Below are 245970 nucleotides of genomic sequence, written 5' to 3'. Positions count from 1 at the left end.
TTGTGAACTTTCACGTTTTTAATATTTAAAAAGCAGTGTTTTTTCATTTCACGAAAAACAGCGAATATGGACATACAGGGTTTTGAAAGGACAACGACGATATGTAAATTAAAGCTTATTGTCCAGATGGCCAAAGTACCACAGAAAAAAAGTATAATAAGTTTCATTATCTGTCCTGTTCAATCCATCAACTGTTGTATCAGCCATATCCTGAATCACCTGAGACATTTTTAAAAAGGAGTGCAGACATTGTTGAGGTGAGAAATTCACAGAGCTCAGGACACGTCTCAAGATGACTGTGCATTTTACTTGAAGTAGCCTGTAGATAAACACATCTGACAAATAGAGAAAACTCCTTTGCATACTCTCGCCGTGAATGGCAGTTTTAAAATAAAACTATTTCATGGTGCAAACACAAAAATCCAAAACACAATGTAAGGACTTGAAAGTGTTGAGATTGCTTTTTCTAACAAGTCAGCAGCTTGTGAATTGAAACCCAGTCTTGTCTAGCAAGTCCCAAACAGCTAAATGAGAACCGGCCAACACGCTGCTCACAGGTGAAGAGACCAGAAAATTGGCTCACCCGGTTGTATCGTCCACAGTCGGATCTTATAAACCGAGTTAAAAAGTCATGTGTTTGTCTTCGAGTGGGTATAGAGGACCTTTGATTATGGTCATGGTAAAGCAACCTCTTACTGAGATTTTCATCTTGTGATGCTAAGAATTGCTTCTGGCCACGATGGTGTATCATTGTAGTGCTCAGCTGGGTGGCCTGGAGGGAGAGATCTGATAAATATGTTACAGGATGAGTTCTGTTGGTTGATCTGTCGTCAACGTGCCACCATGCTGAGGTAATGGACCAAGGAAGAGATTCATGCTGTGAGAGCAGAAAGCATTTTGGCCGATGTTCTGGGGATGAGGCAATGGGCAGAATTGTTGGTTTGCATTGGTGGTTGATTATATTGTTTTAGATTCAAGGTGGGGTGGAATGAAGGCAATGCCTGTGCTATACCCTATGTTAGCATGCATCATTTAGGAATGGATATCAATCATTTGAGAACTACTACAAACGTTAAGAAAAGAAAGGAGGGGGTCCAAATGGTCAGCAAATTTGACAAATAAACCATTAATGGGTTGTGGGACAGCAAACATTTGAAAAGACAAATCTGAGCTCAGTTTGACCTTAAAGGAACAGTTCACCCAAAAAGAAAATGTTGTCTTCATTTACTCCACCACCATTGACTACCATAGGAAAAACTGCTTCTTAAAGCACTTTGAATTACCATTGTGTATGAAATATGCTATATAAATAAACTTGCCCTGCCTTGCCTTCTGTTGAACAGTTCTTGGGCACTTTTGACTACCATTGTAATTTTCCAACTGGTGGTAAATGGTGGTCAAGAATTGTTTGGTTACAAGCATTCTACCAAATATCTTTCTCTGTGTTCATCAGAAAAAAGACATTCATACAAATTTGAAACAACTTGAGGGTGAGTAAGTGATGACAGAATTTGTATATTTGGGTGAACTGCCCCTTGAAGATCTAAGGTCTCTTCCTATACTCTTACGGATTCTTGGTCTGTTTCTTAAAATATCTAAGATGCAAGAGTTTGCATCTCCATGGTATCTAGGATAAACATTTGAGATATTAAAGAGAAATCATGTATGATTTCTCATTTCCTACATTATAATGCTTTTAAAATATATTTCAAATAGATGGTTGCAATATAGCTTTACAGTTTTTTTAATATTTAATTGACACAAGTCAGTTATTAAATTATATAATCTGTGAGTATTAGTCGTACTGCAAAATATAGCGATGTGCTTATGTCTGTGATTGATAATTGATAACAAAACGTCACAACACGTCACAACACAACACAACACGACAGTACATTGTTGATGAATGATGTGCATTGGTGGAATTGTCGTTTATATAATGATGTTACAGATTTCTGTCCAAGGACTCAATCAACCTCTCTGTTTACTGACAAATACACATCAAAAGTACAATTTTGGAATTCCTTCAAGGAGTCGTTGTCTTCAGCTGGCATCCTCCGACTGATTATGAAGAAAACAATCGTAAACTGAGTCAACTGAGATCAGTGTCATAAATAAAAATGCATCACAGCAATGAATGCAATCAATCCAGAAATCCCAGATTCAGATAGAGATGTGAGGCAGAGTAAGTTATATTCACACAATGATAAATTACTTGTGCTCAGAAGCTTTTTGAAATATTTGACACACGATTTCTGCGAATGAGGTTTGTTTTTCTGAACTGTGATATGAATTGCAAATTTCTCAAGGATACACTTAAGCATAAATGTTTTTCACTTTTATACGCATTTGCATTAATTTATTCTTTTGTTGAGTCGTCTTTTCATTCATGCACTTATTCACAGCTATTGATGCAAATATATTTAGAGTTCAGTTTCTTCGATATGTTATATTATATCATATTTCATCCCTTAATATTAACTCTGAATGTGACTGTATCATTTTTAGATGATTTTATTTCTGGAATCCATTTCACTTGATGGTTGTCTAGACCATCTATTTTTAGGATGCGAAAATGTGAAAGTTAGAAAGTCCTTGTCACTTAGCATAGCTGAAGTACAACAACGTCATATCAATTTCTATCGCCAAGGGCGAACTGAAAAAGAGTAAAATGGTTTTGGAGCGGTTGTCAGTCAAAGAGTACAAGGGTACAAGCTCCATGTTAAAATTTAATTGAAAACTTCATCTCTTGATGTTTATGTAGTGAGTCATCGCCAAAGGGCGTTTACAACATCTTTATGAAGCCAACATATTAAAAATATTGTTTAGGCAGATCTCGCCCCCCCATTAACTTCCATAGTATTTATTGTCCCTACTATGGCAGTACATGGGGGGCAAGATCGGCACGGTTACTGACATTCTTCCAAAAATCTTCCTTTGTGTTTAGCAGAACAATGCAATGTATACAGGTTTGGAACAATCTGAGGGTGAGTAAACGATGACCGAATTTTCATTTTTTGGGGTGAACAATCACTTATATAGACTAAAATAGATAAACACACGATGATGCATATCCTCAACAACATTTGAGAAATGGGAGTAAATAACTGTTTGCACCTTGAATGATCTGATTAAATCTAACATTATACACTGATGCAGAGTTAACAGAGAGAGAGAGAGAGAGAGAGAGATATCAGGGCAGCAGAATGTGCACTAAGTCAGACGCCAGACGGAAAGCTAACATTGGTCGACTTGTGATCTGCGGTAAACAGGCTGCTACCAGCAGGCATTATGATTCATTACAGTAAATCTCCACGTGAATATATACTGAGTATTTATTCACTGTTCAAGCAACAGATGGATTTACAGCTTATTTGGATACTACTGTACATGGCCTATAATTTATAAGATGGCCAAAAAGTTATATTTGTGCAATAAATACCTAAAGGTGTGATCAAGAGATAAAAAGTCTGCGTGCAATTATTAAAACTGTATTTGATATTTTGTGAAGGAAATGTAAGGTGTGTTTCTCATTCGCAATTCTCCTTGCAACTGTCATGATAGGATGCTTTGAGTTGGTCCCTAAAGTGCTCTGAATAGTTGTTAGCTTGTTGATATGAGGTTGCAAACAGTTCAGTAAGTACGTAAGGTTAATTCTTTTAGTTCATTTTTGGAAAAATAACATAAGTTATAGGAATGAAAGGACACAAAAATACTCTGTAAATGCAGTTGTATCTGTTTCACACAATGAACAATGAGTGTACAAATGTAACATTTGCTAAATTACCAGCGCATTTTATTCATCATATGACATCACAAAAAAGCCCTTGTGAACAAACGACGGATTCTCAAAGAAAATCATACTCGCCGCCGAACAAAGTCTTCTTGAAAATGAATCGCACACATTTTTCTGCCAAATGTCTGTGACTCTCCCTGAATGAGATTCAACGTTCTGCTTGTGCAAGAGCCAAAACAGATGCAGTCAGACATGTGAAGAGAACTTGATGTTTGGTTAGACCGTGTTTCCATCTGTAGATCAGTGGACCAGTCGTTTTTCCATTTTGACGGTCAAGAAAAATCATTTCATTATTTCAGTCATTTTAGCCGCTAATTATATTGTCATTAGTACTCGCAGCTCATTTGAGATTACCCTGAGGAGAAATTGTCGAGACACGCTCAGAAGGGGCTCACTTTGTTGGAAACATTAAATCAATTTGAAAAGAATCACAAACCGTTTCCTTTTTCTGGTTCCCGAATAAAATTATTGTTTGTTTGAATATGAATTTATGATTGCATTCATCTGATTTAGATTTGCATTTAATAACGTGAGAACACTTTCACAAGCTTTGAAAGTGATGATGTTATTAAGACAGCAATTATACTTTTTCATGCCGGTTTTCCTGTAATCCGATTTGAATAGAGAAGGAAACAGTGGGTTTGGAGCGTTCTGAAGATAAGTAGCTTATCTGTATTTCTGCAGGTGTTCGCCACTGCGATCCAATCAGGGAATTCGAGAAGGAATTCATTGACTCTTGAACTCTTGTGGATCCAATGTTTTAGGAGAAAACAAGAAGCATTTTATCTTTTTTTTGACTCGCTAATCAACCAAAACATCGGCAGCTGTTATTTATCATTATTTTAAAGACGGTGACTCGGTCTGATTTACATTCATACTGAAAGAATGTACCTCAGCCGTGGAAAAAAACTGAAGGGACCATTTCAAAATTATTTTTCTGAATTTATTATAATATGCAATTCTAATCATTAAATGAACTACTAAACACATTTCTCCTAAATTTCAAGGAAAAATATTGTTTCTGTTTGCATTTATTTGTAGAAAATGAAACCTGGACAAACAGGTCAAAATAACAGAAAAGATGCTCTGTGTTTTTTCAGACCTCAAATACGGCAAAGAAAACAAGTTCACGTTCACTTTTAACAGTCATATTTGTACAGGTTAGGAAAAGTTCAAAAGGAATCTTTTTGCGATAATCTAAATATTTCGTTTTCATGTGTCTTGGCATGCTGCCGGTCTTTCACATTGCTGTTGGATGACATTGTCCCTTGCGAGCCTCGATTTTGTTGGAGTTCAACAGACACTTCACCGGAATGACCACAATATATCTAGAAATGCTGATTAAATGAAAATTTGGAATAGTGTCTTATTTTATTCTGTGGCTGTATATACAGTATAAGGTATATAAGTCATTTGACTGAGCATCTCGTACTTGTAAACTATGCATGTTGATGCCCCGTAAGGCAAAATGCTGAATGCTCCTTCACTGAATGCTTAAATCACTTTGTATCTGCTAAATGAATAAATATGCAAATCTGCTTACTCAAAACTGCACAGGTATTTCCTCCCTACTGTTTATACACATGTATATAGAAAGTTATGACAATATTGAAACGTATGTATTCTACATTTTGTCATGTGGCCTTATCACATTGTATGTTTGCATTGCGTTAAAATCCAAAAGTAATAACTGTAACACTAACAAAGTTTTTTGATACATGACATAAAACAACTGTGACATTGACATTTGCAACACTCAGTGATTGAATTGGTTTCAGTCAGTTTTGCTGCTTTTAAGTTTGCCTGTATTATTTATATTAGAATAAACGAATCGGTTATAATTAGAAACAGGGTGACAACAGGGATTCCAATTCAGCCACGGAAATTTAACAAGAAATTCATAATCCTTTAAGAGTTTTTTTTTGCCACGAAGGACCAAAAGCTGTTTTTAATGTTGGTTGGTCATCTGTGAAATTTTCTCTGTACGCTCTCGATAAGTCAACGTTACAACCCGTCTTGCTTTTTTAGGGCGATGCAAGAAATCCTCCACGTTGGATAGGAGCTTGTTGAGTGTTATCTGGCCGGAAAGCGGAGAGCAATTTAGGTCTAATTTCTGAAAAAGCAATCGCTGTGAGAGCAACGGAGCGAGGAATTGTGGGACTGCGACTCGTGCATAAGAGGAGCGCATGGACGTTGAAGATGATGAAATAATTAACTGCTGAGAAACTCTTCTTCTTAAAGAGCCAATAAACATTAGAATCCTCAAATGTGACAATAACAATGATAAGACGGTTGTTAATTGCGTTCGGGGGACTTTCTTTTGGAGACGTGGCTGGTCGTAATGAAACGCATCATACAAGCGTCACTTTTCAATACTTAAATAGGCAAGAAATGAATTTCTTTTTTTCTGTGAAATGGAAGCTAAGCTTAGGAATACGTTTTTTGAGGAAATCACAACCGTTCGACTTCAGTTCAACCTGACGTCAGAGTTCGATGAGGAAACTTAAATTGTGAAGTGATGCTGCGACCGAGCATCGGGAGCTTGAGAGGTTGACTGCGTGTTCAGAACGAAGAGGCAGCGTTTCATTTTCAGCTGTACTGAGGAGCGGACGAAAAGGGCAACACTCTCAAGAAAACAGCACTAGAGATGCTATTCATTTAAGAGCTGCCCGAGTGTGTCATCTCATTCCAATAAAAAGGTTACTGTCCCAGCCCCCTCGTTTCCCTCTAACACATTCACCGTCTATTTTTTGTCATTCTTTTGTACGCAACGTCTCTGTCCATTAAGTTAATGGACCCATTCTGATGTGGCACACATTTCCGGGTTGTAACTCTTGAGGTGAGACGTTGTGAAGACAAGTGTAGAGTTCAATACTTTCACACATAATAGTCACTTGTTTAAAGGGAAAGTTCACCCAAAAATAAAAATTCTTTCATGAATTACCCACTCTCTAGTTGTTCCAAACCTGTATACATTTATTTGTTTGGTTGAACACAGAGAAAGAAATTTGGACGAATGCTTGTGACCAAACAGCTCTTGGACCACATTGTCTACCATAGTAGAAAAATTACATTGGTAGTCAAAAGTGCCCCAGAACTGTTGCTGTCCTACATTCTTCAATGTAGTTTTCAACAGGTCAAAAAATTTATAAAATAATTGTTCCTACTATGTTAGTCAATGGGGTCCAAGAATAGTTGCAAGCATTCTCCCAAATATATCTGTAACAAGGATCGGTAAAAGGAAAGAAGGAGGAGGGAACCGGCGAACGTAACACAACATTTAATTAAATAAACAAACAATAAAACGCAAGTAAACTGCCGGCCACACAAACATAATTAAACAAAACATTGAATCCGGGCCTGGTTCTCTCTCGCACTTCCCTGTTGTTGCTCCTCTCTTATGCTTCTGGAGCTCCTCCGTGAGAGATGCGAGACCGGTGCACGGGCAGCGGATGCTCGTTGACTGCTCAGCACAATATGTGTTCATCAGTACAAAGAAATTCATACAGATTCGGAACAACTCGAAGGTGAGTAAATGATGACAGATTTTTTTGGGGGGTGAACTATCCCTTTTAGACGGTTCAGAATTATGCATCACAGCAGGCCTTAGATTGGAATTCCCTTATTAACAACAACCAACGCCTTCATGAAAAGGATCTCCTAATCAGTTTGCTGTGCCACGACAGACTCTTAAAATGAAAAAGGCTTTCAAGCTTATCTCCAAAAAGTTTCTTAATTACTTTTTCCTCGCGTAAAATGCAGATGTTCTCTGCTAACAGCGCTGCTGCGTCAGGCGGAAAGGAGGTACAAATCAGCGTTTCATCTGGGAATGAATTCAAATGAGAGGAAAGCTCCATTAGTCTTGGGCATAATTGATAATTAGCCTGTGTGTGCGTCAATAAATCTTGTGGGCCAACGTGGCTGTAATTTATTCTCCTTCTGATAATGCCTCCCTGAAGGACTTTTTTGAGGGAAGTTAGGAAAAAGACAGGAAAGCTCTTTCTGGGGTTCATTCTCTAGAAAGGGATTTCAAAAAGACGTTTTTAAAGTCAAGTCAAGTTTATTTATGTAGCGCTTTTTACAATTTTCAGTGTCACAAAGCAGCTGTACATGAAACATATTGACTATAAGCAAAACATATAAAGTTACTTTATAAAGTTATATAAAGTAAAAACTAAAAATGGTGAAAACACAGAAGACAGACACACGCCGATTCAAACACACCCACATACAAAACACTCCACACAACATGCGCACGTACTAACACACAGACATACACACAAATGCGCACATACACAGTCACGCACAGGGGTTATCACTGAGAAGCACACATTTAAGATAAAGAAGAGAGAAACACAGGTCAAATTTTAAACAGACTATAACTTCCTATATGCAATATTAATTAAAACTTTTCAATTCTAAAGCAGCCCCCCCCGGCCAGGCAAACAGTGCAAAACCGTATGCAAACGGTGGCGAGGAACCCAAAACTCCAATGAAGAAAACCTCAGGAGAACCCAGGCCTATCCAGGGGATTCCAGTTCCCCTGTACAAGAGCTAGACAGTGCTTTTATTGCTAAATAAAAATAAATAAATCTTTCTCTCAACAGGTAGTGGTCTAGCTTTTGTTGAAACTAGTAACTTTGTTGACGTTCTTTTATGACGTATCGCGTATTGCTCCCCAAACTCTTTGTTAGTCGCTTTGGATAAAAGCGTCTGCTAAATCACTAAATGATAATGTAAATAAAGTTAAAAATAACGTAAATTATAGATTCAAGATTATCATTAATAATCCAATAGCAGTTGAAATTTTGTAGTGAAGACGTGTCAAGTCGCCGCGTCCTTCTTCATCCAGCTCTATCATCTCAGCTCTACGTCGCCGTTGAACCTCGTCCTGCCCGCTGCGGTAACCTTGGAACAATGAGACAAGACTGGCTGAGAGTAGAGTACTGTTTTGCACTCTTTGATGCAACAAGTACATCAGTTTGTATTGGAAGTGTTCCTGGTTCCAGTTGATCTATTCTAACTAATGCAGCCTAAACCTTCAGAGGATTTATATTATGGAAGTGTAGTGTAGGCAAGATTAAAAAAATGCGTCTTTAGTCTAGATTTAAAATGACAGAGTGTGTCTGCCTCCTGGACAGTGCAGGGAAGACTGTACCAAAGTTTAGGCGCTAGGTAGGAAAAGGATCTACCACCTGCACTTTATTTTGAAATTCTAGGCATTACAAACTGAACGGACGGTCCAGTGTGCTATTTTGAAAAAGGATCTTTTGAAATGCAATATAATATACATAACTATGTTTTCAGAGGTGTAAAAGACCTTACATAATGAAGCGTTGTATTTTTATTAAATTAGTTATTTCTATCTATATACAGCATGGGTCCCTTTGATTAATTTATTTATTTGACATAAAAATCTATAGCCCAAAAGATCAATTCGTACACATTTTAAAAACTGTCCAGGATAGCATACACAAAAAAGACAGAGGCTTTTTTCCATTCTGGTCCTCGGTATTCAAAATGGACAAACAATTCATAATGGGAGTGAAGTCACACATCCGCATCTCACATAATAACTTAAAAATGAAGAATTTTCTGTATTATTTTATACACCATCATCAACTTAAGAAACAATACCCTTTTATCCGCCGCCTTGGTGCTTCGAAAGGGAGGGGAGGATGAGCGTTTGGTTGCAATTCACAACCTCATCGCTAGTTGCCGATAAATTTCAGACACTGAACCTTTAAGTTTAAAGAAATTACACATTCGTTGCATGAAAGATATTCAACACCATCACCTTTTTTTAACCCGACCTCTCCAAACTCAAATTGCTTTTGACAATCTAATCAATTACTATACAATCAATTTTTCATACTGAAATACATCACATTACGTTAGTAATTTTCTTTTACTAACTCGGATGCCATTGCATGTTTCCATATTAGAATGGAAATGAATGGCTTAGCGAATCCTCCCGTACTATAAATCCTCTCTGTGAACCCTTTAGAAGAACAAGGACCCATTGATTCTTCATCACCATTATTCCCTCAATGAACGCTGTAGACATTTTCCAATGATATTGAAGATTATCTTGGTTTTATTGCAAGCCATATTTCAGGTGGCTAATCATTCACAGCTTTTATCTTTAGGAGCAGTATGTCATACTGTTTGCGACATCTAATGTCACAGAGACGGTAATAGAAGCGTAATTGGTTATTGTGATGCCTAAAGGTAAAGAATGATGAGATGAGCAACAACAATGGAAATCACTGCAATGGCCGGTCAAAATACCTCCTTAAATAAAAATAAAAAATCTGAAATGAGACCTCTGTAATATCTCATTTGTTTCTCATAAATTCATTGCTAAGTAATCCTAGTGTATGTCAACAACATTTGTATTATTCAAATGAGTTTTAGGTGAAGTTTTAGGCAAGTAATTGATCATTAAGTTACATATACAGTATCTCAGTTGTAACTGTGTCTATGATGCAAACAGACCTAACTTCACTCTTGCTTAAGTGTATCTGCATCAAAAAAGCTTGTAATATATTCGGGGTTGCACAAGTGGACAAAAAGCTTTCTTTTAACTTGTTCCTCTTGAGTAAATTTGCCATTTTAGATGCTCTCGCTGAGGCAGTCATCAGCTCAGTGAGCTGGATGTATGGACCGGTTCTCTTTCCATCCTGGCCGGGAGACAGGGACATCTTCTGATGACAGGGCTCCGTGTGTGCTTGTCCTCAACATTTTGATGTGTTGATAGGCTTTCTAAAGATAGAAAGCAGCTCTGTGATAAATATTCCCAATCGACTGAACTCAGCAGCTGATGGACCCTGAAAGCATTTTTATGCATTTAACGGTTGTGCTGCTGGCTGCACTGCAGAGGCTGCGAGACGTGGGCTATGAGGTGAATACGCCCGAACAGAAAATAAGCGCACTGTGAGAAAATAAGCGCTCTGTGAGGCGAGAGGAAGCAAATGGGTTTAAGAAAATCAACTAAAGCTGAAAATCAGTTCTTTACGAAACCAGTAGCTTGTAACGTACATAGGCTAAAAATGATTGTGCATTGAATGCGGTTTCACACATTAAGTGCTACACATTTAAGGAAATGTTTAAGAAACAGATTGCCCAGACAAGAAAAGAATATGCTTTCTTATGTTTTGTAACCAAAGCGTAACAACTTAAAGTTAAGTCAGAAAATTGAATAACAATATAAAGTAGAATAATTAATACAATACGATGGTATACAAAGTTATATGGACTTACAAGAGTTATTTTGTGGTAGTCTATTATTTTTTGAAGGTTTAAGTCGCTATAAATTCTCCACGTTGTGCTCCGTAGAAAACAATGTTCATGAATTTGTAAATAATTTTTTAAAAAGTGCATTATTGGATAACTTCTTCTAAGTGGAAAAAAATGTCAAAAGCTATATTTACCAGAGAGATTAATTTATAAAAAAAGGGAAAAAGCCAGCATATGCATACAAAAATACAAGAGTGAATAAATATCAAAAAATTTAATTTACTCACCCCCTTGACTTTCCAAACATGTATTACTTTCTTTTTTCTGCAAAACACCAAAGAAGATATTTTGAATAATGTTGGTAACCAAAAGCCGTCGTTCCCCGTTGACTTCTATTGTATTGACACAAAACCATTGCAAGTCAATGGGGACCAGTGGTTTTCGTTTACCGACGTTCTTCAAAATATCTTCTTTTGTGTTTGAAATGGCAAAAGGGTAATGAGAGTAAATGATAACAGAATTTTCATTTTGGGGTGAACTATCGCTTTAAGAACGGCTATCAAAACGGAATACCCTTCAAAATCAGCATTTACCAGACGCAGATGCAGTAGAACATATTGCATGTCAGCCATTTATTTTTATTTCTTTTCAGGGAAAACGACTTGGAACTTGGAAAAAGATGCAATGAGACTATTAAGATAATACTCACGTAAGCTGTTGACCTCTGATCCAAGAGCCAGTCTATTAACTGCCTTGGTAAACACCGTAATGATGGACAGCTGGTGAGGGTCAAGGTGTTGCCATCAAACTCAAGAGGAAAAGATAGAAAGCAATATAAACTAACTATGCTTATCAAATGAAAAAAGTATAGAGTTGCTGCAATTTAACTTCCAATTCACAGATGCCACTCTGAATGTGAGCAAGATTTTTTTAAAACCAGTAAGTTGGAGCGCCATGCGAGACAGGTGATATCTCAAAATATAGCTTTAGGAAGTGCACATGGTTTCACACTGATTTTATGAGTCTCGCATATCAGATACTTGTTATCCAATGATGATGCTTGATTTTGTAGAAGAGTAATATGCCTGTTTGCTAACTAGCGTTGATTCACAGACGCTGTTGTTAAAGCAAGGACCTGTCTGTGTGAGGTTGAGTAGACTGTCATTGAGGTGCTGGAGAGAGACAGGACGGCTAATTGGGGTCAAAAACATTTCTGCTGGCTCTACAGATGGCAGCAGTCTGGGGACTCGGAGACTGAAACGTCATAACCATTGTGTGAGAAATGGCCTTGAATTATATTTCTCGAAAATAATTGTGCCTCAAGGACTAGACTTTTAGCAAGCGTCCTTATTTAAAACTTGAAAACACATCCAATTTCAGAGACAACTGGTGATATCCCTTAAAAATGACACGTTTTACTTTTATGCCCACAACACTTATGTTTTGAGTTGTTCGGCCTGACATAACCAAATCTTTCCATCAAAGAAAAGGGAATGTATCCGGATGCATTATTGTTTTTTTTTGTACTATGATACGACTTAAGTTTGAATTGAATTTTGGTTTTACACTGGGTTAACTATTAGTTTATCTCTACAGTCTTAAAATAAACACAGTGCTGCAAATAGCTCTTTATGGATAAATCGTCAGAGTTGCTTTTGCATACACTCTAAACCCAAAATAAAATTGTGAGTCCTCTCTATGTGATGGCAAAAGGCTGTCGTGTGCTTACAGACGTCACTATAGATCACAGCGTTTTCTCCCCTGCTGTGCCATTCTGACTGGGCATTAAAGACCGGCGCCGTACAAGCTTAACTCATATCTGCCACTCTGAGTTTCTTTGACTCTGTTCGTGTTTGTCATCAGTTCTGTTTTAGACACTAATTTTAGGAAAATATAATTGTATTTTCTAAGCGAGATTTATCTTCACCGATATCTTGAAAATTCATCCGTACACATTTTTAGATTTTAGAATTCGTAGGTCAAGTTTTGATTGAAAGGTCCAGTGTATGAAATTGAACTGCATCTAGTGGTGAGGTTACGAATTGCAATCGACGGCTTACTCAACCGCTCCCCCCTCCCTTGCGAAGCACTACGGCCCCTAACAGGACAGTGATGTCGTCATGTCGATAGTGTATGTATGAGAAACGCTCTGAAGTGCAATTTGTCCAATGAGGGCCACTGTAGAAACAACATGGAGAATTCCACGTAAGGGGACATGCGGTGTGTAGATAAAAATAGCTCATGCTAAGGTTACAACGCTTTATTTTGTAATGTCTTTATTCACCTCTGAAGTCATAGTTATATATATCATATTGTATTTCTGCCCATTGATCTTCCGAAATATTACACATTGCGCCTTTAAAAATAATTCACACACTGTTTTATAAAACAGGTCCCGGTAGGAGCTGAAAGACACAGATAGATCCAAGGTTTCCTCTCTCTCCTCTGACGCACGTGTTGGGAGACAAATCAATGGCTGAATCAATGAAATGTCAATGGCGTCTTATCGTTGCTTGTTGCAGCTTGACGCTGGTCTCATAGCCGTTGGCAGAGGACATTCTATGTGTTTGGTCATGTTCTATCACTCATTCCCCTTCATGATTACTTACTGAATCTGAACAAAAAAACCTAAAGACATTAAGATTCTCTGTGTTGTACATTATCCGTGTTCCTGTATGCATTTTTAGAATAAATTGAACAGGCTTCAAACAATTCCCCTTGTCCAACTATCTTTCACTTCCCTCTCACACATTTTGGCTTGCCGGGCGCTACAAGTGAGATTGATGGTGTGTGCAAACTGGCAAACCCTTAATGGGATTTCTTTATCACTGCAGTGATTCACAAGAAAGGCTGTTTAAAGCCTGAACTCCACTGATGGAGAGAGCTGCCCTATTGCTCCGTGCACCTGCTCAAGAGAAGATATTTCAGATAAACTGCAGAAGGGCTGAAGTTGGAAAGGTGGTGCTGGTGTTTTTCCAGATCCAAGAGAACTGTCAACACACATGAAGATTATTACGGTGCTTTATGTTGTTTTTGTGTTTAGGTTATACTGTACGCTGCATGTTTGTCTTCTGAGGCCTGTTTGTGTATTAACCTTCAACCCTGTAACGTTCAACCCCATCAATTATTTTATTTATTTACTTGATTTGACAAAAGCACAAGAATCCCAAATTTGAAACCATAAAATAGCCCCCCGCCATCTCAATCAATATCAGCAGAATATGAAGGGAGGGGACCGAGGCTTGCGTCATCACCCATGACATTCATTTTGCGTATGGTAAAGGCCCAGATGAGGTTCTTCTTCATAGGCTATAATCCCTCCCCATAAACACGCTCAATTCATTTGAGTCCTGCATAACGCGAAACAATATTCTGCCACAGGACTCATTAGAAAGGCCATTAAAAACACAGCAATACACCTGAACCACTTATATAAATAGAGATTCAATAATGCTGCAAGCATTTTCTGTTTATACTTAACTCTATGCGTGAAAAAGCGGATTAAAGTATGTTTTTATTCAATAATAGAATAAAGATAATGATTCACAATATAATCTATTTTAAAGCAACGGCTTGGAAAATGTCAGTTGTGAAATTTTTAAATCATGGTTTGGTTTGCTTTTTACTTTTGTATTTTATAGTAAAACATTACCCTACACATTTTTACCCTACACTCTTTAACATTGATTTCCATTGATGTTTAAAGACATAAAATGAAAAGGAAAGCAACTTTATCTTAAGACAAACCTACGAAAGAAAAATAACTTTGTGCCGGATAAGAGAAGATGATTGCTCACTTTTGATTTTCCAGAAACCCATTTCAAATCTGCTAATCCTTCTCTGCACAGCATGAGTCATCCAACGCCGCGGACCAGCGTAGCTCTCTCTGCATTTCCTCTGGTGCGAGAAGGGCAGGACACCACATTTCATTTTGTCTTTCTTGAAAAACTGCAGATGTGCATTTCCACCTCTTTCCTCTGATTTAACCTCAACGAGTTTAAAGTATGAATCGTACTTACTCAAAGTTTTTTCATACAAAAGCATGACGTGCAAATTTTTTATCCAGGTTGCCAAACTTGCCAGGTTTTACACATTATACATTCGTAGATTTTTAAAAATACCATGAGAGGTGCAATAAAATCGGTGCACGCGCTAATGCTTGAAAAATCATCCTCAATATGCTACAGCATAGTAAGTGCATCAGCAAGTCTTGCACATTCACATTTCTCAAAGAGAATAAATTTTAATAGAAATGATCATTCATGTGCGTTGCACAATGTGTTACAATCACAAGCAACATCAAAATTGTGCTCTAATTCTAAACTATTTACAGCCAGTGCTCTCACTGTCACATTTCCTGCTTTTGATCTTCTCTCCATGTTGTGAACAGGACCACTCAAAAGACAGCACTTAGCTGAGCCTAGGGAACAGTAAATTGATTCCCCATGCCACCTACCCCCTCTGAACCCTCACTGTAAAGATAAGTGTCGTCTCTGAAATCGAACCCTGTGCCTGCCACGCTTCCATTTGATTAGCTGCCGGAACAATTATCCTAATCGTGTCATCTTAATGAAGAGCCACGATAACTCGCCTTCGGTCCAGTAATCCAGAAGACCACCGCCTACACGGAATACCGTCTCTTATCGCCCTCTTTAATAAAGACGGATTACCTCAAAGGATAGAAGAAACATGAAGTTCTGATTGTGGATGTTCGCAAATGTTTGTTGTTGACAGTTCATTGTAATCTAGATCATAAGAACTCACTTCATCAGGGTGACCTGATGATCAGCATATGCATAGTGTGCAGTGTTCAAAAAATATGTTTTGATGTGGAGTGAACGTCTTGGTGACTGGTAGGGAAAAAGCTACAGACAACCATTTTGGTTTCAGGGGGAAGATTATTATATTAAATACCCTTTCCAACCACCCACCGGTTGTCTTGCCAATACGTCAATCAAAGGTAAGAGCTTATTAATAACGCTCTCAAGTGGAAGTGGTTTGCTGAATCTAACAGTATCTTCAGGTCTGAGGTATGAGGCGAAAGCGTAACAGTAGGGTGGAGGCTGCCCGCGTGGTTAGATTCAAAGCAAATGCCCTTTCCCCTGGAAGGCCCCTCCTCTATAGCCACACAGATCACAGGAGTTTCCTCTCAGACCCCGTCAGACCCCTCACGCTCTAACATTTACACTAAATTACCAAGCTTCAAAGTGCTCGGTATGCACCCAGAAATGATTATCCTAAACAACGATGTTGAATTTTGTTTGCGTTGTGACAAATCGATGTGATTTCTTCAGTAAGCGACTCTCATTTAATTTCAACTTTAATAGGCTCTTTGCCCATTATTACGCAATTGCTGCAACTTAAAATAAATGATACAATTCAAGAAACTTTAATTGTATTTACGCCTCTTCCCTTATTACCATAGACCGCAGCATTCATTTTGCATTAGACGGTCTTTGTTCACGTATTTGGAATATGTTTATTCTTTATCGGACACACTGATATATTTGTTCCATTTTTTTTGTATTAGACTCAAAGGACATTCACTTTAAAAACTCTCGCAAAAGTATGACTAAGTACAGTCACTTGTTATTTTTCTTCCTTTAGTAACCTGCTATAGGGTGGACCACGACATTTCAGTTATGGACAACTTACTCATGTAAGTGCAGGGAGCGTGAATGAAGAGGAATTCTGAGTCAGCTTAAGATAGTTTAATGACACTGCTTGAGTTTTTACTTTCTCAATCTATATAATAATGCGATAATTCCGTCTGGTCTGCCATCCACGGACGAATATCATATGTTTTAAAATAACTCGTTTTATTTAATAATTTGTGATGGTATGCTTTGTAGTTTGTGAAATTGTTTGATAATGTAGTGCCCTCTAGCGGTACATGATAGCTAACGCAGGGCTTGAGTCCAGGATACTTGGAAAATAATAAGCCTAGGTAAATATGAAAAAAATATTAAGACCAAGCAAGAAGCCCAGGTCATATGAAATATCGATCTACATATGTTTTTTTTATTACTATTGCAAGTCTTGTTATTTGGCATATGATATTTGTGTAAAATATTGCTCTCCTCAACAGGAAGAGCACGCAAAAAGCTAAATCTAAGGCTATTTGCGCTTATTGTAGACATCTGATAATGTGCAAAAAAAACAGTACAGTTATTAGCATGATGATATACATCATTTTAAAATATCCGCATGACCAGCTCTGTGAAAAGTAACACATATCACGTGACAGCGCTCTGTGGTCTGCGACTTGAAGTTTTCCTTTATTTTGCGGCAACAGTGTTAAACTTCTAAAGCTAATGAATTTAAAAATACCGAAATTTCTATTAAAACTGATTTACAATTACTAGACTCGATACGAATTAAAATGAAACACTTGTTTCGCGTTTATTACATTTATTCAACGTACCTGTACGTAATAAGTGCAACCAGCAGGTCTCGTCACAACACGAGAAATAAACCTCAGACCTGTCGTTACAATTTGAACTGGTTGGTGGCGCTAGTCGCTTCCACATGTTGTTGTTGTTATTATCTTATTTTCTGAAAAGTATCACAAGTAATGGCTTCTACCCTTTTCAAAGCAATGTTTTTTTAAGTTTGCTCAAAAGATTACATACGAGCACGATATTAAAAACGCAAAGAAATTGGAGGAAACAGAAATGGGAACATTTTACGCAAATACATCCGATCTCACCACAATGGTGTGAACTTTTATTATATAAACAGCTTATCCTCAGTGGAAGAAGGAACAGAGATATAATTAGATGCCACGGTGACTGACCACATTGTTGCCACACAACAATAATAAGAAAGAAATGCAACAGCAAATTGATAATAATAACGATGACGTTATTAATAATATAACATATATCAATATAATACAATGACGTGAATCTGATACATATTTATTTATATCAAACAATATCTCAATTCTTAACCTTATAATTATTGGCTGTGTGCTTTTATTGAACGCCATTGTGTTTGTTTGGGGCTTTTACTTTGAAAACCAAACTTCCGCTGGGCGTATGAACGTTCTGTTAACATCGCTGGCTTCCTAAGCGGTCAGTCATGAAATAAAGCGGCTGGTTATTGCGACCGTAACATCCACACTGGAGTCCTCAAATCGGTTTATTCTTGTGTTTTGCAACCCCGTTGACGCCGTAAAGGACGTATTTTTGATCTGCGTGACATTGGATAGTAGACCTGAAGATTTGCCAAACTGGATGGGAGTGTAGAGCAGCACTATTGTTTTAATCAGCCCGTGAAGTTGGACCCAGCCTGAAAAGAAACCAAATTTGAACACTCATCAGATTTTGTGGGATCTATTACAATACTATCAACGACTGGTGATCTGATTTCGCAAATCAACAGTCATATTAGTCTTTTTTGCATTTTAAATATCTTTAAGGTCGTTCACATGTACATATGTGCTGTTCTTGACCTGGTTTGTTTGCCATTTTGTGCATGTAAAAGTGCTGCATTGACAGATTCGCATTTAAGAGCAGTTCAATGTTAGGCTAACAATCCTGTGCAATGCAAATAACGTCTTGTTATAAATAAGAATCGTTTCATATATTAGATAAACACCAGATAACAGGCTATCTATTTCTCCAGTGATGGTTTTTAACCAGCCGTCAGATCTTTAGTGTAAAACTATTTTTCTAAAATGCAACCCAAGTAAAATGTGGTAGTAAGACTGTCACAGCTCGGCATGAATTATTTAAACCCTGCTAACTAGTTATTCGGTTTCCTGCTGGACAGAAGTCTTGACATTTGCAGTTTGACCCAGTGCGAATGTGACCAGAATCCAGAGGGGCTTGAGCTCTGCTCTAGACTCGTGTTTTTCCCCAATCCAAAGCTTCAGCTGTCAAGACTTTATTCCGAGTTTTGCACGCGAAAATGTCTCATCTTTGCCGTTCAAAACGCAGAAAAACAGCATAATCGGGAGAATGATGCTGGCCATTTTTGGACACGACACGCTTCAGATATCACAAGTTATATGTGAAAGTCATATCTAGATTCATTTTAGTTGATTGACTTCAAGGTGCCAGCCGCTTTATAACAACTCTGTTCGTGGTTATATCGACGCACATCATGGGTGACACTAATTTGAACGACTCTAACGTGAAGGTGGTTGTTCGGGTCCGACCTATGAACCGAAGAGGTGAGTTGAATTTCAGATCTGACAGTGCACAAACCTCAATACCAAGGGAGCTGTCTACTTGTAGTCTAGGTAGTCGGCTCAATAAATGTAGAGGGCCACACTCTGTCTGTCTACTTGATATAAGTATTTATATGGACTGTAAAATGTCCACCATTGTTTAATATTTGATACATTCTATTGCTTTCGAATCCCTAATATTTTTTATCATATAAGATGCATTTCTCTCTCTTCATCGATTTATCTGAACGAGGGACCTATAGTGCTAAACGTACTGTTTAATTCGTATGATTAAACATGATCGATTATTTGCATGATCCCTCACGTGAATGCATGACATTGAAGCAGATCTTGCTGTGGGAGAACATGTGTCTTGGTAAAGCCACTGACGCGTGAAATATTTGCTACATTGTTGCCAAGCGGTCACGTGCCCGACTGGAGAGAGTAACAGATTCAGTCACAAGACTCGAGGTCGAGCGCTGTAAGAGCTCTTAAGTGTTAACACAATACTGTAAATAAATATCATTTTAAACACTTATTTGGTCATATTACGTATTTAAAATATAGCTTACATTCTAGTATTTACTTAATTTTTGTAATGTTGAAAATTATCCTCCATAATGTAATAACCCAAAAGATGTTTTATGTGGGAAAAATTCATTGTTACTAAGAACTTTCTTTTGTGTTTATTGCAATATTCTAAATGTCACTTAGCTTTTCTCTCTCTCTCTCTCTCTCTCTCTCTCTCTGTCTCTCTCTCTGTCTCTCTCTCTCTGTGTCTCTCTCTCTGTGTCTCTCTCTCTCTCTGTGTCTCTCTCTCTCTCTCTGTGTCTCTCTCTTCTCACTATTTTGGACAAAGGCAGGAAGGGAGTCTGAATGAACTATTTGCCAGAGTTGCACAACGTAGCATATTCCCATGGCCAAATGAATGTGAATTCTTTCAAGAAAACGTTTACACAATTATTCCTAAAACTATGTTATATAAATAAGGATTAACTAGGATAAATTACCTGGTTAATTATTTACAGGTGCCCAACATAAGTGCACCTATTGCATCATTTCCTTCGTTCATGCCATAAAGAATGTAAATACGGTTTCTTGTAACTACTCGAACCATACAATGGCGATAATCCATTTATTGCCATTGATCTCTTTATTGTCTCTATTATTTATTATTGTGCACGTGGATTCTCTCAGTGTTTCCAGCATGTCACTGTGTACATGTGCTTATTTCTATTCCCATAGTGACATAATGTAGGAACTTTTGATTTTTTGACACCTGGATGTGGTAACTACACTTACAGGGCTTCCTTATGATCTACCAGTGGGTACCAGTGGTGAGAGGAAACCAGTTGTTTCCTACCCGTACAGGAAGAAGTTACAGCTAGTATGAATGGTGCATCCTTTCCAAGGATTTCTGAGTCAGCTGGTGTCTGCTTTCCTTTTTTCCAGCGTGACTGTGTTGGTGGTTACTGACATGCTTCGGCCTGCCGTCGTCTTTGGGAGTGTTTAAGGCGTGTCTTGAGTTTGTCTTCATGAGCCTTCGGCTTATAGAACCACATTCATCATAAGTGAAATTGTTTTATATCTATGTTTGGTTAACTGGTGTCCTGCTGCTATCAGGGTGACAGCTCTCCCCGTTCCAAAACTGTTCCATCTGTTGTGGATAGACTGGTGATGGATACATCAATAATGTAAAAAATAAACCCATACAAGGTGTTCTGTGCAAATTATCAACTACATTAATATGCAACTTTGAAATTTTGATCGCAGCATTGCTACGTAAATTCGTTATTTACTTTATTTATAATTAACTTCTTAATTATTGAATTTTTGATTATTTTAAAGGGATTCTTCACCCAAAAATGAAAATTCTGTAATAATTTACCTTCGAGATGTTCCAAATCTGTATAAATGTTTTGTTCTGATGAAAACAGAGAACTGATGAAAACAGAGAATGTTTTTTGGAAGAATGCTTATAACCAGGCAGATTTTGCCCCCCATTCAAGTACTCGCCGATACCAGAATTGTGTGGTATCGGTGGCATTTGTGTATGTTACTAAGATTAACGGACCAGGGCATGACATGCACTTTAGCTACATTATATCTTTTTTTTATCATGATCTGATTATTCCGAATAAATCCACATTCGGATCTTGTTGGTCAGCTAGCAGTCGCTTTGATTAATAGTGCTATTAATAAGACTCCCATATGGCATCTAGTGCGTGTAGACCAAGCTTGAATCCTTGCTTTGGTTGAACAGATTTTTGCTAATGTAGTTAGCACACTGTCAAGAGGGATTATAATTCGATTACGGATTGATTGTCCTCAAACGCCTTTTAATATCCCATCTGAGTCCATGGGTCTTTAACACCAGTTTGGGTTGATATCTGCAGGTGTCGTGATGGATGGTGAAATGTGTCTATGTCAGAATGTTGGATTGCAGTTCTCCAGCATCTTCTGCTGTGAAATAACCCCCCTAAAAGATGGGGCTGTTAAAATAAATCTGCATAGAGTGCAGTTTAAGGGATAGATATGAAAAATTTTAGTGACAAAACACACGATGTGTGCTCAAACCCCCCCCCCCCCAAAATATTTGCATATATTTGGTTTCCAATTTGTTCCAATCTATTTTTACCCAACAGAAAAGGATCTGAACACTAAATGCGTTGTGGAAATGGAGGGCAATCAAACTTTTCTGTACCCGGCAAACCTGGGAAAAGATTCCAGGTAAGTTGAATTTCAGATGTGAACTTGAAGCTTTTGTTGTACCCTTTTAGCTGGGCCCCAAGAATGTAAACTTGTATCCCACCGGCACCGAAACATTTTACTGACTCAAGTGTTTCAATTTCATGACTAGTTGTTTCTTTTCCTGTTTTAATCAGAAGAAAAAAGATTTGTAAATAAATGTTTGTTAGGCTGACAATACATATACATTTTAGACATATTTTGGATTCTTTACAAGTCAGCTGAGAGGTGGGCTTTTCTGTCGAGGGGAACGGACGATGGGGGCTGAGGGACAACAGGAATGTAGACGTGCGGTTCCCTTTACCGCGGCCTGCTGTTCGCTCCATCCTGCCGTGTGTCGGGGCATAACTCTTTTCTGTCTGACTTCCCCTCTTTTTTCGTCCCTCTGTTGTCATGGAAACGCCGAAGGAGGGTTAACCCTAGGTCATCCATAGCTAAGAAACACTTGTGTCCTGAGAAAGGGAAAAATACAAGCGAGCTTAAGCATCTGTCGGCCATAAACATTTCCTTTGACTTTTATGGCGGGTAAACAAGAGGGAACGATTATTTTTTTGCGCTCCTATTCTCTTGCTGTGAAGTGCGCAGAAAGACAGAGGTTGAACAGGTTTTAAACTTGGAAGTGAATGCTCCAGCGGCCTGCTGCCTTCTCACAACAGACAGTTTAATTGTGGAGCTGAGTTCACGCGGCATGCTGCGCTGAATCGCCGGCCCTGTTAATGGCCCCTGCCACACAGATGCCTTAAATGGCAAGATTCACATGATAGAAAATAGACTTTTTCAGATTCTTGGCGGTGTGGTGTATTAATTATGATCTGTCAGAGACAATGAACATTCCCGGCCACACCGGATTCATCTCCTTGCTGTATTTATTTGCCTTTGTATGCATCTCTTTTAGTCTTTTGTGTGGCGAGACCGCTCGCAGCATGTCTGATGGCATCACATACTCTGCATGAATGAATTTTAGTGCCCATTTACTTTGATGAAACAAAGTGACATTTATGTTAGCAAGCTCCAATGGTGCTAGAAGATCACAGTGTTTAGCAGCTGAATTAGTAAGCCTGTCACTTTAAGGTATTTTCGACTATATTTCGTGAGATTTGTTTGATTTTGTAGGGGAAACTTTCTTGTTCCAAACATTGTATAATGTGGAAAAGAACACAAACATTTCTTTGAGTTTATGAATATACCCTGTTACGCAAGTCTTACATCAAATTTGTAATCTAAACAGTGCTTACTGAACATTGACAGTCATTGATTGCACATTTGACTGAGCCAGGCTGCATATTTTCCCCTTACTTGACAGATCGTTATTCTTTTTAGCGTCCATCATAGTAGCCTTTTAAAATTGATCTCGGATGCGTTTCTCCAAACACAGAAGAGACGACTAAATCTTTCTATTCTGACTTTCTGTTTTTAAATGAAATCATTAGAAACGCATTAATAGCATTAAAGATTGAAGTTTATGATTTATCAAGGACTGTCTGAGGTTTTGCATTTCGAGCTGAGGTGATGCATGCACCTTGCATTTAGATGACACTGAATGAGGTCAGATGTGATGTTTCCACTCCCTTCTTATAGTGGCATTGCCTGTATTACACATACGATGCTCACATGGCAAATCTTAAGCTCAATTATCACATATTATTTTCCCCTGTTAATAAATAAATGCGTTGACAGCATATCATGACTTTGATTGTCCCACCTGTAAAAAACAACCAATGTAGACAGGTTGTGTTTTGACTTGCAGGAAGTCGTGAGACATACACTAGACAAAACTAGTTTAGATGTGTTTAAGGGATACTTCACCCAAAAATTCTGTCATCATTTACTCGCCTTGTGTACACATTTTTCATTTTTTGTTCTGATGAAACAGAGAAAGATATTTAGAAGAATGTAGGACAGCAAACGGTTCTGGGGCACTTTTGACTTCCATTGTATTTTGTCCTACTATGGTATCAAGATCTGTTTGGTTACAAGCATTCTTCCTAATATCTTGTGTTCCTCAGAATTTATACAGATTTGGAATAATTCTAAGGTGAGTAAATGATGACAGAATTACAAATTTTGGGTTAAGTATCCCTTTAAGGTTATTGTATTGTTTTTAAAATAACCCATCCTTAATAATATTCATCTCCATTAAAGATTTTCTTAATTTGGCAAGGACATTACCAAGACATCTGACAGGAATATGGAATGCATCATAATATACTTTAAATTCCACACCTGTGTACAGAAAATTTCATAAACGTCTTATAAATCTGATCTGCTTTTGTTACAAATCAGATAAATGATATCTGATAATTTTTCACGGGTATTTTATTTGCCCATGTTACTATGTTTGTACATGCCCTTTTGTTTTAATTACCAGGGTTATGGGACTTGGGTGGATTCATCTGAGAAGAGTCAGCTCTGCGTCATGTGCAGCGTTTTCCCCCCGGCCTGCTCAAGAGCTTTACGTTCAAACATGAAGCCATGTCTGTCCATGCGTATAAATTCATTAAGACCTATCTGGTGGATAACAATTTAGGTCACGAGTACAGAATGTCAGTTTTCCCATTCACAGACTCACATTTTTAAACAACGCCAACCCTCCGACCGGAGAGCAACAAGGTACTTTGGTACGCGTCCGTGTGCAGGGTCAGGTTGTCTTTTTGATGTGACCATGAGGTGTTAGACAACATTTGGCACAACCCTCGGTCGCCGACGTACCCGCGTTGACCGCTGTCACTGTAGCGAACGTCACTAACCCCGTGAGAAAGCCGCAGCGGACTATGATCAAGGTTCATTCCTTCCCATCCCCTAGACTTGAGTCACTCAAATAATGCAGGCAAAGGATTTACAGTCCTGGCCTTGACTTTGCCCGAAAGTGGTCAATACATTCTCTAGAAGAAGAGATTGAAACGATTTTCTGTAGGAAATGCATTCGCATCCACGTCTGATTAAGAATATTAGGGTAGATGGTGCTGATGAAGCAGCCAGTGAATCCATTAGCTAACGCGAAATTGCAAGCATCCCACCTGATGCCTCTGCTCCCTGAGTTTGCCTGAAAGCTCGATTGAATTAAATGTGTATTTGATGTCAGGCAAAGACAGATTGAGGACGGTGGCTTGTTTTGCCAGACTGTGATGTGCCAGCTCAAAGCTAGTTTCATACAGACCCTTACTTCTTAGTTTTAGTGAGGGGGTTACCCCTCAGTGGTGTCACTGTGGTTTTTGTATTTTCCGCCTGTGGCGCTTTGGTCTCGGTTTCATTTGTATACTATTATAACACCAAACTAGAGGGTTGATGTACTCATTGTCTACGGCGCCAATTGAGACAGTGGGGGAAGGGACATTCCCCGTTATTTCGAATAACTGAAGGACTTTCCCCATAATGTGTATTATTTTGAAACTTGCAGTTATTATGAGATACGTTTTGTGGCTAGTAAAAGTTTGCCACAAGGTAACAGCAAGCTCATGTTGTCAAATATAAGATCTACGGCAATGTAATCGTTTATTCTATGATATTTATTGTATGAATCTTTCTGTTGTGGAACACAAAAGATCATATTTTGAGAAATGTCTCAGTGGTTTTTTGTCCATTCAATGGAAGTAAATGTTGGCCAATATTGTTTGGTTACATTCTTTAAAATATCTTATCCTGCAGACGTGAAGTGTATATAAATGAGTCGATTTTGAGGTTTGCTGCAACATCCAGCCCTGACTGCGGGACATATCTGCGTTGGGGGAAGGGACGGATGCGAGTCTGCTGCGCGGCCAAACTGTCACTCTCTTAATGAATGTGTTTGTGTGTTCGCGAGCATTGAAGACTTTGCGTTTTCTCCAGCAGCTGAGGACTATACACTGTCAGTGCCTAATATCAGGAAGCCCTCTGACTCACTCCAACAAAAACAATGTCATAAAGCAACATACAGGATAACTCGCGAGGCAACCCGATGACATCATGAGAGAACTCGAGTGATTTACGGACTGCTGAGCGTCCTGCTGCCGATGTCCGAATGACTGAGCTGATCCCAGATAGTGCTCGAAATCTCTTAGGGATCGATTAGTCTCACCTGTCACCGAGGCATTTTTGGGTAATAACAACCACATGCGTCCGTCTCAGGATTAGCATGTTTTACGAGGAGATCCTATAGAATAAACAGAAACAGGCGGCGGAGAGACACAGTGAAGGTCGGTGTCTGTGCAGATGTACGAGACAGCCGCGTTAGAACAACATGAAGTGATGCATTGTGGGTTTAGTAGAGTAATGTTTGGAAGTCAGATTGGGAACTGGGAGCAGCTGCCAGGTTTCCTGAGGTTGTCATGGCCACTGGTGTTGGACGGTTAAAACATGAATTCTCTCCTTTTACTTTCTCCAGCCTCAAATGTTAGGTTAAACCTAAGCCTGGCAGTTGTTAAAAGAAAATGCAGTATTGCATTTACCATTTGTGGAAAAAGCAATCCCATAATGCATTGCAACAAGTTTAGGAAAAATGTCATGTGATGACGAGATGATGCATGAACAAAAACTTATTCAATTGCAAAAAATATAAAACAAATTTCAATCGACATCAAAGCTCCCTATATATAGGATCTCTCAAATCATCTTAAGAGGTTTGTGTTTAGTTTGGATGCTGCCTTCGGATGCAACTCATTAGGTTTTAGAGCGCATCCCATGTTTTCCGCATATTTTGATTCACGTAGGTACTTTGTTCGTCTCGTCAGAACCTTAGAGCGTGTGTGTGAAGATGTCCCACCCATATCAGCGAGCTTCCGCTTCTTATGCTGTTGTGATTGGACCGGTCCCCCTCTCAGTGCAGGTGTATTAATAATCTTTGGCTTTTAGCAATAAACAATAACAATGGCGTCAACTTCACTTCATCAGTTAAAAACATGCACATCGATCGAATTGTAACCGAGGTCTGCTAGTGCCTTTGCAAACCTCAATCTCTGTTAGAGATGGAAACAAATTTCTTACTATGGCGAGGGAAATTTACACTAATAACAAAAGCGGTAGTTTTGCATTTTTATATTGGACCAAAGTTGGATAATAAAACATGCAGATTGGCCAGTAGACATTTGTAAGCAGGACTTCAAAGGACGTTTCATAGGAGTGTTTTAGAGGTATGCGATTCCAGCCGTTGTCTGTAGTCCTTGAAAAGCAATTCTGTTTAATGCAATATCTCGCTTGGCATTGAACTTTGAGTTTTATCATTTTGCTGATATTATTTATGCTCTAACAGCAACATTTCACACTAACTTGAGTTTGAAAAGTGACTTCACGGGAATGGCACCTTTTAAAGGTCAAAGTCGCTAGGGCTTGGGAAAGGAGGTGGCCTCAGTAAGAGATGAAACCATAGGCCAAAGTCTGGATGTAGTACCTATAAATATGGGGACTGTTAAAAGATATATCTACTGTACTGTGCACTAATATATTAGAAAAATATAAAAAGGAATAAGTGTTTATATTCAATTGTATTCATATTTATACATTACTAAATATGAATATTTCCTAAGAATGTGTTCGTGTTTATAAATACAAAATAAATATGCACACTGCACAGACATATATTATGTAAACAAACTTTTATTCTGTATGCCATTAATTGTGATCAATTGTTTAACAGCCCTAATGGGCAGCATACACACTGTCAAAACCCTGGCTGTAAATGAAACCGAGTTGATGGAGTCCAAGAATCCCAAATCTGCCCTGTAGATCTCTTGTGTTATGTTTATGCAGTGCTTGAAATTTCTTATGCTCTAAAACTTTAGGAGGCGTACACTCTCTGCAGTGATGGATGAACAGGATATGGAAGCAAATTTAAGAAGCTGTTGTAAATACGGATATCACAGAGATAAGATCACGTTCTTGGACTGTCAGTCAAAAGTACTTTATTTGTCTAGCTGCCTCAAAATTTTGAATATCAACTCTGTGTGTGTGTTCGTGTGTCAGACCTCCTCCAGGAACCCAAGCTAAAGCTCAGCCTGACACGTCCTTCGGGGTGAAGCGTCTCCCTCTGATCTCAGTGTGGTGTGATGGGTAACGTCATCGCACAGCTTATTATACCACAAGTGTGGCATGGCCTGATTTTAGATGACATGCTGAGCCCGGGGTCACTGGAATTGAATCTGGGCATATTTTGTCCCAGCTTTTCTTAGCGCGCTTGTTCGTTTGCCCACGGTGCACGGCTGTATACGCTCCAGTGGTTTCTGTAAGCTCTCACGGATGTAGATTTTCAGGATTGAATGCGTAGAAATCCTCACAAACGCTGAAGTGGTTGTGAATGTTGGTGTATGTTTAATATGTGCAGAGGGCAAGAATAAATTGGCAATTTTACTTCTTTAAAAGGTTAGTTCACCAAAACATCATCATTTCTTCATTATATACTTCGCCTCAGACCTATATAACTTTCGTTCTTATACAGAACACAAAAGAGGATATTGTGAAGAACGTTGGTAACCAAACAACGTGGACCATATTGACTTTCATTTTATGGACATTTTTCAAAATATTTCCATTGTGTTCCACAGAAAAATTGTTATTGACAGGTTTTGAACACCATGAGGGTGAATAAATGAATACAAATGTTATGTTTGACTAAATTATGTATATACACATTCCTTGTTTTATTGTGGATGATGTGTGTTTCATGACATTTTTATGTCTTTGTTATGAAAGTAAAACAGGTTGGGAAGGCTGTTCATTGTTTACTTGGAGAAAATAGCAAACATTGAATGGATTTCCTGGGTATCGAACCCATGACCTTGTTGTGTCTTGCACCAATTGAACTAAAGGAAACCCCAGTACTATTATCAAGCATATGGATTTGTATTTAAAGTAAACATTTTGACCGCCTTCAAGGGTTATTATTCCAATAATTACAAACAGTGCTCCATAATTATTTGCCGTGCTTCTTCATGACCCAGAGAAAACCATAATAATGAAATGAATTGGGCCTGGTAAGGCGCAGCCCTCAGAGACCGATTAGGATCCTGCAATACGCTCCCACAGTCTGTCAATATTGCTTTTATAGGTCATTGTGTTCACAAAGGGCCGCGAAAAGCCGTAAAAGTGCCCTTAGCAGATAACATGACTTTGAGTCACGGCTCTCAATGCATATTTACCCTGTAAACGGCAGCGCTTTCTCAGTCAGAAGGTCTGTTTGTGTTTAGGTCCACTGAGCAAAGTCCAGCCTATGACATGGACTTGCTCAGGATATGTGATTGTGTGCAGAGCTCACAGTTCCTGCTTCCCGTTTGACTGAGTTCATGATGATGAGGGTATTTTGGGTGGCTGTGAGTCAGTTGGTCCACTGAATTTGTTAGAAAGAATTTGTCATGTTTTTTCCAGGTGGTAGATCGTCATACTACAATAGATCAGATTTGCACTAAACTATTATCGGGGCCAGAAGAATTCACGATAACTATATATTTTAATATCTATTGAATTGAAATAAAAAACAACCATGTGGTTCTTAAAGGAACAGTTCACCCAAAAGGGAAAATTCTGTCTTCATTTACTTCAATTTATCTTTCTCTGTGTTCATCAGTACAAAGACACTAAATGATGACAGAATTTACATTTTTGGGTGAACGGTCCTTTTAAGGTGAAAATGCTAAATGTTTAAAAAGATTCATATAACACCACCTACTATTATGTACTGTTATTTATGGTATTATAATTTGTGTGGTATTCGCTTTATCAATACTCGCAGAATTTACAATCGTATTTTTCAAGGAAATAATTTTTCTGGTTCTATGATCTCAAGTTCACCATATCTGGTCTTTACATGGTACTTGAAGATTCCTTAAAAAAAACTGCCATTACTATGTATGTACATATCCTGAAACATGTTAAAATGTTATTTTTGTGGTAAACTTAACCAAAGAAACATTTTAAAACTGTTATCGGTTTGGATCTTGTACCGTAACACAGTAGAAGTGTAAATGTTTTGTACTCTGTTGCAAAATTATGATTTGTTGTTTAAATAAGCATTTTGTTCCTCTCTTTTCTCCGTATGCACCCTCTCCTTGGTTCATCTTGCAGCAGGGGTCAGCCAAAGGTACAACACTTTTTGTTTTTTAAGAATCAGACATGTCCGTCATCATGAAAGTGTATTAGTGAAACGGAATGATGATGATGATACATAAACATGCTTGCTTTCTGTTTTGTCAAGGTCTTCGCCTATGACTACTGTTTTTGGTCAATGGATGAATCACAAACAGAGAAGTTTGCTGGTCAGTTCCTGGAAGCTCTTTATTTATTTATTGGTTCTCTACCAAGTATCCACCTGTATGGTCTTGTTATGGTGGCGGTGGAGGTATTACTAAAGATAAGGTTCTGTTTACACATCAAGACCTTCTGTAGTAAGTCTTTTGTAAGACGAGAGCCGCACCTTAAGCTCTCTTAAAGGTTATTATATGAAAACTAGTTGCATGAAATCAGTGATCGATTACAAGACTTCTGTATCATAATGTCATAAACTATTTTCTTTTAATGCAATGTCAAAAAGTAAACAAAAGCCTTTTTTTACTGTCTTGTCCTTCAATCGTGTTTTTATAGGTCAAGATGTGGTATTTCAGTGCCTTGGGGAAAGTCTTTTGCACAATGCCTTTCAGGGTTACAACGCTTGTATTTTTGCATATGGACAAACTGGTGAGGATTTGATAATTTTATGTACGGTGTGTGTATAAAATGTTACGCCATTGTTTATTTGAGAGCAACTTGTCTGCCATTCTTGTGTGATAAGTAAAATGAGGTCACCTTCTTTCTATTGTGATGTCATTTCTCAGGCTCGGGAAAGTCTTACACCATGATGGGTTCGGTGGACCAGCCCGGTTTGATCCCACGACTCTGCAGTTCCCTGTTCGATCGGACGTGTCTCCACCAGCGAGAGGGGGAGAGCTTTACTATCGAAGTCTCTTACATGGAAATCTACAATGAGAAAGTTCGAGACCTGTTGGACCCCAAAGGGTTAAGCCTATTATGTATTGTGTTCAAACTTAGCCATGTACTTTGCTGTAGGTGTGTCGATCTTACAGACCTATTTGCCTTGTTCTTGCAGGAGCCGACAGGCCTTACGGGTGCGGGAACATAAGGTTTTAGGGCCTTATGTAGATGGACTATCCAGACTTGCAGTAGAAAGTTACAAGGTAACAAAACAGGAGAGATACCCTTTAAGATTGTTAACTATTATGATCCTTAATAGTCGAATGAACCTTGTCCAATCATTGACCTTTCACCTGTTGTGTTATGTATTCTATAGTTCATCTGGTCATGTGCCTTTTTATCCTTTTCTCTCTGATCTTGATCAAATCCAGCATTAGGAATGTTTGAAGTCAGCTGAAAGGAATTGCAAAATTCCACATATACTGTACAGCCCTAGAGAGACCATTCCAAATATTAATTTAATCAGAAATCTAGATGTATTGTGTCCAGTACAGTACAGTGTCGGTTGAATTTCAACAAAATTAAACCTCAGGAGTGACAAAGTCATCCAACAGCAATGTGAAAGACTGACAGCATGACAAGACACATGAAAACTGTGAGAAAAATCAAGGTTATCACATACAAAATAATTTTTAACTTTTCCTTAATATATGTATAAATATTACTGTTGTATTGCCTAAAAGTGAATATGAACTTGTTTTCTTTGCAGTATTTTAGATCTGAAAAATACAGAGCTTCTTTCTGTTACTTTGACCTGTTTCTCCAGTTTTCAACTTCTTAATTAATGCATTAATGCAAATAGAAACAATATATGAAGAGTTTGGATCTTAGAAATGTTCTAATGAAAAAAATCGTCTTTTTTATTATGTTATCATGTTTCTATTGTGTTAGTTTTATGGTTTATGGTTTTATTATGGTAAAATGTTTTACAACGGATTTATCTTATTTTGGAACCGAACTCTTCATTATATATATTTTTGGGGACAAATATTGTTAACAATATTTAACAGTATATTCAGAAAAGCTTAAAATAATTTTGAAATTATCCTTGAAAGCTGCCAATAGAATATGCTGTTAGATTTTATATCGCTATATTTAAAACTGTGTGATGTTTGTGTCGCAAAACACAAATCTTTCTGGAACTTAAATGTGCAAAATGTGTAAGAACAACTTGAACAAAATCAGTATACACTATAATAAAAAACATGGAAGAAAGAACCACATATACACACACACACACAAATAAAATACACATTTATTGTAAGTATAGTGAATGAGACCCATTGTTTTCAAACAGGTTTCTGACAAGTACATGTATAGAACATAGCCACACCCCCCAAACGTGTGCTATTTGTTGAGCTGCTGTTGCTGTGTCCAGTTAATAAAAAATTTGAAAATGACCATTTTTGTGTATTTCGCTCTTACCAACACAGATATGTGACGTATTGGCGATTGGTTAAAGAATTATAGATAACATTTTGAAAAGTGTGTCGCATTCTTATGCTCATGAAATTAAAAATGTTGATGTCCTTAATGTAAATTAAGGAGATTCTAATTATGTTCTTTCTCTGACCTTTCTTTTCAAGGACATCGAGTCATTGATGTCTGAGGGGAATAAATCCCGCACTGTGGCCGCCACCAATATGAATGAGGAGAGCAGTCGCTCCCATGCAGTTTTCAATATCATCCTTACACACACACTAAAGGATCTTCAGTCTGGGGTAAGAACACACACACACACACTCTTCTGATGCTCACCATTGATTTGCATAGAAAAAGATTTTGTGGAAATTCCTGTGATGGCGATTCTACACGTTTATAGCATCCCCCCTGAAAACTTTTAGTAAGCTGTTTACGGGCTGCTGCTTGAAGACTGGCACATGTAAATGAAGAAGTCAGTTTTGCTTAGTTTGCATAAATTGTCTGGGACAAATCCTTACTAATGTTACAGTATGTCAGCATAGTACACTTGACTCTCCTCCTTCAAAAGACCAAAGAGATTCTTTCCTGCAGTATGTCCCGTTTAATGTTGAAATAGCGCTACCTCTTCAAGAACTTTTACATGATACACTGTACGTTTTATTAGGAAACGGCAGTCCTCTTGATCTAACACTGAGATGACTCATCGTGTCCTGCCCTGATGATCTCATGGATAGACTGCTGTATTCGAATTCCTTTATCAGCTGCTGTGAACCTGTTTTGGGGATCTGCCCTGTTCTGGCACACTCAAGTATTTAGTCTCGAGTGTTTAGTGTGACCCACCCATCCTTTTATTTCATCTACTTTTGGATCCTCACAAATTGCTTCACATTTCAAATATTGCACAAGTCGTTGCTTTTGACTTATTCATTCATGTTGCATCTTATTGGCACATGTAACAACCATTGCCATTTAGTGATTAACTATGAATTTAAGAAATAACAGCCTGAAGATATACAAATATAAGACCATGCAGGTGAATGTTCATCAAATAAGGTCATTTCTGTATTTCTGGGTCAACCATTCCCTTAAAAAGTTATCTACACTTACTCATAAGTAGACTACAGGGACCTTCTGTTATCAGCTTTATGATGAGCGCAGGAGAGCGCACATGCAAATGGCAGGAAAATTCATGAATAAATTATAGCCCGTCCGAGGACCGGCGTCAGCTGATCTTCTCCAGCTCTGTCCTGGTGTCACTGTGTATTTATTTTGTGCCCTGTGTCACCTGACTCAGCTGTGGTTTAGCCCTCGATCTATAATTCAGAAGGACCGGGACTTAACAGAACCGTCATGCAAGACTACATTAGAGATGTTGACTTTGCACTACGTCAACGAGTTAATAAACTCTACGTCACATTAAGCATTATGCAATAAAAGTAAATATTTTTGTACAACGTTCATTTATAGTCCTATAAGAATAACATTTTCAGATTGTAGTTTATGGATTTAGAAAGAAAGACTCGATTATGTCTTTTGCAATGCTTAATTCAGTCTTTAAATGTTGTTATGACCTCAGCCCTTGATAAGTAATGATGTGTGTTTTTCCAGTGCAGTCATCAGTTTGTCTTTTGCATGCCATGGTTTCATATGCAAACAGATATGTGGACATATACGTCTGTAGAAGAGGCAGGAATGATGGTGGATTACCTCAATCATTTTGACAGCCCTGAATTGCAAAGTTATTCTAAAAAAGCTCTTTAAAATGCATCATTTCAACCCTTGTTTTTGATTGGACGATTGGCATTCAAAGCAGTTGATTTATATGTACACCTAGCATAACATTCCCAGCGTCCAAAATCACATACTTTCATTCTATACAGTATTCAAAAATCAGTATACAAAATTGGTATTTCTGAAACCTCAGTATGCAAAAACAGGTCTACTGCTACCACTGAGATGCATTGGTTGGACACTTCCTATTCCATCCCGAGGCTAAGGAGCCACCAAATTTAAAGAGAACCGTAAAACCTTTGGTCAGCTTTTTGAAAGTGTAAGCGATGTAGGTACTAGCAGATGTATTATGTTCATGGTTAGTATGTTATAGGTCAGTGATTCTCAACAGGGGGGTTCCAGCTGATTTTCAAGGGGGCCTCAGAATGACTTATAATAAAAAAACAAGATATATATTATATTAAATAAACACTTTCCTAGTTAATATGAAGCTCTGAAATGTTTTATTGGGTAAACATTTTGAGTTTTTGTGAGGAGGGGGCCTTTAAACATTATTGAATACAGTCGGGGCCTTGGAGTCAAAAAGGTTGAGAACCCTTGTTATACAGTAGGTGAATGAACATTCATAACAATAAAAACATTGTAAATATAGTATGTCCAGAATGTATGCATACTGTATCAAACTTATTGATTTAATGGCCCCAACTTTAGATTCAATGTGTTATCAAATGTTTGCCCACATTTTTAAGGGACGATTACACCACAATGTTTTCAACTGTTCGCTTACACGACAAAAGCATTTTGGGGGACTGAAAATGTTAAGAATTTGTATTTGCACAATGATGCGAGGTTGCGAATTGCAACCAACCGCTCATTGCCCCCTGCCCCTCCCTTTCACAGCACTTCGGTGGCTGAAACAGGACTAAGATGTCATCTTTTCACTTCTTTGCCGAATTAATTTACAAAATGCGTTCTGTAGAGCAGATTGTCTGTTTAGGGCTACTGTAGAAACATCAAAGCGAATTCCATGTACGGGGAACTCTTTATTAAGATCTTTATACACTTCTGAAGACATAGTTATGTATTCTGTATTGGATTTCTGTCAATAGATAGTCCTTAATCTTCCACAATGCACCTTTAACAATTGATATCGCCACCTACTGGCCTGGCATGCATACTAAAGTCTTATAGTCAATTTTGCTATTTGTGAACGATACATCAAAGTTTTAGTTTTTTACCACACTCTTAGGTGATTAGAGAATGAGCTCTATTTGATTTTATATTCTCACCCAACATGCGCGTGGAGCCTCAGGCTTTCAGCACAAGGACTCTCTTTGTTGTTCTAATGCACTGTAATCTCCGTCCAGCCCCCCTCACAACATCCCACATCCTCGCATCTCCCCCGCTCGCATCGCACTGCCTTTCCACTCAATTAAGCTTCTTTTCTGATGCTCAGACGGGGATTGTGTACAGTAAGGACCAATGATGGGCTATATAAAGGAACCCCACCCCACATACTGTTCCAGAGCTGTGCAATGTAGAGTTGAACAAAAGATGCTTGTCTACAGCTTTCCATAGCCTCTTCCCATTGTGTCGTCTTATTATAGAATGGCTCACCAGAGATATGTCCTGCATAGTCATTCATATACAAATGTAAGATTTTATACAGTCTCCTCTGGTGTTTTTGGGAGGATAAGCGCAGACTGGCTTGAGAGCCATGGAAATGTTCATGAGCAAGTTTTTTCCTTTGAATATTTCTTCGTCTCGTTGGCTTATGGAGCTGGTTTGTGTAGTTCGATGAAAGAAACTTTCCTGTCTGTCTCACTGGTTGTGCTCAGAATAGCTTGCTGCCATACTATTATGTATGAAACCTAGCATACTGTACAACATTTGCCTAACGCACATTGTACTAAACACAATATCCTAGAAAGTGTGTACAGTGAACTAAACGCTATATTAACTGCAGTGTTTTATATTTCTTCTTGACGTTTTTGCATTAGCATCATCTTGTGCCATTCTTACCTAGTGTATCACATGTAGATTGCAGTAGGCAGTTTACTTTCTCACAGTTTTTTCCGTCAAGCTTCTCTTTAATTCTCTTTCTTTGTTATTTCTCTCTCTGCAGACGAGTGGAGAGAAGGTGAGCAAGTTGAGTTTGGTGGACCTGGCAGGAAGTGAGAGAGCTGCAAAGACGGGTGCTGCAGGCGAGCGGCTCAAGGAAGGCAGCAACATCAACAAGTGTGTACACCCGTTGTTTTGATGAGCAGATCATACTTAAAGGAACAGTTCACCCAAAATTTTTATTTTATCTTTATTAATTCACCTTCGATTTGTTCCAAATCTGGATACATTTATTTCACAGAATAAAAAACCTTAAAATAACTTTTTATTAGGAATTTTATAAAAAGTTTTGAAACACCACCTTTACGCACACACCCTTCTTTTTTTGTCTTGGTGGTGTCTTTGCCTGTCTGAATCACCTAAGAATGTATTTTGGTAACGGTGATGTTTTTTTTTTGCCTGAGAGAAGAATTTCAAGCTGTGGAAAATCAGACTTGTAAAATAGCTTCATGTAGGAGCACAGTTTGTTCTGAGGAAAGTTTATAAATCTGCCAAAGGTTTTGGTTAAACCTACAGGTTTATCTCTTCGACGAATCTTCGTGTGAATGTGTCTGTGCATTTAAATAAAGTAATTTAACTGCTTAAACCAAGGCAACATCCAAATGTGAATCTGTGTGCCAAGAGTTAGTCAGAATAGTTAAGATGCTAAAGTAAAAACAATGCTTGAGGTAAATGGAAATGTAAGGATGTGCTTTATGGTTCTTAAGACGTTTTTAAATGCGACGGTTGCTGCTGATGAGGTAGAAAGCCTTTTCCACCACAAAGTAACTGAGCAGCTTTTGTTTTTTGCTCTTTCAATTTTTCCGTCTTGCTCTTTCTACAGGTCTTTGACCACTCTGGGATTGGTGATCTCAGCCTTGGCAGACCAGGGCGCCGGGAAGAACAAGAACAAGTTTGTGCCCTACAGAGATTCGGTCCTCACGTGGCTCCTCAAGGTACAAACACTCATTCTGTCCGGTAAACTTTGGGAAAGCGAATTTCCACAGTTTATCCAATGCACACGCACACCCTTCAATATACAATCCCTTGAAAATATCCGTACTTATGCGCACCCTGTCGGTGTGACTTCAGGACAGCCTCGGTGGAAACAGCCGGACCGCTATGGTTGCCACCGTGAGCCCGGCGGCGGATAACTACGAGGAGACCCTGTCCACGTTACGATACGCTGACAGGGCAAAGAGCATCGTCAACCACGCTGTCGTGAATGAAGACCCCAATGCGAGAATTATCCGAGAACTCAGAGAGGAGGTGGAGAAACTGCGAGATCAGCTGACGCAGGCTGAGGTGGATGCTACGGTTTTGATGGCTTGTTTTTGCAGATGTTCAAAAGCACTGTATTTGAAGGCATGTTGGGTTTGGTTTTAGTCTATGAAGGCGCCGGAGCTGAAGGAGAGGTTGGAGGAATCAGAAAAATTGATCCAGGAGATGACGGTCACCTGGGAAGAGAAACTAAGAAAGACAGAAGAAATTGCTCAAGTAATTTTTTTAGAACTTAACGTTGTTGATAGTTTTTTGTCCAAGCACTCTGCAGGTCATTTGTGGCTTTAGTTGTCAACACAATTGAAAATAAACAAACATGAACGTCTTGGTTTGTTTTATGTCGTAGGAGAGGCAAAAACAGCTGGAAAGTCTTGGCATCTCTCTTCAGTCATCTGGCATCAGGGTTGGTGAAGACAAATGCTTCCTGGTCAACCTCAATGCCGACCCCGCCCTCAATGAGCTATTGGTCTATTACCTCAAGGTAACACAACCAGGAATATTAAGGTTTTCTTAAGAGATGTTAGGATGCTTTTATTATTTTATATTTTATTTGTCTGAGAGAACCCAAGCAGGAATATCAGGGGTTTCTGAAGAGATGTTAAAATGCTTTCATTATTTTATTTTATATTATATTTTATTTACTTTTTTAAATGCTTTTAGTTTCGTGTATAGCAGACTTTGTTGCTATAAACGAACATTTTTAGAAAAATCTGCTTTCAGATTTAAGCCTTAAGCGTTTAAGCCTTATTGTTTGTTGGTGTAGTGCTTTGTAATCTTATACCTCTTTTTGTACATGCAACCTGTAATAATAGATGTCATGTATGCGTGATAAGTGCTTGTAATGATGTTACTCTTGGATGGATGTGGCTCGTGTGGTATTAACAGCTCGGATGTTTTGCAGGAACACACCAAGGTCGGATCAGCAGACTCCCAGGACATCCAGCTGTGTGGGATGGGCATCCAAGCCGAGCATTGTGTCATTAATATCACACCCGAGGGAGCTGTATTTCTCAACCCGTACAGAAACTCAAGGTAATGCAGTGGTGGCAGTCACCCTAAAGGTCATAGATTCAAAGCTAAAGGTCATAACATCAAAGCTCAGAGGAGCAATTTCTGAATTTAAAATCACTTAACACATACTTAAAGGATACAAATGTTCTTGATGATAAGGACTAAATCTTTATTGGCAAATGTTCTAGCAGTTTTGTAATGTTATGTTGCTGCTTTCGATGCAGAACATGTGTGAACGGATCTCCAGTCACAAGCCGGCAACAGCTTCACCATGGCGATCGTATTTTTTGGGGGAACAACCACTTTTTCAGGTCAGTTTAATACAGATCACAGAACATGGGATAGATAAATACCTCCACTCATTGTTTTTGTTATCTTGCATAAAGAGGCCTTGTTGATAACCGCTTTCATGAACAATCTTGTTTTGTGTCAAATTCAGGATAAACTTACCGAAGCGACGCTCACGGGGAGATGAGGAGGAGGTTGAGGGAAACATGAAGAACGGTAACAGTAGTGAACAGCTGGATGCTGAGGGAGACACGGCCAGCGAGGTGTCGAGCGAGGTCAGCTTCAGCTATGAGTTTGCACAGACCGAGGTCATGATGAAGGCTCTGGGCAGCAACGGTGAGGACACACAGAAATATATTTATTAAATATAAGGGGAAGATTTCATTTTGGGAAAATTTGTGGTTAAAATTAAGAGAATTTTTTTTACCAGAAGATATAACGTGTCTGTTTTTCCATCTTTCAGACCCCATGCAGGCTGTTTTGCAGTCTCTTGAGCGACAGCACGAAGAGGAGAAGAAAACCGCTCTGGAGCGTCAGAGGCTCATGTACGAGCAGGAGCTGCAGCAGCTGCGCAGACAGCTGACCCCGGACAGACAGAGCATGCAGATACCGCAGTCGCAGCCTTTGCAGCCACAGTACCGAAGTTTGGAAAGACTGAGCCAGGGAGGAATGTCATCATCTGCCAGCACCCAGCATCGCCTGCGTCAGTGGAGCGAGGAGAGGTGAGGAATTTATAAACATTGATGAGGTGGTGTTACACACCGTAGTTCAATGGAAATGGATTTCAAAATGTCATTGTATTATTGAAGAAGGTATGGATAAAATAATAAACAGAGATGTGTGGATGGACAAATAAAAATGGATGGATGGGTAGAAGAGGTTTTTTTTTATCACCAAGGCAAAATATACAGTAGTTCTCAATTTGCATCCAACCAAAATTTTTAGTGAAATCTGTTTATGAACATTTCCACAAATTATGCTTTCCTTAATTTCGAGAGATGGATAAATATGTGAATAATGTATGTTGATAATGTGTGATCTCTGTCATTTTCCTCCAGGGAGGCGGTGCTGACCCGAAGTTTGAGGAAACTGAGGGAGCAAATCGTCCGAGCTAATCTGTTAGTGCAGGAGGCAAGTTTCATCTCTGAAGAACTAGACAAAAAAACTGAGTACAGAGTCACACTACAGATACCTGCCGCAAATCTCAATGCCAACAGGAAGGTCAGTCGCTTTTTATGCCTATGCACCAGACATTTCAAGAAGGCCGTTTCTATCAGCTGAACGTGTTGTGTTCTTGTGTATGTTATGTAGAGAGATGCTGTACTGAGTGAACCTGCTATTCAAGTGAGGAGGAAAAGCAAGGGGAAGCAGATCTGGGCCCTTGAGAAGATGGAAAACCGGCTGGTGGACATGCGAGACCTTTACCAGGAGTGGAAGGACTTTGATGAGGATAATTCTGTAAGATCATCTTTATGAATATGAAATCAACTTTGTGTGATTTTATTTATTCCCCCACATGACGTTAAACATGTTTAGAGAACTTCCGGCGTATTCAGAGCACAAATGAAGATATTTAGGTGACATCCGAGAGATTTCCAGGCCTCCACAGACATCATGGTGGAGTACTAAAGACATTGTTAAATTGGTCCATCCGCACATAGTGCCTCCATTGAATTATTCTTCTTCTTCATCTTCTTGGACGAGAGCACTTTTCAGCGTTGTGAAAAGTCCTGTTTCAGCCACCATAGTGCTTGGAAAGGGAGCAGGTGGAGTGAGCCGTTGGCTCACCTCACCTCTAGATGCCGCTAAATTTCATGCACTGGACCTTTAAAGTTAGTTTCTTAACTTATTCTGATTCACAACAGTAAGCTTACAATAATTGTTTGTTATTTGAGCTGTTGCGTACTATCAACCGGATGTCATCTTATAAAGATTAGTATGAGACGTAACCTGCAATATTATGTTTGAAACAGAGGTGGCGATAGAGAGGCAAATGTTATGGATTGCAGCTTTAAACAATACATCAGAAGTGTCTGATTTAGATGTATCTTATTTACATCTGGGGTTCTCTCTACGACTCACAGGTGATGAGGTCGTACTTCAAAAGGGCTGACCCTTTCTTCGACGAGCAGGTGAACCACAGTTTGATCGGTGTGGCCAACGTCTTCCTCTCCTGCCTCTTCTACGATGTCAAGCTACAATACGCCGTTCCCATCATTAATCAGAAAGGAGAGGTGAGCCGTGTGTCAAACTCGATCAACGCTTGGATACGGCATGAATATTTCATGACAAGCGAATCGTTTCATTTCTGAAGGAAATCCTGCTCGTTCAGAAGAGCGTAAATGAAATCAAGGGCAATTTCATCTGTGAAATTGGATCTAATAGAGTCATGATGTGAAGCGTGAGATGCTCAGTTGATTTTTGGCGGTCCAGTGAAGTGCTGTTCACTTGTTGCCGTGTCAGGTTGCCGGGCGACTGCACGTGGAGGTGATGAGAGTGGGCGGGGGCTTTGATGACAGCGTAGCTGGAGGAGATGAAAGTGACGGAAGCCCGGATGGTGAAGTGGAGGAACGCAAGCTGGTCTGTATGGTGAGTACTGTATTACGTTTAATGGCCCACTCTTTAGTGGTCAACATCGCTTCAGTTACTTTTAAATGATGGTATATTTTGTAATAGTCTGTGTCATATTCAGATATGTACAGCAAACGCTTTTATCCAAAGCAATTTTACAAGCGAGGGAGAATTTAACGTTCACATTAATGTCCGTTTACATAAAAATGTTCTTAAGAGATTCCATTTTTAATAAAATTTTGCTGTTCTTTACCCAGTTCTATTATGCTACATTTGTCATATGTCGTCATTGAATTGTTATGTTTCTCAAACAGATAAAGATCCTGCAGGCTACAGGTCTCCCACAGTACCTGTCGAATTTTGTCTTCTGTCAGTATTCATTCTGGGACCAGGCAGAGCCCATCATTGTTGCTCCAGAAGTAGATCCGTCTGCCTCTTTCTCCAGCAGTAAAGACCCTCACTGTATGGTGGTGTTTGACAGCTGTAAGGTACGAGTCAAGCCATGTGCTTTTTAGAAACCATTTGAATATGAGTTTTAATGAGGTCACGTTTTGCTGCATTGTAGCTTAGCAGTTCTTTGGTACTCTTGTGGGAGACCAGTGTGAGTCTTCCCAGTGGAGCACATTAAATTCAACATAATGGATTTGCATTCTTTGAATGGGGAATGGAGTTATGGGGGGGGTTTGTGATTTGTGAATTTGCATTTCACATGTGATTGAATGTAGTTTGAGAATTGTTTTGGAACAATGCAATATACATCTTAATAGATTTACCTGACAAATTGGAAGCATTGGTGAAAGTATACATCGTCACGTATGGTGAAATGTGTATGTATATAAAAGCATAGTTTATCCAAATTCTCTCAAAACTAAATTATTCACAAAATCTGTTCATTTTTGTCTGTGGAACACAGGAGAAGATATTTTAAGATATTGCTTAGTAGTTTTTGGTCCATACAATGGAAGTCAATGGGAACCAATGATGTTTGGTTACCAACATTCTTCAAAAGTTCCTTTTTTTCCACAGCGAAGGAGGACATACAAGTTTAGAATGACATGACGGAGAAAATGAACTGAACTGTCCCATAACTATTATAGTGAATTGAAAATTAGAAAACGTATAACGGAAAGCTGTTGAACATTGGACATGACGTTTGACTAAAATGTGGAAATATTTTAAATTCTTTGTGTCATAGGAGCACGCTGTAACCGTGACAGAAGATTTTATTGAGTATCTGACAGAGGGTGCCGTTGGCATTGAAGTGTTTGGACACAGACAGGCCGATCCGGGCAGGAACCCAGCGCTGTGGGACCTCAGCATCATCCAGGCCAAGACGCGCACGTTACGAGATAGGTAAGCACAAAATCAAACTCCACTTCGGATTATCCCGACACTTCTGAATGCATTTAGTCAGAAACCATGTAGCAAAACCCATCCTTAGATATCACCTTGCTTGTTTTGCTGCACATGTGGTTGTTATGGTGACCTAAATTGCACTGGTTACCTTTATGCTACCTCCAGGTGGAGCGAAGTCACGCGCAAGTTGGAGATGTGGGTGCAAATACTGGAGCTGAATGAGAACGGAGAGTACATGCCTGTGGAGGTGGTGCCAGCACGAGATGTTTGGACAGGTGGCATCTTCCAGCTCAAGCAGGTCAGCGCTCCTTCCAACTCAAGGACTCCTTACTGTTATATATTAGACCGTGGCAAACCTTTTCTGTGTTTTCACACTATATATTTGTGACTCGATCAGGGCCAGTCTCGGCGGATACAGGTGGAGGTACGATCCGTGCAGGACTCCGGCACCATGCCTTTAATAGCAGAGATCATTCTGGGGGTATCCATCGGATGTGTGGAGATCAGGCAGGGGGTGATGACCAAAGCCAATGAGACGCAAGAGGTAGAACTTTTAAAAGATTTAGATGACGTCACTATCGATTGAGAGTCAGATGGGTAATTCTTTCCTTGTTTGTCTTTTTTAGCCCGAGGGTGATGAAATGGACAGTTATCAGGTATGTGATACAACATTACATCATGATGTTTACTCTCAATGCTAATACATTTAGAATTATTCTACGTTTTTACTATATATTTATGCATTGTTTATAGGAGCGAGATTTGGAGCGTCTGAGGCGTCAGTGGCTCACCGCTCTCACGAAGAGGCAAGAATATCTGGACCAACATCTACAGACGCTGGTCAGCAAAACAGGTAAACACCAGGCGAGCCATTTCTTGCTCTTTAGACTCACCCCAGGAAATGGAGGTTGTGATGTATAAAAGCGTTTTTCTCTTTTTAGTCTGATACTTATTGACTTTGTTGTGTCCTTTATGGGGGGGGTCATGTAATTACCCATCAGTCTTTGAGAAAGACAGCAGATTGTTTTGATTCAAAGCAGACTGATCTTTCTGTGCTGTTTGTTTTGGTTCTCAACTTTGTACCAAGCAGGTTCAACACCATAAAACATTTAGTCCTGACTGAGCCTCCAAATGTAGCTTTATGCACATCTTTTTTTTAAACGTGATTTTTCTCACTTTATGCAATTTTATTTTATTATGGTGAGAAAAATGTAAATGATGCACACAATTGTATGATCATTTTAATGCAATTTTTTTATACTTGAAGCAATAGTTCACCTGCAAAATGCAAATTCTGTCATCATTTAGTCACACTGTTTTTCGTTTTAAACCTGTGCGATTTTCTTTCTTGTGCAAAACGCAAAAGAAGAAATTTAGAAAAATGTTGGTAACCAAAAACCGTTGGTCCCCATTTACTTCTATTGGACACAAAGCAAGTCAATGGGGACCGATGGTATATCAACATTTTATCTAAATATCTTCTTTTGAGTTCTGCAGAAAACAGAAAGCCATACAGGTTTGAAATGACAAGAGGACGCGCATGTAAATAATGACAGAAAATTCATTTTGAAGGTGGACTATTCCTTTAAAACTTTTTATATATCGACCTTGTGTCTCCATTTTTTTTCACAAATCATCACTAATGGTCACTCTTTATGTTTGTCTGTGCATTTTGCAGATATTGTCAACTTTAAACATAGTATTTAGTTATAGAAAACCTTTATTTTAAAGGTCAACAGTCACCCCATGATCGACCATCAGGATTTACTTCAAAATCTACAATAAAAAAGAAAAATAGACAGCGATGTCATCACCGCTTAAAGTATAGATGTTAAGGTTTTTAATACAATACTCTTGTTGCTTATGTACACACATTAACTCGTCTTTGTAAAAATAGAATGTCACAGTTTCTGGTCACTGCAATGTCTGCAAAACCATAACTAGATTGACCTTGATATAATATATCATATAGTATTTTACAAAAAAAAGGTGAAATATTCCTTGTGGTCGCTCTCGGTGGCATCTATGTGCACTGGTTCATTTCCGATCAGATTTGTTTTTTGTGACACTATGAGTCTGCTCTCTGTGTCCAGATAAATCAGAGGATGAGGTGGAGAGAGAAGCCCAGCTGCTGGAATGGCGTCTGACACTTACAGAGGAGAGAAATGCGGTGATGGTGCCCTCTGCTGGTAGTGGAATACCGGGAGCTCCCGCTGAGTGGTACGACTTTCCTTGCAGACCAGCAAACATACTTACAACTCTTGTCATTGAGTCTATATGTCTCCGAATCTGGACGCTATCTTCTTGTTTTGACATCCAAACACAAAATGCATGGAAAGAAACTGGATAAAATTTACAGGGAGTAGGTTGTGTTTGTATATTGTACAGTGAGTTTCGATTGATGGATATTTGGATTAAAGGCATAGTTTCATTAAATCAAAGTCCGTATCAGTTAAACACTTTTACAAATGTTTAGATGTAGTATTTGGGTCATGGGTTGATTTTTATGTCTCTCTTGGCAGGGTACCAGTACCTGGGATGGAAACACACATTCCAGTGCTGTTCCTCGATCTGAGCGGTATGTTTTCCCGTCTTCTGAAGAGCAGCGATGTAATATCACCTCGCACATTATCCTTTCAGTCACCTTTTGTTTATCTTCTCAACGCTAAGGTCAACTAGTTTAATTTGTTCAGACACATTGGTTTCACACCCAGACTATCTCTTTTCAGCCGATGACTTCAGCTCTCAAGAAAACCTGGATGTTCCCGAGGCAGGCGGCTGGGATGCTACTCTTAGCACAGAGGATGATGATGAAGTTTTTGACCTTCAGATTGTCAAACACTATGATGGAGAGGTGGGAATGCGTCTCGAGCACCAGCAGCATACCTCGGCGCCCCTTGTTAAAGCAACGGAGTGTCTTTTTTTCAGGTGAAAGCAGAGGCGTCCTGGGACTCCACGGTTCACGAGTGCCCGCAGCTGAGCCGAGGGGCCTCTCCGGATCAGAGGGTTTACCTGATCGTTCGCGCTGTAGTGCAGCTCAGCCACCCTGCAGAGATGCAGTTAGTCCTGCGCAAACGCATCTGCGTTAACCTTTCTGGACGACAGGTGTGAGAGAGTACATGATTTTTTCATGATGTAGTAGTTCTCTCAGGAAAACGCTAATTCGTTTAATTGTATTACTTATTGTCAACATAGGGTTTTGCTCAAAATCTTCTGAGAAGAATGTCCACCAGGAGCACCATTCCTGGCTGTGGGGTGACTTTCGAGGTCGTCTCCAACATTCCAGGGGTAAGCTCGTGAAATTTGCCATTAAACATACAATATTTAAGTTTTGCTCTTTTGATGTAGTACACATGTTCTCGTGGCTCTTGGCTTGCTTGTTGACTGTCATCTGTCTGTTTTGGCCGTGTATGTAAGCAGGACAGTCAGTGCTCAGAAGATCGGGAGATGTTAGCCCGTGTGGCCGCTAGCGCAGAGAACCCCAAATCATCTGACAATGAAGCCGCCATAGAGAAGTATTTGCGGAGCGTCTTGGCTGTGGAGAACATTCTCACACTGGATCGCTTGAGACAGGTTAGATGTATGATTCATGATCAAATCAAGTCTCTTTTAATGATTTGGCTAAACTGATTCATTGCTTCGATGAATCTCTTGTGTAGCAAAGCTTTAAAACCAACACCATCTTATATAACAATTAATCCTTTTGATAAACAGCGTTTAAACGTACGTATTCATAAATGTTTTGAAGTATTAAAAATGAAATCTGGGAGCTTGTGTGAACATTGATTGAAATGAATCAGTTCTTTTAATGATTCTGTTCAACTGATTCACAGCTTGAATGAATCGCTCGACTCAGCTTCAAAATAAAAAACCTCTATATAACAATGAATCATAAAAGTATTCAAAAATAAATCTTGGGAGTTTGTTTAAACTGTGATTCAAATGAGTCATGAAATGAATTGTTTCCTTACAATTTATCTGACTCCCCAATGCTTTTGAACCAGCTTTCTCACCTCAGTTTTGTTTTTTATATACAGCTTGTATTGTTTTCCTTGTCTTAGTCTTAATATATATGATGTCATGTGCTACAGGAAGTGGCTGTAAAGGAGCATTTGGCAGGTAAAGGTAAAGGCAGCAGACGCAGTCTCAGCTCTCCCAGCGTGCACCGGGTAAGACCACCTGCAGGCTTACAAATTCATCATAACACACTTTATTAACCGCTCTAAACTTAACGTTTCCTCCTCCAGTTATCTGGAAGCAGACAGGATCTGTCGCTCAACTCTGTACTGGATGACAACAAGGTAAGAGTTCGGTGTGAAAATAAGACATATGGTCCACCGCAGGAAACGGGTCACTTCATATAACCTCTGCCGTCTCATTTGCTTATGTAAGAATCGATGGGAGAGCCAACAAGACATCTTCGTGACTTCACCACAATACAGTAAAACGCTGCCACGGCAATCTAGACCCTCTACACCACCCATGCCTAGTCAAGAATCTGAGCAAGGTATGAAATAACAGCTGTCTGATTTATCCGCAGTAAAATAAATTTTGCTTTTCTATTTCCAACATGATTCATTCTTTGGCTGTCCTTGTAACTTACTGTCCTCTGCTGGATAGTGAGGCATAATATATGTGGCATAATAAATACAAATCCTGAATGTTTTCATAAGACTAATGGTGAAAAAATCATTCTAATAACGGAGTTATTTAAACATTATTAAAAATGTTCAATAACATTTGATATTTTGTTAAGATGCGGGGTTTAATTGGACCGTCTGTATGTAATAGAAACAATGCAATGTATAGAAATGAAATTGATCTTTGATCAGTTAAGAAAGATAAACCCTAAGAAACCTTTTTAAGGCAGTAAAAGTACAAAATAAAATCATTTAAACATATTGACGCATATAGCTTTGTCACAAACGTTCACGAAAAGTTTCGCGAACAATACGCATGGCTGGTCATGGAAAACATATTGACCAGCCATGCGTATTGTTCGAGAAACTTTTCGTGAAAGTTTGTGACAAAGCTATATGCGTCAATATGTCAAACCGATTTTGCCGTTCATTGCTTATGCCAGATCATTTAAAATGAATAACGCTGGTACCGCAGTAACCAAACTCAGTTCAACGTTCCTTCTACGTTTCATTGTAATCTCTCAAAAATGTCACCCTGACATTATCTTCTAACTTCACACACTCTTCCTTTTACATCTCTTTCAAATCTGTTCCTGCCGTCTCTCTCTGCCTTGTTTGTTACCCACCCGAACCACTTGCAGGGTTTTCAGGACTTGCTGCTTCTTATATCTCCCCAGTCAAAGCTCTGGTCCCTCAGATGCCCAAACTCCTCAAATCTCTATTTCCAGCACGAGATGACAAGAAAGATCTGAGACCCTCTCCTCACTCCCAACAGGTGCGGTCATGTTTCATCTGTTACCAATCGCTTTTTATGAGCAAACCAAATGTTAATTGTATTTGTGTATTTACCATTTTTTAAGGGATACTCCACCCCAAAATGAAAATGATGTCATGAATAACTATGTGTTAGGTCGTTCTAAATCTGTATCATGTTTTTGTTTTGATGAACACTGAGTAAGCAACTGACAGTTCTGGGGCACCATTGACTACTATTGTAGTTTTTCCTTCAATGGTGGTGGCCAAGAACTGTGTGGTTATAAGCATTCTTCCAAATATCTGTCTCCACTTCATGACTCTTAACACTTAATTCATGTCAGAATTTTCATTTTTGGGTGAACTGTCCCTTTAATGTATGATCCTAGTTGTAAATATGACAAACTGAAAGAGAAGCAACCTACGCTTGAAAATCCTCTGCTGATTTCCGCAAAATGTGGCAACGTTGCCAGATTGAGATGATTCATGTATTCATTAGTGCTGTCAACGTTAACGTGTTAATGCATGCGATACATTTTTCTTTCTTTAATTAACGTGTTAAAAATATTTAACGGCATTAGTGAAACATTAGTTTTTTTCTGTGAAACCCGGCGCAACGCGACAGTTGTCCCATCTGGTATACACATGGGCTAAAGGCTGCGTCAGAATCTGTCAGACAGCGCACCAGTATTAACTTCTCTTTCGTGCATGAATGAACAAATACACACAAGATAACACCAGAAAGTACATTTTGTCTAGTATTTTCGCAAGCAGTCTTAAAGAGTTCAATAAAGTCTTAAATGAATGCAATGAGTAGTGTAAATAGAAAGCGCATTAGACCTGCTTAGAGCGGCAGCTCTTAAAGGGGCCACGTGATGCTGTGACTCCTGTTACTAATGTTAATCAAAGAACACAAGAAAAGAAGAAATCTATGTGATTTTGTAGCTTTAATGTGGATCGTTCTGTAAATCGTGTATTTGGCAGTAAAGACTAAAGCGTTTGAGAACTTTATTTATATTCTTTATATGTACTTCCTGTTAGAGAGGTAGGAAGGGCACATTTATTATAATGGGTTCGATAAGAAAAAAACATATTTAATGAAGACATCAGTTGCAAATCCAACAATATTAGAATGTTGGCTTTCAGTCATACAATTTGTTGTCAGACAAATATACAGCGTTCGGATGCCAGTAAATCATACGTGGTAATCCAAAAAGATGCAAATGCACTTGACTAATTTAGTTTCATCCTCATTTACATTTAGACAGAAATTCTATACGCTACTTTATTGCTTGTATATATCCGTGATAGTCTCCTTGTCGTACGAGATGGATTAAGTCTTAAATATAAACCTTATTGGTTGGTGGGGGATTTTTACATGAAAAACTGCCTTTTTCAGTATTTTCATTAAAACAGTGTCCTTATTTTGTCAAAGTCAATAGTGTTATGATAACCTGATTATACGTTAGGATGGAGCCCATAGATAGACTCTTAATTTCCTCAAGATTAATTGCCAAGCCATACCTTTTCATCACATCTCCCGGCATGCTTTAAACAGAGGCGCACAGAGAAGACAATCCCGACAGTGACATTTTATTAAGTACATCACTCTGCATGCGGACTCTTGATCTGTCTGTACTTTAGATCAAACCAGATCCAAATGCTCCCGACGTTAATGCGATGCTTAAATCAACCCCTGTGCTCCATTACCGAAAAGTCAAAAACGATTTTAATATGTTCCATTCATCTCTCCAGCATATGCCTCGGATAATTATGCAAACAGCCAACAGTCCCGATGAAGGAAGAGTTCGAATAGAGCCGGTAAGCACATCGGAATCCGTCTATAGCACGAACTATGAATAATGAATTGGGTTGCCAACTTATTTGTTTCCTTCAACTGTCCATCTATCCTGCATGTGATGTAAATTGCATGCTTTCAAGTCTTCAAATGGTAGTCTGAGACGTAGCTCAACATTCCTTGTGGTTTTGGACGTGCCTCCCTTTAGGTCACAGTGATAGGGAAGAGTACTCCTTCAGACAGACACCCAGACGGGCCAGACGCTCCTTCCTCCTCCTCGCATGATCTGCATGACCTGCCCCTGAGTCCCATCAGCGAGGCCTCCAGTGGCTATTTCTCAACTAGCATCTCCACCGCCACCCTTTCGGACGTCTCCGTAGCTTGCGGGGACCTCATCCCTACTCCCAATACCCACATCAGTCCTGTAGCGTCCAGACACGGAAGGGAAAACAGCGATGACTGTCTAGTCAACACTGTTAATGCCTATGTTGCTCCTGTAGAAGCTGGGATAAAATCAGAACCTGTGAACCTTCAAGACACGCAGGGAGCTCGCAGAAACGGCGTCACCACCTCTCAGCACGAAGATCATGTTGGCGTCAACATGGACAGTCCTTTTTCCCTCCAGAAGGTCAAAGCCAACGAACTCAGGTCGTTTAGTAACATCATTGGACAGGAGAAAGGAGACGGCGATAGAAGAGCAACCACAACACGGCAAAGAAACACCGCGGAGAAGCTAGAAATAACATTCGATGATGTGGATAAGGCCGCAGAACCCAAGGAACTCACTTGGCTCAAGGTGGGAGAGAGAGTAACTGTTGGAAGCAGCAAGTCTGGAACTGTCCGTTACGTCGGCCCGACACACTTTTCTGAAGGCGTCTGGGTCGGGGTGGAACTAGATACTTCCTCAGGTTGGTGTTTTCTGAGATTTTGAGTTGGTTGCTTGATGAGCAAACTAAGAAACTCGTTCACCTTGTATCTTCTCATCCACCAGGTAAAAATGACGGTTCCGTTGAGGGTCACCAATACTTCCGCTGCAACCCTGGTTACGGAGTGCTAGTGCGTCCAGATCGATTGAGTCAACAGGAACCGACTAAAAGGCAGGTGGAAAATCGGCGAAGTGGGGACTTTACTCAACCACTTAGGGGTGGAGCCAGCAGCGCCATTCAGAAAGGGGATCATCGCAAATCCTGGGCCAGCTAACTCGCCACCAGGAGTTCTTACATTGAGCTCCCCCTCCCAAATCTGAATCTCTGCTTGGGCAGATCCCGTTTCAAATGCCAACTATTGCACTGAGGTCGTACCACAATCTTTCACATCCTGGATGGCTTTACATCAGGTGCAACGCTAACGTGTAGCATGTGGGCGTCGTCCGACGTCCATGTTGGTATTTTGAATTGGCTATAAATGAGTTAATGTAGCTTCTTGTTCTCTGGGGTCAACACATCTAATGGCCTGGTCCTGGTTCTGAACTGATACTTCCCTGCTAGAAATGGGTCCTGAACGTGCCTTTTTAAGTCATTTTTTGTCATCCCCCTCCCCATTGCTCCTTTGTAATACTAGTTGGGACCTGAAACGGTAAGAGATTATCTCAGGGATTGGACGGTTATTGGATATACCTGTATACGTGTTGGATTACTAGGATGTTTTCTTGGCTCAAAGCCACTATTAAGAGGTTAGGAGCATGCATTAAACGACGGGCGTCACCTGCAGGTTAATGCAGGTAGATGATGTTTGTGTTGATGATGTTAAGTGCTACTGTTACAGTGATCCGAGGACAAAAGATTGAATATTTTATTTGTCTATCAGTATTGTAGGGGGGGGAATGCCCACTAGATCCTTTATTGTAAGAGAGGAATGATTAGGTTTGACTAAATTGGCACATTTAGGTCTGATCGGTTTTTAGATGGCCTGAAATGCATGTATTTCAGAAGGGCTCACATAAAACACTGAAATACAATCCGGTAAATTGGTCAACAGTTCAGTCAGCATTTTAGCTGGAATTGAGGTATTGAAACTACTTTGAGGCAAAGTGATTTTTGTGGTGTGATTTCGCTCCGTTTGTTTGGCTTTTTAAGGTCCGTCTTTCAAAAAGAACAATGTTGTAAAAGCACATTCCAGTTTTGAATTGAGCTTGGTGTACGTATTGGACCAACGACTGGCAATACCTGCATTTTATTTATTAAAAAGATCCGTTTTTTTTCTTTTTTAGCTTATTAAAAAAGTGTTTTAAAATAGGCACATTTATATGGGTTTTAATACGGAGTGCTGTTGCATATCGTGCTCTGAAGTTCACATTACTATGGCGAGAAAAGACGTGTTGTTCCATGCCTTTTATATTCTCTATTTCCGTGGAAGTCATCTTGTGATTTCTGAAATCTAATGCGATATCAAATTATTCAAATATATTTTAATGGTTGTAGGTATGTATATTGATTTTATAAAGTGTAAAAAAGTCCCATGAATGGAAAATTAATTTGCACATTTGATTTATAGTAGATTATTATTGTGCCCAAAGGGTGCTTTTAGGTTTATTGTAAATTAACTTAAACTAACCAATGATCCACTGTACATCTGCATTTCACTGGATTTGGTGCTCAAGTCAAAGGCATTTCTAAAGTTGCTCGTTTCATTTCTCCACAATCGAGTTGCCTTTCATTCGTGTTTGCCTGTAGTGTGACGTCTTGATTCTTATGTTTGGTTGTAAAAAACGGTTGAGGTCGTCTTGTGTTTTTCTTTCAAGTAGACGAGAAACGCACATGCAGATAGAACGACTTGACCATTGCTGCTGTGCTTAGAGACCCCAGTTGCTTTAGGCAGATGTTTTGACCTTTCCTCTTTTTAGTCTTCGCTCCTTGATGGCATCAATGTTGAGTCTTCGTCTCTTTTGGAAATCTGAGCTAGAATTGTTTTCTTACATTTCTATAGTCGCAATAACGCTTGCACAACATAATTGTTTTTTGTGTCACCGGAAAGAGGGAATGATCTCACTTGAGACAATGAGCTGATCCTCTTTCACGGCCCTACATTTCAATCATAGATACTGTACTATACTACTTTTATTTTGTAATCAAGTGCAATTTATTATTTTTCGTTACTAATACGTTTATTGATGAAATGATTAAATATATCCCACATTCAGTCTGGTGAAGGTCACTTTCAGCTTTCTTTGGCGACAGATCCAGAGCCATATCCGAGCAACCACACAGTGGCCTTTTGAAGTACGTTGAATCCATGACTCGCTGATCTGATACAGGTGCGCAACATAGTGCTCTCCTCGTGTTTGAAATCCTTTCTATCGAGGGCAGCAGAGGAAAGAGGCTTTGAACGAAGCGAAGAGCCCCGCTGTTGCTGTTTACACAGATGTTAGATGAAGCTCTTGGCAGGAAGTTGCTGCTCTACTTTTCGGTTTCCTTTATATTCTCTCTGAGCAGTGGGTCTCCATCTTTGTTTAGATACTGCGTTGAGTAGGAATGGTCTGTGCCTCATCCCGTGGTTTTCTTCATGAACGATGTTCACGTGTTGGTATGGAGAGTTTGAACTCCCAAGTATATGTGTGTTTTGTATATAGTCTCATCTTGGGAGTTCAATCTGAGCACAAGGTCGGGTTCGATTAATTTAATTATCTGCAATTTTATGCTGATATCCAAAGAATAATCATGTATAATTCATTTATAATTTCTTTTATATTGACTGTACAATAATCTGGCTGTAAAGAAAAAATAAAAGGTGAACTGATTTACATGTCTAAATGTGTTTTATGTTTATATTTAGATTAAAAAATTTTTATTGACATATTTATATTAAACTGGCTATAAAGAATTCAGTAAAAACAGTAATTACAGCAGTTGAAGAACGTAAAGTAAAATTTTTGGTGAAGTAAAATGATATGTTCTCACGTTATTTTACACCCAACTTGTAAATTTGCAGTTTAGTTTTATAAGTGTAACATTTCCATAGTGAAAATTTCAGTGTATAATTGTATAATATATTACTGTACTGTTTTTAATACAGATTGAAAATTTACAAAATTGTTCTGGATTAATCGCAAAACAGTAAGCGGTGGTTTTTGCTCATTAAGTGTTTATTCTCTAGAATAAAATTAAAACAACGTAAAAACAAACGTTGGAAAACAAACAAAAGTGTCCAAAAAAACTTAAAAAAGTAACAAAGCATATGCATTTTATACTACATATTAATTACAGAACAGTCTACTGTCCAAAAAAGGCACTAAATTCAGTAATAAGAGATACATGATTAGACTATTTCAAGTTAATACAACAGTGATATAGTTTCATTTTATACTCATAGAATATATTTATATATATATTTCATATATTCACATATTGAACATGGACAGAATAAAAACACAGTCAAACTGTTCCCTCCTTTTAAAGACAAACTTCTGTTCCAATATTCATTTCTATGAACCACCTCCAAGAACAATTCTGGGTAACTGGCTGGACACTTTTTTTATATTGTGCCTCGAAACTGTTTCTAAAAGAGTTCTCAACGAGGGACTGCTGAAGGTTGGACTGTCTGTATCCTATAATAAAATATACAAGACCACATGATTGCAGTGCAAGAACATACATCATATACGGAACAAAACTTGCATTTTGTTTGGCAAAGCCAGCTGAGGAACACATGTGTTTTAGGCAAAATTGACAAATTGTCTGCTAAATCTATTATTGGCAGTTTGCAATACTGGGTACTGTCTACCTGTAATAGCTTTGACTCTTGAGTTTTTCAAGTTGGTGAATTGAGAAACTTTCATTTGGAAGAAATTGCACGGGAACCAGGATCAATCATTTCCAATATAGTTTTCTTTCAGTCATGGTCAAGTGAATTGGGGAAGACTGGGGTTAGTTGTCACACAAGATGTGTCAGTAACTGTAAGATGTTTCTGAGACCATAATAGCTTACGTTGGTGTCAAACACCCACTTAAAAAAAAAATAAAGACAAAATTATATAGCTGACAAGGCAGGGCTATATAATAAAGGTAACTCCAATTTTTATGTGATGTAATTTTAAACGTTTTTTCATGTTTATTTCATACAAGTAACAAATGACATTTTCTGTTAGACAAAACAATCATTTAATCATTTTGTTTACAAACAACCCCATCTTGACAAAAAATTTGAATAAAACGTGTGATAAATAGCCCAGGCCTTCCCTACTTTATTATAATAAAAGCACTTTTTTTACAAAAAAGGCAAAGCTAATCGAAAACTAATAAAGTCTCATTTGACAGATCTGCTTGGCAGAATGTTTCTAAGGCAAGAAACAGTTCTAACTGTTGAATAATAATCTTTCTTAACATACAATATCCTTATTACATAGATTTTCGCAAATACACGAGATACATTTATGTAGATTTGTTGGAACAATGTATTCGAGAATGTAAGCACTTCAATGATAATTCATTTTCACAGAATAGTGATTTTACACTTTCTCTTGCAACAAATGAACAGGTCCAAAGAAATAATATGTATTCAGATTTCTGTTCCGCTGTGAATGGATCTTTGTGAGCTTCAGATCTCACTAACAGAAGTTTAATCCATAAAATCAACAAGAATGTGTATATGAATATTAAAAATGTTATTTCAGACATTCTAAAATAACATTTTTAAGCAGCGTCTATTTCTTTTCACAGGTTTATTTGTCTGTCCGAGAGCTACTTTCATTCTGAAAAGCTTATTTTCGACTGCAGCAATGTGCATTTAATATAGAAAGCAGCTTTCTAAAAGGCAAAAAGGAAAGACTTTAAAATGTGTTAGAGGACGTGTGTTGAAAACAAGCACCATATTTCGATTCTGAAGCACAAGAAAAATAACCTTAACTATGCGAAACCTCTCGTCTTTCTCTGAAACAGTACCAGATAAAAGAATAAAATATGCCCAAAGCACCATAAACCCTCCCCCTAAAGTGACATATTTTAAATGGCAAACTTAACACAAAATAAGCAATCACATGGGATATTTATTAGAGTGGTTATCTCCACTTTAAGTTTGGAAAACAATCCTCGTGTTAGGGATTTTCACACCTAGCTATCGTCACTTTCCCAGCGAGATTCCACGGGCAAACACCTACAGGTTTTAGTACTGGAACATTATTACCCTGATTGTCAAGTGTTTTCCCTTTCGCTGAGACCAAGAACTTGCCAACGCTACATTTTCCAGCCATGAAACACTACATTATACATTTATGTTAAAATAAACTGCTGTTGTCTGATTGCTTTTAAGGGCGCCTGCAGAAAAGCTGATACTCTAGTCTGCTAATGCTGAAATATAATGGCACAATATTCACAAGTAGAGTTTTCAGCCGCCCCCCCCACAGAGATGCACAGTCGTGTTGCGGCAAGAACATATACAGTCCGTGTATGTCAGTACTTAAAAGTGCAGTGTGTGTGATTGCTGAAGCCAGCAGGCTGTTTGTCATACTGCAGAAACAGTCCTTTACATCTTGTATGAAGACAAACAGGGTCCAAAATTAACTCGCAAGTGAGTACATTTACAATCTATTGTTGCCTGTAAATATGTTTAGTTTTTTTAACTACATCACGTTTGCTTTAAAGTGATAGTTCACCCAAAAATGAAAATTCTGTCTGCATTTAATCTTGGTAACCGAACAACGGCGGTACCCGTTCACTTGCATTGTATTTGTGTCCATACAATTCAAGTCGATGGGTACAGCCGTTGTTCTGTTACCAAGATTATTCAAAATATCATCTTTTGATGTAATGATAAGAGGCCTAGTGGTTAGAGTGTTGGGCTTGTGATCAGAAGGTTGCCAGTTCAAATCTCAGTGCCAGAAGGTCATGACTGAAGTGCCCTTGAGCAAGACACCTTACCCCTGATTGCTCTGCAGTAATGTGCCACTGTAAAAAACTACTTGTAAGTCGCGTCTAATAAATGTAAATGTAACTATTCCTTTTATAGGACTCTTTTTTTTTCACGTATTGATTTTGCTCATTGCATACTTAAGAGAAATTACAGTTCAATCGAGTTGAAACAAACTCTCTCGTGTCACAAAAACATCAAGACTCATCTTAAGTTGTGTGCTCATATTTTGATATTGGTAGTTTAAAGCTGCAATCTGTAACTGTAGCCTCTCTATCGCCATCTCTGTTCAAAACATTAAATTGCAGGTTACTTTACATTTATAATTCCGTGATAAATCAATATTTCAAAGTATAAACAATATTAAAAGCCTAACGCTGTGAATTTGGGGTAGGATAATGAGAGACTTCAGATATTTTTATATACTTGCTTAAAGAGTACATTTATTCTGATACTTTTAAGGTCTTACTTTGGTTTATGGAGTGTCCAACAACATGTTAACATACATACATGGTTGTAAAATCACTTTTTTTTCTAATAACAAACAGTTATTATTACCTCCCTTCTTGACTGACTCTCAAATGATTCGTTCGGCGATTCATCTGTCTAATCCCCTCCTTTCTGTCAGCCTACTCTGATCTGATTGGTCAGATGGTCTAGTCTGCTGTGATTGGTCTATTGCAAGCAGTGTCGCAAATGAAACGGAAGCGTGCATTACACAGAGTGACTCAAATCCGACACGAAACTGAAATTAGAACCGCAGACGACTCGTTCGCGTGATTCAGATTTTCCCCAAGCCAATAAACGTGTTATTTGTTCACTTTCGGCTTCACAACTTGGCAGACTGCTTACATTCACACACAGCATCACTACACACTGCATGAGATGTAATTTTAAGGACATTGTCATATTTACTCTCAACAACATTGTTATCTTTAACCTAAAAAGGTACAGATTGTAGCTTTAAAGTGAGAAATATTCTACATTTGTATCACCAACGTAAATTGCTGAGAATACTGTTTGTATTTGATGTTTAACTCCATCGCTTATGTTCAAGGGTTGGTCTATCATTTTTTAAATACCTTTTATCGCAAAGTTACCAGCAAATAGTAACTTTGTTTTATTTATTACGCACAGCAAAACTCAAGTTGACCGTTAATTTTGGACCCCGAAACTTGAAATGAATTCCAGCAAATGCAGGCCTGCATCTACTGTATATCAAAAAGAAATAAGTTAACAAGTGAGTGAGAATACGCTTCCCAACACACTTTCCCTGGAGAGAGAGAGGACAGTAAACAGTTAATGTGATCCTGACCTCTTATATCCTGCAAAGAAGACTTCCTGAAAGACCAAAAACAGGCGAAATTCATTATCTGAATGTGAAATGACAGCTGATATGTTCTACGAACTGAGTTTTTAGTGAACGTGTCATAAACCTGCTGCATTAAGCAGAGCTTTTAGAATGAAAACACTATTGAGGTGTCACATGTACAAGGGAGCTGGAAGAGGGGAATGTTGGGTTAACAGTCTTTAGTTCCTCTGCATTTCACTTTGGTCACCCGTGACCTGGCCATAATCCTCTGTGATCACGCAACTGTTTTTAATCTCGTAACCCCACATTTCTCCTTCGGCTTCCTTACGCGTGGCACCCGTGAGGGATAATTCTCATTCGTCATCCAGCACCTCTGTTTTGATGTCGCCGGCGGCTCCGCCCTGCCTCGCCAGCGCCAGGATGCTGTGATTGACAGCGGCCATCTCCACGGCCAAAGCTATAGGGTCCTGGTGTTCACTTGGGCCGGTGGTGTCATCCTAGAGGGAAGTGGAGAAATGGAGTTGTTTGATCGGTGCTCACCTGTCTCAGCCGATTCTTAGCCAATCAGACGAGACCTTTTGTCCCCCCAGATTTAAAAGGAAGTGGTGTGCTGTCACGACCCACAAAGGTAAACTAAGACTTTCTGTAAAAATAAAACATAGCTCTTAATGCAAAATCTTTTTTTGCATTATTAAACTTCAGTGACAAATGAATCAGGCAATGTGCATTAATGCGTGTGAATTCCTGCTTTTCCCACAGTGTTGGTGGAAACAGGAACTAGCCTTGTTGCTGTGTAACATCTGAGGTAAAAATAGATTTAAAGTGTGATGAAAACTTAGTACACGCTCAAACACACACTAATCACGTGTTTATGTTGCCAATTTTGTGTGTCTGCATACCAGAGTGGGTGATGACAGGTCACCTCTGCAGGAAGCACTGCTCTCTTTAAAACAAAAGATGACATCACAGCTCTGTAATCATTTGTGTTTGCAGTCATTTGTGTTAAGATTCAACCAAACCAGCTGAAAACATCAAAACGGCATCACTTTATTTCTTTCTGGAAAATGTTTTATATACGCTACTGTCAAATAGTTGAACAGTCACTTCAAATGATTCTAAAAGATGTAAAGGTTTGGTTTTCTGTTTCAGTGTGTTTGATGATTTCATTCTGTTCACCTGTGGTCCAATTAATAAACTCATTACTTCATCATTTGGTCATCTCTTTCATTTGGTATAAACTCTATATACAGTATAGAATGAAGAGTTTGCTTCCAAAATGAGATGAGAACTCTGTTTAAAAACAAAATGTAAATCATGTTTTTAATTATGATATCATGTTTTTATTGTGTTACTTAGCTGTATTTTTTTGTAATTAGGAATTGTATTGGAATTCACAATAAAAAAACATGATTTTTGATAAATAAACAAAACGGAGTTATCTCGTTTTTGAACCAAAGTCTTCATATTCTCCTCGTGTCCCTGACTTCAGTTTTCCTGTTTAATGTCTACTTTATGTCAGTTTTCCCGAGTGAGTTTGGATGAAACACTACTTTCTCATATATTCGTCTTTGCGATCACTGTAGTGGTGCATCACCAACACGTGACAGAAGGTAGGTGTTTAGAAAGATTTTTGTACACCAAAGTATAATTGTGACAACATATTACATTATTTTATTACAAAACAATGAAAAAAAAATAATGAATTAAAACAGCCAATGAGTGCTCAGAAAAGATGAAGGAACTGCTTCAATACTGTTTAGAAAAGTTATTTAAAGGCAAATTATAAACATTTACACTGTGATTATAAAGTATATGGGTAGTTGACAAATATACTGTTCTTGTGTAGTATGGTGACATGGCAAAAACAACAACAACAACGACTTATTATTTTATAATATAAAATAGATTTCCTTTCATTGTTGTTTTTTTCTAAATGTTTGCTGTCAGACCATACAACACATTTACGGTTTATTTGTCAACGACCCATATACATTTGAATATATAGAAAAAAAAATGTATGTTAAACAAAGCCATCCTACAAGTATTCATGCTAAACACGGTCCTTACCATTCCCAAAACCTGGTCAGCAGCGACCTGCTCGCCGTAGTCATTGCCATCAATCTCATCGCTGTTGGAATGACCTCCTGGGCTCTGGACATCAATCCCATGACTTTCCAGGATTGCTGCTTCTTCGAAAAAAACAGACCTTGCCATAACATATCTGAGCTCATAAAGACAATGTGCAGGACATGGTGGAACTGAGATTCCTATAATATTTCTGATGAATGTACATGATGCATCCGATGAGACAACTGTGAGTGACAATGTAATGACATCATCCATATGCAAAATGCATTTTATTTTGAGCTTTACGTGTCCCCAGAGGGCTTCAACATTACCTATGTTGGCTCTTCTCTTGATTTCCTTCCGTCTGTTGGCAAACCAGTTGTAAACTTTCAGCGACGTGACCCGCTCAAGATCTGAAAGCTTTTTCCCTTAATCAAATAAAAGCGCAAGGCATCAATACCGTCTGGGGCCGCCATTACAGCCATTAATACAAGCATTCTTTATGTTTGTGGGCTTTGTGTTGAAATTACCTGGTTTTTGTATAACTGCATTGCAGGCGTTGGCAATTTCTTCTCGTTTGGCTTCATCGGGATACTGGTTGTCATTGAAATAACTTGAGCAAAAGATAGTGAGACAGACGATGTGTTCGATGACTTAAAATCACAATTATTGCTTTTTAGCTCAATTTAACCAGTAAAACAAAAATGACACGCAAAACGATTCATGAAACAGCAATAATGTCAAAACAAATGTCAAACCACAGTTTTAGTGTTATTACTCATACGTTGTACGAGTAATAACACTAAATGACACAAAGTTTATAACAACTTGCCCCAACCACACATTATAAAAAGTCCCCTTACACACAATATGAAAAATGTCCAAAATTTGTTCATGACCCTGAGCACAAAAGCTATAAACATCCCTCTGACATGAAAACCTTGAAACATCTGACTTCAAAAAATCACTGAGGTCATACATTCAAACTGTTTATCCCATCTTCCCATGAGCCCTCATCTCTGTCTCACCTCTCCATCACCGCCAGACATTCTTTCCTCCATGTGAAGCGACTGCCGCGTCTCAGGCGAAAGCTGCCCTGTGTGCTGCTGATAGGAGGGGGAGTTTGACGCCACTCCACCACATCCTCCAGGGCCATGGGGGTGGGCCGCATCGCTAGTGTTGCACCTGAGACGTAAACATATCACATGAAGTGTCATAAAGTTAAAGATTTTCTGGCTGGCTGGTCACTTCGTCAGGATAAAAATAATGAGAAAAAGAAAAAAGCGGCATTCGGAGGATTGTGTCGTGACTTTCTAATCTATTCACTGAACCTTTGATATCTTACTTCACATCAGACTGCATGAAGCTATTGGAGAACAAGAGGTTATCTGAGTCGACAGATGCTCCGAAGATTTCTTCACTGTTCTTAAACTAATATAGGCAAACATGAATATACTATTTACTTACATTTGATTTACCGTATTTTATACCAAGTGAAGTTTAAATCGAGATTTAAATGGAATAAAATATAAATTCAGACATGATTTATTTATCCTCATATTTTTTTAACTTTCTTTGTTTCTGCAGAAGGCAAACAGAGATATTTCAAGAAATGTGTGTGGTTTTGTGTCCATACAATGGAAGTCAATGGGGTCAATGTTGTTTGGTCATCATTAAGAAAATATATATTTTGTGTTCGGCAAAAGAAAAAGTCATACAGGTTTGGATTGAGTAAACGATGAGTAAATAAGATAATGAGAGAATTAGAATTTTTGGGTCCTTTTTTCTTTCATAAAATGCAGAATCTGCTAAATTACTAAATGGAAATAATGACAGAATTTGATTTTGGGCGAACTGTCCCTTTAACACACACAGTGACAAGAAGGTAGCTTAACATGATAACAAAAGTTAAACATGTTCCTGGATCAATGTCCTGGAACAACATTTTTATCAACCAATCAGTACCTTTAGATTACAGGAGTAAGTTTGTAGGTGAGAGTCGGTCATAAAAAAATCATTGTGTAAAAAGCATAGACTGTATAAAACGTGGACGTCCGTGACGTCACCCATAGGTTTGGGAAGAGCAATTTTGAAGCCTAAAGTGGGCGGAGCCGGTTCTCGCAATCTTGACAGCACGTTACCGTGCGTTACTCTGGAAAAAAAAGAAAAGGTAAAACGGGACGTGGGTGGAGCTAATGTGCCTAGTTGGTGAAACATCTCACTCAAGTTACCAAGGCATTAATTACACAGGCTTAACATCATTTAAACGGATGAGTTATACAAAAATCCCCCCCCCCTCCCACTTGTCATGAATGCCAAATTTTGCTATATATTTCTCTGCTAAATAGTTGGGAATTTTAACATGGAGCTCAATGAGATTCTGCTCTGTTTTGAAGCCAGTCTCTAGTGGCCAGTCAATGAATTGCAGTTAAAGTGACTCCCGTGTTGGTTTCACGAAAGAGACAGGAAGGTTGCCGCTTGGTAAAAAGAATAGTACCGGGTGTAGTTTTCTCCAGTTGGTACCAGCGGTAGAAAGCTCTTTTCTTCTGCTCGCTGAGGTCTGAACCCTGCTGAAGTAGCCAATGAGAGATCCGGCTTTGACTTATACCTGCAGAGATTGACAAACAGCATATGAAGGCAAAATACGTTTTCAATCTAAATTAATGTCAGTTCTAAAACCTAAAACAACAAATCTCTTAACCATAATGTAAAGTGGTTATAAAGCTGATATTTCTGTGTAAATGTTATAGCACTACGAATCAATTATTATGATTTTAAGTATTTATTTTAAAGTGTCACACCATCCAGCCCTTGACATTTCAGATTTTTTTCTTTCGTTTGGAGGACAAAACTATTTCCTAACCTGTAACTTGAGCAACTACAGCCTGTGATATTCGCCGGTTCCCCAAAAAAGCTTTAATCTCTTCTTTGATTATAGCACTGTCCATTCTACAAACAAGAGAGAAAGAGAGAGAGAGAGAGAGAGAGAGAGAGAGAGAGAGAGAGAGAGTGGGTGGTGTAAAAGTAAGCACATGTAAAGAAAAACAACAGCCAAACGGAGCTCTCGTAGCCAAGTGGATCTGACTGACCTCATAAGCTCCTCGACCTTGTCATCGATGTCCACCTCCTCATCGGTGTGCTCGAACCCGAAGGCCCGTGTGGAGGCATTACTCACAGCATAACGGGGTGGAGACAGCTTCCCATTGGGCATAGCAGCGAGGACGTCCCGTCCGTTTTGGACCATGGACACTACTACCGGCATCGGAGTGGGGACCGCCAGTGGCGGAGAGGTGTCGTAGCTGTTGCTAGGGGAGGGGGGGAGGCCGTTACCACGGTAACCGGTCTGCGTGGCCGTAGAGGTCTTTGAAGAAGAGGCTGTGAGGTTGTAAGAGGAGGTAGTGCAGGAGTTGGAAGAGGTGGTGGCGTTGCTACCGTTGCCGGCGACGACCCCTGCCCCGTTTCCGCCATGGGCGTGCCGATGGCCGAACTTCTCGACGTGCTCACGGTCCAGCCGCTCAAGAGTGTCCATAGCATGCAAGATCTCTTGCTTCGTCATGCCACTCCTACGCAGCCGCTGCAGCAAGTCAATCTGCTCGATGGTAAAGCGAGGCTCATCTGTATAATGGGACATACTGCCAGGAGAGGGAGAGAAAAGAGAGTGCTACGGCATTAAAGAATTGATGTCAGAGAAAAAACAGAAATCCTGATAGAACATGGCATGCACGGTGAACAATAACATCCACCTTGAGGATGCAATAAAAAGGAGCATTTGAAACCCAGCTGCAGGGTTGCGGCCAGGCCGCACGTGCGGGAGCTGCGTCTAAGGCATGATTTTCCCAAGAAAATCTCAAAGTCGCAGCACTTTTATCGACCAATCGTTGCAAGGGAAGTGCGTCTGAGGTCAAAAAAGACACTGCATGCATTACCACAGAATTTTTAATAGACTTTAAACAGCAGTGAGCCGGGACACGTGAGGAGGGGGGAAGGAGGTTAACTTTAGGGAAAACTGCCAAGAAAAATTCCATCCGAGGCCGCCAACCTACTTTTAGTGAAGAAGCTGAGAATGAATCACTCAGTTCTGTCTGAGAATAGTTCCTTTAATGCCAAGACATTACACAAACACACACACACACACACAAACACTATTTCTGTATTGTTCAAGTGCACTGTACACAACTCAGCCAGCCAACGCCTGAATAAAGCTACAACATATTCCATCAAAAATAAAAAAACTTCACAAATGCACACATGCTAGACATTCAAATAGTTATAGACTCTTGCACAACATGTTCATGCAATATGCACTCCATATGGAACACAATAATGCAGTCAAGCTGTAAAGACTTCATATGTAAAGAGGAAAAAATGCTTTGGCACGTCTATGCCATGTGCATCATATTACAGCTCAAAAAATAAGTACCGTTTACATAAAGTTTTCTTGATAATTCCCCTGTCGACCATTGGACATCCAACAGATAGTCCCGGCTAAAATGCAACTATTGGTTGAGCCAATGTTGCAATGGGCTGGTGGTTGTAATGCGCAAGTAAACAGAGAAATGTCTTGATAAAGCAACGGTGTTCACATTTTTATTTAAGAGAATCAACCTAAAATGCATCATTCTGCATTTTAACATTTATAAACGTCACTTTTGTTTTAACCACATAAAAATAAAGAATTCACTTTCCCTGCAACACGCTCTTCAAGAATCATTTCGGCTGGTAATAATGTCAGCTTTTGTCTCTGGGTGCGTGCGTCGCATAAAACACAGAAAAAGATTTCTGCTCAGGCGCTCTTAAAAAGCTTCAGAAGGTTTAAGTGCTCTAGCTCAGACACACCAAATCAGCAAAAACAACAATAAATAAAATCTAAATAAAATTACCTCATGCTGCAAGACAAGTGTGTTCAAAAGCATTTGTGCATGTATGACTGTAGCATTTATGTACAATTTATGCATCAGCACAAGAAGAAGACAGTGAACAAACAGAAACAACTAAATAAGTCACAAACAACAATTCTCTACCGTCCCAGGGTTGCACACACCAAACAATAATTATTTGACACAAAGCGGTGTTCGGTATTTGAACAATGCCATTTCAGTAGTTGCTGCTATTTCTAACATGCCTGCTCTTGAAAATGGAAATACAAAATCTCAACAGATCCTGCCAGTAAAGGTGCGTTAACACCTCAGACATCAAATATAGTTCAGAAATACTTGCCCAGAAATACAGCCAATTCAAATAACTCCGTATCCTACCTCATAAACAACAGTAACACGCACATTTTAAAGGCATAGGTCACCCAAAAATGAAAATTCTGTCATCACTTACTCGTCAACAATCACCGATTGTTCCAAGCCTGTATATCTCTTTGTTCTGCTAAACACAAAGGAAGATATTTGTAAGAATGTCAGAAACCAAACAGATCTCATTTACAGATATTTATTTTCCCTACAATGGCAGTAAATGGAGGATGAGATCTGTTTGGCTACTGACATTCTTCCAAATATCTTCCTTTGTGTTTCGCAGAACAAATAGATTTATACAGGTTTGGAACAACCTCAGGGTGAGTAAATGATGACAGACTTTTCATGCTTGGGTGAACTATACCTTTAAATCACTAGAAACTCAACCACAAGCATGCAAAACAGCTTCAGTCACTTGAAAACAAACCGTGTTGGTAACTACTGTTAAATTGTGCAATATCAACGAAAGAAATACCATATAGCTACATATTTAATATACTGCACTACATTAGTAATGCAAATATCATCGCTGGTTGTTAATACAACTAACAAGAAAGATACAATGTCAAGCATTGAACTAAAAGCTTCTGATTTGTACGTCACTCATTTGTTTGTTTAGTGAAGTGAAGTGTAGTCTTTGCATCTTCAATCCGTATCTGTTAGATGGAGGCTGGAGGTCACAGAAGCATCAATAGAATAGAACCGAATGGAATTAGAATAGAGACGATAGTCTCTCACTCCATCCAGCTGCAGTATTTTGGAAACGCATATGTTTTGCAGAAGCTGAAGATCAAAGTTGGTTTTGTCCATATGGGTCTGGTTCTCTTCATCAGTCAGCATCCAAAAAAGAACAAACTCTTCCTGTCGCCCTGAATACTTTTAACAGTCCATTTGTTTCGTAGGTAAACAGTGGTCATCTTTAAAATATCACTTTACTTCTTTTAAACAGCAAGGGATTATTATATTAAGACGTTCTTGCACGCTGATCAATGAGAACACAGCAACCAGATACCCGACATCTGTACCCCCGATGCCCACAGCGCACGCAGGTCCAGTCTTCAGTCATTAAATGAAGATGACAAACACACCAGAAACAGCCACAAGCACAAGTTAGGATAAGCTCTTACTTTGAGAAAACTTTGTTTTATATATAAGCGTGAAGGTATCCAAACGTTGAGAATAATTACTTCCGATCTTTATCTATAACTGTAATGCTTTTTAGTTCATAGATATACATCCTAAACCCTAAACTTTATGCTCTGTGCCCAAGCTCTAGGATCGTGTCAACTGCAATAATGGAAGTTTTATCAATAACAATAAATGTGAAAGCATGCGAGGTGTGCGACAAAACAACTATCCGTTGAACCACTACCAACACAGTCCCGGTTGTTGTACAGTTGCACGCATGCATTTCTTTCCTGAACCCCTATCCCGCCCAAGTATACAGGCAGATGAGACTTGCATGCGAACCAACAGTCGAACCGAGCTCATTTTAGCCCGAAGTGTCACATGCATGTGCACGCACGTCTCCACACCGACTGAGATAAATGACGCCTTTCTTATAATTCGGCATCCGAGACTTACCTGATTCTGCGCGTGCGGGGCCTCCGTGCACCGCAGCATTTATTCAACTAAACGGACAGTGTTCGCGTCTCGCAGCTGTTCCCTTCAATCCCCTTCACCAGACATGAACCAGCGAAACGGGACGATGTCCGACTCTACCGCTACCTTGCCCTAATTTGATTTCATTTCGGGGCAAAAAACTGATTCGCCTTTGTCTGACTGACAGAAGCCATATTGATATTAACAGTAAGCGCTGTGGCGGTTTCATGGGAGTTGTAGTTCCCTGCGGCGGGCGGGACAGTGGGACTCAACGGGAGCTTGCGGGATAATGAACTACAATTCCAGTGGAATATGGTACAGTTTCACCCTCGATCATTTTTCGCCAACTGCCGCACGGCCAGAAATATCATTTCTGACTTTTCCTATTCGCTGACTTCATGACGACAGGATGCGTATCTGCTGCTTACGTTTTTCCATTTGCTGTTACTGAAAGAGGGCGAATTTAGCCTATTTTAGGACAGGTAAAAGCAGATTTATACATTTTTTTCATAACAACAAGTTTGTTTTTATTTTAAAGTCCAGTTTTGTTAAAATATTTAGGATACTTAGCAAACTCTCGGTTTCGTTCACGTATTAAAAGTGAATTCAAACAAGTTGAGCAAAAGCTGTATGTTTGAATGAACTGGGTTCAATTAAGTTTGCAAGCTTTTAACGCCTTCGCTCTATGTCTTCTGGGATCTTGGCGCCATCTAGTGGACATTTAAAGCAACCAACGCCAGTTGCTAAAATTTAACCTAACAAAAATACTGTTTAAATACTATAAATAATAGCTATTATCAATACCGTAAAATGATGATACGTTCAGACGGGATAGCCTGCAAATATCGTAATAGTCTTTTAGAATCTCTAATGATAAATAAATAGGTTAAAATAGGTTTTATAATAATAACGAAAACAAATACAACCTATGATAGTTTTGTAACTATGCCAGCGACTTCATCTACATAATTATATGGCTACTGTCTATAAATAAACTGGATTTACTGACCAGAAAGTCGAACGGTTTGGTTTACTGTCCTTTGCATTGGTGAATGCAGAAACAAATATATAGTGTACATAGTGTTTATGTAGACTAGTATAAAAGAATATAAACTATATAAGGATATCATGGCACACACATTGCGAAATGTTTGTTATCACCACCCAATAGAAATGCACTTACCTGCAGCTCAGCCATTATAAAAACCTCAATCTTCCACTTTCACAATTATTGCTTTGCACACCAGCAATCGCCTTAAGTCTCCATTGTGATCTCACAGTGTGAAAATACAAGTGAATAAAATGAAGAACTATTGTGCGAATACGTTTGTGGAAGCAAAACATTACACATGACACAAACTATTCGCAGGATTTCCCAGTTAAACTGGTTTTAATTCATCATGCATTACAACTCAACACACGAACATCCGTCTCGGAAAAAAATAAGCAGGGTTCAAAGTTCGAAATACAAAGTGCTCGAGAAAATGATCTGATGTCCTGCATCAAACTCATTTTGGCATTGTTTCAAAGCAATCTTGCTCATTTCAGAATCATCCGTTTCATGTGCGATACCTGATAAACATTTACATTTACATTTATTCATTTTCTTAAACACTTCAAGAAATCGGTAGGTTGTTGAGCAATGAATTCTGTACAGCTGTTCGACACTCGCGAGTATCTGCAGTAATGACGTCAATAACAGATGGAATGTAAGGGTATCTATCTCTCATAATTGTTATACTTCATGCACCATATCTACTGTATATGCCTGCACAGTGAAAGGACTTTTGCTACTCGACAATGTCATTTCCATCACCGTATCACAAAGAAAGTGTCATAAGTTGTTAATGGTGATAAGACACAGAAGCTACTTGTAAAAGCTGATTTTTTAAAGAACGAGGCATCCTATAACAGGAGTAAATAAATAGAGTGGAGCAACCATACTAAGGGTCTGAAATGCAATTAATTCAATTCAATTGCTAGGCAGTTCATATAATGGAAAATGTATGAAAATGTTTTCCCTCAGACCTTTGTGGGATGTACTAGAATTGTGCTTACACATATCATTTGATGAAGTGAAAAATATTCCCTCATCCGGTCATAAAAAAGTGCACATTTGGAAATCATAAAATACATTCTCCATTCACCGAAACATCCATCAACAAACTTTGAAGTGAAGGGTGATGCAGCTTTCCCTTTGCCTTAAAAAAATACCTGAGCTTCAGTTTTCCATTATCTCACCTTGAGAGCAGCAATGGATATTTCATCAACAGCATCTTACACATATAACAAACTTCACATACAGGCCTACTTCTATATTATAGAGGTCATTATAGCTAAACAATGAACAGTGCAATCTGGAGTGTCATAAAGTGTTTGTTTGTGACAAAGTTCATATTTATCTCTCCGCGCTAGTCTCTGCAAGCCTATTATTCATTATGCCCAAGGCTCCGACTCCTCCGGAGAATCCATTGTGCCTATTAGTCGACCCGCATGTCCGGGGATGTCCGTTGGCCGTCTCGGACAATTGTTTCTGCATTATTGCCAGGTTCACCTTGTTAGCCACCAGAAAGTCTCTCATGGATATCATTTCTCCAGACAACCTTCGACCATCCATCTCGCTGTCGTTCACCGCATCCGTGTCTATAGAAATGTTGCGGACACGTGTTCTGGAATGTCCAGGCATGACCGCGTTCCGGCGGGGCCGGAGGGACCGTCCAGGGCAGTGGCGACATGGAATCTCAAGCTTTCTTAAGAGCCAGTTGAGCACCTGCTTGATGACGATGGAGATGACATTGAAAAGCGAGTAAATGCAGCAAACGCCCATCAATATAAAGATGAAATTGCCAATACGGTAGACGGTCTGGTTCTCGTAGCTGGCCCTCTGACTGCTAACCATATCTCCGAACCCAATGGTGCTGAACGCCACGAAGCAGAAGTAAAGTGAATCTAAATAACCCCATCCCTCAATGGAAGAGTACATAGCTGAAGCACAACAAGAGACGATTATTGCTGCTACACAAAGAATGAGCATCACGCAATACACAGACGGCTTCCATCCCGCCAGACTGTCCTCGCGGCTCAGTCTCACATTGCTCGTGCCCTGTCGGCTGTCGTGAGGTAAAACTCCCTTTCGTCGACGTTGAACTCCGTGGCAGAACTTGAGGATGATAGCCAGGACTGTTATTATCCTCTCCAAGAAAAGGTTGAAGAACAAAATGGTGGCTGCGCAGCCGATGAGACCGTAAAAGATGAGGAAGATTTTTCCACCGACTGTGGCGGGTGTCGTCATCCCAAAACCTGTAAGAAGAAGAAAAGAGTTTTGGGTCAGGAATAGAATCGGGTGCATGGCACTGTCACAGACTGTACACAAACTATTTTTGTACTTCAACGTGTTGCTACTAGTGATCTGTGATTCCTCTTTTACATCTTTTCACGCTCATTGAAATGCGTTTCATTATTATTCTCATGACTGTTTTTCTCTTCACATAAAAGCTGCCATTGAGGAGGACATCACACAGACAAGAGCATATTCACCTTCTCAGAACCGATCTGAGGCTGAGGGAGATTTCATAAGGTCTTTCATTGTGTAAGTTACTGAGTCATAGAAAAGATTAAACAAAACACCAATATTGAGAACTTCATGTACCAAATAAAAAGACGGACAATATACAGTAAGCTACATGTAATCTTGAAAGGCTAACTGGCGTGGGTTTGTAAGGTAGTGGGTTGTGAACCCTTTGGGAAATTTTCTTGGACTCAGTGAGGAGTACAACCAGAAGGAATTGGAATATTGTGCAAATACGTCTTTCGTTGCATAACCTGCAGCGTTCAATATGGACTTACTGAATTTTCATTAAGTCTCAAGGCTAATCGTAGTGGTCTCTGTTTTGAAAAGTGTTAAGCATACAAAATAAAATGTATTGTCTTTTATATTAATATGAACAGAGAGAAAGCTTTATGTCTTGGAGGTGGTTATATATTAACTGAATATTTTAACCTTGTTTTATCATCAGCAGCAAAAGAACATGCTCTATAGCCTACATGCAATTCATCACAATGCATTTACAAGCATCCTTGCCAAATAGTTACAAAATACATTGTGTTCATTTGTAAAATGACTGACAGTCAATAATAATGAATACAAAATATATTTAACTTAAATAATCCAATGTTACACATGTACATGGCAGACTGGGGCTAGTTGTCACATTTTACCTCAATGAATATTTCTCAGGGATGGCTTATTTTCCTAGTAAAATTCTGTATTTGCACACAAACCTTGGCTTCAAAAAAAGCTATTCAATCTCTTCCATTACCGCCCAGGCAGAAAAAAACAGAGTTGTTGGAGTGACAAAATGTCAAATCACAATAGTGGGGCATGTTGTCACACTATAAGCTGCCACTTTTCAGCCATTACAACAAAAATGTCATGCATCAACAACAAGAAATGCAAAACCCTGCTTTGCCGAAATGATTTTAACCCTTGCCTTGCCTAAAATACGTCCATATTTTATTGTGTCCACTTCCCAGATTCACAAGCAATATCATTCAATCTGATTTAAGAGTTTTTAACTACCTTATTTGATACCAAAAGGCACAATTTCTGCTAGAGAAAACCAATCCACGGAATACACCTAAACCCGTTTACAAACCACCGTGACAACTTGCCCCGTCTGCCCTATAACCAATGATATAGATATTTAAAAAAAATAGTAAAAAATGCTAAGTGACGTGACCTATAGATTTACACCATATATTTGCGAAAGATTCTTTGACGCAACGATCGATGATACGTGACAGATTTCATGATTTTGTCTACTCCTCACCTATAGTGGAAACAACAGTGCCGACGAAATAAAACGCCCCGGTAAAATCCCAGCGAGGTCTGAGGGTGTCCACCCGTATACCTGCCACGTTCGCCTCCTCGTAATGTCTCAAGAACGTCTCCAAATCACTTCTGTTGAGGTTGTACTTTTGGCTGAAGAACTCAAACCTCTGAGTCCATCTTTCCTTGGCTTGTTTCTCCATGGGATGCTCCAGTGCTGAAAACACAGCGGCTCCACACAACAAGTAAAGGATGATGAACAGCATCAACATTATAAACCTTGCATTGTCTTCATTCACAGGACCAAAGCCACAGCAGCAAGAGCCTCTACATGCCATTATTTGACAACAGTTGGACAAAGCCGATAATAAAGTCTCCGCATCTTACATTTAACGGCGTTAGGCATGCGCATGTAGAAAACTTCCACGTTTTCCATTCTTCTTGGAATGCATGTACACAAAATGCGCTGTATATGCTCATACCATCCTTTGGGAATTGTTTTCGGCAAGTTAAAATCCTCATAGATGAAATGGTGGGTGGATCTGTTAGTTCAGCTCGTCTCCGCTGGGATTCGCCGACTCGACCGGTTGCGCCTGGATTCAGGATTGCCAGCCACTTCATCTGGTACATCCTTCAGGTGGCTGCAGGCGCGCGGATGCAAGGCGACTGAAAAGCTCGCGATATATAAATAATGCATTTGAAATAAACGCATTGCATTTGTGCACGGGATAAAACAAGTTTAGTAAGCGATTGAATCGAGTTTATGCAGACGTTTGACAGCTGGAAGAACTCTTTGGAGATTTTCAATCCACCGCGCTTCATATTCATAGAGAAACAAAAGGAAAGTACAAATGATCTTGTAATGCACGTGACATCGCTCAGGTGGTACGACAAAAGATTTAGTCAACCGCGAGATGCAGACTGATACACATCTGACGTCACCTTCCGATATTCACGGCTTTAATATTTAAATGCATAAGGTATTGTACGGTAGTTGCCGAGGCACAATGAGTCATTGTGGTGATATGGTTTTATTATAGTAAAAGTCCAGTAACCATGTTGATTTCCCTTAGTTAAAGTCCCAGTGAAATAAAAACGACAATTATTTTTTATCATGAAATATTGCAGCGTTTATAGTAAAAAGCTTTTCAACGTGGGTCATTTTCTTTTTAAAATTCATTAATGTATTCTCATAATCTTCAGTTAAAATCTGAAAATGTATTTCCGCCCTGAATTTACTATCGATCTCAAATGACGTAACTTAGACGACTTGGGCGGTGCATCCGTAACTCCTCCCCTTTAACTGTCTGCTGCCAGTTTCATTTCAAGATTCAACAGCTGTTTTTACACATCATTTCTCAGTGAAAAACTCAAGCCACTCCCACTAATTTTCTACTTGGAAATTCCTGTGTCAGAAAACCGAAGTAAAAACGATCGCCACTTCCGGTTCACGTGGACTTTAATGATATTTATAAATTAATTTGCTTTTATAAAAATGTTAAGGAGTAAAAAAGCTTAGTAAAAAAGCATTTCTGACACAAAACAATGGCCCTTACATATTCGTTATTTAGCTTAAACTTTAAGTCTGGGACTGGCCTTAAGACTTGTCCGTGTAGCAATAATATAACATGTGTAACAAGGATCTTAAAATACGTTTTTATCTTCGGATACCATAACCACCTGTTATGAGTGTACCTCTTTTATTTATATTCAAGAAAGTTTCTTGAATGAAAAGGATTCGATGTTAAGGTTTGTTTCAATGCAAACATCAAATACAAATCAGGGTTTAAATAAAATGATTCAGATTAATAATAGTGATGAAGGCATCACTCATGCAGTGTAACTGAAATTGTTTACACATTGGCCATTCATTCGAGAGTACACATATAATGACACTCATTGTGTAGACCCGACTGCTCTTTTAGGAATTACTTTAAAGATCTTTCAGCATCGATCTCAAAGAATTAAAGAATGGAGGAGAGCTCTCTAATACTTGCCTAGGTCCAAAACGACCCTTACAAATGAAACAAATAGTCATGCCGTGTTACAAAAATTCTACAAAACACAACCGCTGCTGTACACTGAAGCAAAGGGTATGCTACCATCTAAGTGAAGTCTATCAAAAATGTTTGCTTATGAAATGAGAGTAAATGATCTACACTACAGGGAGTTCCTGTTGTATTAATGCACTGATTTATTTAGCTTGATTTGATAAGGAGTACGAAACAGCACGTATTGTTGTGAATTTTGAACATATTCAATATATCAGTGATTTCAGAGGAGAGCTGTCCTCCACAAACACATTACTGCATCACTCCAGAGGCTACAAAAAAAATCAATCTGCCCTGTGCCTGGTATCTGTGTTAGAAGACACGTCTATAATCAAAGTAAAAATAGCCAATTTAAGCTTTCAGAGTTTCATTTTTTATATGACCCGTTATATGACAAATCTCGGAAACACTGAAAATGCATTTGAGAAGTAGCCATTTATAAACGGTACCCATTACCGTCTTTTGATGCTGAAGGATTGAGGTCTGAATGTGACGGTTTCAAAATCACTGTTTCATTTGATTATGTATAGGATAAGCAGACTATATAATACATGTTTATTTGTTTAAACAACAGCAGGGATATTTCTGTTGAAAAATATTTGTTTTACATATTTAAGGTTTTACTGAGAGAAAAGCATATTTTGTTCATATACAAATTAATTTAGGAAGAACAAGGCTGACTCAACAAAACATCACTCAAATGCAGTACAAAGGATCTACACAAATACGTTAAATGATACAAAAGCTTACTTCTACCATTGCTGTCACAGGTTCATTCAAGTGGCTAAAAGACTCATATGGTCGGACTTCCATGTTAATTTGATCTAATGCAAATGACCTCAAGGGTCTGATCTTCTCGAGAAGGTACCCATACATTTCCATGAGTGTCTGGAGCTTAAGTGTATGGAATATTCCAGATCCAAGGCTGATCTGTAAGGAGAGAAAAATAAAATAAACAGCACAGATTATTGGAAATCCCTTAAAGGCTTACGGTCTCAAAGCCTGACCTGCGCCAGGCATAGTTCCTGAGTTGAATGCTGTTAGAATAATTTCCAAGTATTTCCACTGAACAGAACACAAGGTTCCGACCTTTACCTAAGGGCGACCTTTTATGCTCTGGCTATAAGACTACAGTATTGAGCTCATAGTATCAATATAAAGAATAAGTATTAGTTACTTAATAATTAAATGAAGGATATATACCAAAGCTTGAACAGCAGTGTCCATGGTAACCAGACACAATTGGATTTGATCATATAACACAGTACAGCAGTTAAAATACCTCAGAAAGCGCATTATATAAAACAATGGTGCAAATGAGTCAAAAAGTTCATTGTTTAACATTTAGATATCATAATACCCATGATATGACAACACAGGCCATCTATTCTGCTTAGATGCACAGAATTACAGTATACATGAGAAACTCATCTCAAAGGAGATCTTTTTCAGAGATAACTGAAAGAAATGCAGCGGTCATCAGTACATTCATTTGTCAAACTAGTTTGATAAATATATGATGTGGAATTAAAAAAGAAACGTTATGTAATTCCCAGTAACATATTCTTGAAGCAATTATTTCATAGGCAAAAAGTAGAAATAATAACTGGATGTTTTGAAAAATTTCTGGGATTTGCCTGTGCAACCGTTGCGGTCACGATAATGTGTAGTGGGCGGTGGACGCCAGAGCGATTGCTAAGGTTTTCCGGTTAGTGGCTAAGCACTCAAATCTATAATATTCAGATTTTTATTAGGGCTCAGGTCCCCTTCTAAATGCAAGTCTAATGCTTACTTTAACCTGTTTTAAGTCCAATAGCTTTTAAAACTTAACCGTATTAACGGTCCAGTGTATGAAATTTAGCGGCATCTAGAGGTGATGTTGCAAATTACAACCAACGGCTCACTCCACCGTTCGCCCCTTCCTTCTAAAGCACTACGCTGGCATACATAGAACTAAGATGTCAGCATGTTTCTGCTTCTTTGCCGAAGGAGATAACGTATTGACGAAATACACTCTGTAGAGCAGTTTGTCCGTTTAGGGCTACTGTAGAAATAACATGGTGAATTCCATGTAAGGAGACCTGCGGTGTATGTAGGTAGAAATAGCTCCTAAGGTAAAAAAAAACGTAACGCTTTATACCCCTCTGGAGACATAGTTATGCATATAATTGCATTTCTGTTGATAGATCCTCCAAAAAATTACATATTGGACCTTTAACATCTTAAACACTCGTTGTGCGGGATAAAGAATGTGGGTTGTTTAAAACTTAAGATTGGAAAATTTTACCTTTCAACAATAGCAATGTCATGTTAAGCACCACGAATTAATGCGTTAATTAGCACAGTTCTCGGAACGCCTGAAAGCAGCAGATTGTTCTTCAAACAGCAGGAAAATGCAGCGGGAGAGCTACACCAACACTCTCATCGATGCGTAATTGTTGCTTGGAACATTTTGAAAAAACTTTCATAAAATATATCCTCATATTTCCAATTAGCTTTCTCACACAAGTCCTCAGCGCAACAGTTCAATATAATAAAATGTTTACAAACCATTTCATAACTTATGTTGCTTTAAATCGAAGATTAAGAAGTTAGGAGGACTTATAGATTCAGTCACCATTCGCTTAAAGTAAAAGGTGACTTTTTGTGTTGTTTCAAATTTGCGTGTCCCTGTCTTCTGTACAACTCAAGCTAGGATAATTAAATTACATTAAATGTTCAATTACATGGTCTCCTCTTCTTTGAATTACAGAAGCACACAAAGTTTGTGGCGGTTTGAGAGTCTGCGAGATGTTTGGGGTTGATATTGAGGGAAATGAAACCGTGATTTGCTCATCATTTAGCAGAAGTGAGAGCAATGGGGTCAGAAACAGAAACACATCAAGCAGGTCTTAATATAGAGATGCAGGTACACTATGAGTCTGCCGCTGGCTTAAGTCTGTAATCATATCACAGGTGTTGACAGGAGAGGATGAGATGACATGATCTGTGTTATCGAGCATGAATGATGCACTGATTTAAAGAATCATAATAACATACATAAAACATGTAAGGGATGTCAATTAAAACACATTTTAAGGCAGAAAGAACACCGAACACCTTGTTTCTAGGACTATAGGCGCCATATTTTAAAGAAAGTTGACATTTCATCTACAAAATATAAAATGTCCAGATGATAATGCTATAAAAATATATCTAAATATCTAAAAACGTTATCATTTAAATACCATGTTTTGTATTACAGTACAATAAAATGAATAACCACAATAGCTTAATTCACAATCTTTTGTGAGCTACACCCAAAAGTGTTCTTGCAGTCCATTGTTTGGTAAAAAAATAAAGCCGTCTTTCAAGCCATACAATTCTGCATTCAAAGTGATTCATGACAATGACTAATAATGTATCCCCACCGGTTCTCTGACATAAGGTGCAAATAACAGAAGCATTAGCTTTGTTACAGAAAGCATCAACGTGTGATTTTAAGTTTGCAGCTATGCAAAACCATCGTGCTGCAAGTGTAAGCAAAAACCTCTTTACTCCGGCTGAACATTTCCTTTTGTGTGAAGGTCACGTAATGAAGAATGGTTGCCATGGCACAGAGAAGTTTGCGATCGCCTGTTTGCTTCGTAAAGCTCAATGATATCTATCTTTTTCCTAAAAGATTTAATTACAGCTCTTAAAAAGCCTTCTGGGTATTATGTAATATCCTTGACTGTGAGGGTTCACAAACTTAATGCTGAGCATCTCTTGAGCAAACCTTGTGTGGCTCTGTTAGATTTAATTGACTGTAAACGAGTGACACGAGAACTGACCTGGTTACAATCTAAATTTTTACGCGACCGAGTATCAACAAGGACATGTGGGATTTTACAGCTAAAGCACACAGTCTATTTCACTTATGTGCCATTTTAAGGTGAAATGCCTTGATAATAACTTTCAGCCGAGCTTTTAGGGAGTACAGTCTGTTCTGACCGTGTCCCTGTTACAGAAAGATCAGATCCATTTCTGCAGTTCAGTCTACCTGCACAAACAAAAATCATACTGTGCTTTGTAGAATATAGAATAATAGAATTAAATATCTTTTTTGTAGGGCTGCACTTTATTGTAAAAATTGTAATATGCAATAACTAGCCAAATAAGCCAAAATGATACACAGCCAAATATGACAATGTTATCTATCGTAAAATCAGTTAAAATTAGATAAAAATATATTTAAAAGAATAAAGAATAACTCTACATATCTCTTTAAAAGTCAAATCATTCACTTGCAAACTATTGTGATATGCATAATGTAAAATAATTTGCGTTTTTTGTGAACAAATGTAGTGATAAATGGGATGGTTTTAGGGGCATCTGGTGGTGAGGTCGCGAATTGCATCCAACCGGCCCAGTCCACCTGTCCCTTTTGAAGCACTACGTTTGCTGACACCGGACTAAGATGTCATCACATTTTCGCTTCTTCGAGAAAGAAGATTACATAATTATGAAACATGCTTTGTTTGACCATCTAGGATTAGAAACATGGTGGCGCAACATGACCATTCTATATAAGGGGACCTGCGGTGTATGTAGATAAAAATACGCTTATGGATGTTTATACACCTCTGAAGACAGAGTTATGTATATTATATTGCATTTCTGTCAATATATCCTACGTAATATTCCACATTGCAACTTTATTAAACGTACTTGTATACTGTATATTCCATAAACGTGTAAATTATATACATTACATGCACTGTAAGTCGCTTTGGATAAAAGCGTCTACCAAAAGCATAAACAAATACTTTTTTAATGGGTGTTTTTTAGTTGTTTTCCATCTTAAATATATGTGCTAACAAAACAACAAAACATCCTAATCAGTGCAGAAACGAAAGCTCATCACATTCAGAGAAGACCCCCCACTACTTCTTGAGCCTCAGGCTCCGCCCACTCTTCCCACTTCATGGCTGAAGGATTCAGCATCACTGGCCTTTGCTAACAAAGATATACGCTGCCATGGCAACCACAGAGGTCTTCTGCCTGAGTTCATAAACCTACGACATCCTCCGTTTCAATAACACCATCGATTAAAGGTCGCCAGACCACCGTGTCAGGAGCAAGGCCCATAATGCTTTTATCATCATTTACAAGAACATGGCGCCTATGGCAGGTGGATTACAGGGTAGAGCAATCAAACTGTCTTTGACAGAGACTGACATAAGTACTGGGTGATTCTCAATGTTATCAGCTGTGTCAGACAGTTGCCACAGAATAAAATAATATCAGCGATCTGAAAAACGACGACGACTGAAGTCACATGTTTGCTTTCTCTGGAACACTCTATACTTTCAGGTACCATGCCGACATCAACAGATTTATGCCATAACTATGGCCAGCGTTTAGAACCAGCAATTTTAAATGCGCTCTTCAAGTCATGGTTGAATATCATGCCACTTCCACAAAAGCCTTGACATTTCTTACAGCCTTTCCACGAGCATGGGCTATTCACAGCTGTGAAGCCATTTATAGATTTTGAACAGAAAAACATAACTGTTTTATGTAAATATACATATTTATATACATATCAATGTTTTGTCAGATTTATTACAATTTGTATTAACATAGTTTAACTACAAATATCATGGTAAACTGTTGCTATAATATATATGGTTTTGTGTGCGCTTTACTATAAATAGCCTACCACAGATAAACTATGGTTACTATAGTAAAAATATGGTATAAGTTTCAAAAGGGCTTTTATTGAGATATCAGCAAATCCCAAGTTAACACATAAATTCATTCGTGCAAATTTTCAGAAATGTGTATAAGAACAATTCACATTTTATATCAAGTATTCGATTCCTAACCTTACGATTTTAGAACTGGAATAGATTTTCGAATCCAAACCTTATATACTGTACACATTATTTTTTTCAACAGAATAACAATTGAATTCACGTATAAAGGGAAATATAGAATTTAGTTCTTGCTTTAGAGGTCATAACAACATTTTTAACCATTTGAGTACATAAATGGTCATGTGATCTGTCAAGCTAAGAATTCATCGGTCGCATGCATACTTGCACCGTCTGTCATAATCAATCACTAAATCTAATCATCAAAACACTTGTTTTATGAACATAATATGCCGGTAAATAACACAAAAAATGCTGTTTGATGGCTTTGAGTGCATCACAGCGCAGAAAATGCTGTATTATGCACACCCCTTGCTCCTCACTGTAGTCAGCAATTAAAAAAAATGCTCTTCTATCACACGTAGCATCATTGGACAACTCGCTCATCGTGTATAATGATGTGCACTCGAGAAACACGCTCATTTACATACGGTCAGCAATAATTAAACAGAACGCAATAGAGCTTAATACGTCTTTTCTGTTTACTCAGACTGGATAATGACCAGCACAGACGGCAACCTTTCATTTGTCGTTTTGCGTCGTGCAATTATTTCTGCAGATCATTTCCTGCAGCAGCATTTGAACTTTGAATTTCAAAGTAACCTTTCGTCAACGTGTATTTTGCATTAAGCAAACCTTCAAACGTCAATGCCGATGCCTCATTGAAGTCATTTTAGTCCTTTTAAACTACGTCCACAAAAATATCAACGGAAATTTGGGCTTCTTTATTTTAGGAGTGATGCAGGGTGCAGTCTTACCTTTGCTGGATGGGGTGGGTGGTCAAAGTGCACAGGTAAACCCTTGGAATAGGCGGAGCCAGGAGAGACATTCTTCTCCAGAGGAAATGTGCTCATGTTCTACAAAGACAACGAGAAGACATAAAACGTATGAATTTCTAGCTGGGTAAAGAAAAGAACAGGACAAAAGAGGCCTATATATTCTAACCCTCTGTGAACTGCACTTCAAGCATATCCAAGATGTCCATAAACCCATCTGTATTTAAAGGCAAGCCAAGCATAATAAGAACACCCTGCATTCTCTCATCCTGCATCCTGTGGAAAAGTCAGAGGAGAGTAGAGATTCTCTCTTGTGAGTAAGGAATAAAGATGCAGTGGGCTGGATATATTTAAAGGGCAGTGGGGAATATATCACGTATACTCAGATGGTTAGAGCTTATGGAGGAGACTGCATCCTTTTATTTGTGTATGGACGGACGCTAGTCAGAAAAAGTACAAAACAATACAGATGCATGCTGAGACACACGCATCAAGACACAAGACATTACAAAAATATCAGTCTAAATACATTTTCTGTTTAAGATAAGGGGACAAACATAAAGGGTTACTAATAATAATGATTTGTGGCAAGAACAAAAATCATGAAATATGGAGATACAAGGTTTCAGAAGAACAGCAGCGTTATACTTTATAATATATTAAATGCATAAGTATAGAGTATATATTTTCAAGTCAAACTTCTAGCAGAATCTCAGTCGTTAGTGTAAACACAGATCTTTGTTTATAAGGGGATGGATGCTGACATCATTGAGGTTGATGTGTTGTTACATCATGAGTTAATAATTAAACGATTTATCTGCATTCATATTCAATCCGCACCAGACAGACAGTGTCGACAGAGTCCAGAGTATAATGTATGTGAATGGTTAAACACTGCAGAAAACAATAACATTACGTTTCTTGCAACATGCTGATCTAGTTTATTTTAAATATACCCAATAAGTGTATCAAGGAAAAATTGTTTAAGTGTCATTCTGTAAATGCAGTTGCTGTTGCATGACATAAATATTGTTTAAATTGTGACTCCATATAAAATGGTCCTTAATTGTAGATTTCTTTAAGTCAATCTCAATTCAGTTTAAATTCTTAAGCGATGTACAGGACAATATTTATTAAAACCTCCAGAAAATGACACATGGTGTTATTGTTTATCTAGTTTATAGATATTAAATGATGAGCAAGTGCTGGTCTGATCACTAAAACAAATATAATATTTGTTATTCGACTTAATTGGTGTGTGATGATACAGCGTAACTGAAGAGATGATGTGCTGCTGTACTAAGGATGTAATTTAATGTCAAACATTTTTTAGAAGAACAACAATTACAATAATCATTTGATTTGGAAACAAATTAAAAAGCAAAGAGCGTGCCTCATTATATTGAGTACATGCATGACTTCTAGTTGAAAAAATAACTTGAATAGTCAATAGGCTGCCTCAATTGTACATTAAGTGTGAAGATAAAAAAGCAACCAAGAATTGATTGTCTATTGATTGATGTCTATTTAACAAAAAAAGTTATCTCAAGTAACATAAAAGTTAAAAGAAAATGGGAAAGCCACCTTAAAAAAAATCACTGTAGTTTTATAATCACTGGCTTATTATAGGTCCATTATACTGAAAAAAAACTCTGACTAGTCAAAACTCCAGGGAACACAGATGACTCAAGCTGTTAAATGCTAAACGTCCATAAATTATTTCCAGCAAGAACTAACCGTGACGTAAACAAGATCATGTTAACGTGATACAAAGCTGCTTCGGGCCACGAACAAACAATGTATCCCTTCTGAATAAGAGCGCACAAGCTCTCACAATCCTCTTTCAAACTCGTATTGTCCTCCCCTCTTTTTTTACCACGGCGAGAGAACTGAACCATTCTGTTGCTTAGCAACTTTTGAAGACTACCCTGACAACAAGGACAAATTACCCTGCGAGTACGTGAGCGCTACACAAAAGCTCTATCTCTCTACATATGGAGAAAAAGGAGATGTACTTTCAGACATTATCTACAGTATTAACGCACAGACAGTAGGTCTCAAAAACGTGCAGAGACGCTGTGGAGGGTGCAGTCACCAACACTTTATTGTTATATTGTCTCATTCACTCAACATCTCAAAGGAGAAAACTGGAGGAAGGTTTAATTCAACATTAGCTGCAATTCGTAACTTTATTTCAGCTAAAAAAAGAATTCATTAGTAATCGATATATTATCTCTTAGCATTGCCCAGATCACAACAGTAAGTATTTATAATTTTAACTGTCGGGAATTATTTTACAAGACAACCCAAGTAAAGTTAAAGTCCACATGAAACGGAAATAGCGATTTTTTTTAATCCGTATCGTGACGTATATCGGAGTAAAACAACTTCTGAAATAAGAAAAAAGTAGGGCGGGACTTCATTTCTTTCATCGAGTGATGAATTGGATCGTTAAAAGTTGGAGAAAAAACAAAATGGAGTCAGATTTGAAATCCAGTTTGCAATCCGTCAGTCACTGTAATCCAGCCCTAGCGCCATTCCTTCTGACCAGAAGTACGTAAATAGAGGTCGTTTCGAGGGGGGGAGGTTAAAGTTTTTTTTATATAAATGATAAATAATTAATAATTAATATTTGAACACTGTGTAAATCAAATTGAATTGACATTTTTTATTTAATTTGAAGTACCCCAAGTAGCCTGCAATTATCTTTACAACAGAGATGGCGCATTATGGTATTATGTTTTTGTCTGACATCTTGCTGAAAAAAGAATGCCGTCCACGCGGTGGCCAAGTTTATCAACCACCTAAACTAGCTAAATTTATGTACCAAATTTATATCAAATCAATAATTGCGGAGCTTTTTGTCATGGTATACAGTAGTTATTTATTATTAATAATGATTTATAAATATAGATTGCTTATGTTATCTAGAATTATTCACTGAATTTTAAATACAGTGCAAAATATTTTGATAATTAATCATCATGGTAAATGTTATTATTAAATACCTGCTATAGACGGTTCCATTAGACACACGTACATGGCTCGAAGTTAACTTCCAGTCTGTGTTTGGTTATTCAATCGGGCTATTGAATAGAAATATGTATTTAATATATATTCATATTTTTATTATATATTAATTGTATTAAAATTAATTAAAACTACACATCAGTTATTGATTCTTTGCGGAGGTTTATACCAGAAGTTAAGTTTGACCCCCATAACATTTTATTATGTTGTTGCTGCTGAAACCGTCTTTGATAAGTCTACAGTATACAGCATGTCATTTACAAAGAATTGTTTCTTAACCTCATTTCACATGTGACCATGTGTTTTTGCAGATGTGATATTCATGTGGCTCCTCCATAATGGGAAATCAGTTATCACATGTTTAAGCTGTTTTATCAAGGGTGGATCTGAAATGACACCGCGGGCAAAATGTCCCCAAAGCTGCAGTCATCTCTTGCACACATCATCTAAAATCACGTGCCAGCTGACAAGCATTAAGCATGACAAAGCTTTTTAAGCTCATTTTTCTAAGGCTCATTTTTCTGAGACTCTGAATAATTAATGCCGTTTGGACTCGGAAGTTAAAAAATGCCAGCCGATGCCTGGAGGCTTCATTTGCACTGCAGCCTATAATTTACATTACATTAAAAGATGGAGAATTACTCCGTGCTGCACCCTTGACATGACCCACCTACAGACTCCGCTCACAGACCCCGGCAGACTTCCTGTGCACTTCCGCCACCATTAAAGCCAGCGTTTAGAGACAAACTGCAAGGATGGAGGCTATTCATACGGGATGTAGACGCAAACCAATGACCTCAGGAGATTCAAGTATTGCAAACCACCATATTAATATTTTTTCTCAAGGGCCTAAAGGATGCATGTTTTTTGATTGTACATGAAATCATAAAATCTTGTTTTCTAGCTCATTTCTGGCAAACTAGCCAACATGCACGCTGTACTTAAGATGCTATTCTTGGGTCTAATTTGAAAGATAATGAAAGGGAAGACGTCATTGTGTTTTATAGCCCGCGTGGCTCTCGTACGCTCTTCTTTACCACCAAGACATGTATTTACCGGCCTCGATAGCCTGATGTTTAACAAAGGCGTTATTGGTCCAGAGTCCGTCAATTAAATAACCCAATATAACCGTCAGTTATTTGTGTTGGGGTGATATTACAGGAAAATGTTTTTATGATTTTGCAGCTGAGAAATGGCCATTGAAACAGGACAAAATAAACTTGAATATAGCCTACAAACATGTCAAGCATTTGTTAAATAAATATACGTTTATATTTCCCGAAGGAACTTCTGTGAGTGGAGCGCTATCAACAGCACACACAAGATACAAATCAGACAGAGATCAGAGAGAAACAAACACGCCTTCTGTCGAGAGCGTGATTTTGGCAGCTATGAGCAGCTCTCTGAGGCACAAAAGAGCAGAAATGACACTGATCTCATTCCGCTCTGTATCATCGCAACATACTCAAAGCAAAACAATCTCATATGCACAGTCAATGAAACCTGGCCTAATCACCCTTTAAACCATTTATTCAAATGTACATTTCATTCATAAATGTGTGCCTGTTTAGTAGGGTTGCATTGCATCATTAGGTAAAAACAGATCATCGTGATTATTTTGACAAACTGTTGAAGTTAAGAGCACATAAACATTTAACATTTTATATTCCTGCTTCTGAGATATCAAAGCTTCAAAGCATAAAAAGAAAACATCAGCTCTCATGTTCAACGGGACGTTCAAAAACACAGACTAGATGTTTATTTAAATCGCAATATTTCGAGATCTAAATAAAAAAGTGTTTTTTGTTCATTTCCTGTAGCTCAGTTGGTAGAGAATTGTGTAATAACTCGATAAGGTCATGGGTTTGATCTCTAAAAAAGAATATGGTTTTGGATAAAAGCATCTCACAAGTGCATAAATGTAAATTTGGACAAACTCATAATTGAGTCCATAAAACATGAAAATACAATTTCATGGGGCCTGGTAATCTCCAAAAAAGTATTAAAGGGACCATTCACCTTCAAAATGAAAATTCTGTCATCGTTAACTCACCCTATTGTAATTTTAAACCCGTGTGAATTTCGTTCTTCTGCAAAACACAAAAGATATTCTGAGAAGATTTAAAAAAAACATTGCTCCCCATTAGGGATGGGTCCCGAAAGCTGGTACTTAAAGAGCACCGGGGCTAAATTATGTAAGACCGGAGAATCGATAAGCTCAGCCCTTATCGGTTCTTCTTTCGGTACTGGAGAAACACGCGGCTGTGTGTCTACCCAAAAATGGCGTCTCTCAAACTAAACAGATGAACTATTTAAATTTCACGAGCACGCGCAGCCTGTGTTTGAATGCTTTTGAAACTTGTTTCCGTCTCCGTTTCGTGTTACCAAATGGATGAGCTGTTTTAACATCATGCGTCTTCCAAAACAGATGAGACATGTGCGCAACCTATATTTATTCGTGTGTGTCTAATTTCAATTGGATTTAATGATGTGACAACATATTTTGTACTCGTTTATATAATAATAAATAAATCAGCCCAAATAATAGGCCTATTTGATAACATTGAGTGCTTAATAATTCATCGCTTTACATACGTAGATAGGACAAACATTAAAATCTGTTCATTAAAATCGTAGCGGGCGGCTATGATGAACCAACCCACTTCTTTTAATACTGCTGGTCTGCGCTGAATACAATTAACTTTACATAGCAGAAAATAAAGCAGTGTTATTCTATTAATAAATTCTTTATTTATAAATAAATTCTTTATTCATAAATTCTTTATTTTTGGTCTTATTTTTTATTTAAAAAAGAAAACCGTTATAAGAAAACCGTTAAAGTACCGGACCGATAAGCAGTATCGATAAGAGCAGTAATAGCGTCAAATCTTAACCATACCCATCCCTAGTCCCCATTGACTGGACACAAACCAATGCAAGTCAAAACACAAGTCATTAAGGACCATTTTTCTAAATATCTTTTGTGATCCGCAGAAAAGAGTCATGTCATACGGATTTGAAATAAGGATGTGTAAATAATGACAGAATTTTCATTTAGAAGATTATAAATAAAAAATAAAATATTGTGCATTGAGATTTGAAGTTGAAGATGCGTCACCATTGGGTGTCCTTGTTTTGGTTTAAATTTTGTTAAATAATTTGCTCAAAAGACATTTACTAATCCCAACATACCAACTGAGTGTCAAAAATTGGAACCCATATGTACTGTTATGAAGTTTTTTTTTTAAGAAAATGTTGATAAAATATTGTAACACTCGTTTAGCATTGCAATGAAATGTTTTATCAACAAAAAATCAAGACTTTGTTGTCTCTAACCTTGTAACGCGGAACCAGTTGTGTGAAGTCTGGAAAAACCCTTATGATGATGCGTTTCACTTTAGACGGAGAGGAGAGGTTTCTGTCTGATTGCTGCCAGTATTCAGTCACGAAAGCATGATTCCACATTTAAATCTCCCGAGCTGAAGTGTGGAGTGAGCACTCCAGCGAGGTCTTGCAATGGGCACATCTCTGATCACTTAGCAAAATCGAGGCAACCAATAAAATAGCTTATTTATGGTGATAACGACTTAAAACCGAGGGCTGAGAAGCCTATTGAAATGTACAAGTAGCAATTTATGGGTCAGACGAGCCTTGGGAAAGGCAGCTGTGTGAAGTCTGGGGTGTTGTAGTGAAGTCTTTTAGGAGAATGTTTATGATAAAAGACTAAAAGCTAAAAACATATTTTAATGTGTTTTTTTATGCAGGTAAATAACAAAACAGAACTTACAAGTGGTACAAGTGAAGCTAAAGTTGTTTTTGTGCCGTCTGTATACTGTACGGTAAAGATCCCCCAGCTGCAAGAATAAAAACATGCAAAGTGGCTTGTCAAAAAACGCCTGCGCAGGTGTCGAAAACACTATTTCAGAGAAAAGGAACAGATGGTACCTTCCAAATCTTCCGGACTTGATCTCACGTTTTCCACAGGTGAATTAATCTGGAAGATGGTTTTACGGAAATTAAAATCCTGATCAATAAAGGATGTCTGTCTGTCTGTAAGCGTGTTAACAGGGCCAGTTTGACTCTTATTAGGCATATCAAGACAACACAGACTGTTGTGTAAATGCCCTTTGATGAGATCTTTACCATTTATCAGTAAACTCGCACTTATCTTTTAAAGCAGCAATATGCAAGTCTTTACCTTACCAGAACATTTTAAACTTATAATGATCTCAGGCAATAAATGCCAGTGTGACATAATTTGGCTTCAACCCACAGATTGGGTGAAATTAGGTACATTGACTTCTTGATAATCAGATTAAAATAATAAAATGTCCACCTCAAATTAAAGGTACAGTTAACCCACAAATGGAAATTCTGTCATCATTTACCCCTCCCCCTTAAACTGTTCTAAATCTGTTAAAAGAATTGTGATTAACACAAAGATATTTGAAAGAAAGCTTGTAACCAAAAAAGTTGACTATCCATAGTAATAAAAATTGAACAAACGTAAAAAGCCTTTATTAAATCAAAAACCCACAATGGGGAAAACATGCACAAAAACAAGCAAACACTTCCCACAAGGGGACAAAACAAAGTCTTCAGAAAAGTGAAAATTCACAAACTGTAAAAAGGAACCAGGGTAATCCATAAACACGAGGACAGCTATAAAAGGTGCGCAATACCTGTGACCCGCTAGACATCAGTGTTGAGAACAAACACAAACACAAACAATGCACCAACACTGAACAGAGGGCAACTGAGGCTATATAAAGGGAGACACTAACGAGGAGTGATTACATGGGGAGAGTGGCGACAGGTGATAAGCATGAAACCTAACGAGAGTGATTAATAGAGCAGGTGAATGGAATAAAACCACAATGAAACCATTACGGGAGAAAGGAGGGCGGGGCTGAGAGACAAAACAGTGGCGCCAAGTAACAACATAAAGCCAAGTGTCTCCACACATAACAAAACAGGAAACCGAAAGACGTGCAATGTCATGACTCAGCCCAGTGAACTAGAGGATTCGAGACAGGCAGGCAGGACATGACATTGCCTAAATATTTGCTATTTTAACTATTTTTATCCAACAAATAGAAATGATTAAAAAGTGCTTGTCAACTTTGACAACAAAGTTTTTCATAATTTAACAAGTACAGTATTTTTTCCATTTCCTGAAAAACAGTGAAACTGGACCTCTAAGGTTTCGGAAGGAAAGTGGCCATTTGCATTAGCGATTTTTGACTCCTGCTATCTGCGAAGCGAGATTCAACACATCTTTGTGTCATGAGTCATGACTCACCAGAAGTCAACCATTGACGTTCCCTTTAGTTGTTAACAGTCTGCTCAAATGTGATTCAAACATTCATTTTATAAACGGCTCTTTGATATCAGAGCTCAGTGTGACTCAGTTTCAGCGGATGGTGCAGAGTCATTTCTGGTGCAATTGCTAAGACCAATCTGACACCTTACTTCGCCTGTGCGATCTGAATTCCCTTAAGAAAAAAAGGAAAGAAGTCCATCGCATTTTATGAGCATTGATCATTCTCCAGCCAGGGGAGAAAACTGAAAAGCATACATATTAAATGGCCCCACTTTTCCATGGCAGGTCCTTGATATCTTCCTGGAGTTGAACGAATGAGATAAACCCTACATGAAAAAAATACATATAAAAGTGATACTATATTGCACTTTGTTCCTAGATGATGTCTACATGTCAGCCATATGTTTTTTCCTAAGTAGCCGGTTCTTGGAATTGCACATTGGATACGTTTTGTTAAATGCCGTTAAGCGGTCAAAGGTCCGGTTATGTTATCACTCCATTATACCAATGAATTTTCATGACCTTTTCATTCATTGCTGGATAAGGATTTTTAGAAATCATATTATTTATTATTTATTTACACATATTATTTTATTATTTATTATAAATCATATTATTTTCTGGATCAAATTACATGTGTATGTCATGTACTCTTAATGAATAGATTTAAATGCAGTGCTGCACATAGACTGATGCACTCACAAAGAATTATATACTGTACAATTATAAATATTTATATTCACTGCTGAAATGTCCATGACCTTTTCATGCCTGGAAGTCTTAATTCTGTAAAATCCATCCCTTCCATCACCGTGGAAACCTTAAATATCATGCCACCTTACCCTAGATTAATATATCTTTCATTTGCTAAATGTCTCACCGTGTTTCTGAGAGATCATGCTGTTTGATGGAGACCTCCAGGTATTCGAACTTCCCTCCGGAAACCTGGGGCACAGGGGACTCATCCACATCCTGAGACATACAAGAAGCATGCTTACTAATGAAGAGCTAATGGTAAGGGTGTGAATTATTACAACATGACAGATTTGTACTCTAATATTAATGTCATGTTCGCATTGTGAATTATGATACAGACCACTAATGCACAGTCAAAGAAACCACACATCAATAATAATAACAATATTAACTCGCCCTCCTGTTGGATCTACATTATGTGCTTCTATTTCTTCTCTGAACACAAAAGGAGAAAATTTCACACTTGTGTTGGCCATAATAATATATTCTTCTGTCAAGCAACAAAAAAGACTCAAAAAGCATCACATGAACTGTCACAGAAATGTATCTTTTTGTGTTCCATGGAAAAATAATTACAGTGCATGTTCAAACAACATTGTGAAAAGATTTTCATTCAAGGGGGAATTCACCCAAATATCAACATTTTGTCATCATTTATTCACCCGCATGTTGCTCAGAACCGTTATGACTCTGTGGAACACAAAAGAAGATATTTTGAGGAATGTTTCAGTGGTTATCCATACAATGGAAGTCAATGTGGGTCATTTGTTATTTTTTGGTTACCGACATTCTTCAAATATTTATTTTGTTAACATTTTGTTCTGCAGAGACAAGAAAGTCATACTGGTTTGAAAAATATAACGGTGAATAAAGGATGAAATTGTGATTGGTGGTGAACTATCTCTTTAAAGGTTTTTGAACCATGAACAAAATGTACCCACTCTGTGAAGGGATCACAGATATAGATCTAAGAGTTCTGAGAAATTACTGTATTCCTGTTTTTCCATGAACAGACAAATTATCTTTAACCATGAAAGATCATGTGTATAATTTCTGTGCCACTAGTTTGAACAAACAAAAATGGCAAAATATCAGGTTTTGCTTTATGCGAGGCATGCTAATAGTGTCAGGCTGACGGGAAGGATTGGATAACACCACACACCGGCGATGTTTACACTTCACTTGGAAGGCTTTTACATTGTATGAGTGAATAAACACACATGTGCAAAGCAGATCTTGGCTTTTCCTTGAGAACTCCAATAACTCCAGATTGGCGGAGTGTGAGGACTTTAGCGGTTATAGCATGACCCCCTGAGGCTCTATAAGAACAAATCAATGTGGATTTAGATCGGAACCATAACAAATAAAGAGTGGAAAAACCCTTCAGACATGAGAGGCGGAGACCTTCGCGTATAGGCATAATAATAGATTGCGGCACAAGCGATAATTTTGAAAATATAACAAACGACATACTGAACAGAAAATTCTGTCATCATTTATTCACCCTCATGTTGTTCAAAACCTGTATGACTGTGTGGAAGACAAAAGAGCATTTTTTGGTTTGACATCATATTTTGTGTCCATACAATGGAAGTCAATGGGGGTCAATGTTCTTTGGTTACCAACATTCTTTAAAATATCTTTGTGGAAAGATTTTTTATCTTCTAAAGTCTGGAATTACATCAGGATGAATAAATGATGAAAAATCGTTTTGAGTGAACTATCCTTTTAATATCTCACAGCAATTCGCAACTATCTCAAGAGGAGGCTATTCTCGTATGATTTTTCTATTTACATCTCTTTAATGTTTTAGCACAACCTGCTCTCATGCTGATGTTGGAGCGTTTAAGAGTGGGACTTCATTATTGCTTCGTTCTAAAAATTGTATTTTTGTATTTTCCTGATAATCTATAATTTTGTATGATTCACATTGTATGTATGAATTCATATGAAAAGCCCTGGGAGATCAGGTTGTGCGCTTTGCGCTGAACTGATTTTGGAATAGAAGTCCAAGGTTAGATAAATGTCCTAATACACTCTACCATTACAGATTGTTTGAATATCTATAAAGCAGAGAGTTTAAATATACATTTAGGGATTTAATTTCCTTCCGCAGCTTATTGTGGTTGATACCCTAACCACCAACCTAACATCTTTGGGACAAAATGTATAATGGAATTCTGTTCCTTATACACTGCAAATAAACTTGAATCTTTGACTACTGTATCTGAAAGCAATTGTAAATTCATTAACAATCTCTCTGACCTGCCTGGCACCTTCATCTGGTATAAATATAACATTAAGAAGAACAATTTTATTAATTGCACATGATGAAAATAATGTTGCACCGTGAAAACCATTATTCCATGCAGCTTATTCATAGCCATTTCAGGTCAAAGCTTAACTTCAATTTACTCTGAGTGTCTTCTCCGTGTTGTCATAGCAAATGAAATAAATGTTGCAGTCGGCAAATGAGCGACTTCAAAAGAGAATGAAACATAAAAACAAAGTGAAGAGGCCATTTCTAAATTGATCGTGCCATCATGTCCATTGTTTCCATTCACTGTGTTCAATCTCGTGAGTGCAATAAGATTTGGTATCTGGCCATTCCCCTGTGTCTTCTGGTACCAATCCGCTCGGATGAGGTTGGAGGTAAGAATGACGACTCTGAATCCTTCCTCGTACCACAGCAGCATAATTTTCCTGCAAAAGGCGACCGTGTCTTTAAAACAGCTCATTTTAAGTAATAACATTCATTTTATCATAACACTTTCGTTGTGTCTTTTAACAGCATAAAACACTACCTTTACAAACTACAGACACATTAACCAAGTTTTCTACCATGGCAGCATAATTATCTGGCATAATAAGATCTAAAAGCAACCCTTTCATGTACAAGAACACTACTAAAGCTTTGTTTTGTAATAATTATAACAACAACAGCATGAATTGGACTACAAAATCAATTTTACTACTTTATCTTATCTAGTTTCTGTGCAAAACATTTATTTTTCTACTTTGAATTCTATAAGAGGGCTATTTCTTTATTTAGATAGCGAGATTTAGAACAAATTTAAAGGAAAGATTAAAGTGCCGATCTTTTCCAACTTCATAATTTTATTTAAATTAATATTGAACAACACAAGCAACTAGATTTGATCCTAGATTTTAGTCCTCAAAAAGGCTTAATCTTGCTATGGCTCTGCTATCTGTTGTTGAATAAAGTCCTTTAGGAATACATCACATTAAAATTCAATACTGTGCCTGTTTAACCTCTAATTCCAACTCACCACAACAGATGCTCGGCTGATAATCTTCACATCCACATGAATTGCAGAGGGTTTAAAACTCTCTCGTCTCGAGTAGCTCGAGTACATATGCATACTGACTGCTCATTAGATACAAACCTGAACGTAGTCTAAATATAGATTAATGAAGTAGAAATAAACTATGACACTACAGTGAGCTACTGTATATTTGACCATGGCGCACATTTGTTTAATATACAGTGTAACTAGATACTAGTTTTAAAGACAACTAAAGAAGGGTGCCAAATGCAATGTCCAGTTTGGCCTGTTAAAAATATGTTTAGTTTTGCTTTTTAAACTTTATTTAATTCTGCATTAAACAAAAAAGCCAAACAATTTACACATTTCCCACTACTGACCGTTGTAGGCAAACATTAAATGTTTGCTATCATAAAGCTTAATGCTTTCCTCTAGTGGAATAAGTAGCTTATTGCAACAGTTTGTCAGATAAGGTAACCCAAAAAGAGACCACCAAAAATACGGAACCTGGCAGAAACTAATGTGTGGATACGGTTTAGTCAAACGGTTAATCGTGACTAATCGCATCCAGAATAGAACTTCGTGTTTACATTATATATGCCTTTATACTTTGCATTCGATCCGGTGCCTTATCCCTCGCCATAGTAGAAATAAATCGCGATCCGTAAGAAAGATTGACGTCTGCACGTGTACTAGCAGACCTCCGTTACACTGAGATCGATCCGTGTGTTTTAAACTGATAAAGTGAAGCAGACGCCATTGTTAATGTATATTGGTAAAAGCCAAGGTTTATGTGGACTTGTAGAAACCCACTCACTTACTTACTGTAGGCACAGCGGAGAACCAGGATGGCCGAGTGGTTAAGGCGTTGGACTTAAGATCCAATGGATGTATGTCCTCGTGGGTTCGAACCCCACTCCTGGTAGAACTTTCTAACCTTTAAGATCATGAAAATAAATTGCCAACTCATATGCTAAATGTCTGAAGCCAAGTGATTTATTTAATTTCTGCATAAATGAATACAAGCCCGGAAAATAGTGGATTGTGAAGTTGTTAAGCTCACTGAATACAGTCCTGGATAAATAGTTTTATGGAAGGGATTCACTTCTGCCCATCTTTGTGGAGGAGGGCAACCCCTCTAAGCTAAACATTCTTTGTTTTACAATGCTGTACCATATTGGTCATTCTGTGAATCCCTGGACACATGAAACCTTCCAGATGAATTTTTGTACATTAATAATTATTTATTTTATGAAGTTTTTAACCTTGTTGGCAAACCTTTTTATCTGTGGCCTAGTGGTTAGCGCGTTGGGCTTGTGATCAGAAGGTTGGTTCAAATCTCAGTTCCAGCAGGTCATGATTGAAGTGCTCTTGAGAAAGGCACCTTATCCCTGATTGCTCTGCAGTAATGTGCCACTGTAAAAACTACTTGTAAATCTGCTTTGGATAAATTAATAAATGTAAGTAAATACACATATTTCACAATATGGTGACGGAGACCCGAAGTAGGGGAAACTACTACTATAATGAATTTAAATGCTGCGCTACATAATGTACAACAGAAAATCCTGTGGTACACTATGCAGAAATATAACAAAAATACCACAAGAATATTACATAATGTACAGTGTCGGGGATATCTCTGTGCGGCCGTCTTTCGTAAACGCCATCAAACTTGAAGTGACCATTTTGAAGAAACCAAACTTGAAGAAACCATTTTTTGAGCAGTGTATAAATGATGCATTGCAAATAAACACATGACATTTGTGCAGGAGATAAAAGAAGATTAGTAACGTCAAAGGTTTGAATAGTTTATGCAGGCAAAACGTAACGTTAAACAGCTGGAAGAACTCTGGAGATTTTCACTCCACCACGCTTCATAGGCTACATTAAAGAAGCATACAAGCTAAGTGAAGTCTCAAAATATTTGCTGGTGAAATGAGAAAAAAGAATCTAGACCACTGTGAATTCCTGTATAAATGCATTGATTTTTTTGGCAGCATGATTTGATGAGTATGAAACCGCATCAAATTGTTCTGCGTTTTGATATATTCAATATTTCAGTGATGTCAGAGGAGCGCGGTCCTCCCCTAACACATTACTGCGTCACTCCAGAGGCTACGCAAAAAAGAACCTGCTCGCTGTACCTGGAATATGTTTAATAATAAAAGGCAAGTTTCACTTAGTTCTCTTTCTATCTGAACTAAACCTGTTTTATGACAAATCTTGAAAACACACTGTAAATAGAATTGAGAGACTGCCATTTTATAAATGGTACCCGCTACCGGCGTTTGACGCTCCAAGATTGAGGTCTGAACGTGACCATTAGTCAAAATAACTATTGTATGCCATCATTATTGTTTCATTAGATTCCGTATAGGATCAGCATACTATAATCTGTAATACATGCTTTTGTTTAAAGAGAAAGAAACAGATTTATTGAAGAAAAATGTATTACACAGTTGATGGTTTTACTGCATTTTGTATTTGGAAAATATTATTAGGACGCAACAAAACTGCACTCGAAAACAGTACAAAGGATCTACACTAATACAGTTAATGATACAAAAGCTTACTTCTACCATTGCTGTCATGTGTTCATCCATGTGGCTAAAAGACTCATATGGTTTGACTTCCATGTTAATTTGAACTAATGCAAATGACCTCAAGGGTCTGATCTTCTCAAGAAGGCACCCATACATTTCCATGAGTATCTGGAGCCTGGGTATATGGGATGTTCCAGATCCAAGGCTGGTCTGTGAAGAGGGAAAAGACAAAAACATAGATTATTGGAAAGCCCCCGAAGGCATACTGTATGAGAGCCTGACCTGCTTCAGCCAGAGTTTCAGAATAACTGAATTGAGATTTCCAGCATGACATATGTTCCTTCTGGCCGGCTACCATATTAAGTTCATAGTATCAATATACGGTGTAAATAAAAAAAACAAAGCATCATGGAGAAACCAGTATTGTTAATAATAAAAAATTGTGTAAATACTTTAAATAATAAATGTAGAAGACAGCCGACCATAGCAACCAGACACAGATCAGTTGAAATACCCATGAAAGCACAGCTACAGGATGTCAAGTTTATTTTTATCTAGGAAACTGCCATAACTAACACCAGCACTTAGGACCAGCAATTTCAAATGTTTTCTTCAAGTCACGGTTCAAAATCATACCACTTCCAACAAAGCGTTGACATTGCTTACAGCCTTTCTATGAGCTTGGGTTGTACACAGCTGAATTTTAAGAAAGACCTGTAAACAAGACAGGACCTATTTTCTCCATAAATAAGATAGTTGATTAGCATTTTAACTTTGAATTTCGAAGTGGAGATTAACCTTTCGTCAACGTGTATTTAGCATTAAATCAAACCTTAAATCAAACCTTCAAGTCCACAAAAATCTTGACTTCTTTACTTTTGGAGTGATGCAGGGTTCAGTCTCACCTTTGCTGGAGTAGCGATGGGGTGGAAGGTCAAAGGGCACAGGGAAACCATTGGAAGAGGCGGAGCCAGGAAACACATTCTTCTCCACAGGAAATGTGCTCATGTTCTACAAAGACAACAAGAAGACAAAACATGTGAATATCTAGTGAATTCACTGTATTTTTTCCAGATGATGCTAAGAAAAGAACAGGACAAAAGAGGCCTATATATTCTAACCCTCTGTGAACTGCACTTAAAGTCTATCCGCAATGTCCTTAAAGCCAACTATATTTATAGGCAACCCAAGCATCACAATGTGGTCATCATGCTGTAATGAGAGCACACTGCATTCTCTCATCCTGTGGAAAAGGATGTGGAGCAGAGCTGCTCTCAGGGAAGCTTTCATTTGTGTATCAGGTATAAAGGAGGATGGAAAGATTTAAAGGGCAGTGGGGAATATATCACTTACACTCAGATGTGTTATTTGTGTAAGGATTGACCCAAACCTTTAAAAAAAGTTCAATACAGTACACACACACACACACACAGAAAAAACTAAGAGACCACTCCAAATTTCAGTCCAGTGTCTGTTGAATTTCAACCAAATCAAACCTTGGGAGTGACAAAGTCATCCATAAGCAAATGGGGAAAAGACTGACAGAATGACAAGACACATGAAGACTGTGAAATCGAGGTTATCACAGATATAAACTTTTCCAAAATACATCTAAAAATATAACTGTTGTGTTGCTTAAAAATGTATATTAACTTGTTCTCTTTGCAGTATTTGAGGTTCTCTAGTTACTTGCTAATACATGCAAGAAACTATATTTTTATTTGAAATTTGGTACATATAACCATATATATAAATAACTAGATGCCTCATTCAAGCGCTCCAGGCACGTAGATGAATCCGCCATCTTGGAACGGTCCACTGACATCACTCACAGTTTGCTAGAATGTCACAACACTGGTTGTGCATTTTAAACCCGAAAAATTGGAAACCCTTTCGTTGTTGTCATGTGTTAGTGTACCAAACATAATGTTTGAGTTTACACAACAACAAATATGTTTTCACAGTCTTACACAGTCAGCTTGCTCTTGAGTGTTAACGGACCGGCTTGGCAGGAAAATTGTTCCAAAACCTTGTTTCACGTGACCATAGCGTCAGAAACCGCATACTGTGACATTATGTAGTGAATTTGAATTAGTACCTACCTACCGACCGTTTAAACAGTACGTTCTATAAAGTATGAGCGGTAGCACAGTAGTAGTTTGAATACATTTCGGACATTGTGCATCCGGCATGTTATACGTTATGTGACCCATATGCTCTTTGAACTATGACGTATTAACAACAACCTGTTCGTAGGCGTTGATGAAAACATAATTTAGTGATGAGAAATTCATTTATCCACACTTATATTTAAAAATCAGACATCCACCTAAAGTTTTCAGCCATTTTAATTTGATTTACTTTTGAAATATGCCGGTTGCGCAGCTCCCGTGGCAGCATGGGATAGAGTGGTGTCCATTCTATGCACACTCACAAATCTCGCCGTAAGCAGTAGACCATCCAGGTATTTCTCGCCTACTGTTTTTTGCATAGGCCTACTGAGGCTTCGGACATACTCTTCCTGACTTATTTTTGCCTACTAAATAGTATGGAAGTAGGCGATTTCGGACGTGTTTTTGCACATGTGAAATTCATGTGGCTTTTCCATCGGCCAGCTATCACAAGTTTTAAACTGTTTAGCAAGTCAGGGTGGGTCGGAAATTTTTCCATCAGCTCTGAAACACAAACCCAATTTTAAAGAAACCGAGTCACTATACTCACAAAGGCTGAAGGCAGGTACAGAACACCCAGCTCATAGGAACGCACCATCATCTGAGTGCTGTTCTTCTCCAGCGCGCCCCAGGCAGCCTTGGACAAATTGGCACTGTGGAGGACACCGGCAGGCAAAATGTCACAAATGCTGCGAAGTCATCTCTCGCACACATCATCTAAAATCACCTGCCAACTAAACTTGCATTAAGCATGACAAAGCTTTTTAAGCTCATTTTTCTGAGACTCTATTTACTGAATTATTTATTTAGTTTGGACTTGCATTTCCACTGCAGGCTTTAATTTACATTACAAAAAAATTATGATTAAGTTTTATTAATAAAAAATTGTATACTCCTTTAGGATTGCAATCAAAATACATTAATTATGTAATACATAAACAGACACAAACAAATCAAGTCTCTTTTGTTTCTAACCTTGTAACAAGAAACCAGGCCAGTTGTGTGAAGTCTGGTGAAACCCTCATGTATGTTTTAATGTGGGGCATCGCGTTGCTCCTACCGGTGACATCTGCATGCCAGCCGCTGTTGTGATGAAAGCGGTTGAGAAAGGAGGAGAAAAATGTAAGTGAAACAGTGAAGGTATAACATTGGGTGTTTTATCTAAGTGCAAAAACACAAAGATGCATCTCGCACCAATCTCATGCCGGTGGGGAGAAATGGTGCATTTCAGAGTGCACTGTGTCGATCGAGAAGAGAGTTTTCTGTCTGATGCTGCCAGTATTCAGTCACAAAAGCATCATTCCACATTAACCGGGCTGAAGTGTGGAGATTAAATCTGTCTTGCAACGGGCACATCTCTGAACACTTAGCAAAATCGAGGCGACCAGTAAAATAGCTTATTTATGGTGATAATGACTTCAAACGGAGGGAGAGATGCAATTTTTGGGTCAGATGAGTCTTGGGAAAGGAAGCTGTGAGGAGTCTCGGGTCTTGCCGTGAAGTCTTCCAGGAGGATAATTGCGTTAATGTTAAAAAAGGGCCACATTTTGAAGAGTATACTGTCAAAATGTGTTTTCATGCATAGATGAATAACAAAACAGAACTTACTGGAAGTACGAGTGAAGCCAGAGTTGTTTTTGTGCCGTCTGTATACTGTACGGTAAAGATCCCCCAGCTGCAAGAATAAAAACATGCAAAGTGGCTTGTCAAAAAAGCCAGCGCAGGTGTAAGAACACATTTTTAGTTTGGAGTAAAAGAAAAAAGGGTACCTGGATAACCCTCCAAACTGTTTCTCACATTTTCCACAGATGGATAAATCTAGAAGATGGTTTTAGAGAAAGAATTGTTCGCAGTTTTAAAGTCAATTCCAAATCAATAGAGGAAGAATATGTCAGTCTTACTGCTACTGCCGTCTAGTCTGACTACAAGTGTGTTAAGCAGATTTGACTCTTACCAGGCATATCAAGGCGACAACATTAACTGCAAGGTTGTCTAAATAGCAGTTACTGTGACCTTTTTATCAGTAAATTCACATTTAAAGCTGCAATCTGTTACCTTTTTATGGTAAATAATAGAGCCGGTTGAAAATCGATTATAATGTACGACGATTCAAGTTGGTTGAGATGATGAATTAATCGCAATACATGTTTTGAATAATAGGGGCCGCTGTGTTTACAGCAAACTTGGTAAACGTGCATATGCTATTTTTTAAACGTAGGTAAGGAAAAGCACAGACAAAGTCTAAGATTATTTATATTAAAGAGACATTTTTATATTTGACATAAAATATACTTTTATTTTACAAAGAAAAGGGCAGTTGTTCATTTCTAATTTTAGGAAATAAACCCGTGAAAAAACATTATCGTGAATTTAATATTGTAAATCCCATAGCAAGCTGAGCGAATCGTTACATCCCTAATGAATAAACAAAAAAGAGCTATCATGCAGGAAAAGAATCAGACTCATGTTGGTGAGCTTATAATAATAATGATGAGGTTTTGCAATGAATGTCAGTTTGACTTTAACCCATGTCAAGGCCAGATAGGGTGAAATTAGGTAGATTGAGACTTTGATAATAAGATGAATGTCAAGAAATGATGCGATACATTCACCTTAATTCTAAATTTTAAACAAGGTGGCAATATAGAAACAGAAGTCAGAGAATGCAGCTTTAATCATCAAGAGAAGACTTGGAAACAAAAATAAAGTTTTCAGTTCGCCTTGCAAGAGCTGTTCCAAACACTCACCAGGAGCATCTGTGGTTGTGAGCTGGGTAATGATTTCTCTGCTCTCACCAGCGTGGTCAGGGTATGCTGGAACTCAGCTGCCAGCCATTTTGTCTTATCAAGACCCATGGAACCGATACTGGAAAACTGACCAATCACAGCCCACCGTTCTTCGTTCGGAATGGGACGTGTGTGTTTGCTGAGCAGCTGCGGAGAACATAAACACCATGTTTGAGTTGTGTTAACGTGCCCCTTGTGTTGTAACATAGTGGCTTTGCTCCAAGAGATGGTAGCAATCCAACACAATAGCAAAACTGTTCATTGTACAGAAGTGAATAAAAATAAATTTAAAAATGTACAATACAAAACACAGCTGACACACAAACTCGCAAATGCAAAGACATACACAATGTAATAGCTGCTATTTGGTGCAGAATAAAAAAAATTATACGTGTATGTATATATATATATATATAAATATATATATAAATATATATATATATGTGTGTGTGTTTTACTTTATTCCTTTAAAACGATTAAGGAAAACAATTTGGATTTTCGAAAGAATATTTGTGAATTCGGCTCCTGGTTTCTTTTATCTTGCGTTGCTGTGTTTACGGTTTTCAAGAATCAGATCGGTTGGACGCATTACCTTTTAACTTGTAAATAATAAAAATGTATTTGTATATTTTGTAGTACATTGTTTTTTACGAATATATTTAATTATTTGCATTAGCGATTTTGTACTCCTGCTGTCTGCGAAGTGCGAACCGATCAAAAGTCTTCAACACAGTGTGACTCAATTTCAGCAGATGGTACAGAAAGTCATTTCTCCTGGTGCAATTGTCAAGACCAATCTGCCTGTGTGATTTGAACTCCCTTAAGAAATAAAGGATGAAGTCAAAATCTCAGAGGCATTCCTTGGGCATCCATTGATTTTTATGAGCATCGCCAGGGGAGAAAACTGTAGCGCCCGCGGCAGGAAAAAAAATGCCAAAAACATACCTTTCGCAATCTTAAATGGCCCCACTTTTCCATGGCAGGTCCTTGATATCTTCCTGGAGATGAACCAATGAGATACACCCTACAGGAAAACATACATAAAAATGCTAATATTGCACTTTGTTTCTAGGTGACGTCTACATGTCAGCAATATGATTTTTCCTATCCAAGTAGCTGGTTCTTGGAATTGCACTATGGATACGTTTAGGTCCATAGTCGGAGGTCCGGTTATGTTATCACTCCAAAAAAAATGTCATGACCCTTCCATTGGCTCATGATTACTGGATGAGGATTTTTAGAAATGCATTACTGAACAAATGTCAGACAGACCGATGCACTAACAAAGAATCATACAAAGGACAATTAGAAATAATAGATTATATTCACTGCTCGCCTTTTCAGGCCTGGAAGTCTTAATTCTGTAAAATAGCTTTCCATTCCATTACCGTGGAAACCTTAAAAACGCCACCATATCCCAGTTTTAAATACCACATCTTTCATTTTCAAAATGTCTCACCGTGTTTCTGAGAGATCATACTGTTTGATGCGCTCGATCCAGTCGGCGAGCTCTGGAGCCCGGTATGCCTCCAGGTATTCCAGCAGGTCTCTTTTAAAGTCGGTGGGAGACTCTCCTGCTGTTCCCGGACTTCCCTCCGGTAACCTGGGGTACAGCGGACTCATCCACATCCTGCGACATACAAGCAGCATGCTTACTAATGAAGAGCTAAAGGAAAGAGCGTGAACTATTACAACATGACAGATTTATAATGTTGTGAGCGTCTTCAAAAGAGAGCGAAACATAAAAACAAAGTGAAGAGGCCATTTCTAAATTAATCGTGCCATCATGTCGTGTAATAAGATTTGGTATCTGTGAGCATGCATCTGGCCTATTCCACGAGTCCCCTACCCCTGAGTCTTCTGGTACCAATCCGCTCGGATGAGGTTGGAGGTAAGAATGACGACTCTGAATCCTTCCTCGTACCACAGCAGCATCATTTTCCTACAAAAGGTGACAGAGTCTTTAAAACAGCTCATTTGATGTAATAACATTAATTGTATCTATATTTACCAAGTTTTGTACCCTGGAAGCATAATGATCCGGCATAATAAGATCTAAAAGCAAGCCTTTTCATGTCAAGCAGTACAAAAACTCTACTACACACACTGAATTGCCTTCAGCCTTGTTTTAAATTATTATAAGAACAGAAGAGCAATACAAGAACAGCATGTACTGGACTATAAAATCTATTTTGTGCTGTGCTTTGTGCAAAACCTTTATTATTGTACTTAAACTAAACAAAAAGCGCTCGATTTCATTCAGAGAGCGAGATTAAGACCTAATTTCAAAGGAAAACTGGGAAAATATTAAACCACTGATCTTTTCGTACCATTGCGTTATTTCACAGTTTTATTTAAATGAATGTTGAATAACACAACTCATAATAACAATTTGATTTGGTCCATTGAAGTTAAAATTTTTAAATCTTGCTATGGCTCCTTCTGATATCCATTCTGTTGTTGAATAAAACATGAAACATTCTTTAAAAAATTCAATACTGTGCCTCGAGTGCTACATTCTCTATGCATTAAACTGACTGCTCATAAGATACATAGCTGTACGTGGTATAAATAAAGAAATAAACACTACATGACAGTATATAGTGAGCTACCGTATAATGATTATGGCACAAATTTGTTTCCCATATATTTACCTACATTCCCTCAGAACAGAGCATGGTTTAAACTAGTTTTCCTTTCCTTCAAATCAATTTTAGCTATCATAAAGCAAAGAAAACATAATAACACTTACGTGTGATGTGTGCCAAATGCAATGTCCAGTTTGGCCTGTTGAAAGAATGAAGAAGGGAAATAAACTACATTATAAATTAATATGAAACATGTATGCATTTAGCAAAGTGACTTACATTGCATTAAACTATACATTTTGTGTTAGAGTACGTGCAATCCCTGGGATCGAACCCATGAGCTCGGCAGCGTCATGCTCTAACCACCGAGCTACAGAAAAGCTTAATGTACTTTAAGTATTGCTTCCTAAACTTAATTTAATTCTGTATTAAACCAAAGGCCAACATTTTTACACTTTTCCCTCTACACATAGTTATGGGCAAACATAAAATGTTCACTGGACCTCAGGCTCCCGTAAAGTTTAATGCTTCCCTCTAGTGGAATAAGCTGCTTATTGCAACTGTGAAAATTGTTAACCATAACCATAACAGAGTAAGAGACATAAAAATACAGAACCTGGCAGAAACGAATGTGTGGATACGGTTTTGCTTGTTCAATTAATCTAGCCTTGGCCTCTCTTTTGTCTCCATGAACGATTGTGACGGGTTTGTCTCTAAAAAACAAGAAAAGAAACAATGTTGCTCAATTTGGTAAGAAGCTGTTGTCCATGAATGTGTTAGATGACAAATGCACAATTCATTCTAATAGGGTTCAATGACATTTCTATGATGTGATATGTCCTTCTTTAAAGTTGTGCAATGTTTACAATATTGTAAAGGTGAGTGAGATTTTACCTAAATTCTGGAGGATACTGTTCCAGCATCCATGGAATGTCAAAGCAGTAATTGAACTACATAAAAAATGGTCGGTCAGCAAAATATAAAGCACATGGACTAATTTGTAATATAATATAGAACTTAATCTGCTAATACAATACCTGCACAGACTCTTTTAGTGTCCCGAACATAGGAGAAAGTATCTCTATTCACAGAAAAATGAAAACAGATCATTAGAAGTAAATACACCTAGACAACAATATTCTTTAATGTAATCCTGATCAGACAGATAGTTTAAATACCTTTTATATGCAGTGCTCCAGTGTTGAACTTCTTCTGTATCCCAGTGACTTTGTTTAAATAAAAGCGGTACATGTCATTCATAGATAATAAGTTTGTTTCGAAGAAATCGGCAGGTTCTTCTTTATAGTAACCGGTGCCGTGAGGGCTCGGAGGACGCACGTCTTCGGTTTTCTTCCTTTTAGGACTTACATTTAATTTCTCGGATTCATCTTTTGCTCCAGGTGGCGGTGGAGCTTCTTCATCACTGTCAGAGAGGTTCCAGCCCCCCTCGTCTGTTTCTCTTTTTCGCTTTACAGCAGGCGATACCTTGCTTTCACACTTCACAGGCTTTGTTTGGTTCACATGTGCTGCTTTTCTAGCTTCAGATCCAATGGAGGGAGCAGACGCTTCTTTTACATTCAGGGTTCTTTCCTCAGCTTTCTCATTTGGACTCTGCATAGGCTCTTGTTTCAGAAAGGTGGTGATGTTTTTTGGTTTGCCTCCTAAATCTGGTCTTGGTGTGATTGAAGTCTTTTGGGGGGTTGGTGGTATGACGTTGTCCTCATCTTCACTATCAGATATAGACCACCTACCATGCAGACTCTCCTGGGACATTTCTGCTTCAACTGTGGGTCATAAAACTGCTATTTTAACAGTATTTAGACAGCAACATTGTACGTGTTATTGTGCAAGGAAACCACATTTCATTTGCCACGAATATGCATATTTTGTCCCAAAATAGCCTCACCACCGTTATAATACAAACATGTTAATGCATAGAAAAGAATGTGTAACTGCAAGACTGAGGGGTCTCAAACAAAGAATAAAATGCTTCTTCTGTGTCGCATAAACAGGTAACATTAAGGGATCACAGGGACATGCCAAAATTACAATAAACATTAATGCAAATAAGGTAAACTTACAGGCAGGGAGGATTAAATGTACAGTACAGGATACACGAAAACTATTTAAAAGTAACTGATATATTGAAGGCTGAGCGCAGCATACGTATATTTATAACGCTGCTAAAACCGTGTCATTTTAAAACGTAAATGAATAAAATGAAACAGATTTTCTTTTGTTTTGATTTCTCATGCACGATCACTTTCGTTCCACATGTAGACTAACGTTACTAGGAACAGCGCCAAAACGCTGCAATGTTCTTCAAAGTAAAAGTCTCAGCAAATGATCAACGTGCCTTGCTGTTGTTTGTGGGGCATGTTTATTCCACTTGGATTTTAAGAACAAAATAATATATTAAAAATGACAGCATGTCATTTAATAGAGCAGGGCAAGACCACTGAAAGGGTTTCGCAGCTGTTTGAGGTCTTCTGTTAAAGAGGAGGATATTAGATCAATGTAAACATCTAATACATGGCATTACTCTCACTTATTTTACACTTAAAACATTTAGCCTAAAGAAGAAGTCAAACACTCCTCATTTTACCAAACCAGGAATTACATTCTAATTTTAGAGACACATTTTTGCTAAAATGCTGTGAGCTCACCGTGTTTTGAATGATTCAGATTCGAAATGTTTTAGTATATCATTTTAATAGTAACAATTCATTCAACGAAAAACACAAAATCTCTTCGTTTCTATAAATAATCACTAATTCAAAAATAAAGGACAGCCCTGTTTGCAGTTTCCAAAAGACCTTTAATTTGAAAACGACAGACTGTTTTTCCTGGTTTTGGCAGGCGTTTTTAATATCCAATCAGCGTCTCGAATACTGCGTTGTGCGGAACTCTACTTGAAAGCCAATCACTTTCAACGATGTGGTTTCTACGCACGATCTCTACAACTGTCCAGAAGCTTTGGGATATTTATATTAAGTTTGTCGAAGTGAAATGCTTAACGCTGAAAGAATGAAATGCTTTAGGAGTGAGAGAGAAATTAACGATGCAGACAGGAAGAAATTCGAGTCGGTAAGTTTAGTTGATGATGTTTTCAAAACCAGCTTAAGGGGTTTTATAGTTTGTGACATGATTTTAAGAAACAGACGACGTTAGTGTCATCATGGATGTTGAGATGTCATGCGTGTGTTTTTGATGTCAGTGTGTTTTTAAAGTTACGGCGATAAAATGGTAATAAATAAACCGACCAGTATGTCGTTTGATGCTACCTTCGTCCAACGTTATCAAAGCCTGAGGTTGAAACACGTGTTGAAGCAAACCTATTAAATAATACGCATAAAATGCTGTCGGTACAGTAAAAGTTAAGCCTTGTTGGTGTTATAAGTAAAATATAACGTTGAATGTCGTTCTGCGTTGTTTGTTAAAAGTGTCGCCCGAACAGGGACTTGAACCCTGGACCCTCAGATTAAAAGTCTGATGCTCTACCGACTGAGCTATCCGGGCTCTGAAGCACAGCTCGGAATGACAGAAAATTAAACATTGTATTTGTTACTGCAGTTTAATGCTTGGTTTTAACGTCCATTTGTTCTTTAGGTTTTTCATAAGTCTGATGTGGGGAGGAAAGGTTATTTGTCCCGAGAAGATCTTAAGATAGCGGTGGTCATGTTATTTGGATATAAGCCATCAAAGGTAAATGCAAAGGATGTAAAAAACGTGGGCTTGACAAAATCTCTGAGACATTTCCCTTTTCTGTTCCGTAAGAAAGAGTCTCGTAGGCTTTGAAAAGGACTTGAGTGTAAATAACTGATGACAGATTTGTATTGCCCCCTAGAGGGATAACACATACATTAAACATATAGAGGGATAACACATACATTAAACATAAATCGAGGATTGTTTGTTTTATATGTATGTTTATTTATAATTGTGCATTTAATGGATTTATGATTTAGATTAACCATTGTATTTTGTCTTACAGTCTGAGACAAGTTTACTGATGGAGTCTGGCTCTGTTAAGGACTGCCCAGGTATGCTATCAAATCATTTACCGATTTAAAGTCATATTTTTTGGAAATAATTTTATTTCAATTTATGCTGTGTCTTTTTAGGCCTGTTATTTTCAATACCAATGTGTCAACTTTATTACCATTAAATTATCCAGATGTTATTTAAATAATCCTATGTGTCATGTCAAATTCAATCTTTTACATCGTAATGACTTTTATTTGAGGATTACGTCCATATGTGGTTTACCTACCGTATTGCTTGAAACCACCCACACATGGTCCTGTGCTGTTTATTTTAATGCTGTAGAATCCATCTTCAGATGATGCTCAACCCACACTGGTGCAGTCCAAGAACACTTACAAAATGTTTAAAACCTAATTTTCTAGCATTCAAGCAGAGTTAAAGGAAAAGGAGCTTGACTTAGATGCTGTGTAATCTTTTTACACATCGCCAGTAATGAAATCCTGACAAACAACGGTAAATAATGTTACTGTGAAATGCATACAGGATTTCCACAGGTCCTTGTGACAGACAGAAGCAATCCAGATAATGGGGGTTTGCCAGTGCTGTATTTTGAGGGGAGACTTTAAATGGTTGAAGATCTAGATTAGTAAGCAATTTGTTTTGTCTTTTAGCACAAGCAAATTGCTTTTGCATGCTGCCCTGTGGGAAAGCATGAGGTAATCTAGTTAAAGTGCCATTCTTTGTGTGATGACACTTCCCACAGTTATATTTTGCTAGGAGCACATAGTGAATTACATTTCCCCTTTTTTTAATCTTATGTGATTAGTAAATTAGTGATGGTCGGGCAGAGAGGGTTGCTGGTGGTTATATGGGAGACTCGACTAGACTTGGTATCGTCGCTTGACAGGCTCATCGCACGGCAAAGAGGCCACTTAGGGCTTTAGCTCTACGTGCCGTTCACAATACGGATGCCTCTTATGTCGCCCACTCACCTCTTCGCCTCTGTCCTTTTCTTTATCTCTTTCGCTTCTTTTCAGTGGTGAAGCAAGAAATGGCGACACCCTAGCTACCCCAGTAACTGAGGTTTCATTACTGCTGTTGGTTTTGTGCAAGAACAACATTCTGAAACATTTAGATTTGACACACTTTATTCTCTATTTCGCAAAGAACCAATCATCTCTTCACAGTTATTATTATTATTATTTTAAGATATTATTGTCTAGATGATCATAACCTAAGCAGCTTTTGTGGTGTTTTTCAAAACCTCCGTTGGCCTAGGTTGTCCTGATGAAAGTTTGGCAGCACACACTAGAAGAAAATTTTCTATAATTATTATAGACCACTTCCCCAAAAGCGCTTCTGGTTTCCATGTATATTTTTTACAATTACACATATATAGGTTAATTAAAAAAATATTTGTAAAACATTTAGAATCAGTTAGAAATGTTCTGGTATTTTGTTCTAACGTTTCTGCAGTTTTAAAAAACTGACATGGGAAGTTCTTCTGTACCAGTGTTGGACCAGATTTGTTTACGTTTTGTGAAGTGGTCTAAAAATATAGTTATTAGAGGTAATAAGCAACTACATAAAGCATTGCGGACTTATTAGACCCTAGAAACCGCCCAAAACGCATATACATTGTATTTACACGTACTTAGCAGTCACTCTTTTCCAAAGCGATTTACAAAATTAGAAATACAGAAAGAGCAAATGATTTAAAAGACCAAGGCGTGGATTAATCCCTATTAATCCCTTTTGTTCTGCAAAAGTAAAGTGACTCCCTTGTTCATTTTGTTTAATTTGATAAATATTTTTAAATTAGGTTTAATTCTTTTTACATTTTGGCAATTTTTTTATGCCTTTTTCATTTTATTATTTGTTTATTTTTTTATGTTGCTATATAAGATTAATACTTTTTTGTGTTTTTTTATTAATTAGATTTTAGTGCTTTAAACATTTTTCCGTTTATTTCTGAGGCAACATTTCTATTTTTCATTAATCTTTTTCAAATATATTTTTAGGCCAATATTTGATTTGATTTCAATGAACAGAAACGTTTTCAAAGTTTTAATTTTTGTGAACTAAAATAACCTGGGTTTATGTAATCATTTTGTTTTACCACTGCTCTGTTCAGGCATGAGGATCCCTATAGTCGTTTTACTGTATATGTTTTGGCATGGCTCGAAGTGTAGTGAGCCCATCACGCCTGTTCCTGGATGTCTTAATTAATTTATCGCTTTCCCAGAAGAGATGTATCCCCACTCTTTCTCAGCCATCACTGTCGCCGTGGCCCACCCAGATCATCCCGCTAAACTCCCTCTGTATGTTTGGTATTTCCACCAGGCTGTCTAGAACTACCCAGCCTACTCTTTTCATCTCAATAACAGCACTCAGAGAAAAAATGACTACCTTGCAGGCAAGAGGGAAAGATATTACTCCTTTAAACACAGTGCTTCAGAAGACTGCCATGTAAAGGCACAGTATGCACTTCAGAGAAGAGCTTCGTAATAAACCTCAAATTCTCTCTCTCTCTCTCGCTCTGAAAGGGGTCCCACTGCGTCAGTTTACGTCTCTCATGGGGCGGAAGAAGTCAGCTGAAGATCCGTATGAGAAGACGAGGCAGATCTTCAGCGCCTTTGATGTACACTGTAAGTTCCTATTTGCATGACTGTGCTCTGCATGTTAAACACTTCTACTTGAATGCACTTTGCGTAGTGTTGATATAAAGTAAGAGTGACAATGGTGGTGACTATAGCATTCATAAGTTTGTTTTTAAAGGAGTAGTTCACTTCAAAATTAGCCCCCATTCACTTTCCATAGTAATTTGTGTTACTGCTATGGAAAGTCAATGGGGGCAAATTTGAAAGTGAACTACTCCTTTAATGTTAAGTTTATTGTTTGGACTCAAATAATCAGGTTTAAATGTTTAGCATTTGAAACCGGGATGTATTGTTTTATATGATATATTTCCAGACAAGCTCAAATTTGTTGGTAACCTCTCATTGAAATAATGCTTCATTCCTCATGAAGAGTGATGAAATTAAAAGCTATTGTCTCATGTATGCTTGCATGCCTTTGGTATGTCATAGAATAAAGCAAAGAAGCTGTGGAAAAAGATGAATTATTGCTTATTCTACAAAGATATTCTAAAATGGCATGGACACATATGTTGGTACCCCTAGGAAAGATAATACATAATTGGATTATAGTGATATTTCAAACTAATTATTTTCTTTAATTAGTTTCACACATGTATCCGATCTTGTAATCAGTCATTCAGCCCATTTAAACAGAGAAAAGTAGTCACTGTGCTGTTTGGTAACATTGCGTGCCCCACACTGAACATGGACCAGAAAAAACAAATGATAAGAGTTGTCTGAGGAGGTCAGAAAGAAAATAATAGACAAGTATGATAAAGGTAAAGGCTACAAGACCATCTCCAAGCAGCTCGATGTTCCTGTGACAACAGCTGCAAATCTTATTAAGAAGTTTAAGGTTCATGGAATTGTAGCCAACCTCCCTGGGTGCGACCGCAAGAGGAAAATCGACCCCAGATTGAACTGAAGGATAGTGCGAATGGATAGAACCAAGGATAACTTCCAAGCTGAACGCCAAGGTTGAGGTACATCAGTTTCTGAACTCACCATCCTTTCTGAGCAAGTGGGCTCCATGGAAGAAGACCCAGGAGGACTCCACTTTTGAAAGAAAAACATAAAAAAAGCCAGACCGAAAGTTGCTAAAATTCATATTAGCACGCCACAATCCTTCTGGGACTCTAAATTGACCCAAATGAACCCAAGAACGGATAAGAACAAATCATTGGAGTATTCTGAAGTGGCCTTCTTTGAGTCCTGATCTGAATCCAATCGAACATCTACGGAAAGATCTGAAACTTGCAGTCTGGTGAAGGCATCTAGCAAACCTGAGACAGATGGAGCAGTTTGCTCCAGAAGAGTGGGACAAACTACCTGTTAACATTTGCAGAAATCTCATTGAGAGCTACAGAAAACGTTTGCTCGCAGTGATTGCCTTAGATTAGGGCTTCCATCATTTTTGTCCATGACATTTTCATTTGTTTTATCAGTTACAATATTATGTTGAATGAAAAATCAAAAGCAAAGTCTGATTTATATTGAATATGGAATAAACAATGGTGGGTGCCAATTACTTTTGTCGGTTATTGTTTCAGAGAAAATGTTAGTTTTTTGTGGGGGGTACCAACAAATTTGAGCACGTCTGATGTATGTTTTCATAGTCTCAGTAGAGGGCGCCATGTGTCCTGTTTTTCAGTAAAGTGTTTTAAGAGTTTCTTCACCCAGACTCATGGCCATAAACAAACCTTTGTTTTTGTGCTTTATTTATTTGCCTTTTTCTAATCAAGCACAGGTTTGTGTGCATGCATGTCATTCGCTGAACTGTGATTCTTAAAGGGACCGCTCACCCAAATTCACCCTTACGTCATTCCAAACCTGCGTAACTTTCATTATTTTTATCTGTGAAACGCAGAGAAGATATTTTGTCAAATGTCTCAGTGCTTTTGTGTCAATACAATTGAAGTCAATGAGGGCCAGTGTTGTCTGGTTACCAACATTATTAAAAAATAAAAAAGATCATCATGAGGGTGCGTTAATGATGAAAGAATGTTTATTGAAAGGGTGAACTATTCCTTTAAATAAGTTCTTTACAACCCAGTAGAAACAAACAACAAACACTTCCTCCTCTAAAGTCTCTATTTCTGAAGTACCTTTCGGTTCCCAATTATGTCATCCTTTGAAATTAATAGCGCCTGTACCAGCGCTTGAGGCTTTGTGGCTGTGTAGATGCACCGTAAAATGGGTCTCATAGTCTCTACAGATTTTTCTGCCCTTCCTGAAACTGTTTGTAGGAGGCAAATGCATAATTAACGTAATTTTGTTACAGAAATAATTTGAGTCCGTTAGAAGTGACCACCGGAGTAGGGTATCAGCTGACCCTTAATGAATCTGCTTACTATGGTCAAGGGATGTTATTTGATTAACCTGACTGACCCAGTATTAAAGACAGAATATTTATACACGTGAAGTCCGTCTCTTCAGCAGATTCAGTATCGCCCAAAGCTTGTTCACTTATCTTGTATATCATTGTCTGAGACTTCCTGTTAGCCTCTAATCAGGCTTTGGAGAATTTACATTCTCCCAGGTCCCAAAATAAACTAAACTAAAAGTACCAGCTTTTTAAAAATACAGTCGCCTTTTAATTAGAATTGTGAACGTTAATGAACCATCAAATTCATCCTGAGGACCATATTGCTGCGAGCGAGTTCACTCAACCCTTGTTTGAATTCTGAGCTACCTGAAAATTAGCTCATTTTAGAACAGAGATTGAAAGTCTGATTCTTGCTGCTTGGCTGCGATCTTAACCGTATATTTCCGCGCTGACGAATGATACAGCCATGAAATATGCGTACATATTAAATTTAAAGGATATTTGCTAGGCAGCTGGAATCTTGAATGGTGACTACTCGGCAGGTGTTCTCCAACAAAGCGTACGTGATAGTGGTTTGTCATAATACTTTCAACAGTTCTCAGATTGATTGTCTTTGTTCCTCTGCCAGCTAAGCTTAAAGCCTATGTCTTGGCTTTCTCTGCCTGTTGTCTCTGTCAGCCTGCCAACGGCAGCAAGTCCTCTACGATGTGCGCGGGATGAGATGTTTGACTGTTTCATCTGCACCGTCACCCCCGTCCTCATCTTCAACGGGGACACATTAGAAGCTAAAGCGTGCTGAAGTGCGTCACATCCATTCAGAGCCGAAGTGGCTCGGTGCATTTAGAAACCCATCCGTTTGCACAAAACGGGATTAACTCGGTGTGTCTCCAAAGTAATTTAATTAAAACTCAAAAAAATATCTTCAAAATTTACTAACAAATGGCCATCATTTCACTTTTTGATTGGCTGGTGTGTACAATTTTTCGAAAACAAGGTTGTGTGATAAATTTTGTCCCTCACAGCTGTTCTACTCATGTCCCTGCGGTAGTGGCGTTGTAGGGTAGCGTTTGGTTACGGTCGGTGGACTGGCGTTGCAGGGTCTGGTGTGTTGACATGCATGTCACAGTGCTCCCCGGCGCCCCCCTCTAATCCCCCCCGCTCAGTGCGCCACTGCGCCTCTCATCAATTCAACAGACACGCTAAACAGATTCCACTTCCAGCTCTGACTTTGGATGCGTGCGCTCTAAACTTCCTCAGGGGAGCCATTTCCTGCAAATCAAAGTCCTGCGTGCCAGCCGCTGAGAAGAAGGCACAACAAGCTGTTCCTCTGAGCTCTCGCTGGTCCTACTCCTCACTCTCGCAATCTCAGCCAAAAGCGGTGAGCGGACTCGACCGCCTTTTTGGTAGTAGAGAAAGATGATTTTATTCCTTAAGAGTATACTCGAGCATCTCCAAAGATTGCTCTTTTTATATCCTATTATCTTATTTCTTCCTCTCGTGTGGCGCCCGGTCTCGCAGTGAAGTACCTTTTGATGTTTTGGATGAGGGTATTAGTCTTGTTAACTCTTGCTTTGGGTTTCTCTCTCTGCACTCTTTCAGGTCGTGGCTTCTTGAAGCTGGAGGACTTCAAAAGCGCCTTCAAGCGAGTTGCTCCTCACCTGCCGGAGAGAACGGTGCTGGAGGCTTTCCGGTAAGAGTTCAGCACCGCACCATCTCCAGTCCCTCTCTATCACTCAAAGATTTATTCGTTCTCTGATCCTCCTCTCTCCTATCTTCTTCTTGATTTCCCTTTCCAGAGCAGATTACAGAGCCAGATGAATGTAATTACGCCATGAATGTGATGAGTCAGAAAGCGTTTTTGTGCCCTGCGCTCAAAGCAGACCTCCCACCTCAACCACAGCAGGAATTTCTGCATTTGGCCATGCAGAAACCCCGGTTACTTAAACCCCTCCAGTGCGAGAGCGAGCGCATTTGATGCGGCCCCACGTGAGAGTTGCACGAGGGCCTGAGAGTTTGAATACTTGCGGTGTTGGGAGCTGTTTGCTCATTAGGGTGAGAACGGTTCTCATGCGCCGTGCTCCCTGTGGAGTTTCTCAGCCTCGACAATCCCACTCCTGTTCAGGGCCCATGTTCCATGTGTCTTCTTACAGCACATTCTCATTCAGAAATGCTCTGAACAGGAGGGATTCCAAGCCTTAGCGTGCTGTGCGTTCACACCTATTTCAAACAGTTATCACAAGGCCCAGAGCTATTGCCGGATCCCAAAGCCAATATGACATTCGACAATCTCCCACTAAGATCTCTGCGTTACTTTTTTATACTTTGATGCATCTAGAGGTTTCAGCCCGCGTCCCTGCCTTTACGGAACTTGTGGTGACACATTATTATCAGCCCTCAGCTGTGTCTCCCCGCACTGTTTCTAGTCCATGAAAAGCGGATGTGGATGCCGTACGCGCCATTAAGACAGGGGGCAATTAATCTCTTTCCTCCTTTGTTTGAGGGCTCGAAAGCTCGGCTGTATGTCGGAGATGTGATACGTGTCTCCTTGTGCCCATACTTTGTTGGTGTTTTTTGGAGAGATTTAGAGCTTTGTTTGGTGTGACTCATCCTCTGCAGTCTGCATGGTGCATCTACCGCTGAGAGCAGCACGGTTGTCCACACTCTCACACTACACAAATCCTGATCACTGACAGCAGGGAGACAGAGTCCATTTGACCTCAAGCTCAGCTGATGTACTGGGAGTTGATAACCTTAGAATGTGGAGACACCGCGTTGCTATGACTGCAATAGAGCTGCAGAAAATAATTATGAATGTGTGAATTGTGTACTTTATAGATGCATTCAGACAAATAATGTATGAGCCAGTGTTATGTTATTTGAAAACATTTTCGTCATAAAATAAATAAATACGTCTTTAGTTTAGTTTATATTTTCAAAGTTGAATCAGCACTTGCACGACTTTCTCTTCAGAAGTTTAGTGTGCGTTTGCAGAAAGCAGCGTGTGAATAACGTACATGCCCACATATTTCTGAACATGGACCGCTATGGAAAGCTGTATAATTTACTTTGTTTTGATGAAAACAAAGAAAGATATTTGAAGGAATTTCAGTAACCAAACAGATCTCATCCTCCATTTACTGCCATAGTAGGGAAACATTTCTACACGCAAATAACATGGCAAACGACCTAACTGATGCGTGCCGCGCGCCTTGACAAATTGACAAAGTGTTGAAAGTAAATAGAGACACTCTCTCACCTGAACACATTTGAAGTGTTTGTATTATTAATAATACATTAGAATTGTAGGACAATATGCCTCTGAATCGTAATCAAGTTAATGTGCGAGGTAAGTGAAGATTTACAGCTCTAGACTGCAATGACAGCTCCAGACTGCATTGGATGAGTGACTTGAGTGCACGAGGCATCTGTTTCTAATTAAATGTCACAGTCGCGTCACAACTGAAGTGAGCGCACTTCAGGGCTTTTTAGAGCGATGTGAAATGACACAATATAGCTTTAAAACATTTTATGTACAGCACAACGCTTTAACCTACTAACCCACTTGACCCTTACCAGTACCTGCGTATCTACTAGTTACTATGACAATCCCGGTAGATGTTCGACTTCTCGAGAGCAGAAAGGCACCTGGCGTGTTGGTGCATCGCACGTGCAAAGTCATAACCTTCACGCTGCTGTGCCATCTTGTTTTCTTTCCACCTCCTCCGGTTCTCCTCCGCCCGTCATCCTGCCACCGCTGACAGAGTGTGGCAGTAAACGGACATTCCGGAAAAATGAAATTCTGAGAGAAAAGTGAAGCGAGAGAGAGAGCTCACCTTCAACGTCGTGTTTGGAGTTTATCTGCTTGCCCAGGGCTGTGTTTAGAAAAGATTATCTCAACAAAGTGATAAGATGCAAAGTCCGCCTTTGGTGTCTCTTTTAGGGGGCCTGTTGCGTGTCTGTCTAGGCCTATGTTTGTGTTGTTAGATTTGCTTTTCTTATGTATCTTGCATTGAACCGAAGCATCTCTGAATCTGTGTTTGCGACCTTTTTGTGGACAAAAAAGCTCATCACCCTTGTCTTGTCCTTTTTGGCATAATTATAGCAGAACAATGAAGCACCCCGCAGGCTTTAAACCATTAGCGGACGTGGCGTTGCCTCTTTATGTGCTATAGATTGATGGACATGTGGTGCCTTTCTGAATGAATGTTAACCATTTCTCCCCGCTGCTTGTTGCCATGACGACGCGGTACGCAGAGCCTGTGCCATCGCACCTTGAGCGGCGCTTGCGGATGTTTTTCTTTTTTGCTTTCTTCACCCTGCTCTGGTTTTCTTGTGTGTTGTTGTCGTTTCCAGGGCAACTATCAGCCATCCCCTTTCCATAAATACCTGCCGCGCACATTCTTGCAGTTCTTGTTACAAGAATGCAGCATTTTTCCTATCTCTTATTAACTCTCTCTCTCTCCTTCCCTCCGCATCTCGTTCGTTCTCTCACCCGCTGAGGAATCTCAGGTTTCTCATTGTTCTCCTTTCTGATGTCCCAGCTTTAGCCTCTTTGTGCTGACAGACCTGTCTTTAGGAATAACTCTGATATATACGCTGTATATTATTTTGGGGGGAACTTTCTAAGATGCATCTGTTGACTGATTTGCAGTATACACTCACTTTACATATGATTAAATACTGTCACTTTGTGTCTACTTTTTGGCAAAATTTGGAGCCCCTACAGGATGTTGTCAGACAGAACTGTTGATATCAGCGAAACTTTTGGTTTAGTTTAAGTCACGCTGGGCTTTGACTGTGCAAAATTTCTTTGGGCAATGCAATGAATATGAGATAGCATGTCATTGAATTATAAAAGCATTAGCACTTAACAAATTTTAAATATACCAACCTTCTTTATTTTTTCCGCAAACATGCAGTTTGTATTGTTTGCATAGGGTCAAATTTTCAAACTTCTATTGGTATTATGTTGTCATTGCCATACAAATGAGCAGATCAGAGTTCATCTACTAACTGGAAGTTTTGTCTGCAGTGGAACCTTAAAGAGATGTCAATTATTTCATCATTCATTTTCCCTCCTGTTATTCCAAATCTGTATGACTGACTTTATTCTGCAGGACACAAAACGTTGTTAACCAAACAACATTGGCACACACTCACTCACTTCCATTAAATTGACACAATACCACTGAGCCATTTCTCAAAAAATCTTCTATTGTATTCTACAGAAGAAAGATTCATATGAACATTAAAAAACATCGGGGTGGAAGATCTTAGTGTTTTCTAAAAATAGTAGTAGTGGAGAAGGTCTGAAATTTAAGAAGGTGCAAGACCATGAAGTGATTAAAATACAAATGCTAAAACCTTAAAATCAACTCTGAATTGAACAGGTAACCAATGAAGTGATGCTAACACAGGTGTGATATGTTCTCTCTATTTTGTCCCTTTCAAAAAAACAAGCCGCAGAATTCTGTACAAGTTATAAATGCGAGAGCGAGGACTGACTCATTCCAGTCAATAGAGCGTTACAATAATCCAACCTGGTTGAGATGAAAGCATGGATGAAACAGTCTCCAAATAACTAAAACTCAGAATTTTTGAATCTTGCAAAGTCCCCTAAACTACAGAAAATTGTCTCTAACTACAAAATTGATTTGTTTGTCAAATTTTAATTCAGGGTCCAGGGTAACTCCAAGATTTGATCTTTATGGGACTCAAAAATTAAACGAAGAAGGGAGTAAATATAAAGAAAATAAGATTGGACCCAGAAATGAGCCCTGGGGCACCCCATGAGTGACAGGAACTGAGCTTGATGAAAATTCTCAAATATTCACAAAAAACTCCTATTTGTGAGATATAATGCAAACCAATCTAATGCAACAGATTGTTCGACAGAACAAAGAAATGTATACAGATTTGAAACAACGTGGGGGGAGTAATTCATAACAGATTCATGACATTTTTGGGTGGAGTATCACTTTAAATTCAGATTAGTTTTGGGTAGGATATACTGTATCATAGTGGTGGCATTTATTTCAGTGCATTACTCTGAAATGGAGTAAAACAAAGAACAGTCTGTAAAATAATGAAACCACTTGGCTACATCAAAGAAAAATTTAATTGCATGTCTCTCCCAGTTGAAGCACTTTACGGTACATGATGAGTGCGGGTACACTTTTACTCTCCAAAAAAAGTCTTGTTCTCTTCTTTTGTCTTTTGAGTCTCCTTAATCTGAAATAAACGCTAATGAAAAAGTGAATTAATTAGCATTCTTAAATTAAACTTCTTTAGCAGTTTTGCCTTATTAACCGATGAGTGCTTTTAATGTGCCTTTAAAAATATTCATGCAGATTAGCCCACAATCTGAACGCTTTAGGGGGGATTCACATTTTGCATCTAATACCGTGTGGAAAACGCGAGCCGCATTTCTTTCTCATGCTGTGCGGCATTCTGAAAAGTTGAACTATTTTCATTTTGATGTGGCGTCGACTCGCCTAGAAAAACGGTAGCATCGCAATCACATCGCGACCGTGTCGTCCCCTTTTTGCACGCACCTGCCGTGTGTCTACATTTAAAATAACGAACTTGCGCACGAAAATACGTGAAATGTGATTGGGAGTAATCTCTCTAAAAAACTTTTTTTTACGTTTATTAAGCATATACAATTTCTTAAAAATAAACTATTTTATACCTCTGTTTTCAAACATTGCTAATGGTCAGTACCAGCCATATGTAACCTACAATAGGCTCGCCGCTCCTTCATGCTATTTTCTCCCAAGCGTGTGGGTGGGAGAGAGAGAGAGATGGAGGGGAGAAGGAATGGGGGGAAACTCCTACAGATCAGTAACAAATTAGCCCTGCCTGGTCTCAGTGTGAGTGCATTTACTGCATATTGAGAGTTTGCCCTTTTCCTTTGCCACCATATCAAGGTAATTACATTTCCTTTGTAGCGCTTTGAAAGGAGGTATTGCTGGCCTGGAGTTCCACCGCCCGCCCATGGAAGCACATGGAGTGCATAAATCCCTTAAGAAAAGCTCCTTTTTACTTCTCTTCCTGCTGATACAATAAGCTTAATGAAGGCACAATAACAGCCATTTCAGTTCTGCGGCGGGCGATCAGAAAGCTACTAATGGTGAGCTGAAAAGTGGCTTTCGGAAACATTACCGTTGGCTGAGCGGCACACGCAAACTCCCAACCATTTGACACGGACCTGATTTTGCGGGAGGTGCGATTGAGTAATCTAATTCAGCTAATTTGCTTCATTCCTTGTTGTCCTCCCTAATTTTTTGTCATCCTCTCAAAGTAAAATAGTAGAGAAAGGGGCATCAGGGCTCATGTCAAATAGAGGGTTATTTTCCTGTCTTTTACATGCCTCATAAGGCATGCACAGATGCAGAACAAGGATTAGGAGTTAGAATAAAAAACTTGTTCATCTTCTTCCATTGACCCTTTCTACTCTCTTTTTCTTCAAGGTCTCTCAGACTTGTTTTTGGTTCAAAGCGAGCCGGTTGAAGGCAGACTGAAAATTCAAGCAGGGTTGCCAGAGGGTAATGCAGTAATCACATTGGTTCCCCTAAGAGCGGGCGAAAGGGTGAGAAAAGTGGTGCCCTCTGCTTGTGGCTGTTCCTCAAGCCCCCGCATGTCTGGCTGGCTTTGCTCACCGAGAAAGGCTAAACACACACTCTGGGTAAATGCAACCTCAATGCAGAAAATCCATTTCTATTGTGTTGTTCCACGTCTGCCTTTTAGACGTGCTCTTGTTTTCCCATATATACCATTTCCCATGTAATACGACAGCCATATATAATTGATTTGTCTGGAACCCGATGGATTTGTTTTTGTTTTTCACCCAGTTGTGCCGTCTGCTGTGAAATTATTTAGAGCTTGTCAGTTCATCAGAGATTTCCAACAGAAATGTCTTCGGCTTCTTTTAACCAATGGCTTTTACGGAAAGCGGGGATCAGAGCTATTCCACTGGGATCTTTGTACATTTTGTAGTTGCCATGACAATTACATTAGTCTCCACTGGCAATCATCCACCTTGTTGGAATTCTAATGAGGAAGGTTTTTTTTTCAATTTCAGCGTGCACGGCTATCACAAATCTCCCGTAGTAGTAGAAAACCAAGTTCCTTGAAGCGAAAATATAAGTGCCTTTTAAATAGGGCCACGGAGGGAGCCACGGTTTGCTGCCTGAGAGAGATAGCAGCGTGCCTCTGGGCTATACCCGTTACTTGCTCTCGTGGGGTCTAGGCTAATAAAGATGGCTTGATATGTCCACTCAGAATGTCCTGTCGGAGAACGCAAGAGACATTGTCTTGGAGTTGAGGTAACCCTTCCCGAAGATGAAAGATAAGCGTGCGATTACAATCGCTACCTTTAGTAACCAAAAAAACTGTCACAAATGAGTGTGACTTTCTTTAACGTCCCATGCATTCGGCTCCGTTCTGTGTTTAATATGCTGTTGAATGTTACTTGCTTTATTTCCACCTGCAGGCGTATCCTTTGCACGCGAGACAGTACATTTCACGCGTTTGATGTGTACCGATGAGATCATAATCTTGGAAGTGATTTAAGAAGCCTCTTGAGCGCTGAATAAATCAATGAATTAATTAAAGCTATCAAAGAAAATAATCTCTCTTCTATTGAGGGTACTTTTAAACAGAGCTCAAATCACACTAATCTATCGAGGTTTATTTTGTGATATGAATGCAAGGTCACTGCGGCCCCTTTTACTGATATTGATGAGATGAATCTTTTTGACACTTTATTACTGCGCTTTTAATGCTTTATTGTACACAATTTGCAAGAGAATTAAATACAGTAGTTACGCTTCCTCAGTGATTGTGAACATTATCACTGACAAAGAGAAAGCCTTCCCACAAAGTGAGCTCATTCGATCTCACGATAGTGATGCTTTTTGTAATCTGCTCTTTATCGATGCTTCCCTTGGCACTAAATCAAGGTGTTGACTTGGTCTGAAGCCATGAGACAAGCAAATTCTCTCCAGGATGAGAGGATACAGGAAGTGCCTATAGCTCTGAGCCATTCTGAGCCAGGGGGTTAAATAAATCCTGGAGGTTTGCTGCGCGTTGGCTGTGTGTGTCTGTGTGTGTGTTTGATGATGATGGAATGGGATTGCAAGGGTGAAAGGAGGCACTGCAGCACTTGTGATGGTCGTACATTGTTTAATATTGGTTGCTCGTCTCTTATGGACCTTATATTAGGTCTGTTTTTGTAAAGTTTCCTCTAACCTATAGAGGGATTGTCAACACATTAACATGGCATCCGGTTCCAGTCGGATTCAGGACTGAATATTGTCTGCATTGTCGAATCTGATCCTTTTGTTACAACCGCATAGTCGTTGTCTGGTTTATCCACATCGGTTGCCATGGTAATGCCTTAAGCATCAACACAATGCTAGGAGACTTTCTTTGACAACAAGTCAACTAGCTTCTATGAATTTCCATGTTGGTCATGTTGGTTTATGCTGGATAATTCAGCATAAACCAACATGATACAGTTTACAAAATAGCATATGTCACCAGCAACATACCGGCGATATTTATAACTGTGATTATTGATAATATGTTAATACCACCAGTGTTGGATGTAACTAGTGACTAAGTAATTAGTTACTGTAATTAAAATTACTTTTCCCGTTAAAAAGTAAAGTAAGGGATTACTCTTATTTTTTTATTTAATAAAAGTTACTTCTGATGCAATTTAATTAAAAACTGTGTAATATATACAATAGTGGGATTGACATTGGAAATCAAAGTCTAACTTTAAAATGCATGCATTAATGTATTGTCTTATATGTGTAATACTTTAGTCAGTTAATAAGGGTATTTTATGTAGTTTTATATTATTTATTTGAATGGATTCAAGTCGTGTCATGTCTATCCTTGAATCACTTAACTAATCAAGGTTGATATAGGATATAGAAAGTAATAAGTAAAAAGTAATTCAATACTTTTTGGAGGGAGTAATTTGTACAGTAATTTAATTGCACCATTGAATATGTAATTAGTAACTAGTAATTAATTACATTTTCAGAGTAACTTACCAAACACTGAATACCACATGATAACATCTTAAATAATAAATTAACACCCGTATGTAATTGCCACTTCAAGATAGTCTATTTTGCATAATCGCACCCATTTAAAATGTTGTCATAAGAGCCGCAACTGCCTATCTGCACTTTTATTTTGAGTATGATATCATTATTTTATACATTTTTATATATGGTTATGTTTAACCCAGTGTTGGGTCAAAGAGGGACAAATCAAACATAATTTGGTGTTTTGTAATATTATATGATATTAGATGATATCATATCAAGGATTATTTATGCTTGGTATGTAGCTGCACAAGATGGCGCTGGTGAGCTTTTGGGACGCCACAGTCGCCAGACTAATTTCCGGTCGTATGACACTGTATGGGAAAAGGGGGATTTTTGGCCTGCAAATACGGGTGTTTTTTAGATAAAAAAGTAGAATGTAATATATCGGCGATTTGACAGATCCTCTTTACATTGCTAAGCCAAAACATGTCGATAGTGTTTATGGCCGGAATTTAGTTTGTCGAACCTGGTGTCACAAAAGCTCACTGGCGCCATCTTGTGCGACTATTCCATTAAAGATTTGATTGATAGCATCATTTATTTATTTATTAAATTTAAATATATATATTGTAATAACATCATTCGGTAAGATCATTCTACGCGGATGTCAAAAATAAATTTGCATATGTTATCATGCACACGTTACATCTCAGATGAAGAATTCCAATGACTTCCAATCTGGCCATTTAGATTAAAGCTTTGTTAAGCCGCATACTCTGTTTTAAAACGATATCATTATTTTGCTATTTAAAACGACAAACAGATAAACAGATTCGAGGTGAATTCACAAAATTCTTTTTTCCTGCCTGTCTAAGCAAAGCCTAGAAAGCAAAATTGCTTTTTGATGTTGATTTAAAGGGCATCTGTCACCAAATATGATATTTTAATTGTTTAATGAATCACTTTTTCTGTGAAACAAGGTGGTTACTGGCAGTAGAGTCATTCACTGCAAAATATCGAGGAAAGCAGCAACCAATTATATAGTGCCAATCGTATTATTGCACTGGACAACATTTCTGTTTATAACCATCATTTCCGAAGTTCAGCGCAGACTGTGGAAGTCAAGCTGTTGGTTTTTCAATAAACTGGACGTCAAAGACAACAAGGGTTGTTTTAGCTCAATAGAATACAATTATGCCACTGTGCTGCTTTCACGAAGGGTTTTGTCAGAGTGACAGATTGTCCATCGCTTATATGAAATATTGCTGTATTGGATTCTGCTGAACTCTAGTGATTTGCAAATTGACTTAAAACATAATGAAGATAAACATGACGGACAAAACAATATATCATTTCTCAAGGAATACTGCGGCTACACATTGAAAGCATTCCCTGCTTGGATTGACTTGTGTTTATGGGGTTTCAGGTTTATAAACAGGACAGTCCAGTTGTTTGATTGTCTTGAAGTTATTTGGAGAGACTTTTTATAAAAGTAAATGCGCAGAATCATTTTAAACATAATTTCTGTCAGCACCTGAGTGAATGGCTACCTGAAAGGAACGGTTCACCCGAAAATAAAAAATCTGTCATGATTTACTTAACCTCAAGTTGTTCCAAATCTGTATACGTATATTTCTTTGTCCTGACGAAATATATTTGGAAGAATGCTAATAACCAAACAGTTATTGGCCACCATTGAATACTATAATTACTTTGTTCTGTTGAACACAAAAGAAGATATTTTGAAGAATGTAGGAAAGAAAACAGTTCTTGGGCACTTTTGACTACAATCGTCATTTTTCCTGCCTCGGTATAGTCAACTGTGGCCAAGAGCTGTTTGGTTACTGACACTCTTCCGAATATATTTCGCTGTGTTCATCAGAACAAAGACATTTATACAGATTCGAGGGTGAGTAAATGATGACAGGGTTTTTATTTTGGGGTGAACTGTTCCTTCAATAGCTCTTACAATAAGAAATTAAGTAGAGAAAATACGCATATTTTGTTTTAGACTTGCCTTTTCTCCCTCAGTGTATAGTTCCCTGTCATTGTGAAGTGGAGGAGTTTTCCTGAACATCAAATAAATTTCTTTTTGTAAATCTCATTCGCCTCTACTAGAGGCAAGTTCACAGGGCTTCGGCTGCCACGGTCCATTATTCTCATTTGAATGAATTGTTTCTCTGAACTATTGGGAGTGTAGATGCAGTAAACATAAGAGCTGTCGAAGGCTCTTACGACCAAGTAGCTTCATAACAAGGCCTTTGACAGTCTAGAATAGATGGTCCAGTGGTTGTTTTTGTGTGCCTGTGGTCTTAAAGCCATGTCGGCTAGTGATTTGTAAATTGTTCTGTTTTTTGATGATTCATTTGTCGCTAAAATATAATCCTTGAAGAATGTTGCCCATTGATCCAACGTCAGTTCCTCTTTTTTCTCTTCACCCGCCCCCTGTAAAAACATACATCATGTGTAAGTCTGTCCATTACAATGTCCTTTAAAGTTGGTGTCTCTGAGGAGCATGAAGGATCGTTTGATCTCCGCAGGCAGTTCTCTGATTGTCTGCTTCTGACCCGTGAGTGCAGTTTTAGAGCTGGGAACCCATCGTGCCCTGAGGGTCACCATGGACTGCTGATCAGAAAACACAGAAAGGTACACTTAAGGTAATTCGTCACTATGTGCGATAGACTCGATAGTTTTGTTTTCGGCCATTTTTAGACACACAAGAGGCAGCGCAGCAATGCCTGCAGCTCGCCGCTAACATGTGAACGTTTTGCCTCACTGAATAAGCTGATTATTGTCTATCATCGCTGTCCTTTTGAAACACTGGATGTCGGTTTTTCAGGAAATGGACAAAACACTGTACTTTTTAAATGATTAATACTGTGTTGTCAAATCTGACAAGCACTTTTTAAAGGTGCGATGTGTGATATTAAGGAGGATCCATTGAAAGAAATACAATTTAATATACATCACTATGTCTTTAGATAAAGATGTGTTTTATTACCTAAGAATTATATCTGTTTACATACACTGTAGGGCATGGAATTCACCATGTTGTTTCTACAGTAGCCCTATACGGACAAACTGCCTCGAAGAGAGCATTTTGTAAATACGTTATCTCAGAAAACATGACGGCATCTTAGTTCTGTGTCAGCCCCCATAGTGCTTCAAAAGGGGGGGGGGGTTAGCAGTTTGTTGGAATTCGCAACCTCACCGATATCTATTGTACAAGAACAGTGCCTGAATAAATTACTATTAATGGTGACATCACTTCACGCGAGGAACCTGACAATTCTCAAAGTTCTGCGAGCCTGTTTATTGATATGCATGTAACCACGTCTTTTTATAAGATGATATTTGATAGATATGCATTTATAGATATACTGTATAACTACAGTATTACCTATAATATAGATCTCAATCTTTTTTTGCTTTGTGGTACCCCCATTTTTCACAACACTATTTAAAAGCCCCCTCCCTCACAATTTCTACCCAATACAATATTCTAGCGCTTAACTACAATGTATGTATATATGTATTTTTCTTTAAATAGTAACCAAAACACTAATTCATATTTCGTTTTACACACTGTTGCAAATGACAAGGAACAATATTACACAAAAAGTCCACGAATAAATAAAGTAAAATTACCTACATTTTTAAGCATGTCACATGAAGAAGAAAAACTAACTTGAGCATTGGAGTTAACTTGTTTTTTTATCTTCAGTTTAACATGTATTGTTGTTTACAACATATATGAAGTACAAGTAAGCTTAGAGTTGTCTCAATACTGGCATCAGCGGCATTCCTGTTCACTGAGTCTCTTTTAAATCTTAAAGACAATGAACAATAAACGCTATCAAGTCTTTCATTTTATTGTAAAGCACATAAAATAGCACTTTTTCATAAAAATGACTCTCCTAAGGCTGTCGCATGCAAGGCATGCTCGGAACTCTAAATTCACTGCTCAGTAAGTGAAATGAATTAGAGTAATCCCACCACAAAATAATAAGAAAGTAATAAGTAAAGATCTTTTGTGCAAGCTTAAGTGGTTGAACACGATAAAATTAAGTTGAATTCACACAATAATTTGTATATTTACTATTCGAAGATGTTTTCTATAATTTTAACTGAATTGTGGCTAAAAAACAAGAACACAATTGTATTAAGTAAAGTTTACTCGGTTAATTTAATGAAATCTTCTACGATCCAGAATCTTTTTTACAGCTTTGCTTATTTTAAAGCTTTTTGATCTTATCTAATAACCCACGACCAAACAACACGTGTTTGTATGTTTTATCATATCACTTCTGATTGGTCGTTGTGAAAAATGTACATTTCTTTTGAAGAAATCTTTTGAAAATGTCCTCTGAAGTCGCAGTTATGTTAAGTTGTCTCCATATGTTGATTTGGTCAAGTAGCATCACTCGGAGTCATCCGGAGTGGCGCTACAGTCTGTTCAAACTGCTCACGCTCAGTGTGTTAGTTTAAGGAACTGAAAAGAGGAAAGACTAGAGCTTCTGTAAGTGTGTCTGTGCCCTAAGCTGCAGGAGTCTGTCTCATGATTGGCTGTCTGAGATTCTAAACTGAGACTCATGGGAGCAGCAGGATTGTCTCGCTCTGTCTCTCCACAGCTTTTCCGCTGTCACATTTTTATTATTAAACAACCATCGCATGGAAGGTCTTCTTTCAAAGGCCCAGGTCATTAAAGTTTTCTTCTCCAGGTATTTGAAGCAGATTGTTTGTGTGACACACATTGCGTAAGTCTGTCTGACTTATGTGCCTTAGAGGTTGATGAAACAAGGAAAAAGCAAAGTCGCCGGATTCTGTTTTGTGGCTGTCAGTCGACGCATTGAAGACTTATTTCAGATAATGTTTGTTTGTTGTTTTGATGGAAAATCTCTCTGGGAAGAGCAGGGGTTTGTCAGAGACCGCTGCACTACAATATCCCATGCATGACGGTTCTTTAGAAAAACACCGGTGGGTTGAGTGCTGTTGGGTATTCTGTGGATAGTGTTACATCACTTCCTGTTTGGTGCTGATTCTGTCTGGCATTGGTGTAACTGGGTTCATTTTCTGGACAAGGGGCATTTAGGAATGGGAATTGGTCTAAATCGCTGTGTTTTATCATTGCTTAAGAGATATTTCACCCAAAAATTGAAATCCTGACATCGTTTTTTACCTTGACATTTTTGATAACCTGTATATGACTCTTCCTTTTGTGGAACACAAAAGAAGATGTTTTGTGAAATGACTCTGTGGTTTTCCCTATAACGGAAGTCAGTCGAGTCAAATGTTGTCTGGTAACCAACATTCTTCAAAATATCATCTTTTGTTTTCCGCAGAAGAAAGAAAGTCCTACAGTCATACAAAATATTTTTTTTATTTTGGGTGGACTGTCCCTTTAAATAAAAGATGATTCTTACTCACGCTAGTGTCAGTCCACAGACGGAATTGAGCAGTATGTGGATAAAAAATAACTTATATTGGATTTCCACAGGTCAACCTGACCAAACTCAGGAATAGATTTATATTCATGAATTAAAGATGTTTCCCCTAAACTGTGCATTGATCGAAAAACATATTTGCCTCTATGTGGCACCCTAGCCATCTACCACGGCTAGAATGAAAATTAAATGCAGCAACTTAAATTGGAGTTCCTGTGGATCGCTAAAAGCTTGAAGTCAGATTCCGATTATTTTCGGCCCCCTGAGCTGCCATACCGATGTCTCTTTCCTCGTCAGCACGCGTCGCATGAGAGAGTATGCTTCCAAGATGAATATGACAGTCCAAAAGTGCCTTTTCTCCCACTGATCAAGGAGGATAACTGGAAGGATTGTCCCATGAATAAAGCTATCAGACACCTGCAGGTATAATAACCTTGTACAGACGTGAGCAGAAGCAGAGAGCAGCGCTGCGTAGACCTGAGAGCGCTGATGGTAGAGACTCACAAACGGCGCTCCTGTTGGAGCTGCAAACAAACGGGTCAACAACCGTCAGATTCTGTGTATCGGTTTCTTTAAATAGTTTTACAAAAACATAAAAACGGTTCACAATTTGAAACATGCTCATTTAGTATCGGTGTGAAAATATATGTGACCCAGTCTGTGAAAACCAAGCTAAAGTAATTTTTATGTATTTAACTGTTGTGTACATAAAATCATCCACATAATGTAAAGAACATTCTGTGATAATATAACCTTATAAAGATAACATCTTTAATAATGACAGAGCAAGAAAATGTTAAAGATTGAAATCACAATGAAATGAATAGTTGAAATAGAAACTTTAAGGATCGCTCTCTCAAAATAGAGACTTTAGCCTTGTTTTCACATACTGGGTCACATGTTGTTACAAATTTGCAATACACCTCTGCTTTTTTAAAAGTTATTGTCATGATCCTGCCTCTCCTTGTCTTGGTTTTCGAGTCATCATGTCAGTCTCATGTGTTTTGTGTGGAGAAAGAGCATTGTTTTGGCTTGAAAGGCCATGCTATCTCTCCGGTGTCGTGTCCTTTAGCCCCGCCCCCTTGTTTTGTTTAAATAAAGTTTTATTATTTAGCAAACAGCTGCCTGCGCTTGGGTTCTGTCCATTCCTCATAACAGTTATGGCATTTTTTTATTACATGAATTGTACTCAATTGTGCCAACACATGACCCAGGTCAACATAAAAGTTGTAATGTATCGTTTTTTTTACATTTTGTTCTTTAGCTGCTTCACAAAACTCTCTCTCTCTCTCTCTTTCTCTCTCTCTCTCTCTCTCTCTCTCTCTCTCTCACCAGACGTGATTCAACGTCACAACATGTTGGAAAATGTATCTTTTCCAAGTTTTTTGTCCAACATCCATGATGGCGATACCCAACAAGCGACAATGGGTTCTATATTAGAAACTGATATATTAATTTCATGTCATTTCTTTAGTTTAATGTTTTGTATATTCAGTTTTTATTAGTTTACATAAAAAAGGTTGTTGTCATTCAAATTGTATATACCACGGAAATGTTGAAAATTTGGGAAATAAATATTTTTATACATCTGTAATAAATAAGTTAAATACACCTGTATATTTAATGTACTAAAAATACGTCGGTGTAATAAAAAATAAATATACTTTGATGCTATTGTAATCGTGAACCTATAGTGTCAAGTATTGTTTCTAATTGTGAGCGTAACCTCATTACACCCCTATTATTTAGAGACAACCATATAGATTATCATTGGTTCTTGCTAAGAAACCACATTAGCAAACGCATAAAAAAACATCTCTCGGACACTCACAGCATCATAGCGCCTATTTTTTGCACAGGCACGCAGGTTTTAATTTATTTCTCACAAAATATACAAATCTAGCACAGCAATTATGTAAAATGCAGAATTTGATTATGCACATTACCTGACAGATATATGTATTTATATTTCCAGGCTGCGCATTTATATTATGCTTTCACATTTGTTTTGCGTGCACAACGTACAATCTTCCAAACACATACTCAAGCTCACATAAAGGTAGCCCTTACTGTAATGCCTTCAAAGGAAGTCAAACTAGAAATTATTCATAGCGAGCTCTCTCACATGTACTCCGTGGGCATTCTTAGCTGTTGTCTTGGAAACAGACCTCCAGCCATTTGTTGGTATGACATTCCGCCGCCGTGCTTATTTTTAGGAGATTTCTATTTAGCACATCAATGGATGAGATTTAGGAGTAAGGAGGAGGTGTGTGAGAAAGTTCCCCGGGGCTCAGGTGCCCTTATACGCCGCACCTTTTATGGGCGCGGCCCACTCGGGGCCACCGCGCAGCGTGTCCCCTCTCATGCCAATTAAAGGCGGCACATAGCCGGTTATAACAGGCCCACCCCCTCCACACAAGTCATCTGCCTTCTGGACAGGAGGAAATAAACACATTAAATGGTGTGATTAATCCATCTTGCAGAGCCATGGAAACAGTAAGCTGCCGGGCTGTGATAATAAAGACAGGGGTCCCAGCGGAGGAGGAGTATGTGTGTGTGAAGAAAGGAGCGGGAGGGGGAGGTAAGTAAGTGGTGGAGGGTTCAGCAAGAGGACTGGTTAACAAGACGCATACCAGGAACTGTGCGCCTCCAGCACCGCAACTTCAATGGGAGTCCTTATCTGGAATGGGTTTAGTGCTCTCCTGGTACACACGGTTAACCCGGCCGTCTTCACCGGAGAGGATGCACAGAACTGACGTTTATTTTCTTGCTTGAGGAGGAGAGAACTTTAAAGGAGTAGCTTTTACATGTATTAATTTGGCCTTCATCTATGTATCTCTCTCTCTTGACTAAGTGTTTATTTTGCTCATTGGTTTGAGATGTTTTGTGAACTTTTTTGCATAGGCCTGAAGAAGCTGCATAACAGATTTTTTAACTTTAAATGATTCAAATGATCATGTTCATTTGGTTTTTATTGTGATAGTGATAGAGTGGCAACCCTGAATCCCAACATTAAAGGGGTGGTTCACCCCAAAATGTCATCATTCATTCACCCTCTTGTTATTCCAGACCTGTATGGCTTTCGTTCTTCAGCAGAACACAAAATACATTTTGAGGAATGTTAGTTACCGATCGATGACGGTACCTTTTGTCTTGCATTGGTTTTGTGCGAAGGGGTACCACTGTTGTTCGGTTACCATGAATATCTTCTTTTGTGTTCTGAAGGACAAAGAATGTCTTACAGGTTTGCAATGACAAGAGGATGAGTAACTGGTGACAGAATTTTTATTTCTGTGTGAACTATCCCATATGATATCACAGTTGACTTTTGTTTGGTGTCTGTTACAGGTTTGGGAAATCTCAAGTGATTTTATCATTTGCAGTAAACCATAACTGTTTCATCTTCATGGTACATCTGAGGTATATATTTCTGTCAATTACTGTATACGATCCCCAGAAATTCCCAGAGGAGCGAAAACCAGACCTGCCCTCGTATCCTTTCCACATCCGCATATTGGACTTTTATGTCACAGCACCCCCTTGACTAATCCATTTTTCATCACGGAGGCTGTTGAGATCAAAATTTAATTGGCGGCCATCAAGGACTTCAGCGGTGTGGTGCGGCTGTAGAGAGTTTTTTCTTACCAGACCCTCCACAGGTTCCTCACATGTTGAGATGGGGTGGTCACGCAGGAGTTTGTATCAAACAGACAGCCTTCAGTTAGAAGATCAGAGACAGATTATGCAGCAAAAGAGCCTTGAACAGTGCCGCCGGTTATCACAGAGGAGGGATGAGCTTGTTTTTCATTTCTGTGGCATCTGCTCGAGACTGGCGCTTGAATATTTTGTGCGTCGCGGTATACGCTGAGGGCATCGCTATGTGCAACACAAACTGGCAGGATGTAACCTAAAGAATAACACGAGTTTCTTTCACTTAAATGATCTGCTCTCCATATCAGTTGAAGCAGTAATAAATGCTCCTTCTGTTTGTCTGTTGGTGATGACATTTGAGTTAGTTAACCCCCCCTTGCTATAGAAGAGAAGACCTAGTGTGCTGTATCTCTCTCTCTCTCGCTCTCTCTCTCTGCTGTATTTTAACAACCTGGCTGTCTGTCTTCGTGCTGAAAGCGAGCAGGCTTCTCTTTAGACATCTCTTTGAAAGTGAGGGTGGAGACAGGAATTCTCTCACGCTGTGCTGTGTGGGCTCACTGCCACGACTGTGTTGGTGTAAGCTGATGTGTGGCGGTAGGTGCATTAAGCTAAGTGACAGGCTGATGGGGCTGTCTGAAAACATCAGCACCCATTCAGCCTCACGCATCCCCTCAGGATCCGCTGGCGTGTGGCTTGCAGGGGGCCTCCTTTTTTTCTCCGGCCCCTGGAAGGGAGAACCCTGTGCTGAATCTCCTGCCAAAATGTTTCTGGCAATTTGCTATATGCTTGGTTACTTTCTGGTATTTGACAAGTCAGCTTTTACATTTTTGGTGAATGGGCAGACAGGTGTTTCATGTACTAGGAGTCTGTACATAATTTAAATTATTGCACTGTGTTTTCTGTACAATTTTCTCTCCTTTCAGAAAGTACCACAGGTGTAGGTTTATATATTTATAGAATTATATGTGTGTGTTAGTGGATGTACAGTATAGATGTAAGTATATTATACAGTATATATACACACACATATATATATATATATATATAATATTAGTAAAACTTTTTTAAATGATTAAAGTGTTTTAAATAATAAAAAGAATAAAAAGAACTTTATTTTATTAAGTTTTCGAGTTACATTTTTCTAAATATTTGGTTCTAAGCAACATAATTTTAATGCAACTTTATACACATTTGATAAGCTTTATACTTTTATAACTTTTATACTTTTTACATAAAAAGTATTTTTTTACGTTTTGCATAATTAAATGAAACACCCTTCCTCGTCCTGCAAACTTTGCGGGAAAGCAATAAAACTTAAAGTTAAATCAGCATCAGATACTTATCTGAAACATGTTCTGTCATTTTAATAGTTAATACAAAAAATCAGTTTTAATAATATTGAAATAGCCTTTATATTTATGTCTTTAGTTCTACGTTTAATTTAATAGTTTAACTCAGTTTAAGTTTTTAGCAATTGTAATATGTATTTTTGTCATTTAAAAAAAAGAATTCTTCATTTTATGATGATATGTAAGTTTTATTTACTTTTTATTTCAGTTTTTGTTTATTTTCAATTAATAATCTTAAGTGCTGCCACTTAAATTTAGGTGCCTGGTTGGTGAATGGCCTTTTACGCAGCATTTCAAGGCTTAATATAATTTAAACGGGTGATTTATAAGAAAATTGACCCCTTTCACATTTGTCATGAAGGGCAAAATTAGCTATAATAGACCAATATGATTTTTTGTACCAGCCTGTTAACAAGTTTTTTCTGCTACAAAGTTTGGCATTTTAACATGGGGCTCAATGAGACTCTACTCATGTTAACAAACACAATAAGCAGTTTTAACAACACCAATATATAAAAGTAGACATATATAAGGCATATAATCCAAAGACAAAGGTATAAATACAGAACAAGAACTTAAATACAGGAGAAATATTTGCTGAGGCAACATTTCAAATTTTCATTTATCTAGCTGATAAATCACATATATGTTTCTATTTTATAATAATAATAAATAATAATAATAATTTATAATTATACTAGTAAACTATTAATAACCTTTCTGAAGACGACTTAAGGCAATAGGACATATGGGTGATTTCAGAACAGTCAAATCCACATTGTGGCTATTTAACGTTACGCACAGCAGCGAGAACACGGAAGAACATGTTCTCCAGCACATCCCTGGCACCTGAGCCTTTCTGTGTTCATCTACTTTTTGACACCGAGAAAGTGTTTGTGTGTTTTTCACAGATCTCTGCTCCCCCATTGTGTCATTGTACACAGGGGCAGATGGCTCTCAGTGCAAATGGCTTCGTTTCCACCCTGTCATTGGGAGTTGATGGCACAGCGAGTTAAACGGAGATATGATGCTCTGTCTCCGCTAAAAGAACACAATCTGTTTCCGCGTGACTCCAGGACTGGATCATTCACTCAGAGTTTAGAGTTTTGCAGAAGCTCCCATGTTGTTGTAGCTCGACTAAAGCAAGACTCTATAGCAGCTTTACTCATTGCGCGGCTCGCGAGCCTCCTGCGGCTCGCCAAGCTTTAATTCACGGCTCGCATGTCACGCAGGTCAATAAAGATATTTCATTTAAAAAAAATCTAGACATAACCAATTAGAGAATTCTGTGTCTGCAGTAGCCTATACCAAATAATTTTTATAAAAATACCCAAAAACAGTGGCATGACGATATGGGAATATAGACTAGAAAATATACTCTCTCTCCCGTTACGTCCATTAACGTAATACTAACTGACTGCGCAGGTGCCGGTTTTTGGCGCTCTTTCCAGCACGTAACACTTGACGTTAGGTACTGCGATTTCCAACATTTCAGGCTAGTTAGCTTGAGTTTCACACAGACTACAAATGGATCGATTTCTTATCAAACAGTGTCGTGCACCAAGTGGACAGCAACAAAGCGATGCGACGGTGACAAAACAGGGAACTAAAGATTCGGAGCATGCAACAACCGCAAATCAACAAAAAGATGACGAAGACGGAGTTTGTGGAGAGTCCGCGCATGCTAAAAAGAGAAAGGTACGAGTCATAGAGGATGAGCATAGAAAATTTCAAGAAAAGTGGACAGATGAATTTTTATTTGTTCTCCATGGATCGAACCCTTTGTGTTTACTATGCAAGCAAACCCGCTCTGGTTTCAAGCGCAGTAATTTGGAGCGCCATTTCCGAACAACGCATCCAAATTTCAATAAAAGTTACCCGCCTGGAAGTGAAATAAGGAAAAGAAAAATAGAACAGCTTTCTTCCTCTCTTTCTGGACAACAAAGGCTCATACACAGGACAACTTCTACAGCTGAACGTTTAACCGAGGCTTCTTTTGAGATCGCGTGGATTTTGGCTCGGGGGAAAAAACCGTTCTCAGATTCAGAAATTGTCAAAGATTGTTTTCTGGCTTCAGCAGAAATATTGTTTGCTGAGTTTGACAACAAAGATGCAATTTTAAAGCAAATTAAAGGATTGCAATTATCAGATTCCACCATAATGAGGCGGATTGAAAACATCGGCAAAGATGTGAGTGACCAACTCCGTGCAGATGTGTCAGCAGCTCCATGTTTTAGTATCGCAGTGGATGAGAGCACCGATATGACAGACGTGTCTCAGATGTGCGTTTGGGTGAGGTTCCCTAAAGAAAAGTCTTTCCGAGAGGAAATGCTTTGCTTGCTTCCACTTGTTGGCCAAACGAGAGGTGAAGACAGTCTGAATGCACTTCTGGCTTTTTTTGATGAAAAAAATCTCAGTTGGTCAGGTCTAGCAAGTGTGTGCACAGATGGAGCCCCTAGCATGCGAGGTAAGGAGAAGGGCCTTGTTGGGCTCATGAAAAAAAGAGAAGAAATACCAAATTTTATCAGTTTCCATTGTATCATACATCAGGAGTCACTGGTATCAAAACTCAGAAATAATACATTTCAAAATGTAATGCAAACAGTTGTTCGTGTTGTAAACTTCATTGTCTCCAGACCGCTGAAAGACCCGTGCTGGATTCTACAGCCTTTCTGACTGACCTCACCTGTCACCTGAACACTCTCAACCTGCAACTTCAAGGTAGAGATAAGCTTCCAAACAACATGCTGAATGCAGTCAGAGCATTTCAGAACAAAATAACTGCACTGTACATACCTGACAGAGAGTTCATTCACTTCCCTAAACTCAGAGCTGTCGCCACAAATGACCCATCTCTGCAGCAGCACTTCAGCCACAGAGAGTTTGTGAATGTTTTGGAAGAGCTAAGGGGGGAGTTTGAATCCAGATTCAAGGATGTGAATGAACCCAAGGATATTTTTAACTTCATTGAAAACCCCTTCCATGTGGATGTGTCATCTCTCACCCCAACTATCACTCTTCTCTGCCCTAGTCATCGTGCTGCTGTAGAAAGTGAAATTGTAGAACTGCAGACAAAAGACATTCTCAAAGCTGAACTCGGAGCAGGTGTTGAACAATTCTGGAATTTGGTGTCTGAAGGAGATTTTCCCACTTTGAAGCCACTTGTGCAAAAAGTCATGTCCTTCTTTGTGAGCACCTACACTTGTGAGTCAACATTCTCAACCATGAACAATATAAAGAGGAAACACAGAAACCGCCTCACTGATGAACATCTTGCATGCCTCACACGCATCGCAACAACAAGCTACAAATACAATATAAGGAAAGTTAAAGAAATGCATGCATGCTTCCGCTCATCGCAGCATTAAGGTAATCCAGCTTTTTGTAATTAAAGTAAATCATCTTGTTTAATTTTCCCTCTTCTATATTTGTAACATTGCATATTGTATGTTCACGGATGCCAGATTGATAAGCAGACATTTTTTTTAAGACTGGATGAAAAGTGGCTCCCCTTTTGACTTTGTCCTGTTATTGTGGCTCTCATGACAAAAATAGTGAAGACCACTGCTCTATAGCCACGGGTTCGATGTTTAGGGAATGTGTGTACTGATTTTTTGTGAAACTTGAAGTCACCTAAGGTAAATTAAAGTAAGGTGTAAATGTACAATGCTTGTTTTAAATATATATGATTTTATAATGAAGATGACTTTTGTTCCTCGTTCAGATCTAAATTGTTTTCCCCTCCTGATAATGAATTCTAAAATAAGAAACACTGGAGAGCTGAAGAAATCAGGCATCTCTGTGTTCTGAGAGGATTAAACGATTACAATCTCTCAGCTCTCCTGATCTTATAATCATGTCCTGGATGCCACTAGATACCTCTACTGAAGTGATTAGAGCTTTGTTACAGATGTGCCGGCTTAATAGAGCCGGTAGACCCCTCGGGCAGGGCGGTGGGGGGGTTATCATCTACCGCTGGAAGCCGGCTGGTTGGCGAGGTCAAGGTCAGTGACGCTGAAGAGCTTTCAAGCCTAGCGGAACGGATATTAACAATGTTAGTAATGGCGCTGATGTCAGCTCCATCAAATTCCAAGACACTCCGCAGCGCACAAGCTTTTTCTTCAATGAGCGAAGGGGATTACACATCTCTGTGTCCATATTAAAGCACTGTCAATAAGCACAGGGCAGGCCACAGGTCTAATTTGTTGTTTGGTTCTTTTGGAAAATTATCGTAGGATGAAGCTGAGAGTAAGTCAGAAAATTAACAAAAATATGAAGAGAAATTTTAAGTGTTGGGTGTTTTCTTAAGTTGCCATGACCCTTGAAATTCTGAACTTTCTTATGGGGTCCATCATGATTTAAAGGGATAGTTCACGTGTTGTTTAAAATGAGCATATAACTCTTTCTTTTGTGGAGCACAAAAGACGATATTTTGAGAAATATGTCTGTGGATTTGTCCACACCATGGAAGTCAAGGGGGGGCAATATTGTTGCAAATATTCTTCAAAATATCTTTTTTGTGTTACGCAGAATAGAGAAAGTCATAGATGTTTGGACTGACATGATGTTGAGTACATGATGAAATAATTTTCATTTAGGAAAACTATCCCTTTAATGACTGCTCAAAGAAATGAATTGAATCTTATTTTAAGGAGTTGTTTAAGTATTTAGGTTTAATAGCTCTCTTTAATTGTCTCTCCAGTCTGAAACATTTCCTCTTTCCATTTCAGCAGTTCGAGAGGAATGTTTTTATCATTTACCTGCTAATCAAAATCCTTTGAAATCCTCCTGTTAGCCCGAGGGCAGTATGTTTTAACAGCAGAATATGTTATGAATTTTGCCTGTGGACTTCATTGCTAAATTGTGTCATATGCAATTTAAAGTAAACACCTGAAGCATTTTCATGGGCTCTCTCTCCGATGTTCCAACAGGTCAGAGGACACATCACACTGGCATTGTGCACTGGTTTGCTTTATTTCATAGATCAAGCACCAATTCTTTAGGGGTACAAAGGGCCTAATATAACTATTATATACTCTAAGAATTAAGGTTACAAGAATAACAAAGAAGGGATTTACAGTTGTAGAAAAAGTGATTTATTGTGGTACTATGGTTTAAAAAAACCTAGGTGGATATTCCTATTTTTGTTAGAGGTGACGCAGTCAGGGATGTGGCTTGGTGTGTTTGGACGTGTGCAGTGATGCTGATGTTTGGGAAACCCAGGTTCGATCTTAGCATTTTTCAGAGCTGTTTCCCCCTCTTTTCCTAATGGTATACCATTTTAAATCATTGCAGAATCTTTATATTCAGAGGGATGGTTCATCTAAATCCTGTTGTCATTTCAATCCTGTGTGATTTCTTTCTTCTGCAAAATACAAAAGGAGATATTTCGAAGAATGTCGGTGTCTGAATAATCAGGGTATTAACATGCATTGTTTTTAGTCCATCCCAATAGAAGTGAATGGATCATGCTGTTGTTCGGTTACCATCATTCTTCATAATGTCTTTTTGTGTTCTGCAGAAGAAACAAATTCATACAGGTTTGAGATGACAAGAGAGTGAGTAAATAATGACAGAATCCTTTAATACATAATTGAAAATCTACACTTATTCCCCTATATATCTTTTATTTTCTTTGTTATGCTGTTATTGTTTCCATTCTGTTGTTGTTAGACTGAACCCAATTGTTTTTCATGATTACATATTTTTTCATAAATCATTATTATTGGTCATCCTTCATGTTTGTCTGTAAGTTTTGTGAATTTTTAACCAAAAGTAAATAGTGACTTAGCCTGCCAGTCTCTAACCTTCTGCCTAATATCTTTTGTGTTCCAAGAATGAAAAAGACATGGATTTGTGTCGACGTGAGTTAATGATTTTTTTTCTTAGTTACTATTTCTGTAAGAGTAATTGCCAGATTTATTTTTGACTACACCTACTGTTGCGATTCACCAGAAATTAAGATTTCTCTGCAGTGTATATGTGTTCCTCGGTAGGCTTCAAAGTAAATTCATATTACTCCTACAAAGAAAATGGTTGAGTTACAACTGAGACAAAAATCCCCAAATTAAAGCCGCGTTGAAATGCTTTCATAATCGCAGCTTGTCAGACAAAGTTTGATGGTGTTCACTGAAGCACCAGCCTCGCTCACACTGAGCTCTAATCGTATTCTGTAAAATTTTTAGGGTCAATTTGTTAGCATGTATCGTCGCATCATTCCGCAATAAACTCAGATCCGCGTGGATGCGAGCGGAAGTGCATCAAGTCATGTAGGAGATACGGAGGAGGCGCCACGTCACCAATTGTCACGGTTAATGGATTTGTGCGTTTCGTCTTTGACAAGGCAAGCGGGTATTTGTGGGTATTTTCATTTGTGAATGGATGTAATTAGCATGCTAATGAATGAATTGCGGTGCAGGATCCCTCGGCTTTTGCTCTGCGAGACGGCAGACTCGTGTGCCGTATGTACCGGCTGCTCCCCTCGTTGTAGTTGATGTATAAAACCTGTAATCAAATCAGACAAGAGCTCAATCACCCGTGTTTTTCTCCAGCAGGGTCTGTTTACCCCTCAGTGCCATATCTGTATTTCCATTTGTGCAGAAAATGTAAATAATTCTGAAAAGAAGGCTTTGGTTAAGTAAACACGGCACGAGCGGCCCGCTTTGGTGTGTTAGCCAGATCTGTGATCAGCCCGAGCGTCTGTTGGTCTAATTCCTGTCTGTGACATGACTTTCATTGGCTGATTGAAGCTTCGTCTGCTTCATCCATCCGTTGTTGTTCTTGAAACGGGGTTTGGCATGACATATTTATTGATGGTAAAACATCTACTGTCACCGCATAAACAAACAAGACGTGTTGAGCAATTGAAGAGCAGTTTTCAATATCAAAGCGTCTAAGAAAAGATGATTTGAGCCATTGGATGATTCACAGATGCACTTCATTTTACGTTGTGGTCTCAATATTTGTGCCATCAGACCAAATCCATCCCATTATTCAATGCAATATACACAAGCTCCCCATCTTCTTTCGTATCTCAACCCTGCCTTCACTGACAGCACCGACTGAGGGTTATTCTTGACAGACAAGTTTTTTCCAACCCTGAAAGCTTTCCACTAGAAACTTGCAGTTGATTTTATATCCTGTACGTCTTGAAGTGAAGCTCACGGCTGGGACGTCGGCATAAAATGGTGGAAACCTCTAAAAGCTTCTCGCTAGAGTCGTCCATCATAGTCAGTCAGTTCCCTCCAGTCGTGGTATTTTGGAGAGCTCATTCATTAGAAGGGCTTGTCATTGCTCTTATCTGTGTTTGATGTATGATAAGGCAACTTTAGGTAGAAGCGATTACATTGTCCCTCAGAAGAATTCAATCTAGTCAGATGCAACAGGCCTGCCGTGAACAGGTAACATTCAGCTAGAGATAATGTGAAGAGGTGAATTGTTAACATATGAGATAATGAACCCTCACGCTTTCAGGGGTTAAAGTATATTTGCATCCACAAATAAACAGTTTATCAGTTTGTGACCCACAACCTCTGCCTGTCAAACTACAGAAAAGTAAAAGAACTCAAATAAGAAGAAATCATAACACTGAACGATTTTCTCCTTAGATTATTTCCTATCTCTCTCACTACCAATAAATCCACCATACTGTGATTTCAAGGACCTTCCTAGCAGCTTTGATTTCGAACAGATGCTCATTTCATAGCTATGGATTTTCTCTTTCGACCTCCATTTAAAGATCGAGTTGCCTCAGACTTTTAATGACTCTGGAGCTTGGCCCAGCTGAGCGCTGCTGTTTCCTTCTGGACTCATTTAAATAAGATGTAACGTATCCTTTTCTTGCCATTAAATCAGGTTCGCATGATCTAGCACCTGTTGGATACCAAAAGTTTAAAGATTAAAGTTTAATCCAAAAAACTTTATTGACAAGGAACTACAGTAATTCATTTTTTTATTTGATTACTTTGGGATCACTTGCATTTCAAAGATATTGAATTGACTGTTTCATGTCTTGAATAATTACTTGATCTTTCTTGAAAATCTTTACCTAATTGAGAAACATGCCATTATTATTTTAAATATCAGATTTTTTAAAGGAGTGCATTCAATAGCGTATTCGTTTAGCTCTAATCAGTATTGAGATTCATGAAATTTCACTGCTATTGGTATTGACCAGTGTCTACTCTAGTAGGATGCTTGCAAGAAAAACTCTACTCAATAGAAGTCGGTTGTCATCAGATTCTGTGTGTTTCTTCCAGTTTCAATCTACATTCTAATTTCTCACACTCTTTACGAGCGAAAGTCTCTCAAATGTTTTAATTGCAGTTTTATTGTGTTGAATTTTTAGTTCCAGTATTTTTTTGCATGCATCAAAAGCCTCCAGAGCTCACTCAAGAGGCTTAAAGACTGTAAACAAATTAGACGACGGCAACAAAAAAAGAGAAGCACTGTTCTGAAATACTGTGGCCCAGCTTGCAACCTAATTTCAGCTAATTACCATCAGTCACTGTGCACAATGACTTCTCAAAGCAGAGGATTCGCAAGAATACGGCTTCCTTGAGTTTATCATTTTAATGCAGCAAGTGCTTTTTTCAACTGTACTATTATGTTAACTTCTCTCGTGGTTGCAGAAAATATCTATATTTGTGTGTGACCTCATTTAAAAATCACAGAGCATTAAGACAGTCACATGCGTCTTAGTGGTACATATGTGTATTAAATTGAATCGCATATTTTAACATATTTATTTTTCCAGTGGCCTAATGGTTGTCATTGCTATACACATTGCGATCCCCACGGGTCCATCGGCGTCGTCTGAGAGCATCACATGACTCCCCCACTCACATTGCTTATGTCAAAGAACTACATTGTTCTTGACATTTGCTACAATGTTGCTCATTTGAATTTCCCCCAAGCTTGTGTTGACACGGGGGTGTTGGAGTAAAAGAAAACAGAGAGAAATCGAACAAATGAATGTGTACGGACAACAGCGTGAATTATAAGTGTAGTCCACCTCAGGGGCTAAACATTCCTCAGATGATGTTTAACGTGATTTGTGCGATTCCTCCAGGGGTATTCTTACGGCTGGGAGCTCGGTGGGCCACCTGCCACCAGCGTCAGGGAGGACCATCCGTAACTTTCCTATACGTTTGGTTTAGTTATGTGGATAATGTTTACTTTCATGTTTTCTCATTACTGCGTTGTAGAAATGTCAGCCCTGGCACAATAAACAGTGGCATTCGTCTCCATCGAGGCTCCGAAAGCGCTACAACTGTAATGTTTTTGCGCAACGTCTAGACGGCGAAAAAAAAAAATATTGAAATAAAAACACAAATTCCCAACAGTACGCCGCATTTCCACTGATTTTAACAAAAGTGGCACGTGATGCGTCTCGGCGGGGCCTCCCCTCAGTCCCAAAAAGATGAAGGTCTTTCATTCGGTTGCGTCTGACAAAAGAAATCGGAGCTTGGTACAGAAGCCGAGGCATATTTTAAGACACAAAGAAAGCGCTCTCTTTTTTAGTCGCAAAGCACAGAGGAACATCCAACGAGAACACAAGAGCATTACAGAAGCTAGAAGGATCAGAACGCTTTTTTGTGCTGGAGAGTACTGTGAAGCGTTTCATCTGCATATGTAACCGCAGCAGTGATGGAGCGCGTGTGTCTGGAGTTTGTGCGTGTGGGATAAACTGTACATGAGTGTAGAAGAGTTCGACCGTGCATGTTTTGTCTGCTCCGAGAGTCTCGCTTCTCTTGCGCTTTTCATGTTTTGATTTCATATCTCAGCTCCCCTCAGGTGAGCGAGATGAAGTGTTAATGGAGACGACGTGGAGCCCTGGTGATTTACCATCAGTCGGCCAGCCCGGCTCAGGCAGGAGAGCATCAGTCCTACTAATCAGCAGAGGGAGACGCGCGTGGAAAGCTGCCATTTTTGCCTCCTCAATACTGGGGTCATTTCATCCCCAGCAGGGCTTCCTCATATGAAACCTCATTTCTTCTTTAGGTTTTTCATTCGTACCTGACTGGGGTCTGATTCTCTCTCTCCGCCGAGCTTTAAAGTCCTGCTGTATAACCCAACATTTTTACACTTGATTTGGAACCGTGTCCCCTTTTCTAGAAACTAGCAAAACGGGTTTTGATATTATGCTAATCTTCTGGCGGGAGCCCTGCTTTTTTGTTTTAAGGAGTGTACTCTGCACCCGTGTGTGAACCCTAAGTGAATGAAAATCTTTGTTACGAAGAACAAGATTAAAAGAACACAGTTAAAAAGGCGGGTTCACTTAAGGTTATCAATAAGTATTTACTCTTAAATTAACTAACAACGAACAATACCAATGCAGCATTTAGTAATGTGAGTTCATGTTCATTTCAGCATTTCCTTAACATTAGTTAATGCACCATGAATTAACATGAATAACTGTATTATCATGAACTAACATTAACAGGCATTCATAAATACTGAAAAACAAAATCGTTCATTGTTAGATAATGCATTTACTATTGTTAACAAATTGCACCTTATTGTTACCGTTTCCATTTAAGATCTGTTAAGCATTGATATAAACTCCTTAGTGGCTATTTCACCTTCCCAAAAACATTAGAAAAAGTCTCAAATGCAAATAATGATATCATGTTAATTGAAAAAGTGTGTTTATATTTCCTCATTCAGATATTGATTTTGTTGGATCAGTGTGAATAAGCCTTATTGATATGTCATTATTGACAGAATATTGATTTGATGGGATATTGTCGTGGCATTTACCATTATTATTGTGTAAAAAGGGCTATTGAGTGTACGTTTCACCTGCTTTTTGTGGTGTGTTTTCCACCTTGCGTGTTTGGCTTTCCAAGCTCGAGAATACCAGCGACGATGGCACCGATTCAACAGATTTATTTGTAGCAGAGCCGGTTGCGCATTCGGCAGCCTTGTTCGTTTTGTTTTACGGAAAGTGTCAGAAAATACTGGTCTCTCTGACTCGCATTCCATTAAGAGGCTTTTCTGGAGAAGCTTATGAAGTGCGGTGAGAACGAAGGCGGCAAAAGTGTTTGAATAGAGCAGAAGAGTCAATAGACGTCTGAATAGACTCGGTCTCATTACACTGCCTGATTAAACAACTAGCAAATTTTCACCATGAATCAGGCTTATTCTAAAGAGCCTCCGGTGTCTTTCCCCTATTCCTTTTCTCTCTCCAAGCAGTCTTTTAAAGTGGGATAAATTGTAGAGTAATATAAACAGAGGATCGGTCTCTCCCAGAGCCGGTGATGATTGAATACGAGGGCCCCTGCGTCTGGAAGTGGGTTAAGTCAAGGAGTTATTAAGAAGACGGCTGGATATGACAGCGATCCCAAATGGAGCCAGTGGCTTGGGACGGGTCTGAAGCCGGGATGAGTTTTCAGGATTTAAATAAATTAACTTTACCCTCCCGTGACTAAAACGGATTGTTGTTAAGAGTTTTGGGGCCGACGCGAGCGGTAAACATTTATAGGAAATCTAAAGCCTTGGAACAAACAACATGGCTGTTCTCGTTCGCCTCCGTACGCTCCACTTAGTCATGACTTTCAATCCCGGTTACGAAATCCATTTAGCAGCTGTAAAGCTCACCGAGTAAATCATCTCCAACAATTGGTCAACAAGCCTTTGGAGGATGTCACACAGACATCTCTTTTAATTCTGATTAGGAAGCCATCGCGGATGCGGAGAGTCACCGCGACGCCCTATTAACTAAGCGAGCCGGTCGCGAGATGCACACTACGTAGTCATCAATCTCTCCTCCCGGTAAGCACATTCTAATTTACAGCCTCAAGCGGTGACTTTACAGCCTAGTTTCGCCTTCATGGCTTTGTGCTGAAAACGTGTCAGGACTCTAAGCATGACATGAATCAAACCGTTACATCCTCCTTTATATATTTGAGTGTTTTATACCCTAATCCCAGCACCCCGAGAGGTGATTGGTTTTGGAAGGGTTGTGTAAGAAGTGTGTGTGTTTGTGTGCATGTCGTGTGTGTGTGTGTATAGTGACAGTTTATCTGACAGGTCGTGAGAGCTCTTTGGCACACTCTCTCTCTGGTGTGTGGAACTCTTGAAACAAAAGCTTACTGTAGTTTTCAGTGCACTCCTGCAGGATGGTAAAGAATAGACTGTCCCTGTAAGCTCTACTCTCTTTCTTTCCCCGTGACTGCTGTTTGCACATCACCTGTGCTGCAGAGAAAGTTGCAAACACAAACAAACAGAGAAATTCAGATATAGCTGTTAGACCGTGTTGTCCTGGTAAACTTCACAGTGTCCCTACAAAGATAGTAGAACATTGTTTTGGGGAGCCATTTTTTTGTCCCCACGAGGAAAGAAAACTGCTCATAAAACAAACAAAAATATGTTCATTCGAAAATGTAAGAAGAGGTTTCTATTAGGGTTAAGTTTAGGGGTGGGGTGAAGGGATAGATTATAGATTGTAGAGTATTACGTCTATGGAAAGCCCTCATAAATGTCCATAAAATAAGACCAAAGAAGAAAAATATGTCTATTTTTAAGGCACATTTATGAAAATGTTGTATGGGTGTAGTGGTACACTTGACTCATAATTCAAAACGATGTACAAGGTATTTTGAAGAAATAAAATGAAACTAAAATAGTTTTATTCCCAAAACATTAAGAATTTTAAGTGCCGTTTTCTGGATGTTGTTGTACATACAGTGTATTTTAGAATTGACAACATTCAAGGTTTGAACCTTTTGTATGTAAATAAAAAAACTGAATAGGTCTGTCACTGAAAAATAAAACAATTTTTAGGATTATATTAAGAAAGCTAAACCCAAAGAGAGCTTCCTGAAGCAGCTATAAAATAAAGTGTAACCAATCTTTTTGTAAAACATGAAAAGTGACCAATGATTTAGGAAAAAAAATTATATAGATAAATATAGTTTCCACCCAACGTCGACGATATCTGATGTTGGTCACATGTTGGCAGCTTAACCAAAACGCACATCGTATAAAAAGGATTCAAATATTTTTTTGTAATGCCATAATATTTCTCTACACCCCTTAATTACTAAAAGCAATGCTTTTATTTCCAACGTAAATTCCTACGTATATTATTGTTGGAGTATTGTGGTTATCTTATGGTTATAGTGAAGTCTATGGTGTGTTTTTGGATATAGTGTGTGTGTGTAATAATAAAAGGTGTTTCTCTCTTTATAGGCTGTACGTGTCTTGTAATATTCCAGGGTCAATAACTCAAGCCTTCTACCTCTGCTAATCATATGTAATGTCTGAGAAAAACACTGCGTACACATTTAAAATCACCCACCCTGCACTTAAGCAGTTTGAGGGATTATGTGTGTATGCACTGGGACGAGATGTATAGATTCTTAGGTTACACTGGCAGAATTAACCCACATCTTGTTTGTAGGCTCGACAGGTAGCCATGGAGCTGAAAGCCAGCCGCCTCTGACAGCGGCATCAATATCACGTCTGGGGGCCACAGGCGGGGAAGAAATTTCTGCTGCACATTTCACAACTCCCATTGATACTTTCTGCCGTTGCCATGACAGCAAGGTGCAGTGGTTTTAATGGAAGCGATTTTGTTAATATAAAATTGAGGCATGGCCGTAACATCTCTCCTGTGGTGCGGCAGTCCCCATCGATCAGAGGTGAAAATGCAGTGCTCCAGGATCCTCTGCCTTACTTTTCTTTGTTTTGCGGTTGTGAGGATGAAAGAAACGCTAATAGAAGCAAATGAGAGAGCGGTCATAATTTGATCAAAATGATATCCTCGCACCTTGCATATTCTTTTAACCAAGAGCAGATAGTCCATACAATTTACAGCGCATTCAAAATATATATACTTTTGTCACTTTTGTGATTCTGCTTTATGTTGTTGTATTTGGTTAAACGGATAGTTGACTAAAAAACAATTCTGTATAGTTTATTCACGCTCATGTTCATGTTTTTGGAAGGCAGAATGCGGTCCCCGTTCACTTTTCATTGCATTTTCATTCATCGAAAGTGAACGGTGACTGAGGTCATGCATGTTTAAAACAATATGAGATTGAGTACATTACAAATTTTAAATATAGCATTTTTGAATGCATTTTCTCTCAAAACTTGCGTTTCTGTTGGCTGATGTAGAAGTAAGGCCTGAAGTGCATATTTTCCTTTAGTTTTGTGCAGCGTCAGTACTGGAGCAAGGTGTGCATTTTTTGACAGTGACAGAGTAGCGCTCGCAGCGTGCCATACCTCTCCTCGCCATCTCCTCCCATGCCGAAACCAAATTAAATAAATAAAACCACATCTGAGCAGCAATCAGATAAATACACCTGTGCTTGTGGGCCACACCGATGATGTCATCACCAGCCCCTTTCCATCTCCCAGGAGAGTTTCAGTGTCCTCAACAGGGAATCCTGGCACCGAGATGTGAGACCAACCAATCGTCCAGGCAATATTTATCTCACTTATGGCCGTCCAACACATTGCTGCCGAGCACATCTTGCCCACTCTTTCACAATTCCACGCTGATTTCTGTCCCAACACAAATCCTGTGTGACTAAGAAGACTTGCTCGTCTCGCCATGCACGCTCGCGATCCATCTCACCCTCCGCAGTGCGTTATCAGGACGCGCACAGATCACACACACGAGCGAGCGGCTCGTAGGAGTCGCGGCCTGGGCGGATGACTTGGCGGATTCGCAGTCGAGATGATTAGCTGAACGTTCACAGATACAGCTGCCACACTGCGTGGTAATAAGAACAACATCCCCGAGCCATGCACCATTATTCTGATTACGATGGTATTTTAGCTATGACAATGCGGTAATTAGTAAATCTGCATGCTTCAGTGAGTCTTCAGCACTGCTCGGTTCCCAAGATATTCTTCATCTCTGGATGAAGGCTAATAAGCACCCAGCAGTTAAACTTGAGGAGGACACCTGTGCGTGTGGAATGAACCACTGTGCAATTTTGTAAGTGCTTGGTGGGACTATATACAGATCAACTCGTGAGAAGGAAATTTGCAGATGAGATGGCATTGAAGGGATATTTCACCCCCAAATAATAATTCTCTCATTTAGGTTACCTGCATGAAACTTGTATGACTGAGTTTTATCTCTAGAACACAAAAGAAGATATTTTGAAGAATGTTGGTAACTGAAAAACGGCGGTACCCATTGACTATACAATAGAAGTCAATCGCCAATGTGCAGTTCCCGACATTCTTCAAAATATATTTTGTGTTCTGTAAAAGAAAGTCATACAGGTTTGAAATGACAACATGGAAAAATGTTAAATTTTTAGGTAGACTAACTTTTTAATAGCTATTGTTTTTTACTTTTAGAAATCGCTAAAGTTTTCTCAGATGTTTTTCCACAGAAAAGATTCAGAAATCTCCCGAATGTCTCCATCCTTTCTTCAAAAGAGATCTAAAAAATGTTACAACTGAGCTCAGATTTGCCACGTGTCAAAAGTCCATATTATGGAAGATCCCAATATGAACTCAAACATTTCTTATCCCAAATCCAAACGATTGGATCCCAGATAGCACAGGTATGTCTGTAAGATGCCTGCTAAAGGTCTGGAGATCTGGAAAACATCTGCTGTTCAAAAACATCTGATAAACATCTTAGAAAACACATTTGACAGACACTTTTATCCAATGCGACGTACATTATACTATACATTTTTTATTCTAAATCTTAAACATCTTACAGAGATCTTCTAGATCTGAGAGGAGACATCTCAGAGACGTATTGCAGATGAGCAAACAATAAACACATTTTTTTGGCTGATGTAAATGCAGATATCAAATTGACGTCTCCCAGATGTATGTGTGCTATCAGGGTTCTGAGCAATGAAACGTCTGGCAGAATGTCAAGAAATTTTGATCGGTTGGAAAAGTGCTTGGAGTAAACAGTTATTTTAGGGTCTTATTGGAAACCTTTGCACACCAGTTGTATTGTGAGCATATTTTCTATTAATTAACCGAGTGCGAAGGTTATGAAAAGTCATGGCATCAGGGCTCACACGCTTCAACTACTTGACCATTTAACATGACTGTACTGACATGCTTTTCCAACACCGACCGCTCTTTGACTGACAGTGCTACCACTTCCTACAACTAGCCCAGTGTGACAGCTAAGAAGGGACAGCTAAAATATCACTCATGTGTCTCTTCTCACTGAGATAAAGACTATGGAGGCCATACAGTCCTCTTATGTCTACCGCTGTGCCCTCTCATATGACAAGCTGCCAGTCTGTTTGATGCAAAGCCTTGGTTCTAATATCACATCACTCCATCCAACACGGCAATTTGACAATGGGTCAGCTTTGCTCTGTAATTACTTTGTCACTTCAGGAAGTCCTCTTCACACGTGATTATGCTGAACCTCGTCATGCTTTAATTGCGACTCGATGATTACAGCCAAAGCATCAGTTAAGAAGGCTAGTAAGAGATGCGTTGCCTTTTTTAGAGTCACCTTGTGCATGTTTAATCAGTGAAAGTAGCACAGGTGTTTGAATACTGATTTTTTTTCTCTTTTTTTGGTGTGCGTGGAGAGTTACAGGCTACGTTGGCACTTATGCAGACACATTTGAAAGTGTTTTCAGGGAATTGTGTTAGTAATGAAAAGGAAAGGCACCAAACTTATTAATTGACGGACAGTGAGGTATTGTACAGTTGCTGCTGCAAGTAACACAAGACTATGAAGTTGCAAAAGCAGTATATTGTTACCAAAAATGAAAGTTGTGTGTAACAAGATCACTACTCTGGTTAGTCAGGTTACGCCATCTCATAGTGCAGCGACGTGACTTTTTTGGAGGAATTTATTCGGCAAATGCGTTTCCATCTCCCATTATTCGAATCAAATCTTTTTTCGCAGAAATGAAAAACCACCTCAAGCGAGCATCAAAACTCTTTGCGAATTAAAATGAACAGTTTCCATCAGTCGTTTATGATGCGAAACTTAAAAAAAGTGATGGAAACCTGCGTACTGACGCAGCCTTTAGTCTGTGACTGTATACACCAGACAGCTAGAAGCTGTCTATCTACACTTAATGCTTAAATCGCGCTTAAATGGTTTAAAGGCCTTTACACGATTAAAAGCGTGATAATATAATGTAACGTTTATTTTGTCAAGGATGAAAAAATAAACGGATGCTGCGTTAATTGCGTTAAATATTTTAATGCCTTAATCTGAAAAAAAATGATCGTATGCGTTAACGTTGACAGCCCTAGTAATAACGATAGTAATTAGTTAATGATATATACTAAATAATGGTTATAGATACAAAAATTTAAGGAAATTAATTGATCATTTAATATAAGAAATATTGGACGGGTTCTTGGATTGGGTTGAATGGGTCATGTGACCAAAGATGGTTAAATGGTTAGACAAAATGCTTCTCAGTGTGGACATAAATCCAAAGTTGTTTAAACTAAAAACTATTAGTGTGAACCAGGCCTTAGGTAGTCCGTGCAACATCTTTAAAAATAGGGCACAATATAGTGTATTAATATGAATGAATTTTCCGTATTCACTTTAACAGTTTACCTGTTTTTTACATTTTGCACTGCATTAAATAGCATTTTAGCATTAACGGAAATGTCCGTGAAATAAAGGAACATTTACTTGCAATTTTCTGCCAGTATTTTATCTGTTTCTTACGGGATTTGTTTTACAGTGCCAGTGCAAAGGCTCAGAAGAGGGGCATTCTAGATGTCTCGATGGTCCTCCTCCATGGGGAGGACTTCATTAGAATCTAATTAGATGCGTGCTACACTTCCATTTGAACGGGAGTCACCGGCTCGGAACAGGGAAGTGTGATTTTCCAGTTGCTGAATGCTTAATGTTGTTTTAATTCTCCTCCCTGTTGCTACCAAATTTCCCTCACATCTGCTGCGTTTGCACACGATCGGGCTGCCATTGAAAGGAATGGAGAAAATACCAGATCTCCCTCTGCATAACTTCTCTTATGTTTGCTCTTCCTCTCCTCATGTGCAACTGGAGTAGCAGTTTTCCTGTGGCAGTTTTTTATCCACATTAATCTTGATCTCGGTAAAAACACCCTCTTAATGAGTTTTTACGTGATTGCAATCTGATTCCGCTGTGGTCTCGCTCGCAGATTTACTGTTGACTGTAAGCAGCCGCATCAGGGAGATGAGAAAAGCGAGAAATAGAGATGCTTCTCTGGCTAAATTTGTATTTTAATTTCATCTCTGAACAGAAAGTGAGCGCTGAGAGGAAGGAACGGTCGCTCCATGGCTCTCTGCTTCTAGGACACGATTCAATTTGCTCACACGGTCTTTTTCTGCTCGTTATGTCACGAATGACTCATTCGCCAATGTGAAGTGTGCGCTTCCTTCGAGAGAACTTGCTCTCAGCAACTACAGCTGTGTGATATATCTGGACAATTGCTGAAGTCACTTGGTTGCAGATCTGAAGCAGGGCAGAGACTTAACGACTCAGAGACTGGTAGGTGATATCTAAGGCCAAATGTCTGACCCTTGTCAGTAGAGCTGGGCTCGACAACACAATACGTCGCGGTACACGTGTCGAGAATCTTGGAAGAAACACATAACTAGATTTCAATTGAAACTGCACGGGTTGAGATGCCTTTGCACTTAAACAACCCACTTTGTTTTTTTAGAGGTCAGAACAAGCCAAAGAATATTCTCAGTATTCATTGGACTCATAGAAACGTATTGAATGATACTGTCTTTAATTTATGATCGTATGCTTAAGCCATAGATCTAATTCTCGGTCAAGGCTTCCGAGGCGGAGGAAGACTCCTCTTCCTGCCGCACGACTTCCCCATCAGGACTGATAAAAGAGTCAGTCTGCTGAAAATGAGCACCGTTCCACATCTCTACATTCAGCTCCTGTCTAGGGAACAACCACCACCAGGATGTGAAATAAGTCAGGCAGCGGCTCACTCGAGTCAATCAGACTGCACTTACCTGCAAGGTTAAAGTGAACATGAGTCTCACTCAAGTCTGAGAGATGGGTACGATTTACCACCTGCGCAGGTATTCAACCGCGCAACATTTGTTTTAAACGAATGTGAAGCTATACCAGCCTTACCAAAAATATGTCTCTGTTGTTACGCATTTGTCATCACATTTGTCGATTATCAGATGGCATTAGTGAGTTTTGAAAAGAACACCATTGAAGGCTGTGTTAGTGATGAAGTGCCTGTGAAAGAACTCAAGCGGGGCATATTACTTACTCCCCTGCTTTTCACTTTAAGTTTGTATCAGACAGTGACAGATATTCAATAGTGTTTTCAGACTACTGGCTTGATATTAGAGAGGAATTCGTCTGGTTTGTCTTTCTCTGGATATTATTAATTTTTGTGTTGTATTGTATTGGTACAGTACGTCTGGCTGATCATGCTACATTATTTCCCCACATGGGATTTATAAAGGATCTGTATGTCTATCTGTCTGTCTTTCTTTTTCGGATATTCAGTATTGGTCTGAACACTAAACTGTTTTAAGTTTACAAACTAATCAGATCTTGCGGTTTTAAATACATGATATCATTAATCGTCTTGAAATAATTGTATTGTAAAACCAGTTCTGTATCATGCGGTTTTGCTTCAAAGATGTCACATTTTCTTTTCATTTTATAATTAGGAATTAACACATTTATGTTTAGTTATTATATTTTAGTTTTCAGCTATATTGTAATTGTAAAATTATTTAGATTTAGCTTTTAGTTTTATATTTTTTGTGTTAATGTTTATTTTAGTAAAATGTTTAGCAATTTGGTTATGTGCTTTTGACATTTTAATTGTTTATTTAACTGACTATTGTTTATTAGTATATAAGTTACATTTATTTTATTTTAGTTTAAATTCAAATGTTTTTATTTGATATAAGTTAATAGTTTTGGTGCCTCAAACCTAGGCATTAACTTTATATATTAAAGTTAGTTTCATTTATTTCAATTAACAGATTTGTTTAAATAGTTTTCAGAAACTATAATCACCTTGCTTTCTATATTTTCATTTAACAGGCAAGTGGATCTGGATTCTGATGGTCATGTCAGCTTTAAGGACTTTGAAAACGCCATCAGCTATGGTTTGGCAAACGTTTGAGACTATGCAAGACACAAACCTATTGGAAGCTTTTGGAACAGTTTGGTAACTTCAGCTGATCCTTACCAGAAAAGGCAATTTGCAAAAATGAATTGGTTTGAAAAGGCTGTGACACATTCTCAGTCAAGTCATAATCCATGTTTGAAGTTTTTTGTAGTCTGGATTTGTCAATATAGCATTAATGATACAACAAAGCTACACGACATAACATTACTGAATGGACTGAACTTTGATGTGAATGGAAACGCTGCTGTGAAGGACCTAAGTAAATATGATCAGGTGTTTTTCTAGTATTTTAGTATAAACCTGACAGACATTCACAGCTGACTCTTTTTGTAGATAATCATTGGCGATTTAAACGCACGGTTTGGCCTTGTCTGTTTAAAGACACAAACTTTAGATTCTTTAAACTTGTGTTTGTTGATGGGATTTGATCGTCGTATTGATCTAGTTGGTCCGGGCCTCCACGGTGTAATAGGGAACAACACATTTCCATCGTGCACTTGCCTTACAAACTGCATTAAATTTAACCTCTCAAGGTCTAATTCTAGAACAATATTCTCTTCCATAACCTCACTTGCCCAATCCTTCGATATTCCGTAGCATCTGAAATGACTTCTGTGAATTCAGTTACAGCAGTCGGGAAGATCTTTTAAAATTCCTCTCCCTCATTCCATTTCCATCAGCGAAATAGGCAGGTTGCCTCAAAATTGAATATTAACGATCAAATTCACATTCTGTTTATGCGAAATTCCCTTCAGCCGACGTATATTAAAAAGCCAGAGCGTTCAGGAGGGATTTTATGTGGCTCTACTTGTTACACGCGATTATGGAACTGTAAATACTTGTTTGTGTTTTGAGAGATTTGCTGCACTCCCGTCTGAATAAAGATTAATTTGTTTTTGTAATCAGTCCTGAGTCTTCATCTGTATGACACGACACACGCTCCGCGCGCAATCCATCAGGGGCATCAAGTAAGGAAATGGCCTTGGAGGAAAAAAATAATCAAATACAGTTTTAATCAAATACGTGCTTAATCCACTCATAGATTCATTTTCAGGAATGGCCTGCTGTTCAAATATAAACAGAGACGCGCTAGTTAAATCTTCACCTTCCTCTTTGAAACTCGATTAAACCAATCCGCCAATTTAGTTGTTGTATTGTGTTGTGGGAGAGAGTGTGCTACACCGTGAGCCAAACCCATGCGAGGAAAGTATAGAGCTGTCTTGCAATGGGGGTTCGAAGTAAGCCTTGCCAACAGTGCCAGGAGCCGCAGACTAACACATTGTGCGTGCTGCTGTTTATGCCAGCCTTTTGAAGGTATAGACCATGTATTATTGTGTTCAAAGTAGAGCTTTTTCTGCTAGTTATTTCTCTCTCTCACTCTCTCCCTTTCTTTTTTGGATTAAAATCTCTCTCTTTCTCTGTTCGTCTCTTAATCTTCCTTCGTCTCCATTCTCTCTATCATTCCGACTAACCATCTCTTTGCATCGTTTCCTCTTCTGTTCTGTTTCGTGCCTTCGAGCTGCTATGAGCTGATAGCGAGAACGAGAATTCAACAATTGACAGCTGGTGGACAAGACCAAAGGTTTTCAAACATAATTCCACCATCGCTCTCACTCATAGATGCATGATAAGACGATTTAACAGGGTCAGATCCAAACTCAAACCGCGTGGAAAGACGGCATGAGCAATACGCACAAAATGAGACTTTTGTTTATTTTCTCTTTTAATTGGGTCTCTTACTGTCACACTTGTGTGTTTGTTTTCTTGTAGTAGCATGAGGTTGAATCTCACAAAGAATGTCTGGATCATATTTACCCTGAAATAAAATATAGACTGTTTCATCTGATGCATGTGCATGGCCTGAAGTTAAAGGGATAGTTCATCCAAGTCTTCCGCAGAGAACAAAAACAAATATTTTGAAGAAAGTTGGTAACCGAACAGCGGCGGCACCAATTCAAGTCTATTGTATAGACACAATACCAAATATCTTTTGTGTTCTACGCGAGAATAAAGGTTTGACGTGATTTGAGTGAATGATGTTAATTTTCCTTTTGGGTGAACTCTCTACTAGTGACTAGTAATATACCAATTTATTTTATATTCTTATAATAATATTCATGAACATTCATATTTGATTTAATATAAATTAAATTAAACTACGCAGCAGTTAATGATTCTTTGCGGAGGTCTAGCGGAAGTTACGTTTGGGCCACATAACGTTTATGTTGTTGCCACTGAAACGTATATATTTTGCATAAATTATATTTCTATTAAGATTTTCTTCACAGTTGTCCAGTCACGAAGAGGCAAATGCTTATCAATTTAGCTAAAAAAAGAAGAAAACAACCATAGCAGTAGCTTATAACTGTTCCTGATGTTTCTATAACATTTTTAATATGGAACTATGACCTCTTCAGTTACTATGGTCTCTACTGTCACACATGACCTTGAGTAATAATTTTATATTAATGGCTTTTTCTCATAAGAAACTACGACATAATAATAAATAATACATGAATATTGGAAAAATTTACATTATAAATAATAATTAGTATATAATTAGGAAAAATGTTATTAAAAGAAAATATTTAATCCTTGTATGACCTTGACAGTTTTTGTGAGATTCAGGGCGCTATTTTAACGATCTAATTGCAGGTATGTCCGAATCCACTTTTGCTAGTGTAACTAAAGAGGAAACGGTCGGCACGCCCAGACGCACGGCGAAATATGCAAGAGCAAAGACTGGAAGCTTCTACAGAGAAGAAACCCATCTGCTCGTGCGTAGGGTTAAAGTGCGCGAGCAGACCACCACACAGGACAACCCGTACACAATAATAATCTTTTACATTGTAATCCATTTATTTTTTATATTTGCCACGTTTGTGTGCTGCTGCGCTTCCCTCTGTCTAATAAGTAAAGTGAAAGCTCGCTGTGGACCCGCACAGAGACGTTTCTCTGTATCGCCATCATTAAAATTGTCAGATGGACTCTTTGAATTTACAACGACGTGGACGTTTCGAATTTCGAACAACTTTTAAACTTCCAATGTTACAATTATCGTTCTTGGTGTGAACGGGTCTTTATCCTCATCATATCGAATGCGCTCATGGACTTCTGATTTCACATACCACGAGAAGGTCTGCACGTGTCATGGTTTGTTTAGGAGCACCCAGTTTGGAGTCATCCACAGTAAGACCTGACGAGTGCCTGGGAGTATCTTTATGGAAATGAGCCGAGGAGAGAAAAGGAGAAGGACAAATGAATGGGGGGAAAAAGAGCAAGAGAACACGGTGGGGATGAAATATCATTAATCAGGAGTGGCAGATACAAATGAGGGACCTTGCTCCCTCCTCTACCTGCTAGCAGAAACAGAGTCTCGCCACAGAGAGCTCTATCTGCGGATGAGGAGAGCGTCTGCGCTTTCAGTTCACAGAGGTTTAGGATGGTCTGAGTAGGGCTGTCACAAGTGGCTTGTTCGTGCTGTTGTCCCTAGTACTGCTGAAAGTCAAGTCATTGTTAACATTGCACTCTCTCTTCTCAGGCTAAGATGAAGAGTTGCTGTTTAAATTGTGCAGATGCAATGCAAAAGGTTTTTACAACCATATATGTCTTGCAGTTTAATGCATTAGCGCTGTGTTTAATCAAACATAGGCACAGAGATGCTATTTTTGCCATTTTTGTACTTTCTGCATTATGCTTATGGCTGAAAATGGATGACCAATGTACAGTATTTGATAAAATGTGCATTATAGAAAAGGGCACACTGCATGGAACACTGTATCCCACGATGCAGTGGCCACAACCTGACCTTCTCCAGCCTGATAAATAAACATAAATACTATACTATAAACTATAAGGTAAAAATCTTGATTTTTAACCATTGATGCTCCAAGAGAGAAAATATGTGATACTACTGTTTGCAGTTTGGTGCATCGTCTATTTCTTCCTTAAAATCTCCCTTTTTAATGATTGTATACCAAAATGAAATAAGATATTTTGAAGAACGTTTGTAACCGAACAATGGCGGTATTTAATTATCTATTGTATGGACACAAAACACTCAATGGGGGACAATTTTGTTCTGTTACATTCATCTTTGCATTCTGCAGAAGAAAGAAAGTCATCCAGGTTTGAAATGACAGACAGTTGAGTAAATGAAGACAGAATTTTTATTTTGGGGTGAACTGTCCCTCTCAGTAGTTACACCAAGCAAGAAGTCAGTCACCTGTTCTACTTCGCTTTTTAATCTGAGATTACATCTGCGTTTTTATGTTAACTGACCGCTCAAATCCAGATTATGATTAAGACACAGACAACATCTGAATTAGAGATTTTGCAATTTATATTCAGTTGGTCACCATCTGTAGTAGGTTTAAAATCTGCTTGGAGCTACAGTTTTTAAAGAGTTGACAGTCATTGATGAATGCAGACGGTGAAGGCACATTCCAAGGCACTATGAGCATATTGATTTTCTTATGGGGGGCCTATTAAACATGATTTATATATACTTTCCTCTTTTCTTTTCCTTAAGCTGTGTTTATCCACACATGAGCCCAAACGTAATGGAGAGAACGGATGAAAAATTATGGGTGATTTACCCGGCTCTGATGAACCGGCGAATCCGGCGCGTCTCCTCGCGGTGCACGCGAACACTCATCATGTTCAAAAATTAAAGATGTTCTTCATTTATTTGTGTATTAGCTTAATGAAGTATGAAACTGTTGCGAAGATGGAATGAGAGAAAGACACTTCTTCCATTTGAAGGGTTATTTTAATAGATTTCTTTCCACCAAGAAGCTTAAACTTTAAGTAGGTCAAAGAGCTTTAGGAGAATCCAACCGATCTCCAAAACCTTTATAGAAAAGTGTTTAAAACAAGGTCTCCGTATCAAGATAACCTAAAACAAGTTTTCTGCCGAACAAAGAATTTCATGGAGGTTTGAAATGATAAGAGGCTGAGTAAATGATGACAGAATATAAATTTTTTGGTAAACTATCCCTTTAAAAAAAAAAAAAGCTTTCTTCTGTACAGCAGAACCACATCCAATGAAAGTAAACGGAGATGGATGAAATGTTTTATATTTAAATGTGTTTCACAGAAGAATATTGTGCAAGACTCATATGGTCTGCTGTTATGTACTGTTTTGTTGTTTGATTTTTGGAGCTTGACAGATCCCAATTCACTTTCATTGAATGAGACTGAACGAGAGCATCTTCATTCTGCTGAGCTTCGGCGTAAAGAAAATTGCACACGTTTGGATTGACGTAAATGATGACAGAATTAAAATTTGGGGGTGAATTATACTTTTAATACATTTGCCTTATGTAGAGTAACCGCACATGCATCATCACTAAATTAGATATTTGCCGCTTATTAGTCTTTGTAGGTTCATTAATGATGCAATTACTCTTTGAAGTCACTTTAATAAAAAGACACACTACCGTAAAATAGCTATAGAGAATATTATAGAAAAGGCCCCGCTATCACTCAAACATTTACATTACCTTGACACCTGAACCCAAACGTCTCGGCACAAAAACGGCGAATTCAACATTCAACAAATACGGCCTTCATGCGATGCACAAAAGGCATTCATTTATTTCTCACAACTTTCTTTCATTCCTTGGTGGCGTGGTGCACAGTCTCTGAACTCTAATTATATGTGCAAACAGAGTATGACTTGTTGAAACCCATAATACTGTATTACAGAGGGTTTGGCTCAATTAGCTTGTGTAAATATCACACTGGCAGCTACTGAAGAGACTCTTATCTCCCTATTATGTTTAAAGGTGTAGTTCTGTTTCAATTGCTTGAATTCATTATTGCACAAACATTACATAATTATGTTTCGACAAGCTCTTTTTTATTTCGGCGCTAATGAATGCTCATCAGTACATTTAATTTGCGAATAGGATGAATGCTGGTTTATTGATTCATGCATTCGCTTGCTTAGCGTTAGGTAGAAACAGCTTACATTATCGGCGTCCCATTTGCAAATGCATAAAAACGTTTAGAGAATACTGAGAATAATTAATAATAAAAGCTGCCGTGTGGACTTTTCTGGTAAGTCTGTTTCTATTCCCAGACGCCCTGTTTACACTGTTAGCAAAAATGAGTCCACACTATATTCCGTCTGTTTAGAGAGCTCAACTGCACACCGCAATTGACAAGTGATGAATGTTAAATTCTTAGATCACCCTAAAATAGAATGATGTTGTCACTTATGTTCTCTTTTGCATTTAAAACCCGTATGACTGGATCTTTCTGTGAAATCTTTGAAGTATGACATACAGTAAAGGTAAATGAGGACTCCTCTTCTGCCCGACATCTACTTTCATGTTCTACAGGAGAAACATTTAGATCTTAAATAATGACACAATTTTCATATTCATAATTAATAACATCCCAATCACGGACCTCTTCGCATGACCTTAACAGCGCTGGTTCACTGCTGTTCCATAGAACTTCCTGTTTTAGTTCTTTAACACAAAATGCACCCAACAGAACATTTATAACCAATTTAAAATGTTCAACAAACACTTTTTAAATTAAATTATATATGTAAGCTTTCAAAAATACTAATAATCAAAGAAAATTAAATTAAAGTGTTTACGTCTTGCAAAGTGCTTAGATAAAACAAACATGTCCAAAAAACTATTGTACAAGAACATGATGTGTATTTTGTTCTCAAATTGTCATTTGTTTTTGTCAGATATATTTTCAGCCAGATTAATCGTTATAAAACTGAACAGACATGCTGGACTGACGGAAGGCCAGACTTCATGCTAGTAACATCAACATATTGTCCGTTTCCTGCAACAGGTCACATGTTAATGGACAACAGGCCTGTTCGGACGGGACAAACAGAGCAGATGCGTCACTGATCAATTCTCTGCCTGTCTCTGTGCGGTCTGTCCACTAGTTTGTGATTCATGGCACAGGGTCCTAATGACCAACATGAGCGCTCAAGCCAAGTTGGAAGATTAACCAGCCCACGACTTATTATTGACATTGATTAAAGGGGGACACAAACAAATACACAGAGTATTTAGTGAGACTGGACATCCAGTCTGTTGAAAGAAGTGTCAGCATTTGTGACTGCTGTTTCCTTAGTTCTGCCACTAGAGGTCATGTCACTCACCTGTTGTCTCTCGTTTGTGTAATCATCTTCACCTGCACCTTGTTTCCCCCTGTGTATTTAAGTTTTGTCTTTGTTACACTTTGTTACTTGGTCTTTGTATGAGATGTCTGCCTGGTGCCCTGAGTCTAAGAATTGTTTAAGCGCTTTAGAGAAGTTCTTTGCATCTGTCTTTAGTTTTTTCTCCCCTCGTGGAGGTTTTGATTTTCTTTTAATACCTCATTTTGAGAAGAACCTTTGTTGGAGTTTTGTCATCTTTATTTTATTAAACCTTCTTACTTGAGACCTCAGTGCCTGTGTTTCTATTGGATCCTACCCCTGTTTGCTGGTGGCTCAGTGGTATTACCGCCTAGCGATCACACCAGAGACCCGAGTTCTAGGCCGGGTTCTGACAGAAAGACCAAGTCACAACATGGTTCCAGAAAACTACTCACCCTTAAGCAGGGGTCACGTAGCACTGCAGACTTTGCTATTGAGTTTCGGACCATTGCGTCCAGTAGCGGTTGGAACGATGAAGCTCTAATGGCTTGCTTCCAGGGAGGATTGTCCGGACACATTCTGGACGAGCTAGTTACTCGCGAACCCGTGACTGATCTCGAGTCCTTGATCACCATGGCTATCCGTCTGGACAATCGGCTGAGAGAGAGAGAGTCAAGCCGTCACAAGACGTCTCCGCCCCAACTGTCTGGGAACAGGCAACCCTATCCTGTACGTTTTTCCTCACCCAGTTCTGAGAAATTCGAGCCCCCGGAGGACATGCAGTTGGGACGTTCCAGACTCTCCCCTACAGAGAGGGATCGCCGCATGAGGGAGAATCGCTGCTTATACTGCGGTGCATCTGGGCATTTCCGTCTCCTCTGTCCCGAGCTCCCGGGAAACGACCGTCCCCGCCCAGTTACAGGAGGGCTGTGATGGGGAAGATTAGTGCTCCTCCGCCCAATGCAGTGCTTTCCATTCCTGTAACTCTTTCCTGGGAGGGCCATCAACATCAGATCCGAGCCATGATCGACTCCGGGGCTGCTGGCGAATTTCTGGACCGGTCTCTAGTCAGGAGGCTTGGTATACCTTCCCAATTACTTCCTCGACCCCAAACCGTTACTGCCCTAGACGGCAGACCCTTGGAACCGGGCTGCATTACGGAGATCACTTACCCTCTGCGTCTCACTGTTCTCCAACATCAAAATCTAGAGGAGTTTTATCTGATTGACTCTCCCGAGTTCCCTGTGATCTTGGGCTATCCCTGGCTGCACCAACACAACCCTTGCATCGACTGGCTAGCTGGAACCATTCTGAGTTGGGGTACTGCATGCCAGGTTACCTGTCCCCTCTCGAGTACCCCTACCCTGAGTCCCGAGTCTCAAGAATCCATCAACCTGTCTCGAGTCCCTAGTGTCTACCACCGTTTCCAGGCTGTTTTTAGTAAGTCCCGAGCCACTTCCCTACCACCACACCGCTCATATGATTGCTCCATTGACCTTTTCCCTGGCACCTGTCCCACTAGAGGTCGGATCTTTTCTCTGTCCCCTCCAGAGCGCATCGCTATGGACGCATACATCAAGGAGTCCCTAGCGGCTGGCATCATCCGTGCTTCCACTTCCCCGGCAGGAGCGGGCTTCTTCTTTGTGGGGAAGAAGGATGGAGGACTCAGACCGTGTATCGATTACCGGGCACTCAATAAAATCACGGTTCGGAATCGCTACCCCCTTCCTCTGATGGCCTCCGCCTTTGAGCTGCTACAAGGGGCTTCCATTTTCTCCAAACTGGATCTACGCAATGCCTACCATCTTGTGCGGATTCGACAAGGGGATGAATGGAAGACGGCCTTCAACACTCCCACGGGTCACTATGAGTACCTGGTGATGCCGTTTGGGCTCACCAACGCTCCAGCAGTCTTCCAGGCCCTAATAAATGACGTACTCCGGGACATGCTGAACAAGTTTGTTTTTGTCTACTTGGATGACATTTTAATCTTTTCGAGATCTCTCAAGGAGCATGAAGGACATGTCAGTGCTGTTCTCCAACGCCTCCTGAATAACCATCTCTATGTGAAACCTGAGAAATGTGAGTTCCACGTCACCCATGCTCAATTTCTCGGTTTTATCATCACCCCAGGTCATGTTGAGATGGATCCCAAGAAGGTCGAGGCAGTCCTGAAATGGCCCACCCCTACGACAGTCAAGGAGGTTCAACGTTTCATCGGGTTTGCTAACTTCTATAGAAGGTTTATCAAGAACTTCAGCTCCGTGGCTGCACCCTTAACGGCACTGACTAAGGGAGGTGTTACCAAGATCTGCTGGTCCTCAGAGGCAGAAGGAGCCTTCTGTGACCTCAAGCGTCGCTTTACATCAGCACCTATACTCTCCGTTCCTGATCCTGAAAGACCTTTTGTGGTAGAGGTGGATGCATCGGATGTGGGAGTTGGGGCCATCCTTTCTCAGAGAGGAGAGGACAGTAAGATGCACCCGTGCGCCTTCATGTCTCGTCGCCTATCGGAAGCGGAACGCAACTACCATGTCGGGGATCGGGAACTTCTTGCAGTGAAGCTCGCCTTGGAAGAGTGGCGCCACTGGCTTGAGGGGGCCCGACACCCTTTCCAGGTTCTCACAGACCACAAGAACCTCGAATACCTGCAGCAGGCTAAGCAACTCAATCCTCGCCAAGCTCGATGGTCCTTATTTTTCAATCGTTTTCAGTTCCTTCTGTCCTACAGGCCCGGCACTAAGAACGTCAAGCCGGATGCCTTGTCCCGAGCTTACTCTCCTGAATCCCAAAATAAGTCACTAGAATTGATCATCCCTAAGGCTAAGATCATCGCGCCGTTGCGCTGGGAATTGGAAAGGGAGATACGTGAGGCCCAAGCCCAAGAACCAGACCCAGGAGGTGGTTCTCCCGGGCGACTTTACGTTCCTCGATCCGTCCGAACCCGGGTTCTGCAGTGGGGTCATGACTCTACTCTGACCTGCCACCCTGGTATTGCACGTACCCTGGACTTCCTCCAGCGGAGGTTCTGGTGGTCCTCCATCAAGGAGGACGTAAGGAGCTTTGTGGAGGCCTGTCCAGTGTGCTGCCAAGGGAAATCGAGGTGCCAGCGGCCTTTAGGACTCCTGCATCCCTTGCCTGTTCCTCATAGACCGTGGTCGCACATATCTCTGGATTTCATCACAGGTCTCCCTCCATCCCAGGGCAACTCTGTTATCCTGGTTATTGTGGACCGGTTCTCGAAGGCCGCCCGATTCATTCCCTTACCCAAACTGCCCTCAGCTAAGGAGACTGCCACGCTTCTGATTAATCACGTCTTCCGAGTCTTTGGTATTCCTCAGGATGTTGTCTCCGATCGAGGCCCCCAGTTTTCATCTCGATTCTGGGGGGCCTTTTGTAAATTGGTCGGGTCGTCTGCCAGCTTGTCATCTGGGTTCCATCCTGAGTCTAATGGCCAGACAGAACGGGTCAACCAGGATCTTGAGACCACCCTGCGCTGCATGGTGGCCAACAACCCCACCTCATGGTCCACCTTCATCGTGTGGGCAGAATACGCACACAACACCCTTCGATCTTCTGCCACAGGATTGTCCCCCTTCGAGTGTCAGTTTGGCTATCTCCCTCCACTGTTTCCTGATGAAGAGGCACAGATCAGTGTCCCATCTGCCCAACACTTTGTCCGACGCTGCCAGTCGACCTGGAAGAAGGCTAGACGTGCACTTATCCAGACCTCCTTGAGGTACCAGCATCAGGCTAACCGTCATCGACTGAAGGCTCCCAGCTTCCGGGCCGGCCAACAGGTCTGGTTGGCTACCAAGAACTTGCCTCTTCGGGTTGAGTCTAAGAAACTTGCCCAGAAGTTTATTGGCCCTTTCCGTATTGCCAGGAAAGTAAACCCTGTGTCTTACCGTTTGTACCTTCCTCGGTCCCTTAGAATTAACCCTACCTTTCATGTGTCTTTGTTAAAACCTTTTTTGTCTTCTCCTTTTGCCCCCCCACGCAGGCCCCCTCCGCCACCCAGGATCATTGGCGGCCAGCCAGCCTTCACAGTCCGTCGGATATTGGACTCACGAAGGGTTCAGAACTCCCTGCAGTACCTGGTGGACTGGGAGGGTTACGGGCCAGAGGAACGCTCCTGGGTTCCGACCAAGGACATCCTAGACCGCAGCTTGATCCGGGAATTTCGTGCCCGGAGACCGGGATGTTCTGGAAGGAACGTCAGGAGTCGTTCCTAGAGGAGGGGGTCCTGTCAGCATTTGTGACTGCTGTTTCCTTAGTTCTGCCACTAGAGGTCATGTCACTCACCTGTTGTCTCTCGTTTGTGTAATCATCTTCACCTGCACCTTGTTTCCCCCTGTGTATTTAAGTTTTGTCTTTGTTACACTTTGTTACTTGGTCTTTGTATGAGATGTCTGCCTGGTGCCCTGAGTCTAAGAATTGTTTAAGCGCTTTAGAGAAGTTCTTTGCATCTGTCTTTAGTTTTTTCTCCCCTCGTGGAGGTTTTGATTTTCTTTTAATACCTCATTTTGAGAAGAACCTTTGTTGGAGTTTTGTCATCTTTATTTTATTAAACCTTCTTACTTGAGACCTCAGTGCCTGTGTTTTTATTGGATCCTACCCCTGTTTGCTGGTGGCTCAGTGGTATTACCGCCTAGCGATCACACCAGAGACCCGAGTTCTAGGCCGGGTTCTGACAAGAAGGTCATGTTTATTTATGTCACAGCTACCTGGAGCAACAATAACAACCATGTCAACCAGTCTTCTTTTTCACAGACCTCGTGTTTGCAAAACTGGAGCTTTTGGGTTTTAATCAGGATTGAACAAAAAATATTGGTTCGGACTTGGTAACACTACAATAAGTTTGTATTTGTTAACAATAGATAATGTAGAAGCGAACATAAACTAACAATAACCAATGCTTCTACAGCGCTTATTAATGTTAGTTCATGTACATTTTTGCATTTTGTTATACATTTTTTAAATCAAAAGCTGAAATAGCATGAACAACTGTATTGGCATTACTCAACATTTACAAAGATTAATAAATGTTGATAAGCAATGTTGCATATTGTTAGTTCATTTTAGCTAATGCATTTACTAATATTAATAAATGCAATGTATTGTAAAGTGTTACATCTATCTCTTATTTGTGTTTGTGTATACATTTAAATATCCCTTTCCCACTATTCCACCTGCCTGCAATTTGCAATGGCATTGAAATGTAAACTAAAGTCCATTGGCTTTTAAAAAACGTACGGGAAGCCTTCATCGCACCTCAATTTTGAGCTAAAATACCAAAATACATAAAAGAAAATGCTTCGTCAAGTCAGTTCAAATGATCTTTAAAAGAAATGAATGTGTCGGTTGATTTGATAAAGCTGTTGTTCCTTTTATGAGTAAACCTTTTCAGTAATGAAAAACACTTTTTTCAAGATCCAAACTCTAAAGATGCTGTTCGTGCATTCAAAAAATGAAGTGGCAGAGTTCATTAAAGTGAAAGGGGTAATTAATCACACACGGGAGAAAAAGCACCGTAATAAACGACCATGAAGGTTCAAAGAGGGCAATCATGCTGTCACCACATTGATCCACACGTTTGGATTGGCGGAATAACTGACGTCACTTCACTAATGTGTCTATGTGTGTATAAGCTACGCAATGCCAATGTTTCAGCCAGCTCATCAACGCATTGATCACTTCAAAGTAATATGAATGATGCAGATGCAAACGACCACTTCCTGGGCCGACAACCAGCAATCAGATTAGCCACTCAATATAACAAACCTGAGGAATAAGCACTCGTGTTCAGTGGCTCTAAAGAGGCAATTACCTGGAGCTGGGTTCTTACCTCAAAGGCTTTTTAAGGACAAAAAGGAACTGAGCCGCACTCCACGCAAGTCCTTTACAAGCAGATCCATGTCTCTCACGTGCCTCGCCGGCATACAGGGTCACGCTAAGACATCAAAAGATGGAGGGTGGCGTTAGCTGGAAAAATGGATCAATAAAAAGAGATCAATGCTTTTGTGAAGACTCAAACAGACCCGTGGGAATTCTGGATATTGAAAACGTGGTTGTGTATTGTGTCCATAATCCCCTTTCCTCTTTCTGTGTTTTTAGAGCAGGATCCAGTTGGAAAGTGACTTCACACTGGCCCGACACTTTTGGCCCACTTTTTAGAGAAATTAGCTCCTACGCCTGAGGCATGAATCAGAAATTTAAGGGAGCATACTTGAGAAGGTAAAGTCCTGTTAACGCTGTGCTGACTAATGTGATATGACTTGTTACAGAAAATACATATCTTGCAGTATATCCGATGATAAAAGATACGAGCAAGTTTTCTTATTTACCGTTGCCGAGGTGAGCTGCAGTTTAATTGAATTTTATTATTGCATTTGATATCAGAATGGTCTCCTGCTTTTACGAAGATTCACGTTTTTGACATTTATAAAAGCAAGTATCAAAGAGCAACCTGTAAAATGAGAATTCCCAAATTTGATCACACATTTTTTGAGATCTATTTTCATGGTGTTTAACTATTTAGAATAGTGTAATTAAGCGGCATACTATGGGTAGTAGAAAGCATAGATGTGTAGAAAGTGACAGTATGTAGCCGCCTCATTGACCGTAGGTCAACGGCGCCACCATATTGTATTGGGTAATGCTGCGTTCAAGATGTATTTAGGACATCTCCCGCCTCGAACTGTGAATCATTTCTGGAACAGTGCTCTTTTAATGTTAATATATACTTGTAATTGAAAATGCTACTAAATAATTAGTAACATTAATGTTTTAAAGTTGCTAAATACATTTAATGCTAGCAATGCTGCCTTCACGTGCGCTCGGAATTATCGGAAATATGAGTTTCCGAGGTAAAAATCCCGAAATGGGCACCTCTTAATTAAACTTGAAACATGGTTGATGGGAGAAGGATTTCAGCTGTGACAGATACGATTTCTTAGTTTTTCAGCGACAGCTTCATTGTATTCTCGTTAAATTAGTAGATATTTATATACAGTATGTGTATAATAATTTGAAGCATACTGTATGTTTTATACACTGCGAAAATACCATGTATTATAGCACCAATAGGCCTATTCCAAAATAGTCAGCAAGTTGACGTAAAACTATGCAGGACGTAGCCTACGGTTAAAAACTATTATTTTCCCAAGACACACGCAAGCATGAATCTGGCGTCTTCCATTTTTTTAGACAACAAATCACTTGAACACAACCAGCTCGGAACCACGACTTCAGATTACTGACGAATTTCCGAGAGCACGTGAAAACTACAAATCCGAGGTGTCTAGAACGCAACATAATGCTTCCTCCGTGTGCTCTCTGAAATGTGTTAGTTCCCACTTCTGAAGTCATGATTCCGAGCTGGTTGTGTTCAGGTGCTTTGCTGTTAAATCAATTTGCAGAGAAAGATGAAATTCTTTTTCACTGGGAAATGCGTCAAAATACGGAAGTAAAAACGATCGCAACTTCCGGTTCACGGGGACTTTAAGAACAGAGGACGCCAGAGTCATGCTTTCGTCTTGGGAAAATGTTATATGGAAATAGTTTTTAATCGTACATCCTACTGTATAGTTTTACAAGTCAGCTTGCTGACCATTCTGGAATATTGGTGAAATTGGTGTATAAAACATACAGTATGCTTCAGATGGTTATTCATATATGTAAATATGTACCAATTTAACGACAAGGCAATGAAGCTGTTGCGGAAAAACTAATAAATCATATCTGTCACAGCAGAAATCCTTCTCCCATCCGCCATGTTGATAAGGCCCGCCCATCTCGGGATCTCGGGTATCAAAACAATAAAATATACCCGAGTGGGAAAAGCGACATATTTCCGATAATTCCGAGAGCACGTGAAGGCAGCAGAAACAGGGAACGTTTCCCTACCAAGAGAGTCTGGATAGGTTTAAGCTCTGTAAGAGTACAATTTATCAAACGTTTCAGTAATAATATCAAATTATTAGTAATGTTGTGAACAGGGGCCAACATAATAAATGTAATGCTTTCATTACCGTTTTATCTAGGGACACGCGACAAGCCCTGTCAAAGCAGATTCAATTAGATTTTTCCTTTTGAGCGGATATTTCTGAAATGACATGCGTTTTCATCCGTTTTTATTTTCCACTTGTGGCACATGTTTAATGTATGCACCGTCAAGCTTCGACGTTTAAATTCCGCTAGTCTCGTGAGCTTTGAATACATGCAAACACCTGTAAATGATTTTTCATCCGTTGCATTTTAATGACTCTTAAAGGTTTCATTACTGTCAAACTTACGCTGATCCGATGACGATAAACACCTGCCACGCTTCTTCAGTGTGGTCACACTAACTTTGATCTGATCATGATAATATGGAGCCATTTATAACTTTATGTTTACATAAGTTTTTACTTTTGTATTTGTCATCAAATGTTATCCACGTTTACGCCATATAGTAATAAAAGAACATTTTCTGCAGGGTTTTCTGCTAAGGTGGTTGCCGAAGTGCTTTAAGTGGTTGTTATTCATTATTCAGTGTTTAAGGTTTGAGTGTTGGCTATGTGGTTGTTTACTGCCCCAAATCAATCGAGCCCACCCAAAGTCTATGTAATGATTTGGCAACTTCTGTCAACATCAAAGACTAGTTCACCCAAATCATGACATCCCAGATGTATATGACGTTGTCATGTTTGATTTTACCACGCTGGCTTGTATGTCATGTCATATATACCATTCCACAGTCAAATTTGTAATCATTTTCTCTTGCGCTTACCAACGTGAGCGTGCCATCTACATATCTGCAGATAGTTGATATCCACATTGTCAATAAAGAAAATGAGTATTTTAGATTCCACTCAGTTGTTACCTGTTATAAAATCTCAGCCATGCTCCACAAATCCTAATGTACTTCATTAATTCAAACCCGCCATGTCCTTGATCCAAATGCCTGTGGCAGTCTGTCGGCACTGCGGTACGTTAGGTGAGTGTAGGTTGTGTGTGAGGATTGAGTGGCCGAAAGGCCCGATATTTCTCTCGGCAAATGACCCACTTGGGCTTTAGGACATTAGCCGGGTGAGGATCTCAACAAATTACGCCATCTGCACTTCGTGTGTATCCCCACAGCTCTAGCTGACTCACTAGGAAAAAAACAATGGATGGATTACTGCGGCCTGCATAGTCGCATCAGTGGTAAAAGTCCCTGGACATTTAGAAGACCTATCATGTATCATAGAGATTTGAACTGATCGTTCTTAGCATGGTCGTCGTAAAAAAGCCGGACTGTTAAAGCATGTTATTTTGTATAGGAGCATTCAATCCTGACATCGTGAATGGTTTTACGTGACCTCTCTTGTGCTCTCTTCATAGCATTACATTCATCAAAGATGTTTTCATATACAAGTTCTTTCCCTGAGTATAAGAGAGAGAGACAGACGTAGGGAGGAAAGAACGGCGACATTAGTTTCCTGTTCATGCTGCGTTTGTTGTGTGAAAAGTGCCTTCTTTTATTGAAAAAGAATTGCACTCCGTTTTTATTGTTTGCATATCACATTAAAGCCGCGTTTCATTCTGCGGGAGAAACGTTGCGGAAGCGCCAGCCATTACTGTGATTGATTTTTCGGTCGGCAGGCGCGTGGCTGTGCTAGATCCATCACTCCTTCCCTCTGCTCTTTGCTCACACTCTCGCAGAGAGTGAAAAACAATCAGCCCGCTTCTCCCCAGCAGCGATGCAGCACCGCCTCATTCTGTTTTGGGTGTCTATTAGCTTCCCAGACTTCAATAGATTATAATAATAGTTATTGTCCCTTGTGTCACATTATACGTGTGGGTTGATGCTGCGTCCCGGTGAAAGTACATTTTAGCTCATAGTGTGAGACTAGTTACCCATCCCTAAATCGCACTGGGAGAATTCTAAGCTAAAGGATTTCAGCACTTATTTCAATTATGGGGGGCTAACTCTTATACATGCTTTCCTGAGTTATTTTCTGCCGCAAAAAAAAATGGGAAAGCATCACTGTAGTTAAAGATGTCTGCTGTGTAAATAACGTTTAGTGAGAAATGTTAACGGGAATCGGTTGACTGGTTTAGATTTGCATTGAATTTTGTGACTCCCCAGGATCATGTTCGTACCGTCTTTTTAAGAGACTTGTTGTGCTTCTTGCCACAGTTGTGTTTAGGTCAGGTAGGTGCTTATCATGCAGCATTTATAATGCAGAGTGTTGCAGAACAGTTTTTCTTGCAGACATAGATGCATGCACCTTACTTCTGGTGTCATTTGAATTGGCATCAACAGGTGTAATATAACAACAAATAGTTTGAGGTCCAGTGTGAAATTTTTAGGAGTAATATAATATAATATAAATGCAATTTAATATAAATAACGTCTTCAGAAGTGTATAAAGACCTTAAATAATGAAGTGTTGTGTTTTTATTTCCTTAAAACAAGCTATTTATATCTACATACACCGGATACAGGTCCGCCTACATTATATTGCCACGTTGTTTCTGCAGTAGCCCTAAATGGAAAAACTGCTCTACACAACGCGTTATATAAATAGGTTTTCTCCTTCGGCAATGTAACGAAGACTTAATGACATCTTCGTCCTGTGTCAGCCACCGTAGTGCTTCGAAAGGGACGGGCAGAGTGAGCCGTTGCTTGCAATTCGCAACCCCACAACTAGATGGCACCACTAGATTTTATACATTGGACCTGTAAGTCAATTAAGAACAATTAAGAAATATTTTCTTGTGACTTTATTTACATGGCTGTGATATGGCCTAATGGTTACGTATTAAAAAAAAATTCATTTCTTTTTTTCTCAATCAAAATGTAATTAGATTCTCATTTCTGTAAGTGATTTTTAAATGAACATAGATGAAAGTACTACAACATATGCTACCAGGATGTATAAGTACTTTACAATTTGAAATGATTTTTTTAAATCATTTTTGTCACATTACAGTAATGAGAATGAGATTTTTTGCCTTACATTAATGAGAATGTGTGGGGGCAAAATGCTGAATTGTGATTAAAATATCATTATGAAAGTCTATAATGGTCCACAATATAATTTCTAATTCATTCAGTTTAGTATATATGAACTGAACAGGTGTCTTGTGATTTATTCTGATCATTTATTTATCAAGCTTGGCTTTATAAAAAAATAGCCAAAAACTCTTCTGGATGCAGAAACTTGTTCATATTTTATTTTTAGGAGCGCCATATAATCGCCTGAAATATCATTTGTAAAAAGCTTATTAATAATCCTTTGATTGCACCAAGCAGACACTTTTGCACAGAAATCATGCTACATTAATTCACTTAAGTGCCTCAGGCAAAATATTATACGATGAAGACGTTCATTTCGGCATGAATTTCTTTCAGCTGCTAACATGATGTGACAGTGGAAGGTGGAGTGAATCACCTGAGAGAAACAGTAAGTGTGTTGTTTTTGACTGCCGTAGTTTAATCATTTTGATGAGGACAGTGAGGTAGAAAGGTTTGGGCACATTTTTCTCTGCCATGTTATTGACCTTTGATTAAGCTGTTTTTTAAGGTGATGAAGTAGAATAAAGTATGTAGTTTTTTCATTATAATATTGTCCTGCACTGTTTGAGTCTTACCTGTTTTTGTCTGGTGGACAATAAAATAGGTGAGAAATCTCTTGCATTTGAGGTGGGACCCCAGTCAGTGTGAGGACCGGGAGACCATCGTTTGTATTTTGCTACTTTGCAGCCTTTAGTAAATTACATCAACACCCTTAAAGGAATGGTTCACCCAAAAATGGATATTCTTTCATCATTCACTCACCCTTTTGTCATTCCAAACCTGTATGAGTTTCCCTTTTTCTGAAGATATGTTGTTAGTAAAAGAAACCAGTTGGTCCCCATTGACTTGATTTTGTGTCCATACAATAGAAATCGATGGGGACCAGCAGTTTTTGGTGAACAACATTTTTCAAAATATCATCTTTTGTATTTAGCAGTAAATAGAAGGTCACAGGACTAAAATGACAAGAGGCGAGTAAATGATAAAATACTATTCAGAACTATTCCTTAACACCGTGGAAACCACAAAATGACATAACATTTGTTTAAAACTGTACAGCTATGCAACCCCACTTGCAATGCCGTAACACATTTTCAATTTTTTTGAATGTATCATAAAAATCTATTCATACTTTGTTGCGGTCCAGTTTTGCAACTTGTCTCCTGCTAGTTTTATACATTTAACTAAACTTGAATGTTAGTGATGTGGAATACATCAAAGTTTCATTTTACAGCTGCTGGAAGAGCCGTGTGTCTTTGCCAGACGTTCAGAGGCTAGAGCTTTTGGCAGCCCAGTCAGTTTCTGTTACTGCAAAATTATTGAACATGATTTACTGCTTAAACTGATAAGACAGTGTTTTGGAGAGCTCTCACGCTCACAAGTCTAGCATCACTGACATAACATGAATCCAATCACTTTATTTCTTATAGACATATACTCAGTAAAGGCTTGTTGTTTTCTCACATAGCGTTTGTTATTGTAAGGATGTGCTCACAACTCAGCCTCGGTTTACCTTAGTTGAGTGTTATTTAGAAAAGAGCCGCGTTTCAGTTTAGACGCACTTTATGATCCTCATAACCATCCGGGGGAATTGTACAAAATTTCTCTCCCACTCAGCGTGCGTCTGTTTTTTAGAGAAAGAAATGAGAAAGTGGCAGTGTGGTAGCAAAGCTCCCCGCTGTGGAGGTGGACTCAGCCTCGAGGCTGAACGTATGGCCGGCGGCCTGATTTGTGCAGCTCTTGACAGATAGAAGCAGCCCAAATTTCCCCCTGTTTTGCAGTCTGCCGCTCCATGTGTTGCTTATATTTATAGCCTTGGCCGTGGTGTCCGTACACATAATGGTTTTAGCACTGCTGCCATGATTTTCAATGTAAAACACTTTAGAGTGATGGCGATGGATTGTGGATTTTTGTGTTGTTCTTGGGGTTTGAATAAGGGCCGTCAATCGATTAAAAATTTGACCGCGTGCTTGTGAAAACACGAAGGTGATATTTCAAGCTTCAATTGCTCTGCTTGGAAAGTTATTGTTATTTACGTATAGGTCTGGAGGCAAGATTAATTGTGTAACATGTCACGTTATTTTTGCGGTAACTGAATAGAAATGAAATAATGTTTGTGAATAGATTAGCGTAAACCGAATTGAGCAGGGCTACACGAACAGTTAAACTGCTTTAAATATATTTAGTCTATAATTATGTATAGTAGATGATATAATTATTGCACACCTTTCAATTTATTATATTTTCTTTATTTTAACTCACTGGCATACAGTGCCTTGCCGAAGTATTCATCCCCCTTTATTTCAATCACATCTTGAATTGTTGCTGCCTTATTTAAAACTACTTTAAATAAATAAAACAATTACATGAATCTACACTCCATGCAAAACAATGGCAAAACGAAAAAACATTTGTGACAACTTTGCAAATGTATTAAAAATGTAAAACTGAAATTAGCACATTGCATAAGTATTCAAACCCTTTTCTGGGACACTTAAAAATTGAGCTCAGAAGCATTAGCTTTGCATGTTGATGTTTCTACACTACAAATGAAGTTAACCTGTGACAAATTCAATTGAATAAGTATGATTTGGAATGGCACATGCATCTTAATAAAAGGTGCAACAGCTGAAAATGCATATCAAAGTGAGAACCAAGACATGTGGTCAAAAAAACCGAAGGCAGAGCTCTGAGACAGGACTGCATCAAGACACAGATCTGGGGCAGACTTCTGAAATAAATCTGCTGTATTAATCCTTAATGAAAGAGGTTTGGAACCACCAGATCTCTTACTTGAGCTGACCCCCTGTCCAAACTGAGCCACCGATGGAGAAGGGTCTTGGTTAGAGCGGTGACCAAGAACCTGATGATCACTCTGGTGGGATCCATGATCATATATGGAGATGGGAGAATTTACAGAAGGACAAACATCACTCCAACTCTCCACCAATCTGGGCTTTATGGCCGAGTGGCCAGACTCAAGCTTTTGCTCAGTGAAGACACGTGAAAACTTGAAATATGCTCAAGATAAATCTATTTTTATCCCATATTACAGATGTGCTTTTTTCATAAATGTGAATTAACAAAAAATTGCTTTACACTGTCTATTTTGCATGTGTGAGTAGAGTTTTCTTGACATCATTTGTGTTTATTACATACATTCACGAAACCCACAAACATCGACCGAGTAACAAAAACACAAGCATCATAAAAGGGGATAAACATATTTATTTAAAGAATAGGCTCTATTTGCATGCATGTTGCGTACCAAAGGTGCTTTTTTTTTCTCTCTCCAGAGAATGAATACAGAAACAGCAGCACTCCATCTCCGTCCATCTATGGTTTTGGGTCAAATAGCAGCGCACTGGATCTGGTGCTGCGCGGGAGTTATTAGCCGTCCGTGGAGTGTAGCCCAGGGTTACACACGGAACAATGACATGCTTTCAGTCAACACCAGAGACACTAGGACCCAGTGAGGCGCTTTCCTCCTCGGCAGGCTCTCCTAGTTCCAGAGCTCAGTGAGCGGTCTCAGAACAGAGTGCAAGAGAGAGAGAGAAAGAGGCAGGGAGAGAGAGAGAGAGAGAGAGAGAGAGAGAGAGAGAGAAGCAAAGTGAGTGCTCAAGCCTACTTTGGTCACTGCTGAAACACCGAGAGAAATGGAGGGATTAACCAGTCGGATTTAAAAATCTGGAGCTCATGCCGAGGCAGCCAATCGCTAGACAATCTGGATTATAAGGTTTGTGTGTGATTGTTAATTCTCGCTGTAATCTATAGGGGCTTTCTGTTGTGTCAGGAGTCAACCGGCGCGCAGGAGCGTCCGCTGGTACAGAAGCAGCTGGGAGCGAAGGGCTGGTGAGTCTGGTTACGCGTGGGACATGTGCTACTTTCAGTGGGTGAAACATTGTGACAGCGGAGACAGGAAAGAGGGCATCCTCCTGTCACCGAGGAATGGAAACCACCGCAGTTGTAAACAGTCCCGGTTCAGACGTCCCCGAGTGTGAAGGTCTGCCCACCTCACCAAGCGTGACCTGTGCGTCTTCTTGGGTCTCCGCAGCCTTTTTTCTCGTTTGCTTGTTTTATGTTCTTGAAGAACGACTCGCCCGTGTCGGGCTATAGGGATTGTTTGTATTTGATGTTATCAAGTTCAGCACCCGGGGTTCGGCGAGAGGAACTTTGCTCCGAGACTTGTCAACAAATGCAGTGTTAAATTAAGAAGCCACGGAGTGAAGTTTCGATGCGCTCGCTGGGTGGAAAGCAAGGCGCGGAGCTGAAGCGCCGGGCAGCGGGAGAGCTTAAGAGAGAACGAGTGCAGAAGTGAGCCACATTGCTCCAAATGATCTTTAATGCTTAAGCTGAAGAGACAAGGGTTGTATTGTATTGAACGCTGTGCAGTTGGCCATTGCTTGTGTGTCTGTGTGTTTGCCTTGGATATTTTATATATAACAATTTAAACATGGCCAATATCTTTACCTTCATTGGAAATTACGTGAGACTGCAATCTGGGAATATTAAGCCTTTGTTTTTGCAATCTGATAAGTCGCAGTTCTCCAGTTCCAGTGGCTTTTCAATGCACGCAACAGCTGAAAGTCCTGCTCTGAATGCATGCTCTGTTCTGTCTATATCAGCTTTTTGCTTCGCAACTGTAGTCATGTATTCTCTTCGTTCGTCTGCTTTTAAATCAAAGTGTGTTAATGTGTCGGGAAATGGCACAGCGTGTGGATTTCTTGTCATTTCATTTGAAACCAGTCTGTGAAAAGCAGGTTAAAATCTGAACATAACAAGCATCATAGTTCGACTTAAATGAACTAAACATTTTACTATGATTTTAGCTTTTGACGTGGTCTTACTCGGTCCAAGATTACAAGATTTTATTTTCACGGAATGTTCTTTGATATCATGTAGGATCATTTTATGTGGAAAACACAGTAAAGTGGCTAAAAATGACTTTAGCTGGTTTTTCATAGACTGGGTCGCAAATCTAGACTATGGTAACTAAACTGTTTTGCTGAGCTCTGAGATTTCTGCGGTTGTCTGTCTGAAAGTCGCTTTACCACAGTGGCATAGCAAGTTTTTTATTGGAATCTGACATGCTGAGCGTGTGTTTTCCACACGAGTTTCCATTTTCATCTAAAATTCGAATGAAATGCCTTGATAGCCGTGTCTTTTTGGAAGATCTTGGCATGGAGATCGTTTTGCTGGAAATATGAGATCTAAAATTCATAACTTTGTTTTCATATTCATGGTTCTGTAAATACATGCTGTACAGTGTTATTTGTTGTTTTATGTGGATTGGCGTGTCGTACAGTTTTGTAAGTTTACATTACTCTTCCCCCCATCGACAGCAGTTTTCTCCCGACCCTCTGTTTCCATGGCCCCCTCATGCGGTCGCTCCTCCCTGCCTATAGCACGAGCTATCTCCGCCTATGAAAACACAGCGCGTGATTGGCTGATCCTGCAGATGCACAGGAAGTTCAGGGTTTCTAATAACCACCCAGAGACACAGTTACCATAGAGACAAAGATAAGCCCCCTTGCTAAAAAAAGGAAAAAGCCTGCATGTCATCACAGCAGCCTGCAGAAAGCGTCTGCTCTCTCTCTCTCTTGCTCTCTCGCTCTCTCTTGCTTGCTCGCTCTCTCTTCTGCCAGTTTTCCTATTAGCAGCTGCTCAAAGCTTATAGCCCCAGCCTCAGGTTTTCATCTCTCGCAGCTCTTCAGACATACTCTGCACTTAACACGCGCTGTGCTTTTCTTTTTACAGACTTTGCATGTCAATAAAAGTTTGAAACGTTACTCACTCGTGTTAACTTCCAGAGACTGTTGGCAGGTGAGCGTACAAGGCTTTTATCAAATCTAAAGCATTGACCCACGCCCGGAGGGCAAGTAATGTTTTGTGCATCCCCCATCCTTTTTGCCGATGCTGGCAGGAGCCATTTGTGTGATGTGATGTAATGGCAGGCTGTGTGTAATGCTGATACCCCCAGCTGGACGCTAATTGATTTCAGGAGTATTGTTGGTCCGGTGTAAAGACCAAGAGCATTTGAAGGTCTTTCCATCAGTCGTTTTGCCTCGGCTCTAACTCACAAGGCGCCGGGCGGCCCACATTTGTTTTGTCCAGTTCTCTCAGTTTTTTTCAATCTGCTCTGTTTTAAGCGAACGTGTCTGTCAAGTTTTCCTCAACAGTTGGCGGGTAGGCTGTGGGGGCCGGGTCTGAGCACAGAGGAGCTGTTTCGTGTAATGTGTAGAGGGAAAGCAGAGCCGGCGGTGAAAGGGCTTCCTGTTGTTGGAAGGGTTGTGTTATCTGAGGAAAGGGTCTGTTGGCAGGAAATGTGTCAGCCACTTGTTTTCTTTAAAGTAAGAGGATGGCTTGTTTTGTCTTCGGCGGGAGATTTGGAGAGGGGAGGGAAATCGCTATGCTCTGGAACTTTGTGAAATTCGAAACATGTTGCCTTGACAATTTTCCCTCAGTCGCTACGTGCCGCCGTTGTCATCACGGCGTGTGAACAAAGCTGAGATCTTGCCTCTTGAAAGATCTAATATCCTCGAGCAAAACATACAGCAGACACCCTTCGGGTGTCTTTCATATTGAAATACGGTATAAATTCCTGGCCAGAATTTGACTATTATATTTCTGATTTGGCTGTCAGTGCCGTCTTTTTTGAGTCTTAGAAGAGGGTTTAAGCGTGTCCGTTTACAGTCGAGCCCTCCTTTGAGACTCGAGTGACCCTTCAACTCCATCTCACATTTGGCAAAGCATTTGCATTTTGGGAGATTAACCTTCAGAAGTTTCTCAGTGTGGTGGGTGGCTGTCGGCCCGGTGCGTCCAGAGAGCCTGTATTATTTGAGCACGCTTGGCCATGGGACGAGACCGGGGCCCTCTCTGTCCGTCACAGTTGAGAGGTGAAGATGGCCTGCGAAGGAGGTCAAGGCACTTTTTATTTTGAAGCAGTGGAGTGTGGGGCTTCTCGGCGGTGCGTCTCGTCTCTTTTGTCTGTCTGAAATCTTGTAACAACAGCCAGTGGCTTGTCAACGGGCCGAGTTCGCGCCGGCCCTCATGAACATTAAACAGTACGGCAAATCAGAAGCGAGCGCTCGACGAGGCAGAGAAAAATGTCAAAACATCAGACGACCAGACAGGCAAAAAAAAAACTGATGTCACGGGAAGAATAGAAAATATGCATGATGGGTAGAATTTGTGTCACAGCAAGTTTCGCTTAACGCTCTGCTGTTGCTTATTTTCAAGTGAATAAAGAAATGGGTCGATTCAAAAATTCCTATTAAATGTTTTCAATCCGATACGGCCGAATTCTCTAGGGTTGTGAAAGCGTTCGAGTCTGTGATAAAGGTCCCCAGTCAAAACGCATCTCCTCATCGGGTGTTCTGTCGGGTGTGACTGAAAGCGTCACGTCTTCAATCAAAATGAGCCCATACATCTTCACCCCTCCACCGTATCTCTCTTCTATCGCGCTCTTTCCCTGGTGACCTTCAGCTTTTTATTTTATCTCTATCCTAGTGATTAAGTGTCTGGAATGCATGTGATGATGGTGGCAACCTAATGAATGATAGACTTTTGGCTTCAGTTCCTTTGGGAAGCACATTTACTGCTTGCTGGTGAGTTGTGAAGATCTATCTGAACGGGGAAGAGCTACAAAGACGTGCACTTTAATCCACAATTAACTGTTATCAAATTGAATCTAATAGTTAATTATTTGTTCTCGCTCTTCTGTTCATACCCTTCATTTGACCCTTGGCCACCCTCCTACGCCGTCTTTGCTTAGTTTTTGTGTGCTTGCACGTGAGGGAAAAAATAACTGTAAATTTGATGTAAACACTCGAGTCTCCAGCAGAGAAAAATAAGAAGTGTAACTATCGCCCAAATGGCCGACCACTTTAGTCCAGTGTGAGTGCACGGCCGGCACTGAATGGACTGGAATTATATCTCCAGCTGACCGCTGCCGATCAAATAATAACATGCTCCAGATCTGTATTGACACTTAAGTTAACACCTGTGTCAAAAGACCTCATGCTGCAAGAGATGGAAGATTTTTCCGCAAAATGCTCAGGCTGCTGATAAAGCACTTGATTGTGTTTTTTTTGTTGTTGAAATAGTATTGAATTTTGGGGCCATTTGTGCTGCAGGAACAAGTGACACCTGATAGCAAGACATTAAAAAACACTCATAACAACTTAAAAGGCTTGTATCTCACTAAAGCTCCAATCTGTAATTTGTGAAATCAGGCATTAGTTATACAGTTGAAACAATGAAAAGCTATTCATAAAATAATAGACGAATGCCATTAGATAAATAACTCGGATAAATGCCGGTCTCTATTCGGAAATGCATCCCTATTCATCTTGTGATTTTAATCCGATTCACTTTAAATCTAGGGATGTTCAATTGATTTATATTAAATTACATTTCTGACTTGAATGAAGAGTTTAATTGATAGAACAGTTCATTGTTGCTTACAACGTTTCTAGGCAAGACCCTTTATAGAATGTACTTTTAAATATTTGATTTCTTTTCAGTAGATTTATTTGAAGGAGTGATTTTGCTTTGTGATTTTGTTTGCTTGCTCGCTTGTGCGAACTTGCATGTGTGTGTGCTTGTGCATTTGTGCTTGCTTGTGTATGTATCTCTGTGTGTGAGCGTGTGTGTATGTTTGTGTGGTGGGCCATGATTCTGAGACTGGTGGATCAGTTGTTAAGAGAGCTTGCATTGTTCAAACTGATCCAATTGTCCTCTATTCTGCAGACATCAAGGGCATTTAAAAGTGTGGCTGTAGAGCCAGTGGATGTGGTTTATTCCTGCTTACAGTGAGGGACAGACACTCAAGGACACAGGGACGCGTCATGCAGATACCCCAGGTCAGCTTTCATAGACAACAATTCAGCGACTGTAGCAAAACAAAACACTGGCGACTGTTTCAATCGGATATATTAGATATTCTTCTACATTTGTTGTGTGGCGTCCTCACAGGCAGGTTATTAAGGAGTCATATGACACGATTTTGTGTTTCCCTGTATCTTTGAGGTTTTACAAGTTGTTCATGCATATATTAGACACGTAAAATTGCAAAAATGTAAATCACTTACCAAAGGAGATGTTTTATTTAAAAGCGGAGGCTCATCTGAACCTTGCTTAAACACCTTGTTCAAACACGCCCCCACATTTCTACGTCAGTCCGTGAGAAGCGTTGCAGAACACCGCCCAAAATGTATATGCAAAGAAAGAAGATGTTGTTATTCCCGCTGTAGTGTTGTTGTCGCCATGTAGTGGAGATGCTGTTTAAAACTACTTTGTTGGGTCTTCAAAACGAGGACACAATTCGAAAATCTGGGGTTAGGTTTTATTCTCAACACTGTTCAAAAACAGCACAATTCCAAAATCCGAGTGTTTGCAGCACATTTACACCTGGTTGTGCACAAAGGCTGTTTCTGAAAAGTGGGGCAAATCCAACTTTGTAAGGAAAGTCTGCCGCTTCTCACTCACAGCCTGTAAGTACATTTTCGTTATTAAAGAATTTTCAACTGACTATTCAAACGTAAGCTTTTTGTCGGTCCTTCGATCACAAATGCAGAAATTGTTTTATTTTTACGAGGCTGAATCCATCGGGGGCTGGATTTAGCCTTGTATCCTCTGGCTTGTCTCCCCTGCAGCTTGATGCTACATGAAAAAAGTCAATAGAGGTCATTATATTCAGTAACTATGTCCCCGCTGGATGCAACAAATGCCTTGTTATAATATGTTTTATTGACTTTGGCACGTTGCGTCGAAACACAACGTCAAAGGCAGCTCAAAAAGTTTGCTATGTTAGCTAATTGTTAAACCTTTTTTTTTTTTAAATGAAACCTTACCGATCTGTTACGCTCTGCTGGCAAAGTCGTGGCTGGCAAAGTTGATTAATCTGCTCGGTCAAATGCATTTTCTGGAGCATACTCGGGCTTGAACTCGCACAGTACCGGTGACATTTTCAGCTTTCAATATGCTTTGAAGGCTGATGTTCGGATTATGGTAAGGGGCGTCACATTTCTGCCACATGCTTGAGGTATTCCGCCAATCACAACGCACTGGGTAGCTGGCCTATCAGAGCACACATCGCTTTCACGACTATGAGCTTAGTTCAAAATCGAGGCCTTTCAGAAAGGCGAGGAACAGAAGAGCAAGAGTAATGCACAGTATGTGAAAACGAATGTGTTTTTTAACCGTAAGCCACGTAAACACACTGTATCACACCAAATACACACAATAATGTTCGTTTTAGACATCCAATATGACCCCTTTAACAGCAATGCACGTCTGCGAATGGCTTCATATAAACCAGCCACGTTTTTGCTCATTTCTGAGAACTCCCAGCGGAGCTGATGCCCTGATTGTTTGAGAAACCTGACAAGCGCAAACCATCCCAGAGTTCAGCTTGAACACATCCTCACAGGCCGGATCTCATTCGGAAAACTCGAGAGAATCAAGTCATTTCCATCTCCTCTCCGGGTCTATCATCAGTGTCATATTTCATTGATATTGCTTTCATTTTTGTTCTGTCAGGGAGGGCACAGCCCCGCTGTCGAGCATATAAACAACTGTATTTTACGGGACTCTCGTTCAGCGGGGTTGCTCTCTGCTTCATTTTCAGCATACTATGGGTCGAATCATGCACTTTCCTTCACGCAGATACACACACACACCCTGCGCCCAATCACGAGACAGAATCTCTCTTATGTGAATGACTGACACCTCTTAAAGTCAAAACACATTCCGAACATTGTTGACATTCAGGTGCCGAGTCTGCATCGATTTACTCCTCGCACCAAAGCATGAAACAGGTGTTTTATCACAGCGAACGTTGAGGGGTTTTGTCAACTATCTTTATTTACTCAGAAAGTGTTAATTCTTGCTGGTGGCTCCCTTAAAGCTGCCCTGCATTCAGCATTTTTAATGCGCAAACCGTCTCATTCACCACTGACACTACTTCTTAAAGCAATCGCCTGTCCGCCTCTGCTTTCACGCTCTACGCTCGCCTCGCCGCAATAACACTTCTCTTTAGCTTTACTTAGCAGAGTGCCCCCAGTCCACTTGACCTGTTTTCATTCAATAACTGTTCATTTAGCCTGGAAAGGAGGGGGGAGCTTTTATGAAGGAGCTCATCAGATAAAGAGGGCTTATAGCAGTGTTGGTGACTTAAGGGAACCCCTGAGCCCGGCCTGAGCCCTCATTAATGACTCGCAGAAGGGTCCGGCGCTGATTAGCCGAACCCCTCGAATTACCCCGCGCATTGTAACGCTTGTTTGATTTAAATGAAACCCTAGATCGAGTCTTGATTGGGAAAGGACTTGGAGAGCTCTGGGAGAGCTCGCTTTCTTTATTTTAAGTAGTGCGATTATCGCTTCGGCGGACAAGAACTGCTCGTTTTATCAATTGTCAGATTTTTTTGATGTGGTGGTAACGCAGCCTGTCAGGTCGGCACGGATTCTGACAGCCGTGTGAACACGGGTCCGCTGACTGACACATCGCACCAGGTTGTTAAACACCAGACCATTCCAGTGGCGCGAGGGGGAGATAAACGTCCCACTGTCCCTCAGTGTGGGGACAAACCGCGGCCCAGTTGACAGCTCTTTTGTTTTGCACTTCCTGTATTTCTTTATCCTCTCCTCCTCTTCTTTCAGAGTTTTGGTGCATCAGCATCTTGTGAGGTGGACGATCTAATCAGGACGGTATCATTTCTCTCTCCTGCGGCAAACTTTGCTTCGGCAGCACCTGTCAAACGCTCTCCGTCAGAGGAGAGGGTGACTTTGAAACCCAGCTAATGACCCCAGACTGATTTTCTTTATAGATCTTTAGAGCAGAGCTTTAGCGCAGCGTTTTGTCTTGCATGCAGATTCAATTCGAGATTATTTCAATATTATTAGAATTTTTTTAGAAGCCAAACTGATTTTTTTACATATAACATAATAGCTAGCAAAACTGTTCGTATAGATGTGACAGAATTATGCTCTTTACAGTTGACAAGTAAAAGATTAATTTGGGTTTTAAATGATTATTGTGTCCCACAAAATGGTTTTGCTTCAAAGATGTTTTTAATGTGTTTGAGTCCATCCAGGAGTGCCGGTTTGCATTTGCCTATGTTGCCATGACATTATCAACAAGAACAAACTTTGGGCTTGTGATAGTCTCGCCAGTGTTTGTCTTAGATAAGTGAAAAAGCCACATCTTAAGATTCCTACACAACACACCAAAGGAACAGAACAGCACATTGAAGAGACAGACCTCTGTTTGTTTAATATGTGGATTTATTCTCTGTCTCTCTGTCTCTGCAAACACGTTTCCTTATGCTTTGTATAGTTTTAACTCTGTTATCAAAGAAAACAGCTCTTCCACGCCCACCAGGCCACACTGTCCTGAACGATTGGTCATATTTTTCTAGGCCGAAACAAATTTAATTGGAAATGTAATTCTGTTTGCGAAGGCCTGATTAACAGGGCAGCGTTTCACTGGGGACAGTTTACGCCGTGGTAATAGAATGACATGTATAAATTGTCATCTGACACAGAGATTAAGCCAACCAGAGCGCGGTGAACATCAGTGTGGCGTCTTTCGGTTTATAGCCTTAACCTGCTAGCCTGTAAAACCGAGAAGCGTTAACAGTGGTTTTTACCTCAAGGTTACCGCAAGGATCTACTGCAGAATGTTCGCAATCAGCCGTTCCATATGCTGCCCAAGCACTAACTCAGCGTGGACCTGGTGTGCCTTATTCCAAGCGATGGGATGGGGAGATATGCAGTTTTTTAGGTCCTTGGCTGCGCGATATTAACCTCAGCTCTAATTACCTGTGTCAGCTGTGGGCAGAGACAGCAAGGCGTGATATCTTAATGCGCCAGCCCTGGATTCCTGCTGACTCAAGCACGCTGTGTGTTTTCCTGCGCATTCCCTGGCCCAGGACAACGCTACTGAAATCTAAACAAGATGTACTGTATGTTCTCCTCGAGTCCAGCGTACACTCTTAAATAGTTTGTCATTGTCGCTTCCGAATCGCTTTGGAATTTTGCTCACAGGAAGTTTGCGGAGATGAGTCCTCGGGATGGAAACATATGGCAGGCGGTTACGTGTAATAGGTGTGTTGCGGGTTAATTAGCACAGGATAGTGACGGGATTGTGTGTTGTCGTGGCCCCAGCCTCATGCCTTTTGTTTATCTGGCAGGCGATTAGGACGCAGCTGCGTCGGACCGGGTGGACACGTGTGCGCCTACACCTGCCCGCTCATCTCCCGCTAATCAGAGCAGATTACACTTCGCAATTAGTCTCCCAACAGCTCATCACAACACGCCAAGACCAGCACTCTCATCAACTCAAACCAGCCGTACCCGGTGCCAACTGCATAGGATCTTAAGCAAACCCTTAGACTTGGAGCGAGAAAGAGAGAGAGAGAGCAAGGTATCCCTTGTAGTTGTCTTTTCTTCTCTTGCCAATTACACATCTGTTTACAGCGGGTGCGTACGGCCCGTGTGTGGGGATGGGGATTCGAGGGTGCACTCTTCGTAGGGCCGTTAATCTGTCTAGATCGAATGAAAGTCGTCAGCGATGATAAATCCTGCCTCGACCATCAGCTTTGGAGACCAAGCTTTGCCGTTGCTAGGCAACTGTGGCAGAGGAATATTGTCAGATCTTATGGCACCGTTTTCTAACCAAAGCTTTGGCAGAAGGTATAAACACCTGACTCCCTCATATTAGGCGGTCTGTAAGATGATTGTGAGAAGCAAGGGTGTGTATTCTGATCTCCCGCTCGGGTTCGAGGATGGCTATTGGTCGCCTTGGTAGAATTGAAGCGAGGACCCTGGGGAAGGAGCACCCGCTGTGGATCCTGTTGTCCTTCATATTTCTGTTTCTCTCTTTTTCTCCACATAAATTATAGTTTTGTGAAGGGCTTAAACAGAAAAACGTTAAATGAATGTTAAATGAACATTAAAAACTCCTGATCATTCCTTTATTGGTTCCCCCATCAGATCAGATTCCCCTACCTCCAAAATCACAGTTCTTCCTTTAGTTATAATACGTATCGCTGCACACGGCTAAGGGTAACATGACCTGTTTGTTTCCCGTTATAATCCACAGACAATCCCTTCAATTGTGCTTTGACTCATCAGTGTCACGTCTCTGTATTACAAAGCAGCTGTGTTTCACCATTCCTGCATTCATTAAACAAATTACAAATAGTTTTTGCAAATTACAGCTCGGTTCACTAGCGTTTTCACCTGGGTCGAATTTTAGCTTCTGCCACGGCCGCAATTTCCATTTAATAATGCTACAGTGTTAAAAAATGTCAGAAAAAAAACTGTTGACACAACTGTTTACAATTTAATAGCGTTCACCTTTGCACATGTGCTGTTTAATTGAGGAATAAATAATTTGCAACCATTTAACCTTAACTGCAAATCAAATGCAATGAATAGTATTTTAATTATGCTGTGCCAGCACCGGCAGCGCGCGAGCGGTTGCGTATTAATGCACGTGTGTGTACGTGTGTGAGTTGACTGCCTAAATTTAGTGGTGCAGAGAGCAGCTGTTTTACTCACCTCATTAAGGGCTGTATCCTTTACAGATGAGCAGCGATGCTCAGACATTAATTCACATGAAGCAGCGCTTTTACTTTAGAGTCTGATTTCAGATCGGACACTCCCACACACATTTTAGATCGCTGACTTCTAAACATAATGTGACATCAAAATGGACCCCGTTTCTTTTTTAATGAGTATCCTTGGTGTTATTGTGCATGGTTCAACACATTTGTGAAAAAAAACCATTTTCTTTCACTTATAAAACATGCACAATAGGGCCACAGATAGTGGTCGTTCATTGTTCGTTTATGAGACCAAATGCATTTATAAATTGTTAAAGGTTGATCTATATTTGTGAAGACATTTTTATTAAGTTGGTCCAAAACACACATCCCACACTTAAACAAACAGAACGACCTCTTTGTCGAGGCTATTTAACAACATAATACATCTTCTGTTATGAGATGGGAATGAATGTGGGGATATGGTTTATGAAAGGAAAGCAGGTCAAATGAACGGGAGATCTTAAGATTGTTCTTCACGTATTCTCTCTGACATCCTTGGCATTTTTGTGTAGCGGTGATATGGAAGCTGATCCTCTGGTTATACTGTACTGTGAGCTTAATGCAGGAGCACAGCCTGACACTATGATGAATGATAGCTTATCTCACTGACCACAGTTGACCTCGGGGACATATTCAGATGGGTGTGTGTGTGCGTGTGCGCGTGTATGTGTGTGTAGCTATAGCCTTTAAATATGATATAACCCCATATGGGGAATTTGGTGGGTGTCCTCATTTCATAAATTAAATTTAGTTTCCATGTTCACTTTTAGGATTAGTGTGTAGTAATTAAAATGACCTTTATATCAATATTGTAGCCTATATATGTAGATTTAAGGATGCTTGCGTGTGTGTTTGTTAATACAAACAGGTTTCTGTGTTTATGTTCCCTTTCAACAGCTCCTTAAAAGGATAGTTCACCCAAAAACTGACTTACTGTCTTCAGCAGAACACAAATGAAGATATTTGTTATTGTTTATGTGAGACTGTTGGTAACCAAACAACACTGACCCCATTTACTTGCATTGTACGGACACCAAACCACTGTAACCTTTCTCAAAATATCTTCTTTTGTTTTACACAGAAGAAAGTCTTACAGGCTTTGAATGACACGAGGATGAAAAATGTTGACAATGTTTAATTTTGGATGAACTGTCCATTTAACAAACAAAACAAAATACAAAATAAAGTGCAAGTTGTCAGTATGCTGGCTGTATACTGTGCTCTGCCTGTATTTGTGTTTTCATGCAAGCGTGATGGCAGAAATGTGTTTTACAATGTTTTAAAGTGCATTTTAATTATATTCTGAGCTGTTGTGATCTCTTATAGAACTATTTGTTTTTCAAATGTTTTGACACTCTAGGTTCATATACATTCATATACATTTGACGCGAAATAAATCAAATGTGCCATTTACACTTGTATGTACACTTTTATTTAGATATGTGTGTATGTATGGCTGTCACACTATCGGAGAATCACGTCGCGGTTATCATGGTCAAACAAATGACCGGTAACGGTATTATCATGGAATCGATTTGTTTTTTAATGATCAAATAATGGTATCAGTCAAATTCTTCTTACATTTTACTTTATTGTGTGTTTTCTCCCTTTTTGCCATCAGATCACACTAAAAGTTTGAGGATTAGAGAGAGAGTTTGTAACCATTGTCACTCTTAAGGCAAAAGTTTAAACAGGTGCTGAGCCATTTACTATATTATCATATGTGTAGAATAATCACAAATTGGATATTCAAGGTTTTTAATATCACTATTACACTGGACACCCCTAGTACATCAAGCAAACAAGTTGGAAACGTGAGTGTGTGTTTGTAGGTAGTTGTGTGTATACTGGAGAGTGTGTTGATACCAATGCATTTGTGTGTTGTTAGCGTATATAAACAAGTGTGCCAACTGTGTGTGTTTTATGTTCATGTCCCCGTTTGTCATTGTAGAGGTGGATGCTGGGTGATTAGAGGTGGATCCCGAGGTACAGGAGACAGCATTATCATTTGTGCGTGAATAAATGTTTCTGATCCAGCCTCTATGATTAAAGATTAAGACTGCTTTACAACCTCATCTAGCAGGATTTTAGCGCAAAGTCGGGAATCTGCTTCACGGGCAGCCGTGTTCGGCACTGAGCTGTGATATACTGAGAGAGGAGTGGTTGAGAGACCTTCTCAGAGGACTTTAACATCACCTTGTTCTCTCTCTCAGTCCACTGCTTGCCCCGATAACATCACATTCGCTCTCCGCTAAGAGAGGCTTATCACTGAGCCAGGACTGCCATTGTGTTTACGGCTGTGCTTTGAATCAGTAAGACCTCTCTAATATATATCTGCAGGGCTCATAAAAGAGCCGGCGTATACGTTTTATTGACTCCTCTGGAAGACATAGATCAAGGAAATACGCTCTGAAATGCTTGCGGTCGGGGACGAATATAGCTTCATTTAAGAATGAGCGGTTTGCGTGCTGTCTTCCCCTTCCAGTAGTAAAGGAGGATAGCGGACGCCGTCTCTGAGCAGGGGCTGTTTGTCCTAAAGTCTGTTGTTCTGTTCCAAAACCCAGGGAGCTACCGACAGAGGCAGCATTTTAAGGCATCGGAGACGCGCTCCAGACACTGAGGCTGTTCCAAAAGCATGGAATTTTAATTATGCTGCCTCCTGAGGTAGTTTTATCATTTTAGATAAATCCCAGAATGCATTATGACAAGCTCTGTGGATAAAGTAAATCTGAACAGGGGGCGATGGATTTTTTTTAAAATAAATGACGTAAATGAAGCTGGATTCAATAAAATGCTCAAACTGTATTTTTTTTAATAAAATGAGTGTTTGTTCAACTTTTACTCAATGTCGTGTCATTTCAAACCTATATGACTTTCTTCCTTCTGTGGAAATGTCTCGGGGGTTTTGTTTCCGTACATTGAAAGTCAATGGGGTCTAATGTTGTTTGGTTGGCAACATCCTTTAAAATATCTTCTTTTGTGTTCTGCAGAAGAATAAAACGTCACACAGTTTTGGATTAACATGAGGGTGAGAACAAATTATGAATTCATTGAAATCAGTTGCAGGTCATGGAGTGCCATGTTGCCTATAAAGACAGCCAGGCAGCTCACTAACTTTTGGATCAGAGCTTACATCTATGTTTATAGCCTGCTGTCCTTTCTCTCTTTCTTCTCTTCTCTCTTTCTTCTCTTCTCTCTCTCTCTTTCTCTCTCTCTCTCTCTCTCTCTCTCTCTCTCTCTCTCTCTGTCTGGTAATAAGTGCTCCCGCTACAGGCTCCCAAAGGCAGCCAGACTGGAACAATTATTATCTTCCCAGCACACCCGAGACCGCGGCCCCACCCGCATGTAACTCCATTAATTGCATTGTTACGTGTTATTGTAGCGAGCGGCAATGCCGTCTCGAGTGCTGTTTACTAATGAAACGGGTGGCACACAGAGACGGTTTGTGCCCGTTTAACGGGGCTATTAAACTTAAAGCAGCCATACTGCTATCCCTTGCTCCTTATGGGATTGAGGAAAAAGAAAGGGGAAAACTACAATTGAAAAGTTCTTGTGAGGCGCACCTTCATTAGGAGCCTGTTAAAACCGGCTGAGTGAACGGGAAGAAGTTTCTAAAAGTTTTCCTGAAGCACATATTTTCTTTATAGCGATGGCGCTCTAGTGGTTTAGTGCAGAACGTCAGAATTGAAACATAGGATTAAGTTTGTGGAATACGGAATACCACATTACATTACATTACCAGGGTTTTTTGGTCATTTAGATGTTTTTTTACAAAACTTTCTTTGTGGAAGTTAGTCGGCATGATATAAAATAATGTTTGCTTTAGTAATGTTTTTAGAGTGCATGATTATTGTGAAGGAAAGAAAATAGCAAGAAAAGTGTCGGAGCCAGAATTTCATTTTTGGGGGCCCCATCTTAAAGATGAGGGGTCACATAGAAAAAAGCGGGGGGTCCAGATATGAAAATGAGTCGGGGCTATGATACTGCTTCATAATCTTTCATCAAAATCAAATTACTGGTTTTGAGGTGATGCCACTTGTAGATCGAAAAAAGGTTTCTCTATGACATTCATTTAAAATTTGTATATTTTAGGCCTATCTGACTGCTGCTCTCTGATCAGCTGAACTGAGAGGTTCGGGTGTGCCGTGTCTTAATTTTCATTAAATGCTCTCTCCCCCCGAGGCCTCGCATCCATGGACTCAGCTGCTAACTGGGTTTCCCTTGTCACAGATACACAGATAAATTCAATTTCCCCTCTCTTGGGTGTCTTCCTCAGGCCCTGATCCGATGCTCCCAACAACTGGGACTTACTCCATCATCGCCGCAGCCTCAGGTTGAACAAGGTGACTGGGATACAGTTACCCATCATCCTCCTGCGTTTTCTTGTTGAGATATGTCCGTACATGTGTTCGAGCGTTATGCAGACTTTTTTCTCCGCTAGCGCCTCTGTCATTGGGATTAGATTAGCCTGTAGTCTCATGCCTGGTTGCTTTGCTGTATTAGCTGAGCCCCAGCAGGGCAGTGGCATTCATGGGGAGATGGCCGGCTTCTACAATAGAGATAAAGCTGCTGGATTTCAAATCACACCATGCTCACTGACCTTCTGTGAAATGTTAAACCTCAACCCGGCCCGACTGCCATCTGGGAAGCATCGCGGAGAAGATAGAGACCTATGGGAGCAGAATCCTGAGAATTTGAATGTCAGGGTGTGCAGAGGTGTGCATGCTCAGTTTAAAAGCATAGTGGTAGCCGGGTTCATTTGATTTGTGGGGTGATAAAACAGGACTCCGTGTTGTAGCGGGTCGTATGCATCATCGCAAAAGCTCTGTCAGATTCACAGTTAATTGCATGCGCTTCATCCGTACCGGGTGTGAATTGTAACCGTTGTGTTTTATCACTATATGTCTACTCTGGCCTCAAGCAAGTCTGTCCTGGTTGGTGGCTTTTTAATGGTTAAATATCAGAAAATGAAAATATGAAAATACATTGCAATCCTGCTCTAGCTCGGTTTAGTGGTCACCTGATATGGGTTTTCAAGTTGTTTTTGTCTGGCGGTGTGTAGATAGCAGGGTTTCTCATGGTGTCAAAATTTCCAGGTTAAATGCAAGTTCACAGAATCCATGGGATGCTCAAAATCTTTATCTAATCTTTAAACCCCCTTGCTCTTCACTTCCTCTTTCTTTTCTTTTTCTCTCTATATGTGTATAATCGTTACTGTACTTGTGAAACCTTGTATGATTTTTTGGGATTTTTTTAAAATGATAAAATACTGGGTTGTCAAAGTTGATAAGCACTTTTTAATATGTTTAATGGTTAGATTTTTGCAAAACCCAGTGACAAACATAAAGGGTGACTAATAATGAAGATTTATGACAAAAATTAAAATCACATGATATGGAGGGAGATATAAGGTTTTTGGATGAAAAGTGACGCTATATGATGGGCAGCAAATGGACGACTGTTACATTGAAGAAAGCATATTTATTACAAATCTTACAGTCTGAGAAACTTCTGAGAAGTTTTTTAGCTGTGGTTGATCATCTCCAGATTGCTAAATTTTGTTGGTGTGCTCGGTATGTTGGTCAGTTATTTAATAAAGGTTTTCCAACAGTGCACTTTGGATAGTTTCGTTTTTTTAAATGCCTCTTTGGGTCCAATTACGCTTTAGGAATTAAATAGAAGCACAAAGGAGGCTGTAAATGACTCAAAATTCCAACGCTTGCTGTTCATAGACAGAATGACCTCAGTTCTTAACCTTTCTCTTTTTAGTAATGGAAACTGCTATACGCCATGATGGGGGTTGGTAGACGTGATTTAGGTCCATTAAATGGGATTACATTATGAATATAAATCCACAGTGATACAGTGTTGTGCTTTTATGGAGATCCATTACAGCATTTATTTCTCAGCTCTTGTACCATTTGTACCTTTCTTTGTTCCTCGGGTGTTTAATAAGAAATGATGGACAGAAAAAGGAAAACATGTTGGTAATATGCCAACGTGGAGTAAAAATTTGTAGTTTTAATGGGGTCTTAGACTCCAATGGAGATGATGAGAAATAGCGGTGATCCTATGGGGTTCACGGGTGAGAGAATTAACACAGCTTGTCACTCCATCCTAGCCATCCTCTCGTTACCAGGGAAACGGACGCCTGTGTGCCTCGGAGTAACCGTGGTGACACAGTTGCCACAGCAGCCTGACTGAACCTCGCGGAGGAGCCAAACAGAGCAGGAATTGGAGTCTGTATCTGCAGAAGAGTGATAATCTAGCCTAATGACCTCTATGGGGAAAATATATGACGTCTTTGACACTCGCAAGTCTTTGTTTCACCTTTAATTAGCTCTCAGCTGCTAGGTAGAACATTCACGGTAATCTTATTATTGGGCAGCGTGAGATAAAACAATTTTAGAATATCATTGAAAGAAAATCCTAGCTCTCTGTGCTCGCGTTCAAACAGGATAATTTGGATCTGAAATAACAGAATTGACCCTAGTGCTGTTGTATGAAAGCGACACACGTGTCATTTTCAATTGTTGAGTTGTTTTGTACCTTATTTATGTTGCAGAGAGTGGAATGGAAGACTTGGTAGACAAGAGACATGCATCCAGGGGAAAGATGACTCCTTTCTGCCAGACCTTCATTAATATCCCAGATGTGTTCACTTAGAATGCTGTCTGCTCTCACCTCCTTCACGGAGGGTAAAATGAGGCTGTGCGCCTGGGGTTTGGGGGAGAAGACATTCCACACTTTCAAGCCAGACCTAGCAAAGGAAGAACCTCCCTTCTCTCTTAAGGAGTGGTTATACTTAACTTTCCGCATCCGTCTCAAGCACAAACTCTCTACCTTCTCTACCAGACCGTCAGCAGGCAGAGTCGCGTCATTCACATTGCAAATTAATCGTAGAGGAAGTAATTTTCTTTTTTAAACAATCTGAGCAAACAGCATGACAACAAAGAACAACAACCAAACAGTATGGAGAAGGATATGCTTCTTAGCTTACTATTCTTGGTTTGAGCGTGTTTGGGCGGCATTGCACACGGTGTATTGACCCCTAGTGGACTAGTGCACTTTTTCGCGCAAGTGCTGTTGTATGCGTCCCGTCCGAGTGGTCTCAAAATATGGACTGCACGCAGACACGATGTGCGGACGACCGAGGACCCTACTGATGATGAAAATTTTATCATACCGACGACGTGCGAACGGAGACGGACGGACCATACTTCGGCCTTTAGACTGCAATGAGATCAGATCAAGAGCTAATAGAGTCTTTTGCTTAAGAAACAGAACCCATTAATTCTACGCGTCACCTCTGAGAAGAGATGTGAAGAATGTCTTAAAGTAGGCTTACGTTTGCTCAGGGTCGTTCGTTTTATGAAAATAATTTTCGCATTTAAGCAGTTTTGTCAAAAAATCATGTAATTCCAAACATTTTTTTTAAGGATATTGGTAACCGAACAACTTTGGAACCCTTTGACTTCCATTATATCGACAGTAAACCACTCACAGATTTCTCAAAATATATCCGATCTGACCCCCCTTGTATCACCTTTGTATTCTCTATGAGAAACTTTTCAAGCTTTTCAAGAAGATTTGTACAACGCTCGGTTCTATTAAAGCTTTTTTTATTGTTGAAAGAACCGTTTTATAGAGCCGTTTTACTCTTGCTGTTCACATAGCTCATCTTTCATGAGCGGTTAGGTGCAGGCAAAGTCAGGAGAGCACTTATGATTTTTCATGTTTTTCCTTCAGGTATGCTCTCAAACAACGAGTCAATTATGTGGAACAGCATTTCAGATTATTCACAGACTGTTTGTGCACAAAGTTTTGGCTTTGATTAAATACTCTTGGGTAGATCCGTCAAAAGAGTGGTTGTAAATCATTTCTGCAAGTACCAGCCCATGATAACTGCGTTACGCCGTGGAAACTCTTGCTCAATATCTGGCTCTGGGCGAAACAATACTGCTGCACAGACGCACTGTAATTAAAAGCTGTGTTTTCAACCAGGATAAATAGGCCCAATACAACTTATGTTTTTTTTTCCGAACAAAGATTAAAGCCCTTTGATTGTTTTGTGCGTAATTGAGGCTATTTGAAGTCCGAGGTGTTGTTTTGTGGCTGCTTAGTCGAGCCTTTTGAGTTTGACATGGCTTACGCTCTGAGGTGTGTGAAATCTCTACCTGCTACTTCTCTGTCGTGCGGCGATAAGACAAGTGCTTTGAAAACAGGCTGAGTGCTGCTATTTACTGCCTCGGCGGCGAAGAGAATGCAACCTTTGACCTCTCCCTCATTCCCAGAGTATTGACAGCACATCACTTTAGCTTTAAAACTTAGTTTTTTAGATCTTTGTGAACATGCGTATTACCGCCCTAAAGAAAATGCCAAGAGTTTTTAGTTTTGCTTTCCTAGTGACATAACTTGGCCTGTCTTCACAGCGTCAAGTCTCAAACCGTCATCCAATCAGCTGCTACCGGGGGCGTAGTCAGGTTAGTAGGCCATGACATTTGGATCTGAATCAGGGCGGAGTTTGCTTAGGCCACACCCTCTGGGAATTCTTACAGGTAAACACTTCAGGCAGATGAGTTAAGGCTTGCCACGAGTTTGACGTAGGCTGTGGAGTGTTTACGCTTTCTGAACCTTGTCATTTGGAGCGCTTCGGAGTAATGGGGACCGTGATATGACATTACAAATGTATGCCCTTTTGACGAGAGACAAGAAAAGACTTTGACACAAGAGGTGAGAGAAACCCACATCAAGCTTTGAACGAAATGTAGGTGCACACGTTTAAAGTTTCTTTTTTAAAGCCGTATTTATGGCTGTGATGGTTATTAAGTGCGTGGTGTGTAAGGAAATAGGGGTCTTAAGGGAGGCTTGCCAATTGTTTTGTTGATGTTTCTGTCAAAGCAGTCGTATTACCGAGCGTTTATTTTGAGTTCAGCACGGTGTAGTATTTCTTCCTTCATTTTTATGCTTCTTTACCCTCAAGCAACAAAGCGACTCTTGTAAGAAACTGCACTTGTTTCTACACCATTGACAGCTAGTTCATCAGCAGGTTTGCTTTCATGCTCACGCGCTTGCATTTTTTGACATCCTTTGAGTTATGGATGTGAACTACCCCTTTACTCGAAGTATTAACGTTTTGTGTATAATTGGTGACGACTTATACCTCAGGTCATGCGGTTTGTTGTGTCATTCCTGTTGACTTGCTAAAGGATGACTACATTTTTTGGAAAGTCCCATAGACCTGCATTGACGAAGTGACCAAATCCATATTTGGAGACCAATAGTGATAAAGACTAGACTAACTAGCTTTATTCATTAGATGTGGGTTCCTTTCAGAAACTGTAAGTCTACTTTAATGAAAAAAATTGTATTTGAATGCGGCTCGTACGACTCAAATCCGTCAAGTTGTTCCCGAAGTTTTCTCGTGTCTGTGACTGACTGACACAGTGAGCGATTTATCACCAGCATGAATAGACTCATTACTCGTTCTTCACCCACTTTAAATGAGCTCGGCGCTTGTTTTAACGCATTTCTCCCAATCAACCGTACGGAAAAATGACAGCTTGGCATTCGCCCGGCTTGTAACATCAGGACGGTCCTCGTCTGCGTGTTGAATAGAGGATCTCTCTTGGCACTCAAACATGCGGTTATTAGTCAGATGTTAGGACGGCTGACGAGGGAACGAAGCCTTGTTCTTTGTCAAAGTCGTCGCTTTGTTATGTCACTCATGGCGGGATGTAAATGAATATAGCCGTTTATAGAATAACGTAACACATGGCAGATATGGGAGGACGTTAATTTATTCAGGCCCCGGCGACCGATCGCTTCCATATGCAGATGCAAATCACCGTTTTAAATACAAACTGCATGTATGCCTGCGTTTATCAATGGATTTTTAACCAGGCTGCCAAACAAATGTTGATTTAGATGGGCAGATGGTATTTGGGCTCTGATCGGAGCATCATGCCTAATTATCTGTAGCTTTAACCCTCCCTCTGTGATATGCCTTTGACTGACAGCTATAGATCAAATTTACCACCGTTAGCTAGAGAAACACAAAAATCTGTGTCTGAACGGATGTTATAATAGCTTTGTTGCAAAATCTAGTCATCTGACTACATAGGCAGCTGTTCTGGATAGAAACATACCACCTGTAAAGGAACTTCATAGGTGATGGATTTGTTACTTAAAAACAAGTAGCGTGATTTTTTTAAGGCATACTGTAAATATGCATACCTTTAGCTATTGTACACATTTTTAAGTGTATTTAGGTTTTTTCTATACGGAAAGTGAATTCGTGGCATGTTCACAAGTTGTCAGAGAATCACAATTGGAATCACACATACTGTAAACGAGTAAAAATGAAATAAATAAATGTATGACCATAACGGATGGACATATATTTTATTTTAGCATGGAATGAATTTTTGTGATACTTTGTAGCTTTCAATGAATTATGTTTTGTATTTTTCTTGCTTTATTCTCTGACATGGATTTTTTCCATTCAGCTTTTCACTGTTAATTCAGCAGTTGCCTTTTGTATTCACGATTCTGACATAAAAACCGCTTCAGTGTATCTCGTGTATTCTTCTTTTCGTGGCCGGCTTGTGCATGAGCTGTGGATTTTGAGGTTAATGTCAAAGCCAATGTTTTTATACAAGCGTTTAGAGGACAAACTGTTAGATTTGTTTCCCATGCGGGCAAGACATTGAAATCCATACTGTACATCTGGTATTTTCACATGAGGTTGAAACACATCTTTGGTTACATGGTTACAATTATTTAGCATTTAATGCGTGAATTACACTTTAATATTACATTTTGGATTTCCTTTTTTATGCTCTGTAGATAATTTTATGATGCCAGATTTATGTTTGTAAAATAGCAATGGAACTTGTGTGATAATGGTTAAAATGAGTTCATGTTGTGGCAGTTTTCGAAAGCGTTTTTCAGAAACTTTCTTTGAAGTTGGAAATAATGGTCAAGAATGATGTTTCCGGGTCTCTTGGGACGCCATTGGCAGTCGCCAGCAAATTAGGCCTAAACAGATCCCTGTGTTGTCATGGCAACAGCGCAATTAAATTACTTTACTGTCAGCTGTAATATAATTTTCTTGTGCAGCGGCTCACGGGACCGAAGCGCCCCGTCGGAGGCTGAGTGAGATGAGCGCTCCTCATTGGAAAGATGCAGTACATTGATTTTTCATGAATGATTTTAGTGTCCATGTTGCATTTCAATATGCGGGCTGGCTAGTCTGAACAAGAGGCGATTTCGTTCCACTTCAAGATTCTGCTCTCCACAGCGCTGAAGTATAATCTTTAAGTGCGTCCCTTTTATGAATGACAGGCGGGTCAGGTTGGTTAGAATCTGTTCAAAGAGAGATAGAGAGAGAGAAACAGCACCACATAAATTGATCTTTGTGACAGAGCGCAGCGAAGGTTAGTCTTTTTTTTCTGGAGTCATGTTCTGAGTATTTGATTCAGGGATTGACATGCACCTATAATTTGCTCATCTCACTATTACAGTATATATCACCCAGTTTATTCTGGGTTAATGTATTGAAATTGACCATCAATAATGATTGGATATGGTAAGTAATAGGCTACTATTATTGTAGGTCTGTATACTTCCTTTCTTTGATGTAAACACTGGTGATAGTGTCATTTAATCAAATGATTTACTATTATTTGTTTTGTTTTTAATAGTTATTGATTAGATATATTTACTTTTTATTTTCTATTCATTTTATTCGCTTTTTATTTTTTATTCTTTTTTACAATACTTGCAGCTTTTATAGCCATTTCCCCCAACAGATATTTCTTTCATCCTAAAACCAACCACACACAAGGGTGGCAGAATTGTAACTTAGACATCAGGGTGGAGACATCAGCCAATAGATTGTTGTATATATAAATGCGTGACGCATACGAAAATTGCTAGTGCAAGAACATGAAACCGAAAGAACAGATGTGTAGATAGCCATGAGCAATATATTCCCTTTCACTCTGAAATATTTCACACTATAGATAGCCATCTTGAGTCTGTGTTTGTTCCTCCCAGCAGACATCACCTCGGAGAGTCTCTGTGCCATTTGTTCCTGCTTCTGTCAGATTGGGATGGTTCTCGTACTGTACTATGAGAGAGTGTTTTGTTCCTTAGAAGGAAGTCAGAGCTTCCCGCAGTGCCCTTGTGATCTGAGTATCAAGTTTTCTTAGTCATCTTTCAAGAGTCTGAGGGAGTCTGTAAGTCTCGTCAATGAGTGTTTTGTGGATTTGGATTGTACATTTGGAAAATAAAGTCTGAAGCCTGCTGCCTAGTTCCTCTGATGGTCTATCCTGTACTTTTATGTTCAACCCTCTTGTGTTTAGTATCTAGCTTTCCTGTATCTCAGTGGTTGGAGCATGGCATGAGTCATGGGTTTGATCCCAGTGGTTGCACATACTCAACATAAAAAATGTATATAATGCAATGTAAGTCGCTTTGGATAATAGCGTCTGCCAAATGTGTAAATTTAAATGTGTTTTGTGAGGCAGAGGGATCGACTGCTACATCCTCAACGATAGTAATTTATTATCTGGTTAAGGTGGAAATATGACACGTTAAATTTATTTTCACTGCTGAAATTCTTTATTTCCCATGATAGTGATTGTGTTCTCTCTGGTGTCTTCTGTAGGAGCTCTGGTCTAAATGGGTCCGGTTATGCCTCCCAGTAAGAAGCCGGAAGGATCCGGGGTCAGCGTCGCAAGCAGCCTGAGCCAGTTTTATCAGGCGAGCTCCATCACGCGTGCCCTCCAGGAGGCCGAGGAGATGGACCTGGCTCTTCCCATCATCAAGCTGGAGAAGGGCAGTGTAGAGGATGAAGAGCTCACCAACCTCAACTGGCTCCACGAAAGCAAGAATCTTCTCAACAGCTTCGGCGATCCCGTGCTGAGGAGCGTCAGCCCAGTTCAGGACCTGGACGACGACACCCCGCCCTCCCCAGCCCACTCGGACCTCCCGTATGACTCTAAGCAGAACCCGAACTGCAAACCCCCTTATTCGTTTAGCTGCCTCATCTTCATGGCTATAGAAGATGCCCCTTCCAAGAGACTGCCTGTGAAAGACATATACAACTGGATCCTGGAACACTTCCCATACTTTGCCAACGCCCCCACGGGGTGGAAGAACTCAGTCAGGCACAATCTGTCTCTCAATAAGTGTTTTAAGAAAGTGGATAAGGACCGGAGTCAGGTAAGGACAGCAAAACCTCTCTGCTCGAACGCATAAATCTTTAAATGAAGAGTGGGAAGTGCAAGTCTGGCCTTGTGGCTCTTTATTTTTTGTTTCAATTTCATTTCACTCCAAAACCTCAAAACATACAGTTTTGACAGCCAGTGTTTTTGAATGATCGATTAACATAAATGCAATGTAATATACATAACATGTCTTCAGAGTTGTATAAAGGCCTTACATAATGAAGCGTTATGTTTTTATTACCTCAGAAGGAGCCATTTTTATCTACATACACCGCAGGTCCCTTTATATGGAATTCATCATGTTGTTTCTACAGTAGCCCTTATCGGACAAACTGCTCCACAGAACGTGTTTTCTAAATGTTATTTCCTTCAGCAAAGAAGCGAAAACATGACGACATCTTAGTTCAGTGGCAGCCGCCGTAGTGCTTTGAATGGAAGGGGAGGCTTGAGTGAGCCATTGGTTGCTATTTGTAAACCCGCCTGCTAGATGGCGCTAAATTTCATACACTGGACCTTTAAACAACTCTATGTAGATCACTATATAAAGCACCTGACTATAGTTTAGTTGACTTTATGAATAAGTAGTTCCAAAGAAGCAGTAAAGTGTGTCATACACGGATGAATGGGTTAATATTTTGGGGTGTGACCTGCCTTTGTTATCAGGAGGTTGATATCAGTACACTCAGATGGAATAGATTTCTATGAGAACATTTTGTAATTGTTTGATAAACAGATATAAAGCATGAATTGCTAGTCATTAGGTGGATGATTGAGTATTGATTTAGTTCTTTTCAGAGGCTGATAAACACATTCCCATGCACGGTTCATATTTGTGTGTGTGCGTGTAGATGTGTGCGTGTTTATGGTGTGCTTGTGTCTGCAAGTTAGTCGACTCAGAACAGTAAAGTCGTTCGATGTGACTCGCAGTCCACTGCCATCTGCTCTCTGGCCGTGGAGCAAGGAATTTTTTTGTATATGTATCTCTATAGAAACAGCTTTGCAGTTGACATGGAAAGTAAGCTGTTGCTGTAGCAACAGAGAAACTGTGTGTGTGTTTGTGCGGTTGTGAGTCTGAGTGTGTGTGTTTGTGCGTGCGTGCGTGTGTGTGTGTGAGAAAGTGTTCTGGCTGAGAATGGCTAATCCAGTGATGGCAGCATATTGGTCTCTCTCTCTCTCTCTCTCTCTCTCTCTCTCTCTCTCTCTCCTGCTCTCTTTCCCTTTACTCTCCCCATCTGAGGGCATGTTACCCGATTAACCCCTCGACTCCTGTTTGAACAAGCAAACTGGACTTTTTTTACTTTGCTACATTGTATTTGAAAGATTATATTAATTTAATATAAATATACAGCACCGGTCAAAAGTTTATTTTGAATGTTGTCATTGCATACCCTGAACTAAATATTTGAGTTTTGATGTATTAAATACTTTTGAAGGAAACAAGTTTTGTATTTAGGTCATTTACAGAACAATATCGTAAGAGTTTAAATTCACAAAAACTGACACCAAAGGACAGTCTGTGTTTTCAGACTCCAGCGACAATACCCCAGGGTTTGCACTCGACTTGAGATGTCATTCTCGAGCTTGTTTTTAATGCACTCTTCTAATTTTAACAGCTTTGCCATCTAAAATGGAATGGTGGCATGCTGAGGCTCACACTGTCGGGTTGGTTTTCTTTATTCAGCTGAACTGCGTGAGTTTGAGCTCAGGGCTTTGCAGAATCAAGTCTTCCTTGTCTTGGCTCCTTATCGCGCAAAGAAACACATCATGTAAAAGAAGTACAAACAGCTTGCTGAGCAATGCGTCACTATCATTATTGCTCACACTTGAGGTGAGAGAACCGAACAAACTCTTAACCTTTAATATTCAACTTTGGCATGTAATTCATCCGGCGCTGTTTGTGCTGCCGACATGAATGATACCTCAGATCATGTGGCGTGTTGAGTGTTTCATAGACATTACTGAATGAAGAACAGAGCCATATTTAGGCACTACAGTATCATTAGGGGTTGGTTGCTTAGCAACCACCCAGAAAAGCTCAGCAACACCTGAGCATTGTGTTGGTAGGTTGTACAAGGTCAAGTAATGTAAAGTACGTTTTTTCAGAAAATGTAAAGCAAACATGAAAATCTGGTTTCGACTGCATAAATGAGACGGTACTGCCTCAAGTTTTATGGTTTCGACTTAAGAGTTCTTTTCTTGATAAACAAACAAGTTTCTTTCACACTTAATAAAAGAAGTCAGGTCACAAGTCACGATTAGCCGTATGCCTGTTAATTTGGCATTTGATTTAATTTCTCCAGCCTCATTGGCTTACTTAATGAACAAGATGACTATTTTAAGTCTGTTTTAATTTCAGATTCATTGTGGATTTGCTATGCAATCATGCATCACTCTCCATAATGAGACAGTAAGGGGCAAATTAAAGCAGCAAAATAAGAGTCTCAATAAACAAACATTTGATAGATGCACCATCTCCAGGGGTTTCCAAGGGAATAATTAATTTCGGCCAAGAGGAGACTCAAATTAAGAGATCCAGACTTGAAGAAAATGTTGTTTTTGCTTTCATGGATTGAGGGGGGTATTTAGTAGGTATTCTGGCCACTGACAGAATGTCGATTTTTTGCATGAACTGTATGTTTTATCGTCCGATTTACTAAAGAAATTATGCAATTCAGGTAACTACACAAGCGGATCCACAAAATCAGTGCGATTAGCTAGAAACTTGAGGTTTGCACAGATACACAGAGGTCGAAAAAGAATCAGCCGAGCTGTTAAAGGACTTCATATATACAGCCGCAAGAAATTCCACATTTTTACTGTTATTTTGTCGTGATTCTCGCATTTTTATTTTCTGCAAATGAATGCAAATAGAAGCAATATTTTCATTTGAAATTTGGAAGAACATTTTTTTTCTAGTTCACAGATTAAAACCAAAATGTACCCAAACACCTATAAATAGTCAATTCAGAAAAAACGATTTTCTTTTTTCGAATGGTCTTCTAATTTTTTCTGCGGCTAAATATAAGAATCCACCATAATGTCTTGAATCCGGCGCATTTACAGCAAGCCTCGTAGAAAGAGGGACTTTTGTCCAGAAAAGTGAAATAAAGCATGCATCACGGCTCTATTTTATGCACATATAGCACATATCTTCAGTGAATTTCTTGCTGAGTCTTTTAACAGGCTCATGTTTTGATCTGTACCCGTTCATCTTATGGAGCCGCTCTGTGATTCCAGTGAAAAGTGAGCGCTTTAGAAATGACACCCTGTCATTTGTTTCCATGGCACTGTTATGAACACAGGATCTGAACTTGGCACCTGAGTGGTAGTTATATGGGTGGATCTCCGGAGCGCTTGTGTCCCCTTATGAAGACTTTTTCGCATACAGGCACATGCATTGCTGTTTATACATAGTGGTGAGAGGGAGCTTGAATGATTAATGTGTCTTTTCCATTGTTTGTGTCATCTCCATAGTAACAGGACAGGTTGCACAAGAGTTGAACAGGTAACAGCGATAGAGTCATTGGTGAAGAAATACAGGAGCAGAGAATATGCTACTGGCACTTTTAGTCTCGGGTTGTGTCAGGGCCCAAAATAAACATCTGTGATGGGGAATTAAAAAGAAAGTACCGGTCATAATTATTTCTTACCAGCCATGGAATTGTATGTTGCATTATTGTTTTTTAATGTATGTGATCGTTCCCATGACAACGGCGTAATTGAGTTGTTTTTGTTCTGGGCATATTTGTGACAAGCAACACAGGTTGTTGTGTCGTGCGCGGCATCGTAAACATGTCGAACCAGTTACACATCATAAAGATACATTATGATCTTGTACACAATGTGTAAAACTCAACTTCTTTTATACAAACGACTAGGGATGTAACAATGTTATCGATATCGTGATATGGTTAAATTGTCTCAATATTTCCGTCGTCACACGACTGTTTGAAACGATAGGTATTCTGGGCCTAACATAGAGAATGTTAGAAAAAATTATAGATGTTACCTTTGTCAAGGTCCATCTGGAAAAGGGATTATTGGGTAATTTGACCCGTCTCATACTATGACTCATAGGACTTTATACCCAGGTATTATCGTATAGGGAGATTTTAATATTGGTACTTTCCTACAAATGATGCTTATTATAGAATGTGCCTGATTCACAAAAGTACGTGGCGATCTGGACTTGATTTCAGAGGCATCTGGTCACTGCGATCTCATGACGTCAAACTGACATTTCATGCAAAAAATAGAACCGATATTGACAAATTGATCAGAATTATTAATAAATAATATACATAATAATAATTACTATTTGATAGCAAATTTAAAACGTAGCATATGATGAATGCATAAATCAGCTGGGCCAATTTGTAAATTTTATGTTTGGATACTTATTTTATCGAGTTAAGATGTTCAATAATTTATTTAATGGTTTTAAAGAATACGCTGGATGTAAAGGTTCAAGCGAACTGTTTCATTCTGGCCTTTCTCTTTTTCTCAGAATTTTGTCTTCTACTAGCTATGTGTGTTCTTTACAAATCTTTTAGCCATTGCAATGGTACCTTAGATCCACCACCACTTACTCGTCACTCCAAAAACCAGGTCGATGTGGGATAAAGCCGGCCCGCTTGCTGATATGTTCCCTGGCCAGCTGTTGTGCTCCCTGTACAGAGGTTGGGTCGCTGTGAAAGCACGCAAACCTCTCCCTGACGTCACCCAACGTTCTGTTACCAAGGGTATCACGACCGGCCCCCCCAGGTACCCCGATGCTACATGTGACAGCACAGTAGCTGACGATCAATACCGGACACAGAGCACAGCGCTGACTCTCTGACTTTTAGCAGTTAAAGTTTTTAGAGCTTTGGGAGTTCAGGATGGACACATACCTTGAAATATTGGTTTAACTTATTATTTCAATAAATATTAGTTTAATACTCCATTTCCTGCTTAGCAACGTCAGACAAAAGCATGTCCAACGGGGGGGTTATGTAACGCTTTGGCAGCACAGATAAGGCCAGTGGTGATGATAAGAAGAGAAATGGATCTGGAACCCACAAAAACTAAAAGCAAAGTTTTATGATGATTGTAGGTTGTGATTACTTGACTTGTGACCGATCTTTCCCATTTATGATAGACCATCCACAGGCTGTTGTATTCGCCGTGCTTGTAAAAATGGGTGAGTATCCATTATAAGAAACTCACATCTTGCAAAAGCAACGCACAACCCAGCAGAGGTGAGACAGCACCTCGGAGCCGTGTTGGGTCTATCTCTGTTAACAAGGCTTACGTCGAGCAGATGAAAGGATAATTGCAGATAATGCTGTCATTTGAGCTGTACAATTGAGCAATTTTACAGATTGCTCGACTTGTCTGTTAGTCTGTTACCGATATAGGCTCAGTAAGTGCTTCATTATTAGATCTATTCACCGACAGAGCAGTGTGTTTGAATTCATGTGTTGAATACAGGTCTGTCAAGGTGAAAGGTGTTGTTAAATGAGATAATGTGTGTGTTAGAAATCTGCGCCACCTTGATTATGGAGATCGGCCTGTCTGCGTTCGAGGAGCTTCAGGTGCATGGTTTTAGTTTTTATTCTGCTGTCCACCTGGAGGTCTTAGACTCATGATGCAACTGCGATGACAATGGGAAAAGTTGAATCATTTGTCCTCTCTGCCTGCTGTTGAATTTACATAACAAGCACAGATTTTCGCTTTTTTGTCTGCAACAGTTATCAGGCCCAAAAAAAGGACAGCTTACAATGTCTTCACTTAGTTTTTATGAGTTTAAAAGTGGGCTTGACCTTGTGCTGTCTCTTATTTAAAGGGACAGTTCACCCAAAAATAAAAATTCTGTCATCATTCCTCACCCTCAAGGTGTTCCAAATTTCTATAAATGTATTTGTTCTGATGGACACTGAGAAAGATATCATCGTGCATATAAAGCTCACAAATAATGCAAAATGGGCGCAAATCTCTAAATACGATGCGGATTAATAAAAAAAAGTTTGTGGAATTGTCGGAGGCTTGGTGATGGTGACTTTGATATCGAGCGACCTTAGTAGTGTTGTCTGTTTATAGCATCGTGTTGGCTTTTTATTTCCGCCGATTGTATTTCGGCTCCAAAAGTAACAAATGTTGTGTTCATTTGTAAAGATTATCTTGACATAAACCTTTGTTAATCACAGAGCTTATCTTTTGCAATCTTCCAAAAGTATGGGAAAAATGCATAGGCTTTGCGGTCGCGCTAACTTCTGGGTTGGCCTACAAAAACACGTAATCTCTGCAGCTCCCTGTAATACTGTGAAAACTCAATTCCCAATATATATAAAAGAGCAACCAGTGGGCTTCAAAATATCCTACGGGTTAAGGAAAATAGATCTACAGTAAATAAAAATACATTGTTCTATTCGTAGGAAAAGTTTTTATTTAAAAGCTTACAGCGTATGTGATGATGTAGATGTGCAGGTCTGTTAACTCCATCACAGATATGAATCTGTGGCCCTCTGTCCTCACAGTTACTGGCCGTATGCTGTGTCCGTGGGGGACAACATATTGCTTGCGTATGATCACGGCGTCCGCCGGCTGTGTCAGTATAAACATGGTGTGCACACGCCAGACGAGACGCTTCGCTCGAGAATGTGCGATATCTGTGGGGCTGCATCTCAGTGGGGCTTGATCTTGCCATCCTTAGTCACCATTGCTCACGCACGGTATACACACACTCACAAAAATGTACATCCGTACACCCACACACACTCTGTCCTGGGAACTGTTCTGCCAAAGATTTAACTGAAGAAACAAGGCTTGTCTCAATTTATCATGTCATCAGCTTTTACTTTTGTATCCGAGCTGTAGTCTGGTTGGCTTCAGGCTCTGTTAAGGAATCCTCTTTAATTAGGATTACACCGGTCATAAGCAATCCCAGAATTTCCTTTGCGCTGTCTGTGCATTGGTTCTGACACAACCAATTTGGGTCTTGAATGAATTATTGACTTGCAGTAGATTTCAGTCTGTGTCACTGAACTCATGTTGTTCAAAACCTGCATATGACCTTTTCTTATGCAGAACACAAACAATGTTTTAGAAACTTCATAGTGGTTTTGTATCAATTCTTCAGAGTGTTTTCTGTTGTGTTGGGTGAACTGAAAGACATTTCAGAGTCAGAATAAGCTTTAATTGCCAATTGTGCACACACACACACACAAGGATTTACATTAAGGTATATAGGAGAGAGAGAGGTGCGGACTTTCTTAATGCAGCAAATATTAAGTGTTTGGAGCATTTTCAAGTGTCAGAGAAAGACACAGCAGATAGTTATAGGCCTAATATTGGCTATTCAAGAAGGGAGAGGGCTAAAAAAAAATTTCATTTAGCCTACTTGTTTTGCTCGATTTTATTTGAATTTATATTGTAATATATTGAAAAGCGAGACAAATATAAAAAGAACATTTTGACTCTTCTGTGTATGCAATAGTGAATAAATTGGCTAAATAAATAGAAGAAATACGAAAAGCCATGTTCGGTCAAGTGTTTCATTTTTATTCGGCTTCGGCCAAGAATTTTCATTTCAGTGCATCCCTAGAACAAAGCATACACCTAAAGGTAAAAAAATAAATACATACATGTAAAACATAAATAGAAAAATTCGGTAGTATGTAAAGGTGTATGGTTGAGTTCTCCGTGGATGTGCATAGTAAGTTGTCATGAATTCCAAGATACAGAACCCAGATGCAGACAGCACAAAACTTTATGAAACAAAAACCCACGAGGGGGCAAGATACTAGGCAAGGCAAGGCAATATAAAGTAAATCTTCCAGACAGGGACTCACATGGCGAACACCTCAAAACGTAGCAGCGCAAGGGCAGTGAAACATTGGCGGGAAGCTAAACGAGAAGCTAAATTGTTCTCAAATGTGTGTTTCATTGCATGATACTCGAGAATCAGTGCTTGCATTTGCTTGTTTACATTTCAGTTTCGATAAAAAAATAATTTTTTGTCACAAATATAGCCTTTTACTTAAGTTAACATTTATGAATCCACTAGAGTCGTTTTTATTACTGTATGGATGCTTTTTGGATCTCACTGTTTTCAGTTTAGAAGATAACATAAGTCAAATTTTAAGTAAAAACCCCCTTAAGGATGTTTATACTTGAATCCAGAGTCAGATTTGTTTATGACAACACTCAGTTTAGATTGTTTTTGATGAGAACGTGAGTCGATGTAACAGCCGTTTGTTTTGATTATTAGAGGTGTGGTTTATTATTCTGATGCTATCTTTGAGAGGCTTCAACGGTGGATCATCTACTCGTCTACTCAACCTTCGCAATGAATTGCACACCACTAGAAAAATAGAAAAGAATGACAGAGAGTAGGCCGTGGGGTGATGTGTTGCGCTTTTTCGGTGAATAGCTCTGAACAGAAAAGCCCCCCGTCCCCACGCACCATCATTACGAACGACCTTTCATGCCCTTCCTAATATACCAAGAGGCTCGGAAGGTGAGTAAAGTCATCGGCCTCTTAATGCTCCACTGCACAACTTCACAATACAGACCTGCATTGTGTGCAGAATTTCACCAATGAAATCAGAAGTCTCCACAAATTACCGTGCCGCCTCTCAGTATTTTTTTTTCTTTCCTGTGTTTTTAGCTTCAGAGCCGCTGAAAAAATTCCGTCTCTGGGGCCGTAGCCATTAGCAGCTGATGACTGCTGGGATTTCGAGACTAAAGCAATGATGTTCTTTTGGACACCTTGATTTATCCGTGTTTCAGCACGGTCGATGTCTGCATTTATATAGATCACCTTACCAAAAGAGCATTAACACACTCGGTTTAGCGAATCGGAACGCGATGCTGTTGAAGTGAATGCTGAAGTAAAGTTTTTTTGTTGTTGTGACAAATTCTTTATCAGAGATGTGTTTTTAACCAACAGATTGTCTAGCTTTCTTTAGACGTAGAGGTGCCTTGTTTTTTCTGGACCTAGGTGTAGTGTTTCAGCATGCATGCCTCAGATACATCGAGTTAAGATGAAGGTTTTTTTTGTTGCTTTTTATTGTGTGCTGAGATCTCTCCGATTCATTCGAAAAGTTCCCATAAAAATCTCTGTGATTTGAAGTGTCATTAATATTCAAAGCACAAACTTTTTTTTCATCATTTAATAGTGACAAATTGTATTTTTACTCAATTCGGAGTTGCATGTTGAACAGTACTAAAAGTGAGGTTGGATCCAAATCTTTTCCCAATTTTAAAGCAGCGAGTGTGGACTCTGGACAGTAACGTCGAGGAGGAGGGGTTGGTAATAGCAGGCCTTTCATTTTGCTCGGGAACTGATAGGATTAACTTTACTGCTCATAATAGAATATAGCATCTACAGAGGCCCGTGCTTCTTGGGAGAATGAAAGATCTTTCTGCAAAGACAGACAAACAGTCTTTATATACTTCACCGATGCCTGTTGCCTAGGCAACCAGTGTAATCCAAGTGCCCCCTCCTTCCCTCGATCTCCCGTCTTTCTTTCGCTCCCCCCACCCCTTCTGATTGGAGACACTATTGGCTGGTGCCATTGAGCTGGCCTTCAGACGGACACAGCAGCTGTCAGGAGATGGAGATAAATCTGAAGCAAAGTGCTCTGAAACCTATTGATTTCTTCTGATTACAGAACATTTGGAAAGATAGACCAGCGAAGGCTTTTTTCCTTAGAGCACATACGAATAATCTGATGCCTTGAATGCCAGGAGCATCACATATCACATGTTTTCAAGACGGTCTTGTCCTTTGTTGGATGTTGTATTGTCTGCAGACAGATATATTCAGCACAGTATTGTTCAGGTTGTGATTGTAATTAGGTAAATAAATGATATTTCAACTTGATAAACTCTAGAAACAGTCAGAATGTTATATATTCATGAGAAAACCTGCCTCACTGAGTTTCACAACGCTAGATTTTCCTGCAGGGCTTGTGCGCTGCGATTTATGATGCTGTGGTAATTAGAATTGATTGTCTTTGTTTAATCTCACACGTTTGGCCGTTCCAAAGAGTCAAAATGCCAATACATTTCTTTTCTTTTGCATCTTGGTAATGTTTAAATTTACACAAAAAGTATTTTAAATGGTAAATGGTTCCTTTTGCGAATGTTTTCTTTGTCATTCATTTCTTTGTTTACCAGTTCCCTGTTCTTTCCTCTCCCTTATGCACTTTATTTTATTGCCCTTTTTTCATTTCCATCAGAGCATTCACATCTAGTGGACAGGCTATTTAAGGATTGAATTTCATGGTGCGATTCATCTTCGCGGTTGGTCCAGGTGACTTTAAAACATGCTGATGGAAAGTTGACAGCTTAATTAGGTGGAGAATGTCAGTTTGTACTAAGAATAAATGCATTCGGGGCTTTCAGAGAAAAATTGCAATCTTTGCTAGGAAAGAGGTTTTCTCTCCTAAAAATATTATGCCATAGCCCTGCTATTTTAATGTACTTTACGCTGTAAAGAATCCTGTAAAAACGAATAAAGTACTGCCAGTGCATTTTCCCTTTATTTTACGGACATTTCTGTTAATTAATGCAGTGCAAAATGTAAAATACAGATCAAACAACTGTAAAAAAATGAATATGGAAAATTCTTTCTTGCCCTATTTTTACGGATTTTATTTAGAGTGTATGGTTCAAGCATATTTTGATTTGTGTTATAAGATTTATTTGATTTGCACTTACTAATAATTGGTTATATAGATTGTATATTAGCTTTTTATTAGTGGTCTTGATAAAAATTATATTAGTAATTAGTAACTTTATATATTTGGATTTCTTTTACATTTCTTGCTATTTAAATGGCCTATGTAATTGAAATATTTCAATTTTTACGTTTTTATTAATAGTTTATTTAGCCGTTTTTTAGATTGTAAATGATAAGATGTTATAGAATATATGTCTTTAACCTTAATATTATGGTACATGTAGGTAGGGAATTAACATGGGTTAATTTTGCTCCTATTAGATAATACATTTTTAACAATTGACTTCAGCACAGGCACAGATGCTTTTATGTTTGCTTGTATATCTCCGAGTTTACCGGTCAAGCTTTAAAATATCCAACATATAAATAAATAGTGAGTCCAATAAATGGGCTGTTTATTTCATCTGCTGAAACACTCCGAGGGTTTGAATTGTTTGACTTGTGCTGGTACAAATCTTTCCACCCAAGCCAAATGCTGTGGGTAAAGAGCCAAGCGCTCGCTCTGGGGTTTGCAGTAATCAATAGAGTGCGTTATCGTTTCTTAGCCCTTGTCAGGGGGAATCTAGTATTCCGGCTGAAAAACATCTCATAGCAGCTTTTTGTTAATGATATTTTACCCCCTTCAAAAACCACTCAATTAACCCAATGTGATTTATAGAGGTCAGCAGGGAAGACGGATTTCAAGAGTTTTCGTGGAAGAAAATGAAACCCCCCTCTTGCAAAAGCAAACACTGCAGACCGGTTTCTTCGTTTAGAGAAGTTTGAATATGTAACACAGTTCAGTGTGTATTACCCCAGGGCCCACACTGTGACACTGTCAGTCATCCGAAGGTCATGACTATTGATTCAACGAGAACACACAGTCTGGCTAACAAAACAACACGCGGCAACATGCATTTGGCAGATGCTTGTATCCGAAGCGACGCACAGTGCATTCCAAGCTATATGCGTTTTTTCATTACTGTATGTGTCGTTTCAGGGCTTGAAACCCATCACATTGGTGCTATAAAAACAATGACTTACTTTATACTTGTGATCATGTTAGCTTCATTCCATCTCAGTGCTTTTCAGCCCAGCTCTGCTGATCGTGTAATTCTGACACTATTGAAATACTCAAAGTGAAAAATAGGCCTGGCTAACATGACACTGATTGTAGTCTGTACTAATGAGCTCGAGTAATTTTCTCCCGACATCACTTTCAAAGTGACATTTTGCTGTTTCTTCGCTTTCAGAGCAAGATCTGTCAGGAGAGCTAATTTATATACCACGAGAGTCCTCTCCCGCTGTTTTAAAATGCTGACTTTGTCTAGCGCTCCATAGAATACACGCACCGATATCTGCGCTGGATGCGTTTTGCGTTTTTTGGAAGCATTTATTGCCCCGATTTTGCTATTTCATTTTTTACTTTCTACCGGGGTTCAAGGTGATGCAGGTGGTCGGGTTCTCATTTCCTCCCTTGTTGCGCTGGGCTAAACGGGCTAAAATTGCTCTTATCTTGCAGCCAGAATAAATCATTAACCCAGCAATTTGACTTAATGAACAAATTGTGCTTTGCCGTGCATGATGGGTATTTCAAGGGGGGTTCGCGCTCAAAGCGATTGCAAGTTACTGGGAGTCGTTTTCAATGAGTGATGGCAGTTTGAGGCCACCTGATAGTGTGTTATACAGTAGTCGAGTAGGCATACCTGTTAGTTACCAACAGTACAGTAGCTGTCAATGTGAACGCAGTTTCATATTTCTAAGCAGAGCCGATCACGTTGGTGACTGAATGACAGGGAAAGTAATGGCTGTCATGGAGAAAAGTGTAGCTGGCGGTTCAAGACTCCAGGGGAGGACACTAGTGTTCTTGAGTGTTTTGGTGGGTGAATGAATGTGGCAGTGTTAAAACCGCTAATTCTAAGCCTTGCTGTCTACATTTACAATCCTATATTTTGTCAGACACTTTTATCCAAAGCGACTTACAGTGCACTCAAGGTGTACATTTTATCATTATGTCAAACACACGACCCTTGCTAACCTAGATGGGCATTTAATGAGCTACAAGAACCCTACTAAGACAGCATTCGAATACAGTTTGCCTTAAACATTGCAAAAGACAGGCTTTTCTTCAGAGCTCTAGTCTTTACTTTGGTCTCTTGACACATGTAGCTGATTTCTCTGTCCTGACTCTCATGTTTGTGTTTCTCTTTCTCCTCCACAGAGTATCGGGAAGGGCTCCCTGTGGTGTATAGACCCAGAGTACAGACAGAATCTCATCCAAGCGTTGAAGAAGACCCCTTATCATCCTTATTCCCAAGTGTTCACCACACCTCCCACCTCTCCTCAGGCATATCAAAGGTAGGCGAGCGGCCGCTGGACACATAGATCCTTAAACAAAATGTCTCTCTTGCTCCTTTGTGTTGTGCGCTTGTACCCAGCTGTATGGGTTAGCGGCGGAACCCGCGGGCGGTGGCGATCTGAGCAGAACTGTTGGAGCGAGACCCGGTCTTGGGTTCCAGCCGACTCCCTTACTGCTCCATTTTATTTGATCCGGTGAACAGGTCTGCGTGCTCTCAGCCACTCGACTGTGCAGGACAGAATAATTGCTTTACTGTAAAACCCGAACTGGCATATCGTCCTTAACAAAGGATATGGAACAAATGGGCAGCAAGCTCAATGGATGGAAAGGGAAAATGGAGATGGATGTTTTAAAAGAGATTGAATTTAACCAGAAGGTTTAGTACGGGAGTGAGGCGGGGATCAGGTGCTGCTTAAGCTTCGTGGGTTCATTATGGAATAAGAACGCTTTAGTATTTTGTACTATTTGCAGTGGTTGAGAATATATATGTCTGCTAAAAAATGTTGTTTCTTGTTGTCTGTTTTTCTAGAACAAATATAAAAAATGTCTTGATTTGACAAGGAAAGTGACCTAAGATATTTAGTCTTATTTTATGAAAGTAATAATTAGAATTAAGCAAATTTATGTTTAAAAAGAGCAAAATAATAATAATAATAAAAAGTTTAATTTATATAGCGCTTTTCTACAGCTCAAATCGCTATACAAATAACAACATAAACACAAGTAACACAGAAAAAAAACAAGACAAACACAATATACATATCAAACCACACAAACATAGTCCAACGTGAGAAATTGTTCTGTCCAAAAAGTTCTTGGAGCAAAACCAGTGAAACAAAAAGGCATCAACCACAGTAGACCCTTATAAAGCGACACAATGTGCAACCCGCATCAAACCATGCCTCCAGTCGAACACCACAGAGTCCAAGCGAGTGCAAAATCCAGGACCCCGAGCGGCAAACAGGATCACTAAACCCATCCATCGCAGAGACCAAATGAACGAACGGCAGAGTCAGAGTGACACAAGTAAAACCTCCAACCAGAAACACAGACACTTCGCCGCCAGGACCCACACAACAAATACCGCCAGGTAGGCCGGATGAAACATCACAACAGGCGGCATAATGTAGTCTCACTTAAACTAGACACAATTTGTCTAGTTTAAGTGAGATTAAAGTTGAAGTCTTCAATCTCCAGTCAATTTATAAGTGTTTTAGACTCACAACAAACAGTTTAAACAAGACCAAACAAACAGCCTGGAGTGAAACGGCAGCCAAACGAACACAGCGTACTCACACCAGAAATGGACAAAATTTAAGCTGGAGCACAATAACCGGATCACACAGACACTCTTACGAAGATGGATAATAGATGAGACGAATCTCTTAGGTCACAGTAAAATTAATGACTCAAAAAATTGGTTTCAGAGCATTTTTATGGATAAAAGTAAAAAAGCTAGAACTCCCTCGCACTGCGTTCCCCCTATTTTCAGCCCTGTCTATTAGACATGTTTAGTATCAATGTGTGGACAGCATGTGAAACAGTCACCATTTTATTTCACAATTGACGCAGTTGCAGTCGACGTGTTTAGTCATGTGACTGGTTCAAACAACATCCTGCATTTCTCATTTCAGCAATAAAAGCTGCAAGCACATTGCTGCCTCGTCAGAGCAAAAATTCTCACAGCTCGACAGATGCTGAATAAGGTCATTTCTATAAAAAAACTTCCCAGGATGCATGTGTGCAGAAAGTCAGAATGCAGTATACTGGACTGTACTTAAATATGCAGTAAATGATGTCCATTTAGTTGATATCCTTTTCATCTAAACTGTCGCTCCTTGACAATAAGATTGAATGGAGAGCAAATGTACCGTTTGTTTGCATCTCTGATTTTTCTTCCGAGAACAGTATTGATATTATTTCATCCCATACGTCTCGTTTGGCGTTTCAAAAGAGATTGTGGTTTTATTTGTCACCGAGAGCTCATTAGATTTGTCAGAATTCTAAACATTCATTTCAAAGGGCTTTTACTGTATGTCAATACTACTTGTATTTTGTATGTATTTTAAGAATTTCACAGGAAGCGTCTGCTACAAAATCAATACTTAAATTAAACACCACTGAAATCTCAATTCTTAAGCTCTCAAGCTCTCGTTTGAGCTGTGAACGATTTTGAGCGCTCAAACATTCCTCTGAGCTGAGGGGAAACTGTATAATAATTGTTGTTGTTGTATTCTTAGGTTTGTGGTTTTGAGAGAACGGTAGTCGGTTGTGTTTCACTGATAATATGTGGAAACAGCACTAGGCCAGTCATTAGCACCAGGTGTTCAAAGACGCTGAGGCGCTTTGGGAAATGGAGATCACAAGGGAACGTCCCTTTAGCCTACACTTCTGCAAAACAACAGCCTACAACAACCTCAAAATATTCCTGTCTGTAGACTTTATATGTGCTATGCTGTATATAAGACATGCTCATAAAAATAACAAAACCAAAAGCCTGACGCCTTAGAAAGAAGAAACTTTTGTTTTATAGTTCTTCAGAAAAAACATCTCCATAGTGGTGGTTTGAAGAACCTACGCTTGCTTTAGGTGTAAGACAGGTCTATAGCAAAGATCTGAGAAATTTTCCTTTGACTTACTCTGTATATATGTATATCTTTTTATACACAGCGGTGGAAAAAAGTTAGAGACCATTCAACATTTTTTTTATCAGCATTTCTGGTCCAAAAATTCCAGTGCAGTGTTTGTTGAATTTCAACAAAAACAAACATCAGGATTGACAACGTCATCCAACAGCAATGTCAAAGACTGACAGCATGACAAGACACTTAAAAACTGTAATAAAAATCAAGGTTATCACACAAAAAAATCTATATGCTTAACTTTTCCTTATTACTTGTACAGATATTTGCTTAAAAGTGAATATGAACTTGAATATGAATCTGTTGCTTTGCCCTGTTTAGCCAGTTTTCGTTTTCTGAAAATAAATACAAAAATAGAAACAATAGTTTTACTTTACCTAAATAAATAGTAAATTCAGAAAAACGGACAATAGTTTTGATATGGCAATAGTGTTTCTGTGGCTGGTGCCCGCTTACCAGGCCTTCTGCAAAGTCAGTTTAGACTGTTGGCCAAACTTTACATCACTTAATATTTTTTAGACAGGCTGATAAGGGGCTGATAAGGTTTATAATCTGCCTTCCCCACTTTCAGATTCCTACACTGGTGTGTGTAAGGTAGAAAAGAGTTGGGCACACACAAGCTTGGCTTCCCCTCTCTCTCTCAGAGCAGATGGTGAATCTGCGTGTAGCAGTATGTAATAAAGTGTTTATCTGGCCACTGCGGTTCCCAGGAAGCAGAATGGAGCTTTTTATAGCGTTTCTGAGGTTCACACGAATCAGCTGAGTCATAGACTGAAACTCTTGTCCCCTTTGCTTATTTTTTATAACGCCATTCTTTCATCTTTGCTTCTTTAGTCAAATCGAGGGAATCTTAAAACAAAAGGCAAAGTGAAGGAGTTGGTTAATGACATCCATATGTTGGTCAGATGCTGTTGAGGCAGATCTGATGATGTCAGTAATACCTGCAGATGGGCTTTTTTTTTGAGAAAAAGGGAATCTGGGAGTTTAATTTAAAGAGTACAGTCACAGAAATTATGATTTTTTTAATAGGGTTTAAAGGGGGGTTAAAAAAATATTTTGTCATGAACAAAGTGTCCTGTACTTAAGTGACCAGTGACCAACCGGCAACAAAAATTTTAATCTCTTGATTCCAGAGGATTAGCAAACAAATAAAAATTGTATCCACAAAATACTCATTTTGTGTAAATAACGCACTCATATTTGGGTCATACTAAACTTTTTTCTGAGCTCATTTCAATGCGTTCTGGGATTGACTACTGTGTAGGATAAAGATGAGGCTGCCTTTGAATTTGGCCAAAACACAGTATCTTAGAAGGCAGCACGATCAGGTCAACAACCTTTAGAAACAACCTTCGCATAAGAATAGCACCTACAGCGCTTTAAGATGCTCTGCTTGTAAGCAGCTCATTCGATTTTGGCACAGAGATAATAGTTGCAGTCAGGAGAAATTTAAAACGATATGTCCCCTTTAAGAGACCGTGTAACACAAGCTCAGGTAGAGGTGCATTCCTTAACATGCTAGTCAGAGAGAGCGAGCAGAGGAACAGCTGAGCCTCGGAGTTCACCAGCACGCATTTGCCCTTGCGAGGTTATTAGCGTGATGGTCGCCACGGCAACAGGAATGCCTCCATGGTAACACATAGCCTAGACAGGTGCAGTTGCATCACATGGCTATTTGTTGCCTGGCAAAAGGACAGGCCATTAGCTGGAGAAATACACCATCGCCCTGGAAACGAGCAATTCTCCATGGCAACCGCAGATGGCTTGGAGCCTATTTTGGGTTTTCTGTACCTGCTTTTGTCTGTCTTCATAAAAATTCGAGGATGCGTGAATTATTAGAGATGACACATGGAGGTCCGGTTGCTTTAGGAGATTCATTTTAAATGGGCCTGTGGACTAAAGAATGCAAGGAAGAAAGAAAAAAGCCCTCCACGCACCGAGACTGTCATAGTTATCATATTTAATAGTTGTCATTTCAGCTGGAGGGTAAAAATGCATTAGCAAGAAAACAAATTCAAGCTCATGAAAAGCCTCCGTCTGGTATTGTGTTAGTTTTTGTTTAGTTGCTCTCGCTCCATCTCTTTAGACTCTGTGCCTGTCTGCACGCTCCATGTCTTTGAATCTTCTCAGTAACACTAAATGCCAAGATCACTCCCCATTTTCCACCTTCACGCTAATGGCCACTGCCGTGTAAATGATGGAGCTTCCATATCTGGCAGACACTCGGCATGGGTCTGCAATGCAGATCTCGTCACTTAAAGACCTTTTCATCGCGCACGTCTGACCCCGGGTTAACTTCCGGTTTGTGTTTATTTATTTGATGTTAATATTAATTAATATTATTGTTTTAATGTATAATAACTGTATTAACTGTATTTGTTGAATTTTGTTTTCTATGTTCATTTTATTAGATTAACAATTTCTTGAATGGGTCCTGCAGTTTGGTCGCATATTAACAAACCGTATGGTACATTGACGTCTAGCGGTTGAGCGGTGTATCGCAGTCTACGTTTAGACAAGTCACGGTTCTTCTCGGTTTCTTTTGATTGTTATCAGAAACAATCTACAGAAGTTGGAGTCACAAACGTTTGCATGCACCGTCTATAAAGTTGTGAGATATATTAGCTTTCAAGTCTAATGAATTTTATAAAATAACATATCACATGTCTTGAAGATGTTTTTCTGTATTTCATGCGAGTAAAAGAAAGAAATATTATGTTGTGAAAGGTCGTGCCGTTTTTGGAAGGTGCATCCAGTAAATTAAATAGTCTGTGTAGATTTATGTTTTTGGTATTTGTCTTCTTTTGGAGGTTTGTCAACAGCTAGCTCATTTTTTCTTCTTGAGAGTCCATGGAAAATATTCCATCTGGTGGCTCCACGAGACATATTTTTCTAAACTCCACCATCACTCCCCTCCGACTTTGATTTTACTGCTTGTGCAGATTTATTTCTTTGACTTTGCACTCTTGTAAATACTCTTTCTTTGAATTATAACTTCTACAGTAGTCTAGTCAAGATAAGGCGAATTTGTGGTCATGTTAAATGAGGCAATAAATACATTTCTCACAGAGTTTGTTTTAAAGAGCCTTGGAGTTATGACTTCAAGTCACATGCCTCATGTTTCCAAGTAAAGGAATTCACACAATTCAGGAAGTCTGTGGCGTTCTGCTCCAAAATTCCTTCCTCTAATTGTGCGCAGCGCTCGTAGCTCTCTGGCCCTGAGAAAGCCTCCATTTTCACCCTTAAGCCCCGGCAAGAACCGCTTCAGATTTCACATGAACAAAAGTTAAAAACCTCAAGGCGAGAAGTAACGCACAGGGGAGAACCGATGCTGGCACCAACTAGACTTCAGATTAGTTCAAGCGGATTGTGATTTTAGGGCTAAAAGGAAAATGTAGTGGCCAATTGGATTTAGAAATGAGATTATAGAATCAAGAGAAAGCAGGTAAGTTTTGTTTAAAAATGAATACGACGGGTCGAGACTGAGCGGGGGGCTGTACCTCAACAGGTGCAAGTATTTGCATTAACAGAGCAAACAGGCAGAGCGTGCGGGATTAAAAATAGATGGGGTGTACAACCAGCAAGACTCCTGCCGGTGGCACGTGTGTTTAACATTCAAAGATCTGGCAAGGGCAAATGAACGCCCTCCTTTGGATGATGTTAACATTTCTGAAAATATTCCGACACCCCGAAGAAACTGGTTTTGGCTCTCGTACCCAGTGTTAACATTTGATTAAAAAGCAGTACAGCTGAAGGAACTGCCACGGTCGTACAGAGAGGATTCAAATAGGTTCTGCTGGAGCGGGCTGGGGTCCTTACCGCTATATGCAGATACAGGCCGAGGAAGTGCATGCTCCAGGTCCTTTACCTTGATGCAACCCCCTTTTTTTACCTGCTTTTAACTAGACCTTTCACTTTCCTTCTTTATTGCAAACAAACTTTTAAAGGAACAGCTCACCCAAAAAAGACAATTCTGTCATCATTTACTCACCCTCAAGCAGTGTTGCCAGGTCCTGAAAACAAAAAGATCAAGAAATAAACAGAACGTTTTCAAATGCCGTGTTTTGAAATGAAGATATTTTAATTATGTTGACATGCAACCTCCCGCTTTATTAACTTACCTAAAGTAACTCATTGGATGGAAAAACAACACCTTAAAACCGAAGTTTTAAACAAACCTGGAAACACTTCCCTCAAGTTTTTTCCAAATCTGTATAAATGTCTTTGTCCTGATGAACACAGAGAACGATATTTGGAAACCAGATATCCACCATTGACTACCGTGGTAACACAAGAAGTAGATATTTTGAAGAATGTAGTAAAGCAAACCGTTCTGGGGCACTTTTGCCTACCATTGTATTTTTTCATACTAAGGTATTCAATAGTGGCCAATAAGTTTTTGGTTACAAGCATCCTTCTCAATATGGTTCTCCGTTTTCATCACAAATACAGATTTGGAACATGAGGGTGAGTAAATGATGACAGAATTTTCTTTTTAGGGTGAACTGTTCCTTTAAATGTCTCAAGGGGGAGTAAATGAAGAAGGAATTTTTCTTTTTGTGTAAACTATCTTTTTGAGGGTGACTCAAGATGACTTAAAATCTTATAACAAGCATTAAAATGAACAAAAGATATACGTGTATACATTGTATCTCTTTCTATTTGGTTATTTTTATAACAAATAATGATATTTATAGTAAGACCAAGCGCTAGAATATTTATTGGGTTAAAATTGGAAGTTGGAAAAGGCTTCAGATGCAATATAGGGGGTTGAGGTCAAACAGTTTGAGATCCACCGCTGTAAATTGGAAAGTAATGGTGGCAATTTGATTTGGTTGGATTTATTGTGTTTATTTATTGTATTGCATCCTAAGTGACCTTAACACAAAAGGGACACTGTGAGGTCAGTCTTTTGATTCCCACTATGCAAGAACAAAAGCCACTACGTATACAAGGCTGTTTTAGGAGTCCTGGACACAGAATTCCATCAGCGACTGTTTAATTGTTTCCTTCTCTGAACGTGTTAAAATTTACTGCCAAAACCCTGGTCCAAATAATTGCAGTGGGAGATCTCATTTCTTTTTATTATGTTCACAGAGCGGAGAGCGCGTAATAACGCATAAATATCATAATATCGTAAAAGCTTCTTTTTTTCTGTAGGCCTTACGGCTGATTATAAAAAAAAGACCCGGGTCGTCTATCATTATGAGGCATGTCGTGTCCATGGCAACACATACCGTAGCTGTAACCAGATACAAAGCATATGTGCGCTAGGAGTATAAACACTCTCTGAACTGCTGAAGGGAAGGAGGAGAAACAGAACGGAGAGATAACACGGCACGCTTGGAGATCTTGCTCTTACATATTTGAACCAAAATTGTCTCTCTTTGTGTATGTCATAGGGCTCCAATAGAGACAAAAAAATTATTTTTAAGTTCTTAAATCATTTCCTTACCATCATGACCTTTCAAATCAGAATGACTTTGTCTTCTGCATAACACAAAAGTAGATATTTTAAAGAATGTTGGTAACCGAACAGCATTGGACCAAATGGACTTCCATTGTATAGACACGTCACCACAGAGACATTTCTCAAATGATCTTCTTTTGTGGGTCACAGAATAAAAAGTCATACAGGTTTTGAATAATACATTTACATTTTTTTATTAGTTTACAATGTTGGACTTTTCTGCACAATGTTTTCTCTTATTTATTGTTGTCTTGGAGGCCCATAACATAAAATAGTACTTTTGTTGTATGTAAGACTAAACACACGAAGACCGACTGCTCGTGTGTGTGTAGATAGTGACTGCACACTTTATTCAGGTATACGGTTTGCGAAGAACTCTCAAAGTTGAAAGTTAGAGATGTTTCGGTTGCTAGGCGACTAGTATGCTAATGAAGATGTTCATCTCAAGCTGTGCCTGAGCTATGTTTTAATCACTCTCAACGGGGAAAAAAAAGAGAGAAGAAAAAACCAAACACGTTCTGACGAAACACTATAATTAATGTATCCGTAAAGAAATGGAGAAGCTCCGTTACTTCTCGCACTAAATTATCCTCAAGATAAGGTAGATACCTGAAGTCTGACAGCCCAGTAGAGATTAGCAAATGTGAAGTGGCACTGGTTTGTTTACTCGTCTTGGCACGCGGCCCCCTCTGAGGCGCTCGGCACCGTGGAGCGCCCATTCGTCGGGGTCTGGAGCCAAAACCAACCCTGTTAACCCAGCGAGCTTGGGCTTTTAAATGCAGCATGTAGTAAAATGTGCTCAAAGCCCTGTGCCACCTCTGTTTGTTCTAATTCTCAATTAGTTAATATACTCTAAGAAGATTACGAAGGGGAAGATGACACAGCCAATGTCTTCACATACTGATTCTAGAGGGAGGCATAGAGTGGATCGAGGGCTAAATTGAAGATTAGACTGCTCCTGATTAGATTTGTGAAGCTCACGGTTTGCACAGAGAGGGACACAGGAGAAATCGCATGCAAACAGATAATTGACAGAAATTGAGCAGTTAATCCACACACACACACACGCACACACACATGCACAAAAGGTTTTGTAACCTTTGAAAGCGAAAAATATATTTTTTGGGAAAGGATCAGTCGGAGATGTTTGTAAACTCGTGGGAAAGTGTTAAATGTGAAACCATGCAAATGAGAATTCTTTGCAAATCCATAACAAAGAGGTAAAGAAATTAAAATGCGCTGTCACAAATAAGCAGCGATAAAGATGTGCACAGCATGGAGCCGGCAAAATCGTAGCTAAGTGAAAAATATCGCATTAGTAAATATGAAAAGAGGCAGTTTCTGCATATTCACACATTTATGGGTGAATTTGGGAACTTTGATAATATTTCAAACACAAATTTTCTCCAGGATTATCAAATACTCATTTTGATCAACATCGACACAGTATTGTATTTTAGATATTTTAGATTTAGATACAGTAGATTCACATCTCTTTCACATTAAAATTTTGTATAAAATAGAGTAATATTTATACATATTACATTGAAAACAAACAACGATTTCATTTGTTATTTAAAAAAAAAAATTGTGCAACCTAAATGATATCAAACAATCTGCAATCTGGTTGTTTCGATTAAGGCATATAAAATAAATTGAAATACAGCTAACTAACACAATAAAACACATTAAAACATTTTAACATTTAATTTCCAAGACATGTCTGTGTTAACAGTTGTTTGGTAAATTATTGCATTAACTAAAATTAATACTTTTAAAGCATTCATATTTTTTATTTATGTAAATTTTTACTTTTACTAAAACAATATTTTGTGATTCATGAACTAAAATTAACTAACAATGAACCAACATTGACCAAGATTAAAGGGCATAGGTCACCCAAAAATAAAACTTCATAATTGATTCACTATTATTAAATTTAAACTTGCATATGACTCTTTCTTTGAGCAAATGATGAGTAAATGATGAAGTCAGAGTTATCCTTTTAGTAAGTGTAATTAAATAATAATTTCTTCGTTGTTAATTCAGGATTTATATTATGATTTTGTAATGCACACTGCACTAAATACAGATGGCAAGAGCAGGACCCAGGTGTCTGAGTCTGTTGGTTTTGTTATTTTCCCCCTGACATGTTGTCCCTTACATTCCTATACGAATCCCTCGAGTTTGTACACATACCCTGACTCATACCTTTGTGTCTATCTTCAGTCTATCACTTCTAAAGACCCGTTGACCTCCCTCACCAAGGGACGCCATGATCACCTGGAAAATCGATAGCTTTCATATGTGAGAAAAGCTGAAGTCAGTCTGAATCTATTTCTGACAGCCGGCACTGCAGATTATTTCCTATTCACTGCAGACGTAGTCAAACAGCCCTTTTCAAAGATTTTCCCAAACCTTTAATATAAAGAAATAAAAGTAAAGGTCTCATTTTACTGCCGAGTGAAAGCACAGACCGCAGTTTTCCCGGTTGTTCAGTTAATTCGTGCAGAAAAAGTAAAAAGAAATGGTCCCACCAATCAGGAGTGTGTAATTCATCTGAAGGGCTTCCCGCTGTGAAGCTGTGTGCTGAAGTTTAGAAGACAATCACCTGAGCCGCCCTGTCATCTCACCAGGAGAAAGTAATGATTAAAGCTACCAGGCCCAATTTAAAAAAGGATATAATGACTAAGTTGGTGCATAGTCACATCTAAACATTGTGTGAGCTTTACTTGATTTCGCTTTGTTACATTTCTTAGATGCAAATGTACCAGTTACCAAAGTCTTGCCATGATATTGACTACTGAATGCCATGATATTAAATCTTTGTTGCAAAAAATCAAACGTGACCGAATTTAAAACGGTACATAAGTAGCAGCTGCACACAAGCAACACAGTTATTTTGAAAGGTTTTCCTAATAAGCATACATTTACATATCACACACGCATATTGATTTTGTCAACACTACACTATTTTTTCGGTACTGAATATGAAATATACGTTTATATTGAACATCTTGAGTTTGTTGCAATGCATTCTGGGATTGTCTGCTTTACAAACCTACAGGTAAAACCATATTAGAATTAGCTTGGTTTGAGTCAGATTGGATTTGACTTGTTACGTTCTCTTTCTTTTCTCTATCACACTTTTTCTTTGGCGCCAGGTATCTGTTAAAGTGATCATGAAAAATTCTGTCGTCGTTTACTCACCTTTTTGTCATTTCATATCTGACACAATTGATTTTTAAGATATTTTGAAGAAGGTTGGTAACCAAAGTAATCACTTCCATTGTATGGACACAAAATTGTGTCTATGGGTGCCGGTCAACACGCTCTTCAAAATATCTTTGAAGAAAGTCATACAGGTTTGAAAAGACATGTGGGTGAGTAAATAATTACATACATTTTTATTTTTGGGTGAACTATCAATATCATTGCTCTCTGTTCGGCAGGAAAGTGATCAATATGTCAATTGTACCTCATCTGTTTTTTTAACATTCTGTCCACTGTTTCTTCTTTTTTTTAGTATGTCCGGACCTCCAATATGGCCGGGAAGTCCGTTTTACAGAAAAAACAAGGGAGTACTCCTACAAGGTAAAAATGACGTGTCTTACCGTATTTACTTTGAGATGTTTCTTATCTCTGTCGTCCTCAACCTCTTTTTGGTTCCACTGACAAGTCCTCTTTATTGTTTGACCCGCTTCAGTGCTACCAGAAGAAGGGATCTCGGTTTATTTGCATTCTCTTTAAACAAGCCTTTCTCTCAACAAAAGCCTCATATTCATGTACCTGGCTAGTTCCTAAAGGGATTAACTGAGTGGGTGTTTATTTTGTTAGTTTGCTCTGGTTTAAATAGAGCCGCTTCAGATTTTTCCTCACTTCTTTTCAAGGTGGAATTCGATTTTTCAGGTTTCGTCTCTCGCAAAGTTGCTTTTCGGGGAGCGATTGGTGGGTTTATTGCCATTGTGCAATTCTCGTCTGGCATGTTCACATGTATATTGTGCTACATTTATAGTAAGAAGTGCAGAAGCAAGCGTAAGCTCCCAGTTGAAGAAAAGAGTAAAGCGACTGCTGGAAGATCTTCCATTTTTGGAGATCAAAGCCTTCAGTTTACAAGAGCCAAGTAAGAACCTTTTTTTAGATCAGATTAGTGTAGCCTTGATTTCCCGTTGTTAAACAAACAAAAGTTTGAAGTACCCTTAAAGGAAAGAAAAGAACTAAACTAAACTTTCTGTGTGAATGGCTTGACGCTTGCTTGAGACTTTTTAATGTTTCGTATACAAAAGGCTATTTGAGAGTTTTAGAAAGAATCTATGATCTAAACTAGATCTGAACTAAATCTAAACCTTTTGCTTGTTTCCGTGCTTCTTTTAATAAAGGGTGCAATGAAAAATCGTATTATCCTCTTTACCCTCAGCAGAGTGGATTGGTTGTTGTGCACTTTCCATACGCATTTCGATTCCAGCACCTTAAAAGTAAATGTCATGATGAAAGTCAGTGTTTTGGTTGATCTAATGCAAGGTATTTACCCTCGACATTGTTCAAAACCTGTTTATAACTCTCTGTAAAACACAAAGCAAGATATTTTGAGAAATGTCTTAGTGGTTTTGCGTCCATACAATAGACGTTAATGGGTGCCAATGATGTTTGGTTACAACATTCTTCAAAAAATTCATACAGTTTAAAAATGACAAGAGAGTATTTTTGGGTGAACTATCCCTTTAAGACATGGCTCCGGACCTCCTCTTAACAATTATATCCAGGTTAAGACCTGCGGCTTTTGGGGCTTAACCATACACGTGGTTGACTTATTGACTAGCACTTGAAGCAGTCCTCAAGACGTCAAAATGAATTCTTACTCTGTGGTCCTGAGATGTGATCTATATTTAATTTTACTCCACTGGAAATGAATTCTTACCAAACGTAATGGACTTTGACCGATGGCCTGGTTTGTTTCAAAGCATTTGGTCCATCGTGCTTTAAATCCCTGATATTGCTCGACCTGAAACGATTGAATTTTCTCTTTTAAATCTCTCTTCGGCTTGTTCGTGATTCCTTCCATATGCATTCTTTTGATTAGATTCATGTGTGCGAATTACAGTAATCAGAGATTTCATTAACCTGTTGGCATTTAAAGCAGCCCACTAATGGATGAGCCGTGCGAGAGCTGTTATTATGAATATGTTTTCCATCAGAGGTGCGAGTGTGAGAGGCAAGGCAGTCCGACGCCTAGCAGACATTCACCGCCTGGCGTAGTAATGCGAGCGCTTGCTCCCAGCCTGCCTGATTTGTACACGATCTGATCATTATTCGGCTGTGTGTTCAGTTGCGTAAATCCTCAGCGGCATTAATGAGTATCGTATTCGTGAGATGAAATGCTGGAAATGGTTTAGTCAGGCGGCCCTCTTAAACAAAATGTCCGGAAAAATTCTGCTTTCCAACACTGCATTGAGATGCCCGTGCAGGCGGCGACTTGCTCTGCGTAATTGGCAGTTAGCTACATGTTTTGTAAACTCTTTTGTGGCTGTGATATTATCTGACGCGTGGGGAGGCGACAGCGATACACCTGCGACGGCTGCCACGTTTGTAGGAGGGACATCTGCTGAGCTCAGAAGTGCTAACACACACTAACGCGCATTCACAGTTTGCATGTACTGCGCCCTCCGCCATGCATAAACAAAAATTCCATTCTTCCATTCCATTCTTTTCTTTTCTTTTGTTTGCTGCAGAGCAATTGAAGCATCATTTAGCAACATATCATTTTATAGGAAGGTTAAAAGCAGTTAGGGTAAAACAGTCTGTTTTAAGAGGAAGATGAATGCGAAACGTGTTTAACAAAGACAAAAGAGTACAAGCCGGCTCCACTTAAGAGATAATTCCTCAGACGTTGCTGCTTGTTTTGCTAACAAAAGCTAATCATGTGCTGAGCAAGCAAAGGAATGAATTGCTTTCTGTTTGTTTGCTTTAGCGCTGGCACGGAGCAAAGGATAACATGTTGGAGGCCGTTGGGAACAACACTCAACAACTTAAAGATGTCTGAGATTTTTCTGAGATGTCAGCGAATTACATATAAAACCATTTCACAGCCATACGAGATATATACCACTTTGCAAGATGCAAACACTGGTCTAGAAGCACTTCCGGTTTCAATTTATTATAATTTTTCTATTCTTACTTAAATAATTAAGTCTTATTTATTCCCATTGCACATTGAGTGCGAAATTTGCGTCCAAAATTTCCTCACGTTAAAAAATAAATAAGACCTCACGTGTCAATCACATTTACACACTGCCTCTAATATTTCGTCCGCCATAACAAATTCGGACTGGGTTCATTTTTCGCATCCATAGCAAGCGCTTTGAGAGGCATTTTGAAAATTCAGAGACACCGTACAACGAGCGCTAAATATGGAAAAACGCATACGAAAATTTCCGGCTGTGTGTGCAAAGACCTTTAACGTGACTGACGAGACACATGGCTTGCTCTAATGGGATTGTTGCACCCAGTGTAGATAAAATGTAAAATTATAATGGTTCTAATGCGTTCTGTTAAGTTTTGTTGTGATGCTTCGAGCCGCCCCACGTCTGGTGTAGTCACTAAATGTTATGTTGGTTGTATTTTGTTCAAAGGTTAGTGTAGTGTTAAAAACTGAAATGTTTTTCTGGACCAGCGTTGGATCAACGTCTTAACTGTAGTATACTTAGTCTTAACATACAGTACCAAATTGTCAGTATTTCCAAAGCTTTTCGCGAATTTGTATACTTTGTGGAACGGAGGGGGGGGGGTTTATAGACGTTTAAAAAAAGTCTGTGAGTTTGAAGATACTTTTTACTGAATAAAAAAGAACCAAACAAAGGCCGACTGAAGGTGGACGAAGACGTTCTTAGAACTGTTTAATGAGGGATTACCAGTGAGTTTTAACTTTTCAGTTTCACTGCTAAATTACTGACCTCTCTCTCTCTTTCTTTCTCTCTCTCTCTCTCCCTCGCTCTTTCTCTCCCCCCTCTATTGTTTTCATGGACGTTATCGCTGCTAAGCACCTCTCACCTCTCGCACAGTTACCAGTAGGTCGGGATTGATTTGGGGATTGTGGAAGCCCTTTTGGCACTTCATGAAAAACGATCTAAATAAACCCCCCTCCTTTCTCTCTTTTGCTCTTTCCTCTTTTCCTCAGCCTCTTCATGTTGAGTAGCGACTCTGAAGTTCAAACACGGGAAAGAGCCGTGCCTTGTTTAGAAATTGTGTAGAACACAAACTGCGCTTCTGTTGAAGAACTGGTGAAATGAGGCATATCAAAGCCCTGCGATTGTAATTATAGCTTTTTTGGCAGTATATTTATAATGCCGGAACAGATATTTAAAGGGACAGAACTATTAAAATAAAAATGATTGCATCATTTATGGCTTGTTGTTCTAAATCCATATAATTCAACTTTTAGTTTTATTACATGTACATGGATAGCTTTACTGTTTTATATGACAAAGAAAAGAAAAATATACAGTACTGGCATAGAATGATGTGAGGATAAAGGAACCAAATTATATTTGTTTTAGGGGAAACTGTCCCTGTAATTTGTTCCTTGTTTTTAATGTGACATGACAGTAACAAGACATGAGGAAGGAAGGCTTTGGATTGATTTTGGATTGGATTAAATTTATTGTCATTACACACATACAAGTAAAGTGCAACGAAATGTATTAGATGCCCAAGTGACCCAGAATGTGCATTCTTCTCCCCGTGACTCAATGGCAGCCTTTGGGTTGTTAGAGAACATCTTTCCAGGGCAATATGACTACATAGAGTATTGATGTGTTGTGACATGTGCATTTGAAATTATGCCATATTTCTTCGTTGTATCCACAGTCGAAATCAAAATTGTGTTATTTTTTACTCACCAACATGACGTTTCACATGTTTTATGACCTCCCTGCATCTTCGGAACACAAATAAAGATATTTAAGGTGACCCCCGAGAGATTTTCAGGCCTCCTCATAGACATCATTGTTACAGTTGTTATCAAGGTCCAGAAAAATACTATAGACATCGTGCACATGGCACTTAGTCATTTATAAATTTCATATGAAGTGTTTGGTCTCTGAAGAGAACACAGCATATGCACAAACAACTCTTTCCCAGTTGCATTCATCATCAAGACAGTAACTTAAAATCTACTTTTGTTTTCAAAATCCTGATGAATTAGAGTCGATACGTCTCAGTATTTCTTAACAGCCACAACAGTTTGGAATTCAAGGGCTAAATCGCTTGCTTGCAGAGAAGAAAGGCTGTCAGGATTGGACGGAGCTGTGGAACTCTTTCAGTAATGCTTTTCAGACCTTATTATTCTCAACGCCTGGAAATGTGCGCTACAGCGAGAACGCTGTCTCTTGCCTGCCTTCTCTTCTCTCGCTATCTCACATGTTTCCTCTTTTATCTCACCTTTGTTCTACAAGGATTCAAAATGAACGTGACAAAACGTAGTCGTGTTTCGAATATGTAGCCACGCCTACTGCATATGTAGGAGAGCGTGTGTACTTGCGTTCATGTCAATGTAACGGTGTGTGCCTTTAACGTTTTAGGGTCATCCATAACATCATCTTTTAAAGATGACATCACAACCATGCACATAGTAACATACAGTATAACCAGACACGTTTACACATCAATCCCTTTAGTCTTAAAGGTACAGTAGCAGAAACTGAATTAAGATTGATTTTGGTGCTAGCTTTTACCAGCTTAAACTCCTGATGCGCTTTCACCTTCTGTTTCTGGATGAGCAGAAAAAAAAGAGAGATACAAAGCGAGAAGTGTTGAAAAAAGACTGCAAAGCGAGAACAGTGTGTTGTCACGGCGATGACTACCTTTCTTGTCTAGGTGGGTGGAAGGTAATTTCTCCATACTGTAGCATTTAAGTCTTCTCTCCACTACGCGGGCTGCTTTGAAGCTACATGAGTCACATGAATGACTAAGAAGTCACATTGAAATGTATTCATCTCTGACTGTCATGCCACCCCATTGCGGCAAAAAATTAAACGTCTGGGGAACCTCATTTCTGACAATGCAGGTTAAATCCGCTGCAATTATTACGCAAGGTGCCCAAATAATATCACGGCATATATACTAGACTCTAAAAGTCCGATACCAATACTGAAAATATATTTTTTATTGCAAATCGGAAATGTATATAGATTTTGTAGTTTTTTTGCATTTGGTGTTCCCCGCTCTCTCTCTCTCTCTCTCTCTCTCTGTCTCTCTCTTCCCCTTTTGCTAAGACATCATGCACTTTAGCTGGCATGGACTTCACAATGATGATCAATTTTTTGACAGGATGATTTGAGATTGATGATGTGATTTACAAATGTAATTTTTTATCATTTTGTTAATAATTTATTTTGATGTTTAATAATTAATATATAAATTAATAATTGTATTTATTTATTTCAATTTTAATAATTATATTTATTATGTACAAATAGTTTAGACTTTCAAATTTTTTCTTTTTTTAACTTTTCTTTAGGGCTGGACGTTATTGAAAGGAAATGTGAAACAATGTGATATACAATATACAATTAATTAAAGCAATACAATAATTAAAACTATATTAAAATATGTATTAAATATAAAATATTATTTCTGATTATTGAGCATATTACACATCAGACACAGTTTGCCATCTGCATCAACAAAAAACTATTTTCAATTTCAAATTTTTGTAATCTTTCAGTTACTGCAAACCATTGCGATATGCATATTTGTGATAGTTCGATAATTTGGATGTTGTTCATCACTACTTGAAATGAACAACATGGTCTCCGACTTTACTCCAAAGTATATAATGCATGTAAGCTTTTTTCTCCCGACATACACAATTGAATATGGTGTAATATGCCAGACCCCCACCGTGATAGACATGCTAACTAGATTTTTCCCGCGGCCTGTATCTCTCCATCATTCCATCCCGCTGTTCATCTTCTGAATCTCCCACTCACTGTTCGTTTACTGAGGGAAGAAACCATTGTGTCTGTATGACTCAGATGAAAGAAAATCTCAAATTATGTCAGCCTAGTGTAGATGATAAGATGAGGTGGCAGAGAAACAGAAAGGCGGTGGGTTGGGTTGGAGGGAGAGAGACGGTCTTGCAGAGAGAGAAGCCATTTCCACTTCTCATAAAACCATACAAAAACACTTCTTTCATATTTAGTTGGATTTGATCATATAAAAGATAACAGAGTTGTAATTGGTGTGCAAAATATGTTATGTGGGTCTGTGCAACACTTGCTGCCATGTTTCCAGGGTGTTGCTATGCAGTTTCTAACATGCCCTGTCATGTCTCTAATGCGTTGCTATGCAATTCCCAGGGTTTTCTCTTTTGGCTGGTGTAGCTTATTTGGGTTATTACAGTGTCTAGTCGGGGATAGACTAGACAGAATAGACCTAGATGCATTAATCAGGAGAAAGTCTTTGGTGTTTTGGAGCCGACTAGCGTCTCCGAGCCTGACGGAAATGCGTCTGTTCTTCGGATTGTTTTCTCGCCCGTCTCAGACGGAGGTTCGTGGGAGTTGTGTCTTTCCGAGCAAATTGAAATCGTCAAGTGGCAGGGCTCATGCTAATTGCTCTGGTAAATGTGCAAAGTTTATTGAAGGCTGCCATTGTTTAGCTGTCTGCACTTAACAATCACGCCCGGTACGGCGGCTCCACTACGGAGGCGTGACCGAAAAGATTTGTTGCGCGTGCACGATTGAAGATAAAAACGTGTGACGCTTGACGCTGCTACGAGATGCATTGACATGCCCTTCACAAATTTCTTGCTTTGTTTTATGTTCTCTTTACTGAAAAAGCAAAACAAATAAACCATCCTCGACTTCAAGGTCTTATCTGTACACCCTCTCGTTCACCTCGTAACTCTACCTCGTCTGGGACTTCACTGTGAGGTCAGTGGGAAGTGTATTTGAGCACGGCGGTCGCACAGGACACTACACGATCCGCTGACCTCAGCACAGTGGCTTTGCCTGGCTTAGGAAGCTTTGGGAGTCAAAACCGTTTGCCGTGTTATATAAAAGACGCCCTCATTTCTGTCTTCAGAGTAACTTCTATAAATACACTGTGAAGTCAGGGGCTGCGTATTATGATTTTTACGCCACCTGCTATCAGCAAGTGTGTATACATTTACTTTAAAAGTGTGTCACCATGCGTCTGGATTCTAGTACTGGAAGCTGTAAACATGCGTCTAAAAGCCATGACTGAGGTCAGAGCGCTGTTTCCGGTTTTAGCCCGGTCGGTGCATAATATACCCTTCTCAAGTATGCGAAATGTGAGCGGTTGCCATGGCGACGGCAAGCTCCGGCCCAGGAAGTGAAAGGAAGTAAATGGAAGGAAGAGGTCCAGAGATGCTTTAGAAAGAATTTAGCCTCATGTCTTAAAGAGCCATTTAATTATTCATTCACCTCAACACACCGTCCCGTTTTAAGAGCAGAATGTCTGTGCCTGACAGCTCTCTTTTATTGCCAGGCATTGGGTTATAGGCATCTGTACGCTGAGTCTTAAAGGGATGGCGCCCCCAAAAATAATTTTCTTGCATGTTTTTCCAAATCTGTGATTTTCTGTTCTCTGAGGAGTTTGTTTATGTCAAGATTCAAACATTTTTAAAAGCAACCGTAATAGTGGTGAACATGACTCATGTACTATATTCCATCTCTTCAAGCTTTGCTTACAGAACAGACAGTCTTTCACAAAATATCTTCATTAAATCGTTCACGTTGACTTGGAATATATCTTTAATGATGTCAGTGAAAGGACTGACCAGTCGGTCTGTGTGTGTGTGTTAGTAATGGGGGAAGGAAAGAAGAAAAACCCTAGACTGTTTTAAGCTCTACTCATGCGTGAGGGGGCCATTAAAGGCTCATAAAGAACACAGGTGCTCGTGGCTTATCTGCTGGCTTTAGAAGGACAACACACAGACAGGGTCATTACGAGAGGGGTGTGTCCCAGAGGTCCACGCATCCAGCGTCTCGGCACACATCTGATGCCGCTCAGCTGAAGTGCGCTCGGCTCCACCACACCACCCACGGTCCTCATTTGGAGTTTAAAGAAAGAAGAGCTGTTTGAGTGGACGCTGTTGTTATAGCGGCTTTTCACGCTCCGTTAGCATGTATCGACATGCAGCGCAGAAAAAACAACACTGCTCCCTCCTGTCGGGTACCGCTGGGTAACAACACAGAGTAAGCAAAACAACACCGAGATGATTTGGTGTTCTGATGGGATTTTAATTTGCCCACCCAAGTGTGTGTGTGTTTTGGACCTATCTGTATTTGATATACTATTTGATTAAAAATGTCTGTCCAGAATTAGTTTTTGTATTTGTAAATTTGGTTTTGTTGGCTATGAAGCCATAAGCTAGTATGCTTCCGACGACTTGATTTGCCTATTTACAATATACAAATACAAAATATTTTTCAGAATTAGAATAAAAATGTCAATATCATAGCCTGTATTAAAATGCGAAATCTTTCAAGTCAGGTGATCTAAAACATAATAGCTGAAATGCCAAAATAATTTGCTGCTTCCAATCTCGAATTGATCGTGATGCCAATTTTCAAACTTTAGTTTGTGTGTAATGTTGCTGTTAGATCACTGGAATCGGACAACAGGCCGCTACATCCCGGGTACATGATGTCACTATTCCAAGTTTTTGGATAACCTCCGCCCAAAGGTATACGCCAAAATTGGAGCGATGCCTTCCTTAGAGAAGAGGAAGAGCAGCTGGAGTGTTTGGTTTTCAGAGATTGTATACATTTGAGCTACGCACTTAATTTCACTTTCATCACAGTCCTACAGCTGGTAATAAGAATTCAGCTAGACACATTCTAAGATAAGCACCGGTCAAATAACAGCTTCCATGACTTTAACATCATCTGTGAAAGCTGTTCTGTGTAATACACTGACATTGTGTGTGCTCGCGCGCATACCTCTAAAACACTCCTATGAAACGTCCTTTGAAGTCCTGCTTACAAATGTCTACTGGTCAATCTGCTTGTTTTTTTATGTTGAAGGGTGCCTGTAGATAAGGGGTTGGGGAAGGACTACTGTTAAATGTATTTAACTGCAAGGTGGCCCTGTTACCAATGACAGAGCAGGATTCATTTAGCAGCTAATGTGCCAACTGTAAGCTCTTAATCTCCCAACACACCCGAGGCCTACGCACCACTGCGGGACCTGAGGCGGGCACTAGAGGGAAATTACTGACTTCTTTCAGAATTAGAGCAATTTCTGCATATCAACACAGACCACGTGACTGCGCATGTGAAGATGCTCTCTGCAGGTTTATTCGTAGCTGTGAATAGCTCAGAGAGCGGTTTTCGACCAGGTAGGGTTGAGATGACGCCTTTGAGGCGACCCACTCTGGATAAAATTAAATATGTTTAATTATGTTTTAAACTAGCTGAAAGCCACCCTGATCTTCACCCTGCTGTGTACTATACATTTTGCCAGCTGAAAAAAAAAACTCGATTTAGAGGTATGACAGGGTTTCTGGCCTTTCTGGAGGAAATGATTCTCTCTTGCTCTCTCTCTCTCTCTTTCAGTCTAGTGTCTTGTCTCTCCACCATTCGCCTCTATGTTTGCCCACACAGTGTATTTCGGGAAGGCTTTTTATGTTATTAACTGCACAATTAAACGTAGTTGTTGGTGAAAACAAGCGAATCCCCAACCACATCATTATAAAAATGGTAATTGACCTTTCATGTTTTTTTTAACTCCAGATGGAGGGTTGTTCCAGCGTTCTGGCTCATTGCTTAAGTAGGACAGCTGCTCTTGTGGATCCAAATCACAAATCTATGCAATCGAAGGAGAGCGATTTGACTGTGCAACTGCTTTGACATCAAAAAGAGTGTCAGAGCGAGATCTAAGACAGCAATATTTACACTTGATTCGTTTACACTGTGTGTATGTGTGCAAATGTACAGTTCACACTATATAATCTATAATCGAATATATTACTAATGAGACCTGCCTTTAGTTAATGGATGGCAGTGTCTGGAAGTTGCTCTACACTTATTTTTTTCTGTCTGTCAGAAGAAAAAGATTGTTTTTTTTTAAGTCACGTCCAGGGAATGAAATTTAGCGGCATTTATATATATATATATAAAAATCTATACTTTAATATTGAAATAATATTGAGTTCCTGCCATATGTACAGTATGTGTAATTGCATACATAAACGCAAAACTCTTTCACTGTTCCAAAGCGGCCCATATTTTGTCATTAAAAACAGGCACAAGTTTTACTGGCCCTGTCAGCTATTTAAGTTCAATTTTAAGGATCATTTTTGGGTGATGTGTAGTTTCTTGGCTCCCAGTTTAGACAGCCTTAAGCTGTCATTGTGTAGACACGAGTTGTTTTCAACTTGGCTATTTGAAAAATGCACGGTCTACCTTAAATCAACCCAAAACCTCAACTATGAGATTATTGGTATAAGTAGCTGTTGTGTTTGAAGTCATGCCATCTAAAATTACTCAACCCCAGGGCCCTGACGCAAACAAGCAGACCCAGAGTACAAGGTCATTAAATTTATTTCGCAACAACACATGCTAAAAGCTCATCAGATCCCGACATTTAAACGGATGTCAGGTCTCCACCCTGTAAATAATAGATATTTCTCAAGCGCTCCCCCATCACATTCATTTGTCTGCAGAATCAAAGAGCGCTCGCACGCTGAGCCTTCAAAACACGCGCTGGCATCTCGCCTGCCTCTCTTTAACTGAACGCCAGCGATCTCACAGCTAGCGCCGACTTTAAAAGAGCGTTCTTCATTCGTTCGCATCTGCTTTCTGTCAAGTGGATATTCAGAGGGAGCACTGCCTGTTTACATGTGTACTGTTTAGCTGTGACCTTGCTACCGGTCACAGGGTGAGAGGCGGAATCCGGATGCGGTAAGGACGGGGTGACTCGGTTGCCATGGCAGCTTTGTAAATAGTTGTGAAGCAGCGAGCGGAAGATTAGTCCCTAAGGAGGTCACTTGTCACCGCGTGACCTACAAAGAGCCTTTCGATCTTCGCCAGCGTACTGACAGCAGCTCTTCCTGAAATGACATCCTTGAATGGCATTATGTTTGGAAACCCGCAAGCTCTTCCATGTCTTTGATTTAGTTCTGAAGTGGCAGTCACCGTGGCTCTAAGAACAAAAGCAACTCTCACAAGCCCATATGTGCGTGTCTTTTGTGTTGTGATTTTCCTAGCAATCAAAAGATTTCAATATTAACTCAAACATTCCTCCTTTAGTTATCCCAAGACCAAGTGATACGTGTTAAAATTATTAATTCACACAAATAATTTTTTGTCATCATTTGCCCTCCAGTGGTTACAAACCTTTATACAATTTTTAACGCAAATGAAGATATTTTAATGAAAGTTGGCAACTAAGCCATTCTGGGTCACTTTTGAATCCCATAGTAGGACAAAAGACTACTATGGGAGTCAATGGTGACCCAAAACAGCTTACGCATATCTTTATAGGTAGTTTTCAATAGCACATTTTTGTGCCTTCTCCTAAGGAATTGAAGGATAAACATTTGAATCAAAGTTCAATGAATTAAAATTTTAACTTTTATAATAAACAAGCAAACCCTCCCAATTCTATGTGTTAATCCATGTGGTACAGAGTGGGTTAATCTGCTTGGAAAATCCCCCGAATGACTTCTCATGGCAACCCAGGAATCCATCACCCAAGCTGAGAGCTTTGTAGCCGATGCAATGGAGTATCATTTGAGACGTAGGCGCCACTTTGCAGCGGTATTCCTGCCTCAGCACCTCAAGAAGGCAGTGTATCACTTGACTTCTCCTGCCTTTTAATTCCGCCTAATGTTGACATCCATCACAGTAAGAATATTTGAGCTGAAAACCGATTCCCCGAAATCCAATCTGTGACCTTATAGTTCGTCTGAGAGGAGAAATTAAGCTAAACGCACCGGCTTTATTGCACAACAGCAGGTGCCAAGTTTACAGTACAGGGAATTTGTCATCAGCATTTGCCTCTCTTTCTTTCACTCACTCTCTCTCTCTTTCTCTTTATGCATCTTTACTTTATCTCACTCTCCCCCTGTGCCTCTCATCATACCCTGGAGGAGCGATTTCAGTCGATGCGGTATTAGATGAAATAACCGGGCGAGGAGGCATGTAAACGCCTGTTTTTCTGGCGCTGTTTTATAAAGCCGGAGTCACTATTAAGTCTTGCTGTAGTTGATCTAAATTGTTTATGCTCGTTGAATCAGATATTCATGGCCTGGCGGAGAGCGCTGCAGACGCTCTCGGAGCTCACATCATATCAGACGGCGTATGTATGGCTCAATCTCCAGTTCTGGAATGAGAGAGTCCCATTTGGCACTGGATGTGGAGCCCAACATTTGGACAAAAGGAAATGAAATCAGGAATTAGTGCTTTGTAACCTTTTATGGCTGTTAATTTGGCTCTGGTTTGCCTGCCGTTGGTGATTTTCATGTGGGTGTTTAACTCGAATACTTTCATTTTGATGTATTTACAAAAGATGCATTATTACAATAGTTTATTCGAAAATGAAAATGCATGTTTAGGTCAAAATGAAGGTCAGTTCATAAAAATAGTATTCTACCTTTGGTCTTCATTGATGATGGATTTTTGAAGCTTTATATCCGAGGACATTCGCGATACGAGTTGATCTTTCAGTTATTCATCCCTTATATCCTCTGGTCTCGCTTGCACTTGTTTTTACAGAAGTGTGGCCAGTGTACACAAAAGCTCCTTCAGTACACCTCCGCTGGTGTGTATACAGAAAGAAGGGCCGGTGGCCATAGAGTCCATGTGCGTTGGCTGATTCTTGAGAGGATGTGGAGTCCCCGCTGTTTCGCTTTTGTCAGTAAAGAAGCGCGGTCTCTACAGAGGCAGTGGTGCGTGTCATAGGCCCAAATGTTAAAATCGCGCAGGCCCTAGCTATATTGTGCCAACACAATGGCCAAAAGCACTCTTAGCCTGAAACTCTTTGTATAAGCAGCGTCTATAAGGGCCTTGTCACCGAGTGTGCGGTTCACTCAAGGATGGATGCTGTCAGGAGGGCTCAGATGTGATCGACGGGTCGCATGCTGTGAAATTTAAACTGAATAAGGTTTCAAAGCGGAATCAGATATGGGAACTGAAAACGCTTGCTTTATTCACACACACACTGTTTCAACCTGTGATTTAGTTTTTCCTCTTAATATCAGAAGCCATATTACGTTTATATGTCCTTTTTTAGAAATGAGTAGTGCTCTTTTCTGCACTTTCATTTTATATTAAAGATCCCCAGTGAACTTGTGTCTTGTGAAATGAGGTCATTATTGTGTATTATATTGTATTTAGTGTCAGCTTCAATGTCAATAAGATAATAGAGAGTCTCCATCAGACTTGGTCGGTTTCTGCTTTCTTGTGAATGACTCCCCCTGGTGGCAGAATGCTGCAAAGTCTGGTGCCGAAGACTTGCTCAAAAAGACATCAGCGTACAGTAGATATTAATAATATAAAATAAATATCAGTGAAAATGGGAATACTCAGCAAACACGTCAGCTGTCCTCTGTTGGAATAGAGTAGAGATGTTAGAGGGAGAATTAAATGAAAAGAATTAAACTCTTCCGTACAGAATGGTGTATTAGCGCTGCTGTTTCCAGGGCCATCTGCCATGGACATTAATACGCTTGGGAGAGAGAGAGAGAGAGAGAGAGAGAGAGAGAGAGAGAGAGAGAGAAATTATGGCATTTGTGCTCTGACTGCGCAGTGCTGCCGTGGTCCTGTGAGATCATCAGGACACCTTCCCATGGGCACAATAGAGACAGAAACAGCACTAAATCATTGCTGATGTTTGAAGTTGAATGTGACTTTGCTTGTTTTTGTTGATATGAATATAATTTCAATTGATACATTGAAACACATATTTAGTTTGAATAGATTTGAATACATATTCTTTATGTACAGGATAAATAATCCGAGCCCCATGTTCCTGAATTGATTTAGTGGTGTTTTATATATCGGTATAAAACAGTTTGTAGGTTACATTTAAAGTGATAGTTCACCTAAAATGATGTCATCATTTCTTCCTCCTCGTTTGGTTCAAAACCTGTATGTGACTCTTTTCTGTGGAAACCAAAAAATATATTTTGAGAAACGTCCCAGTTTTGTTAAACCACTGTATGGTTTTGTGACCATACAGGGTAAGTCAACAGGGATCAGTGTTGGTTGACTTCCTATATTCTGCAGAAGAAAGTCATACAAGTTTGAAATAAATAAATGATGAATTGGTTTTCAACTTTTAATATTTGATCTTTCAGCCGAATGATTACAGACATTTTGAAGCTTGCTATTGCCAGCTTCACACTGCAAGTTCTACACTTAGTTTAGCAAGTTCTACACGTCTGTTTGCATAGTTTTCTAGATGCATTTGCAAACTCCCCTGTTATCATCAACAAAGCTACTTTAACTACACAAGGAATCTCTTTTTTACACCATATGTCTTGTTTATTTTGATGTGAGCATTTTAGTTTTGTCTTGCCACTCTCTTTCAAACATAAAACACATCTGTGGATCAGACTCCACACTAGCTCATTTATTGGTAAAGTTAATAAGAATCTGTCTGCTACAATTGCAAATGAAGTGCAATGCATTATAAATTAAAATAATTGGTGCTATGTGACTAAATCTGAATAGAAATGCTGTAATCGATGGTTATTTTTCAGATGAATTGTGCAGCTTTACCTGCTGTTAAACACAACATTATCTGCACATAATACCACATAGAAAGTCTCATTCAATGGTGTTAACACGAGGCCATTCACCACGGTTGTAAATCTGGATTTATTTTCTATCGAGCCAGCTAACTCTCTTTTTCGCTTTTGTTTAATGCTCTCATCCACATAAAAGAGAGAGCGTCCCCAGGCCACACTGGCTTCCTTCCTGATGCGGCCGCACGGTGAACGCGGCTTCCTTTGTGCCCCGCTGTTGTTTCTGATGCCTGGATGGATGGCTCGACACAAACCGCCTACAATGGGCCGAGATCATTAGCCATTCAGATTGCTAGCCCATCCACGCCGCACATCTCTGTCATTTCAAAACGCACACTTGGTTAGCCTTTGTCACAGGGCATCGCTTCACCTTGTTACGACAGCATGTTCCCTCAGGGTCAGGGGTGGGGGAGTCGGAGGGGGCACCCAGCCAGCCCAGATGTTCCTTTTAGCTTCCTGACCACAATTTACTGTCGCCCAGTTCAGATCCGGAACTATGGCATGCATAGGAGGACGGGTTGCCAAGGCAACAATGGTCCTTCTTAATGAACAGATCAGTGGACTGGATTCAGAATGGATGGTTGTTTTGTCGTTTTATGTGTTTGCCATCTGCTTTGAGTCTAGGTTTGTTTTCCAGATGGAGCTATATGTTGTCCTGGGCCTATGTTGACAGTGGCCATTTGGTCCGTTTGGTTTGCATTTTATTTAAGGAAGAATGTGCAACTTGGACACATGAAGGTTTTATTTAATTGATCCATGTTCCACTTGTCCACATGTTCATGACTTGCCGGTGTCCAAATACAGAATACAATGAATGTGTGTTATTGTAAGCCAAGTTGCTTTGATAAAAATGAGAATTGCATGAACATAAACATAATGTAATACTACTTGCATTATCTAGAGGTACAAAACCGAATGCAGTGCACTTGTGGGAGTATCCAGGGAGATAATTCAGAATAAAGTGAGCACTTGTAGCATTATCTACAGGCAAACAGCTCGGAAGAAAGCAAACAATCAAATAACAGCCCACTTCCCTGTAAAATCAAACCACCAATTTACTGGAGCGGGCAAAAAAATTCCCTGTTCAATTCAGACCGCACCACGGCCTTGTTTTCTCCTTTATCATCCGTCTGGACTAATGTTTCATTTTCCATTTACAGGGGAAAGCTATTCATTTCCAATTGGGTTTGTTCTCACGATGTTTCTTTGTAAACTATAATCATATATCAACAGAGTAAATATATTGCAGAGTCACAAAAATGAAGTTTAAAGTCACAAAAATAAAGTTTAGTTTCACAAATCCAGATTTAGGCTATTACTTTAAAGACTAGTCCACTTGTGTGTTATCCTGGACTAGAATCGCCCATTTAGACAACATGAGGTCTACTATTGTAGGAACAATTGCTTCATAAATATCTTTGTTCCGTTGAACACAAAAGAAGATAGTTTGAAGAATGTAGGGAAGAAACCGTTCTGGGGTACTTTTGACTACCAATTTTTCCTACAACGGTAGTCTATGGTGCCCAAGAACTGTTGGGTTACTTACAAACTTCTCCAAATATATTTCTGTGTGTTTATCAGAACATAGAAATTCATACAGATTTGGAACAACTCGAGGGTGAGTAAATGTTGACAGAATTTCAAACGTCTCTTAATAACTGCAAATGTTGTTGGTTTCAAAGAAAATATGTTATTGACATGTCTCTATATTTGAATGTATCACCCTCGTGTGTTTGTTTTGGTATAATATTGCTAAATAAGCTCAAAAAAGATTTGTTTGTGATTCACAAAGCCGCCATGCTTCTTTTCAAACCCCTCAGTATTGTGTACAGCTGCTATTATAAATGTCAGAATTATTTACATTTTGAGTTCGATGTGTGTGACTAATATGCCATTAGTTCCTCGGGGGTGAATTAGGACATAAAGTGTGTGTGTATATGTGCCCCCGTGGCCTGGAAGGTGCTTTAATGGACATTATCTGTGTTTTCTCTGCAGTTCCTCAGGGAGTGATCCAGAACGGAGCTCGTATGATGAGCCAAGGCCTCTTCCCGGGAATCCGACCCATTCCCATCAACCCTATAGTGAGCAGGACAGCCGCTGTAAGGTCAGTGGTATCCCTCCATGTGACTTTCCACCCATCACATTACCCGTGACATGATTGACAGGTTTATCAGCCAATGGGAATCATGCCAACACTGCAGTCGCTGTGATGTGTGTGGCAGCGTTTCCTTTACGTTTCATTAGAGCAGAACGGCCAGGTCGTCCGCAAGACTTTTCAGCCTGAAGCTTCGGTTCTTGCATACATGATGTCACATGAATAATTGATCACGCCACATCTTTTAATGCCGTGACTGATGTGCATGGACCGAGTGTCTTGCCGTGAAACATTTATTCCTGCCTGTGCACAAGCAGCCATTAACACATATTTCCTCAAAATAAATGAGCTCAGGGTCCAAATCGTGATCTTGGTCCACGGTCTACAATACGGTCTGGAGAGTAAAATAGTTTTTCCTCCCGTAAATTGAGTGACACTGAATTTAGACATTAATTATTAAAGACGTGTCTTTAGCCTGCTGTGCTGTGGCTATAATTTATAAGTCATAAATGCACATAGGAGACAGGAAGTCAAAAAGCTCTCAGGATTCTTTTTCTAAACCACTAAATTTGAGATTTTCCAGCAGCAAATCTTCAAAGCAAGATGTTCTTCGTCAGGATGTTTCACGCTGACATGATGAAAATTGCAAAACAAGCGGCACTGAAATGACGTTTAACTATTGTTTTGGAAGATGAGAGGTTGAAACGGAGCGAACTTTTTAATTTGTCATTTCAAGCTTTTTGGGGTTCAGTGAAAAGAGTTTTGTAATCCACCAGTTAAACTGGGTTTTAATGATGTTGTGCCCGCTAAAAAGAGATGCTTCACAATTCAAGTGTATTTCAGAATAATATCTAGTTGTTATACTTTTAAAACTTTAACTTTTAAGCTTTTGAGGAATGGTATGCAAGAAACCTAAAGTTTAAGAAATAATCCATTCAATATTTTTAAATGTATTACAATGAAATTTGCGACCTTTTCAAAGTAACTTAGAGCATTTAGCTTGGAAGGGATAGTTTACCCCGAACAAAAAAATTGTCCAAAAAGTGTCACCCTCATGTCATTCCAAACCTTTATATGACTCTCATCTGTCGAACACAAAAGATGGTATTTTGAAAAATGTGGTTTTGTGCCCATGGAAGTATATATTGTTTGAAACATCGTTTCTGCAGAAGAAATAAAGTCATACAGTTTTGAAATGATACGAAGATGAGAAAATGATGAAAGAATTTTCATTTTTGGGTGAACTATTCCTTTAAGAGACAATAAAGTGAACAATAAACACAGTACACAAAGCGATAATTGCTCTCTTTGATGTTTCCTTTCTTTGGAGGTAAAATGTATATTATATTTTATTTAAAACATTTCGATTTTTATTTCGAAGACAACTGATAGTTCCATTGTACATAGACACACAGTACAGAAGACATGGTACATACATAAATACGTAACATACATACAGAGTGCATGTGCCAGATATTACCACCATCTGTATTAAAACAGCAAAACATTTGTTTCAAGTGGCCATGATACACACATTAAATGTGATTTTAATAAATAACTTTAGTATTAACAACAGTGTGTGATTACAGACATCTCAACAAATAAATGACACAATAAGCACGTATTATATTCAGTATTACACAACACATGCACCACAAAAAATACACAACAGGTATAAATTAAAAGATGTCTTCTCTGTGTGATTTAACAGGTCGGTGCTTGCTGGCTACGGAATTACCAGTGATGTTGAGCCAATCCATACCTCTCAACTGGTCACCAGCGACCTCAAGGACGACCACACCTACAGTTTTGCCAATTCTAGCTCCGACGTCGGAGAAGAGACCCACTGCGACGGGAGCGAGGTGAGCTACCACGGCAACGAGGCCGGCAGCGAGGGCGAGGACGACGACGACAAGAGCAAAATCAAGAAGGAGCCCAAGGAGTGGTCGGTGGACGCCCTGGCACTCGCCCAGCAAAAGAAACGGCAACATTTGACAAAAGCCAAACAGAGAGTGGCCAGTGACACTCTTCCTCTAAAAAAGAGGCGCACGGAGAAACCTCCGGAGAGTGACGACGAGGAGATGAAGGAGGCGGCCGGGTCTCTGCTTCATTTGGCCGGAGTCAGGGCCTGTTTGAACAATATCACCAACCGGACGGCTAAGGGCCAGAAAGAGCAAAAATAATAAACAGACTGTATTATTAAGAGGACAAAAAAACATCACTTTGAATAGAATTTACAATTTTTTTCCAGGACATCAGGTGAATTCTACTGATTTGTGGCAATATCAACAATCACTTTGTTTTCCTATCTTTATAGGTAACATTTTACAGAGGGTTCCTTGTTTTAGTTCACTTTTTTCATTTTGTTGTGTTTCTTAATCTATGGAGATTGAAGCCATAGCCTTCTAAACAAAAGATTTGGCTGATAGTAAAGTGTGGTACAATTATGCCCTGATTATAGAAACATGACCGTTAAATGATCAACTTTCTGCAGGATGCTCAGAATTTTTGGTGCAGCTCACCAGAGGAAGTTCTCAAGTTAGTGATACAGAATAGAAGACGGTAATCTCTGATGTGAATTAAACATTTTCCCGATGCCAGAGACAATCCTGTGGCCGTCTGGCTCGAGCACTTCCGGTGATGTCACTTCCCTTTGACGCCCTGGCTGTTAATCTAGTCCAGGAGCAAAGGGCCATGCAGAAAACGCTCGCGTCCTGTTATTCGTCAAAGGGCTTGTGTGAACCATGCTGGCAGTAGTTCTTCATAAATCACACGAATGAGAAAAAAGCCATAAGCCTTTGTCGAAGTGCTTTGTGGAGGCAAAAGTGATCCGTTACCAATAAGTCTTTTAAAACTGCCCACGTTTTTTTCCTAAGCAATCAAGATGAGTGATATTGTCCATCTAAAGTGATAGCGGATGGTGATATTTCTCCTTTGGCACAATGAAAAAGAAAACTTGGAGCTGATGCTACAATACCTGCCAATTGTGTTTTAATAGCGGAAAATAATAATATGTGGAGTTGTTTTGTGTTTGTTTGTTTGTTTACGTTTTGATTTTGTTCTCTGTTCAAACCCTCGTGATGTAATAAGCAATTTCATCCAGTCAGGAGAACACTGTATAAAAGTTACACAAGACCATTTTTCCTTTTTTAATTTAAGCAATGTAGCCAGCAGACTTTTCCAAATTGTGTTGCATGGGTTCTGTAAAGAAAAAGACGACCGTTTTTTTAAATCAAAAAGTTCATGTAAGGTAAATAATGTATTTAGCATGGAGCATGAATTATTTTCATATAAATATAGATCCTAGAGAACTACGGCACCGCCTCTAATTTCTATGCCAATAGGCCTAGTCTCTTCCATCGTCCGATTTGATTTCCGACTGTCGTCCTTATAACATTTGTGTTCAAGCAGGCGTTTTAAGAATTATCTTCTTCAGGGACAAACACTGACTGTTGGGAAACTCTCTCTGCAATATGACGACTTGGCGCAGGGCTCGGGCTGTCTCAGAGACCCTGGCCCGTCCACGCTAACAGCCGCCCTCCAACGGATTTCAGCCGTATCAATGTCCGTGTCGTTCAGGAGAAGTTCGTAGTGAGTGTCGGTACCCAGCTCCTTCCAGCTTTCGTGCCTGCTTTTCTTCCATGTGTAACCCGGGTGTACGTGTCACGCGTGATATATTCAGGGTCTTCCTTGTGTTCGGCGAGACTTTGGTTCTGCAGCGCAAAACTTGACACGTAGTTTTGTTCGTTTGTTCGCGTTGCTCTGTTCAGGAGTTGTCAGTATTGATTCAGATGTTCTTAGTACAGGCAGGATAACAGCTGATAGATATTTACACCCACACGTAGGCCTATATTTAAGCACTTATAAGCAGTAAACGCAAGCGATACCGGAGCGCAGTGCAAACGCTAGTGTATATACTCTCACGACCTCGCCAAATTGCACTTTTATTGATTTAACTTGAGGTAAACGTCTTTACCTTTGAACGCAAGAATTTTTAAGATTCAGTGCCAAAGCCTGTAAGGACTCTACACTGCAAAATGGAGGACGCATACTTGATATGTATGTCAGTCAATGTCAGTAAGTTGTAGCATTTCTGTCAGTGACCCATGTATAATATTCTCAATCATATTTGTTAATATCACATTGCATTGCTGTAATTTACTCATCAGGATGTCTCTGATGTCATACCTCATATTGCCACCCCCCCTTCATCTGATGATCCGATGTTTCGTAGCGTGTTGAATGTCTTATCTTGCTCATGAATGTTAATGTGATGTCTCCTGTTGGCATGCCTTTTTACCTAACCAAGCTAGAAATCGTTCTTTTCCACATCTGCACTTGAATTATCCCGATTGTAAGATTTGTGACCTCATCTAATATTGGATCTTCAACATCTGCCATGTGTATGGTCAAAATGGAGGAAAACCAGTAACATAGAAAGCTATTGGTTCTAAACACACTGCCTTCCTTTAAACGACAACACTCACTACGTAACTTTTCCCTTCAGAGTTCTTTCAGAGGCTACGCTCTGTTAAAGGAATACTTTCAAATACATCAACATACAGCCAAATAATAGGAGGCGATGTTTTTTCCCATTGTGTTTTTTTTTTTAAAGGTTCCTGTTAACTGCCATAATGTTAAGTGTTTGGGTTTAAGATGATAAGTAACAGTGTCCATTTGGTTTGTAATTAATTATTTTGGTCTGACGGCATGTGCACCCAGCAAAAATGTCAATATAGAGGCGTTATTGCACTCTGTATTTTTCTTGACTTGTAATCATATTGCCAAAGACATCGATTTTATCAATTAATGTAAATATCACTTTGTCCAATGCTACGACATATTTTGTTCTTGTTTCAGTTTTTCTCCAACCCTGCCATCGAGTTTCTGTGATGTATTGTCTTCCAGTTGCAATAAAAAAAGTTGCAAAGGTGATAATGGACTAGCATTATGTTTGAGAGAATGTTTTATTTTAATAATTTGGTTATAACAAGTTAATTATAGTAGCTCAAACATATCTTCGGGCACCGAAAATGTAAAAATGCAAACTAATTTCTCAGTACTACAGCACTCACTGCTTCAGCAGCAACAACATTCTTCCGGTAGACTTCGGCAAATACATTTTTTATAATAAATAAAAAAATAAAATAAATTGTTGTACTATAACCAAACACAGACTGTAACTTCGGGCAAGACGCGTGTGGGTCTATGAAGTCTATGTAGACCACTTTGCAAGATGTAAACGCCGGTCCAGAAGCACTTTTTAAATCTTACATATATAAGTAAATCTTAAAGATAGCCGGTTTGATTCGTTTATAAATTTTCTGTTGGATATATTTGGGTCAAACCTTTGTGCGGTGTTAAAAAACTGAAACAGGAAGTCTTCCAAAGTGGTCTATAGTGGTGGTTGTATTTAT

The 245970-nt window shown here is 39.3% G+C and overlaps 6 protein-coding genes across 19 annotated transcripts; 3 read left to right on the top strand and 3 right to left on the bottom strand.

The window, feature by feature from the left end:
• Nucleotides 1–18040: 18040 nt before the first annotated feature.
• kif13ba (kinesin family member 13Ba) lies at nucleotides 18041–53577 on the top strand. The gene is made up of 40 exons (XM_079459257.1): nucleotides 18041–19214; nucleotides 21857–21941; nucleotides 29988–30003; nucleotides 30118–30178; nucleotides 30504–30596; nucleotides 30734–30914; nucleotides 31006–31093; nucleotides 32477–32611; nucleotides 36169–36281; nucleotides 36988–37099; nucleotides 37236–37448; nucleotides 37530–37640; nucleotides 37771–37905; nucleotides 38326–38456; nucleotides 38660–38746; nucleotides 38875–39059; nucleotides 39187–39445; nucleotides 39782–39944; nucleotides 40035–40181; nucleotides 40808–40957; nucleotides 41187–41312; nucleotides 41609–41782; nucleotides 42490–42647; nucleotides 42816–42948; nucleotides 43048–43194; nucleotides 43277–43306; nucleotides 43404–43503; nucleotides 44744–44870; nucleotides 45173–45228; nucleotides 45380–45504; nucleotides 45579–45755; nucleotides 45846–45938; nucleotides 46071–46223; nucleotides 46742–46819; nucleotides 46898–46951; nucleotides 47043–47157; nucleotides 47968–48065; nucleotides 49799–49864; nucleotides 50050–50749; nucleotides 50833–53577. The coding sequence occupies exons 1-40, from the start codon at nucleotides 19145–19147 to the stop codon at nucleotides 51039–51041; spliced, it is 5454 nt and encodes a 1817-aa protein (XP_079315383.1). The 5' UTR covers nucleotides 18041–19144; the 3' UTR covers nucleotides 51042–53577.
• Nucleotides 53578–56778: 3201 nt separating this feature from the next.
• Nucleotides 56779–67114, bottom strand: hmbox1a (homeobox containing 1a). Of its 8 annotated transcripts, none has more exons than XM_079459258.1 (10): nucleotides 66888–67114; nucleotides 63150–63692; nucleotides 62924–63009; nucleotides 62558–62668; nucleotides 61089–61245; nucleotides 60591–60673; nucleotides 60393–60488; nucleotides 60061–60182; nucleotides 58893–58934; nucleotides 56801–58490 (listed from the first exon to the last, which is right to left on the bottom strand). In XM_079459258.1, the coding sequence occupies exons 2-10, from the start codon at nucleotides 63689–63691 to the stop codon at nucleotides 58347–58349; spliced, it is 1383 nt and encodes a 460-aa protein (XP_079315384.1). In that variant the 5' UTR covers nucleotide 63692; nucleotides 66888–67114; the 3' UTR covers nucleotides 56801–58346. The 8 variants fall into 8 exon arrangements, with proteins under 8 accessions (XP_079315389.1, XP_079315384.1, XP_079315385.1 ...); XM_079459259.1 differs by having other exon boundaries at nucleotides 60061–60179; XM_079459260.1 differs by having other exon boundaries at nucleotides 60061–60176.
• A 1155-nt stretch (nucleotides 67115–68269) lies between these two features.
• Nucleotides 68270–80453, bottom strand: kcnk13a (potassium channel, subfamily K, member 13a). 2 transcript variants are annotated; one of them, XM_079458596.1, is made up of 2 exons: nucleotides 71735–72324; nucleotides 68270–70205 (listed from the first exon to the last, which is right to left on the bottom strand). In XM_079458596.1, the coding sequence occupies exons 1-2, from the start codon at nucleotides 72069–72071 to the stop codon at nucleotides 69304–69306; spliced, it is 1239 nt and encodes a 412-aa protein (XP_079314722.1). In that variant the 5' UTR covers nucleotides 72072–72324; the 3' UTR covers nucleotides 68270–69303. The 2 variants fall into 2 exon arrangements, with proteins under 2 accessions (XP_079314722.1, XP_079314723.1); XM_079458597.1 differs by lacking the exon at nucleotides 71735–72324 and adding an exon at nucleotides 80440–80453 and having other exon boundaries at nucleotides 68276–70205.
• Nucleotides 80454–94996: 14543 nt separating this feature from the next.
• On the bottom strand, nucleotides 94997–105248 carry tdp1 (tyrosyl-DNA phosphodiesterase 1). Its single transcript, XM_079459240.1, has 16 exons — nucleotides 105026–105248; nucleotides 104123–104728; nucleotides 103982–104025; nucleotides 103839–103894; nucleotides 103561–103657; nucleotides 103109–103143; nucleotides 102206–102298; nucleotides 101816–101986; nucleotides 101302–101380; nucleotides 100318–100503; nucleotides 99340–99388; nucleotides 99179–99245; nucleotides 98546–98653; nucleotides 98121–98223; nucleotides 96305–96410; nucleotides 94997–95609 (listed from the first exon to the last, which is right to left on the bottom strand). The coding sequence occupies exons 2-16, from the start codon at nucleotides 104715–104717 to the stop codon at nucleotides 95536–95538; spliced, it is 1863 nt and encodes a 620-aa protein (XP_079315366.1). The 5' UTR covers nucleotides 104718–104728; nucleotides 105026–105248; the 3' UTR covers nucleotides 94997–95535.
• A 619-nt stretch (nucleotides 105249–105867) lies between these two features.
• efcab11 (EF-hand calcium binding domain 11) lies at nucleotides 105868–153401 on the top strand. Of its 2 annotated transcripts, XM_079459413.1 has the most exons (6): nucleotides 105870–106031; nucleotides 106554–106649; nucleotides 106939–106987; nucleotides 109478–109579; nucleotides 113496–113586; nucleotides 152410–153401. In XM_079459413.1, exons 1-6 carry the CDS (start codon nucleotides 105954–105956, stop codon nucleotides 152489–152491), a joined length of 498 nt encoding a protein of 165 aa, XP_079315539.1. In that variant the 5' UTR covers nucleotides 105870–105953; the 3' UTR covers nucleotides 152492–153401. The 2 variants fall into 2 exon arrangements, with proteins under 2 accessions (XP_079315540.1, XP_079315539.1); XM_079459414.1 differs by lacking the exon at nucleotides 109478–109579 and having other exon boundaries at nucleotides 105868–106031; nucleotides 152410–153398.
• A 20787-nt stretch (nucleotides 153402–174188) lies between these two features.
• On the top strand, nucleotides 174189–245500 carry foxn3 (forkhead box N3). 5 transcript variants are annotated; one of them, XM_079459457.1, is made up of 6 exons: nucleotides 174189–174397; nucleotides 197946–198502; nucleotides 211437–211573; nucleotides 223213–223280; nucleotides 240454–240562; nucleotides 242265–245500. In XM_079459457.1, exons 2-6 carry the CDS (start codon nucleotides 197960–197962, stop codon nucleotides 242734–242736), a joined length of 1329 nt encoding a protein of 442 aa, XP_079315583.1. In that variant the 5' UTR covers nucleotides 174189–174397; nucleotides 197946–197959; the 3' UTR covers nucleotides 242737–245500. The 5 variants fall into 5 exon arrangements, with proteins under 5 accessions (XP_079315583.1, XP_079315585.1, XP_079315587.1 ...); XM_079459459.1 differs by lacking the exon at nucleotides 174189–174397 and adding an exon at nucleotides 174443–174513; XM_079459461.1 differs by lacking the exon at nucleotides 174189–174397 and adding an exon at nucleotides 174550–174975.
• Nucleotides 245501–245970: the final 470 nt, after the last annotated feature.

The sequence above is a fragment of the Barbatula barbatula genome, assembly GCF_947034865.1.
Source record: "Barbatula barbatula genome assembly, chromosome: 6".
NCBI lineage: Eukaryota > Metazoa > Chordata > Actinopteri > Cypriniformes > Nemacheilidae > Barbatula > Barbatula barbatula.
Note: the sequence above shows the minus strand (reverse complement) of the source record. Positions and strands in the feature narration are given on the sequence as shown.

Bases quoted from the DNA above. Each gene is read 5' to 3' on its own strand.
- kif13ba (XM_079459257.1), top strand. From the start codon at position 19,145: ATGGGTGACACTAATTTGAACGACTCTAACGTGAAGGTGGTTGTTCGG. The intron at 37,641-37,770 runs GTAATTTTTTTA...TTTATGTCGTAG, and splicing joins AGACAGAAGAAATTGCTCAA to GAGAGGCAAAAACAGCTGGA. The intron at 39,060-39,186 runs GTGAGGACACAC...TCCATCTTTCAG, and splicing joins GAAGGCTCTGGGCAGCAACG to ACCCCATGCAGGCTGTTTTG.
- hmbox1a (XM_079459258.1), bottom strand. From the start codon at position 63,691: ATGTCCCATTATACAGATGAGCCTCGCTTTACCATCGAGCAGATTGAC. The intron at 61,246-62,557 runs GTACTATTCTTT...TTTACGTCTCAG, and splicing joins ACTGGAGAAAACTACACCCG to GTGCAACACTAGCGATGCGG. The intron at 60,183-60,392 runs GTAATGTTGAAG...TTTTTTTCGAAG, and splicing joins CAAGAGAAGAGCCAACATAG to AAGCAGCAATCCTGGAAAGT.
- kcnk13a (XM_079458596.1), bottom strand. From the start codon at position 72,071: ATGGCATGTAGAGGCTCTTGCTGCTGTGGCTTTGGTCCTGTGAATGAA. The intron at 70,206-71,734 runs GTGAGGAGTAGA...TTCTTCTTACAG, and splicing joins CACTGTTGTTTCCACTATAG to GTTTTGGGATGACGACACCC.
- tdp1 (XM_079459240.1), bottom strand. From the start codon at position 104,717: ATGTCCCAGGAGAGTCTGCATGGTAGGTGGTCTATATCTGATAGTGAA. The intron at 102,299-103,108 runs GTAAGTGTTATT...CACCTTTTGTAG, and splicing joins GCATTTGGCACACATCACAC to GAAAATGATGCTGCTGTGGT. The intron at 100,504-101,301 runs GTATGTTTTTGG...TGTTCTCCGCAG, and splicing joins GCCATTTAAGATTGCGAAAG to CTGCTCAGCAAACACACACG.
- efcab11 (XM_079459413.1), top strand. From the start codon at position 105,954: ATGCTTAACGCTGAAAGAATGAAATGCTTTAGGAGTGAGAGAGAAATT. The intron at 106,032-106,553 runs GTAAGTTTAGTT...TTTGTTCTTTAG, and splicing joins ACAGGAAGAAATTCGAGTCG to GTTTTTCATAAGTCTGATGT. The intron at 113,587-152,409 runs GTAAGAGTTCAG...TTCATTTAACAG, and splicing joins ACGGTGCTGGAGGCTTTCCG to GCAAGTGGATCTGGATTCTG.
- foxn3 (XM_079459457.1), top strand. From the start codon at position 197,960: ATGGGTCCGGTTATGCCTCCCAGTAAGAAGCCGGAAGGATCCGGGGTC. The intron at 198,503-211,436 runs GTAAGGACAGCA...TCTCCTCCACAG, and splicing joins TGGATAAGGACCGGAGTCAG to AGTATCGGGAAGGGCTCCCT. The intron at 211,574-223,212 runs GTAGGCGAGCGG...TCTTTTTTTTAG, and splicing joins TCTCCTCAGGCATATCAAAG to TATGTCCGGACCTCCAATAT.